At 42.8% G+C, this 238,823-nt stretch overlaps 3 protein-coding genes across 10 annotated transcripts; 1 reads left to right on the forward strand and 2 right to left on the reverse strand.

Moving 5' to 3' along the window:
- Positions 1-3,576: 3,576 nt before the first annotated feature.
- On the reverse strand, positions 3,577-35,300 carry PROSER2 (proline and serine rich 2). The gene is made up of 4 exons (XM_039347395.1): positions 34,946-35,300; positions 13,909-14,133; positions 8,170-8,416; positions 3,577-5,755 (listed from the first exon to the last, which is right to left on the reverse strand). Exons 1-4 carry the CDS (start codon positions 35,276-35,278, stop codon positions 4,749-4,751), a joined length of 1,812 nt encoding a protein of 603 aa, XP_039203329.1. The 5' UTR covers positions 35,279-35,300; the 3' UTR covers positions 3,577-4,748.
- A 17,162-nt stretch (positions 35,301-52,462) lies between these two features.
- Positions 52,463-68,891, reverse strand: ECHDC3 (enoyl-CoA hydratase domain containing 3). Its single transcript, XM_039347396.1, has 5 exons — positions 68,676-68,891; positions 64,333-64,454; positions 61,872-61,969; positions 57,527-57,727; positions 52,463-53,727 (listed from the first exon to the last, which is right to left on the reverse strand). Exons 1-5 carry the CDS (start codon positions 68,849-68,851, stop codon positions 53,413-53,415), a joined length of 912 nt encoding a protein of 303 aa, XP_039203330.1. The 5' UTR covers positions 68,852-68,891; the 3' UTR covers positions 52,463-53,412.
- Positions 68,892-68,968: 77 nt separating this feature from the next.
- Positions 68,969-208,241, forward strand: USP6NL (USP6 N-terminal like). 8 transcript variants are annotated; one of them, XM_039347402.1, is made up of 16 exons: positions 68,969-69,172; positions 70,810-70,932; positions 86,211-86,297; positions 147,962-148,035; positions 151,062-151,144; positions 162,318-162,357; positions 167,570-167,650; positions 172,365-172,472; positions 174,682-174,791; positions 179,378-179,426; positions 180,942-181,062; positions 182,229-182,323; positions 186,309-186,374; positions 186,466-186,565; positions 188,109-188,261; positions 205,447-208,241. In XM_039347402.1, the coding sequence occupies exons 3-16, from the start codon at positions 86,294-86,296 to the stop codon at positions 206,991-206,993; spliced, it is 2,631 nt and encodes an 876-aa protein (XP_039203336.1). In that variant the 5' UTR covers positions 68,969-69,172; positions 70,810-70,932; positions 86,211-86,293; the 3' UTR covers positions 206,994-208,241. The 8 variants fall into 8 exon arrangements, with proteins under 8 accessions (XP_039203336.1, XP_039203337.1, XP_039203333.1 ...); XM_039347403.1 differs by lacking the exons at positions 68,969-69,172; positions 70,810-70,932 and adding exons at positions 73,142-73,373; positions 75,434-75,500; XM_039347405.1 differs by lacking the exons at positions 68,969-69,172; positions 70,810-70,932; positions 86,211-86,297 and adding exons at positions 140,127-141,187; positions 195,418-195,460; positions 198,311-198,361 and having other exon boundaries at positions 205,447-205,578.
- The last annotated feature ends 30,582 nt before the right edge of the window (positions 208,242-238,823 follow it).

Consider the following 238,823-nt stretch of genomic DNA (forward strand, 5'->3'; position numbering starts at 1 on the left):
CGCCGTCACACAAACGTTGAAAAGCACTGTTCTGGAGGCATGCGATAGCTATATTAGGTGTGTAATGGACATGTACCTTTGTTTTTTTTCCAGATGGTTTTGAATGAGAAATGGTCTCTGCAAATGGATTAAAGTTCGCTTCAGGTTTTTTTTTCTGAATCGCTAGAAAACAGATGTAGAGTTCAAAAATGTTAACGCCACAGACCACATTCACCCTTTTGCACAAAGTTGCAGTTTCTAATCTTCTGGGAGGAAAGAAGTGGGACCCAATCTATTAACCTCTTTAAATTAGAGAGGGAAGGCCTTAATTCTGCAAACACTGGAACTGTCACCCAAGTACCCGTATCACCCAAGATCAGAAGTCTTCAAACTTGACCCTTTTGGGACTTGTGGACTTCAACTCCCAGAATTCCTCAGCCAGATATGCTGGCTGAGGAATTCTGGGAGTTGAAGTCCATAAATCATAAAAGGGCCAAGTTTGAAGACCCCTTGACTTGTGGACTTCAACTCCCAGAATTCCTCATCCAGCATGCCTGGCTGAGGAATTCTGGGAGTTGAAGTCCATAAGTCATAAAAGGCCCAAATTTGAAGACCCCTGCTCAAGATGATCCAATCTTTTATTTTTTTCAGAGCTCATCCAGCTTTCCCACCCGGGCTTCCGCTTGTTTTGATTTCAATCCCATTCTTTGTAGCATGGAACTTACTTCTGGAAGATGTAACAGAAAAACAGAATGACAGAGTTGGAAGGGACCTTGGAGGTCTTCTAGTCCAACCTCCTGCCATTTCAGACATATGGCTGTCCAATCTCCTCTTAAAAACCTCCAGTGTTGGAGCATTCACAGCTGATTGATTGCTCTAACAGCCAGGAAATTTCTCCTTAGTTCCAGGTTGCTTCTCTCCTTGATTAGTTTCCATCCATGGCTTCTTGTCCTGCCTTCTGGCGCTTTGGAGAATAGGTTGACCCCCCACATTTTTGTGGGTAGCCCCTTAGATCTTGGTAGCTAGCATCTTGGATAACTTTGTGAGAATTTATTTATTTATTTATGAGACTTATATACCGCTTTAAGTGCAAGCACTCTCTAAGCAGTGTACACCAGTAAGCAATGTATATATATATATATTTACATTGCCCCCAACAATCTGGGTCCTCATTTTACCTACCCCGGAAGGATGGAAGGCTGCGTCAACCTTGAGCTGGTGAGATTTGAACCGCTGACCTGCTGAACACAGTCAGCTAAAGTGGCCTGCAGTACTGCACTCTAACTGCTGTGCCACCTCGGCTCATCAGAATGACCTTGATCAGGCAAATGGCTAGGGAGATTCTCAATAACCCAGGTCAAAGTTGTCCCAAAGGGGTTTTTAGAAAAGGCAGCTGGGCTTTCCTGAAAACATTTCGCTTTTCATTCAAGAAACTGCTTCTTCAGCTTCTTTTTGGATGAGAAGGACAAAAAACAAGAAAATCCAGTTGCCTTTTGGAAAAGCACCTTGGGGATTTGATCAAACGGTAGCTCGGTCCCCCCAAAAGAATGGGACTTGGGAAACAGCTCACAAGGAGACCCTCTCTAGTTTTTGGGACTGTATAGGCAAGGGAAGAGATGTATTTTCAGACTTGCAACATTCTGTTAACGTCACCTTACACTAAAGTTAGTCCTTCTGGGTGTGCCCGTTGGGTGGACTATTTCCCAAGGCTGACGTAACCCTAGGAGAAATTTCATAAAGTCAACTTTCCAAGCATCCCAACAGAAGGATCACGAGACGGTTCTGGCCACAGAAGGATATTTATTCTCTTGAAATCACAGCGTTGCTATTGCTTCAGCACGAGGTCAACATGACTTAGCTTACTCTGGGTTCACAGCTGTTGTTACGCCACATTGACTAAGAGGGCCTGAGCCGAAACGAGAATTCACAGCATTATCGCTACAATACACCGTAAGCTGAAAGGATCCGACGGGTAAGTAGGGCCTCGGGCCCAGGAAAAGGCGCCGCTTCTGATCACGCAGGACAATCTCTGGGCTTCCTACCTTCCAGTGCTACTCACTGGAGTAAGAGAGTTGTGAGCGCACCCCCCCCCCAAGCTCCATAATGTCAGAACTGCCACTTCAGACCTGAAATTTGGTACCAGTCTGCCATGAATCCTGGGGAGGAGGCGGCAGTTACAGTGAGAGGGAGTGCTTGGGGAGGGAAAGTGGAAGTTGCCCACGTGACGGTCCCTGAGACAACGCTTCAAGGCCGTCTCAGGATGAGAAGGATGCTGCCGAGAGGAAGCCTACAATCAGAGTAGCCGTTCCAAAAACCACTTCTTGAAGACTGATCGGACGATGGGGAAGGGGACAGCAATGGAAAGTGCCTAAGGGGGAAAGCTTTTTCACTGGGGGAACTGGAACACGAATTTCAGTTCTGGCTTTCTTTTATACATAGTTCCCGACTTAACAACCGTTCCTTTAGTGACCGTTCAAAGTTACCACAGTCCTGGAAAACGTGACCTATGCCCGTTCTTTTCACAGCTGCGGCCTTTGCAGCATCCTTAGCATGATGTGATCGAAATGCAGATGCTGGACAACCGGTTCGTATTTATGACAGTCACAGTGTCCTGGAGTCACGTGATCCTCTTTTTGCGACCTTCGGGAAAATGTCAACGAGAAATCAAGATTTCGCTTAACAACCGGGTTACGAACTTATCAGCTGCAGCGATTCACTTAACAAGAAAGGCGTATTTTAGAGTATTATTATTATTATTATTTTTAGTATTAGTATTGTTTAACAATTTGGAGATTGTATTGTTTAATAATTAGGATATTAACTTGTTTCTGTTTTCATTATTATTATGTTTATTTTCAATTTGTTTATATTTATGTCAAAGGGGAGTTAAAGTGCATTATGGACTTGGTTATTTATATAGTTGGTTAATGTTAGTTAGATTATGATTATCGTATTTGTAACCCTGTACTCAGCTCTGGGAAGCTGGGGAGAGAGGGGGGGTTGGGGGGGTTATATTGTAATTTTTATAAAACTTTTTAATATAAAAAAAAGAAAGGCGGTAAAATGGGGCAAAAATCTCTTAACAGATGTCTCACTTAACAACAGAAATGTTGGGCTCAATTGTGGCCATAAATCTGGGACTTCCTGTTCTGCAGTTCACTTGACTTCTCGTAAAACGGTACCTTTTGCAACAAACGAAGCCAAGGATCGTCTTACTTGGAAGCGCAAATCAGAGGCAGGGCTGGCACATAATATAAATCTGAGCTACGAAGAACAAAAAAGCACCGCCCAGTTAATGTAGCCGAAATCTAATAGCATCTTCTCTGCTTTTGCAGAACTTCCCTGCAGCAGAATTGTGCAAGGCTTGGTTAAAACAATCTTCAGGGACTGGAAGTAAGACAGGATGACCTGTACACCTCCGGCTGTAAGTTGGAGTACTCTTGCGTACTCCTTGGAGTGAGTACAGGTAGTCCTCAGACTTGCAACCATTTTCTTTTGCTAAGTGAGACAGTTGTTAACTGAATTCTGCCCCATTTCGTGACCGTGCTTGCCACAGTTGTTAAAGTAAATCACTGCAGTTGTTAAGTTAGTAACACAATTGTTTAAGTGACTCTGACTTCCCCATTGACTTTGCTTGTCAGGTCACAAAAGGGGATCACATGACACAGGGACACTGCAACCGTCATAAATACGAGTCAGTTGCCAAGCATCCAAATTTTGACCCGTGAATATAGGGATGCTACGGTGGTCGTAATTGTGAAAAAACGGTCATAAGTCACTTTTTTCAGTACCGATGTAACTTCGAACGGTCACTAAATGTTGTAAGTCGAAGATTACCTGTATCAGCTATTTGTTTCATTAACTCCTTCGCTCTTCGGTAGGTGGTCGTGTACAGTTCTAGGGGCTTATGTGAGCCTACATCGGGACACCCTCCAGATGTGTGGATTTCAGCTCCCAAGGCATCTGGAAGGCAGCCTGGTTGGGATATGCTACCTTCATACAGGTAGCGTGTTCTGTATTAGAGATGGTAGAGGAAAGAGCAGGTCAACATATGCTTCAACATGATGCCTTGAAGGTCAGAACAGTGCAACCCACACTTATGACATATTGAGGGGTCCCCCCTCATTTTTATACAACTGATTTTCAACAGCAATAGGACCTTTTGTACAATCCAGAAGATCCGATACATTTCGGGTTATCAACCATCCTGAAAAAGTAACCCAGTCACTTTTGCAAAAGGAACGATCTGCAGTGCGGTATTAAATACTTATGTGACAATCAAGAGATAGCAAGTTTATTACAAGTTTGAGTTGTCCAATAGGTGTGAATATATACATTTATCCTTACAGAATTCCTTAATGCAGTCCTCTTGGGACCCAAAGACGCAACTGGACTGTCTTGTTTTTCTTTGATGACGTTTCGCTTCTCATCCAAGAAGCTTCTTTGGGCCTCTTGGGACTTTCTCGGTTTTATCCGAGCGATTCTGATGTGCTTTGCCAGTGACCCACATACACGGCTCACCCACAAACTGCCCATTGACCTTCATTTAGCCTGACACTCTCACTTTCACGAGGGCTTTTATGAACTGCCTCAAAGTCTTCGAGAAGCACTGTGAGTTCACGTCAAAGACCTCCACCCCCAACGCCAGCAGAGAACTGTGGAGTTCCATCACTTAATATTTCCTTAGCCTGCACGGTAAATAAAGAATGGATTTCATTGGGAATCTGTCTTCGGGCACATCATGTTCTTTAGATGTCACTCCCATTCCATTATTCTTTCAGAAGTCCCAGTTTTCGTAGAGCCTCCCTCCGGGCTTCTTCTGTTGATCCACGTCCAGAAAATTGTACCGTGATACCCTTTGAATGAAGTCCTGCAGGCTTGGGCAATAAGCTCAACCTTCTCTGTAAGTCAAGGATGAGATCTTGTTGGGGTTCTCCAGAAATACTTGGCTGAGCAGACTTGCCATCCACAAGGTCATCCTCCGGCTTGAAAGTCATTGTTTTGTTCAGGGTGGGTAACAGATCAGGATCCCTTTTCATAATTTCATGGATGTTTTGATAGCCATTTGAGGGGCCGTATCCTTCTCCAGGTCTCCCGTCCTTTGTGGAGGGGACGTTGATAGGGTGGATAAGGTGGGCCCGAGCAAGAGTCTTCTCAATGAGCGTTAAACTACTTAAGGGTTCGTCGCCTGCAGACTCAGAAGGTAAATCTCCTAAGGGCGAGCTTTGGCTGGGAGCCAGGAGCCCACGCTTCTGCAGTCTTTCCTCCAACTCATTTATTAGCAAGGCTGAAGCGTTGACGTTGGCCAACACTTGAGCCTTGCGCTCTTGAACGTTGACGGCCGCCTTGGAGATGATTCTGCTGAATTCCCGCTCGCTGGTGTTGGTGAAGCTGATGTTGCTCGGGAATCTCTGGGGTTTGGGAGCAGTTGGAGGTGGGGCACAAGGCTTGACCTGCTCCCTACTGCAGAGGGTGGTGGAAGCGGGGATGGTCCTCCTCTCGCTGGGGTTCCTTTTCTTTGGAGAAGGAAGCGAGGAAGAACTGCCTTCCGCCAGTTGCTCAGACAATTTCTCGGCCATCAGAAGTGGTGTGGGGATGGAGAGAAGGAGCTTTGGATGAAGTACAGCAGGTTGAACAGGACATATCTCACAGATTGGCAATGGGGGTGCTGAAGGCAGTGTTGGCTGAAGAGAAACTGGATTAACATGGACGTCTTCCTCTGATGGTTCAGCATCCTCCAGCTTTGGCTCATCCAGTTTCCAAGTTTCCTCTGATGCTAGGAAGAAAAAAAGAAGAAGAAAAGAACTTATTAGATCTGTTTTAGAGGTTATGTGGAATGGTCTACATGTCTACGGAGATTCTCAATCATCCAGGTCATGGTTGATCCAAAAGTGTTTTTCCAGAAGTCATCTAGACTTGCTTCTCATCCACGAAGCTTCCTCTTGGAGTCAAAACTGAAGAAGCTTCTTGGGTGAGAAGTGAAATGTTTTCAAGGAATCCCCCCCCCCCAAAAGTCCAGTTGACTTTTGGAAAAGCACCTTTATGGAATGGTCTAGTGCAGTGGTTCTCAACCTTTCTAATGCCGTGACCCCATAATACAGTTCCCCATGTTTTGGTGACCCCCAACCACTTATACATCACCGAGTGCCAGGGGAGTGGCCAAAGAAAAGGGGGGAAAAATGGCGGACAGCCTTGTTTGGCGACCCCTGTGAAATGGTCGTTCGACCCCAAATGGGGTCCCGACCCACAGGTTGAGAACCACTGGTCTAGTGTACTTGCAAAAGAAGAGAGATGTGCCCTGTCTTATCAACAGCAGATGAAGACCACCCTAGAATCCATCCTAAAATATTTCCTAGCTTTTTAAAAAAAAAATCCATGATTTGACTCAATCTGGTTCTACATCCTTTTCAGAAAAATGAGATCCTTAAATTAATTTTTGGAAATAGAAGAATGGGGTGTCATGTATTAAGGCTATCCGAAGTTTGTGCGCCCAGATTTATTTAACTTTATGACAGGATTATCTGTGGCAAATAAAATAGATAAAAAAATAAACAATTGGAGATCACAGAGATCAGTCCTACAAGTCCTTCCTTGAAGCTCCCATAACATCTCCAGATGTTGTTTCCAGACTGCAATGATTAATATAGCAATATAGAGGAATGAAATGAATAAGAAACGGTCAAACTTGCTCCACATACTTTTAAATTAAGTTTCAAACTCAAGCAAAGAAAATGTTGGCTTAGCCTGATCTGCTTTGGGAAATGCACCCCAGCATTAGGAGTATTCATGACAAGCACAGCAATGTCAAAAGAATGATACTTGGGTCGTGAGTTAGTGGTCTCCAAACTGGCAATTCTAAGACTTGTGGACTTCAACTCCCAGAATTCCTTGGCCAGCATGGGTTCTGGGTGAGAGTTGAATTCTGGTAGTGGCCAAGTTTGGAGATCCCTGATTTATAATATAAAAGCTTCGCTTATGAAGCTGCATGGTGGTATCCAACGCAAGGATGTAAGTTGGGCCTTTTATGCTATGACAGTGATGGCGAACCTTTTAGAGACAGAGTGCCCAAACTGCAACCCAAAATCCACTTATGTATCATCGGGTGCCGGGTGAACGTGGCCCATTGGGTGAGCATGGCTGCAGTAGTAACGGTGGGACTAAAAAGTTCAATCAATCAATTCCAACTTTGCGAGATCTTTTTTTTTTTTCCTGCAAGAAGTTGAAATTGATTGATTGAACTTTTTTTTTTTTTGGCACATGGCGGTGGAGGCCTAAAGCGAAAAGGTTTTATAAAACCCAGCTGAAGGCCTAGGACTGGGGCGACAGCGCGCGTGCCCACAGACAGGGCTCTGAGTGCCGCCTCTGGCACCCGTGCCATAGGTTTGCCACCACAGTGCTATGATCTCAAGATACAAATGTTTTCATTTGCGTTCTTACTCTCCTAGATTCCCATGCCCAGAATGCCACAAAAAGGACAAATTATCAACGCTCACCATGAAGATCACTGAACTATTGGGTAACTGGGCACAAACACAAGGCTGTATGCTGCCTGGTCAAGAACAACCCTGGCCTGTACGGAAATTACTAAGTAGACTGCATGCCGGAGTAGGAAGATCAAAGGACCATCTAAGACAGTGGTTCTCAACCTTTTTAATGTCGCGACCACCAACCGGTCGTAAGTCGAGGACTACTCAACCGGTCGTAAGTTGAGGACTACTCAACCGGTCGTAAGTCGAGGACTACTCAACTGGTGCAGCACCGTTTGCAGAATGGGACTTTTGGCAGACTCAGCAGGGCAGAGACAGCCTGGACAATTCCTATTGGCTTTTGAAAGCCAATAGAATTAGACTCTGTTCAAGAGAGTCTATTTTATTGGCTTTCAAAAGCCAATAGAATAAAAGGGAGTAGCACAGCTAAGGAAAAGGGGGAAAAAAATGGCGGACTGCGTTGTTTGGCGACCCCCGTGAAATGGTTGTTCGACCCCAAATGGGGTCCCGACCCACAGGTTGAGAACCACTCGAGTAGGGTTTGATGAACACTTAATAGCGCTTAATAGTTTGAGTAATGAGACGTCTGCAAGAAAACAACCCAGTTCAAAAAACCCCCAACTGGGCAACCTAAATCCTTGGAAGACAACCTGTTTAGTTCCCAAAACACAAATTCATACCTGTGCATAGAATTCCACTTTACCTGGTTCTGCCCTGTTCTCTCTTGGGGCTGACGGGACCAAGTCTATGAGCCCTTCCGATCCTGAATGGTCAGGGGTGTCTTCTTCCACCAGCTTTGGGGAACGGCAGAAGACGCCGCTGTCATGCAAGGCTTGTTCTTCCTCCTCCTTCTCCTCCTCCTCATCGTCCAAGGAACCAATCGTTTCCTCGAAAAAAAGCAGGACATCCTTTTCTTCGTGCGTGAGATCTCTCAACCGTTCGTCTTCATCCTAAGATTTAACCGCAAAGGCAAACAAACTCAGGGTTTCGAATACGAGAAAGCACAAGAAGTCCTCGACTTACAACAGTTCGTTTAGTGACCTATCAAGGTTACCAGGGCACCGGAAAAAGTGACTCAGGACCGCTTTTCATGCTTACGACCGTTGCAGTGTCCCCAGGGTCACGGGATCAAAAGTCGGAGGCTCGGCAACTGACTCGCATTTAGGACGGTTGCTATGTCTCGGGGTCAGGTGATCGTCGCCTTTTCCGACCTCCTGACGAGCAAAGTCAATGGGGGAAGCCAGGTTCACTTAACGACTGGGTTACTAACTTACCCAGTGCAGTGATTCACTTAACAACCGTGGCAGGACAGGTCGTAAAAAGGGGCAAAATTCACGTAACCAATGTTTCACTGAGCAACAGAACTTTTGGGGCTCATTTGTGGTCGTTAAGTCAAGGGCTGCCTCTATACAGCACTTTTCCAGTCAATATTATATATATCTGAGAAGGTACACTTTTTCCAATGATTTTCAAATCATTCTTAACAAAGCCACAATTTTGAACCAGAAATCAGAAATCACCAAAATAATACAATAAAAAAGCTGGTAAGGACAAGAACTGAACCACATGCAAATGTTAAACACCCATATGCTATATTACACCCAGAAGGAAACCATATAATAGTAATAACTGTGAGAGGGAACTTGGAGTCCTAGTGCACAATCGCTTAAATATGAGCCAGCCGTGTGCTGCAGCTGCCAAAAAAGCCAATGCAGTTCTAGGCTGCATTAACAGAGGGATAGAATCAAGATCATGTGAAGTATTACTATCACTTTACAATGCCTTAGTAAGGCCACACTCGGAATACTGCATCCGGTTTTGGTCACCACGATGTGAAAAAGATGTTGAGACTCAAAAAGAGTACAGAGAAAAGCAACAAAGATGATTAGGGGATTGGAGGCTAAAACATATGAGGAACGGTTGCTGGAATTGGGTATGTCCAGCTTAACGAGAAGGACGAGGAGTGACATGATAGCCATGTTCCAATATCTCAGGGGCTGCCCCAAAGAAGAGGGAGTCAAGTTATTCTTCAAAGTGCCTGAAGGCAAGACAAGAAACAATGGTTGGAAACTAACCAAAGAGAGAAGCAACCTAGAACTAAGGAGAAACTTCCTGACAGTGAGAACAATTAACCAGTGGAACAACCTGCCTCCAGAAGTTGTGAATGCTCCAACACTGGAAGTTTTTAAGAAGAGACTGGACAGCCATTTGTCTGAAATGGCCTGCTCCAGTGGTAGCGAACCTATGGTACGGGTGCTAGAGGCGGCACTCAGAGCCCTCTCTGTGGGCACGCGCACCATTGCCCCAGTCCTAGGCCTTCAGCTGGGTTTTATAAAACCTTTTCGCTTTAGGCCTCCGCCGCCGTGTACAAAAAAAAAAAAAGGTTCAATCAATCAGTCAATTTCAACTTCTCACGGGAAAAAAAAGATCTTGCAAAGTTGGAATTGATTGAGCTTTTTCATCTCACCCAGTCTGCTATTACTACCGCAGCCACGCACACCCAATGGGCCACACCCACCCAATGGGCCACACCCATCCAACACCCGCCGATGCATAAGTAGGTTTTGGGTTGCACTTTTGGCACTCGGTCTCTAAAAGGTTCACCATCACTGGCCTACTCTGTTAGATAATTCTGGTTTTTCCCAAACTAGCTAGTCTCTAAAACTTCAATTCCCAGAAATCCCCCACCATCATGGCCATTCTAAACATTTTGAAATCAGAAGAGCACATATTGGGAAGGTGTCCAGACTTTGAAAAAACAGTTTGATCTCTCACCTGTCTCAGTCAAATTGCTGGGACAATTTATCACCAGAAATCTCTTAATTGCTGCTGAAACAGTACACCACAGCAACTTGCTAAGTGCTGTGTACAATTATATTGTTTCCACCCTGCCTTAGAACTCACACAAATAAAGCCCTTAACTCAATTTATCCAAACACAACATTGAAAAAGAGCAACTTAATTATAGAATTACAAGACTGGGTGAACCAGCTTTTTTGTCTTGGCAGGAGACAGCTTTCGTTAGGCTGTAGGGAGTTGAGACAAAGCACCCAGAAATAAGCAACACATCCCAATAGAAACCAAGCAAAGACTTGAAAGCAATTTTAAGAATGTTGCAAGAAGAAGAGGCAGGTGAAGACAGCTTAGAACCACCTCCTGTTTGGCAGAAGAATAAGGATGACCTAGAACCACCCATTTGAGAGAGTGGCAGTCCAGAACCACTCCTGTTTTGGACGAAGGGGCAGATCTATAGAGTCTAAATGACATTTGTTTTTCAGAAGAGTTGCAGATGACACTCACAACCTAGAACCACCCATTTTATAGAGAAATGGGGACATCCTGAACCTAGAACCACCCTTATTTTGGATGAAGGGGCAAGTACAGACTGCCCAGAACCAGACCTGTTTACAAGATGGAAGGAGCAGATGCAGAAAGTCTAAATGACGCTTGTTTTAGAGAACGCAGACGATGTTCACAGCCTAGAACCACCCATTTTATAGAGGAATGGGGACATTATCCTCAGCCTAGAACCAGCCCTATTTTGAACAAAGGAGCAGGAACAGACTGCCCACAGACACACCTGTTTATGATATCCAAGGGTCAGATTCCGAAAATCTAAATGACACTTGTTTTACAGAAGAAAGCAGACGATGCTCACAGCGCAAAAACCACCCATTTTATAAAGGAAGGGGACAATACCCTTAGTCTAGAACCCCCCGTTTTCCAGATGAATGGACAAGTATCTCCACACAATTTACTCTCTCCAGGCAAAATGTGGAGGAGAAATGATCAGGGGGAAATAACCATGGGGAAACAGTGATGCCCCCCCTGGACTGCTGCCAATCAGACTGTTCAGCTTTGAAATCTGGCTTGTAGCACGGAGAACAAAATGACGTGCTCGTTCTTTTTTTTTTTATTGAAAAATTTTAAAAAGTTTTTACAAAAAACAGAAAACAACAATACAACGACAAAAAAGAACAAGATTAAACAAAACAAAACAAGCCTCCCCCAACCCTCCCCAAACCACCCACACCCTCCCCCCCCCGGAGCTTCCCAGAGCAGAATATAGGCTTAATTAAAAAAGTTAAAAAAAATTGTATAAAAAGAAAAAAAAAGAAAAAAGAAAAATTAACAATAGAATATATATATATATATATATATATATAAATAAAAATTATAAAAAAGCTAAATAATGTTTTTTATATCCAATTTAAATTGTATAAACTTTATCCATTTGTCCCAAACAGCAAAAAATTTCTCTTGCGATTGTTCTTTTAAGAAAGCCGAAATCTTTGCCATTTCCGCCAAGTAAGATACTTTAAAAAACCACTCCTGCAAGGTAGGCAAAGATTCCTTCTTCCAGTATTGTCCTACTAACAACCTTGCGGCTGTGATCAGATTCAACATCAATATAACCTCCTTTGCATCGCAATCAGTAACTATACCTAACAAAAATAATTGTGGAGTAAATTTTACCCTCTTTCTAAAGATTCTCTGAATATTCCACCATATCTTAATCCAAAGACGTGCTCGTTCTTGATCACCCAACCCGCCCCCCCCCCGCCCATCTGTCTGCAGCCCAAAGCATCCACAGCCAGCTTGGGTGTTCAGCGCTCACATGCTTATTAGACAAGCAGAAGCATCACTCAGCCCTCCTTATGTCAATTAACGCAGTCATCCGAAACAACAAAAGGCGAAGAGTAAATTAGACACCATCAAGCGAGTAAGGAAGCCGGATGATATAAGAATGGAGCAATTTGTGTAGCTCAAAGCAATATCCTCACCCTTCTGGGCACACACTTCAGGATGAAACAGGCATGAAGATGCAACTAAGCTAATAATTAAATGCACAGACAGAGAATCAGCTCCGCTTTGACGTCAAACGTTTTTTGCTCAGATGCTCCGGGGCCTACACGCCCCCAAGCCAACAATGACATATTGAGATTCTTCCGAGCTGAGGTCCTTATTGTTTCACACCTACAGACAGACTCTTGCCAAACTGAAGCAGCTTATTATATACATCAAGCGTATACAGGCCGTCCCTCAACTTAAAACGGTTTGTTAACGTCCATTTGAAATTACAACGGCACTGAAAAAAGTGACTTATGATCATTTGTCACTCTTACAACTGTTGCAGCCTCCTCACGGTCATGCGATTAAAATTCAGACGTTTGGCAACTGAGTCGTATTTATGACAGTTACAGTGTCCCGGGGTCATGCGGATGATCTTTTGTGAAGTTCTGACCAGGGAAGCCAGAGTCACACTTAACAACCGTGTTAATAACTTAACAGTTGCAAGGATTCACTTAACCACTGTGACAAGAAAGGTCGTAAAATGGGGGCAAGCTCACTTAACAACTGTCTCCCTTAGCAAGAAACTTTGGGCTCAATTGTGGTTGTTAAGTCGCGGACTACCTGTACTCTGGGAACTAATAGGGAGGAGCTGTCTTCACCCTCTCTCTCTCTCACACACACAAAGGATATCTGGGCTGAGTTGCCTCTTACTCCTCCAGGGAACCCAGCTTCTCCCCACATTGAGTCACAAGGATGGCTTCTGTGCCTCCGGAATTCCTCTCGTAGAAGGCCCTTTCCACCTTCTGGAATCTGACATTACGCCAAAGATGCTCCAGCCATGTCATCTTTGCTAGGGACAGGTTGTGCTGCTTTTTGCATTATGGCTCATGTTGCAACAGTTTGATCCTTTAGTCCAGTGGTTCTCAACCTTTTTAATGCCGCGACCCCCAACCGGTCATAAGCCGAGGACTACTCAACCGGTCGTAAGTCGAGGACTACTCAACTGGTGCAGCACCGTTTGCAGAATGGGACTTTTGGCGGGCTCAGCAGGGCAGAGACAGCCGGGATAATTCCTATTGGCTTTTGAAAGCCAATAGAATTAGACTCTATTCAAGAGACTCTATTCTATTGGCTTTCAAAAGCCAATAGAATAAAAGGGAGTAGCACAGCTAAGGAAAAGGGGGAAAAAATGGTGGGCTGCGTTGTTTGACGACCCCTATGAAACGGTCGTTCGACCCCAAATGGGGTCCCGACCCACAGGTTGAGAACCACTGCTTTAGTCCGATGACTGAATTGCAGTTCAGCGTCAACCTTTAGATGGGCTTTGAGAATGCATCCAAAGTTTTTGGGGGCAGAAAACAGGGTTTTGAGGCTGTTGCACACTCTTTCTGTAGTTCAAGGAGCGGAGTGTTCTCTCCATTTGAGCTATCTCGCTGCTCCCAAGAAGGAGCACTTTTCCCATCGTGTGGAAAACCTGACCAGGTGGCCTTCAGATTGGGAGAAGACTCATTCGTTCGTTCGGTCGTTCATTCATTCATTCAGTGTTCCAATATCTCAGGGGCTGCCCCAAAGAAGAGGGAGTCAAGCTATTCTCCAAAGCGCCTGAAAGCAGGGCAAGAAGCAACGGATGGAAACTTCAGACACTTACCAAAGATGGGCATTTTCGACCTGGGCAACTTTTCCCACTTTCAAGACGATGTGTTTTTTCAAAGTTTCCAAACTGGACCTCAGAAGGAATTTTATATCCCATCCCTGAGAAGTCTGACACCATGTTTCTTGGCATCCCACCTAGGGAATGTGTCTTTCTCATACGATGTGGAGCACTTACGAATCTCAAGTAGAGATTTTCAATATATTTCCTCTCCCAGCCGTTCTGCAAAAAAAAGAAAAAAGAAAGAAAGAAAAGAAAAAAAAAGAAAAAGGAGAGAAGGAAGAGGAGAGAAAGGTCATTAAATTGAAAAACAAAATTCTCGACATGTATTGTTCTGAAATGAAATTAGGAATGATTTTAATAGAGCATTGTGAGTCACACAGACCAACAAGCTGTATTTCCTTCCCCTCTGGATGCTTCTTCATCTGATTTAACTCACAGACATATATATCATATCCCGGAAGGTTTTTTTTTTTTTTTTGTTAACAATTGTGCTCTGCAGACATTCAGATTCAACCAACAATACTGTTTATTAGTAATGCTCTATTTACCTCAATAGATGCTTGAAGCATTCAATGAATATTATAAACTTATTAATTTAATAACTTGCTCAGAATGCAGAGGTGGAGTAAATTATGGAAAGGAAAAGATTGGTTTAAGCTTCCTGACAGCAAAGCAGCAGACAGGGGAACTAATGACCAAGTTTCAATAATTTGTAAAGTTTGGTTTATTTATTACAGGCTGGAGAACAATGGCAGGTCACAATCAAGATACAAGTTGGAAGAGAGAGGGGTTAACACCAAGGTGTCCTCCAGGGATGGGGTCAAAACAGCCAAAAATGTTGGTCACAATCACACGATCATCTTCTAGTTGGGCAGCTGTGATCATCCTCTTGACTTTAGGAACTGTTCTTTTGTGGATGGTGTTGCTTAGCCTACATTTGTAGGTTTGTAACATAAGAACTGGCTAACACCTTAGGGCAGGGGGTCTTCAAACTTGGCCCTTTTATGACTTGTGGACTTCAACTCCCAGAATTCCTCAGCCAGCGTGCCTGGAAACTGGATGGAAACTCATCAAGGAGAGAAGCAACCTAGAACTAAGGGGAAACTTCCTGACAGTTAGAACAATTAACCAATGGAACAATCTGCCTCCAGAAAGCAGTGAATGCTCCAACACTGGAAGTTTTTCAGAAGAGACTGGACAGCCATTTGTCCGAAATGGTATAGGGTTTCCTGCCTGAGCAGGGGGTTGGACTAGATGACCTCCAAGGTCCCTTCCAACTTTACTACTACTACTACTACTACTACTACTACTACTACTACTACTACTACTACTACGTCCAAGAGCAGGGATATGTCAAAGGGGAAAGAACCAGGCAATTTTCTATGGAGATTCTCAATCATCCAGATCATGGCTGTCCCACAGGTGCTTTTTTCAAAAGGCAACTGACTTTATTTTTCATTGAAGACATTTCACTTCTCATCCAAGAAGTTTCTTCAGTTCTGGAAGAACAGAATTGAAGAAGCTTCTTGGATGAGAAGTGAAGCCTCTTCAAGGGAAAACAAAGCCCAGTTGCCTTTTGAAAAAGCACCTTTGTGACAACCAAACAAACTTGCTTTGTCTGCCTTGACCAACTTGCCTATGAGCTGAATGTTGTGGTTCACATGCAAAGAACATCACTCCATCACTGAAACAGGCTGTCTGAAGTTCTCCTCTTGGCGTTTAATCAGTCAAAAAATTAAACGTCTTGACCACAGAGCTTATACAGTTGGTACCCAGAAAGCTGTTGTGGGAGGATGAGAGACCTCTGCAGGATTCCTCACCGCTCAGGTTAAACAGGAAGAGCTAATCCATGTCACTGGATCCAATTTAGAACTGGGCACAATCCAACATCTCACTTGGGGTGGGAGTGGGAGGGTGGCTCCATGTAAACAACTTTGTTCCGTAACAAAAAGAAGACATTTCTCAAATGTTTCAGCAGTCCCAAGCTTAAATTATCTAGGCTCAGTAGGTAATAATAATGATGATGATGATGTTGTTGTTGATGATGATGAGGATGTTGGAAGGGACCTTGGAGGTCATCTAGTCCAACCCCCTGCTCAGGCAGGAAACCCTATACCATTTCAGACAAATGGCTGTCCAGTCTCTTCTTAAAAACTTCCAGTGTTGGAGCATTCACCGCTTCTGGAGGCAAGTCATTCCACTGATTAATTGTTCTCACTGTCAGGAAATTCCTCCTTAATGCCAGGTTGCTTCTCTCCTTGCTTAGTTTCCATCCGTTGCTTCTTGTCCTGCCTTCAGACGCTTTGGAGAACAGCTTGACTCCCTCTTCTTTGGGGCAGCCCCTGAGATACTGGAACACGGCTATAATATCCCCCCTCGTCCTTCTCTTCATTAAACTAAACCTACCCAATTCCAGCAACTGTTTCTTATATGTTTTATCCTCCAGACCTCTAATCATCTTTATTGTTCTTCTCTGTACTCCTTCTAGAGTCTCAACATCTTTTTTACATCATGGTGACCAAAACTGGATTAGGTAAACTGGATTAGGACTTGGAGAGGAGACTATTACGTGATTCCATGATTGGAAGCTAACTTGGAAAGTTGAAAGTCATCCCAAAAGATGACCAATTCTGTATCATTGCAAAAAAACAACAACAAAAACCTCTGCATGGATGTGTCCACCAAGTTCTCTCCTTAAAGGAGAACCTGCTGTTCTTATGGCTTACAAGAGACACCAAGAAAAGAGAATATTTGTAGCTCGGGCTAAGCTGCGAATTTATTGTTGCTCTCTGAGCTTGTTTGATGAAATATAGTTAAGGAGATGAATTCCCAGGATGGAGAGGCTGCCTTCCAAAGGAATAAGAGACAATTCAGTCTGAACATTACATATGAGAGAAAGAGGGTGAAGACAGCCTCTCCCTCATAGTTCATAAAGTACAGTGTAGATCAGGGGTCCTCAACCTTGGCAACTTTAAGACTTGTGGACTTCCAACTCCCAGAATTCTGCAGCCAGCAAAGCTGGCTGCGGAATTCTGGGAGTTGAAGTCCACAAGTCTTAAAGTTGCTAAGGTTGAGGACCCCTGGTGTAGTAGAGGCAGAGTCTGGTTAGATTTGTCTGTAGGTGTGAAACACCAATAAGGAACTTAGCTGGAAAGAATTGCCATGTGTCCTTCTTGAGTTTAGCTCTGACAGCTTGGGTTATTTTCTTGTGATGTTTCATTACCTAGCTAGGTAACTAGCAGTGTTCCAATATCTCAGGGGCTGCCCCAAAGAAGAGGGAGTCAAGCTATTCTCCAAAGCACCTGAAGACAGGACAAGAAGCAATGGATGGAAACTAATTAAAGAGAGAAGCAACCTAGAACTAAGGAGAAACTTCCTGACAGTGAGAACAATTAACCAGTGGAACAACCTGCCTCCAGAAGGGGTGAATGCTCCAACACTGGAAGTTTTTAAGAAGAAACTGGACAGCCATTTGTCCGAAATGGTATAGCAGGGGGTTGGACTAGATGACCTTCCAATTATTATTATTATTATTATTATTATTATGGATCATCGCACAGTCAGCCAGATGTTCAGACTGGATTTGGCATTTTGTCTACCTATCGAGTCCTTACCCAGGACCTGGGATAGGCAGATGTGGATGTTTGATGGTATTACAGGTATCGTCGCAGGATGGAAGCAGTTCCTAGTAAGGCCGCCTTTTGCAATTGACTAATAGCAAATTTGTCAGTGCCAATGGTGTTCAAGTGTTGTTGTTGTTGTTGTTGTTGTTATTATTATTATTGATCATCGCACAGTCATCCAGATGTTCAGACTGGATTTGGCATTTTGTCTACCTATAGAGTCCTTACCCAGGACCTGGGATAGGCAGATGTGGATGTTTGATGGTATTACAGGTATCGCCGCAGGATGGAAGCAGTTCCTAGTAAGGCCGCCTTTTGCAATTGACTAATAGCGAATTTGTCAATGCCAGTGGTGTTCAAGTGGTGCTCCAGTTGTTTTGGGATTGCACCCAAGACAACTGGAGCACTACTTGAACACCATTGGCATTGACAAATTATTTTATTATTATTATTATTATTTGTAGCTCAGAGTTGAACTGTGGGGTTCTTGGTACTCTCTGAGCTTGGGTTTTCTTGCAGACATTTCATTACCCAAGTAGATAATATCTTCAGGTGTCCCAAAGGTGCTTTTTCAAAAGGCAAGTGGACTCCCTTCATTTTCCCTTGAAGAACTGAAGAGGCTTCTTGGATGAGAAGCGAAACGTCTTCAAGGGAAAATGAAGGAAGTCCAGTTGCCTTTTGAAAAAGCACCTTTGGGACAACCCTGATCTGGATGACTCAGAATCTCCACAAGCAGATTTCAGATGTTATCTAGGATGAGAGGTCAAAGAACTTTCCAGAACCAGGGAGGAGTAACTTACTATTGGCTTTCACACCTAAGGCGGGATTAGAACACATCATCTCCTAGTGATTGGTCCAAAGACATCGACGCAGCTCTGATGCCTAACACAGAACTAGAAGTCCCATTCTCCTAACCTGGTGCCTTAACCACTAGACCAGTGGTTCTCAACCTGTGGGTCGGGACCCCATTTGGGGTCAAACGATCATTTCACGGGGGTCGCCAAACAATGCAGTCCACCATTTCCCCCCCCTTTTCCTTAGCTGTGCTGCTCCCTTTTATTCTATTGGCTTTTGAAAGCCAATAGAATAGACTCTCTTGAATAGAGTCTAATTCTATTGGCTTTCAAAAGCCAATAGGAATTGTCCAGGCTGTCTCTGCCCTGCTGAGCCCGCCAAAAGTCCCATTCTGCAAACGGTGCTGCATCAGTTGAGTAGTCCTCGACCTATGACTGGCTGAGTAGTCCTCGACTTACGACCGGTTGGGGGTCGCGGCATTAAAAAGGTTGAGAACCACTACACTAGACCAAACTGCTTTCCTTTTCTTGAGCATGATGATGGCTTGCCAAAATCCTGCCTTTCAAGTTCAAACCCCAGTTTGAAACAGGTTCCATACACCTGCTGGGATGATGGGAAAGAGTACGCTTAAAGCTTCACAAATAAAAGCTATCAGATTGAAACACCATCCAAAGCCAGAACAATTTGTACTAAGCGCTTTTAAAACACAGGGTTGTTTTTCTTCTTCTTCTTCTGAATAAACTGCTGTTGGGCAAAGGCAAAAACTCTAACCAGCCATGTCCCAGCGTTGCACAATGAGGAAGCTCAAAATAAAAAAAAAAAAGTCTGCTTTATTTATAGCTAATTAATGCTGCCCAACCAGAAACATTACAATAGATGAACTATATGCCCAAGAGATAAGAAGAGTTGATAGTTAAGGGGTTAATTTCTGTATGCTTACTTTCTCAGCTGGTTGATTGCAACACTTTGATTAGGACTTTCAGATTTGAAATAGGCCCTCACAAATCTTAAGCCACCAATAACACCTGCATTTCTAGGGCAGTCTGCTAAAATTAAACATTTCTCAAGGTTTCCAGGTGCTGCTAAAACTGGGGAATAAGACAAGTAAAGGAGAAGTACCTCATTAAAAAAAAGATAAATGTGAAAACCTGAGCAAGATGTAGCGAAGGAAAAAACATTTCCTATCAAAGAATTCATTTATTCAAAAACGGATTTCTAGGGCAAGGTGCTTTTGACGTTCTGGGGATTTTAATCTCAGCTGCCAGTTAGGTATTTTATTATGGTGTGGTTGCTTATGATGATTTTAACTCTCATTCACTGCCCAGAGTCAGGATTTTGAGATGAGCAGTCGTATAAATTGAAATAAATTGAGAGAAATAAACCCTGTGGTCTTTAAAAATAGCCGACCAGCATTCTGAGCAATGGAAACACTTACTTTAAGCCAAAAACAGAAGATATTTGCTGTCTGGTAAACACAGGGCAGAGCAGGGCTGGGGTACAAGCCACAGAGAGAAAAAAGCATAAGCAAAGGGAATCTTATCTTTTTCAGCGCTCCTTCTGCGACCTGCCCTTCCCCAACCTGGTTGCTCTCTGTTCTGAAGGAAAAGGTGTAATCATGGACCCTTTTTCCCCTGACTTCAGCTGTCTGTCCCACCATCCCTGCTGTCTTGCTAAAACAGTTTACCCAGAGTAAACAAGCTACTTGCAAGAGACCTTGGTGAACCAGAGTTCAGAAATAACATGTTTAATCACCCTGACAGTTATTGCATGAAATGTAAGAGGGAGGGGGGAGGAAGGATTCTAGTCTATTCCACCTAAAAATAATAATTCGGTAACTACAGGAAGTGAAAGGAAGGAAAAGAAGGAAGGAAGGAAGGGAGGGAGGGAGGGAGGGAGGGAGGAAGGAAGAAAGAAAAAAGAAAAAGACAACAAAAATGAGAGAGAAAGAAAGAAAGAAAAAGAAAGGGAGGGAGAGGTAGGAAGGAAGGAAGGAAAAAAAAGAGAAAGAAAGAATGAAAAGAAAAACAGGGAAAGAGAAAGAAAGAAAAAAGAAAAAAAAGAAAGAGGAAGAGAGGTAGGAAGGAAAGAAGGAAGAAAAGAAAGTGAGAGAAAGAGAAAGAAAGAGAAAGAGAAAGAAAGAAAAAAAGAAAGAAAGAATTTCAGAACATCCATGTTTAACTAACATAGCAGGTGGATTCTCATGGGGCATAGAGCAAATTCCAGGCTTCAATCTGGAATAATCAGTGTAATTCTCAAGGGCATGCATAGGGCCTGGGTAACATTCCTTTCAAAATGAGTTTTTATTTATTAAATGGTAATGGTATATAGCAGTGGTGGCAAACCTATGGCATGGGTGCCAGAGGCAGCACTCAGCACCCTCTCTGTGGGCACGCGCACCGTCACCTCAGTACCAGGCCTTCAGCTGGGTTTTATACAACCTTTTCGCTTTAGGCCTCCACCACTGTGTAACAAAAAAGGTTCAATCAATCAGTCAATTTCAACTTCTCACGGGAAAAAAAGAGATCTTGCAAAGTTGGAATTGACTGATTGAACTTTTTAATCCATGGGCCACACCCACCCAATGGGCCACATCTACCCGGCACTCGACGATGCGTAAGTGGGTCTTGGGTTGCAGTTTGGGCACTCGGTCTCTAAATGGTTCACCATCATTGGTATGTAGGCTTTCCTGTTGCAGGATAGGCTTGGACTAGATCAGTGGTTCTTAACCTTTTTGAACGAATCGCCCCCTTGAGCCAATGAGAAAGTTGTCATTGCCCCCCCCCCCAACATAACCTCTCAATCACAACATAGGAAATAATTCTTCAATTTACGCAAACACTTTTTTTGTTTTCTTTAAAATTGTCATCAGGACATATCGATGCAAATAATTTATTTCCAGTCTTTTTCCCATATCTCCCATATTCTGGCTAATGGCGCGCCACTGTATGGGTAGAGGCTGCTGCGCAACGCGCATGAAGATAAGCGATGTGTATTCACATATGTAGGGTGTTCTGTACTGAAGCTAGCTGGAAGAACATTTGAAAACACAATTCAATCCACTAAGAGCGAGCGATCTGATGTTTTTGTACGACAGATATAAAGCCATTCACTGTACGAAAAACTCACAAAAGTGTCCCCAAAACGTCTTGCTCCATCGCCCCCATATCGCCCCCTTTTCATTCCTTTGCCCCTGCGTCACCCTTTTTTGTTCCATCACCCCCCTGAAAAATGAAATCGCCCCCTGGGGGGGCGATATCGCCCAGGTTAAGAACCACTGGATTAGAGGACTTCCAAGGACCCTCCCAACTTGTTATTCTGTTAAATCAGTGGTTCTCAACCTGTGGGTCGGGACCCCATTTGGGGTCAAATGACCACTTCACGGGGTCGCCAAACCACGCTGTCCGCCATTTTTTTCCTTTTTCCCTAGCTGTCCTACTCCCTCTTATTGGTGGCCACACCCACTTGGGGGTCACCACAACATGGGGAACTGTATTATGGGGTCACGGCATTAGAAAGGTTGAGAATCACTGTGTTAAATAATAATAAATAATATTATTAACATTAGTACGATCCGTGTAAAAAAAGAAACGCGGCATGTTGCGTATAGAGCAGGGCCTCTAGTCAGAGGGGAAGGGAATTCAGATAAATCCATCTGCATGAGGGCTCTCTTATGAGCCATTCTCCACCCTTGGCGGTTATTTTATAAGAGTGAGCACTACACTATATATATAGGCTGACATTTCAGAATGTCCCCCCCCCCTGCCCCACAAGCTAAAAAGAATCTGATGATCTGTGGCTTGAACCAAGGATGCCGAATTTCCAAAAAGATTATTAAGGTGACCTGTTAATTTTCAGCTCTCCCTCGCATTATAACCCATCTCACAGATTGCTATGAGGGATGAAACACTTGGCGCAGGATCTCCAGCTCTGTGGAGAAATGGAATACAGAAAGTCCTCGACTTACAACGGTTCGTTTAGTGACCGTTCAAAGCTACAACGGCACTGGAAAAAGTGGCTTAGGACCGTTCTTCACATTTACGACCGTTATGGCATCCCCACGGTCACATGATCAAAATTCAGATACTTTTGGCAACCGATTCATATTTATGACGGTTGTCCCTGGGGTCACGTGATCCCATTTTGCAACCTTCTGACAAGCAAAGTCAATGGGGGAAGCCAGATTCACTTAACAACCGTGTCAGTAACTTAACAACTTACAGCGATTCATTTAACAACCGTGGACAGAAAGGTTGTAAAACGGGGCAAAACTCACTTAACAACTGTCTCACTTAACAACACAAATTTTGGGCTCAGTTGTGGCCGTAACTCAAGGACTATCTGTAGACATCTCCACAAAAGAAAGATCTAGATGTTGTCAACCTCTCTTTCTACTTTGAATTTGGAAGTCTGCCTGGTCAAGGCCCGTCTCTTCATCCCTTCTGGCTATTTCAGGGGTAGGCAACCCTGGCTCGTTTATGACTGGTGGACTTCAACTCCCAGAATTCCTGAGACAGCATGGCTCAGCTTGGAAACCTCTCCCTTTCCCCTCAGCATGGCTGGCTCAGGAATTCTGGGAGTTGAAGTCCACGAGTCATAAAGCAGCCTAGGCCTAGGCCAGAGATAGGTAACCTTGGCTCTTTTATGACTCATGGACTTCAACTCCCAGAATTCCTGAGCCAGCCATGCTGAGGGGAAAGGGAGAGGTTTCCAAGCTGAGCCATGCTGGCTCAGGAATTCTGGGAGTTGAAGTCCACCAGTCATAAACGAGCCAGGGTTGCCTACCCCTGGCCTAGTTGATAAGAGGACGCTTCCTAATCACTAAGAATGGTAGTTACCACTTTTCTTCTACTCCTTTAACATGGCTCTCCCGACTGGGATGGCCATTAGTGTACCATTATTTAGCTTGTGTTCCAACGATCACTTTGTTTGGTTTTTTTAAAACCATGTTCTTGGCAGACACAACTGAGAAGACAACAACAAAGCAACAAAATTATGGACTTGGTGGCTCTAGAGAGGACGCCAAAATTACATTTTAAAGTCACAAGGTAGCCCCCACTTCAAGGCTTAACATCTGTCATGCCAGAGGCACGAACAGTACACGTTAATTATCAGCAAACCACAACCTTGTATAATATTTTGGGAGGCCAGTAATTTAACTTTAACTGGCCATCATACTTGGAGTTAAGACCAGGCAGCATGACAGGAAATTAGGAGCACCCTGCAATTTTAGCATTTCCTGATGGCTTTTAAATGAGCTGGAACAACATTTCCCAGAATTCCCCAGGGAGTTTTGGAATTCTGGGAGTTGTTGTCTCAAAGCATATGAAGATGTAGCTGTTTGGGAAAGGCTCAAACGCCTGATTAGTTGCACGACACCTTCCACCTACTCTCCATAGTTAACGTAGGTTTCTTTCTTCATAGAAATATATTTCAAGAATGTCTTTACAGCCAGATATGCAAATATATATATGCAAAGGAATTTCTGAAATGAATTCCTGGAAAGGAGAGGCATATATATATATATATATATATATATATATATATATATATATATATATATATATATATATATATATTTAATAATGCTAAAAATATGAACCCTGGGAGTATTCATATCAAGAAATAAAATGAACACCAGGGTAGCAAAACTATAAAAGTTTAATTAAAAAGCGGGGGGGGGAGGAGTAAGGCGGCTGAATGTAATCACAGCCAGGGGACCGCCCCCCCAGTAGACAAACAATCCATCAACCTGCCCCAGATTACCGGCATATCGCAGCCAACTCAGAACGACTTACAGGATTGCCCGGATGACAGTTGGATGGGAGGAGAAAGTACTAAAGTCAAAAGAGAAGGCTATCGCAAAAAGAACAGTCGAGCGGACGATGATTGGGAAAGGAAGGGGAAGTGTATGCTACCACTCAAACCTGATGGGGAGGATGGGTTGAGGAACAGAGATAATTTGAACGGTAGGGGAGTTATCCCACCCATCCCAGAATCGAAAGAAAGGAGGAGAGACGACAACACACACGTAACTAAGAGGAATAGGAAGAAACAAACCAATCAAGCGCAGTTGAATCAATTAGGCCCGGTGACGAGATCGAGGAGCCGGGCGCAGACTCTGACTTGCCTATAAAAAACTCTCACACTTTCTGGCGTTCTAGCCCTGATGATGCCGGCAGGGACGGCGAAAGCTTGGCGCTTTTTAATTAAACTTTTATAGTTTTACTACCCTGGTGTTCATTTTATTTCTTTATATATATATATATATTCATTCATTCTGAGGTTTTCGCGGGTGTTTGTATGTATGTCTTTGGTTATTCGGGTTTTCTCCCGCGTAAAATTGGAAATGTCTTAGTGACATTTCGACAAAGTCCCATTCGTCATCTTCAGGCTGGTGTTTTCGGCTTCATGCTTCTAGGACAGTGGTTCTCAATCTTTTTAATGCCGCGACCCCCCAACCGGTCGTAAGTCGAGGACTACTCAACCGGTCGTAAGTCGAGGACTATTCATCTGCCCTGCAGCACCGTTTGCAGAATGGGACTTTTGGTGGGCTCAGCAGGGCAGAGACAGCCTGGACAATTCCTATTGGCTTTTGAAAGCCAATAGAATTAGACTCTATTCACGAGTCTATTGGCTTTTGAAAGGGAGTAGCACAGCTAAGGAAAAGGAGAAAAAAATGGCGGACTGCGTTGTTTGGCGACCCCCGTGAAATGGTCGTTCGACCCCAAATGGGGTCCCGACCCACAGGTTGAGAACTGCTGTTCTAGGAGCACGAAGCTGAAAACACCAAGCCTGAAGATGACGACTGGGACTTCGTCGAAATGTCACCAAGACACTTCCAATTTTATGCGGGAGAAAACCCGAATAACCAAAGTGGTACATACAAACACCCGCGAAAACCTCAGAAAACCACACACACACACACACACACATAAACACCACCCTTCGAAAAAAGGTTTATCAAGGGATGGTGAAGCAAGTCTCTTCAAATGATGCTGACATTTAATTCCTGGCATTTTTCTCTGTTTGCCTTACTGGAAGGCAGATCAATATCTAAAACTGTCTTCCTACGAAAACTCCAGGGACTGAGAATTAAAGGCCGCCTTGATTGGATCACTGGTCCCAAAGCACCACTGAAGAACTGATTCCAGGAGAGGTTGGGCGTGCAAAATTCACCTCTTTGAAGCTGAATGATCGATGGTTCAAAGGACCCTGAAACACCTTGATGCACACTGCAGATGGACAATGGACAATTCTCGGCCTCAAAGAAGAGCCTATTGTATTTTCAGGGGATTATACTCTGAGCCTGTCTTGGCTAGCCAAGCTGGGCTTGGAAGTTAAGCAAGGTCGGCCTTGGCTAATAAATGGATGGGAGACCACCATGAACTGCAGGCTGGGCAAGGTAACTGAAAAACAACATCGTCAAAGAAAGACTTAGCAAATCATTAATAATTTGCTGCCAGAAAACCGCAGGGACGTGTCTACCAAATGATCAGGACTCCAATAAAGTTTACTGTTTAAGTATAGCAGGAACCTCCAAAGTTGGCAACTTTAGGACTTGTGGATTTCAACTCCCAGAATTCCTCAGCCAGCTTTCCCATGGCATGTGGCTGGCTGAAGAATTGGGAGCTGAAGTCCAGAAAGGCTTAAAATTGCCAACTTTGAATATCCCTAAACTTTACAATGCCGAACAGTCTTTTATTACTACGGTAATTGTTTATCAATCAATAAATAGGGGCTGAGGGGGAATGACAGGCTCAAGGTCACCCACCTGTGTATTAATACCACTTTACAATGCCTTGGTAAGGCCCATACTTGGAATACTGCATCCAGTTTTGGTCACCACGATGTAAAAAAGATGTTGAGACTCTAGAAAGAGTGCGGAGAAGAGCAACAAAGATGATTAGGGGACTGGAGGCTAAAGCATATAAGGAAAGGCTGCTGGTTGGGTATTTCTAGTTTAATGAAGAGAAGGACGAGGGGGGACATGATAGTAGTATGCCAGTATCTCAGGGGCTGCCACAAAGAAGAGGGAGTGAAGCTATTTTCCAAGGCTCCTGAAGGCAGGACAAGAAGTAACACGTGGAAACTAATCAAGGAGAGAAGCAACCTAGAACTAAGGAGAAACTTCCTGACAGTTAGACCAATTAACCAGTGGAACAACCTGCCTCCAGAAGCGGTGAATGCTCCAACACTGGAAGTTTTTAAGAAGAGACTGGACAGGCATTTGTTTGAAATGGTATAGGGCAGGGGTTCTCAACCTTGGCAACTTTAAGACTTGTGGACTTCAAAGCTGGCTGAGGAATTCAGGGAGTTGAAGTCCACAAGTCTTAAAGTTGCCAAGGTTGAGAACCCCTGGTATAGGGTTTCCTGCCTGAGCAGGGGGTTGGACTAGATGACCTCCAAGGTCCCTTCCAACTTCTTCTTCTTCTTCTTCTTCTTCTTCTTCTTCTTCTTCTTCTTCTTCTTCTTCTTCTTCTTCTTCTTCTTCTTCTTCTTCTTCTTCTTCTTCTTCTTCTTCTTCTTATTATTATTATTATTATTATTATTATTATTATTATTATTATTATTATTATTATTATTATTACTAAGGAGGATGAGAAACTAGGTCTCTCTCCACCTAATTTAGCACTTTACTCACTATACCAGTGTTTCCCAAACTTGACAATTTTAAGGCATGTGGACTTCAACTCCCAGAATTCCACAGCCAGCAATGCTGGCTGTGGAATTCTGGGAGTTGAAGTCCACATGCCTTAAAATTGTCAAGTTTGGGAAACACTGCACTATACCAACCTGGCTCATGGGCTGAGACAGATGCACAGGCCCAAAGTCCCCCTGGGAAATTCTAGAATTCCAGGAGTTTATTTTACTTAATTCATTTAACAACTGTCTCACTCAGGAACAGAAATTTTGGGGTCAATTGTGGTCGTAAGTCGAGGACTACCTGAAAGTCACTGCACAAATTGCATAAATTCAATATATTTTTAATAGATGCAAGACCCAAGAGAAAGCTCCCAGAACCCCATCCATAATAAACTGGTTTTCACCAGATACAAATTCAAGAAAGTGTTCCTTGTGAAACGAGGCGGAATTATATGGTTAGAAACTAAAGCACACCCTACAGAATTTTTTTTTTTCAAGAAGTTTCAAAGTTGCACAACAGGCAGCAATCTAATACACCATTATCAGTCTTGCTTTCTAGAACAGAGGTTCCCCAACCTTTTGGGCACCAGGGACCGGTTCCATGGCACACCGGAGGGAGTGTGGTTTTGTGTGCTGCCTGCATCTTGTGGATGGGGCTTTGCTTGTTTGTGCAGCCTGGTTGCTGGCATGCCGTGGCCCGGGACTGGTCCACGGACTGGGGGTTGGGGACCCCTGTTCTAGAACATAGAAAACCTATTTGGTTGCCTCCTTTAACTATTAGAGAGGAAAAGAAATGGTTAAAGGAAAGACAGTGGGGGAGAATTACAAATGGAAGGGGTTGTTATCAGGGGACAATCCTCCCCTCCCATTTTGCAAATAAAAGGTAAATCTCTGAGTAGGCTACTTGCACAATAAAAGCACCTAACCTCTGGATCAGTGGTTCTCAACCTTTCTAATGCCGCGACCCCCAACCGGTCGTAAGTCGAGGACTACTCAACCGGTCGTAAGTCGAGGACTACTCAACTGGTGCAGCACCGTTTGCAGAATGGGACTTTTGGCGGGCTCAGCAGGGCAGAGACAGCCTGGACAATTCCTATTGGCTTTTGAAAGCCAATAGAATTAGACTCTATTCAAGAGAGTCTATTCTATTGGCTTTCAAAAGCCAATAGAATAAAAGGGAGTAGCACAGCTAAGGAAAAGGGGGAAAAAATGGCGGACTGCGTTGTTTGGCGACCCCCGTGAAATGGTCGTTCGACCCCAAATGGGGTCCCGACCCACAGGTTGAGAACCACTGCTCTGGATGATGGTGTGCCTATCCAACCCACAATTCTACAGATCAAGTTCAAACTTCAAGCGCCCTTTCCCATACAGTACTTGACGGGAGGGTTGAAATGGATTGCACACAATTTAAATACTGCCTTGTAATGCATTCCACCAGCAAGAGGTTCATGAATGAAAGGCATCATACTTAGATTGATTCAGAGTGAGATAACATCTGTGGGTCCCTCCTTAACACAAATATTATTGTCTGGAATTGTGCAAAAACGCAGAAGAAGAGACAGCTTCTTTTAGGAATTGCTGATGGATGTAATGCAACTGCCCTGCCTTATTCTGAATCAGCTTCTCCCTATCAAATCCGTCTCTTCTTATCCTACATTACACAAGATTTTGCAGTCAGCAACTCAGAGGGGAAAAAAAACCAAAAAAAAAAAAAAAAAAACCCAGGCTGACACATTTTAAGTAACCTACTTTTTTAAAAATGGCTTGCTGAATAAGTCATAATGAGCTGTGTTCATACATTGGGTTAAATTATAAGCAGTGTGACCCAAAATCTTAGAACTAATTGAACAAGTTAAAGGGAGCGCTCAACTTACGACCATAATGGAGTCTGCTCCCGATGGTCATATGTCATAATAGTCATAAAGCAAGTCACCCATGTGACCGTTCCGATTTTGTGACCTTTTTTTTGAAGTGGTTGTTAAATGAGTGCTGCAGTTGAGCAAAGCCATTGTTTACTATGAGGTGTTTTTTTGCTGAAAACTAGAAATAAACTCTGATTTTCATCGAAAACATCGTAAATTGTAGGCGTAAGAATGTAGGATGCTTTTCCCATGACATGATCACGGCAGGTTTTGTGGACTTCAATTCCCAGAATTCCCCAGCCAGGAAAAAAAAAAGACAGAACCAGAATTTGAATTCGGAATCATTTTTTTAAATGACAGGAACATTGGAGTTCTCTTCACAGATGGGGGCCAGCATGTTTTGGGATTAAGATAAGCAGATGCCCACTGCAAATAGGCCTGATCCCTTAGTGAGGTCTGGAGAATCGAAATTTTCATTTTAGACCTTAATATGGAGAAGGCATTCAAAGATTTTTCGATTTCTCCCTTGTGGTCTCAGTCCACGTTTCTCCCTCTTACAGAGAAAAAACCAGAAGCAGACCAGGAAAAAAAAATACTGTAAATCTAAGGATGGGTGAGAGAAAGAAAAAATATGCCACAGGTATCTGGTCTATTGTGTTCAACAACATTTTTTAAAAAAGGGTGAGAAAGGACTGCCTTGGTTTCAACCTTATCTCAACACAGGTCTTGCCTATTTATTTATTTGTTTGTTTAATATTCCACCCATCTCACTGATAAAGCAATTCTTCCTGAAAGTGCCAGGCCCTGAAGCCCTCCATCTTACAACTCAGGAACAAAAACCAGCCAGCCAATGACAGATTTTCTTCTACACGTAGTCCTTGACTTACGACCACATTTGAAGTTGCAACTACGGCCGTTAAGTCATGGCAGTCATTAAGCCATGTGACCATGCCCAATTTTATGGTCTTTTCTGTGGCAGTCGTTAAGCCAACGTCACGATTGTTAAGAGAATCTATTTTCCCCAATGGGCGCGCTTTGCTAGAAACTGGAAGTAAACACCAGAAACCAACAAAAGAAAGCCAAAAATTGTGGTCATATGAGTGCAGGACACTGCAAACAGCCATAAATGCAAGCCAGTTGCCAAATGCCCAAAAGGCAATCCACATGACCACTGAGGAAGATTGTGGTCATCAGAACTTCAAAAATGGGTCTTAAATAACTCTGGAGAGATCTGAACTCTTGCTAAATGAGTGGTTATTAAGAGGGGACTACTAGTATATCTGGCTGGAATCGCTCAATGTTTTTTTAAAATAATAGTTCCAAATCATTTGAATGCCAAATAGGAATCCAAAAGGAATCAAAGAAAATGTCAACAGATTTGCAGAATGCAAAATAATACAGTTGGAAGAGGCCTTGAAGGTCATCTGGTCCAACCCCCTGCTCAGGCAGGAAACCCTATACCATTTCGGACAAATGGCCGTCCAGTCTCTTCTTAAAAATGTCCAGTGTTGGAGCATTCACCGCTTCTGGAGGCAGGTTAATTGTTCTATCAGGAAGTTTCTCCTTAGTTCTAGGTTGCTTCTCTCTTTGATTAGTTTCCTTCAGGTGCTTTGGAAAATAGCTTGACTCCCACTTCTTTGGGGCAGCCCCTGAGATACTGGAACACGGCTATAATGTTCCCCCTCATCTTTCTCTGCATTAAACTAGACATACCCAATTCCTGCAACTGTTCTTTGTATATTTTAGCCTCCAGTCCACTAATTATCTTTGTTGCTCTTCTCTGTACTCTTTCTAGAGTCTCAGCATCTTTTTTACATCGTGGTGACCAAAACCGGATGCAGTGTTCCAAGTGTGGCCTTAACAAGGCATTGTAAAGTGGTATTAACACTTCACGTGATCTTGATTCTATCCCTCGCTTAATGCAGTCTAGCACTGTGTTGGCTTTTTTAGCAGCTGCAGCACAGTGCTGGCTCATATATAAGGGATTGTCCACTACTGCTTCCATGTTTTTTTTATCAAGAAAAATGCATGGGTTTATTTATTCATCAGGTGTCAAACTGAGGTGGTATTTATTTTTTTAAGCCACCTCTTCATTTTGCAGAAGCAGCGACTCTTTTCAATCACCTTAAAATCTTATTGGCAAGGCTGGGACAAATAATTCCTGGGTATCTAACTTCATTTTTAGGAGGGGGCAGGAAGCAAAGCAAAGTGTCTAAATTCTTGGCATCTGAATTTTTCCTAGTCCTACCTTACAAACTCTTTCCTGAATCAGCACAGTGACTTACTGTGGCATCCTCTCTTCTGTTATAAAGCTTCCACTGTAAAAGCAAAACTGAAAATTATATATCAGATTGGGAGTTGCCAGAATTTTTTTTTTTAATGTCTGCAAACCTTCACCAACCCAGTAGTAAATGCCAGAAAGCAAACATATTTCTGAAAACACACGAAGGGTGGTACCTTGGCTTTGAATTTATGCAACTCCCTTCATACATAGTTAAAAAAAATAATAGGTGTGGCAAGCCAACATACTTTGAAAACCAAAAGGAATTCTCTATCAAATGATAATGCAGAAATAATCTGAAGAATGGCCCCTGAAACATGAAATGGCATTGCAGAGGAAAGAAATGCACAATTATTAAAGAAGGAGCAGAGAGAGTAATGCTGGCTGAGGAATTCTGGGAGTTGAAGTCCAAAAGTCATAAAAGGGCCAAGTTTGAAGACCCCTGCTCTAAAAGTTCAGTCGGTGAAAACAAGCAAAGTTGTACCCAAGCAAGGAGCACCGTGAGCTGGACTGCCTGTTTTCAAACAACACTACTATCCAAAAGGATGCATTTCTCTTAGGTGAGGAATTCTGCAATTCTCAAAAACATGGGGGTATGTCTCTGTACCAACTGTAATTTGAATATCCTGATTTATTTTTTCCCCTAGCAACATAGGGAAAACACATTCCCCAAAGTATCCTCTGTCTAGAATGGGTAAACATTAACTAAGTAGATGCAATCCCACCAATATATCACACACCGAAAGATCCTGTGGACTAAGTTGATGGATCGGACCTAGAGCCATTTTAGTGCAGTGTCTAGTTCAATGTTTCTCGACTTTGGCAACGTTAAGATGTATGGACTTCAACTCCCAGAATTCCCCAGCCAAGGTTGAGAAACTGTATTTTACTTAATCACACAGGTCAACCAGTTGCCTGCAGGGTGTCCAGAAACAGAAGAGGTAGCCCTTCCTCATTCTTGTTCCCGCACAATCTAGGATGTTGGCCTGGGGTGTCCAATCTTGGAACTTTGTGGACTTCAACTCCCAGAATTCTCCAGCCAACAGGTCCAAAGGTCCACAATCCACAGGTCTTAAAGTTGTCCAGAGATGTCTAATAAAAATCTCAGTGACAAAAAAAATAGGGAGACACCTCACAACATTGTGATACAACCCTCTCTCTTTCTATTTGCCTCCTGACATCAGATGTAAGTCTCTAAGTCTTATGGCTTGTGTTGTGAGCTTGTCATTGTCTTCCCATCCCACCCCATGATCCAATCCCATCTCTTTTAAGCCTTCTGAGTCAGTAGCTATTATGATGTCTGGTGGCAATGAGTTCCACAGGGGGACAATGAGCACTCTGAGGGACATTTCTTCAAGATGAGGTTTTTGCTAACTAACCCTGAAGGCTGAATCTACACCTTGAACTTCTAACACGCAAGTCATACATACTCATTTGCTCACTCCCCAGGAACAGAGGCATGAGGGCCTATCACTCAGGACCAATTTTTTTTCAATCCCATCTGCCTCACAGAGATATCAAGTAGAATCCAGACAAGCTAGGATTACGGATAGAATTGCAAAAGATAAAGAGTGTGAGAACCATCTCATTTTGAATCAGTCTAACTATAGGTAGTTCTTGACTTACAACCATTCGTTCAGCAAACTGTTCAAAGTTGCAAGGACACTGAAAAAAGTGACTTACAACTAACTGGTCCTCGCACTTATGATTCTGGCAGCGTCCCCATGGTCACATGATCATAATTTGGGTGCTTGTGTTTACAATGGTGGTAGCGCCACAGGGTCGTGTGATCACTGCTTGTGACCTTCCCAGCCGTCTCCCGACAAACAAAGTCAACGGGGGAAGCTTAACCACCATGGTGGTAAAATCGGCCATCACTCATTTAACAGCTGCCTTGCTTAGCAACGGAAATTTTGATCCTAACTGTAGTTGTGTCCAGGACTACTTGTAACGTACCAGAAAGACAGAATTGAACAATTATACGATTGGCAGTTTCATTTGATCCTTCTTTGGTTGCTAAAAAATACTGTGGGTTTGTGAGCACGATCTGCCCAGAGAATATAAAGCAATAATCAGGTTTGCAAAAACACCAAGAACAAAACACACAGAAGTGTCATTTTTTTTTATTTTTTTTTTAGGTAACTCTCTTTCCAGTGTGGTCAGCCTTCGACTTTGCTGTTTGAGTCACCAGTAAAATCAATAGGACACAAAGAAATGCTTGTTTTGATGAACAGAGGGCAAAATTGAACAAATCTAGTTTCTTTGTCTATGAATCCAAACTTCCCTGTGGGAAGGAAGCAATGGAGGAATGGCAAATGACATTTCTAAAAAAGGAATTATTAGTTTCTTCGAGTTATTATATAAATAGCAATGGGAGTCACAGCTGCCAGATTTTTAGCTGGTGCTGGCCTTCATATGCATTGAGTTCTTCTGAAGAACTATTGTTGTTGTTGTTGTTATTATTGATAATCTAGGACTAAATTCACATCTAACACTGGTGCGAGTTTGATAATCCAAATCCTAACCAAAGATTAAGAACGGCTCAGATAATATTTGCTAGTTCCTAGCAAGGTGTGGGTTTTTATTTTTTTTGTAAAATTAGAGTGTTCAAGTCCAATAACTTCAAAATTTCCCAATATTGAGGGAATCCTTTAGGTATTGCTCCGAGGGATCCAATCACAGTTGGATTATTATTATTCTGAATTTATTAGCTGGCCAACTCCAGTGTCAATATCAGCCCAGTTTGGAGACTTTATCTCCACCATAACCTTTACGCATCAATAGGATTCCACACATTTTAAACGGGTGTCATTAAATTATTATCGTCACTGTTGTTATATTATTCCTAAATTTAACAGCGTGCTGTTGGAGCATGCCACTGAGTTTCCAAACTAACCTACAATAGAACAGTAACAGGAGTGGGAAAAAAGAGGCAGCAGGTTAAAATAATGAATTCATTGACAGAGGCTACTTCATCAAATCTATCCTCATGTAGCAGATTATGTCTTTTAAAAAAAACCTATAGGACCTTGAGCTTGTATCTGGATGAGAGGGAAGAAAGGAGAGGAGAGAGAAAAGAGTAAAGGAGGGGAGAAGGAAGTAGGAAGGTTGGAGGAGAAGAGGAAAGGGGAGGAGAGTGAAGGAGAGGAGAGGAAGAAGAGGGAAGTAGGGAAGAGAAGAAAGGGAGAAAGAAGGTAGAGAAGAAGGAGTGTGGATACGGTGAAAGAGGAAATGGGTGAGCAACACCAAAAGTCATGTGTATGTATTTATTTCATTTTGTTAAAAGTATCTTGTATGTGAGTGTGGAGGGAATGTATGTTAACATCTGATAAGTATTACGGTATATGTAAAATAAAAAAATATTAAAAAAATAAAAAAACCTAGAGGGATGGAATAAACACCACGCAGTCGGGATCCCGAGAAGCAACAGATAGATGGGTCTTGCCCTTCCCCAGAAGCTAGAATCAACCCTTCGATATCCACGCGGGATAAGGAAGAGAAAAATGGCAAACACTCCGAAAAGAGCAACAGAACCAAGGTCCCGCCGGGCTGACCTGGATGTCAAGACAAGTGACTAGTCCTCAAGGTAGCACCGGTCCCGTCCCTTAAACCCATGGAAGTCGCCGCTGCGCCCCTAAACTCGCTCCCTCGCTAACCGTTAGAAAGCCAAACGCCTTTTCGGGGAAGATCGCGGCTCAAAGGAGTTGGGGATCGCGCGGCTCCCCGAGAAGCAGGCTCAGGATCGGGACGCGCCCGCGGGGAAGACGCCCTTAAAGCCAAGCGGTGCCTTCCCGCGCAACCACACGCGCGGCGCGGCGAGCGCTTACCTGGGAAAGGCGAGTTTGGACGCAGGTTGGACCCGCGTGGAAACCACAGCGCAGAATTCGTGTGTCGCGGGGGAAAGAGGTGCGGGGCAGCCGCCGCGCGGGACCCCGGACAGGTCGCGGCTCCCTGAGCGAGCAGGTGCGATCAGCCAGCAAGCCAAGCGACACTGGGCAAGGATAAGGCGGCGTCGCTCTGCCTGGTCTGGCCGGGACGGGGCGGGACTCCTGCAGAGACTCTCCCCGCCCTCTCCACGCGGTCATCCCGCCCACGCTGGCCGCCGCCGCTGCCTCGCAGCTCTGGTCAAAATACCGGAGCGTATAGGTAGTCCTCGACATACAGCCATCCGTTTAGTGGCCGTTCCAGGTTAGAGGGGCACTGACCAAAAAAAAGTGACCTATGACTTGTTTTTCACACTTATGACCGTTGCAGCATCTCCAAAATCGGAATCAGAATAGAGCTGGAAGGGACCTTGGAGGTCTTCTAGTCCAGCCCCCATTCTAGCAGGAGAACCTATACCAGTGGTGGCGAACCTATGGCACGCGTGCCACAGGCGGCACTCAGAGGCCTCTCTGTGGGCACGTGCGCTGTCGCCCCAGTCCTAGGCCTTCAGCTGGGTTTTATAAAACTTTTTCACTTCAGGCCTCTGTTGCTGTGTGCAAAAAAAAGAAAAAAGGTTCAATCAATTTCAACTTCTCGCGGGAAAACAAAATCTCGCAAAGTTGGAATTGATTGAACTTTTTAGTCCCACCCAGTCTGCTGTTACCACTGCAGCCACACCCATCCAATGGGCCGCACTCACCCGATTGGCCACACCCACCCGATTGGGCCACGCCCACCCGGCACCCGACGATACATAAGTGGGTTTTGGGTTGTAGTTTGGGCACTCGGTCTCTAAAAGATTCGCCATCACTGACCTATACCATTTCAGACAAGTGACTATCTAGAGCAGTGGTTCTCAACCTGTGGGTTGGGACCCCATTTGGGGTCGAACGATCATTTCACGGGGGTCGCCAAACAATGCAGTCTGCCATTTTTTCCCCCTTTTTCTTAGCTGTGCTACTCCCTTTTATTCTATTGGCTTTTGAAAGCCAATAGAATAGACTCTCTTGAATAGAGTCTAATTCTATTGGCTTTCAAAAGCCAATAGGAATTGTCCAGGCTGTCTGTGTCCTGCTGAGCCCGCCAAAAGTCCCATTCTGCAAATGGTGCTGCACCAGTTGAGTAGTCCTCGACTTACGACCGGTTGGGGGTCATGGCATTAAAAAGGTTGAGAACCACTGATCTAGAGGGTCTTCTAGTCCAGCCCCCTGCGCAACATTGGTGAGATTTCAGGATCTTGCAAGAATTATTTTTGTTTTTTTAAAGAAATAATATCACTGTAAAAAGCATTGGAGAACAACCAGCTCATCTACAAAGGCTGAGCAGTTAGGTGCTTAGCCTTTGTAACTATTAGAAGGCTATAGAAAGAACAGGTATGGCTTCATGTAGTGTAGGAACTCATGAATAACAGAATAACAGAATTGAAAGGGATCTTGGAGGTCTTCTAATCCAACTCCCTGTTCAAGCAGGAGACGCTATAGCCAGGGGCAGGCAACCTTGGCGCTTTTATGCCTCATGGACTTCATCTCCCAGAATTCCTGAGCCAGCTATGCTGGCTCAGGAATTCTGGGAGTTGAAGTCCATGAGGCATAAAAGCGCCAAGGTTGCCTACCCCTGCGCTATACCATTTCAGACAAATGGCTGTCCAATCTCTTCATAAAAACCTCCAGTGATGGAGCACCCACGATTTCTGAAGGCAAAGCTGTTCCACTAGTTGATTGTCCTCACTGTTAGGAAGTTTCTCCTTAATTCCAGGTTGCTTCTCTCCTTGATCAGTTTCCACCCATTGTTTCTTGTCTTGCCCTCTGGTGCTTTGGAGAATAGTTTGACCCCCTTCTTCTTTGTGGCAGCCTCTCAAATACTGGAACACTGCTATCATGTCTGCATGATAACGTGATGAAAGAGATGCTTGCCTATGCAGCCAGATCTTGCCATCTTCAATGCCCCACCGTTGAAACAAAACGTGCAGCAGGATGATGGGCCTCCATGAATTTTTGGTTATACTTTGTCTCCTTATGAACTCGGACGATGGGCAGGGTTGGGTTGGAAAAAACACATGGACAAATTTTGGAGACTTGGCAACTGGTATATATCTAAGATCAGTGGTGGCGAACCTATGGCACGCGTGCCAGAGGCGGCACTCAGAGCCCTCTCTGTGGGCACACACGCCATGCCACGGAGATGGCAACCGTTCCTCTTCAACCAGCCGCCTGCTAACTCGTCGAGGTCCATGTGGCTGGATGCATCCCAGCACCCATGTGCTCGCTGGCCTCTGTGTGCGGGGGCCGATGGTGTCAGGCAGCAGCCGCCCTGGCCCCTGCCTCACCTTGCCCTGCGACAAAGGCTAACCCATCCTGCCTCGCCTTGCCTCGCCTCACCCCACAGGACGAGCCTCCTGCCCACTGCCCCACCTGCCAGAGACCCCTGGATTTCCCCCAACCCTGCCCGGCCCCCACAGGTGTCCCTCCCCACGAGCAACATTGAGGTGATCACACCCACCTTGGCCCCATCCACCCAGTCTGCCATGAGCACCACAGCCACGCCCACCCAGTGGGCCACACCCACCCGGCACCCGGTGATAAATTAGTGGGTTTTGGGTTGCAATTTGGGCATTCAGTCTCTAAAAGGTTCACCATCACTGTCTAAGATGGTTGCAGTGTCCTGGGGCCTTTTGTGACCTTCCAACAGGCAAGGTCAACGGAGAAGCTAGATTCATTTAACAGTGGTGTTACTAACTTAACTGCAGCGATTCACTTAACAACTGTGGCAAGTAAAGTCGTAAAATGGGGCAATGTTCACTTAACAACGGTCTGGCTTAGAAAGGGAAGTTTGGGGCTCCATAGGTCATAAGTTGAGGACTACCTGGAGTTTCGTTCCCGCTGGTCATGGTGGAACGATTTGCACCAATGTCTCCTGGGGACTGCGCTTTTCAATTTGCTCCGGGGTGATATGTGGGACATTTGCTGGTACTTGCACAGAAACCACATCACTGTGGTTTCTGCAATGCGCTTTCCTGTGGGGAATTGGACCTGGGTTGAAGAATATACACTGCCTGCTTAGCAAAGGCAGTTACAAAGAGTCAGCGGCAGCCTGTGCCGTCCCAGCCCATTTTGCTGGTTGTGATTTGGTGCCTTGAGAACAGCCAGAAAGTGTAACTGGATGACTAGGGGTGACATGATAGCAGTGTTCCAGTATCTCAGGGGCTGCCACAAAGAAGAAGGAGTCAAGCTGTTCTCCAAAGCAGGACAAGAAGGCAGGACGAGAAGCAATGGATGGAAAGTAATCAAGGAGAGAAGCAACCTAGAACTAAGGAGAAACTTCCTGATACTTAGAACAATTAACCAGTGGAACAACCTGCCTCCAGAAGCGGTGAATGCTCCAACACTGGAAGTTTTTAAGAAGAGACTGGACAACCATTTGTCTGAAATGGTATAGGGTTTCCTGCCTGAGCAGGGGGTTGGACTAGATGACCTCCAAGGTCCCTTCCAACTATTCTATTCTATTCTATTCTATTCTATTCTATTCTATTCTATTCCATTCCATTCCATTCCATATTTTCTATTCCATTCCATTCCATTCCATATTTTCTATTGTATTGTGTTGTATTGTATTGTATTCCATTCCATTCCATTCCATATTTTCTATTGTATTCTATTCTATTCTATTCTATTCTATTCTATTCTATTCTATTCTATTCTATTCCATTCTATTCATTAGAAATGAGCTGTGTGAATGCAGCCCCTGAAGCGAAAATGTTTGTGTCAACGCAACACACTAAACTTGGAATATTTCAAGGCAATTCATTTGTTTATAAAAGGTGTGATCACCAAACCAAAAAAACCTATATTTTTAATTCATGGGGTAGTCTGATTCGCACAAAATTCTGTGAGAAGGGCTGGATTTCAGAGGCAAGCTTCAGTGGCAATCGGTGGCAGTCTTCCAGTGTTTGAGCGGCTGCCACAAACAAGAGGGGGACAACCTACTCTCCAAAGCATCTCACAGCAAAGCAAGAAGTAACAGATGGAAACTTATCAAGGAAAGATTCAACCTAGAACTAAGGAGAAATTTCCTATCAGAACAATTAAGCAGTGGAATGTCTTGTCTCCGGAAGTTGTGCGTGCTCCATCACTGGAAGTTTTTAAGAAGGGACTGGAGAGTCCACAATGATATAGGGCAGTGGTTCTCAACCTGTGGGTCGGGACCCCATTTGGGGTCGAACGACCATTTCACGGGGGTCACCAAACCACGCTGTCCGCCATTTTTTTCCCTTTTCCCTAGCTGTCCTACTCCCTATTGGTGGCCACACCCATATGGGGGTCACCACAACATGGGGAACTGTATTATGGGGTCACAGCATTAGAAAGGTTGAGAACCACTGATATAGGGTCTCCTGCTTGAGCAACAGAGTGGTCTAGAAGACCTCCAAGATCCCTTCCACCCGTTATTCTGTGCTTCCAACCACAAACGATCCCATTCCACTTTAGCCGAGCATTAAGTATGGTGTGAATCTAACCAGCAACTCTCATGCCCGAATCCCCAAGCGGGTTTAAGTGTCAAGCTCAAGAGATCGGAACCTGGATGATCCTAGTCTAATTAGATATGCAGGTTGTGTTCCCACAAAGTGATTAACTAAACCAGGTTCAGTGGATTAATCCAGCTGCTTGGTTTCACACAATCCTATTGGTTATGTCTTATTTGCCGCTTAGTGACTTGCTAGGTCAGGGGTAGGCAACCTTGGCTCTTTTATGACTCGTGGACTTCAACTCCCAGAATTCCTGAGCCAGCATGGCTCAGCATGGAAACCTCTCCCTTTCCCCTCAGCATGGCTGGCTCAGGAATTCTGGGAGTTGAAGTCCACGAGTCATAAAAGAGCCAGGGTTGCCTACCCCTGAACGTAACATGCATAGTCACAAATCATGGTTGGCAAGCTATGCTGGCTGGATTTGAAACCATACAACTTAGCTTGTTTATTGAACCAATTTTATATGGCCTTCTTGTTCCCATGGCAATCTTCCAGGAGTTGTGTGGGATACTCAGTCTGTTCTGACCACCATCGCCCCAGTTTTATTTCCAAAATAATTCATGAGTATCCAAAAGATGGGGGTCAAAAAAGTCAAAATGTCAGTTGTGACAAGGCAATTGAAGTCTAACCCTTTTCATGTGTGTAGCACATGCAGCAGCTGCCATCTTGGCTTTTTGGGCCCCTGCAAAACACGCTGCATCCAAGCTTATAATGTGGCTTGTTTATGGCTTAATGGCTTGCAATTTGTAAACTGTGACTTATGGTTAACAAGCAAAAAATATGACTTCAGTGATTATGGACCATTACGATAAAATTTATTGATTATCCTTCCTATGTTTATATAGACAAAAAGCCTCATTAAGGTTTAAGCATGTCAAGGTTAGAAATTTATGTCTCTTGCATGACAACATTATTGAACAGGTTCTTGATTTAACAACCGTAATGGACCCTGCCCATTGGGGTGCTAAGTATTAATCGTCGTAAAACAGGTCACCCATGTGACCGACCCGATTTTATGACTTTTCCGCAGCAGTTGTTAAGTGGCCCTCACTGTTGTTAAGCAAAGCCATGTTTTTTTTGCGGAAAAAGAGAAATAAATGCCATTTGGGCAAAAGAAATAGCATAAAATGCAGTCACATGACTGTGGGACACTGCAAATGGCTGTAAATGCAGACTGGTTGCCAAGGGCCCAACGTCCAGTCACATGACCACGGGATGGGGGCGGGGCAACTGTCGGACATTCGCATCCAGGTTGCAAGTCTCTTTTTTTGGGCCGGTCATAATTTTCGTTGTAAATTGAGGATTACTTGTAATCTGAATAAATGCCAGCTGAGACAATTCCAGCGTTCCCTCTTCTTTTTAATTCTGTCCCCTGGGTTTTCATCTGCATATTTACGACCACAGCTGAGCCCAAAATTTATGTTGCTAAGCAAGACAGTTTTTAAGTGGCTTTTGCCCTGTTTTACAACATTTCTTGCCACAGTTGCTAAGCGAATCACTGCACCTGTTAAGTTAGTAACACGGTTGTTAAGTGAATCTGGCTTCCCCATTGACTTTGCTTGTCTGAAAGTCGCAAAAGGGGATCACGTGACCCTAGGACGCTGCAGCCGTCATAAATAATGAGTCAGTTGCCAAGCCTCTGAATTTTGGTCACGTGACCGTGGGGATGCTGCAACGGTTGTGTGAACAACGGTTGTCACTTTTTTCACAGCCGTCACTAAGCGAGCCGCTGTAAGTTAAGGACTGCCTGTACTGTATCTGAACACTGCATTTATTTGCAGGAAATGAAACTTTATATTTTTCTCTTGTTCCCCCTTTCACCCTCCCTTCCTTTGCCTGGCCAGAGAAGATAAATCCTTTGATATTGACAGTAAAATTCCAGTTCTTATTAAAATTCCAAATTTAAACAGATTTAAACAAGAAACAACTTCTCTCCTATCTGACATTAAGGCTTAAGACCAAGAGTCACTTCTCATGAGACAGATGGCTACATATATAAATTTGATGAATTGATAGATAAAATGTCAAATGACATTTCTAGCATAGATAGCATGCCTGTGCTTGTGTGTGCGTGCAGGGACATGGAACACCGGAGAATACAAAAGAACCGTGCTTTCATGAACTGGGAATGTACCAAACACCTGATTGTGGTGTGTAGACTTCCAATCTGTATCTCCACCTCCTTTTTGCAAGAACGACTCACCCCATTATGCAATTATGGGCAATAATCTTCATCACATGCGACTCGTTCAAAATGTGCGATTGAGTCAACTCTCCAAGAAAAGTTGCAGGATAGCTGCAATCCAGAGATTATTTCTGATAACATACCAAGGAATAGTCATGTTCACAAGACAGGCTTATTACAGTTAATGATGGTTCGCTGAAACCAGTTTTGGGGCTGTGTGAGTCACATACCGAGTCATAGGTTCTCTTTAAATCAAATATACGCAACCTGTATGGGCTAAATTGGGCTTTTTTTTACTTATAGTTCAGAGGGTTGTGTGAACACAGCCAGTAGTTTATTTACTACTGAAAATAAGCTGGAATTAACTTGCATCTTCTATGAAAGCAAGCGTGTTCTGTTTTCTATTTTCCTACTCTCTGTGGTGGAGTTCATTCCTTCTGCTAAGCCATATTTGTTTCAACCATAACTTGTTGGTGGTGTTCACATAAGCACTAAGGCCATACCAAACAAATCACATTCCTATAAGATTTAGCATAACATGTGAACCAGGTTACACTAGCTAGACAGACTTCTCCGGTCACACTGATATTTTACAAAATCTTGAAATGTACCACACTGTCAGAGAGACATTGTAAAGCATTCTTGCACAACGTCTTGTAAGTCTCCTGCTCTTGTGCAACATCGGTGGGATTTCAGGATCTTGCAAGAATTTGTTTTTGTTTTTTTAAAGAAATAATATCACGGTAAAGCATTGAAGAACAACCAGCTCAGCTACAAAGGCTGAGTATTTATGTACTCAACCTTTGTAACTATTAGAAGGCTATTGTTGTTGTTGTTAATTGCGAAGTCGTGTCCTACCCATCGCGACCCCATGGACAATGTTCCTCCAGGTCTTCCTGTCCTCTACCATCTTCTGGAGTCCATTTAAGTTCACACCTACTGCTTCAGTGACTCCATCCAGCCATCTCATTCTCTGTCGTCTCCTTCTTCTATTGCCCTCAATCTTTCCCAGCATTAGGCCCTTCTCCAGTGAGTCCTTCCTTCTCATTAGGTAGCCAAAGTATTTGAGTTTCAACTTCAGGATCTAGCCTTCTAAAGAGCAGTCGGGGTTGATCTCTTCTAGGACTGACCGGTTTGAATGCCTTGCAGTCCAAGGGACTCGCAGGAGTCTTCTCCAGCACCATAGTTCAAGGGCCTCAATTCTTTGGCGCTCAGCCTTTCTTATGGTCTAACTTTCACAGTCATACATTGCAACTGGGAAAGCCATGGCCTTGACTATACGCACTATAGAAGGTGGTCTTTCTATAGAAGGCTATAGAAAGACCAAATATGGTTTAATGCAATGTAGGAACCCATAAGTAACAGAATGAGTTGGAAGGGGCCTTGGAGGTCATGTAGTCCAGCCCTCTGCTCAGGCAGGAAACCCTATACCATTTCAGACAAATGACCGCCCAGTCTCTTCTTGAAAACGTCCAGTGTTGGAGCATTCACCACTTCTGGAGGCAGGTTGTTCCACTGGTTAATTGTTCTAACTGTCAGGAAGTTTCTCCTTAGTTCTAGGTTGCTTCTCTCCTTGATCAGTTTCCATCCGTTGCTTCCTGTCCTGCCTTCAGGAGCTTTGGAGATTAGCTTGACCCTCTCTACTTAGATACTGGAAGACTGCAGTGGTGGGATTCAAATATGTGAATAACCGGTTCTCTGTGTGGATGCCTCTTCTGAAAGTCCATTCTGGGCCTGGGCAATAAAAAATTAGCTACCAGTTCTGCTGAACTGGTGCGAACCGGCTGAATCTCACCACTGGAAGACCGCTATCATGGTAATTTTGATGGTTGATCCTCAGCCAGGCTTTTTCTGACAACCAGCTACATTCAGCCAGTCGCCAAAATAGCTGATGTGCCACAATTGTTTTTTGGGGGGGATTAGCCCAGATATTTTGTACAGGGTTCCTAAAGTAATTCTTCTCCCTATGCAAAAATAACAAGAGCTGTAGTAAATGACTAAAGCTACTGACTATCTGTTGAGCTAACTAACTACCTTCCTGGTAATTGCAGCGCCACGAAGATGATTATTTCTCGTTCCCCATTTTTTTTTTCTGTACACAGTTCGCAGCTCGCTAACCCTTGATCATACTTGGCTAAAAAGGCTTACATTATGAGGGAAGCCATTCCCGAGCCAAATTTCTTTCAGACCCTCCTCAATCTTTTCTCATCCGCCCGAAGTGTTCTTTTGCAACAGAGAGAAACCATATTGGCACAGTAGCTGTTTTCTTTTTGGAACAGTTCCACACCTGCTTATATGCATACTCCAAAGCTCATAATGAGGAGTTCAGGAACAACTAGATGGTGCCTCCAGGCCTACCAGCGATCTTCGGCACAGGAAGAATGCACATTCCACGCATGGTTTTAAAAACCAGTTGGACAGGTCCTGGTGGCTGTGAGTTGGTTCTTTTCTTTTTCTCTTTTGTTTTCTCTCCTCTCCTCCCCTCTCCTTCCTCTTTCCTTTCCTTTCTCCCTTCTCTTTCTTCCTCTTTCCTTTCCTTTCACCCTTCTCCTTCTCCTCCTTTATTTAATTTCACTTTTCTTCTTCTTCCTCCTCCTCCTCCTCTTCTTCTCCCCCTTCCTCCCCTTCCCCTTCCCCTTCCCCTTCCCCTTCCTCTTCCTCTTCTTCTTCTTCTTCTTCTTCTTCTTCTTCTTCTTCTTCTTCTTCTTCTTCTTCTTCTTCTTCTTCTTCTTCTTCTTCTCCTCCTCCCCCTTCCTCTCCTTCCCCTTCTTCTTCTTCTTCTTCTTCTTCTTCTTCTTCTTCTTCTTCTTCTTCTTCTTCTTCTTCTTCTTCTTCTTCTTCTTCTTCTCATCCTCCCCCTTCCTCTCCTTCCCCTCCTCCTCCTTCTTCTCCTTCTGCTCCTCCTCCTTCCTCTTCTTCTTCTTCTTCTTCTTCTTCTTCTTCTTCTTCTTCTTCTTCTTCTTCTTCTTCTTCTTTTCTTCTTCTTCTTCTCCTCCTCCCCCTTCCTCTCCTTCTTCTTCTTCTTCTTCTTCTTCTTCTTCTTCTTCTTCTTCTTCTTCTTCTTCTTCTTCTTCTTCTTCTTCTTCTTCTTCTTCTTCTTCTCCTCCTCCTCCTCCTCCTCCTCCTCCTCCTGGCTGTCTAGTCTCTTCTTAAAAACTTCCAGTGTTGGAGCATTCAGTTTCAGGAAGCAGGTTGTTCCACTGGTTAATTGTTCTAACTGTCAGGAAATTTCTCCTTAGTTCTGGTTGCTTCTCTCCTTGTTTAGTTTCCATCCGTTGCTTCTTGTCCTGCCTTCAGGCACTTTGGAGAATAGCTTGACTCCCTCTTCTTTGGGGCAGCCCCTGAGATATTGGAAGACTGCTATCATGTCCCCCCTCATCCTTCTCTTTATTAAACTAGACATACCCAATTCCAGCAACTGTTCCTTATATGTTTTAGCCTCCAGTCCCCTGATCATCTTTGTTGATCTTCTCTGCACTCTTTCTGGAGTCTCAACATCTTTTTTACATCGTGGTGACCAAAACTAGATGCAATATTCCAAGTGTGGCCTTATCAAGGCATTGCAAAGTGGTATTAATACTTCACGTGATCTTGATTCTATCCCTCTGTTAATGCAGCTGACATCCACAAGCCTAAAGTTGCTGAGGTTGGACACGTCAACCTAAAGGAAAGGTTTGACAACACTTCACTTGCAGTTTTCATTGGGTACCTGAGCACATTGTCCACGTCTCCAATTCTGGAAAGGATGAACGATTGAACAGAGCTCACTTTTCAAACTATGCTTGGTTCCCGATGTTAAATATAAATTGCTGAACTGAGCTATGATTTTTTCTTTTCTTTTTTTTTCAGGCAAGAGAAGAAATGAGAATAACAATGACATGCTACATTTTTACTCCTAGTTGAAAAATGAAGGCTAGATATTTTCCAGAGCTAAACTTAAATATAGATCAATGAAGAGCCAAGTGACCTAATTAATAGATGTAGCCCCTCTATCAGTAGCTGTCATATTCTTCTTCAAAGGGAATTCAGTAAAGTTCAGCGAGGCTAAAGTTGTTCAAGAAATGGCCAATTTAAACTTCTGCAACATTTTTCTGTTCTGTTATACTGAGTATTGCTGAAATAGTAGGTTGGAGAGACACAATTACTGGAGAAGTCAACAGAATGTAGTCTTTTGGCAGTAAAATTATGGTTTATTTATGGTTTAGTTAGTGCCATGTTTGACCCCAGACACCATATCTTGTAGGGTTTTTATTTTACATTTCCCTTTGTGAATTGTTCATTTTGATTAAAACAGCCAGGTTGGTATAATTAAGCTGAAAATGGAAAAAGGTTACAGTGAGCGCACCAAGACAGCTCTCTATTTGAACGCAAATCTTAGCAACCAGGAATTGCTTGAAGAAATAGATTTTTTTTTAACAGTCCCTTTCTTGAATACAACAATATGGATTCTAAATTGTACTTACGTAGAGCAGTGTTTTTCAAGCTTGGCCACTGGAAGATGTGTTGACTTCAACTCCCAGAATTCCCCCGCCAGCATGGCTGGCTGGGAATTCTGGGAATTGAAGTCCACACAGCTTCCAGTGGCCAAGCTTGAGAAACACCGCTATAAAATCAAACACAATCACCCAGCTTCTATTTCAGGAAGTTTTATTCTTGGGGTTTCATGCTGTAACATGAATCTAACAGCACTGATCAGGAATCCAAGATAAATATGCTTTTAAGTTGTGACTATCACAATAGTAGTTTTAAACTCAGGAAATAGGGAAGCAGTGAGCATCCTGGTATTAAGAGATCCTCTGTTATAACTTCAGGTGTATACATGACAGAGTTTCGCAACCTTAACAACTTTAAGAGGTGTGGGCTTCAATTCCTGGCTGGGGAATTCTGGGAGTTAAAGTCCACAACTCTTAAAAGTTGACAAGGTTGGACACCCCTGATTTAAATGTGGAATACAATGGTCCAGCTGTGGTCCCACACAAATCAAGGACTTGAAGGACTGTGGAAAAGAATGCAGAAGATGATGAGGGCCTTACACCACTATTTCTCAATCATGGCCACTTGAAGATGAGGTGGACTTCAATATGGCCGCCTGAGGAATTCTGGGGCTTGAAGTCCACCTCTCTTAAAGTTGCTAAGGTTGAAAAACACTGAGGTAGAACGTTCCAATTTTATCCATGGATAAACACAATATGGAAATAAACTTGAAACGTTCTTCAAAAGCCCACCATGACTGTGGGGGGTCCATAAAGGATGGATGGTGGCTTTCTAACTGCCTGGATGACCTAATTCTCACTCAGCCAGCCTTCCTCAGGGTCACTTTAATACACTGGGAGGAGATATTTGGGTTCCACACTGCACACGGAACCCAAATATTCACATGGATGTCAACTACATCAAGGGTTACCAGGTATCTGAACATGCAAAGAGGGACGTGGACAATTTGAAAGAAGGACAGATGGGAGAAAGGAGGACACAGAGTTTAACTTCCTTAGAAATATACCAGTCATGGGACCTACAGACTCTCCAATGGTGATCAATTTGAAGGGTCTGGATTGAAGCCAATTGCTGGAATCAGGAAATAAATAATATAAATCTAGACTGCTGAGCCTGGAGGCAATTTATAAGGTCACAACACATGAAAGTTGGACAGACTACTGTTGTGAAAACAGTCCAAGAAGAAGAAGAAACAAAACACTCAAAAAGCTGGACAATATTTGATTTTAAGGCTAAACGAAGGAAGGACAAAACGAAGGGCATCTGATTTGGCGGCGTGTTTGGTCATCTTAACTACGCCAGCGTTTCTCAACCTCAGAAATCTCAAAGGTGCTTTTTCAAAAGGCAAACGGGCTGTTTTTTTCTTCAGGAAGAAGAAGAAAAAATGCCCAGTTTTCTCCTTCCTTCTCAAAGAAAGTCCAGTTGCTTTTTGAAAAGGCACCTTTGAGACAACTATGACTTGGATGACTGAGAATCTCCAGAGAAATTTGAACTCGGCAACTTTATGATGTGTGGACTTCAGGTTCCCAGGATTCCCCAGGGTTTGAGCACTCCCATTTTCTGTTTTTATAGCAAAGTGTAGAGAGAAGACTCCCAATTCTAAGCCAACGTCTTCAGCATTCTGGCTCTCACAAAAGGGATTCAGAAAAGTAAAGAGATCCGGGGTTTTCTGATATGGCTGGTGTGAAACGGTCGGGACAGAAACGCCAAGCACCATTTGTTCCTTATCAAATCTTTTCTGCCGAATGAGGAAGATCTGTATAGCCCAGTTATCCCAAAACGGGGTTTTGATCTGAAAGGAACAGCGTCTACTTTCAGCCAGAGAACAATCCATGCTTAGAACAGTCCAGCTTCGCACACATTGCCCAGCTAGTTTGCAAAGAGCTCCTTTGAGGGACACGTTAAACAATGGTGTGGTTCAGGGTTCCTCAGCCACAGCAATTTTAAGATGTGCGGGCTTCAACTCCCAGAATTCTGCAACCGGCCATTGGAATTTGCAAACCAGTGCTTGCAAGGCAATGGTGAATATTCAATAAGCCAGATGAGCGCCATGCCCTAGAGCAGTGTTCCCAAACTTGACAATTTTAAGGCATGAGGACTTCAACTCCCAGAATTCCACAGCCAGCAACGCTGGCTGTGGAATTCTGGGAGGTGAAGTCCACATGCCTTAAAATTGTCAAGTTTGGGAAACACTGCCCTAGAGTCAGACAAGAATAGTCAGGAAAACTTTTATACCAGGGGTAGTCAACCTTGGCTCTTTTATGACTCGTGGACTTCAACTCCCAGAATTCCTGGCTGGCTCAGGAATTCTGGGAATTGAAGTCCACGAGTCATAAAAGAGCCAAGGTTGACTACCCCTGCTTTATACCCTTTTAATTGAAAAAGCATCCCTTGTTAAGTTCATGCTTCAGCTAAAAGAAAATGCTTGATTTTTCTTTTTTTAAACTGCTCTAATGACCCGTTTTATTTCATTTTTACAAAATGGCAAACACCCCAGTTCCCAGACTTTTGCTAAGTACAAACAATGATTAGACACACCTTTATTTTCTAAAGATTTGATGCTTCAAGCAACATATTGGAGTTCTTGAGAACTGTGGTATACATTGATTGGGGTGATTATATAACTATTATGCCTTTTGTAAGTTCAATCACTTCAGCGAAGAGCAATATTCCTCCCATATTTGGGCCTACAGGGTGCATCAAAAAAAAAAACACTCAACACACACACACACACAAACGGGATATTTTTTCCTCCCATCTGAATAAAAGATTAGCATGTTTTTGAAAACCATGTAGTATAATCACCCTTAGATATTGTCATTCACACAATGGCAATCAGTATCCTTTGTATTTTTTGTGGGGTGTCCCGCAATAGCTGCATTTGTAACAACTAGCAAGTGAACAATTCACATAATCGCTAACTGAAATTGGGTTTACCCGTTTTCTGGATTTGTGCCACACAAGGATCGCAAGCCAGCTGGGTATGTAGGACACACCAAAGCGCAAACTGAAAAAGCAAAGTTTTAACCTCGCCCCAAGCTGGAGCAGAAACTTATTCATCCATTCCTTTCTCCTTTCTTGCATCGATGGAGAATTGCGAAAAATGTACAAAAGGACAGTTTGCAAAAAAAAAAAAGACGTTTCGGGTATCTGATTTTTTAGACTCTGAAATGTTAAGTGTTAAAAGAAAAAGCTTTGTGAATGATATTTTTATAAAGGCAAAGGTCTCCCTGTCCAGTCGTGTCCGACTCTAGGGTGTGGTGCTTACTTCTGTTTGTTACTCAAGGGAGCCAACATTGTCCGAAGACGTTGCCACGGTCATGTGACAAGACTATATATCAAAGCTGAATGGAATGCTGTTACCTTCCCACCGACGTGGTACCTATTTATCTATTCGCATTTGCATGCTTTTGGACTGCTAGATGGCCAGGAGCTGGAGCAAGGGACAGGAGCTCACCCCATTTCATGGCGCTCAGGTCTTGAACCCTAGCTGTCAGCTTTCCAGCTGACAAGCTCAGCCTCTTTAACGGCTGAGCCATCAGGCCCCTTCTATTTTTATAGCGAAGCCTGAATCCCCTTTATATTTTTATATTACGTATTTCCATTATATTCTTATTTTTACCCCTTATGTTTTTAGAGCAGTGGTTCTCAACCTGTGGGTCGGGACCCCATTTGGGGTCGAACAACCATTTCACGGGGGTCGCCAAACAATGCAGTCCGCCATTTCCCCCCCTTTTCCTTAGCTGTGCTACTCCCTTTTATTCTATTGGCTTTTGAAAGCCAATAAAACAGACTCTCTTGAATAGAGTCTAATTCTATTGGCTTTCAAAAGCGAATAGGAATTGTCCAGGCTGTCTCTGCCCTGCTGAGCCCGCCAAAAGTCCCATTCTGCAAACGGTGCTGCACCAGTTGAGTAGTCCTCGACTTACGACCGGTTGGGGTCGCAGCATTAAAAAGGTTGAGGACCACTGTTTTAGAATGAAGCCTAAATTCGATGTTGAAGACACAAAGGACTAAGGAAAGATCCCATCTTTATTTATCTGGCACAGAGAAAGTAAATTCCAACTTAATTTAAAGTAGAGCTTGGGAATTAAATTTTCCCAAAGGGTCACGAGACTGGGTCTGTTGTCGAGGGACACCTCCCCACTGCCGTCCACCAGCCCACTACTGCCACCAACTCCATCCACTCAACAATCACAATCAGGAGTGGTGGGATTGCAGCCATTGGATGAAACAGTGACATCTCTCTTAATGACCAGTTTGCTCAATGACTGAAGATTTCTCTCACAAAACCCTGCGGTCAGTGGTGAGATTCAGCTGGTTCGCACCAGTTCGGCAGAACTGGTAGCTAATTTTGTTGCTCAAGCCCAGAATGGACTTCTGGAAGCAGCATCCACACAGAGAACCAGTTGTTCACCTATTTGAATCCCACCACTGCCTGGGGTTCCAGGTAGCAGTTTTAGTATTATGGAGTTTGAGCAGCACACTGAAAATAACTGAATTCAGTTTAACAGGGACAATCTCGACCATGTTGAGCTTCCCGAAATAGCCTCCGGGTTAGCGAAGTGCCATTTTTGGGTGAATAAATGATGAATTGTGTTTACAGACGTTGAAAACCAGACAGGGAAAATGAATTCCTTAACGTTTTTTTGCCTTCTTTTGCTCCTGGTTGATTCGTGGGTCATGAAAAATTATCTGAATTCTTCCTGCTGCAGAAAACCGAGAGAGATGCTGGGGTTTAGAATGTGAACATCCCCCCCTGGTGGTCCTCCTTAGAATAACTCAACACCACCTTAACATTCAAATCTATCTAGCACAGACATGTCAAACACAAGGCCTGGTGGCCGGATGCGGCCCGCGAAGTGGTTTCATGTGGCCCGCGAAGCCATCCTGGAAACAGTGAGGGAACGGCCCCCGCTGCCTTGGCCCTGGCCAGGCTGGCCGGGAGCCAATGTACAATTTTGTGGTGGCCATCTATGCCGAAACGCATTCAGTCTTAGCTCCACAAGGCCGTCCGGAAACAGCGAGGAACCAGACCCTGCCGCGTTGGCCCCGCTCCCTGGGTGCATGCTGGGGAGGTGTCACCCTTTGTGAGGAATAAAGGAATGGACCATGCCTTGGCGCTTGCCCCGGTCCCACCCCCTTCTGCCAGAGACCCTCAGATCTGTCCCACTCCTGCCCAGGCCCCCACAGGCACCCTTGACGCGAACGATATAGAGCTGGCCACGCCCACCCAGTAGGCCACACCCACTCCCTCCACAGCCACCCAGTAGGCCTCACCCAACCTGGCCACACACCCCCGCCCCCCTCCGAGGGCAACCACAATGTTGATGCAGCCCTCAATGAAATTGAATTTGACACCCCTGATCTAGCAGGAGGGGTTGCTAAAGAAGTAGAGCAGGGGTCTTCAAACTTGGCCCTTTTATGACTTGTGGACTTCAACTCCCAGAATTCCTCAGCCAGCGTGCCTGGTTGAAGTCCACAAGTGATAAAAGGGCCAAGTTTGAAGACCCCTGAAGTAGAGGAATTGTCATTCAGGAACATCTGTAGGGCCAACATTTCTCCATACACATATAGAAATATTTTCCATACCAGATGCCTCTAATTTGGGAGACATAATTTAGGAATCATCACTGCAGAGGGTAAATTCCAGCTGAATTTGCTTGATATACTAGTGTAGTGTTTCCCCAATTTAGTGCTGCGTGTTAGTTGACCCAGATATTTGTGTATAGGCTTCAATAAATCATTTATGCTGCAACTTGTAGATGACCAGGGAGGGGTCAAACATGTCATAAGCCACGAGTCCCTGCGTGCCCACTAAGGATCTAAGTCCAGCCCACTTTGAACGCCTTTCTTATCTCCCACTCATTTCCCTTGACTGTTAGTTGGCCAGAATCTTGTAGAGAGCTTAAGCTTGCAATAAATCTTTATACGCATTTGAACTGCCTGAATCTCCTGATTTCCCATTGACATAACTCACAAGTCCTGATTTTTTGTGCTTGACATCTGAAGCCATAAACCAGGGGTCTTCAAACTTGGCCCTTTTATGACTTGTGGACTTCAACTCCCAGAATTCCTCAGCCAGGCACGCCGGCTGAGGAATTCTGGGAGTTGAAGTCCACAAGTCATAAAAGGGCCAAATGTGAAGACCCTGCCATAAACCAAGGAAATAATAACTTATAAGCCTATTTACTGGAGGAATTCAACTAAGCCAATATATATTTGGCCAGATTTTGGTTTAATATACTAGTATATTCAGATATGGGGGTTTATTAAATTGCAGTTAGGCAAACAATGGCTTAGCACCGTCAATCACAGTCTGTTATAATTGAAATAATATGTACTCATTAAATTCATAGCCATGTAATTGTAGGTGTAGACTTTGTAATTTCAGCATCTACGAATATCTGCTCTTTTTAGCCACCGTCCAATATAGTGTGTACATTTGTACAATGTACCGGCTTACTGAATTAATCCATTTTCAGGATTCACATGATAGCTTAAAGCAGTGTTTTTCAAACTTGGCAACTTTAAAATGTCAGGATTTCAACTGCTAGCGTGCTGGTTGCGATATTCTGAGAACTGAAGTTCACACATTTTGCCAAATCTACACAAAGGAAAGTCTACACAAAGTCGCCAAGTTTGAAAAAAAAAAAACACTGCCTTAAATCATATATTAACCTGATGGTCTGGATTCACGCCGTCCACCAAACGATAAGAAAATAACCAAATCATGCTAATTCAGTTTAGCATGTTGTACAAATACACCATCTGCAAGGCAGCCAGTTAAGGGTATTGTGAAAATACAGCTCGTTTCTACATCACAAATCAGAGTGCCTGAAGGAACCAATTAGGGTAGACAAGAGCACAAGATCCTTTTAAAGCCAATATTCCTATGCCAATAAGGGATCCCTTGAAACAAGTGCAACTCCCAGGACTTTCAAAGCAGGTTTGGGAAACCTCAAACTGGTTTTACTGACCAAATAAAAGGCTTTCAAAGATCTTAAACCAGTGCTTCTCAACCTTGACAACTTGAGGATGTGTGGACTTCGACTCCCAGAATTCCCCTGCCAGCCAGCCAGAATTCTGGGAGTTGAAGTCCACACATCCTCAAGTTGTCAAGATGGAGAAACAATTGTCCTCGAGATGTGCCTTGACAATAAGTTATTTCAAGAATGGAACCAGTTGGGCTTGCGTTTAGAAATGAAGGCCTCAATTCCTTCCTGTCCATCCTTCAGAGCCAGGTTCTCCACCATGACCTGTGAAGCTATCTGGTAGGCTGTGCCAATATCATGTTCCATCTGTTTGTAAAAAGTGGCCTTGCCCAGGGCTAACACGGCTCGGCTGCTCTGGCAGATCTTTTGGGCAACTCTCAAGGTCTCGCTTTCCAGCTGGTCCTCAGGGACCACTCGGCTGATGAGTCCATGGCGAAGGGCATCCTGAGCTGACATGGGCTCTCCGGTGAAGAGGATCTCTAGTGCCACCTGGAAGAAAAGATCTGAGCTGGAGACTTTGATGGTCATCATCTGACTCTCGTTTCAAGATTCTGATGCCCATCTGATGGGCAGTGTCATGCCTGAGCTGAAATCTGCTGAGGAAAATGAACTTGAACGGGACCATATGGAGGCTGAGGGAGAGGGGTCTGTGGCTTCAGAGGAATGTAGGGGAAGAGCTGGACGAGGCAGGCCAGGGCCCTTCAGGAGTGGGACAGGAAGAACGGGAGAGACAGAGTTCAGGCGATGAGCAAGGGCCACCCCAACTGATCCTAGAACACGGAGAGTGGAGAGAAGGAGGGAACAACGCAGACAGGCTCAACTACTTGGGAGGAGAGCGTCCCACCCCTCTCCACAAGGCACACCTGGAGACTGAGATTTAAGGAGACACTGTGGGGAGGGGCATTTGTCAGGAGCAAATGCTGATTCCTTGGAGTTTTGTGTGTGTTGTTGCTGATCTCTTATTCTGTGACTTCTGCTTGGAAACCTGGAAACTCGGAACTATTGGACTGACTGACCACGTTACTTGAATGTTTAAAGACCTCGGACTGTATTTCGGATTCTCTCTTTTGAAAACTGCTCAGGCAAGCTAGGGTTCAGTTTGTTTTCTTCCTTGTTATCTCTATGGCCTTGAGTACTTTCTTATGCTAATCAGACTGTATTTGAAGCTACTTTCAGCCAGAGTAGGCTGAAGGGGTGCGTGTGTTCTTATGTTAGAAGCTTGCTAGCAAACGTGGGAGCCTTTGGGGAAAATTTGGAGCAATAAAAGAACTGTTTGAATTGCCAGCTGACTACATTGCCTCTGTGCTGTGCCCTGGGTCATCACAGGAAGGTTCACGCCAGGAAACACCAGCAGACAAAACATTCTGCTTGAATTTGGGCATGCATTAAACTTGCAATAGTGGGAACCTCTTCTCCAGATATCTCTGTTTTCAGAAGAAGCGAGCTGGCCTGAATTGATAGGCCCTTTTCTTTTGATTTTGGAATTAGGTGTCTGATCTTGGATAATTTGTAATCAGATCTGATTAGAATCACTGGAGGCCCAAGTGGGAGGTTGAAAAACATCCTAGCAACCCTTTGTTTATCCTAGCCAGGGTTTAATTCATATCCCAAAGATGTTTTTACACAAGGCAACTGGACTTTCTTGTTTTTTCTTTGAAGACGTTTTGTTTCTCATCCAAGAAGCTTCTTCAACTCTGACTGGATGGGGGTGGGGATGGAAAGATTTATACTCCTTGCAGATAGCCGATCATCTGCATTCTTTTAGAGAGTCGTTGAGGCCACTTGGAGGTTTGTCTGTGTCTTCAGGGTCACCTGAGTAGTGCAAAAGTATGTGGAGCCTTTGTGGAATTGTTGTAGACTGGAGATAGATGGTGTCGTATCCCTCCCCCTCTGTTGAGAGAGGGATGTTCAATTTTGACATAGATGGCCTCTTTGACCCCTCTTCCAAACCAGCGGTCCTCTCTGTCCAAAATGTGGACTTTGCTGTCTTCGAAAAAGTAGCCTTTGTTTTTTAAATGCAGAAGGATTGCTGAATCTTGTCCTGATGGGTTTCTTTTCCTATGTTGTGTCATGTGTTTATGAAGTTGTTGTTTTGTTTCTCCAATGTACAGGTCTGCACAAGGCTCATTGCATTGTACTGCATATACCACATTGCTCAGTTTTGTGTCTGGGTGTTTTATTCTTCAGGTGGACAAGCTTCTGCCTTAATGTATTCTTGGGTTTGAAGTGTGGCTGTATGTTGTGTTGGGTTGTGTGTAGCTATATGCTCAATCAGAGCTGAAGAAGCTTCTTAGATGAGAAGCGAAACGTCTTCAAAGAAAGAATAAAGAAGTCCTGTAGCCTCGTGAAAAAGCATTTTTGGGATAACTATGAATTGGACGACTGAGAATCTCCATAGACAGATTTAAATCACAGTTATCTCCATGAATTAATCTGGAGTCTCAAAGAAGATTCTACCTCCCAGCATAGTTGACTATACAGGTAGTCCTCAACTTACGAACAAAATTGAACCCCAATTTTTTGTTGCTAGGCAAGAAAGTTAAGTGAGTTTTGCACCAGTTAATGACTTTTCATGCCAAAGTTGTGAATCACTGCAGTTGTTAAGCTTGTTGTTGTTGTTAGTCGCAAAGTCTTGTCCGACCCATCACGACCCCATGGACAATGTTCCTCCAGGCCTTCCTGTCCTCTACCATCTTCTGGAGTCCATTTAAGCTCACGCCTACTGCTTCAGTGACTCCATCCAGCCACCTCATTCTCTGTCGTCCCCTTCTTCTCTTGCCCTCCATCTTTCCCAGCATTAGGCTCTTCTCCAGTGAGTCCTTCCTTCTCATTAGGTGGCCAAAGTATTTGAGTTTCAACTTCAGGATCTGGCCTTCTAAAGAGCAGTCGGGGTTGATCTCCTCTAGGATTGACCGGTTTGAACGCCTTGCAGTCCAAGGGACTCGCAGGAGTCTTCTCCAGCATCATAGTTCAAAAGCCTCCATCCTTTGGCGCTCAGCCTTTCTTATGGTCCAACTTTCACAGCCATACATTGCAACTGGGAAAACCATGTTAAGCTAGTAATACGATTATTGAGTGAATCTAGCCTCTCCCTCTGATTTTGCTTGTGTCGCAAAAAGGGGAGCACATGACCCCAGGACACTGCAACCGTCATAAACAGGAGCCAGTTGCCCAGTGTCTGAATTTTGATCACATGACCAGGGGGGGGAGATCCTGCAACAGTATGAAAAATGGTCATAAGTCACTTTTTTCAGTTACCGTTGTAACTTTGAACGGTCACTAAATGAATGGTTGTTAAGTTGAGGACTACCTGTACAACTCTTCCAGGTTGGCCCCCAGATTTTAAAATTCCCTTTCTTACTTTACTAACATTTAGGTGAAAATGCAGATTTCAAGATTTCTGTTGCACCTGATCTCTCCTTTTGTTACTCTTTCGTTCTCTTGTTCTATTCCAGTGTTTCTCAACCTTGACAATTTTAAGGCATGTGGACTTCAACTCCCAGAATTCCACAGCCAGCAATGCTGGCTGTGGAATTCTGGGAGTTGAAGTCCACATGCCTTAGAATTGTCAAGGTTGAGAAACACTGTAAATTTATTCGATTCTTTAATGTATGTTTAATCAGAAGAACATTTCAGAGAGTGCTAAATATTCCCAATCATAATGCAAGGCTACTATTTGCTAATACAGGTAGCCCTCAACTTACAACCATTTGTTAAGTGACGGTTCAAAGTTATGACGGGACTGAAAAAAAGTGACTTATCACCATTTTTTATACTTATGACTGTTCCAGCATCCCCACGGTCACGTGATCAAAATTCGGAAGCTTGGCAATGGACTCATATTTATGACGGTCGCAGTGTCCCGGGCTCATGCGATTCCCTTTTGCGACCTTCTGACAAACAAAGTCAATGGGGAAGCCAGATTCACATAATAACCCTGTTACTTACTTAACAACTGCAGTGATTCATTTAACAACTGGGGCAAGGAAAGTCGTGGAGCAAAACTGACTTGCTCAGCAAAAAAAAATTTGGGTTCCGTTGTGGTTGTCAAGTCAGGGACTATCTGTGCAATGTCTTCACCCCCCTTTTCAAGTCAATTGTGGTGGCCACCCATGATCTTGTGGACATAAGTTCCACAGCTCAAATTTTGCCCCTGTGAAGCAGGGCTTGCTTTGTCCTTGCGGAAGTGTTTGACCCCCGTGTGACTCCAAAACGAAAAACGATGAAAGTGGGTGCAAAAGGGAAGGGCCACAAGGGACCATGGACCATAAGGTTTGGTAAGGTCTACCTTTTTAGGCAGGGATCTTCCAATGGCTACTGCTGGTGTTGAGCAGAAGAGACCCACGTTCACTCCAGGGGTGGCAAACCTGGACTTCTCGCTGGCCACGGCAATGTCACAGCTGGCCACCAGCTGGCAACCGGCGGCTGTGGCAAGGCCATTTACTTTGGCTATCACCGGCACAGGTAGCTTGGGAAGCAACGTCATGACCTGTGAGGAAGTGTTTTAAAAAGAAAGAAATCAAGAGGTGTCCCTTTTTAATGCGTGGAGATCAGAAGAAGTGATAGTTCCACTTTATACTGCATTAAGCAGATCACATCTGGAATACAGTGGTCCGGCTCTGGTCAACACACAAGTAAAGAACCCTGAAGAACTGGAAGGATTGTGGAGAAGAATGCAGAAGATGGTGAGGGCTTTAGATCACTGTCCCAAAGATGCTTTTTCCAGAGGCAACTGGACGTCCTTGAAGATGTTTCGCTTCTCTTATATAATAATAATAATAATAATAATAATAATAATAATAATAATAATAATACAACTGGAGCACCACTTGAACATCATTGGCATTGACAAATTCGCTATTAGTCAATTGCAAAAGGCGATCTTACTAGGAACTGCTTCCATCCTGCGACGATATCTGTAATACCATCAAACATCCACATCTGCCTATCCCAGGTCCTGGGTAAGGACTCGATAGGTAGACAAAATGTCAAATCCAGTCTAAATATCTGGCTGACTGGCCAATACATTAAAAAAATAGCTGGGAAAGCAGATAATAACAAGACCTGGCAATGGCTAAGAGCAGGAAAATTGAAGAAAGAGACCGAGGGACTAATTCTGGCTGCACAAGACCAAGCCTACACCGCTTAGAGAGTGCTTGCACTTAAAGCGGTATATAAGTCTCATAAATAAATAAATAAATAAATAAATAAGCCTTAAGGACAAACACATATAAAGTCAAAATTGAGAAGACAGCAACAGACAAGTGCCGCCTATGCAAAGAAGCTGAAGAAACAGTGGACCACTTGGTAAGCTGTTGCAAGAAGATTGCACAGACTGACTACAAGCAGCGGCATGACAAAGTAGCAACAATGGTGCATTGGAAGATCTGCAAAAAATATCATTTGCCTGTAAGCAAAACTGGTGGGATCATAAAATAGAGAAAGTCATAGAAAATGATAAAATTAAACTGCTCTGGGACTTCAGAATTCAACAGACAAGCACCTGCAACATAACACCCCAGACTTAACAATTGTCGATAAGAAAGGCAAAAAAGTCTGGATAGTGGACGTGGCAGTGCCTGGAGACAGCAGAATAGACGAGAAAGAACTGGAGAAGATAACAAAATACAAAGACCTACAAATAGAAATAGAAAGACTGTGGCAAAAGCAAGCAAGGGTAGTACCAATAGTCATAGGCTCCTTGGGTGCCATCCCAAAACAACTGGAGCACCACTTGAACACCATTGGCATTGACAAATTCGCTATTAGTCAATTGCAAAAGGCGGCCTTACTAGGAACTGCTTCCATCCTGCGACGATATCTGTAATACCATCAAACATCCACATCTGCCTATCCCAGGTCCTGGGTAAGGACTCGATAGGTAGACAAAATGCCAAATCCAGTCTGAACATCTGGCTGACTGTGCGATGATCCATAATAATAATAATAATAATAATAATAATAATAATAATAATAATAATAATAATAATAAAGTTGGAAGGGACCTTGGAGGTCATCGAGTCCAACCCCCTGCTCAGGCAGGAAACCCTTTACCATTTTGGACAAATGGCTATCCAGTCTCTTCTTAAAAACTTCCAGTCTTGGAGCATTCATCGCTTCTGGAGGCAGGTTGTTCCACTGGTTAATTGTTCTAACTGTCAGGAAGTTTCTCCTTAGTTCTAGGTTGCTTCATTCCTTGATCAGTTTCCATCCGTTGCGTCTTGTCCTGCCTTCAGGTGCTTTGGAGAATATCTTGACTCCCTCTTCTTTGGGGCAGCCCCTGAGAGATTGGAAGACTGCTCTCATGTCCCCCCTTGTCCTTCTCTTCCTTAAACTAGACATACCCAATTCCAGCAACTGTTCCTCATATGTTTTAGCCTCCAGTCCCCTAATCATCTTTATTGCTCTTCTCTGTACTCTTTCTGGAGTCTCAACATTTTTTTTTTTTATATTGTGGTGACCAAAACTGGATGCAGCATTCCAAGTGTGGCCTTACCAAGGCATTTTAAAGTGCTACTAATACTTCACATGATCTTGATTCTATCCCTCTCCTTAATGCATCTCATCCAAGAAGATTCTTCAGCTCTGGTGGGGAATGGAAAGATTTATATTCCTTGTAGACAGCTGGTCATTTGTCTTCCTTCAGCGAGTCTTTGAGGCCACTTGGAGGTTTATCTGTGTCTTCAGAGTCACCTGAGTGGTGCAAATGTGTGGGGAGCCTTCTTGGCTGTAGGATGTTTTCTGCCCTGCATCCCTTCACTGTTATTCCATTCCCCACCATCATGTCAGAACTGAAGAAGCTTCTGGGATGAGAAGTGAAACATCTTCAAAGAAAAACAAGAAAGTCCAGTTGCTTCTGGAAAAAGCACCTTTGGGACAACCATGACCTGGAGGACCGAGAACCTCCACAGACATTTAGCCTTATACCACTCTCAACCTTGGCTACCTGAAGATGCGTGGACTTCAATTACCAGAATTCTGAGTGGCCCAGGTTGACAAACACTAGCTTAGGCACTAAATCCTGAAGAATGGAGAAGACTAAATGAAGACTGGGTAGCAATCTTCTGATGTTTGAAAGGGCTATCACAAGGAAACGAGCTTGGATTTATTCTCCGTATACCAGGGGTAGGCAACCCAAAACACTCAAAGAGCCACTTGGTCCCATTTCTCACCTAAAACAAAATACTGGGAGCCGCAAAACCCTTTTGATATCTAAAATGAAGATAACACTGCATGTATTCTCTTCTCTTCTCTCTCTCTCTCTCTCTCTCTCTCTCTCTCTCTCTCTCTTTCCCCCACTCTCTCTGATCTTCTGCTCACCTGGCAAGCTGGCTTCAAGCTGTTCTCCAACAAGCTCAGGGGTAGGGAACCTCGGCTCTTTTATGACTCATGGACTTCAACTCCCAGAATTCCTGAGTCAGCATAGCTAGCTAGCTCTCTCCTGCCCTTCCTGCTTCCTGCAGAGATGCAGCAAAGGGAGGAGTTCCACCCAATAAGCTTTTCAGCTTGTCGGAATCCACTCTTTTACACACACACACACACAAACACAAACACACAGAGAGACAGAGATAGAGAGGGACAGAGAGAGAAGCAGGGAAGTGCAAGTGCCTCTCTCTATCTCTGTCTCTCTCTGCCAATGGCAGAGGAGGCTGGGAGCCATGGGGGAAGGCTCAAAGAGCCGCATGCGGCTCCGGAGCCGCAGGTTGCCGACCTGTGCCGTATACCATCTTGTGCTAATCATAGGACAACAACCACTTGGTGGGGATCCAAAGTCAAAATTTGAAGGAACGTCCTGAACAGGAGAGCTATGAAGCCATGGAGCAGCTTGTGAGGGTCCATCACTGGAGATCTTCAAGCAAAAGCTCTTTATGTGGGCCGCTATCAGAATTCCAGGGTTGGATTAGATGACCTCCAAGGTTCCTTCCACCTTTACAAGTGCTTGAATATAAAATCCAAAGAGTCTAAATGACCTATTTCCAATTTCCAGACATCCACCTGTATGACGCAACTTCTTAAGATACATGAAATCACTCGGTGCTCAGTTGATTTAAGAAGAAATGCTCCTATTAAAAGTTATTTATAGCGACAGCATTTCTTTCTGGGGCACCGCAGTGACTTTATGAATTTCCCCTGCAAAATCCCGGAGAGGAAAAAAAAACACAATCTATTATTCTCTTTCAATTCTGAACCATCGTACATCCCAGGTGACTGTCTGAAGCAAAATATTTCATTTGATTTATTTAGGTTTCTTCTTATTCCAGGCTGGAATTAAAACATTGGGCCTCTGACACTGGAGATGTTAGTAATTCAACAATGGAGGAATGGACAGATTTGGCTGTTTTTTTATGCTGTCAGTATTTAGAACAATATTACTTCTTGTGTAAAAAAATATGTTCAAGGGTCATGCTCTTGCATTTTGAGTGATAATTTAAATCAGGGATCTCCAAACCTGGGGTTGCGGACCTCAAATTGAAGTCCACAAATCTTTAAAAGTTACCAGATTTGGAGACCCTCCCCCAATTTAAAGTAACATTTTGGCACACAATGACAGAGAGAGAAGTCAGCCAACTGTAAAGAGAGAGAAAATTTTTCACAGGGTTGATCCAAGTCAATGTGGAATTGTGGAAACTCACCTCTGAACAGGTTTTGAAGATGTCCATATGCTGCTTTGTGTCTTCCTTCCCGGTCAACTCCTTCAAGTCATGTCCAGAGGAGAAAACAGGGCCTTCGGCTTCAGAGAAGTTTAGAAAAAGAAGGAAATATTTGCACAGGATAGCACTATGATCTAGTTCACACAACACACTGAACTAAGGCATGCTTAACCGTGTTCTATAGAAAAACAACACCAGTGCTGAGTTCACGTGACAGGTTGAATCTGAGCTGTCTGAGCTTTGTGGCTTCCTTGCAGACGTTTCATTACCAAACTAGGTAGCATCATCAGGACCACAAGAGAGTGAGGTTTCCTCTTGTTTTTTATATACTAGTGGTTTGCCCTGTCAATGTTAGTGGGTGTGTTCCTGGTAGTCCTTTGATTAGGCTGTTTAATGTTAGCTTGTTTGTCTCTGTTGGGAGTCCCTTGATTGGGGTATTGTTTACGTCTTAATTTCGTGTTAATGTTGGCATTAGTCTCTGCTCATGTGGGTGTTGATTGTTGGTGAGGAGGTGTTTTGGTCTCTGTGTTTCCTTTGGGGCTTTTTGATTGTGGTTATAGATGTTGTTTATCTCTATGTGCCTGTTGATGGCCGATTAATGGTTGGATTTTTGCTAATACACAAACCCAAACAAAACCGTATTATGGCTTAAGAGTGCTGTATGAACCCTGATTTTGAATGGCTGAATTCAACAAATAAAGGGGCTGCCCCAAAGAAGAGGGAGTCAAGCTATTTTCCAAAGCGCCTGAAGGCAGGACAAGAAAATTAATCAAGGAGAGAAGCAACCTAGAACTAAGGAGAAACTTCCTGACAGTTAGAACAACTAATCAGTGGAACAGCCTGCCTCCAGAAGTGGTGAATGCTCCAACACTGGAAGTTTTTAAGAAGAGATTGGACAGCCATTTGTCCGAAATGGTATAGGGTTTCCTGCCTGAGCAGGGGGTTGGACTAGATGACCTCCAAGGTACCTTCCAACTTTACTACTATTATTATTAAAGCTATCTTTAGTACTTGGGAAAAGACAGGATAAAAAAGTTAACAATCAACAAAATGGTGGCACCTAGAAATAATGGAAGAGTCACAATTCAATAAAGCCTGGCAAGAAGTGAAGCCAGAAATAAAACTTCACAGAATCTGAACTTGCAAGAATCGTCATTTTTTGTACAAACAAGATCCCTTCCAACTTTACTATTATTATTATTATTATTAAGGCTTGGTGAGGACTCACACCCATGAAATAACAGACTGCTGGACTAGTTTGGCTCAGGGTTATCCAGCAAGATATTGCTTACGTTGTTATAACTGCCAAGGGTAATAACAGTTAGTTCTCAACCTATGATCACAGCTGTGTCCAAAATTTGTTGAAACGTTTGTTAAGTGAGTTTTGTCCCATTTTATGACCATTCTTGCCACAGTTAAGAGAATCACTGCAGTTGTTAAAGTAGTAACATGGTTGTTAAGTGAATCTGTCTTTCTGACTTTGCTTGTCAGAAGGCCGCAAAAGAGGATCACATGACCCCGGGACACTGCGACCGTCATTAATATGAGTCAGTTGCCAAGCGTCTGAATTTTGATCCCATGGCCATGGAGATGCCGCAAAGGTCGTAAGTGTGAAAAACGGTCATATGTCACTTTTTTCATTGCCACGGTAACTAAAAACCACGTGAATTTAAGAAAGGAGATTGCAGACACTGAGTCTCACAGATCCCATTTCAGACCAATGATAGTTAGACTCAAATGATTTAGGACTCTGCCAAATGCTCTCTTCATTCATTCACTGAGAAGGAGGTTGGACTAGAAGACTCCAAGGTCCCTTCCAACTTTGTTATTCTATTCTATTCTATTCTATTCTATTCTATTCTATTCTATTCTATTCTATTCTATTCTATTTATTTCATTCCATTCCATTCCATTCTATTTCGTCTTCTATTCTATTCTATTTCTATTCTATTTATTCTATATTCTATTTATTCCATTCCATTCCATTCCATTCTATTCCGTATTCTATTCTATTCTATTCTATTCTATTCTATTCTATTCTATTCTATTCTATTCTATTCTATTCCATTCCATATTCTATTCTATTCTATTCTATTCTATATTTCCATTCCTTATTTTCTATTCTATTCTATTCTATTCTATTCTATTCTATTTTATTCTATATTCTATTCTATTTATTCCATTCCATTCCATTCCATTCTATTTCGTTTTCTATTCTATTCTATTTATTCTATATTCTATTTATTCCATTCCATTCCATTCTATTCCATTCTATTCCGTATTCTATTCTATTCCATTCCATTCTATTCCGTATTCTATTCCATTCCATTCCATTCCATTCCATTCCATTCTACTCCATTCCATTCCATTCCATTCTACTCTACTCATTATATTCTACTCTACTTCATTCCACTCCTTTTTCGAATATGGATGAAAAACATACCTGAAATGATAATGACGCGCAGATCCGTGCTGTCAATATTGTGCAAAATATCCTGACGGAGGGACTTCAGCATGGAGAGGGAAAGCACATTTCTTTTGCCAGGATTGCTCAGAACGATGTTCCTGTAAAGAAAAATTAATGTTTATAAGATGTCACGGAAAGCAGCTTAGTAGGAACGAGAATCCCTACAACAGGGGAGAGAAGGTTTTTTTTTTTCAATTTGAGGGCTGCTTCCCAAAGTGACTGTGGCTGGACCCCCAAATCAGTCTTTTGGAGGTGGGAGGTCTTTGCGGTATGAAATGGGTGGTTCTACGCAATGAAAAAATTAATTTCCTAAGATTATATAACACGGTTATTAAAAAAAAGTATGTTTTCCGCACAGGTTCTTAGGCTTGGTTACGATCCTATTGCGGTTGGACATGCAATTCAAAAGTTGCATCCTTAACTCATATCGTTTTTCCTATTATTTTTGTAAGGTGACGATAATAAGATGATTTTGGATCAATCGTGAACATCTGTTAAGGATGGATGGGTTCTTCTTGGCAACATCTGATAGTTGGAATCTGTCAAGGTAACAAAAATAGTGGCTGGTTTGAGCATGAGGATTAACCCAAAGGATGGCTGGCTCAGGAATTCTGGGAGTTGAAGTCCACGAGTCATAAAGAGCCAAGGTTGCCTTCCCCTGGCCTAGGTTCTCCTGCCCGAGCAGGGGGCTGGACTAGAAGACCTCCAAGGTCCCTTCCAGTTCTATTCTATTCTATTCTGTTCTATTCTATTCTATTCTATTCTATTCTATTCTATTCTATTCTATTCTATTCTATTCTATTTTTTTAAAGAAAATTTTATTGATTTTCTAATTTTACATTTAAATATTTAAAAAGCAACATGGCGGCTGAGTTAATCGATAATTCAATAACATACAAGTATTGTTAGTACAAGTCTACTACATTAAATATTTCCTCTCTTTTCCCCTTAGTATTTACTGTCTCATATTTAAACTAACACAATTTTTATTATATCGATTAAATAAAAATAACTTCCTTACATTTATCAATCATTTTTAGTGTATACATATCCCAGTTATTTTAACATTCAATCTTTATAGACAATCAATGTCCTAATTAGTTTTTACCAATTTTTAGTTTCCCATTAATATTCTCTTCTATCTTTCTTCTCTTCTGTGTGTGTTTATTGAGAAGAAAGTTAATTTAAAAAATGGCCAGAAATGCACCAGAAGCCTCAAAGCCATGTTTAATCATGCCAAGGAGAGAATTGGCCGTGAAGATTTCTGTTGCGGGGCAATGCCCACAACTAGGCAGTAGCGGAGATGTGGTGGAGTAGTAGTGGGGGCGGTACATCACCGGTGGATGAGGGCCCGTGGTGGGACAGCTGGGCTAGAAAAACCGGGGTGAAAGGAGCAGGATCAGGGAACCACAATGAATTGTCCCATTCCATACAGGACCTACATGGCAGCCTATCACAGGATCCAGCGGGCTCACAACAATTCATAAAACGCATTTAAAGACATATCCAGGAATTAGAACAGGGGTCTTCAAACTTGGCCCTTTTATGACTTGCGGACTTCAACTCCCAGAATTCCTCACCCAGCGTGCCTGGCTGAGGAATTCTGGGAGTTGAAGTCCGTAAGTCATAAAAGAGCCACCTTTAAAGACCCCCGAATTAGACCAAACATCCTCCCAGCCTTAACATTGCCTGGTTTTATGAATGATGATGTAACCATTTGCAGGTTGTCACCTGTTGGTTCCTTGATTGAATAACTGATAATTGCTCTTGTGTTTGGAGTTCACTGATTCGGATCCAATATAATTTGCAAGCTGAGAAGATTTTTTTTTTCTGAAGATGCCGCCTAGAGCAGTGTTTCCCAAACTTGGCAATTTTAAGGCATGAGGACTTCAACTCCCAGAATTCCACAGCCAGCAACGCTGGCTGTGGAATTCTGGGAGTTGAAGTCCACATGCCTTAAAATTGTCAAGTTTGGGAAACACTGGCCTAGAGATTGATTTGGCCCCAAACCAATTAATACATGGTTTGCAAAGGGGATTTTCTGATTTTTGAGGTAATTTCCAAAGAGAGCTTCCCAGATAATAAACTCAGGCAAAAATTGGGCTCACTTCTGAATCACTTTTTTCAAAAGTTTTCTCCACGCTAAATTTAATCCACTATTAATTCATGCCCTTTTCTGCTCCCTTCCCTGGCCCAGTTCAGTTCACTCCCTTATTCAGAAACTGATCATTATCTTAACAGTTCCAAAAAAGAGCTTCCTTGTGCATGCACTACTATTAATTATTAATTAACTGTGCTGGGGGGGGCTTTTTTTGAAAAAAACCTTGTTGCTAAATTTGCAATTGGTAAACTTGACTTTATGAGAAGAACAGGGGGTGTTTTAGGACGTTATGTGATTCCATTCCAAATATTTAGTTAATGGTTTGATAGCTGGTATTGATTCAGGTGCTGTAAAAACATAATTCAGTACAGGTAGTCCTTGACTTATTATGACCATCCATTTAGAAATAAACTTTAGGACTATTCAAAGTTACAAGTGCTGAAAAAAAAATGACTTATGACCAGTCCTCGCACTTACGACATCCTTATGGTTCAATGATCAAAACTGGGGCATTTGATAACTGGCATGTATTTATGACAGTTGCAGCGTGCTGGGGTCATGTGATCACCAATTGTGACTTTCCCAGCCAAGTCAATGGGGGAAATCTGGATTCACTTAACAACTGTGAAATTCACTTAATGACCACAGTTGTTTGCTTAAAGAACATGGCATAAAAAGTTGTAACATCGGGTGCAAATCACTTAACCACAGAAATTCCAGTCCCAATTCCTCAGTCGAGGAGTACCCATAACTGGGTTATGGAGGTTGTACAAAATGCATTTTATTAGCGTGTATTTTGTGGGCTGTCACCTGAACTCTACTTGGATCAGCCAGGGGTGAACTTGCACACTGTTGTAGTTTACTACATGGTGTAAACCCGGCCTTTATAGCATGTGAAAAGAGGCACTGATTTAAACGGGGGGGGGGGGGAGCAACTCTGACAACTTTACAACCTATGGACTTCAACTCCCAGAAGTCCATGCTGGCTCTGGAGTTCCGGAAGCTGAAGTCCACAGGTCATAAAGTTGCCATAGTTGCCTACTCCTGGTTTATGAGTGGTTGTCAGGTGGTGCGTGTGTGCTTCTGGTCCTGCCTTAGGTATGAAACCATGAGGGGGGGCTTTCTGTCAGGGGCTGTCTGTCAGTCGTTACCTCAGCCCAATCCATTTCACAGGGTCGTTGTGTGGTAATAAGAGAAAACATTATATCTACACCACCTTGAGTTGTACAAAAAAACCCAAATGATATCATTGTAATTACTCTTTCACATCTAGCTGTGGGCATTTGCCCCTTGCGAGAACCAAGTCAATTACCAGCATATTCCAGAATTATGCAAACACATCTGTTTCATTTGCAAATGGCATGTCAAGCACTCTCCAGATTCTGGGTTGCACCCAGTTGCAGGAGAGCATCTGACCCAGGAAGGCAACCTTATCATTAAGGCAGGGGTCTTCAAACTTGGCCACTTGAAGACTTGTGGACTTCAACTCCCAGAATTCCTCAGCCAGCCAGCCAGGTAGGCTGGCTGGCTGAGGAATTCTGGGAGTTGAAGTCCACAAGTCTTTAAGTGGCCAAGTTTGAAGACCCCTGCATTAAGGCAAGGACGGCATTGCAACCCGTTCTCTTTAAATAACTATTTTTCCCAGGCTGGCTGAGGAATTCTGGGAGTTGAAGTCCGCCCTCCCAAAGTTGCGAACTTTGGAAAAACACGGCTCTAAAACTTTTAGGATTAGAACTAGAATTCTTTCTTGGCCAAGTGTGCTTGGTCACACAAGGCATTTGTCTCCGGTGCCTTAAGCCCTCAGTGTGCACACAAGCCACGAGTGATAAATCATGATTTATAATCCTAAAACGCATTCCTTCTGAGGGAAGTGGAGAAAAAGCCCAGATCCCTTCTGTATCCCAGACAGATGCTCCACTCTGGTGCCCCGCAAGGGCAGCAGCAGTGCAGCACAGCCAAACATCCTGACTTAGAACGGGGCAGTTGGTGCCCGAGTTAGCGCTGTCACGCATCTGCAGATTCACACGTCTCCTCCCGCTTCACCCCCTCCCCCCCCAGCACCAGACATTCGCAGGTACTGGAGAACTACAACTCCTAGTAGTAGTACCCCAAAGGAGGGGTACCCCCCCCCAAACCTAAGCCAAGGGGGCTGCAGGGAGAAGGGGCAGCCCTGCCCACCCAGCCCGGAATCTCCCGGGCTTTGCATTCTCTGCCCAACCTGATGCCTTCGCTCTGCCACACGCGGGTGAGCTTCCCTTGCTGCTGCTCCTCCTGCTGGCGCGGCCCATCGGGCGTTGAGGCTGCGGAGCTGCCGGTCGAAGCAGTCCGGAAGCCCGGGACGAACCGCGCCAGCTTCGCCCTGCAAAGCCCTCCGCGGGCGGCTGCAGCGGCCATCGCTCGTTGCAGCGGCGCAGAGCGGAGCGGCTCAAGGGAGACCCCTGCCGGGCAGATGCGGAACGGCGGCTGGAAAAAGAGCCGCGCTGCTTCCGGGTTTCGCACAAACGTGGGAAAGCTCGCCCGGGGTTTGCTGGTTCCTAGGTTATCCCGTGGTGTATTGCCGCGGGAAATGTGCCTTGGTAGCTGTGGTTTCAAGCGAGCCTGTGTTGAAGAACCAAGCCCGATCAGGCAGGGCGGCGGCTCGGATCGTGTGAGCCCAGTCGGAGATGCGTGCTTCTGAGTCTACTTGCACGCGTGGAAGAATGAACCGCGCATAAGGTTGGATTCCCAGGACACGCCAGATATAGAGCAAGAATGCATTTAAAAAGCCACCTTTATTATTATAAATGGCTTAATAACTTATAAATTACTATAAATGACACACACATCCAGACACACACACACACACACACACACACACACACAGAAAATATTCCTCCTATTTTCCCTTCCACAACAACCTTGTGAGGTGGCTTGGGTTGAGAAACGGACTGGCCCAAGGTTACTCAGCTGGCTTTCATGGCTAAGGCGGAACTAGAACTCACAGTCTCCTGGTTTCCAGCCTGGTGCCTTAACTATCAAACCAAATTGTACTCGTATAAGTTTACTAAGTCTATCAAGATATCAAGTTCAGATGAATTCAAATGAAAATGGGGAAAAGGGAAGAGAAAAAAGTGCAGGGTAAAGAGGGGAAAAAAACCCCATTGACTTAAAACCCTTTTTAGTGCAACAGAATAAGTCAATAACTTTGCAACCTCGGCTTTTTACTTTTACATAGTAAAATGTGCTAGCCATATTTCTATAACAACAAACTTATCAAAAAGTCAAAAGTTTCATTTTTTTCCCATCTCAAAATTCAGAAGTGATTTCCAAGTAGAAACAAAAGTTGGATGTGCTCTTTGATTAAGGTGGCCAATTTAGCCACCTCTGCTAGTTTTCATCAGTTTTTCCAGCCAATTATCCATTGTGGGAATCAAAGTATCTTTCCATTTTTGTACATAAAGCATCCTTGCTGCTGTGGACATATGTACCATATCAGCAAAGTCCCAATTTTTTTTTCAAGTTCTTTATCCACTAAGCCTAAAAGACTCTTTTTAGTTTTATATTCACTTTAAGAATCTTAAATATGAATCTTACTCCAGCATTTCTACCAAACTCATAGTTCAGTGATGGCGAATCTTTTAGAGACCAAATGCCCAAACTGCAACCCAAAACCCACTTAATGTATCGCCGGGTGCCGGATGGGTGTGGCAGACTGGGTAGGCGTGGCCACTGGATGGGTGTGGCTGCAGTAGTCATGGCAGATTGGGTGGGCATGGCCGGGTTGAGCGGGGCCACCTCGATGTTGCTTATGGGGAGGGACACCTGTGGGAGCAGGGCAGGGCAGGGTTGGGGGGGATCCATGGGGTCTCTGGCAGGTGGGATGGTGGGCTCCCCAATGGCAGCTCCAGGCTGGCTGGCCTTAGGCCAGTGATGGCAAACTTTTAGAGACCACGTGTGCTGGGGTGATGGCACGTGCTCACAGAGAGGGTTCCGCGTGCCGCCTCTGACACGCGTGCCATAGGTTCGCCACCACTGTCATAGTTGCTCTCTGAGGGCAGTGAGCGGCGCCCAAATCTGATGTATAAACATAAATGAATAAAATTTATTTTATTTATCGTTTTAATCAATAAATATTAAATCTGATATATAAAAATAAATGACTAAAATTCATTTTAATTGTTTTAATAAATAAATGTTATTTTATCATCCAGTGTTGCTTTGCATAGGGAGATGGACAGCATATGAATGTAATAAATAAACAATAGGTCAATCGTGGTTTGCCATCGCCTTCTTCTGGAATGCACTCTTAGCTTCCCAAGATAGAGTGCCAAAGGTTTTGGCCAAAGGTGTATTGTTTTCTTTCGGTTATACAGGTTCAGCTGCCGCTGACTCACCGATCCATAGAGGTCAGTGGAGTTTCTGTTTCTCTCCTATTTTTGCTCCGTGTTGTGTCCTAAGGCAGATGACCGCAGCAATTTCATGGCAATGGCAAACAGGTAAGACAATGGATTCAGTGGATTCCTTCCTTATTTGGGGGGGGGGGGGGAAACGGACCCCATTTCTACTCTTGAAAATGCTCTCCCCATTCTGGGGTCTCCTACTGGATCTGAGAGTTACTCATTATAAGTCCCTCCAAATCCAGCTGCTTTGAAACCTGTCATCCTATCATAGAGGGATAGAATCAAGATCACGTGAAGTGTTAATACCACTTTACAAGGCCTTGGTAAAGCCACACTTGGAATACTGCATCCAGTTTTGGTCACCGCGATGTAAAAAAGAGGTTGAGACTCTAGAAAGGGGGCAGAGAAGAGTAACAAAGATGATTAGGGGACTGGAGGCTAAAACATATAAGGAACGGCTGCTGGAATTGGGTATGTCTAGTTTAATGAAGAGAAGGACGAGGGGGAGACATGATAGCTGTGTTCCAATATCTCGGGCTGCCACAAAGAAGAGGGAGTCAAGCTATTCTCCAGAGCACCTGAAGGCAGGACAAGAAGCAATGGATGGAAACTAATCGAGAGAAGCAACCTAGAACTAAGGAGAAACCTCCTGACAGAACAATTAACCAGTGGAACAACCTGCCTCCAGAGCGGTGAATGCTCCAACACTGGAAGTCTTTAAGAAGAGATTGGACAGCTATTTGTCTGAAATGGTATAGCTTTCCTGCCTGAGCAGGGGATTGGACTAGATGACCTTCCAACTTTATTATTATTATCGTCAGAGCTTTGGTTTGCATTCACACATGCACCACCCTATCACTGGTAGAGTGGTTGGCTCTTTGCAGTGCCCCGTCTTCCAGATTGAAAATTGCAACAGTGATATAGGAGTGATGTAATAGCACAGTGATAGCAAACCTTTTAGAGACTCAGTGCCCAAACTGCAACCCAAAACCCACTTATGCATCGTCAGGTGCTGGGTGGGTGTGGCCCATTGGGTGGGCATGGTTGCGGTGGTAATGGCAGACTGGGTGGGACTAAAATGTTCAATCAATCAATTCCAACTTTGCAAGATCTTTTTTTTCCCGCGAGAAGTTGAAATTGATTGAACCTTTTTTTCTTTTGCACACGGTGGCGGAGGCCTAAAGCGAAAAGGTTTTATAAAACCCAGCTGAAGGCCTAGGACTGGGGCGACGGCGCGTGTGCCCACAGAGAGGGCTCTGAGTGCCGCCTCTGGCACCCGTGCCATAGGTTCACCACCACTGTAGTAGCAGCTTAGCAGGCCAAATTTGCCTTTCTCTGGGGCTGCACTATAGCCAAGCTCAGTGTGTTAATTGTTCTCTGGTGAGCTGGTGTTACTGTTGCCTTTTAATGCTGCAAGAAAATCTAAAAAATAAAATCTGGATTTATCTGCTTTATGTTTCTTGGTGGTTGGGCTAATAAGTCTGGGCAATCTTTTTCCCCATTTCTGCAATATTTCCCACTTTTTTTTTTCATTTGGGCCAGCCTTCCTGGGTTGCTGTAAGGCCAGAATTTGAAGAACTGACTGGATTCACAATTTATGTTAAGACTTTGTCCACGTCCAAAGTTGTTTTTTCCTTTCTGTTCCCACTGGTGGTTGAATGTATCATGCAACATCAGAAATACTGGGTTAAATAAGCAGATTGTGATTATATTAAGCCAGTGTTTCTCAACCTTGACAATTTTAAGGCATGTGGACTTCAACTCCCAGAATTCCACAGCCAGCAATGCTGCCTGTGGAATTCTGGGAGTTGAAGTCCACATGCCTTAAAATTATCAAGGTTGAGAAACACTGTATTAAGGTTGCTCAAGGCTTTCACACCTCTAAGTTTCCCCAAAATACATTTCAGGCAAGGTGTCAAAATGAAAGGAAACCCCAGAATCACTTATCTCCCTGTTTGCTTTTTCAGTGACTGTGTAGGGTTGTTTTATTGTATATGCTTTATGCTCAAGTGCAGTGATAGGACTGATCCTTAAAGGGAGGCATTTGGTTTTCAAAAACGGCAACTTTAAGATGGGTGGACTTCAACTCCCAGATTTCCTCAGCCATTAGGGCAAGCTAGGGAATTCTGGGAAATGGAGTCTATACCGAGCAATATCCTGCACTGTTCGCGCAAGAGGCGGGGCCTCTCCTCGCTTTTGACTGAAGATGGCAGAGCTGCTAAGAAAGCCGTATCGCGAAGTTGGAATTGGTTTGGCCACGCCGGCGCGCCGTAGCCTCCTTGGAATGCAAAATGGCGCCCTGCTTGGGAACGCCCTCGACGCTGCCAGGCGGCGGCGTGCGGCCAGGAGCCGAGGCTTTCCCTGGCCCGAGCCCGGCGGGCGGGGGAGCGTTGTCATGGCAGCGAGGAGTAGGTGTCACACCGGGCCACTTCCTGGTTGGAGGCCAAGGTCCTGGCCGCTGAGCTGGGAAAAGCACCGCGGGGCGGCGGTGGAGGCGGACGGAGGCGCGGGAAGGCGGTGAAGGCCGAGGCGGCGAGGTGAGGACAAGGGAGCTGAGGAAGCCCCCAGGAGACCTCCCCCCCGCGCCCGTTATGCTTTGGATCCGGCCAGCGTGGAGGGGGGCGGAGGTGGACCGCTCCATTCTTGGAAAAGAGGGGTGCGCGCGAGGGGCTGCTTCCTCACAGCGGCCGGGAGGCGTGGCCAGCCCAAGACGGCGCGGGCTTTTCCGGGCCGAGGGAGGGGAAAGCGACCCTTTATTCGGCCTTCCCTTCGAGGGAGGCGTGGAGCCGGGCTGAGGCTGCCCCTCTCGGGCCCCCCTCGTTTTGAGGAGGGGGAGGCGCCCCTGCCCTCCATTCACGGTGGGTTTGAGAGGGAGGGGGGACGGGCAGGGGGATCCCCTAAGGTGATCGGGGCGGGGAAGACAGGAGAGCCGTAGCAGCTTAGTGGGGAGGGCTGTGCCTGCCTCGCAGGGAGGGTTGGCTGGGTAGAAGGGGAGCAAATCGGCTTCTCTGGGGAGGGGGTCTGCAAGAATGTGGAGGAGGGGGAGTTAAGGGACTGCTGGGCTGAGGGCTTTCCTTCCCCATTTCTCCTGGGGAGAGAAAAGTCTTGAGGGGTCCATGGTGTGCTCTCTGAGCTTGGCTGTTTTCTTGCAGACGTTTCATGACCCAGTTAGGTAACATCATCAGGATTAGAAGGGAATGGAGTTTGTAGAGAGGAGGAGGAGAACTGTGGGATCCTTGGTTGTCTCTGAGCTTGACTGTTTTCTTGCAGACGTTTCATGACCCTGCTAGGTAACATCATCAGGATTAGAAGGGAATGGAGTTTGTAGAGAGGAGGAGGAGGAGGAGGAGGAGGAGGAGGAGAACTGGGGGATCCTTGGTTGTCTCTGAGCTTGACTGTTTTCTTGCAGACGTTTCATGACCCTGCTAGGTAACATCATCAGGACTAGTAAGGAGTGGATACAAACTGAGAGTAAGCCCCACTCCCTTCTAGCACGGATGATGTTACCTCGCTGGGTCATGAAACGTCTGCAAGGAAACTGCCAAGCACAGGGAGCACCAAGGAGCCCTCATGTCATCCCTGAGCTACAAATATTTTGCTTTATTGGGAGAAGACTCCCTGGCAAGGCGGAAGAACGGAAAAATGTCAAAGGTTGGGCAGGCAGGTGCCCCTTTGATGAATGGGCCGCCTCTGGGTTAACAGCAGGGCAGCGGAGGAAGAGGGGAGGGCAGGGCTGGTTGGGGGAATTCTGGGAGATGAAGTCCCCCCTCCATCTTAAAAGGCTCTGAGAAGGAAAAAAAGCTGTGCTTAACACCCTCTGGATACCCTTTCTGGTTTAGGAAGGGAGCTGTCCATTAGCTTGGGGGGGGGGGAGGCTCCTTTCCAACCCCCCCCCCTCGAAAAAAAAATCCTCAGCAGAATTTGAGACTTTAGCTCTGGAGGCTACTTGGTTTCGCTTAGAAAAGATGCTGATGGTTCATGTTTTTGTCCTTCCTTCCTGGATGGATTTATTCCCTTCTTTGGGAACTGGGATTCGGCTGCTGATTATGTTGCTGCCTCAGAAGGGCTGTTTGAGAGTAAGAAGCCACGAGTGCATCACAATTATCATTCCTTGAAGTTTGGGGTGGCTTAAAAAAAAAAAAATCTAGTCTTTCCAATGTCTGTTGCAGAGAAAGGTTTCTTTTAAATGAAGTGGAGGGGAATTGGAGTGTGTTGTGTTAAATTTATTGAAGAACTCTTTCAGCTCAGTTCTGTGTGCTTGAAAGATTTTGTAGGTTTTGCTCTGCAGCGTCATCTATATTTCCTAGAGAGAATAAGTTCCAGTAGGAAAGCTGGCTTTGAGTAACATGCATGGGGTTAGTAGTGTACATTCTTGTACCACTGAGCAACACAGATAGTCTTTGATTTATGACTTTGATTTATGGAATTGAGACTGCAATTAGGGTTATAAGTCATTGTAGTTGTAAATTGAGGTATCACATGGCTAGACTTCATTGTTTTGGCATTTTTTGCAGTGGCTATTAAGGAAACACTGGTCATTAAGTGTACACTGGTTGTTAAGCAAATTAATTTTATCCTGTGGGTTTTTTTTTGCCAGAAACTGATGTAAAACATTGAAAATTGTGGTCACACATTACCATGAGATGATGCGAAGGGTCGCAAAGGTGAGCCAGTTGCTAAATGCCCCAAATCCAATCCCATGACCATAAGAGTCATTGTGTGGCCACTGTAACTTAGAAATTGGATTGTAATTAGCTTTTGGAGCTTCTGTGGTAATTATGAACTATTGATAAATGACCGGTCATAAATTGAGGACTATCTGTAAAGATAAAGCATCCTTCCGGTTGAACTGGACCTTGTGAATTCATGAAAGACCATTTACCTTTTCTGTTCTGGCTTGTGGCCCTGGGATTGCCAGGTGTGTCACATCCAAAAACAACCTAATTTCAATCAATAGAGCTGGAAGGGACCTTGGAGGTCTTCTAGTCCAACTCCCTACTCAAGCAGGAGACCCTACACCATTTCAGACGTGACAGTCCAGTCTTTTAAAAACTTCCAGCGATGAAGCACCCACAACTTCTGAAGGCAATCCGTTCCACTGATTAATTGTCCTCACTGTTAGGAAGTTTCTGCTTAGTTCCAGGTTGCTTCTCTCCTTGATTAGTTTCCATCCCACTGCTTCTTGTCCTGCCTCCAGGCCTGCCTGTCCTAAGTCATAGAATATATAAGTATTAAAAGGGATGTTGGAGGTCATTTAATGAAGTGTTTTTCAACTTCATACTGGCTGGATGATCCTGGGAGTTGACATCCTGACATCTTAAAAGGTTGAACTGGTGTAAGCCCCTGTCAATTGCAGGTTTCCACTGCTATGTCTTTTTTAAAACTCAACCCTAAGATTAGTAGGAGCTGCCACCTGCTATTTGAATAGAAATTTTAGTAATTTAACTGCCAAGACCTGATGATCTTCATTTTTTTCTCTGAAGCTCATGACTTGGCAGCTAGGAGATGCAGTTTGACTCTTTGATATGTAAATACATTGAAACTGAATGGAGAGGAGGGAGTGTCTTTGGAAATTTTTGGTACCGACTTTCTAAGCATGCAAATCGTCTCCCAAGTTGGGGGGGGGGGTCCTCTTATACGCAGGAAAATATGGTACTTGAAACAAGTACTTGTAAGATATTTAGAAATGGCTATTGAATGGTAGCAAGTGTATTGTGATAGTTGTAACTTGAAATATTTGTTGCATTTGTTATAATGGAACTGGATCAGGATAGCTTTTCTGCACAGCTTTCTATGTTCTGTTCAGGTTTTTTTTTTTTTTTCCAGAAGACTGCTCTTTTTTTATTCAATTTTTAAGTTGCTTCAATCTTCCATGCATCTCTAGCTGATGTATAACTTTTTCAGCTAAGTAAAAAAAAAAAAGTTAAAATAAAAGCAAGCACTAGGACCCATTAGTGGAAGCCAAAATACGTGTTCTGTTCTACATTGGGAGACAGTGTTGTCAGGTGCTTTGATCATCTTTTTAAAACATTCTGGGTTGCCTTACGGCTTTTATGTTATGTTATTCTATCCACCTGTTTTGTTAGCTGCCCAGAGTTATTTTGGCAAGGTGGACAGCTGTGTGAATTCAATAAATAAAGCTTGAGTTAACAATGGAGAGCTATATTCTTGTAAGGGGAGGGAGGAAATATCAGAACCAAACAAATACAATGTCAAGGAACGCTCAGGATTAGTTATTTAAAGAAAATTTATATGGCCACCCAACTTACTCTCAGTGACTCCAGGCAGCTCGCAAACATAAAAGCCCAATGCAAGAACAATGAAAGCGCAATAATGCACAGGCCCCTTGGCAACAGCAATCACACGAGCTTAATGGGCTCAGTCACACTCTGCTGTCCCCGGGGCCCACGTTTTTAAGGCCTTGTGAAAAAGTATCAAAGCGGGGACCAATTTTATCTCCGTGGGGATGAAGTTCCACGTGATGCATTATATCATGTTCTGCGTGATGTATTGTGGCAGGAAGCCTGTTTTAAAGGCTTTCCTAAATGGCAACAGTGTTAAGCTTGATTTAAGAGTTGGGCGCAACTGCGCGTAGGCCTCTCTGTATATCTACACAGATGGGTAAGTGTAGTCTGCAGATGGTTGCAGTTGGGCTGAAGTTCACACCTCTCAAATCCCAGCTGCGTCTTGTGCAAAGGTTTGCATCCTGCGGACTGATTGTTTGATCCGACTTCCTGTCCTGTTTCATTTCATCCTGACAGTTAGAACAATTAACCAGTGGAACAACCTGCCTCCAGAAACGGTGAATGCTCCAACACTGGTAGTTTTTAAGAAGAGTCTGGACAGCCATTTGTCTGAAATGGTATAAGGTTTCCTGCCTGAGCAGGGGGTTGGACTAGATGACCTCCAAGGTCCCTTCCAACTTTATTGTTGTTGTTGTTCTACAAATGTTTGTTCTGGCTGGTGGAATGCCTCCTAGCCAGACCGAACATTTGCAGATGTGTGCAACAGCTAAGCAACCGTCTCTGGAAGACAGAAACACTGATGTTCAGTGATGAAGTCTATCCAGGCCTTTAGGAGATATGCAAATTTTGGAGGAGACATTATCTCACAGAGCATGTGTGACTGCAGAAAGGCCATATCTTGGGTTTAGCTCTTAATGGGACCCACATACATACCTGGAGAAAGGTGGTCCCACTGGTAAATCGGTTGACTTTGAAATTTGGACATAGGGTCTCATTTTATAGATCTAACTTTGGATAAGTCATAAACCCGCACGTTAAAAAAAAAGGCTGGCTGTAGTGAAAATTAGAATCTAAATTAGCACAGGTGTTTCAGAAAAAAAATGTATTGTCTGCAATATTCTTATGTGTTTGTCAGGAACAGTTTTCAAAGTGCAGAGAATGTATCCTTAGCTGTAGAATCTATTTATGGCCCTCTAATGGGCAGTGAACTATGCATAGGAGTAATCCTTATTTAGAAACGAAGGAGGGTTGTTTCCTAGAGATTTGCACTGTTAATGACAATGATTTAGTAAATCCAAGGTAGTATATATTTCTGAGAATAGTACTTAAATGGACAATGCCTGGGAATGTGTATGAAAAGCAGAGAAAATAGGATTTGAGGATTTACTTCAGGTTTTGTGAAAAGGAGTTGTGCATGATAGAGATTTCGTTTATTTTCTGATGGCTTCTACGCTGGTTATAAAATCCGGTACTTTTGGGCAAAAGCTGACTTGTTTTGCCCTCTTAATGTGTTGAGACGACATTTCCCAGAATTCCAGCCACTATGGCCGTTGGTAATGTAAGTGTGCTAGATCACAACTATCTTTATTTTATTTCCCAGGCTTATATGGCACTGATTATAATTGAAGCTAAGCTCCATTCACACCTAATCCAATAATTGGATTAAAAACAAAATACTCCAAAAATCTCCCACTGTCTCTTGTCAAAACATCCCAGGCACTGCTACCAACCAATCACATATAACATTCTTTCTTACAATAGAGAGCATCTTAGATCTCAAAGGCGTGCTGGCAAAGCTGAGTTTTGATCGCTTTTTGAAAATTCAGGAGATTTAAAAGGCACAGCTTAGAACAGGGGTCTTCAAACTTGGCCCTTTTATGACTGTGGACTTCAACTCCCAGAATTCCTCACCCCGCGTGCCTGGCTGAGGAATTCTGGGAGTTGAAGTCCACAAGTCATAAAAGGGCCGAGTTTGAAGAATCCTGGCTTAGAAAGACCTATTGTAGGTTATTTTTAAAAAAACCAAAACCTTTCATTTTACTGATTTAATAAAAGGTCCAGTACTTGTGTGAAAGTTACACTTTGTTAAGAGACATCACCTTGGCTAAAAGAGCACTTGCTTTCAGATGTTGGGTGGAGTTGCAGTTAATATCTGTGGTAGCCAAGCTTTGCAGGAGAACCCATTTTTAGCATCGTATAATTTGGCGAAGTCTCTTAGGATGTTTCTCGTGTCTGCGTCAAAATTATAGCTTCAGACAGACACCTTGGAGTACAATAAACGCCAAAGTAGGCTGCAGGTATTGTGTCCAGCAGATGATTATCCAAAATCTCAGTTTGCAGGGGAAAAAAAGCAACATCTTTCTAATGAACGACCTGCCTGCTTTTGCAGCAGTTCCGTGATGAAGAGAAAATGCTGTGTGAGAATTAATGTAATCCCGGAGCAGTGTCTTTGAGTAAAAAAAGGCTTTTCTGCTTTTACCGTATGGGGACTAGAGATGGTTCATTGTTCCTTTGATATGGGTAGCATTCTTCTGCAACAAACGTATACAAGTCCTTCTCGACTTACGACAAGTCCTTCTCGACTTACGATCACAATTGAGCCCCGAATTTATGTTGCTGAGCAGTTGTTGTTTTGTTTTGTTGTTTTGTTATGTTGCTGCCGTTGTTGCTTTGCCCCATTTTACAACTTTTGTTGCCACAGTTGTTAAGTCAGGGGTCCTCAACCTTGGCAACTTTTAAGACTTGTGGACTTCAACTCCCAGAATTCCTCAGCCAGCCATGCTGAGGGAAAAGGGAGAGTTTTCCAAGCTGAGCCATGCTGGCTCAGGAATCCTGGGAGTTGAAGTCCATGAGTCATAAAAGAGCCAAGGTTGCCTACCCCTGGCCTAGGTTCTTGGAAAGAATTCAGTGCTTATGAAGGCCAACATCAGCTAAAGAACTGGCAGCTGTGATTTCACACTGCTGTATATGTGATAATAATATAAAACATAGTGTGCTGGGAGGCAGATACACGACTCAACAGTTGAGCCAGGCCTTTCCATAACACACAAAATGAACGTTGAACTATAAAATAGCCCTTTTGTACACATGTACTCACCAGACATGCATATACAGGGGGGGCTCGACTTACAAGCATTCATTTAATGACCGAAGTTACAAAAGCACTGAAAAACATTGACTTATGATTGTTTTTCACACTTGTGACCGTTGCAACCTCCCTGTGGTCATGTGATCAAAAATTTGCTGGCTGAGGAATTCTGGGAGTTGAAGTCCACAAGACTTAAAGTTGCCAAGGTTGAGGACACCTGTGTTAACTGAATCGCTGCAGTTTTTGAGCTAGTAACACGGTTAAGTGAATCTGGCTTCCCCTTTGACCTTGCTTGTCAGAAGGTCGCCAAAGGGGATCACACGACCCCGGGACACTGCGACCGTCATAAGTATGAGTCAGTTGCCCAGCATCTGTGTTTTCACATGACCATGGGGATGCTGCATTGGTCACGAGTGTGAAAAACGGTCATCAGTCACTTTTTTCAGGGCTGTTTATAACTGAACAGTCACTAAATTAATGGTTGTAAGTCAAGGATTAGCTGACTCTAGCACAGTGGTTCTCAACCTTTTTAATGCCGCGACCCCCAACCGGTTGTAAGTCGAGGACTACTCAACTGGTGCAGCACCGTTTGCAGAATGGGACTTTTGGCGGGCTCAGCAGGGCAGAGACAGCCTGGACAATTCCTATTGGCTTTTGAAAGCCAATAGAATTAGACTCTATTCAAGAGAGTCTATTCTATTGGCTTTCAAAAGAATAGAATAGAATAAAAGGGAGTAGCAAGCTAAGGAAAAGGGGGGAAAAATGGTGGACTGCGTTGTTTGGCGACCCCCGTGAAATGGTTGTTCGACCCCAAATAGGGTCCCGACCCACAGAGTGAGAACCACTGCTCTAGCACATTGTCACAATAACAATCAGGCATTGAATCTCAATTCTTTAGAAATAACTGAAAAACTCGAGTTTTTTGCTTAAAATTCCACAGCAACAGCTAATCCAGGGGTAGGCAACCTTGGCGCTTTTATGACTCGTGGACTTCAACTCCCAGAATTCCTGAGCCAGCCATGCTGAGGGGAAAGGGAGAGGTTTTCATGCTGAGCCACGCTTGCTCAGGAATTCTGGGAGTTGAAGTCCACGAGTCATAAAAGAGCCAAGGTTGCCTACTCCTGGTCTAGTCTGTTTCCTTAAAAACAAACTGAAACCACTAAGCTTCAAGAGGAAAAAAAAAATCAGCAGTCAGAATTTCTATTATAGCAGGAGCAACATACATACATGCATGCATGCATACATACATACATACATACGCTCTAAACCAGTACAAGTCAGAGTGCTATTATAGTACTGCATCAGTATGGTTGAAGAGACAGTAAATAAAAAGCCTGCACTACTATTATCTACAAATGCTAATTCAAAGAATTTGTCCAAAGTAGCAGAAAGGTGAATGGAATAAAATGCATGTATTTCTGCCAGAGTTTGCAGTGCTGTCCTTGATTATTGAAGTTTCCATTAGTACAAGATTTCTCATTTACTTCATGTGGCGACAGACTAAAGATCAAAACTCTGAATATTAATGAATAGTCTGTTGTCTTATGCAACTAGCTGTATATGGGTGAAAGCGTATTAAAGATATCCCACTAATTGCTGTTACCTAGTCAGTTAATTCACATGTGCTTGTCTAAGGTCAAGAGAATGTACTTACCAAAAACAGACAGGAAAGGTAGATCATTTTATAGATCTCTTGAAATTATGCAATGGAAAGGGAGTGAGGAACAATTTTCTACAGTAATTTCTAGCAAAATCAATATTTTTTTTGTATAAAGTTTTGTTTATTTATTTTACAGAATTCAATAGTAATCATTCAACAAAATGTGTTGTCTGAGCATCTTATTCACTAATCCAAATTAAATTCCTAATCCCTAAATCTTTTCTCCAACCATGGGTAAAATAGGTCTCAAGTTTGAAAATATTCTGCTCCTTCTTCTTTTTCTTTCAACCTTAAAAGTACAGTAAGTCTGCCCATTTCGCAAAATCAATATTTTGTTCATTTATTATAGCAGAGCTTTCATGGATCACAGTTCATTTCATCATGTTCACAGCTGTTATGGGCTGTGATCTAGAATTATTATTTTTTTTGTAACAAGAAATGTATTGGTTCTTAGGCTGACATAAATCCTTTATCGTTAGTATAAAATAAACAATTTACGAAAATTGGCTCTGCTTATATAGTATATTTGTAATTGGCACTTATACACCACCTTTCTACTACCACTCAATATTATTTTATCTTACCAAACCAATAATAGTGTTCTGGGAAACATCGGCCACAAAAAAACTTAGCTTTCTTTTCATGGAGGGATCTTAGTTGAATTTTCTTGAATAGTAATAGGAGTAGACTAGTGTTTGGTGGGCAGGACCACACTTAATAATTTTAGGAGACTTGAGAGCTGCAATTGGGCTGGGGCTACATCATACACATGGAGGTGTATAAGACGGTTTCTTTGGGTGGAGAACGGGATGTTTCTGTTCAGCGTGCCTGGCTGAGGAATTCTGGGAGTTGAAGTCCACAAGTCATAAAAGGGCCAAGTTTGAAGACCCTTGATTTGGGGCAATGAACTGAATGAAAGACCTTTCAGAGATGGGTCTAGGTCAGGGGATAGGGAACCTTGGCTCTTTTATGACTTGTGGACTTCATCTCCCAGAATTCCTGAGTCAGCATACAATTTTCAGTTGTAAATAGACACATAGACATTAACAACATCATTAGATATGACAGTGATGGTGAACCTTTTAGAGACCGAGTGCCCAAACTGCAACCCAAAACCCACTTATGCATCGTCGGGTGCCAGGTGGGTGTGGCCCATTGGGTGGGTGTGGCCCATTGGGGGTGTGTGGCCCATTGGGTGGGCGTGGCTGAGGTGGTAACAGCAGACTGGGTGGGACTAAAGAGTTTAATCAGTCAATTCCAACTTTGCAAGATCTTTTTTTCCCCCGCAAGAAGTTGAAATTGACTGATTGATTGAACCTTTTTTACGGTGGTGGAGGCCTAAAGTGAAAAGGTTTTATAAAACCCAGCTGAAGGCCTAGGATTGGGGCGACGGCGCGCGTGCCCAGAGAGAGGGCTCTGAGTGCCACCTCTGGCGCTCGTGCCATAGGTTCGCCACCACTGGACTATGAGAAAGGGACTATCACTCAGCCCAAAAAGGAACAAAAAGAGCCAAGCATCGCGCCATCAGCAATCAGCACCCAGATCAGGATAGATTAACTCCAAGGTTAACATCAGATCAACAATCAAATAAGCAATACCCCAATCAAGAAACTGCCAAAGAAGTCAACAGCCAACAGCCCAATCAAAGTATTTCTAAGACTGCCCCCACCAACACTGACAGGCAAGCCACTAGAATACAAAACTGACAGCAAACCGCACTCCTTACTAGCACTGATGGTGTTACCTAGTTTGGGTGATGAGTCATCTGCAAGAAAAAGAAGCTCAGAGAACACCAAGGACCCCTCATTTCAACCCTGAGCTACAAATATTCTCCTTTATTACGGTAATAAATATCATTACACATCAGGTGATTGTTTACATGTGAATCAGAGTAAAGCTAATTTGCTTTGCAGCCAAAAACTAAAGGCGGTTCTAAACAAGGCCAGTTAAAGTGTACTTTGATCCACAACGAGATTAAAACACAAATATCTCAACAGCTCTACAGAAGTCTAGCTTCATTGTGATTTTTTTCTCTCTCTCCTTCCTGCCACTTTTTCTTTTAAGGAAAGGTATCTAAGCCAGGCCGTTTTCTGTTTTCATTCCTGCCTACTTTTCTATATATATATATTTTTTAAGAAAGTCAGGTTGATATTTTCTGTATCTTACTTTTATTACTTCTTTGAAAGCCATTCTGGGAATTACTTTGAAGAGGGTGAAATACTTCAGGTGAAGCACTGCCGGAGCAAAGGCTCTTGAACCAATTCCCTTGCTGGATGAAGACGACATAAATAGCAAAGAAAGTTTATAGACATGAATTTGAGTATCTTTATTTTCATTTTTTTTTAATGTGCTTTGGATCTTTTCAGCTCCTTTTCAGATGCGGCTGAGCAGTTTACATTAAATCTTGGTAAATGATGATGAGTTATTTCCATTCCCTGATAGCTTCCTTCTGTGGATGATTAGCAATTTCCTTGCATATCCTGTTCATTATCCTCCAAAACAGCTGCTGGGAAATCGGGCAATTGACTGTTAACAGGAGCATAAGATTGCTCCAGTGCAGGTCATCCTCGACTTACGACCACAATTGAGCCCAAACAGCAAACACAAAACCACGCACCCTCCGGTCCACGGAAAAACCTCTCTCCATGGAACCGGTCCCTGATGCCCAAAAGGTTGGGGACCTCTGATCTAGGGATAATCCAATTAATTGCTGGGCGTTTCTCATTCATGCGAATCACACGTCCAAAAAAGTGCCTTCTACATTTTGTCCCTATCTCAGAGTCTTGGGGAATTACTTCTTCATAATTTTCTTGCAACAGAAATTACAAGTTTCCTTTGCTATGCGGTTGTTAAGTGAGTTTTGCCCCACTTTATGACCTTTCTTGTTACAATTGTTAAGTGACTCACTGCAGCTGTTAAGTTAGTAATGCAGACGTTAAGTGAATCTGGTTTCCCCATTGACTTTGCTTGTCAGAAAGTCACAAAAGATGATCACGTGACCCCGGGATGCTGCCACCATCATAAATATGAGCCAGTTGCCCAGTGTCCCAAATTTTGATCATGTGACCATGAGGGTATTGCAGCAGTCATAAGGGTGAAAAAATGTCACAAGTCACTTTTTCCAGTGCTGTTGTAACTTTGAACAGTCACTAAATGAATTGTTTTAACTCGAGGACTACCTGGACTTGGTGTCAGATCTTTCCTCCAGCTTCAAAGAGCTACTACCTTCCTCTAAGCCAGTGTTTCTCAACCTTGACAATTTTAAGGCATGTGGACTTCAACTCCCAGAATTCCACAGCCAGCAATGCTGGCTGTGGAATTCTGGGAGTTGAAGTCCACATGCCTTAAAATTGTCAAGGTTGAGAAACACTGCTCTAAGCCAGGGGTCTTCAGACTTGGCCCTTTTATGACTTGTGGACTTCAACTCCCAGAATTCCTCAGCCAGCATGCCTGGCTGAGGAATTCTTGGAATTGAAGTCCACAAGTCATAAAAGGGCCAAGTTTGAAGACCCCTGCTGTAAGCAAAGAGGAGAGGAAGAAGGCTTAGATTCCAACTCTATTTTACCTCAGCCAAGACACCTAAGTTCTCGGTCTGCGTTGATGGGCTTAAAAGTGTGGAAGGCCTAAAGTTGTTGCAGGGTTGACCCATTTTTCACCAACAAAGAATGGTACTAGATACATCTTGTGAATCTAATAAACAGGATCGTTGGGGTCCAAATTTCAAATTACTCCGCTTACATCCTCTTTTAGGATAAAAATATAGGCTGAAAAATCAAGAGAAGGTTTGAAATTGCATTATGTCTTAGCAAAAATGTGAGAATGCTAAGCCAGGGGTCTTCAAACTTGGCCCTTTTATAACTTCTGGACTTCAACTCCCGGAATTCCTCAGCCAGGCACGTTGGCTGAGGAATTCTGGGAATTGAAGCCCACAAGTTCATAAAAGGGCCAAGTTTGAAGACCCCGGTGCTAAGCCGTCATTTGTAGTATTCTTGATGCTCTCTGATTGTGATTGTTTTCCTGCAGATGTTACCTAGTTGGGTCATGAAATGGCTTGCAAGAAAGCAACCAAGCTCAGAGAGCACCAAGGACCCTATGGTTATTTATCAAGTGTTCACTTAAGGTTGTGTTTACTGCTGGATTTCCTTCAAAACAAGAACCCCTTCAAAAGTCATCTCTATGTATTAGGACTACATAATATTTGTGAAGGATTAATTAAGCACAAGAACTGGCTTTCTCAGTCCAACAATTTCTTGAGAGTCTGATTCAGCAGTTAATTTTATTTTATTTTATCCTTTTGGTAAAAGAATTACATTTAATGCAATCAGGTGGATTCAGTCTTGAAGTAACATTGCTTTCACTGTTTTTGTTTCCCTTTGGTTAGGACATGTATACCTCGGAGAGATCTTGGACAAGCTGCCTTAATTTTATATCTATCTGGAACTATATGAAAAGAGACACCCAGTCATGAGTGAGTAAAAATCTTGGAATGGGATGGCCCAGGCCCAGTATTAAAAATGAAGGAAGACAAGAGTAAGGCTGAAGAAAATAATGGCCATGACTTATTAGAGGGGATATTATATTACCAATTAGATGGTTGAATATGGAGGAAAATAGATAACTTTTAGAAAACAGAGTAACAGAATTAAATAGCTGAGATGTGTAACTAGAATATTAGACCTTGGTATGAAAATGGCAAAAGAGAGAAGTCGAGATAAGGGAAGCTTTTGGTCACCTAAACATAAAGTACTTGGAAATCATAAATAATAGTTTTATTTTGAATATTGATGGGAAATTAAAGCCTGAAAAAAAAAGCAATAACAGGACATTGATTGTATACAAGGATTAGGTGCAAACGCAATTTAAGATACGTATGTTAAAAATTATTGATAACTGTAACAAAGATGTTTTTATTTAGTTGATAACAATAAGAATTGTACTAGCCCAATATGAGATATTAATGGAAAAGGAGAGGAAATATTTGATGTTGTAACATGAGATTTATATAAAGATTTATGTACACTATTGAACTATTGATTAACCCAGTCATCACGTTGCTTTTTAAATATTCAATTGTAAAATGAGAAAATCAATAAAATATTATTTTAAAAAAATGAAATATTCTTAGCTGTTCAAAGCTAACAAATGTTATGATCGCGAAATCCGCAAAGAGCAGACTCCATACTTGCTTTGGTGAATTGGTGATTCCCATTTCATGACGTGGCACATTGGGCTACAAGCAGACGCCACAATTTTCAGTCTGCAGCTACAGTCTCCCCATCCTTTCATTTAAGGTTGATGCTTTTCAGATCTTCCTGAAATGTTTGGTGCCAGGTTTTCTTTCATCTTCCTCTTTTTTTCCGACCATCTAGTGCAGGGGTCCCCAACCCTCAGTCTGTGGACCGGAACTGGGCCATGGCATGCCAGCAGCCGGTCCGCACAAACAAGCAAAGTCCCATCTGAGGAATGCAGGCAGCACACAAAACCACGCACCCTTCGGTCCATGGAAAAACCTCTCTCCATGGAACCGGTCCCTGATGCCCAAAAGGTTGGGGACCTCTGATCTAGGGATAATCCAATTAATTGCTGGGCGTTTCTCATTCATGCAGATCACACGTCCAAAAAAGTGCCTTCTACATTTTGTCCCTATCTCAGAGTCTTGGGGAATTACTTCTTCATAATTTTCTTGCAACAGAAACTACAAGTGAATATTCCTATTTACCTCCCAGTTATTGAATGGACCCTAGTCTATTAAGTGATTGGGAATTGTGTGAAGCCATAATCAATATAAGTATCTTGGGAACTGAACTGGGAATATCCAGCATGAACGAAGGTCACCGTCAGTGGGAATTTCACAGTTTTCCTACAGCTTCCTAACATGAGATCCTCCACTCTCTTAAGACAGAGAAACAGTATAGTTTAGTGCAGGGGTAGGCAACCTTGGCTCTTTTATGACGCGTGGACTTCAACTCCCAGAATTCCTGAGCCAGCCATGCTGAGGGGAAAGGGAGAGGTTTCCAAGCTGAGCCATGCTGGCTCAGGAATTCTGGGAGTTGAAGTCCACGAGTCATAAAAGAGCCAAGGTTGCCTACCCCTGATTTAGTGATTAAGGTGTTGGGCTAGGATTGGAGGACCTAGGTTTTGGAAGTCTTCATAGTGACGTGGACCAATCATTCTCTCTCTCTCTCTCTCAGCCTTACTACATCACAGGATTATTATCGTAGAGAAAAATTGGAAAAGGGGAAAAAAACCTAGAAATTCTGGAGGAAAAGTAGAACCTACATTTAACAAATAAAAATTTGAGAGTATATTGTGGCCTGCAAGGGAGATTTTTATATAGCCCCTTTCAGATTGCTCACTGCCTATCGGAAATAATGCTTTACGTGGCATTGAAATGGAATCTTCCTGTTTACCTTAGCCAGTTTTCACGTGCTCCTATAATTTACAGGATAATTTCCTTTGTCGTTGTTTACTCTGTACTTCCAACTTGTAAACAGGGGATCTCTTGATGTTCAAGGTGGAACAAGCTAGCTAAGTGATAGGTGTTTAGCTGACATGGTTCCTTGTGCCTGTTTCTCCAGATTGGTACTCTAGCCTTAGGAGGGGGCTCCATTATTTCTTTCCATAAATGCTATTTTTGGGGGGGATAGAGGTTACTTAAAAAGAAACCAGTAATTTTTGGATCCTGTTTCAATGAGAAAAGGAGACGGGTAATTTGGGTAGATAAATTGCGGCCTGTTTGGCTTAGTATCATCAGAGAATGACAGAGGGCGTTTACCATCCAAATGAAACTATAATAGTTACGGCTTCTTGTTTGGTTGTTTTCTAGAAAGAAAAAAAAACCAATCGGGCAATAGGGCATCTCGTTTGGCAGAAAAAGAAAATGGAAGGAAAAAAAGTTACAGTGAGGGATTGTTCTCTGTGAGAGCTGGAGGCCACAAGCAGAACAAAGTCGGTCACTTTCCCCCCCCCCCCCGAAGTAGAAAAAAAAATTCACCCTTCCTTTTAAATCCTCCTCCCCTCGCCCTAAATAATCTAGGAGTTTGCAGGCATAGTTCCTTCATGGAAAAGGTCAGCCATTAAGCTACAGGTACACAAAGGCAGCCCCTGACAAATGACTTAGCGTTGTTCCTTGGGTGTTTGAATAATGTGCTGGAAATGACAAGGAAAACGTGAACTGGAAACGTTTAGACCAGAGTTGAATAATGCAACAAGAAGTACGTTTTGCCTTATCACTGTCTGCAAATTCTCCTTGTGAGAATTTTATACACCCTGGGTTTTTATACCTTTTATACACTCTAACCCCCTGGGTTAGAGTGTATAAAAGGGAGACCGATCATTTAGGGCAGGGGTGTCCAACCACGGCAACTTTTAAGATCCGTCTGTGGATTTCCACTCCCAGAATTCCCCAGCCAGCCATGCTGGCTGGGGAATTCTGGGAGTGGAAGTCCACAAACCTTAAAGTTACTAAAGTTGGACACTCTTGATTTAGGGGCTAGGGCAGAAATGGACTTTTAATAGCAGGTGACTTTTCAGAAAAGGAGACTTGCTTGTCATGAAATGACTGTCATCGTAGGCAGGGTTTGGCTAGTCTAAAGAAAAGAAGAAATAGGGGAGACCTCATAGCGGTATTCCAGTATCTGAGGGGCTGCCACAAGGCAGAGAGGGTCACGTTGTTCATCAGAGCACCAGAGGGAAGGACGAGAAACAATGGTTGGAAACTGAACAAAGAGAGAAGCAACCTGGAATTAAGGAGAAATTTTCTGACAGTGAGGACAATCAACCAGTGGAACAGCTTGCCCCCAGAAATCGTGGGAGCTCCATCACTGGAGGTTTTTAAGAAGAGACTGGACAATCATCTGTTTGAGATGGTATATGTCCTCCTGCTTGAGCAGGGGGCTGGACTAGAAGACCTCCAAGGTCCCTTCCAGCTTCTATTCTATTCTATTCTGTTCTGTTCTATCCTATCCTATCCTATCCTATCCTATCCTATCCTATCCTATCCTATCCTATCCTATCCTATCCTATCCTATCCTATATTATAGTCCATTCCCTGTTCTGTTCTGTTCTGTCCTGTCCTGTCCTGTCCTGTCCTGATTCTATTCTATTCTATTCTATTCTATTCTATTCTATTCTATTCTATTCTATTCCATTCCATTCCATTCCATTCCATTCCATTCCATTCCATTCCATTCCATTCCATTACATATTCTATTCCATATTCCATTCCATTCCATTCAACGGCTAGAAGTTGATAGTATTCTTTCTCATCCTTTGTGGGGCCCCCATAAATAGGATGCTGGTGAATGGTGCTTTGCAGCAGGCCAGCTTACTATTTGCTTTTGCAATAAAATTAAACATTTTAAAGTTTAGAATTGAAAGTTCAATGTTTGAACCAGACTTTTAAACACCAGGAGAGCTATCTGGGCTAATATTGGTGTATGTTAATACCCTATATCACCTATAACAAGAAGCATGATATGCCAGTACTAAAAATTTGAATGTAGAGCTCTACAGAATTTGGTTCTTGTTTTTTTTTTAAAAAAATTGAAAAAGCATTGTTCATATAAGGCAAAACAATTAACCTCTTAGCTGTAATCACATTGATTTTTTTTTGTTGTTTTGGTACTTGTTCAAATGTGGTTTGATTCTCGGAGACTGCCTGGACAAGTCCCTGTAGTTTTCTTGGCAAGTGGTTTGCCATTGCCTCCTTCCTGGGGCTGAGAGAAAGTGACTGGTCCAAGGTCACCTAGTTGGCTTTGGGCCCAAGGTGGGACTAGAACTCATAGGCTTCTGGTTTCTAGCCTGATGCCTTAAATGTTATTGGCTCCAACCACTGTAATTGCCTTAATTCTAATTGTATTATTCAGTTCCAAACTATCTAGTTTGTGGGAAGATATATACAAGGACATTAATGAGGCTACCTTATTACAAAGCAAGTAGTGGACTGGATAGGTTGGCTTGTTTTTTGGCGTAGGACAGGGGTAGGCAACCTTGGCTCTTTTATGACTCATGGACTTCAACTCCCAGAATTCCTGTGCCAGCCATGCTGAGGGGAAATGGAGAGGTTTCCATGCTGAGCCATGCTGGCTCAGGAATTCTGGGAGTTGAAATCCACGAGCCTTAAATTAGCCAAGGTTGAGGAGCCCTGATATAGGGCAGGGGTAGGCAACCTTGGCTCTTTTATGACTCATGGACTTCAACTCCCAGAATTCCTGTGCCAGCCATGCTGAGGGGAAATGGAGAGGTTTCCATGCTGAGCCATGCTGGCTCAGGAATTCTGGGAGTTGAAATCCACGAGCCTTAAATTAGCCAAGGTTGAGGAGCCCTGATATAGGGCAGGGGTAGGCAACCTTGGCTCTTTTATGACTCATGGACTTCAACTCCCAGAATTCCTGTGCCAGCCATGCTGAGGGGAAATGGAGAGGTTTCCAAGCTGAGCCATGCTGGCTCAGGAATTTTGGGAGTTGAAGTCCACCAGTCATAAAAGAGCCAAGGTTGCCTACCCCTGCCCTATATCAGGGCTCCTCAACCTTGGCTAATTTAAGACTCGTGGATTTCAACTCCCAGAATTCCTGAACCGGCATGGCTAAGCATGGAAACCTCTCCATTTCTCCTCAGCATGGCTGGCTCAGGAATTCTGGGAGTTGAAGTCCACGAGTCATCAAAGAGCCAAGGTTGCCTACCCCTGGTATAGGAGAACAGTTAACTAGTTAAGGGAAAGTATAGATAACAATTGCCATTTCATTTTTTTGTGGCAAATCCTTATTAGCAGGGCTGTTTTTTTAGAAATATCTCTTTCTCTGCTTACAAACAATGATAATGTTTTTATTAGTTGATACAAGCAGATGGTTTGTATTCTTCCATGTCAGTACATTCCTATTCTTTTCTCTGTATTGTAATGAGATTACAGCTTTGTGAAATAATTTGGTCTTTGATTACTGGAAAAAAAAGAGCAAATGAGTGTAACCAATAAATAGAGTCATGCCTCACAGGAGATAACTCTTGCCTATGATTTTATTCTAAGCTTGAGCTTAGAAACTAAGCAACACCAGGCCTGTTTATTATTTGAGTGGAGAATATGAATCCCAGGCTTTGGACTGGACTAGGCAGTCAGAAAAGAGATCCTGGAAAAAGAGAATGACAACCACTGTATACTGATGGTAAGAAAACCACCTGGATGTATCTGTGCAGGTGTACGTCCATAACTTCCAGTTCTGATAATCAGCTTTAGAGAGAAGGATGTTCCTTTGAATATTTAGCCACAGAAAGAGCTTAGTCTCAGCTTGAGCTGCTGTTTGTATAAGCGTGTCTGTGACTTTGATAGATAATTTTCTTCCCCCTACTCCCATATTAATAGTGTCTTCAGGCATTTCAAAAATTTGTCTCCATGCCGCAGTGTAAGGTTCAGCACTGCTCCGTGAGGTAATTTACAATGGCCCCTGTTGTATCTTACTTATGTTCTTTAGGTATCCAGTTTTAATGACCGGAACGGAAGGGAAAATAAAATTATTTCCAGTTCAGACATAAGAAGATGCTGCGATTAAGGGTTGGAGGTCCATCCTTTGGAATAAACAGATACCCCAGCTCAGAGCAGGTTGCAACTTCGTAAAGCCATCAGTGGGGAGTTCGGTGCTGTCTGAGTCTGGTTGTTTCCTTTATTATCCAACGGGTAACATCTTTTCTAGAGGAAACATCTCTCCCTACTAGCACTGATGATATTGCCTAGCTGGGTCATGAAACGTCTACAACAGTGGTTCTCAACCTTTTTAATGCCGCGACCCCCCCCCAACCGGTCGTAAGTTGAGGACTTCTCAACTGGTCATAAGTCGAGGACTACTCAACTGGTGCAGCACCGTTTACAGAATGGGACTTTTGGCGGGCTCAGCAGGGCAGAGACAGCCTGGACAATTCCTATTGGCTTTTGCAAGCCAATAGAATTAGACTCTATTCAAGAGAGTCTATTCTATTGGCTTTCAACAGCCAATAGAATAAAAGGGAGTAGCACAGCTAAGGAAAAGGGGAAATGGCGGACTGCATTGTTTGGCGACCCCCGTGAAATGGTCGTTCGACCCCAAATGGGGTCCCGACCCACAGGTTGAGAACCACTGGTCTACAAGAAAACAACCACACCCAGAGAGCATCAGGGACCCCACAGCTGAGCCTTAATCTACAAATCTTCTCCATCAAAAGCCATCAATATCCTGTGCCTGAAAGGTTGGCAGTTCCCCAAATATATTTGGCAGCAACTGATAGCTTTTTGGGAAGCCTTTCTTCCCCCCCCCCATACATAAAAGCCCATGAAATATGTATTTCTGAAGTGACTTCCTGACGGTTGGATTATCTTGCGTGCCACCTGTTGCTTCCCACTTTTGTGCAAATTGGCAAACGCGCCAGGAAGCTGCAGTGAAAAGCTCTGTAATTTCTAAACCGGGAAATTGAGACCCGGGAAATTTCCAGCAGGCCAGCATGCGAAATCACATTCTCATGTCGGTTTGGAAATCATGGCTTGTTTTGAAGCCAATTTAGACAAAAAACAGGATGCTGTACTTAAGAACCGGAGGTGCGTTCTATAGGGAGAAGCAAATAGAGAGCAGAGAGTTTAAACCAGGAGTGCCCAACGGTGGCAATTTGAAGACTTGTGGACTTTAACTCCCAGAATTCCCCAGCCAGCCATGGTTGAAGTCCACAAAGCTTTTAAGTGGCTAAGGTTGGATACCCCTGGTTCAAATGTTTCTCATTGTTTGATTAGAGCAGTGAAGCATCCTCATTGAGTGGCAGGAAGGAGAGCGATGGACAGAAGTTGCCTCTTCACCTCTTTAGGCCAGGGCTTTTCAACCTTTTCACCCATTGTACCACTTTTAGGATATGGCAACATCCGAGTACCACCAGTCGCCTGTCAAGGTGTCAAAAACTTGATGACCCAAAAAAAAGAGGGAAAAAGCGATAAAGTACAGGTAGTCCTCGACTTACAACAGTTCGCTTAGTGACTGTTCGAAGTTACAATGGCACTGAAAAAAGTGCCCCCCCCAAGCCACAGCCGAGCAAGAGACCTGCCTGCCCACCCAGTGGCACTCTTCCTCCTGTCCGAGTTTTTCATTGTTGTGAGCATTTCTGTTGAGGATTGGCAGTGGGGGTGGGGTGTGGGGGTGTTTGGTTTTTATTCCCCCCCGTCTGCTGGGTGGTTGCAGCAGTTTTGGTCACTTCACATGATCCTGGGACACTGTGACCGTCATAAATATGAATCAGTTGCCAAGCATCTGAATGTAAATCACAAGACCCTGGAGATGCTGCAATGTTCCAGCTGATCGGTGCTCAGCAGGTGTCAGGATCAGTGCTGCTTTCCAGCTGATTGGTGCTTCTTCAGGGCTCAGAAATGCCAGGATCAGCGCCGAGCTACGGCTGGAGCCTGGTGCTGATCCTGGAGCTTCCGCTCAGCCTTGACAGCCCTGAAGAAGCGCTGATCCTGGCGCTTCCTCTCAGCTCTGACAACCCTGCAGCTCCAGCCATCTCTTGCTCAGGCTTGTGCGGTGCTGCCACTGGTTCAGCTCATTCCCCTCCCCCGCTACTTTTCTAGGATGGTTGCGTACCACCTGCCAGGTGCCAATGTACCACCAGTGGTACCCGTACCACTGGTTGAAAAGCCCTGCTTTAGGCTGATTACTGTATAGCAGTGGTTCTCAACCTGTGGGTCGGGACCCCATTTGGGGTCGAACGACCATTTCACGGGGGTCGCCAAGCAAGGCTGTCCGCCATTTTTTCCCCCTTTTCTTTGGCCACGCCCCTGGCACCCGGTGATGTATAAGTGGTTGGGGGTCACCACAACATGGGGAACTGTATTATGTGGTCACGGCATTAAAAAGGTTGAGAACCACTGCTGTATAGGATGTGTGGTCCTGTGCTCTGTGTGCACAGTCCCTCCTCCTCCTCGCAGCCTGCAAGGTTTGGCTATAGGTAGTCCTCGACTTTACAACCACAATGGCACCTGCCCATTATGACTATAAGTTGTGAATGACTTGATTTTACAGGGTTTTTTTTTTTGCAGCAAACCTTTATTTGCTATGAACTGTCTTTGATGAAAGTCAAAATTCAATGGTGGGTTTTGGCAGAAGCATAAATCGGAGTCACATGACCAGGAGATGCTGCAAATGGGTGTAAATGCCTGCTGGTTGCTGAACGTCCAAAATACAGCAATATGATGGGGGATGTGTGTGTGTGGTTGTCCGAACTTCAGAACTGGGTCATGAGTACCTTTTGAGTGAGGGGTCTGTCGTAGCTTCAAATGGTTGTAAGTTGAGGATACGTTTCCCCAAGGCCTTGGTCCATGGATTTACAAGTTGCTCAGAGCGACCCTACAATTTTTAGGGCAGAGGCATAAGACGTGTAGTCCATAATACAGGCGGTCCTCAACTTACAACAGTTCATTTAGTGACCGTTCAAAGTTACAAATGGCACAGAGAAAAAAAGTGACTTATGACCGCTTTTCACACTTACGACCGTTGCAGCATCCCAGCATGGCCATGTCACTAAAAATTCAGACCCTTGGCAACTGACTCCATTTATGACGGTGGCAGTATCCCGGGTTCATGTGATCCCCTTTTGCGACCTTCTGATATGCAAAGTCAATGGAGAAGCCAGATTCACTTAACAACCGAGTTACTAACTTAAGAACTGCAACGATTCATTTAACATAAATAGGGGCAAAACTCACTTAACAAATATCTCACTGAGCAGCAGAAATTTGGGGCTCAGTTGTGGTCATAAGTTGAGGACTATCTATAGCAGGGGTCTTCAGACTTGGCCCTTTTATGACTGGTGGACTTCAACTCCCAGAATTCCTCAGCCAGCGTGCCTGGCTGAGGAATTCTGGGAGTTGAGGTCTACCAGTCATAAAAGGGCCAAGTTTGAAGCCCCCTTGACTTGTGGACTTCAACTCCCAGAATTCCTCAGCCAGGGTACCTGGCTGAGGAATTCTGGGAGTTGAAGTCCACAAGTCATAAAAGGGCCTAGTTTGAAGACCCCTGATCTATAGCAATAGCCCTTAGACTTATATACCGTTTCACAGTGCTTTTACAGCCCTCTCTAAGCGGTTTACAGAGTCACCCTGTTGCCCCCAACCATCTGGGTCCTCTATATCGCTTCTGTAGCTTTCTCAGAGTGGGAGAGGCTAAAGATTGGATCCTTGTACTGTAGCATTTTTCAGAGTATTGGATTAACTGAATTATCATTTTAAGAATGGCAGGTTCTTAAGATGGCCTCTCCTCCCTTTTAAACTCCTGCAGGGAGCCCTCCAAAAGGGCCCGACCCACTTTGGATGTGTAGTCCTTCATGTGCTCCTCAAGTCTTTGTCTTGGTGTGTGTGTGTCTGTCTGTGTGTGTGTCTGTGTTTTAAGCGTGGGGGGAAACTATTCTGTAAATGAGCAGGCTTAGTGTGGCTTTCAAGTTGACAGAAGGAGCCACTGGGAGGTTAATAATCTCTGTCATGAGCCAGAGAATGTCATTAGGTGTATCTTTGAGGAAAACACATTACCTGGACAGATGGAGTCGAATATTTCCTATTCGGGGATTGAATAATTCATGGCTGCCCGGCTATATTTCAATTTTTATTTTTTATTTTTTTAAAAAAACAACCCTGATATCTTGTTCCTATTTCAGAAGATTATGTGAAATAACTTGCGGCTATTTTTAGCCTTAGTAGCTGTTGCTACTGTTTTTCTTGAACCTCTGCTGTGGCTTTTCACAGTTTCTGTGTTTGTGTCATTTCTGAATAGAGGGAGATTCATTGTAAAGAAGAGCAGAGGGAAATTCTGAGAGAGCCAGGGCCTTGCCTTGCCTGCAACTCGATTTCACCGGTGGCCATTAAGTTTTTTTTTTTTTTTTTAAAGTCTGCCTTTGTTACGGCAATCGACACTACTGTAGCTCTACACCAGGGGTAGGCAACCTTGGCTCTTTTATGACTCGCGGACTTCAACTCCCAGAATTCCTGAGCCAGAATGGCTCAGCTTGGAAACCTCGCCGTTTCCCCTCAGCATGGCTGGCTCAGGAATTCTGGGAGTTGAAGTCCATGAATCATAAAAGAGCCAAGGTTGCCTACCCCTGCTTTACACATTCATAGCTATCTATATATTAAGCATCCATGCTTCAGTGGGACCATCGATCATCCTCTATCACAGGGGTCTCCAAATGTGGCAACTTTAAGACTTGTGCACTTCAACTCCCAGAATTCCTCAACCAGCCATGCCATCTGGGGAATTCTGGGAGTTGAAGTCCACAAGTCTTAAAGTCGCCAGGTTTGGAGACTCCTGTTCTTATCATGAATTGTGGATTTGCTGTACAGCAGAGGTCTTCAAACCTGGCCCTTTTATGACTTGTGGACTTCAACTCCCAGAATTCCTCAGCCAGGCACGCTGGCTGAAGAGTTCTGGGAGTTGAAGTCCACAAGTCATAAAAGGGCCAAGTTTGAAGACCCCTGCTGTATATTTCACGGAAGATTTGTAATGTCTTAACCACTAGACCAGTGTTTTTCAACCTTGGAAATTTTACCATGGATGGTCTTCAGGCTTGGCTGGAGAATTCTGGGAGTTGAAATCCACCCATCTTAAAGTTGCCAAGGTTGAGAAGCCAAGCCAGACCAAACTGGCTCTCTTTAAAATAATGATTGCTTCATTCTGATTTCTTTTTTTTCTGACTGTGGCTTTTGAATGTTATGCCCTGGAATATGATTGAAAAGCAGAATGGAATGATTCATATGATATGATGTAAGGGGATGACCAATGTTTGTGATGCTGGTAAATCTAACAGAATGCTTTTGTTTCTTGAATCTGTGGCTTAAGGAGCCTGTTGTATGCAGTCATGTTGGTGTGCTATGTCTCTGTCCTTTTGAAAGGCTTAATCTGTCCACAGATCACTTTTGTTTTACAGATTAATTTTCCCTGAAGGGTGTCAGGGTGTCATCTCGAGAATATTTTTTTACCTCATCCCACTCTATGATGTGTGCGAATCAGGCATTTTTTCATAATATTTGAGATAAACATGCTCAATAGCGCTCTGGTGGCGAAATGGTTAGAATGCCCACAGTCTGGAGTTTGATATGATGGGACCCAAGGTTGACTCAGGCTTCCATCCTTCCAAGGATATGCTGGAGGACCCAGATATGCTGACTCCGTAAACCTCCCAGAGAATGCTGTAAAGCACCATGGAGCAATATATTAGTCTAAGTCAGGGGTCTTCAAACTTGGCCCTTTTATGACTTGTGGACCAACTCCCAGAATTCCTCAGCTGGGCACACCTGGCTGAGGAATTCTGGGAGTTGAAGTCCACAAGTCATAAAAGGGCCAAGTTTGAAGACCCCTGGTCTAAGTGTTATGACTATTAATTTCAGCAGCCCACTGAAAATTTTACGGTCACACCTGATCCAGTAGGTTTATAACATTTGATTTATAACAGTGGTTCTCAACCTGTGGGTTGGGACCCCATTTGAGGTCGAACGACCATTTCACGGGGGTCGCCAAACAACGCAGTCCGGCATTTTTTTTCCCCTTTTCCTTAGCTGTGCTACTCCCTTTTATTCTATTGGCTTTTGAAAGCCAATAGAATAGACTCTCTTGAATAGAGTCTTAATTCTATTGGCTTTCAAAAGCCAATAGGAATTGTCCAGGCTGTCTCTGCCCTGCTGAGTCCGCCAAAAGTCCCATTCTGCAAATGGTGCTGCACCAGTTGAGTAGTCCTCGACTTACAGCCGGTTGGGGGTCGCGGCATTAAAAAGGTTGAGAACCACTGGTTTATAACATCCCGTGGGTTTATAAAAAGAGTAGGGAATCTATAGATTTTTAAACGTTGCTGAACCACAACTCTCAGTTGTTCCAGGCAGAATGGCCATTGTAAAACAGAATATATTATGCAAATAAATGATGATGAGCCAAAAGTATTTCAGGTGATGAAATAGGGCATGTTTGGCACAGAACCTGAGGCTTGATGTGTACTCGTTTTTCTGCCTGTTCTTTTCTCTCTTTATTTTTATTTATTTATTACATCTTTATGCCGCCCATCTCCCCTACAAGGTGACTCTGGGTGTCTCTTTAGGTCAGTGGTTCTCAACCTTTCTAATGCCGCGACCCCATAATACAGTTCCCCATGTTGTGGTGACCCCCAACCACTTATACATCACCGGGTGCCAGGGGCGTGGCCAAAGAAAAGGGGGAAAAATGGCGGACAGCCTTGTTTGGCGACCCCCGTGAAATGGTCGTTCGACCCCAAATGGGGTCCCGACCCACAGGTTGAGAACCACTGCTATAGGTAGTTTGCATGATATACCTTGCATACATACACACCGGCTGTCTTAGTGGGAAGAGGGACGAAAGATCAACTGTTTCAGTCTTTTCCCCCCTTTTGCGTTGCTTGAATTTATCCATTAGGTCAGGGGTCTTCAAACGTGGCCCTTTTATGACTTGTGGACTTCAACTTCCAGAATTCGTCAGCCAGCATGGCTGGCTGAGGAATTCTGGGAGTTGAAATCCATAAGTCATAAAAGGGCCAAGTTTGAAGACCCCTGCATTAGGTGTATGAAGCTGTGAAGCCTGACAGTTTGGTGTCCAATCAAGCATTGAGGATTAGGCCACCTCCTGCTTCCTAGTTTTCAGCTGTGCGAATCAGAGGCGAGCAACTAAATGACAATATGGCTGGCTCAGGAATTCTGGGAGTTGCAGTCCACAGGTCATAAAATTGTCATGGTTACCCACCCCTGGTGTAAATGTTCCCATGAGCTGTCACAGTCGGAGACAACATATAGCCAAGCATAGTTGGCCCTATAGATAGTCCTCAACTTATGAGCACAGTTGGCACCAGAATGTCTGTTGCTAAGCAAGGCAGTTGTTAAGTGAGTCATGCCTGATTTTACGACCTTTTTTGCCACTGTTGCTAAGCGACTCACCGCAAATGTTAAATGAAGGATGAATTGATAAGTTAGTAGCCCGGTTGTGAAGTGAATCTGCTCCCCCCATTGAAGGTCGCAAAAGGGGATCACATGACCCCGGGATACAGCAACGGTCATAAGTATGAGTCAGTTGCCAAGAAATATGAATTTTGATCACATGACCATGGGGATGCTGCAATGACCATAAGTGTGAAAAAATGGCCATCAGTGCCGTTGTAACTTTGCAGTGCCGTTGTAACTTTGAACGGTCACTAAATGAACTGTTGTAAGTCGAGGATTACCTGTAGTTAGGATATAAATGGAAATTTGAAAAAAACAACCATCCTGAAAGAAAGCTTTTGGCAAACAACTATTGCTAATAAATATTGCCAGCACTATAGCTCTCCCCTTTCCAGCTGTCATAGCTTTCATTTTCTCAAAAAATAAATATATGGTATGTTTTTCTTGCTGCTACGGGGCCCTTCCATTAATTTTCCATTTACTGATCAACTGCTGAGTCCCTGCAGATCTTTCTTAATAGGTCCATTCACCTTATGGAGCCATTTTTTATTCTTAGATTAGGAGGAGAGGAAAAAATATAAATCTTCATCCCTTTCCCCACACGTCTGTCTTCCTTTCTTTTATTGTTGTGTACAGATAGCTTTTGAATTACCTTCCAAAGAGAAATTCCTTTGTCTTCTAAGCTTTTAGGAGACAGTGTATTTAACAGGAAGGGTTTTTTGTGGTTTTTTTGACAATATGTCTTTTATTACCTCTGGGTTTTATTGGATAAAGTAAAAAGCACACTTTTAATAGGTGGGATTTATTAGAACTGCCTGCCTGCCTCCAGTGCCTAATGAATCTGTTTTCTTCCTGTGGTTGAAGAAGGCCTGATGTCTTCTGTGTAGTAGCTGTGTGTCCCGTTACACCTAGGATTAGGAACCACCACAGACATTTTGCATGCTGCCGAATTCTTGAGTGGACAGATGGAATTGTGTGGTTAGCTTCATCTTTCTGGATGATGTGAAAACAGGAGGGGGTGTGTGTGTTGGTCTCCCTCGCATCTTTTTCGGGAGAAACGTGTTGATTTAGAAGGGAAACAGGAAAAACTGTTTTTCCTGCTGTCTCTTTGAATTTCCTCATTTCTCGGTGATTCCCTGATTCGTTTACTTCTGACTGAACCACTTTGCTTTCCAGGGGCAGCAGATGCGTAGGTTCCTAGTGGCACTGAGTCCTTGAAATTATTGTTTTGACTTGATTGATTATTATTATTATTTATTTAGAGGAGTCCTGCTCACAATGTGTATTGTTAGGTCAGATTCAGTTCGGTTTTCAGTCTGTCGGTTCTGAAGGAAGTCACAGCAGTCCAGTCGCAATCCCAAATAAATGCATGAAATTGCAGTTGTAGCCTCTTTGATGTTGTTGTTGTTGCCTTCAAGTCATTGTTGATTGCTGGCGCAGTCTGGACCAGGGGTCTTCAAACTTGGCCCTTTTATGACTTGTGGACTTCAACTCCCAGGATTTCAGATGGGAATTCTGAGAGAGCCAGGGCCTTGCCTTACCTGCAACTAACCTGCAACCTTATCTGGCCATTAAGTTGTTTTTTAAAAAAAGTCTGCCTTTGTTGTGGCAATCAACACTACTCTAGCTCTACACATTCATAGCTATCTATATATTAAGCATCCATGCTTCAGTGGGACCATAGATCTTCCTCTATCACAGGGGTCTCCAAACGTGGCAACTTTAAGACTTGTACACTTCAACTCCCAGAATTCCTCAACCAGCCATGCTGTCTGAGGAATTCTGGGAGTTGAAGTCCACAAGTCTTAAAGTCGCCATGTTTGGAGACTCTTGTTCTTATCATGAATTGTGGATTTGCTGTACAGCAGGGGTCTTCAAACTTGACCCTTTTATGACTTGTGGACTTCAACTCCAACAATTCTGGGAGTTGAAGTCCACAAGTCATAAAAGGGCCAAGTTTGAAGACCCCTGTAGTAGAGTAATGAAACATCTGCAAGAAAACAACCAAGTTCAGAAAGTACCCAGATCCCATAGTTATCCTTCTCCTCTTTCTCCTCTCCACAAACCCCAATCCCTTCTAGCACTGATGATGCTACCTAGTCTGGCAATGAAACATCTGTAAGAAAACAACCAAGCTCGGAGAATACCAAGGGCCCCCACTTCATCCCCAAGCTACATATATTCTCTTTTATTGCTACGTACATAATCTCTACCCATTAGTATGCAGATAGCTTTATACATACAATTTATTGTAGCAATTGTACATTTTGGCTACTTAGCAGCATAGTCCATAATCTTGAACAGGTCCATGACCTTCAGTGAAGAGGCTTTTATCCTGAAGTAGATTGATTTGGGATAGCCGAGGTGGCGCAGCAGTTAGAGTGCAGTACTGCAGGCCACTTTAACTGACTGTGTTCAACAGGTCAGCGGTTCAAATCTCACCGGCTCAAGGTTGACTCAGCCTTCCATCCTTCCGAGGTAGGTAAACTGAGGACCCAGATTGTTGGGGGCAATGTAAATATATATATACATTGCTTACTGGTGTACACCGCTTAGAGAGTGCTTGCACTTAAAGCGGTATATAAGTCTCATAAGTAAATAGTAATAATAATTGTTGTTAGTTGCGAAGTCATATCCGACCCATCGCGACCCAATGGACAACGTTCCTCCAGGCCTTCCTGTCCTCTACCATCTTCTGGAGTCCATTGAAGCTCACGCCTACTGCTTCAGGGACTCCATCCAGCCACCTCATTCTCTGTCGTCCCTTTCTTCTATTGCCCTCCATCTTTCCCAGCATCAGGCTCTTCTCCCGTGAGTCCTTCCTTCTCATTAGGTGGCCAAAGTACTTGAGTTTCAACTTTAGGATCTGGCCTTCTAAGGAGCAGTCAGGGTTGATCTCCTCTGGGACTGACTGGTTTGATCGCCTTGCAGTCCAGGGGACTCGCAGGAGTCTTCTTCAGCACCATTATTTCTGGTAAGTGCTTTCTTTTCCAGAATAATCGTTGTGGACTATTTTCTCAAGCTTTGGGTGACTATCTTAATTTCTTCGTGCTGTGTGGTAGCAAGACCTTTCTAAATCGTAGAGGATGGGAAAATTTTCCCATTTATTCCCGTGGGGGAAGAAGAATGGGATCTGTTAGGAGTCAACCCCAGAAGCATTTCCAGCAGATGCCTGCTGAGCGATGGGTTTGAATAACAAGTTTTTTTGGCTCTGCTTTGTGCTGTAAATGTATTAGACGTCTGGCAAGAAAATCCCTAAAATCTGTTGGTTAAGAACAGTTAATTCTAATTTCGTTAATGGAGGCATTTTTTTTTTTAATCTTAACTGATGACAGTTGAATAATCAGGACCGAAGCTCCCTGTTTCTTATGCTTCGGTGTTATGAACCTCAAAAAGTTGAATGGTTTAGCTGGGTCTTAAATGAAGAGACTGTTCTTCTTTCAAAAACGATTTGGAAGGTTTTGGATCTTGTAGAAACATAGCATAGCACAGTGTTTCCCAAACTTGACAATTTTAAGGCATGAGGACTTCAACTCCCAGAATTCCACAGCCAGCAACGCTGGCTGTGGAATTCTGGGAGTTGAAGTCCACATGCCTTAAAATTGTCAAGTTTGGGAAACACTGGCATAACATTTCTCTGTTCATTAAAGCACCCTCTTCTTTTTAGACCCGTGTGAGCTTGAAAAAAATAAGACGCAGCCACTTGAATAGTACGTCCTCTGAAGCACGTATAGTTCTATTAAACGAGTCTTTTATTCTCAGGGTCTCTTTTTCTTTAACTTAAATATTCATTTTCAGCTCGGCGAAAGATTTTTCTTTTTCTTTTTGGTCATTGAAACCACTGAGCGCTAAGATACGAGCTTAAATTGATATTAATCTAGCACAATAATTGGACCAACGTCCCAGTGGCTGCGAGAAATTGCCCGTGGCTAGCTGTCTTGCACAAAAGAATATAAATTAAGGATTGCTGTATATAAGGTGCATAATGTAAGAAACTTGCAGATATTTTGATAGTTTCCACCAAGAAAGTCAAAGTTGGAGTCAGGGGAAGATGGCAACGGTTGCACAGTGGTAAGGACTTTGGCCAGTGGTGGCGAACCTATGGCACGGGTGCCAGAGGCGGCACTCAGAGCCCTCTCTGTGGGCATGCGCGCCATCGCCCCAGTCCTAGGCCTTCAGCTGGGTTTTATAAAACCTTTTCGCTTTAGGCCTCCGCCACCGTGTGCAAAACAAAACAAAAAAAAGGTTCAATCAGTCAATTTCAACTTCTCACGGGAAAAAAAAAAGATCTTGCAGAATTGGAATTGATTGATTGAACTTTTTAGTCCCACCCAGTCTGCCGTTACCACCGCAGCCACGCCCACCCAATGGGGCCACTCCCACCCAATGGGCCACACCCACCAATGGGCCACACCCACCCGGCCCTTGACGATGCATAAGTGGGTTTTGGGTTGCAGTTTGGGCGCTCGGTCTCTAAAAGGTTCGCCATTACTGACTTTGGCTAAAGTCAGATGATTTACTGAACTGCAGTCTGCTCTTCTATGGCCTGCTTTTAAATTATACATCTTCTACCTAGATTACGATTCTACCTTTTCAGCTTTCTTGTACAGCCTGCCTTACCCACTGTGAACTCAGCAAGTCCATAAATCAGCTAATAAACAGTTGCAAATTGAGCAAGCTGTGGTTTGTGCACATATACATGAACAGGTAAGCGGAAGGAAGGATTTATGGGATGCCAGGAGAAGGCTTTGAATCTTCTCTTGGGACTCCTTCATTTAGAATTAAACTACCGTATACCTCTTATTCCAACGGCAGTAGAAAAAGTTTGAAAATGAGGTTGGAATCCAGAATATTAAAAGAGTCCTATTCCTTATTTATTTCATTCCAGTTGAAAAGCTTGGCCTAAAACTGAGCAGGGGGGTGGACTAGAACTAGATAACCTACAAGGTACATTCCAACAACAACAACAGCACCACCACCATTATTATTACTATTACTATTATTATTATTATTATTATTATTATTATTATTAATCGCACAGTCAGCCAGATGTTCAGACTGGATTTGACATTTTTGTCAACCTATCGAGTCCTTCCCAAGGACCTGGGATAGGCAGATGTGGGTGTTTCATGGTATCACAGATATTGTCGCAGGATGGAAGCAGTTCCTAGTAAGGCCGCCTTTTGCAATTGACTAATGGCGAATTTGTCAATGCTGATGATGGTGTTCAAGTGGTGCTCCATTTGTTTTGGGATTGCGCCAAGGGCACCTATTACTATTGGTACTCTTCTTCCTCTTCCTCTTCCTCTTCCTCTTCCTCTTCCTCTTCCTCTTCCTCTTCCTCTTCTTCTTCTTCTCCTTCTTCTTCTTCTTCTTCTTCTCCTTCTCCTTCTTCTCCTTCTTCTCCTCCTCCTCCTCCTCCTTTTCCTCCTTCGTAAACCATGGGTGAAATGAGTTTGTATCATATATTGCCCAAGAACTCAAGATGTGTTTGGGCCTAGAATATGTCAGCTGTGAATACTATTTCTTTCTTCCCAGTAAAATGATACTTATCTTTCCTTTCCTTAACTTTATTTCCCCATGCTGGCTGGGGAATTCTGGAAGTTGAAGTTCACAAGCCTTAAAGTGGTTAAGGTTGGACCCCCCTGATTTAGGGGCTGGGACACAAGTGGATGTTTAATAGCAGATGTTGCTCAGAAAAGGAGACCTCCTTGTCACGAAAAGACTGTCGTCGTTAGCAGAACCAGTCACAAAACACTAGAGGTTGAACAGGTTGCCTGCTGGTTGGGGAATTCTGGGACTTGAAGTCCATGGGTCTTAACGTTGCCACCGGTTGGACATCCCTGGTGTAGACTCTTTACCTTGAATGCATCCCGTGGAACAATTTTATCTTCTCTTTCCAGTAGCTGTTTTTGCTCTTTGGGCTGTTGTTGAAACTCTTGGCATCTGCTTGTAGACAGATAATCTTTAAAGAAAAAATCAGTGGAACAACCTGCCTCCAGTTAATCAGTGGAACAACCTCCCTCCAGAAGTTGTGAGGGCTTCAACACTGGAAGTTTTTAAGAAGAGACTGGACAACCATTTATCTGAAATGGTATAGAGCAGCGGTTCTCAACCTGTGGGTCGGGACCCCATTTGGGGTCGAACGACCATTTCACGGGGGTCGCCAAACAACACAGTCCGCCATTTTCCCCGCCCTTTTCCTTAGCTGTGCTACTCCCTTTTATTCTATTGGCTTTTGAAAGCCAATAGAATAGACTCTCTTGAATAGAGTCTAATTCTATTGGCTTTCAAAAGCCAATAGGAATTGTCCAGGCTGTCTCTGCCCTGATGAGCCTGCCAAAAGTCCCATTCTGCAAACGGTGCTGCACCAGTTGAGTAGTCCTTGACTTATGACTGGTTGAGTAGTCCTCGACGTACGACCGGTTGGGAGTCGCGGCATTAAAAAGGTTGAGAACCACTGGTATAGAGTTTTCTGCCTGAGCAGGGGGTTGGACTAGAAGACCTCCAAGGTCCTTTCCAACTGTGTTATTCTGTTCTGTTCCTTAAATCGACCACAAACAATATTCGAGAGCAACTATTGATAGTGACACAATCTGTTGATAGGCTGTACTTGTCCCTCTTTCAGATCCCGATGGTTCTTCTAAATAGCAGCATCCTATAATGCAGTGGTTCTCAACCTTTTTAATGCCGCGACCCCCCAACCGGTCGTAAGTCGAGGACTACTCAACCGGTCATAAGTCGAGGACTACTCAACTGGTGCAGCACCGTTTGCAGAATGGGACTTTTGGCGGGCTCAGCAGGGCAGAGACAGCCTGGACAATTCCTATTGGCTTTTGAAAGCCAATAGAATTAGACTCTATTCAAGAGAGTCTATTCTATTGGCTTTCAAAAGCCAATAGAATAAAAGGGAGTAGCACAGCTAAGGAAAAGGGGGGAAAAAATGGCGGACTGCGTTGTTTGGCGACCCCCGTGAAATGGTCGTTCGACCCCAAATGGGGTCCCGACCCACAGGTTGAGAACCACTGCTATAATGACATCTTCCAAATGTGGATTGATAAAGCTTGGATTTGAGCTTGCCTAAATTATTCATTATTTTGTGTACTGTATGAGCTAATGGGCATTTGCTTTTATTTTGTGCTTTTTTTCATTCTTTTTTTTTTCCTGCGGTTGTTGCAACCAGGATGTTTATTTAATATTTTGGCTTCTTCCCAAAATGTCTTTAATTTTTAATGTTTTGTCCTTTTGGGGAGTGGAATGGGCTTACTGTTCAAAAAGAGGTAGGAGCATGGGATGTTTATAATATAAACAACCACGGAATCATGCCAGAAAAGAATCAGGAAACAAATACTGTCCCGCAGTAATTCACTTTTTCCCCTTTTTGTATCACCTTCATTATTTTTAAAAGATTCGGTCTTTATTAAAACGTATTAACAAGGGGCTAGGAAGCGAGACCTTAGGAATTATTGGTGGAATCCAGTACATCTGGAGAGCCTCTTTGAGAAGCTTGGAAAAAGCCATCAAATTAATGTTCTTACTCCCACTTATTAGTCCAGGGATGGGCAAGTATTGCAACTTTACGACCTGTGAATGTCAGCTCTCAAGATTCTGGCTCAGGAATTCTGGGAGTTGATGTCCACAGGTCATAAAGTTGTCATTGTTGCCTATCCCTGCATTAGTCTTTGAGTTTGCTGCAGTTGATGCTAATGCAGCTGCTTCCCATAGAACTGCTCTTCAAAACTTCTATGGCAGTGTTTCCCAAACTTGACAATTTTAAGGCATGAGGACTTCAACTCCCAGAATTCCACAGCCAGCAACGCTGGCTGTGGAATTCTGGGAGTTGAAGTCCACATGCCTTAAAATTGTCAAGTTTGGGAAACACTGTTCTATGGTAACCACAGTGAAGAAGAATTCCCAACGAAGTATTTGTCCATCGAACAACCAGATGTAACCAACTGGGCAGTCGATTCTTTGGCTGTTCCCAGTGATAGAATTAGCTGATAATGTTTGCTGGAGGCAGACAGAAATTTCTTCCTTCTTCATGAGCTCAAATCACTCATCTTCAATTTGCCCCTTTCCAGTTAACGCTATTTCTCCTAATCTCCAGCCAGCGACGGCAGTTGCAATTCAGATCATCTGGAGAACATCAACCTGCAGAGAACTCCCTTATAGATTGTTCAGCTGCAGAACCCCTGTACAATATATATAATGTATCCTTCCTCTTCTCTTCCACTCCTACGTACTCCTAGTTGCTGTGGCTGAGAATATAAATAGGCAATAGAGTGTGATTGGTGGAATACCAATCAACCTGCCTTCTCATCCAAAAATCAGATGTTTACACTGAAATTGGGGATAACAGTCTGAAAGAAGCATTCACATGGAGTATGTTGTGCGCGAGGGAGATGAGATGCAAGTCCCTACGTTAAGGGGGATTCAGCTGATGGATGGTTTCTTTGACCCACTTTTCACATTTAAGTAAAAACAAAAATTAAAACTGTAAATGAGGAAGGGCTGTTGCTCAGCAAAACGGACACATGAGAGAATCCACCAAGAAGAGTGGATGATTAAAACTCCTAAAAATGGCCTTATAGTGACCCAGATTTTTGCTTCACCTTGCTCACTGTTGTTGGCTTCAGATAGGAGTCAGTGTTGTCTCAGATAATAGTAATAATAATAGTAATAATAATAGTAATAATAGTAATAATAATAAAATTGGAAGGGATCTTGGAGGTCATCTAGTCCAACCCCCTGCTCAGGCAGGAAACCCTATACCATTTCGGATAAATGGCTGTCCAGTTTCTTCTTAAAAGCTTCCAGTGTTGGAGCATTCACCGCTTCTGGAGGCAGGTTGTTCCACTGGCTAATTGTTCTCACTGTCAGGAAATTTCTCCTTAGTTCTAAGTTGCTTCTCTCCTTGATGAGTTTCCATCCGTTGCTTCTTGTCCTGCCTTCGGGCGCCTTGGAGAATAGCTTGACTCCTTCTTTGGGGCAGCCCTGAGATATTGGAATACTGCTATCATGTCCCCCCTCGTCCTTCTCTTCATTAAACTAGACATACCCAATTCCAGCAACCGTTCCTTATATGTTTTAGTCTCCAGTCCCCTGATCATCTTTGTTGCTCTTCTCTGCACTCTTTCTAGAGCAGTGGTTCTCAACCTGTGGGTCGGGACCCCATTTGGGGTCGAACAACCATTTCACGGTGGTCGCCAAACAAGGCTGTCCGCCATTTTTCCCCCCTTTTCTTTGGCCACGCCCCTGGCATCCGGTGATGTATAAGTGGTTGGGGGTCACCACAACCTGGGGAACTGTATTATGGGGTCGCGGCATTAGAAAGGTTGAGAACCACTGTTCTAGAGTCTCAATATCTTTTTTACATCGTGGTGACCAAGTGTGGCCTTACCAAGGCATTGTAAAGTGGTATTAATACTTCACGTGATCTTGAAGGTTGTTCTGTTTTGACTGTCAGAGCCTGCTGGCTCTAGAGCAGTGTTTCTCAACCTTGACAATTTTAAGGCATGTGGACTTCAACTCCCAGAATTCCACAGCCAGCAATGAAGTCCACATGCCTTAAAATTGTCAAGGTTGAGAAACACTGCTCTAGAGCTACATGCTCCAAAGGGAACAACGTTTATCACCAACTGCATTCTCCAAGGTGCTAAGAGAAAAAGCCATTTACATGTAGGTTTACTAACATTGCTTTTACGCCTTGCCATCAAGGGCCCAGCAGGGATTGGTAATTGCGATGAGCCAAGACTTCCATCAAACCATCAAATTACAGAGAAAGGAGGGCAGATTGCCACTTCTCTCTAGCATCAGTATTAAGCTGAACGCTGGGGGTTGTTTAGGCTTTAATAGATCCCAGATGAAAGTTCAGGAGAACCAAAATGACTCCGTTTATCTAGCTCTACTCCATGCTGGCAATGACGGCTTATTTAGACATTGGACAGAATTCCCCTTATCAGATCCAACTGTAGCATTGCAGAATGGACTTTGGATATGATATTGCATCTGCAGTGCTACAGATGTAACATTAGGTCATGTACAAGATCCGCATTTTGGGGGAGAGGGTGGATTCCTGTCAAACAAGATATTCTTGGCTGTATAGGATCATGGAGCTACTGCGATTGTGGCTCTAGATAAGTTTGTACTGTCAAAAGCCCCAAAGGCATCACTTTTGCTTTGTTTGAAGTATGATTCATAATTTTATCCAAAGTACATTTTTTCCCCCTGAAATTGGCTTGACAGCTCTGTGTTTTTCAGACTCAAAAGACCGCATAGACTTTCGCTGTTTTTAAATGTGTTTTGCTTCAAAAGATTCTAACAAGGCTAGATTCTTCGAAAGAGTGGAAATCCTTTTCTTGTTTCATTTCCACAGGCTGTATACCTGAGCAGGTGCCGTGGATGGTTAGGTTAATGGCTTGGAAACTTTGGGTTGTTGATGCTCTCTGGTTCAAATTACCTGGCAGATGCAATAGGAATGGATCAGGTGAATGTGTGTATTCTGTTCCCCGGTGGGAAGATTGAATCGCGACTGAAATGTTCATAAGGTTTTCGGTTTGCAATACGATGCATACGTACAGGAACGAGAGAGGCTGGTATGGGCACAAAGGAGAAAGCGTGGAAGCCAATAGGCTTTTCCCAACACACTTAAGAGTATTTCCTTTTCAATTTACTGCATCGTTACTTCAGGCTTCAAGTTTAGGTAGCTCGAAGCTGTTCCAGTTTTTTTTAAAACCCACCACAAGAATTGATTTCCTTTGTGACTTTGATCTACATTATTATTATTATTATTATTATTATTATTATTATTATTATTATTATTATTATTATTATTATTGATCATCGCACAGTCAGCCAGATGTTCAGACTGGATTTAGCATTTTGTCTACCTATGGAGTCCTTACCCAGGACCTGGGATAGGCAGATGTGGATGTTCAGTGGTATTACAGATATCGTCGCAGGATGGAAGCAGTTCCTAGTAAGGCCGCCTTTTGCAATTGACTAATAGCGAATTTGTCAATGCCAATGGTGTTCAAGTGGTGCTCCAGTTGTTTTGGGATTGCACCCAAGGCGCCTATGATTATTGGTACTACGGTGCCTTGGGTGCAATTATGATGATGATGATGATGATGATGGATCATCGCACAGTCAGCCAGATGTTCAGACTGGATTTGGCATTTTGTCTACCTATCGAGTCCTTACCCAGGACCTGGGATAGGCAGATGTGGATGTTTGATGTTATTATACATATCGTCCCAGGACGGAAGCAGTTCCTAGTAAGGCTGCCTTTTGCAATTGACTAATGGCAAATTTGTCAATGCCGATGATGGCATTGCACCCAAGGCACCTATTACTATTGGTACTACCCTTGCTTGCTTTTGCCACAGTCTTTCCATTTCTATTTTTAGGTCTTTGTATTTTGTTATCTTCTCCAGTTCTTTCTCGTCTGTTCTGCTGTCTCCAGGCACTGCCACGTCCACTATCCAGACTTTTTTGTCTGTCTTATCAACAATTGTTGTTGTTGTTATTATTGTTATTGTGGAAAACAACAAGAGGTTCATGTCCTGAACTGGGGAGAAGAAACGTGGTAGTTTTTTTTTTTTAAAAGTCTTATTTGAAAAGGGGCCACGCTAACTTTGGAGCTCCGTTCTGAAACGCTTTGCAGCGATCTGAGAGAGAATGCCGCTCCTGCATCCATACTGTTGTCAGGCATATGCTCAGAAAGGTAACGGAGCTGCTGTGTTGCTGTGGCTCCGGCTTATCCGACCGAGGCAGACGGGAAGCGATCTGTGTAGGGATGAAACCTGTTGGCATTACAGGAAGAGCACAGCCGGTGGCTTTGATTGGGTTAACTAGCAGTGATGATTCAGATCTTGCAGACTGTGAAGGAGCTGGTATCGCCAGCCAGGCATAGATCAGACACTGCCAAGAAAGGTAGGAAAAGTCCTGAAAACCTTCCTAGTTAGGGCATTCCCCTATTTTGTTCTTGCCCGAAGAACCTTATCTTGCAGTTGGGCGATGGTACTTCCTGCCTGGGGCTTTTGGCTGTCTTTATTTCAAGTTTGCCTGTTGGATTCCGTTGCTACAGACTTGCTTTGAGCGGCGATAAATTCGGTCTGATGAACAAAGAGAATTTTAATCACTTTCAAAAAAAACCCCCAAAGATGGATGCTAAAGATGTTTAATGATATATAACAGCAAGGATCGTCTTCCTTTTGTCTTCCCTATTCCCCAGCCCAAGCTGTCAGGGCAACTGATGAGAAGAGTAAATTTCTCTGCATACTTGAATATGGGACATACTAATCCTGTAACTGCAATATTATCTTTAAATAAATAGCGGTATTTCTTGGTAAAATCCCACTGTCCACTTTAAAAAAAGCTGCAAAAATGTATGTCTTTAATCCCACGGCACTACTTTGCTATGATATAATTCTGTTTTCAGTTTTATGTTTCCATTTATTCTTATTACATGCGAGGGATTAAGTAAAAATGATGTCCTTTTTAACACATGTAATTGTTTTTATAGATGCATGGCTAAGGAAAAAAAAAAACCCGAAGCCCTAAGAAAACTTGTTTAGAATTTCTGGCACTGCTTACCCTAGTAATTAAAATTGTATTCTCTCACAAATTAAAAGTATTTGTTAAATCAGTCACCTCATTAAAATCAATATACCGCTTTCAAATAATGCTTGTAAGGTTGCACTGGGCTTTATTTCCAATCAGGTATGATTCATTGTGTGTTATTAAACAGCTGTTTCTCTAATTAAACCCATATGTAAGCAGCAGGTATTTTATAATAAAATGTTAAAGATCAGTTTCTTCCTTTTTGGATAACTTGAAATGCCATAATGATGCACACTTTCTCTCTCTCTATTCATTCATTTATATTCTCTTTGAGCCATTCTCTAACTTTGTTCTCGATATTAATATTCAGTTGCGTCCTTTACACGTGGCTTGAGAGCATTCGTTATTTCTGTACGGGGATGTTGCCTATGCTGTGATGGAACAAACATGGATTAATGTAAAAGTGAAAATGTTGACTGCAGAGAATTCTCCTGTCATGCCAAGTGGAATCAAAAGTTGTAATTTTACTCATTGTGAAGACGTTTTAAGAGCGTTCTTAGGCCCTCTCTCCAGGACCCCACAATCCACTGAGCCAGAGTTCTGTCTGTGGTATCAGTCATTAGGTTTTATATTTGGGCTAGAAAAAAAACTCTTTTGATTTTACAAATGTTTGTTGTGGATGTACTGTAATCCAGGGCTTTTCAACCTTTTCACCCATTGTACCACTTTTAGGATATGGCGATATCTGAGTACCACCAGTCGCCTCGCAAGGTGTCAAAAACATGATGACCCCCCCCCCAAAAAGAGGGAAAAAAGTGATAAAGTACAGGTAGTCCTCGATTTACAACAGTTCACTTAGTGACTGTTTGAAGTTACAATGGCACTGAAAAAAGTGTCCCCCAAGCCACAGCCGAGCAAGACATCTGCCTGCCCACCCGGCGGTGCTCTTCCTCCTGTCTGAGGTTTTCATTGTTGTGAGCATTTCTGTTGAGGATTGGCAGCGGGGGTGGTGTGGGGTGGTGTTTGGTTTTTATTCCACCCTGTCTGCTGGGTGGTTGCAGCAGGTTTTGGTCACTTCACATGACCCTGGGACACTGTGACCGTCATAAATACGAATCAGTTGTCAAGCATCTGAATGTAAATCACCCTGGAGATGCTGCAACATTCCAGCTGATCGGTGCTTCTTCTGGGCTCAGTGAAAACGCCAGGATCAGTGCTGCTTTCCAGCTGATTGGTGCTTCTTCGGGGCTCAGCAGAAGCACCAGGATCCGCGCCGAGCTCCAGCTGGAGCCTGGTGCTGATCCTGGCGCTTCCACTGAGCCCTGACAGTCATGAAGAAGCGCTGATCCTGGCACTTCCGCTGAGCCCTGACAGCCCTGCAGCTCCAGCCATCTCTCGCTCAGGCTTGTGCGGTGCTGCCACCGATTCAGCTCATTCCCCTCCCCCACTACCACTTTTCTAGGATGGTCACGTACCACCTGCCAGGTGCCAATGTACCACAGGTGGTACCCGTACCACTGGTTGAAAAGCCCTGCTGTAATCCAGCATTTTTAAGTCGGTAGGAGATGTGCGCTTTGCCACTGGAACAGATGAACTTTCTCTCTTGTAATGGATGGTTCTTAATGGAAGTCAGCTTGCTTACACTTTGAGGGACTTGTACTTCACTCAGGATGGATGGGTGAAATTATCAGCTTCTACCCTTTGGCTACATCATGTCCAAAAGCTAAGCCATCTTTCACAAGATAATGTCACTTGGTTGTTTTGTAAAGCATGATGTGATATTTCCAGAGGAATGGCATGAACCATGAATTAAGCTGTCCCCTTACTTGTACACACCACATAAGAGAGACATGGCTTTTCTCAGCCGCTCGAATTGAGCGTGACCTTAGCCATTGATATATGCCAAGACACTGCTGTGTGGTATAAGTCAACCTAATTAACATTTTTAATAATTAAAACAAACACTGTCCATGGCTTGATGCTAAGAATTCCAGGACATTAAAGCAAAAGGTTAATTTAATCAGAATAAAGAATGGCAAGTTAACTTGATGGTTTTTCAGAAAGTTTCTTGCAAGTGGCCTTTATGCATTCTTCTCCTTTTGCCTTAGTTTGCTTATAAAAAAAAGAATCTTATTATTTTGGTTAGGCTAGAGAAAATCTGGGTGCTCCTTTCATAATCACCTTTGTGCATGTACAGTATGCGTGTGCTTAACCCCCCCCCCCAACAATTTAGTCTTCTTTTTCTTAAGATAAATACATGGCCAAAAAAGAAGGGATCTTAAAAAATATTATCGTTCAGCTAAAATAAACCAGACTATTTCCATCGCTCTGTTGAATTGAACTTGAGGGAAAGTGCTGGTTTTGTGAGATGGGCTTGGGGCTTGAACCCCAAGAGACTTGAAAATTCATGGCAGTATTTGGCTCAAGATTTCTCATTTGTATGATGGGACTTTCTTAGGTATCTGAGGAAGCTTCAAGTGGCTATTGGTTATAGCAAAAGCAAGTGAAAGATTATCAAAGATAGGGCCACTTTCAGATACATACATCAAGTATTATTCTAAATGAAACTGGGAGTTACTCAAATTATAAAATTATGATGAAGGCATTGATATGATATGATGTTAGGAACGGTTGCTGGAATTGGGTATGTCTAATCTAATGAAGAGAAGGACGAGGGGGGACATGATAGCAGAGTTCCAATATCTTAGGGCTGCCCCAAAGAAGAGGGAGTCAAGCTATTCTCCAAAGCTCCTGAAGGCAGGACAAGAAGCAACGGATGGAAACTAATCAAGGAGAGAAGCAACTAGAACTAAGGAGAAACTTCCTGACAGTGAGAACAATTAACCAGTGGAACAACCTGCCTCCAGAAGCTGTGAATGCTCCACCATGGGAAGTTTTTAAGAAGAGACTGGACAGCCATTTGTCTGAAATGGTATACGGTTTCCTGCCTGAGCAGGGGGTTGGACTAGATGACCTCCAAGGTTCCTTCCAGCATCACCACCACCACCACCACCACCACCATTATTATTATTATTATTATTATTATTATTATTATTATTATTATTATTATTATTATTATTATTATTAACCAGTTATAATTTTCTCAAGGAGTTCAGGAGAACTTGTGCTTTATTTTGTGCTGGAAGAAGTTGCCTGAACTATACAAAATCTTAGGCCAAGATAGATATCACTCATCTTTAAACGTCTGGTTCCACTTTGGCGGGCTGAGCCTGTGCTTTTAACTAATTGGGGAATGTGATTTAGGACAGTTTATTGGGGGTGGAAATTGCACTTTGTTACTTTGTATTGAGGGAAGGGAATTTAGTTTTTGGGTTCAACTATGTAGTGCCGATACTTTGTTTCCGAATAAAATGTTCTTTTAAGGAAGAATTTTGCCTGGAAGTTCTTTTGATGGGTTTCATCTATCGGAACCATGGCAGTACCTTTTCCAGGGGTCTGTGACTTAAACTAGTTTTTAAACTATATCCTGTATTTAAAGCCAAGCCTTGAACCTTGTATATTCGTCTAGTGCAGGGGTAGGCAACCTTGGCTCTTTTATGACTGGTGGACTTCAACTCCCAGAATTCCTGAGCCAGCCATGCTGAGGGGAAAAGGAGAGGTTTCCGTGCTTAGCCATGCTGGCTCAGGAATTCTGGGAGTTGAAGTCCACGAGTCATAAAAGAGCCGAGGTTGCCTACCCCTGGTCTAGTGTATATACATGCATATATAATATTTTGTCTGTAGTATATTAAATATACGTGCGTGTGTACTTCTTATCCAGGGAGTTAATAGTATTCCTATATTTGGTAATGATGTAACTTAGTTACAGGATCTTTCTACCTGAAACCAGGTTAGTTAAGATTTTCAAGGGCATAGCTGGCAATATCTATGAAAAAATAGGGACTTAAATCTTTAAGGAATGTGACTGAATGCCAAATCCTTCAAGACATCGGCTGTATGTTAGGGCGTAATTATGTTCCTTTTTTCTGAATTGGTCTAATGAGGGTCAGAAACTAAAAGGAAAACAGAAGAAAAATAGTAATTCAGTGCTGTAATGAAAATGAGATAACAGCTATTGGTTTAAATCAAGCACTGAAAGTGCTATATTGTTTTGGCCCTGATCTGTGATTAAAACTACTAGTGCAATAAAAACGAAAGCTAATTAATCTAGATATATTAAAACCTTGCCTTTTCTCTTGAATTTGTTTCATTCAATCCTTGTATTTTGTCTTCATTAGGCCTAACAGTAGAGTTATTAGTTGGTTATGGAATTTTCAGCTGATTGATTACACAAATGGAGTAATCATTTCTGTTTAAGTAAATTGGCATATTCCCAGAATTTTTTTAGCAGCAGTCCTTTTTTGAGATGTGGGAGCAATTGTGCAAAAACTGGCAGTTTAGTAAAATAGAAACTGTGGCTCATTATTAAAAGGTCATCTTTATTTTTTTTTCTTTTCAGCTGCATTATAGAGCCAAAGTAGTTTAAAATTAATTTGTTTTCATCACTTTAATTTGCCATTCAGTCAGATTAAATGTTTCTGTCCTAAATCTTTTTTTACTATTTAAGGGAATTTTGTGATATTTGGAAATATAGAAACATAGTAGATAACTGGTAACCTTTTGGGTCATTGTTTCAGAGATATTTCTTTGACTAAATAGAGCAGTGGTTCTCAACCTTTTTAAAGCCGCGACCCCCCAACCGGTCATAAGTTGAGGACTACTCAACCGGTCGTAAGTCGAGGACTACTCAACTGGTGCAGCACCGTTTGCAGAATGGGACTTTTGGCGGGCTCAGCAGGGCAGAGACAGCCTGGACAATTCCTATTGGCTTTTGAAAGCCAATAGAATTAGATTCTATTCAAGAGAGTCTATTCTATTGGCTTTCAAAAGCCAATAGAATAAAAGGGAGTAGCACAGCTAAGGAAAAGCGGGGAAAAATGGCGGACTGCATTGTTTGGCGGCCCCCGTGAAATGGTCGTTCGACCCCAAATGGGGTCCCGACCCACAGGTTGAGAACCACTGAAATAGAGTAACAGAATGACCACGGATGACCAAAAAGATAAACAAGTGGGAGCAACTTGTAACATCCTGTTAGGTTCCCCATTGAATTTCCTTTTGGGAAGCTAGTAGGGAACATTGGAAATTTCCTCCTCCTCCTCCTCCTCCTCCTCCTCCTCCTCCTCAGAAGCTGTCAAGGAGTGTTGGAAATGATGATCACAAGATTGTGACTGACCGCAGCAATGTAGCAGTATTGAAGCAGTGGCGCTAAAACAGCCCCCATTTCCCCATACAGTGGTACCTCAGTTGTCACTGGTAATTCATTCCGGAAAATGTGACAAATACTAAGACTTAGGAGTATTGAGAAAAGCAGGTGACATAACCGCTATTTCAGCTGAAAGAAATAGCAAGTCATGAGGCAGCTGCCCTCAGCAAGTTGTTCTTTGCCCGTCAATTACAGGGAGAAAGATGAGTGATGAGACAGGATTTCGACTTTACAACATGTTGAATACTGAATTTGATGAGTTTTGAAGCAGTCAAGTGCCGAGGTATGATTGTATTTCAGGATGGGAATTTGGACACCTTCTCTAACACAGTGGTTCTCAACCTGTGGGTCGGGACCCCATTTGGGGTCGAACGACTATTTCACGGGGGTCACCAAACAACGCAGTCCGCCATTTTTTCCCCCTTTTCCTTAGCTGTGCTACTCCCTTTTATTCTATTGGCTTTTGAAAGCCAATAGAATAGACTCTCTTGAATAGAGTCTAATTCTATTGGCTTTCAAAAGCCAATAGGAATTGTCCAGGCTGTCTCTGCCCTGCTGAGCCCGCCAAAAGTCCCATTCTGCAAACGGTGCTGCACCAGTTGAGTAATCCTCAACTTACGACCGGTTGAGTAGTCCTCGACTTACGACCGGTTGGGGGTCGCGGCATTATAAAGGTTGAGAACCACTGCTCTAACACATTCTATATAAGCTAATCCATTTGGGGTACCTTGGTTGAAAACCCTAACCCTATTTTAATTTACTGCAGCTCAGTTCATACTTCATTCTGAGTTAAATTCAAACACATGAAGTGATAGCTTTTGAATCTGGAAGACTACAAGACTAGAAAAGCAGCAAGGTTCTTTTAAGTTGTTTCGCTCTAGTGAGATTGATGGTCACTTTTTTCAGCTATTTCAGAGCCCTGGTGGCGCAGAATGCAGCATTGCAGGATAACTCTGCCGACTGCCAACAGTTCGATTCTCAACGGCTCAAGGTTGACCCAGCCTTCCATCTTTCGGTAAAATGGGGGCCCAGATTGTTGGGGGCAACAGGCTGACACTGTAAATTGCTTAGAGATGGCTGTAAAGCACTTTGAAGCGGTAATATAAGTCAAAGCACTAGTGCTATTTCATTCTAGCTTTACACATCCATAAATGTGCATATTCATACAGTCTGCACAATCTTTCATTTTTACAGAACTCCCATCAATGGAAATACAACATATTAATTTCAACTTCGACCACCCCTAAAAAGGTATACTGTAAATTGTTGTAATTTACATGTTTGGGTCAAATATATGCCATCGGCATAATTACCCAAATGACATAAATTATATCCATTCAGATTTAATGGACAACTCTGCTTTAACGGACATTTTTCCCCACCTGGAGTAGAATTAGAGAGTAGAGTTTTCTTTGTACTTCAGCTACCATGAAAGTGCAGCCTTCAGAATTCAGTGAACAAGTATCATGACCCAGTAACTTAAAAGATAGAATAGTATTTATTAGCCTAAGGTACTTAAGCTGTCGTTGGAAAAAACTGGATGCTTTCCGGACAATACCTATTTGTAATTTGATTGTTATTAACTGAACTGTAAAATGAACTGTAGCTAATTCTAATTAGAGGCCCACGTAAATAATAATAATAATAGTAGTAAAGTTGGAAGGGACCTTGGAGGTCATCTAGTCCAACCCCCTGCTCGGGCAGGAAACCCTACACCATTTTGGACAAATGGCTGTCCAGTCTCTTCTTAAAAACTTCCAGTGTTGGAGCATTTACTGCTTCTGGAGGCAGGTTGTTCCACTGATTAATTGTTCTCACTGTCAGGAAGTTTCTCCTTAGTTCTAGGTTGCTTCTCTCCTTGATTAGTTTCCACCCGTTGCTTCTTGTCCTGCCTTCAGGTGCTTTGGAAAATAGCTTAATTCCCTCTTCTTTATGGCAGCCCCTGAGATATTGGAATACTGCTATCATGTCCCCCCTTGTCCTTCTCTTCGTTAAACTAGACATACCCAATTCTAGCAACCGTTCCTTATATGTTTTAGCCTCCAGTCCCCTAATCATCTTTGTTGCTCTTCTCTGTACTCTTTCTAGAGTCTCAACATCTTTTTTACATCGTGGTGACCAAAACTGGATGCAGTATTCCAAGTGTGGCCTTACCAAGGCATTGAAGAGTGGTATTAATACTTCACGTGATCTTGATTCTATCCCTCTGTTAATGCAGCCCAGCACTGTGTTGGCCTTTTTGGCAGCTGCCAAATGATACTGGATTTAGTGTTTGACCTAGCTTCATCCATTACTTGTTGGGATGTGTTGCCAGAAGACAACTCAGAGGTTGAGTGCAGATCTCAGTATAGTCCTGGTGTCATGGTGAAACTCTTTAAAGAACTTCGAGGCATTGTTTTACCTTAAAGGATCTTTATTTTGAGTAGCATAACATTGGCACTGCATAATCGAAGCCAAAAACTGAATTCCCCTCCCCTGAGCACATAGTATCAAAGCACAATTCCCTTCTCTAATTAACAGTCATAAATCACATTCCCCAATTAGCTTGAAGCGTAGGCTTCCTCTCCAGTTTTCCAGTCACCTTATCAGCTCTGGTTACAATAATTCTCACGCTAGGTTTGGTGTGTTATGTCTAGCTGGACTCTCATTCACATCCCCCCCTCCCAGCATCATCTAACTCTAAAAGCAAAAGGAAAAAGATGTCTACATTTCCATCTGTTGTCAATGAAAAAACATCCCGATGTTAGCAGCGTTGACATCTGGATTTACACCTCAACGGGTCCCAATTATGGTTGTATACTTTGGACCTAAATCACTTCTTGATTTCAGAACAGATGGATGCTTCACTGAAAGTCAGAGTTGAAGAAGCTTCTTGGATGAGAAGCGAAACAGCTTCAAGGAAAAAAACCAAAACCAAAATCCAGTTGCCTTTTGAAAAAAACACCTTCTGTTCTGTTTTAAAAACACACAAAAGGAGGTACAAGATTTGCTCTCTTATTGTCACAGAGGGAAGGACCCAGAATATGGATCTTAATTCGGATTCCAACTAAATGCAAAGGTTAATTTTCCCAAGGTAGGAGCAGGCTGACAGTATAACCAGTTATTGAGGGAGGTGGTAGGGAAGGAGGTGATACCAATTAAATATTAGGAAAGTATTTCTTAGCAATAAGAGCATGTCCAATTCCAACCAATTCCAATTCCAGGGTCACTGTGGAACCACCAGAGAAGTGGCAATTTTTCATTCTCTGACTGGATTTTAGCCTGGAGCAAAGAGTTTGACGCAGCAGATTAAATGGTCCCTTCCAACTCGGTGGTTTGTAATTTTAGACTGTGACTAGAAAATTTGGTTTCTTAAACAGCAAAGTAAGCTCATGATATTAGCAGACACATAAAGGAGTTAGCTTCACCAATGGATTTGTTCAGCCTTTTTTTCTTGGTTTTGATGTGAGGTTGTGATAGGAGAATGTTCCTCAGGGCTGTGAAGAATTTGAGGCTTTTGTCTCTGTGTGTTTTTCTTTTTTCCTAAGCTGCTCAGGTAGATGAGAAACGTAGAATATTGCTTCTTCGGCCTTTGGTGGGGGGAAAAAAATGACGATTCTTGCAAGTTCAGATCCTGTGAAGTTTTATTTCTGGCTTCACTTCTTGCCAGGTTTTATTGAATTGTGACTCTTCCGTTATTTCTAGGTGCCACCATTTTGTTGATTGTTAACTTTTTTATCCTGTCTTTTCCCAAGTACTAAAGATAGCTTTCATTTGACCCTTTATTTTATCAGCCTGATGACAATCCAGTAAAGTAATCTATGCTCAAAGAGAATAACCAGCTCAGATTGCATAGTGATTTTCTATGACTGAGGGTAGAATGGAAATCTCTCTAGATTTAGTCCAGCACCTTCACCTCTTTTTTGATTTGATTTGATTTATTTTTTATTCGCTTTTTTTAAAAAAAAAATCCCATCTTTTTATTATTTTTATAAATAACTCAAAGTCGCCTGGCTGACTTTCATGTCTAAGGCAGGATTTGAACTCAGGGTCTCCTGGTGATTGGCCCAAGATCACCCAGCTGGCTTTCATGCCTAAGGTGGGACTAGAACTCACAACCTCCTGGTTTCTGGGTCAGCACCTTCATCATTACATTAAACTGGCTTATATATGTAGGCTATAAATATTAAATTGCAAATCAGCATATATCTTTTTCTTTCTCTCTCTCTCCCTGCTCTAACTCAAATCCTGCATGGGGACTTGAGAGTTGATTGTAAGTAATAAACGAAGGAAACCGTCAGCACAAAACTCTGGTTTGGAGCAAAAGTCCTGATCTTTCTCAGACAATTTCTGAGAGAGCAGCTCACTTGTTGACAATTAAAACTGACACAACCTCCACAAAGGTGTTGCGTTGGCTGCAAATTCCATTCCTATGAAACCTGAAGGAACTTAGCTGGCTCATGCTTTGTATGTTCCTCAAAATAAACAAGTTCAGAGTAGAACTCAAAAAGAAGTTGACATTAAACCCCGTGGCCATTTTGACAAAAAAGACAGAACTCATGTCTGTTTGCTTCCTTTTCTCCTCCATTCTGATACAGCCAGATAGATTTAGCATTGCAGATTATAATTATTTAAAAGTCAACAGTGTATGGCTTGTCAGGAGCTTTAGGTATTTCGAAGTGAGGAAACTGCAGAGGATTCCTGAATTGTTAAGGCTAAAATAGTCAAATGCTGGAAAAGAATACATACGTATTGGACATCTGCTCTATCAATGTTTCTCAACCGTGGCAACTTGAAGATGGGTGGACTTCAAATCCCAGCATTCCCCAGCCAGCTAGGCTGGCTGAGGAATGCTGGGAGTTGAAGTCCACCCATCTTCAAGTCACCCATCTTCAAGCTGTGCTATATCATTTGTGCTTGAGGTGCCACAAAGTTAAGGAGAATGGTTGCAGCTTAGATTTTCTGGTGGAAGGTCTATTACAGTGGTAGGCAACCTTGGCTCTTTTATGATTCGTGGACTTCAACTCCCAGAATTCCTGAGCCAGCATGGCTCAGCTTGGAAACCTCTCCCTTTCCCCTCAGCATGGCTGGCTCAGGAATTCTGGGAGTTGAAGTCCACGGAATCATAAAAGAGCCAAGGTTGCCTTGTTGTTGTTGTTGTTAATTGCGAAGTCGTGTCTGACCCATCGCGACCCCATGGACAACGTTCCTCCAGGTCTTCCTGTCCTCTACCATTTTCTGGAGTTCATTTAAGTTCACACCTACTGCTTCAGTGACTCCATCCAGCCATCTCATTCTCTGTCGTCCCTTTCTTTTATTGCCCTCAATCTTTCCCAGCATTAGGCCCTTCTCCATTGAGTCCTTCCTTTTCATTAGGTGGCCAAAGTATTTGAGTTTCAACTTCAGGATCTGGCCTTCTAAAGAGCAGTCGGGACTAATCTCTTCTAGGACTGACCGGTTTGAACACCTTACAGTCCAAGGGACTCGCAGGAGTCTTCTCCAGCACCATAGTTCAAAGGCCTCAATTCTTTGGTGCTCAGCCTTTCTTATGGTCCAACTTTCACAGCCATACAAAGGTTGTCCACCCCTGGTCTATTAGATACCATTTCCAACTCCGGTCGAAACTCTGGTTGGCCTATTTAGTTTGGTGCCAGGAGACACGCACTCATGACCTACTGCCATGGTAACCAGCAGAGTCCTTGTCTCTATTGTCTTACTACATTTAGGCAAAAACCTTTTAATTAAGGAAAACTGAAACTATACAACATTATATTCCAGCATCATTTTTATTCTCAAGAATGTTCCTGAACGCCAAATGGGTCCTATCAGTCTACAAAACACCAAATGATAAATGGGCAGGTATAGCCGGAAGAGGTTTATTGTTCTTCCATTACCTCTGATTCTTCCTGTCCCAGTGTGAGGTGATTTTGTCAGGACTGCATGTCAGTAATTGCCTCTTTGAATTCTTGCAAGTGCCTGCTTATGCCACCAGGGAATTAATAGCTCTTTGTCTCATTTTTGGCTGGCCTTTTTTTCAATTGCCTTTGATTCAGGCGGAGGAGATGGCAGCGAATACCATTTTCGAGATGGATAAGTCCCTTGGGACGGCCATTTTGAAAGAGCACCTGCAACCGGTTCGATTTCCAGATGCAGAAGCCAATTCTAGGAAGCAACTGAGATTCATTTCGCTCTCTGGTGACCTTTCTGGGTCTTTTGGTTGGTCACATATCCAGGAGGGCCTTTTGAAAGTTAATTTGCTCTTATGAGCTGTTTACGAAAGTATACGAAGACTCCAAATCATATACAGCTAGCCCTTGACTTAAAACCACTCGTTTAGCGCAGGGGTCTTCAAACCTGGCCCTTGTGGACTTCAACTCCCAGAATTCTTCAGCCAGTGTGCCTGGCTAAAGAATTCTGGGAGTTGAGGTCCACAAGCAGGGGTCTTCAAACTTGGCCCTTTTATAACTTGTGGACTTCAACTCCCAGAATTCCTCAGCCAGGCATGCTGGCTGAGTAATTCTGGGAGTTGAAGTCCACAAGTCATAAAAGGGCCAAGTTTGAAGACCCCTGACTTAATATCTCTAGCAAGAAAGGTTGTAAAATGGGGCAAAACAAATATCTCACTTAGCAACATAAATTTTGGGCTCAGTTGTAAGTTGCGGATTACCTGTCCTTAAATGACAGGAGAATGGAGAGCTGGTGGGTGTATTCCATGCTTGGTTTAAGAATTCTGTGTCACTGCAGTCTTTGATTAGCGTAAGCTCCTTGTTTTTTTGTTATTCGGCATTAAAAGGAGAATTTTATGCAGGTCATATTTTTTGGTACAGTTAATTGGATTAAAATAGGTCGGCCTTCTAGATAGGTTTCCACTGCTGTTTTTTTGACTTGACCACAATGAATCTCTCTTTTGAGTAACTCTGTAGCTAGGACATGGCCTGTTATCCTAGTTCCTGGATATGATTATGAGGATTTGCTCATCAGTTTGCTAGACAGTATTTTCACTGTTTTCAGTGCTTGGTTTGTAGCGTAAATAAAAGTTGGAATTTACAGCGGAAGAAGTTTTCTTCTGCAACAGAAATTCCACGTTGTGGGCCAGGCCACTGTTCAAAAGAAACAAAGGGTCTTATTCAAGAGTGTTTCTTGCTTGCCATTCTGCTTTTTCCAGAAAACTTACAGATTAGAGCCAGACCTTACATTAACCAGAAAAAAGCATGTCTGAGGGGAAGTATATTAGATATTTGTTCGCCTCTGTGGCACATAACTAAACTCTGCATGGCAACAATAGTGCTATTAATAACAACACCCTATCTTTTAGCCAGTATGAGCGTTCAGGGCAGCTTGCAGCAATAACATGTATGTTTTACAGTATAAAATAAAATGAGTTTAAAATTGGCATTCAAAGGAAGCCAAAAGCTGTTAATGAAAAGCGAGGTGAAAGAGACACACTTTTGTCAAATGAGCACAGGTAGTCCTTGAATTATGACCACAACTGAGCCCAAAATTTCCATTGCTAAGCGAAACATTTGTTAAGCGAATGTTGCTCTATTTCACGACCTCTCTTGCCACAGTTGTTAAACGAATCACTGCAGTTGTTAAGTTAGCAACACGTTTGTTAAGTGAATCTTGGCTTCCCCCATTGACTTAGCTTGTCAGAAGGTCACTGTGACCGCCATAAATATGAGTCAGTTGCTAAACGTCTGAATTTTGACCACACGATCATGGGGATGCTGCAGTGGTCCTAAGTGTGGAAAAGTCATTTTTTTTCCAGTGCTGTTGTAACTTTGAATGGTCACTAAAAGAACTGTTGTAAGATGAGGACTTCCTGTAAATATTGGAAAAGAAGTGGCTAAACACATCACACGTTTACTATTCCGGTGTTAAACTAGGGAAAAAAGAAGGAAATTGATACTAATAGAAGAGAATATTTGCGGCTCTAGACTGAACTGTGGGGCGCTTGGTGCTCTCTGTGTTTGGTTGGTTTTTTTTTGCAGACGTTTCATTACCTAACTAGGTTAGACCATCATCAGTGACTGATGATCTGCACACTGATAATGTTACCTAGTTGGGTAATGAAACACCTGCAAGAAAACAACAGAGCTCAGAAAGCACCAAGGGCCCCACAGTATACACAGTGCTTCTAAACTCTACTTTCTAAGAGAAACTTCTTTTAGAATTGTTTTTTTAAAAAAAAAAACAACAAAACAAACACTTTTGGTAGGGACAATCAATCCTGGTTGCTCATAAATTACTCACTGGAACAGAGGGATCCAAACTTGGCAACTATAAGACTTGTGGACTTCAACTCCCAGAATTCCTCAGCCAGCCAGTTGGACACCCCTGCTCCAGAGAATTATTTAAGGAAGAGATTTGTCTTAGTTTTGGAGACCATCTTTAAAATGATTTTTTCCCCTTGCAGTCCATTTTTGAGACCTTGCTAAAAATATATATATCTCATTTGCTTCGAATAATACCAGAATTATAAGACTGCACATGGGCTGTTGCTACCTGGTGCCCTCCAGACGCCCATTACAATTGTTAAAATTCTGTTCCCACAGGCTCAATCAGCACGGAATAGGAAACTACTTGGGAATAGGTGTGAATATTCATTCAGACATCTGAATCAACTTTGTTTAGTATTAGAGCTTGACCAGGGCTTCACGGTACTGTAATTTACTGGTTTGTGTATTCAATTCGTATAGCTCTCCAGAAGATTCTGGACAGCTAATAAGGATTAAAAACATCCAATCAAAGGCAAATGACGCCATACTAGAAACTGCTAATAATACTAAAAACCTTAGAAAACACTTAGAAAAGCTACACACTGATACAATTTTCAGCTATCAATTATTGTACAAAAGGCCACCCTGCTCAGATCTGCACATTTACTATGGCAATATCACATCCTAGGTCAGGGGTAGGCAATCTTGGCTCTTTTATGACTGGTGGACTTCAACTCCCAGAATTCCTGAGCCAGCCATGCTGAGGGGAAAGGGAATGGTTTCCAAGCTGAGCCAGGCTGGCTCAGGAGTTCTGGGAGTTGAAGTCCACGAGTCATAAAAGAGCCAAGGTTGCCTACCCCTGGCCTAGGTTCTTGGAAAGAATTCAGTGCTTATGAAGGCCAACATCAGCTAAAGAACTGGCAGCTGTATATGTAATAATAATATAAAACATAGTGTGCTGGGAGGCAGATACACAACTCAACAGTTGAGCCAGGCCTATCCATAATGAACAAAATGAACATTGAATTATAAAATAGCCCTTTTCTACACATGTACTCATCAGACAGATGCATATACAGGGGGTCGTCGACTTATAAGCATTCATTTAATGACCGAAGTTACAAAGGCACTGAAAAAAAATTGACTTATGATTGTTTTTCACACTTGTGACTGTTGCAGCCTCCCTGTGGTCATATGATCAAAATTCAGATGCTTAGCAGTTGGCATGAATTTATGATGGTTGAAGCATCCTGGTTTCATGGGATCCCTTTTTGCGACCTTCTGCCAAGCCAGATTCACTTAACAACTGCAGTTATTCCCTTAACAAGTGTGGTGAGAAAGGTCACAAAATGGGGGCAGAACTCACTTAACAATTATCTTACTTAGCAATGGAAATTTTGGCCTTAACTATAGTCGTAAGTCGAGGACTACCTGTGTTTACTTACTTGAACTCCGGGTTATTTCTACCTTTTGTATTCCATTCAGCTTCTTGGGAACACAAAGGTCAAAATTAGAAGCAGATCAAAGTGACTAGTTTTTGGCACCCCTCTCAGCTTGAGGTTTGTTTGATTTCACTGTAACGTGATGAATGAACCCAACCACAGGACTTTGTAAACAATAATTTAGGACTTAGCATTATGTGCAAAGGTAACCATTGTGCCTTGTGTCACAGCCTCTTTGAATCCAAACAATGTATAGGCAGTTTTTTTTTTAGCCCAGATTTCTGATTATTGTATTTGTCTTATTTTCTGGAAAGAATTAAACCCTGCAACATGTTTACTGTAGGAACACCAGTTGAATTAAAAAAAAGTGGTTTTTAAAAGAAATGGATGAATCTAACTGTGAATGTTAAGCTTTATCAGCATTATAACAAGCCTTGGCTGACATATAGTGCAATTGTTGGAGACAGGACACATTCAGATGGGATTACTTTTTTCCGGGAACAATGAAAAATTGTAATCCATTTGCGTTAGCATCCTGCTATCTAGTTATTTGTATTTCGTTGTTTCTGTCAGATTTAATACAAGAATTATAATTAAGAAAGAACAGGTGGTTTTTTTTCCATAACAGCCATACATTCAACTGAAGATATCAAAGAGATGCTGTTCTTGAACAGATGGGTCCAAATTACACCACCAAAGGAAATAATTCAGTTCCCTATTTTTCCCGTCTCTTGTCTGTCCCAATGCAATTCTGTGTGTCTCTAGTCTCTTTCTCTCTCTTTCCCTCAAATTCTTGATTTTTTTCTTTTCTCCCTGTGAATATTATTGACCTACACGCTAATGTAGGTTTATCGCTAATGGTGGACTTATATATGTCTTGAGTGTTTTTTGATGCACCCTGTGAACCCAAATATGGCCTAGGAGTCAACACAGCTGCCTAACATGCAAGCAGGCCAGCCAGGTTCGAATCTCAGAAGGGTATGGCTGGCTGATGAGAGCTAATTAGCTCGAAATAGCTATCTCAGTCCCCTTTTAACTCTTCGTTAGCAATCCCCCCAAAATTAGCATATATATATATATATATATATATATATATATATATATATATATATATATATATATATATATATGTTTTCTGAGTTTTTCGCGGGTGTTTGTATGTAGGTCTTTGGTTATTCGGGTTTTCTCCCGCGTTCAAATTGGAAGTGTCTTGGCGACGTTTCGACAAAGTCCCTTTCGTCATCTTCTGGCTGGTGTTTTTGGCTTCGTGCTTCTAGGAGCAATCTAGAAGCACGAAGCCGAAAACACCAGCCAGAAGATGACGAATGAGACTTTGTCGAAACGTCGCCAAGACACTTCCAATTTGATGCAGGAGAAAACCCGAATAACCAAAGACCTACATATATACATATATATACATACATACATACATACATACATACATACATACAAACAAACATACAAACATAGAGAGAGAGAGATACACACACACATTTCCTTGAATTGCAGGCAGTCTGTTCTCTCTAACCTTTTTTTTAGGATCTCAGTTTTTCTTTTCTTCGCAGTATAAACCCCCTTTAAGCTGCCAGAGATACGGTACATTCTTTTTCTGAAGGGACATCCTGTCAATCTTAGGGAGAAAATGATGTTTCATGAAAGCTTCTGGACACGGTGCAATCGGTAACATGCCACCCCTCCCATTTCCTTGTTAGCAAGTAAAGACAAAAAGTTGCGCTTTCTTCTAGCTATTAATTGGGCAACTTTTTTACAAGAATTTGTAAGCCAAAATAACTTGTCAGGCTTGATAATTTGCCTTGGCTTTGCTTACTTTCCAGATGGCTTATTAGTGGCAGTTTTAGCAGAAAGAAAGAGGAAAACTGCCAGGTTTCTCCCTATCTACATATTAATTGATTGGTTGATTTAAAGCAGGGCTCTTCAAACTTGGCAACTTTAAGACTTGTGGACTTCAACTCCCAGAATTCCTCAGCCAGCCCAGGCTGGCTGAGGAATTCTGGGAGTTGAAGTCCACAAGTCTTAAAGTTGCCAAGTTTGAAGAGCCCTGCTTTAAAGATTTCCCAACTCATAAAAATGCAACTCTTGGAGGGCAAAGGGCATACAACAACAAGATCACCATTTTAGGAATTCTTTATCCCTTTCCCTTAAACTGGATTCTGGTTTCCACTCAACTTTTGCTTAGCCGTGCTGTTATTTTTTTTCTTTTTTTTTTTTTTTTACAATGTTTTGATTTTGCATTTGGATTTTAGATAACTTTTGAGGTCTCTTTCTGCCCCCGGTGTGGTTGACTATTTAACTTTTTTCTGCTATGCAATCTTGTCCAGTTCTAAGTAGCATATAATCATCAGATACATTAAATATTGTTGTTTTTGTTAGTTGCGAAGTCGTGTCCGACCCATCGCGACCCCATGGACAACGTTCCTCCAGGCCTTCCTGTCCTCTACCATCTTCTGGAGTCCATTTAAGCTCATGCCTACTACTTCAGGGACTCTATCCAGCCACCTCATCTCTGTCGTCCCCTTCTTCTATTGCCCTCAATCTTTCCCAGCATTAGGCTCTTCTCCCGTGAGTCCTTCCTTCTCATTAGGTGGCCAAAGTATTTGAGTTTCAACTTCAGGATCTGACCTTCTAAAGAGCAGTCGGGATTGATCTCCCCTAGGACTGACCTGTTTGATTGCCTTGCAGTCCAGGGGACTCGCAGGAGTCTTCTCCAGCACCATAGTTCAAGGGCCTCAATTCTTTGGCGCTCAGCCTTTCTTATGGTCCAACTTTCACAGCCATACATTGCCACTGGGAAAACCATGGCCTTGACTATACGCACTTTTGTTCGCAGGGTGATATCTCTGCTTTTTAGGATGCTGTCTAGATTTGCCATAGCTTTCCTCCCCAGGAGCAAGCGTCTTTTAATTTCTTGGCTGCAGTCCCCATCGGTAGTGATCTTGGAGCCCAGGAAAATAAAATCTGTCACTACCTCCATTTCTTCCCCATCTAACATTAAATATTAGTCAGCCATAATATTGCATTAGGAGAGAAATAATGTGTTACTACCGGTAGAGCAGCAGATACTGATCAGTAGATTAAGATGCTATTGCCAGTATGTTTTATAAAATTTCCTTTTTGGTGAAGCTGTTTGTCATAGTTCCAAAAATATTGACTAGCTCTGTTTTGGGATTACAGGTAGTCCTTGATTTGCAAGCCTTCATTTAGTGGCCATTCAAAGTTACATCGACACTGAAAAAACTGGTCTATGACCCTTTTCACACTTCTGATGATTTTTCACACTTAATGACCCTTGCAGGGACCACGTAGTCACATGAACAAAATCTGGACGCTTGGCAACTGGTTGTCAACGTTGCTAACATCGGACGTTTTTGCTTTGACAACATATGGAGTTGCAACCATTTTCCTTCTTGTGTTTTACTCTTAGAATTAGAGTTAGAATTAGATGATACAGGGGGGAGAGCAGGAGGAGGAATGTACATGGGAGTTTAGTCAGACATAACAATACTGTAACTAGTGTGTGAACCAAACTTTTTGAAATAAGAAAAGATAAGAATTGGCGGGTTAGAGAACTGGATGAAAAGCCTGCATTTCAAGCTACTTGGGGAATGTGATTTATGACTAAATTAGAGGAGGGAATTGTGCTTTGACACTATATGCTCAGGGGAGGGGAATTCAGATTTTGGCTTTGACTATGTAAGTGCCGATGCTATGCTACTCGAATAAAGATTCTTTAAGGTAAACAATGCCTCAAAGTTCTTTGAAGAGTTTTATCTGTCGGAACCATTGCACTGGCCTGTATTTATGATGGTTGAAATCTTCCAGAGTTATACCTTTGGAGTCGTGTATGAATTGATTTTATAGAAAAAATTGTAAGTAATAGTTCTGGGCATCTTAAGGCTAGTAAATTGCTCACAGCTGAATTGTTCACCATTCCCTGGAACAGTTATAAAAGCAAATATATTACTTTTTCTCCATTTTTAAGGAAGGGAAAATTATTGTGCCCTTAAGTATAACTTTGTTATCAGTGTTTTGATATACCCTGCAAACTTACTCTAACTCTTATTTGACCCCTCTTCTCTTCTCTTTATATGACCAAAACGCCTCACTTGTTCTGGTTATTCACTTTTGTATTAAACCCACATTCATTAAATCTGCATCTGTATTTATACTTGACTGATTTTATGTCACATACATCTTAAGTGAGTTAAGTACTCACTTCAGAAACTGCTACTACTAGAAGAGAATCTTGAATGGTGAATAAACATAGTAGTTCTCGGCTTACAACCACAACTGAGCCCAGAATTTATGTGGCTAAATGAGAAATTTGTTAAGTGAGTTTTGCCCCATTTTACGACTTCTTGCCACATTTGTTAAGTGAATTCCTGCAGTTGTTAAATTAGTAACACGGTTGTTAAGTGAACCTGGCTTCCCCCATCGACGTTGCTTGTCAGAAAGTCGCAAAAGGGGATCACGTGACCCCGGGACACAGCAACCGTCATAAATGTGAACCACTTGTCAAGCATCCAAATGTAAATCACATGACCGTGGAGGAATGCTGCGGTGGTCATAAGTGTGAAAAATAGTCATAAATCCCTTTTTTTCAGTGCCGTTGCAACTTCGAACTGTTGTAAGTCAAGGGCTGCCTGTATTGCTTGAAATAATTAATTGAAATTTTAGTTAGATCTGAATGCTGTTTTAAATCGATTTGCTTTTAATCAAACCTACCCTAATTAACATACTGTTTTCCCAATATGTATGCAGCCATTGACAGACTACTGGAAAAAATAACGTGGGTGGGGAAGGATGTATTTTTGTACAAAGACAAAGAATTCTTGCTTATTATTTTCCTTTTCCACAACTCTAAACCTCCTTTTTTCAGTGCTTCAGATAACTTGAAAAAAGCCACTTTACCCCGATGATGTGATGAGGTTTATAAATGTTTACGTAGTAGTAGAGTAGATTTGTTAGACATAAGACTCATATTATTTCCTTCTAAGGGCGTAATTGCTTCTTGAGAAGATGTTAGCATATTTCCATGGGAAGCATTCATATGGCTTGAGAATAATTTCATATGGCTGCTAGGTTTATCTTGCCTACCAATTCCCTTGGTTTTGTGTTTCAAGTGTTTAATTTTTCTCCACATCTGCTACTTGCTACTATCTTATTCCCCCCCCCCCCCTTTTTAACCATTTCACGCTCTACATAGCCTGTTATGGAAACTCTGAAAAGTTCAGGGACAATTGAACTCAATTAAGAAATTGGGAGTGTAATGATTTGGTGTTAAAGATATCACCGCTCAACTTTCTGAGTGTTAAAATACTAACGTGGATGACAGTTGCTGTGTTGTGTTGGCTGATGTCAAATCATGGGGTTCTTATTCTGAGCATGTGTGTTTTCAGTAGCTATACATCTATTTCAAGCTTTGCTACTATGGTTAGTATGCAGTGTCTTTACGTAAAAGTAAAATAAATAAATATTGGAAGACATTCACTTTTTCAGAAGGGTGATTTTAAAATCCGATGAGTCCTTTTTTTCTTTCTTTATTTGGAACATTTATAAGTGTATTCATTCTCCTGAATGAAGGTGAATATACGTGACTCAGAATAATGTTGCAGGATCCAATCCAGGACCAGAGATTTAGTCTTCTGAGCTTTTGGACTCGGGCTGGAGCCCATCCTCAGGGAACTTCTCTCTAGCAAAGTGTGTGTTTTGGGCTATTCTGTGTGTGGCATTTGTATGGTATTTGGTTGTGTGTGGCTTTTTAATTGTTGATTGGGATGTTGATGGTCCACTATTAAATCACTGGCTGTTGTTACCTTGTCCTCTGGCTGCTAAGTACCTGATACGCTGACAGTAAATCAGCACTCCTGTTGACTGACAAGAGGCTTCTTTCCCAGGTTTCAATCATTTCCCTGGCTGTTTTTGTTCCTGCTCGACCAACAATCTTAGTAGCTGCGAAATTGTATGTATGTTCTTATTCACTGCAATTGGAGGCTACCAATGGGTTTGGGTCTTTTCGTCTGACTAGTCACATGTGTTTTTGAGATCTGATACTTAGCTTGGTTTTCCGAGTTACAATGTATGGCTGTGAAAGTTGGACCATCAAAAAGGCTGAGCGCCAAAGAATTGAGGCCTTTGAACTATGGTGCTGGAGAAGACTCCTGCGAGTCCCCTGGACTGCAAGGCGATCAAACCGGTCAGTCCTAGAGGAGATCAACCCCGACTGCTCTTTAGAAGGCCAGATCCTGAAGTTGAAACTCAAGTACTTTGGCCACCTAATGAGAAGGAAGGACTTCCTGGAGAAGAGCCTCATGCTGAGAAAGATTGAGGGCAATAGAAGAAGGAGATGACAGAGAATGAGGTGGCTGGATGGAGTCACTGAAGCAGGAGGCATGAGCTTAAATGGATTCCAGAAGATGGTAGAGGTCAGGAAGGCCTGGAGGAACATTGTCCATGGGGTCGCGATGGGTCGGACATGACTTTGCAACTAACAACAACAACTTAGCTTACTCCCTGTCTGTCCTATATAGTCACAGGGGCAATCCAGGCAGGGAATCTGGTAGAATTACATTTGAAGTATCTCGCACCTCCAACCAATTTTTGCAATGCATTATTTGTATTGTAGCCTCTGGGTCAGGAGTCTTCCAACTTGGCCCTTTTACGACTTGTGGACTTCAACTCCCAGAATTCCTCAGCCAGGCACCCGTGCCTGGCTGAGGCATTCTGGGAGTTGAAGTCCACAAGTCGTAAAAGGGCCAAGTTGGAAGATCCCTACTCTGGGCAATGTATGATGCCCACTTGCAAATCTCGGGAGCTGTGTTCCACTGCTTCTGAAATGTTTTTGATGTGTGGCAGGGTGTGCCGTATAGTTCGCTGTGTACTTTCTTCTTTCTCTCCTCTGCGTGTTGTGCAGGCATCTTGCAATAAACGCTTGTGGGTGTCCATTCTGCCTGAATTGTTCATGTAGATTCCTGCTCTCCAGTCGTATTCATTCTCGAGGAATCCTCCACTTGGATGCCAAGCACTGAGTTCAGAAAGATCCTTAGTATGAATAGAATCTTATTTCCTTTGCAGAAGGGCTGACTCTGATTCTGCAACAACTAAAACCTATAATTCTGAGACTCTTGATCCCCCACTCAGTTTAATCTCGATTTGTCCATATATTTTGACTTTGATTTCTCTTCTGGCCAATAAATGCCTATCCTCTTTGCAATCAAATAGGTGTAAGACACATACTGTGTATGCTCTCTAGTCTCCTAAATGCAAAATATAATGCTAATATTGCACAGTCAGAGTAGGCTGATATAGGAATTAGCTGGTTGCGCACAGAGTCCAAAATAAAAGCAGGCAAATGAATGCTGCCCATTGTTTTTTAAAAGCTATTTTTAAATGACAGGCGATGGGGGGTTGACTTTCATTTGTGTAAAGCCAAATGAGGAAGTGATACCTGATTACTTCATAAAGAGCAAAGTGTTTGCTTGGCAAAATGAGCCAGTTTCTGCCACACCTGTTTTGAAGTGTGGTTCGGAGAGAAAACAGCAAAGGAGGACTTAACCTCCGCTGGTTGGGTGGAGGGAATAGATTACACAACTGATTCACCAGCCAAACTAATCTGGAAACATTAAAAGCCCTTATATCGTCGTGAGAACAAGTGTTTATTTTGTCCTTTGTCTGTATAGGGCAGGGGTAGGCAACCTTGGCTCTTTTATGACTCGTGGACTTTGACTCCCAGAATTCCTGAGCCAGTATGGGTCAACTTGGAAAGCTCTCCCTTTCCCCTCAGCATGGCTGGCTGAGGAATTCTGGGAGTTGGAGTCCACGAGTCATAAAAGAGCCAAGGTTGCCTACCCTTGAGCTAGGCTATGGAAACAGTCCACGAGTGCATCCTCACTTGCGTGAGAAGCTGGCAACCATGTGCGTGCTCCATTTGCGTGTGTGCACGCCGCTTGCGAAAATGGAGCTGTGCATGTGCGCTCTTGCTGGCCACTTGCGTGAACCATTCCCCCCCCCTTCCCCGCCGGTCCGCAAAGCCGGAAACATTGGGGAACTCTGGTCTAAGCTATTTAATATTGAAGCATAGCATCATTTATCTGGAAAAAAAAATCAGGAACTAGGCCAGTATCTGACCTTACCTTATAGACCAGCAGTTCTCAACCTGTGGGTCGGGACCCCATTTGGGGTCGAACGACCATTTCACGGGGGTCGCCAAACAACGCAGTCCTCCATTTTTCCCCCCTTTTCCTTAGTTGTGCAACTCCCTTTTATTCTATTGGCTTTTGAAAGCCAATAGAATAGACTCTCTTGAATAGAGTCTAATTCTATTGGCTTTCAAAAGCCAATAGGAATGGTCCAGGCTGTCTCTGCCCTGCTGAGCCCGCCAAAAGTCCCCTTCTGCAAACGGTGCTGCACCAGTTGAGTAGTCCTCGACTTACGACCGGTTGAGTAGTCCTCGACTTACGACCGGTTGGGGGTCGTGGCATTAAAAAGGTTGAGAACCACTGTTATAGACGGTCATGATGGGATCTACAGTTTGACATGGGACCCCGCAGTCACACTAAGGAGGAGGATGCTATGCCCCATTTATACAGAAGAGTCCCGACAGACACCCATTGTGTGAGGTAGGAAACCTACTCAGGATTATCCATTGCTGGCGTGGTAGTTCAGAAACTGGCATCTTTTGCATAGCATTATCCACATATCTTCCTATGTCTTGGCATTCAGCAACCCATGTGGCTTTTCAATGGGAATTGATGTTAAAGTTGTTAAGCGGATGTTGTTCACATGCCAGTGGCGGCTTCCTAGATTTGAAGCTGGCAGTTGTTGAGAAGGTCGGCGTACGCCGGTAGGAGAGACTTCTTCCTAATTTTTCTGTATTCTCTCACTAGTGCATCTTGCCTTCGCTGCTAGATGGCTCAGAACAGGAAGCCAGCAAATAGGAGTGGTTTTAATACATCCGCTTATAATCCTCATGGTGTCATTGAGTCTGGCGTCCAACTTACGGGTACAGCAGTTTTTAAGCCATCCAGGGACACCGTATTCTGCTGCAAAGTAGACTAGTCCTAAGGCGGATGACCCCAGGGTAGCAGCTGAAGCTCCTCATTTAGTTCAACCTAATTTCTGGAATATGTTTATCCCTAGAATGGATTTTTGCCACCGTGTTCTCTAGGTGTATTTTATAGGAAAGAGTCTGGTCTGGTCTGGTCTAATGTTGCTCCAAGGTGCTTTGGATTAAGTTTGTAGGGAAGTAAGTTGTTGTTTATGTAAACCTTGTTTATGCAAACCTCCGTAAACCTTTGGAGCTTCATTGGCTAGCTTGTTATTAAGAAGGAAGCATGAAAGAACTAAGTCAGTAGTGGCGAACCTATGGCACGCGTGCCAGAGGCGGCACTCGGAGCCCTCTCTGTGGGCACACGTGCCGTGGCCCCAGCCTTGATCCCCCATGACCCCTTCCTCACCAGCAGCCCCCCTGGAGGAGAGTCGCTCCCCCCGCCCCCCGAGTGTGGCCCACATGGAGCAGCACAGCCAAGGACATGGCAGCCAGGCAGCATAGATAAGACTCTGCCCTCACGCTCCATCGTGCACAGTTGATGCTGCGGGGCGCAGGCAGAGGGCATGGCCACCATGGCGCTGCTGGGCTACCTGGGCGATCTGTGGCAGATCCTGGAGGCGGTGAGTGGCCCTGCGGGAGGCGGGGTGGGGGCGGAGCAGGGGCAGGGAGTGGAGCGGGGCCGGGGCCAGTTTTGGGGCACTTGGTCTCTAAAAGGTTCGCCATCACTGAACTAAGTGATCATGTACATAATGACAAAATATGTACTGATATCTGTTGGTGCTTATATCGGGCTATATAGGTGATTGCAATATGATGTTCCCTTCGTCCGGTTAGATCCCACAGGCTGGGCCTCCATCAGGTCCCGTCGGCCAAGCAGTGCCATTTGGCGGGGTCTCGGGGGAGGGCTTTCTCTGTGATGGCGCCCTCGTCTTGGAATCAGCTCCCCCCCCTGGAGATTAGGACCGCTCCCACCCTGTTGGTTTTCCACAAGCTGCTTAAGACCTGGTTTTTCCGGCAAGCCTGGGGTTTATAAAATCTGACCCCTGGATGAATGTTATTGTATTGTTCGTTTGTCGAGTTATGTTGTGTTTTTATTGTAAACCGCCCGGAGTCCTGCGGGAGTGGGACGGTCTATAAATTTTAATAAAATAAAAAAATAAATAAAAAATAAAAAATGTCTGCCTTTCATTAATAATTTCTCAGCACAGCCTGGCAAGTGGGAAAACCTAGTGGAACTTGTCTGAGTTTGAAAAGCTAAGCATGGGCTTTGTTAGTATTTGATAAAAAACTATCAGGAAGCTATCCCAGGTTGTAGCATGAAGGAGAGGAGAGGAGAGGAGATAGATAGATAGATAGATAGATAGATAGATAGATAGATAGATAGATAGATAGATAGATAGATAGATAGATAGATAGATAGATAGATAGATAGAGAATCATACCAACCCTCTGCTCAGGCAGAAAACCCTATACCATTTCAAAGAAATGGTCGTCCAATCTCTACTTAAAAACCTCCAGTGCATTCACCGCTTCTGGAGGCAAGTCATTCTACTGATTAATTGTTCTCACTGTCAGGAAATTTCGCCTTAGTTCTAGGTTGCTTCTCTCCTTAACAAGCTGCCCCCTTATAGCTTCTTGTCCTGCCCTCTGTGCTTTGGAGAATAAGTTGACTCTCTCCTCTTGTGGCAGCCTCTCAAGTAGTAGGCAGATGTCATGCTGTCGATGTTTATTGTAGAACAAGGTTGTGAATCAAGCCACAAAACGTTTGGTTTCTTTGAAGTCCTTCTAATATGTGGACTACTTTGTTGAAAGAGCCAAAGGGGGAAAAAAAAGGATAAGGTATGGGCAGAGTTTTGATAGACTCTTTGAAAGATTCTCACAGAGGCTTCTTTAATCATTATATAATCACTGCCACAAAGAAGAGGGGGGGGGGGTCAGCCTATTTCCCAAAGCACCAGAAGGCAAGACAAGAAACGATGGCTGGAAACTAATCAAGGAGAGACAAGCAATCTGGAATTAAGGAGGAATTTTCTGACAGTGAGGACAATTAATCAGTGGAACAGCTTGCCTTCAGAAGCAGTGGGTGCTTCATCACTGGAGATTTTTAAGAAGAGACTGGATAGTCACCTATCTGAAATGATATATAGAGCAGTGTTTCTCAACCTTGACAATTTTAAGGCATGTGGACTTCAACTCCCAGAATTCCACAGCCAGCAATGCTGGCTGTGGAATTCTGGGAGTTGAAGTCCACATGCCTTAAAATTGTCAAGGTTGAGAAACACTGATATAGAGGCTTCTGCTTGAGTAGAAGACCTCCAAGGTCTGTTCTAGTTCTATTCTGATTGACTGATTGATTGATTGATTGATTGATTGATTGAGAAGGGAAGAGGCAACTTAATGTTAACCTAAAATCTCAAAAACTAAATACCGTTACCTTTAGGACCCATTTAATCTGAGTTTACAAAGACAGGCCTTTTTTTTTCTTTTCTTTTCATTTTCTTGGTAACAGTCTTTGATGAAGAGGAGATGTAGCTAACCATTTACCAAGTGAGGGAGGGATCTCCAGCTCTTGTGAACTTGGAGTGCTTTCAGAAACAACCTGTTCTTTCCCAGGGATTAGAGAATGCATTATTACAGGCACTTCCACGCAACATGTTTCACTGCAAAAATTCTTAATGCCGCCCATGTGCCCATCGATTCACTCCACAAGTAGCTGAAGTAGTGCAGTTTGCAAACTACGCAATTCCTGGGAGTTGGGCAGCATGCACATCTAATAATAAATACATGGGCCATTATAGTTGGATAACCCTATCCCAGGGGTAGGCAACCTTGGCTCTTTTATGACTGGTGGACTTCAACTCCCAGAATTCCTGAGCCAGCCACGCTGAGGGGAAAGGGACAGCTTTCCAAGCTGAGCCATGCTGGCTCAGGAATTCTGGGAGTTGAAGTCCACGAGTCATAAAAGAGCCAAGGTTGCCTACCCCTGCCCTATCCAGAGACAGGATACACATCCTGTTTTCTGGCATGCAAACTGCATCCAGAAGGTAGCATAGAACTAGTGACATCAAGGGATCTCCTTCTATACAGGTAATCCACAATGGTATAGGGCAGTGGTTCTCAACCTTTTTAATGCCGCGACCCCCCAACCGGTTGTAAGTCGAGGACTACTCAACCGGTCGTAAGTCGAGGAGTACTCAACTGGTGCAGCACCGTTTGCAGAATGAGACTTTTGGCGGGCTCAGCAGGGCAGAGACAGCTTGGACAATTCCTATTGGCTTTTGAAAGCCAATAGAATAAAAGGGGAGTAGCACAGCTAAGGAAAAGGGGAAAAAAATGGTGGACTGCGTTGTTTGGCGACCCCCGTGAAATGGTTGTTCGACCCCAAATGGGGTCCTGACCCACAGGTTGAGAACCACTGGTATAGGGCTTCCTGCCTGAGCAGGGGGTCGGACTAGATGACCTACAAGGTCCCTTCCATCATCATCATCATCATCATCATCATCATTTATTTCCACCAATGTCTGGATTGTTTTAGGATTGCTGTTTAAAAAAAACAATATATTCCTAAAACTAGGGTAGCTCTTTGCTTCATTTCTAAGCACAGGTAGCTTCATTTCTAAGCACAGGTATGGCCACAACTGGGTCCAAAATGTCCCTCGCTAAGCAAAACAGTCCTTAAGTGACTGTTTTTGCCCCATTTTGCGTCCCTTCTTTCCACGGCTGTTAGGTGAATCACTGCAGTTGTTAAGTTAGTAACAGGGTTGTTAATGAATCTGGCCTTCCCATTGACTTCTCTTGTCAGAAGGACACAAAAGCTGATCACGTGACCCCAGGGCCCCACAACTGTCATAAATACGAGTCAGTTGCCAAGTGTGTGTATTTTGATCATGGGTCTGTGCAACAGTCGTAAGGGTGAAACACGGTCATAAGTCACTTTTTTCAGTTCCATTGTAACTTCGAACAGTCACTAAATGAATGGCTGTAAGGCAAGGACTACTTGTAGTGAAGCTACTCTCCTGCTAGCAAGGCTTTCCGATGGGTGTGTCCTGGTGCCTTTTAGCTTAATTCTTGTAAAAACCAACCCTCAACGTTCATTAAAAGAGCGTCAAATACTGTAGTTGCCACCCACAAGAATTTTAATACTTTAATGAAGCCTTGCTGAATTGGAATGTTTGGGTATTTCCAAGAGAGCTAAGACACGGCAACGCAATCTTATATAGCTTTGTTTTTTTGTGTGTGTGAAGCCTGCGTGGAACAAGTTTTTTTTTCCCCCTTCTTTTTTTTGAACGGGAACATTCTGTCTATGTGCGTATTTAATAGCTGCAACTGAAATACTTTGTAACCAAGGACAATGTCTATCATTTGATATTCTCTTCTTGGTATTTATTGCCGTCCTTGATGTTGTTCATCTCGCTGTTGTGCAACGGGTTTACTGAAGACTCGTTTCTTCTGGAGTGGAATGCTGGATGTGTAGGCTGCGATGGGAAATACTTGCGCGTCGTTCACAACTCTCCCAATGGCACCATTGTTTTAAAGCTCTGTGGACAGTAAAGCATGCCACATTGGGTCAGTGTTTGCAGGAATTTGATATTCAAACCGCTCTGAGTTACTTGAAGGTCTCATTTTTCAAGAAAGAAGAGGAAGAGGAAGAAGAGGAAGAGGAAGAGGAAGAAGAAGAAGAAGAAGAAGAAGAAGAAGAAGAAGAAGAAGAAGAAGAAGAAGAAGAAGAAAAATGGGTGTCATCCCCTTTTCCTTGGATTTTTCTGCACGAGTGAACAGAATGGATTTTGTATGATTGATTGTTGCGCAGCGGTCTGGAAATAGAGTTTCTTGCTCAATGAGGACTAAAACTGTAAACAGGATTCGGGGCCGTTCAAGGAAAGCAAACCTCAATGGTAAAATACAACTCCAAATTGAAATTGCATGCTTTACTGACTTATTCTTAGTATCAGAAGTAAGCCGTTGAGATAAAACAGCTTCTTGTGTATCTATTTCAACTGCCTTCCTTTAAAATAGGACTTGCTCAGATAACTTTACTTAGAAATGATTATCAGTATTCTTTGTGTGTGGTTTTCCTCAAACTGTACTTTTAAAAGAGGAGTAGATTTGGTTCCATAGCTCTTAAAGTATTTTGTGTATTGACTCTTCTGTACAAAATGCTAGAAAAGAAAAAAAAACATAGGTACTACGTCAATAATCTTCTACCATAATACCTTTTTTATTGAATTTATAATCCATATTTTCTTTTGGATGGTGCTAAACAGAAGAACGATGGAATCAGCTGTTAGATAGATGATTTATTGTAAGCCAGTCTATTTCCTCCCCCCTTATTTATTAGAAGGGGGGGGACTCTATTAGCTTTGTTGCCCAAGTTACTACTTCCTTCAAGTATGAAGTGCCCACTTGACTGCCATCAACCAAATTTTCTTATGGATGTGCTAGCTAATTGTGAAACCTAATGCTAAAACCCAAGTGATACAGAAACTCAGGTAATTTGTGGATAATAATTAGCTGTAGTAAGTCATTTGCTCCACCCTCTGAGCCATGGTTTAGCATCTGGCTTAACCTGCAAAGTACTATTTTGTATTGGTAATGTTTTGGGGTGTGGGGCTGGAGAAAATTACATGAGATATCCAAAACCTGAGATCTGCCCATTTCTTTCACTGAAAAAGCACAGCTAGTATTTATCCGTGGGATGTCCCTAATCTCCCATCCAACTTCTGACCAGATTCAGATCCGTCTAATAATTTCATCCAATCCCTGTGTTATGTTCCTTTGACATTATCCTAAGGAATTTCGGTCTCCTGGTAGGAAGGCTTTGAAAACAGCGTTGTAAATAACAGAGATCTTAATGGTGTCCCCGTGGTCAGGAGCTTATAGGCAGCTAAATCGTTTAAGGGGTTGAATGAAGAAACAAGGAATTTCAGTGATATTAAAATAGATCTACAGTTTCCTAATTGCTACTCCACAACGCTAGAGATTTAAGGAATTCAGCAAAATCAGCCGGCGCTTTTTGCCAGTGTTCCAGAACAAACTGTTGCATGCTAGTAATTACTTTGCTGCTTTTTCATATGGTTAGAAGAGGTTCTTCTCATGCTTAAAAGGTAGCACATACATGAGTGGATTTGGCAGTTAACGCTGATCCGTGTCGGTAGCTTCACTCTTCTCAGCGAAGTGAAAGCACTGTGGTAATTTTATGCGTGCAGTTTGGGACCCTCATACTCGGTGGTTAGGTAAGTCACGGTGAGCTATTAGAAGACGCCGTGGGTTAATTCAGTTACATTAGTTTCTGCCTCTTGTGTTGGCTCATTGCTGAGTTGTGTACTTTTTGCTCCTATTCTGTGGCTGGTTCCACTGTTTTTTTTTTTTTTTCTCTGTCCTTTGCAGACCGGTCTTACAGCCATAAGAAACCCTCTTCCCTTGTGCCTAGGACCTGGTGTAAATAGACTTGAGTACCTAGCAACTTATTTATTTATTAATAAAATTTATATGCCGCCCAATCTCTAGGGACTCAGGGCGGCATACAAAATTAAAACAATAAATATAACCATAAAAATGAGTGCATTCATACAGCATGTCCCAATCGTGTCCCGCCCCCCCCCCCGGGGACATCAACCCCAGGCCTGCCAGAACAGGAGAGTTTTAATGGCTTTCTTGAAGGCCGGCAAGGTGGGAGTAGTTCGAATCTCAGGGGGAAGTTGATTCCACCACGTCGGAGCCACCACAGAAAAGGCCCTTCCCCGAGGGCCCGCCAGCCGACATTGTCTGGCCGACGGGACCTGAAGGAGGCCCAATCTGTTGGACCTCACCGGTCTCTGGGAACTATGCGGCAGTATGCGGTCCTGTAAGTAACCTGGTCCTAAGCCATGAAGGGCTTTAAAGGTGATAACCAACACCTTGAATTGCGTCCGGAGACCCACAGGAAGCCAGTGCAGCTCGCGGAGGATAGGTGACACGTGGGTGTACCTTGGCGCACCCACAATCGCTCTCGCGGCTGCATCATTAGTGCAAGGTTTCTCTGCGCTCTTAAGGAACCTGTATTATGTCATAGAGCCCTGTGGAAGATTCCTAGCGGTTGGGATAAAAGCTGTACTTGGGCCTTTCTCCCTTCAACATCTCTTCAGAAGCAGTCAAGATCAGTAGTGGAAGACGTTATGGGGAGAAAAGAATGGGGGCTACCCTTAATCTGTTCAGTTTTGGCAAGATGGGTAAAAGTCCTCATTTTGTTCATAAGGTTAATTCACTTATCCTTTCTTTTATATAACAAATGGTAGGCTTAAATAACAAAGCAAAGTGGAACGAAACATGGTACTACCAATTTCCTGATTAGATTGTTGGCTTCATGATCTAAGAATGTTAGTACATGAGATTATGGTAAGAATGTTGTTGTGCAAAGACAACAGAGCAGTGCCATCATAAATCTGAGCATGCAGTCATTGCTCAAGGAGTCAGGCACAAGTGAGTGTTATTGCCTCTAAAATAGCTGTAATATTCAAACCAGTTGGCTTAGAAATAGACACAGCTGCTTGTTCGCCTCTGTTCATCAGGGACCACATAATTTATAGTTTGCTATTGTTCATTGCAGACTGCAGCTAAGGGCTGCAAAAGTCAGGCCATGGAAGGATACACTGCTTGTGATCTGCTGGAGTTACCGTATTTTTTTACATGATCCAATCTGAATTGGTCAGCGGGACCAAAGGTTTATTCTTCCAAGCTTTTGGGTTCATACTAGATTCCAGTCCATCGTCAGGGAATTCCTCTCTCTTCAGAATATGTGTTGGGTTGCTCTATGTCAGGGGTCTTCAAACTTGCCCCTTTTATGACTTGGGGACTTCAACTCCCAGAATTCCTCAGCCAGCGTGCCTGGCTGAGGAATTCTGGGAGTTGAAGTCCACAAGTCCTAAAAGGAGCAAGTTTGAAGACCCCTGCTCTATGTGTTGTATTTATATGGTTCCTGGTTGTTTTTTAGTTTGCTGTCTGAGGTGTAATATAGCGACGCTAGTGAACCATTGAACCTTCATCTTTGTTCTCTTCCCCTCTCTTCGGCAAAAAGATTAAATCTATCACTGTCAACACTTAATCACTATTTATTATACGAGTATGTAGGATTTTATGTCAGATTATTAGATAGCGCACTACTTACATAGTAGCTATCAGGAATAGCACTTGTCTTTTTCTCTCAGTGACATATGGTAGATAGGTTTTGCAGATTGAAAAATTACCTGAACAACTGGTTATTAAATAAGATTTTCCTATTACATAACATATGCACAATAATTCTTAGGGATGAGCCTAAACCTAATCTAATACAATCTTAAAATACTGGAATCCAGATTCACATTTGGCAAGTTCATTTTGGGAATTTTGAAAGTGATAGTTCCAACAGATTTAGAGGTGTTGACGATGTTGCTGGCCAGTATCTTGAAGCTCATAATGTGCTTGACTTATGCAGTGAAGTTACTAACAAAAGGGCTGTCAGTCTCTTCTGTCAAGGGCTCATTAGAGCATCCTGCAGAGAGAGCGGGATAGAAATGCAAAGATACTCATCGACTTCCTAAAATTTGCTGGACCAAATTCTAATTCCAACCTAAAAGCGATCAACTATTAGCATAAGCTCTTTATTTTTATGCTGGCAAATTGAAAAGCTTCAGGGATTCAAGCGTGACCCAGAGACCTCTAATTTACCAGATTCTGCAATTTACTTTTTTGCTCAAGGAGGTAGGGGAATTGGAGAAATGTAATTCCTTTATCTTCTGATTAATATTCGCCCGAGTCTGATGTCTCTGTGTCTCCTTCCTTTCACTTCCCTGTTGACTCTGTTGGTGAGTCAGACCATTATTTTTGTCACTTGCTTTTATAATGGCTCTACTGCTTTTTTCTTTTTCTTTTTGTGTGACCTAATGTCTTCTCGTTCAGCAGCACCTTGTAATCATTAGGTGACCCCAGTGATCCAGGGAGAAAACAGCAGTACCTGGAGCTGTCTGAAAAATCTTCTGATCTTCACGGTTTTCTGAATCTGATCTGATTTGTTTTTCAGCATTAGAGGGCAGTCACTTCCCAGCATGGATAATAGTTGGGCTTTGTTAACTACCTCAAGCCTGGCCAATTTGCAACCAGGAAGAATTTAAAAATAGAGCACAGGCTGCTGAAAAGCTGTGAGACCTATCCATTCCGGCAGAAATAATAGGGCTAGGGAAAGTGAGAGAGCCTGTCAAACTTTCTGCCTTGTTGGGATCTTTGCCTCCCTAGTCTGTCAGCCAAGGAATCTTTGTACCTTAGCCATAAAACGCTTTTTTGCATCTCGGTGAGAAAGTGATCTGCATCACTAGAATAATATAGTAGGCTTATTTTGTCTGGATGTTGTTTGATGGAGAAGATATTGCGTGCTGGAGAAGACTCCTGCGAGTCCCCTGGACTGCAAGGCGATCAAACCGGTCAGTCCTAGAGGAGATCAACCCTGACTGCTCTTTAGAAGGCCAGATGCTGAAGTTGAAACTCAAATACTTTGACACTAATGAGAAGGAAGGACTCCCTGGAGAAGAGCCTAAGGCTGGGAAAGATTGAGGGCCATAGAAGAAGGGGACGACAGAGAATGAGGTGGCTGGATGGAGTCACTGAAGCAGTAGGCATGAGCTTCAATGGACTCCAGAAGATGGTAGAGGACAGGAAGGCCTGGAGGAACGTTGTCCATGGGGTCGCGATGGGTCGGACACGACTTCGCAGCTAACAACAACAATTGCTTGATGATGATATTATCCATTCAGTCATGTCTGATTGATGATTCTATGCACCAGGTCTCTCCACATCTTCCAATCTTGCACTACTGCTCAGAGTTGTTCTATGCTCAGGCTGTTGTCAGCTGTTGTTCTTTGGTGGCCTGGTTTCCTTCCTAACAGATAACAGATAGTCCTCAATTTACGACCACGGTTGAGCCCAAAATTTATGTGGCTAAGTGAAAAATTCGCTAAGTGAGTATTGCCCCGTTTTACGACCTTTCTTGCCGCAGATGTTAAGTGAATCACTGCAGGTGTTAAAATAAATAACACGGTTGTTAAGTGAATCTGGCTTCCCCATTGACTTTGCTTGTCAGAAGGTCGCAAAAGGGAATCACGTGACCCCGGGATGCTGCCAAACGTGAGTCAGTTGCATATAAATCACATGACAAAGAGGATGCTGCAGTGGTCCTAAAGTATGAAAAATGATCATAAGTTGCTTTTTTCAACCCCGTTGTAGCTTCGAATGATCACCAAATGAACTGTTGTAAGCGGAGGACTGTCTGTATTGCTTGATAAAAATCCAAATGCTTCTTAATGGTATATTGAGGAATGAGGTCAGGGGTCTTCAAACTTGGCCCATTTATGACTTGTGGACTTCAACTCCTCAACTGGCTGAGGAATTCTGGGAGTTGAAGTCCACAAGTCATAAAAGGACCAGTTTGAAGACCCCTGCACGAGGTAGTCAAATAGTTTGGATTCACAAATAAACTAATTTGTCCTCTGTGTCCGTGAATGTCATGTCCTGATTCTGTACCTCAAAAGTTTTTTTTTAAAAAAATGAAATAACCTTAAAACTAGCCATTATTGGTGTATTGTACAAATGCAACTGCATATTCCTTTTACTGAACTATTAAGAATATGGGGTAAACCCAGGCAACATGGTTAATAATAACAACATGTGGATTATTTCTCTTTAATTTGATTGTTAAAAAAAAATCTTAACGAATATTTTTCTGTGTACAACATAGTGTTTCTAATACAGAAGTTATGCTTAAAAAACTTTTGTCATAAATCCTACATTGTTAACAGTGGATCGAAATCAAGATATTGTCCTATATAAATGAAGGCTTTAGCACAGTGATGGCGAAACTTTTAAGGACCGAGTGCCCAAACTGCAACCCAAAACCCACTTATGTATCGTTGGGTGCCAGGTGGGCATGGCCCATTGGCTGGGTGTGGCCCATTGGGTGGGCGTGGCCCATTGGGTGGGCGTGGCTGCAGTGGTAACGGCAGACTGGTTGGGACTAAAAAGTTCGGTCAATCAATTCCAACTTTGTGAGACCTTTTTTTTTCCCTGTGAGAAGTTCAAATTGATTGATTGAACCTTTTTTTCTTTTTGCACATGGCGGCGGAGGCCTAAAGCGAAAAGGTTTTATAAAACCCAGCTGAAGGCCTAGGACTGGGGCGACAGCGCATGTGCCCACAGAGAGGGCTCTGAGTTTGCCACCACGACTTTAGCACAAACAATGCCCCTGTAGCTATTGATGATATATTATCTTTATATTTTATTGGAAGCGCTATTCAGATTTTCTTGTTTTACTGCCCGGATTCCTTAAATAAAGTGCATTTCGCCACAGATTTTAATTTCAGAAGGGCTAACTTGAACCAGCATTGCTAATACATTATTTAAAAAAAAATTGCTTTGTAATAGCTTGCCAAAACTACTGAAACAGGTATGCAAAAATATTGCAAAAGACAGCAGATGAAAAATTGTCAGTTTAAAATGCCCAATGCTCAGAGACCCTTTTTGAAATCATCAGTATTGTGTTTATAAGGAAGAAATATATTTTTTTAATATATATATAGATATATTTTTCTTTAAATGCCAATCGTGAAAACACAGCTAGATAAAACCTGTCCATCTCTATCTGTTTTCTCTCCCCCCCCCCCCAGGTTCTGATGTTGAACAGGATGCTGCTGTTAAACTTGCTCAAGAACGTGCTGAGATAGTTGCCAAGTATGATCAAGTAAGTTTGTGTAATTTTTAAATAATTGTGTCATGGGCTATTCTACTCTCTTGGACTGAGTAATGATCATCCCAGATGTCAGATGATGAACAAATAAAATACACATCAACACCTGCCCCATTATCTCACTCGTAGCCAATCACTGTGGTGCCCTCTGTTTTCTTAATTAGCCATTGTACCAACATGTTGTAAAAGAAACAGCAGGAGAGTGTGAAAAGATTCACTCTAGTTCCAGGTAGGAAACAGCGTCTGCCTTATTTTGTAATATTTTCGATATTGCAAAAGACAGGAGGTTTCTGGGGAGGGGGAAATAAAAACATCTCTTCTGTGATTTTATTTATTGATTAAATTTATATGGCACCCATCTCACTGAGAAGGTGATTCTGGATGGCTTACAAACAATAAAAAGATAAATATAGAAAGAATTAAAATGTAAAGAAATCGTGTAAAAATTAGAGCCGAAGGGATGGGCCGCAAAGGGGCGAGGTGTTTTTATTTTGTCAGCCACCTCCAGCAGAGAGTACCTACATCAGGGTCTCACTTCTGGTGGCAGGATGTTCCACAAGGTAGGGACCACATCAGAAAAGGCTCTTCTCCTTGCCCCTGCCAGCTGGAATTCCTTAGCGATGGGTCCCACAGTAAGCCCTTCTGCCGAAGCAAATGGGGTGAGCTATAATTCCATTAGGGTAGTAAGTGTGAGAGGGACCTCGGAGTCCTAGTAGATAATCACCTAAATATGAGCCAGCAGTGTGCTGCAGCTGCGAAAAAGGCCAACACAGTGCTAGGCTGCATTAACAGAGGGATAGAATCAAGATCACGTGAAGTGTTAATTCCACTTTACAATACCCTGGTAAGGCCACACTTGGAATACTGCATCCAGTTTTAGTCACCGCGATGTAAAAAAGATGCTGAGACTCTAGAAAGTGCACAGAGAAGAGCAACAAAGATGATCAGGGGACTGGAGGCTAAAACATATAAGGGATAGTTGCTGGAATTGGGTATGTCTAGTTTAACGAAGAGAAGGACGAGGGGGGACATGATAGCAGTGTTCCAATATCTCAGGGGCTGCCCCAAAGAAGAGGGAATCAAGCTATTTTCCAAGGCACCTGAAGGCAGGACAAGAAGCAACAGATGGAAACTAACCAAAGAGAGAAGCAACCTAGAACTAAGGAGAAACTTCCTGACAGTGAGAACAATTAACCAGTGGAACAACCTGCCTCCAGAAGCAGTGAATGCTCCAACACTGGAAGTTTTTAAGAAGAGACTGGACAGCCATTTGTCCAAAATGGTATAGGGTTTCCTGCCTGAGCAGGGGGTTGGACTAGATGACCTCCATGGTCCCTTCCAACTTTACTATTATTATTATTACCGTATATGCTGGCATACAAGGCGAGCCGGCATATAAGATGACCCCCGTCTTTGTCGCCGAGCCGCATTCCTAGAACGTCGTCTTATACATCGGAAACTACCAGTATTTCCGGCATATAAGACGACTCGGGGTATAAGACGACCCCCGTCTTTGGCGCCGAGTTTAGCACTTGCAGAAGTCGTCTTATACACCGGCATATACGGTATCTGCTGAGGTAAATTGGATCCATGCCATAAAGGGCTTGAAAGGTAATGACCAGCACCTTGAATTGGACCTGGAAGCAGGCTAGTAATCAATTTATTGAAAACATTTCTTCTTCATCTCTCAAGTGCTTACCCTCCAAGTATTGTATATGCCAAAAGTACATTTGAATGGAAAAAAATATCATGATTAAGTGAGTGAAGCCAACCATAAAGAGATTTAAGAAGGTGACAGTCATCACTGAAGCCTGCTCAGTTGGGGTCTTCCTGTTTTCCCCCATTAAATGGACCCTAATATATCATTTAATAGGATAATAAGCGTGTTCTCTTGAGGAGAGGGTAAGAGATCCCATGAAACAAATAATCTCTTTAGAACAGCATTTTTTTTTCCTAGTCTTGGTCAGGCAATTGGACTTAAAAGTCATAAGCAGAACACAGGCAGTCCTTGACTTAAGACCACAACCAAGCTCATAAATTTCCATTGCTAAGCGAGACAGTTGTTAAATGAATTTTGCCCCCTTTTACGACCCTTCCTTGCCACGGTTATTAAGCAAATCACTGCAGTTGTTAAGTTACTAATATTATTGTTAAGTGAATCTGGCTTCCCCCATTGATTTTGCTTGTCAGAAGGTCAGAAAAAGTGATCGCATGACTCCGGGACACTGCGATTGTCGTAAATATAGAGCCGGTTGCCAAACCCCTGAATTCTAATCACATGACCACAAACTGTAGTTATTTGCTAATATTTCTTTTGTAGCTGAACACGGAGATGGATAATTACTACTGGAGAAACGGGAGGAGCAGTTCGTTAGGCGAGTTCATTAGGAAAAATTATAGTGCAGATACATCCTCCATTGTTTGGCGGCAACCCCCATTGTGTATCTGTTGAGAGAAGGCCTGTGCACACCTATAGATGATTTGAATATGTGTAGTTGTAGATAGCTGTGGGAAAGACACTCGGACCCATGATTCTCCTCAGTGGCGAGATTCAAATACCTGAACAACCGGTTCTCTTACTGGATGCAGGCCTGGCCTTCAAGGCCTAGAACAGACTTCCGGAAGTGGCATCCACGCACTTCCAGTGGGCTGTTCCAGGCCTGGGAGCTCAGGTTTCTAAGGCCTGGAACAGACTTCCAGAAGTGGAATCCATGCCCTTCTGGTGGGCCGTTCTAGGCCTGGGAGGCCTCCTCAAGGCCTCCAAGGCCTAGACTGGACTTCCGGAAGCAGCGTGCGTTCAGCCGGTTCTCTGAACTCAGCAAAATTTAGCTACTGGTTCTGCCGAACCAGTGCGAACCGGCTGAATCCTACCACGGGTTCTCTTCCTCCAGCGTTTGAGGGTAAAAATAAGGAATCGCTTGTGAGGTTCCGAGGACACCAGCAGCTATTGTTACGTGCTGCGCCGTAAGTAGTAAATTTAGCGAGATGAATTAATGATGTGTCTTCTGTGTTTTCTATAGGGACGTGAAGGAGCCCAGATCGAACCTTGGGAAGATGCGGACTACCTGCTTTACAAAGTTACCGATAGATTTGGTTTCTTGCAGTAAGTTTCGCAGCTTGGCAAAGGAATGGCCTTCGTCGTCGGCTTCGTTTTATTTTCTGTCGTGGTTTTTGCATGCCTGTTTAGTCAGCGTATTGATTGCGCGCCTTACAGAAAAATTGCTTGGTGAATAGGGTTGCGTTGGGCAAATAAAATTCAAATGGTCTCGTGCTGTGCTTTTCATTTATTTATGCACAGCATTTTTCTTGGTGATTTAAAATTGATCCACGCTTGGTAATTGAAAAGTATCAGCCTTTGCCTTTTGCTGTATGTAAAATGGCTGTAGAGATGCTTTGTCCAAAACAAAAAGGGACGACACGTTGAGCTGAAGGAATAATTTAAAGATAAAAGCGGCAGTATTTTTTTTAGTTAAATTCTATATTAAATCAGCAGAGTCATCTGAATAAATAGTCCTTGACTTAGGATCAGTCGCTTAGTTGACAGTTTGAAGTTACAACTGACCCCAAGAAGGGCACTTATAACCTAATGGTTGTGCCCCCCCCATTCATGTGACCGGACTTCAGGCCTTTAGCCACATGGTCACAGTTAACAACCGTTTGTCGCTTCCTGCGATGGCGTGACCCTGTTTTTCAACAATTTTGCTATAAATCAGCACTTTTAGCATCAGAAATTTTTGGCAAAACTGCACCATAGTGAGCCAAGGGTTTGCTTGACGGCCTTCACATTTGCTTATCGACCATTGCAAAAGAAATTAATAACAAGTCATAAAACATGACCAGCCTGTTTTTATGGCAGGCTCCATTATGGTCGTAACTTGAGGATTACCTGTATGGAGCCAGATACACATATATGACTGTACAGGTAATCCTCGACTTACGACCACAGTTGACCCCCAAATTTATGTTCTTAGGCGAGACATTTGTTAAGTGAGTTTTGCCCCATTTTACAACCTTTCCTGCCACAGTTGTTAAGCGAATCACTGCAGTTGTGAAGTTAGTCACACAGTTGTTAAGTGAATCTGATTACCTGTGTAGGCCAGGAGAATATGTTTATCTGATCCAGCGGGTTAACATCTTAATTTGTGATATCAAAAGCCTTGGCTATGGCATCATCCTAAGTGTGTGTGTGTGTGCGTGTGCGTGTGCGTGCGTGTGTGTGTGTGTGTGTGTGTGTGTGTGTTTAGGAGTGTCTTGTTTTCATACAAAAGCATTAACAATACTTAGTTGCTAAGGCAGCATGTGCCAGTTCAACTTAGGACCAAACTGATCTAAGTCCAGATTTCTAGTTGCGACTGTGTTTTCTTAGGCAAGTTTCCCACTAATTCTGATTTGTTAACCTGCCTGCTTGTTAATGAATGAGGTAAATAGCTATCCCTTAATGGGATGGATTTATTAGTTGAGTATGGAGGGACATGATAAATAGTGCTTTTGAGGTACTTTGGTATTGTAGGAATAATCTCTTGGTTTAATGCCATTCTCCCCATGGGTGAAATATATCAATTAAGGGGCTGAGAAATGAGTCAACTTTTATTGGTTTTAGATGATGGTAGATGGAATTCTATTCAAAGGATGATTATAACAATTCTCGCCTTTGTGCGAATGTTACAGTAAAATTTTTGCCATCTAATATTCGGTTCCTAGCTATCGCAACTAAATGGTTTCTGGGTTATCAATTATTAAAATTCAATTTTAGAGTACAGCGTTAGGGTGTGCTAGTTGGTTCTGTGCAAGGGCAAAGGGGTTATTCCTCATTCTCTTATCTTAGAATAAAACGGTGAAATGTGGTATTGAATCTAAGATTGTTAAGTGGGTCAGATATGCCTGCACAATGAATGGGGCACCTGATAACATATTACTTTAGCAAAGTTAACACCTGTAATTCGGAAATGGTAAAATTGAATAGCAGCAAACCAGCTGCCTTCTGTCTTGGACAGTGTTCTGTTGGCTTAATTTTGGCCTGCCTTTCCAGGGAGGAATTAATTTATGTTAAAAGTAGCTTTAATTTCCATGAATAATTTATGGAACTGTTCCAAGTCAATCTAATGGTATTGACTGGTACTTAGGGCAGATGAGAGAAATTACCAGCTCACACGATTTTCTCCTTTTCATGGATGACATTCATTACTGCAAGACAGTTCAGGCATGGTATATAAGGTGTCTATAAAGCAAACATGTCAAACACAAGGCCCGGGGGCCGGATGCGGCCTACAAAGTGGTTTCATGTGGCCCGCAAAGCCATCCTGGAAACAGTGAGGGAACGGCCCCCGCTGCCTTGGCCCTGGCCCAGGCCGGCTGGGAGCCAATGTACAATTTTGTGGTGGCCATCTATGCTGAAACGCATTCAGTCTTAGCTCCATAAGCCCCCCCCCCCCGCATGGCCTGAGAGGAACAGTGAGGGTCCTCCAGTGGACCATGCCTTGGCGCTTGCCCTGGTCCCACCCCCTTCTGCCAGAGACCCTCAGATCTATCCCACTCCTGCCCAGGCCCCCACAGGCACCCTTGAAGCGAACGGTGTAGAGCTGGCCACACCCACCCAGTAGGCCACACCCACTACATCCACACCCACCCAGTAGGCCGCACCCACCCTGGCCACACCCACCCGGCCCCCTGAGGGCAACCGCAATGCTGATGCGGCCCTCAGTGAAATTGAGTTTTGACACCCCTGCTATAAAGGGTTGGACTAGAAGACCTCCAAGGCCCCTTCCAGCCCCCATGATTCTGATTCTCTTTTGAGCATCATATGAACTGATGTCTGTGTGGACCCTTTGCGATACTTTCCCCACAATTATTGATCAGCAGATAAGCCAGCAGAAGGAACAAGACTGTCCTTCTGCTTTCCTCTCTTGTTTATAGGCTTTGGGGGGGGGTTTCTCGTTGGTTGTTTGGAAAAAGCTGGCGGTAAAATGAAACCAGACTTCAAGGGGCACGGTGGCTGGATACCATCAAAACTGACATCAGCCAGAGCATAGAAAAACGTGAGGAAGCAGTGCAAGACATGGTAAAACCTGACCCATAGAATTGCCAAGAATTGGACAAAACTGCGTGGATAACATCATCATCATCATCATCACCATCATCATCATCATCATCATCCTCTAGTTGGTTGTTTTACCTAGAAAAGATGGTGCTGGATTGGATGTCCTTTTGGCCAGATTTAGCAGCTCTTCTTCCTTTGAACTTCTAGGCAGAAATCAAAGCACTCCAGCCTATAAAGATGCATGTTTTATTAGTTGTTCTATTGACTGATTTCTAAAGCTGGACGTATGTGCTCAAACAGTAACGGTGTCTGAGTGAATGGTCTATTGCACCTGCGGTGGCTTTGAAAAAGAGGTTGAGACCCTAGAAAGAGTGCAGAGAAGAGCAGCAAAGATGATCAGGGGTTTGGAGGCTAAACCACAAGACGAACGATTGAGGCTCAACAAAGAGAAGGACCAGGGGTAGTATGATAGCAGTCTTCCAATATTTGAGGGTCTGTCACAGAGAAGAGGGGGTCAACCTATTCTCCAAAGCACCTGAAGGCAGGACAAGAAGTAACGGACAAAAACTTACCAAGGAGAGAACCAGCCTAGAACTAAGGAGAAATTTCCTGACAAGGAGAACAATCAATCAGTGGAACAGCTTGCCTCTGGAAGTTGTGGGTGCTCGCTCCATCACTGGAGGTTTTCAAGAAGAGACTGGTCAGCCATTTGTCTGGAATGATATAGGGTCTCCTGCTTGAGCAGGGGGCTGGACTAGAAGACTCTCAAGCTCCTTCAAACCCTACCATTCTATCTTCTGTGAAATTATATCCTTCTAAAACAGTGGTTCTCAACCATTTTAATGCCGCGACTCCCAACCGGTCGTAAGTCGAGGACTACTCAACCGGTCGTAAGTCGAGGACTACTCAACTGGTGCAGCACCGTTTGCAGAATGGGACTTTTGGCGGGCTCAGCAGGGCAGAGACAGCCTGGACAATTCCTATTGGCTTTTGAAAGCCAATAGAATTAGACTCTATTCAAGAGAGTCTATTCTATTGGCTTTCAAAAGCCAATAGAATAAAAAGGAGTAGCACAGCTAAGGAAAAGGGGGAAAAAATGGCGGACTGTGTTGTTTGGCGACCCCCGTGAAATGGTCGTTCGCCCCCAAATGGGGTCCCGACCTACAGGTTGAGAACCACTGTTCTAAAAATCAAGATGCCGTAGTAGCCTTCTACAGTAATGCAGCTCATGGAACTGCTTGGAAGAGGACAATGTACAAGTTCACTTGAGTCCATGTTGAAGCACTTGATGAGACTGTCTTTCTTAGCGAGGATTTGTTTTCAAGGAAGGAGTCGATTTTCTCCATTTTAATCATTTTTTCCCCCCTTGGGAAGGAAAGTGATTCTCTTTCCCTGCTCCCTTGGTTTAGAAGCGTGTGCGCTTCAAAATATGAACTTGTCCTTAGAGGATAAGCTTATCAAGAAACTGGATTGATCCCCTGGAATCAATGAGAAACAATTCAGCAGAAGAGGATATGTTAACAACGCAGCCATCCTTGTCTGGGAAAAAAAAAATGAAGCCCACCATTTTGAAGAAGAAAAGGACATGCCTAAGAATTTAACCCATCTCTATGGGAAATGTGGGACTTTCTCCATGATTTTAACTAATTTGTATTTAATTGTTATTCTCTTGAATTTTTTTCAACAAGCCCATAGCATTAATTTTGGCAGGGTTTTGTTGCTTTTCTTTGTTTTCTTTGCGCATGCCTTTAAGTCAGTTTTTCAATACCGGTGACTGCCTGGACTAGACCTTGCAGTTTTTTTGGGTAAGATGTTTTCGAAGTGATTTCTTCGGTTAGGTCTACAACAGGGATGGTCAACTATGGCTCAGGGCTGGCTCAGGAATTCTGGGAGTTGAAGTCCACTGGTCACAAAGTAGCCATAGTTGACCACTCCTGGTCTACAGTATCATTCAATCCTCTGTGGCCATTTGTGGAAGCATTGTTGACCATCTTATTGACATGTACTAAGACGTATTATGCATTTCAGGCAGTAGAAATCTATTTTCCATCTTGCCAACGTGGTGGTGGTGGTGTGTGTCTGTGTGTGTCTCTGTGTGTACTACATGTGAATGTCTTCTTGTTGACTAACAGCCTGAAGCTGCGATGAGTAGCAAGCCATTAAAGGAAAGAATCTGTAAAATCTCCAGTTGCCTCTTTGCTGTTACAGCCCTTGATCTGGTCAATGCTGCTGTAATCCAGTGAGATCTGGAAGGTCACAGTTTCTCTCCTGGAATGTCTTAGCCGAGATTGGTAGCATTTTTGCAGGATCTCCAAAGAAAGCTCTGTTGTCCTCTGGGCCTTATAAACTGGAGATTGTGGGTATTGAACTGGAAACCTCTGCATCTAAAATAAGAGCCCTATCTCTGTATAAACAGCTTGCACTTCTATTGCAGAAGAAAGGACAATACAGAGAAAATAGACTTGTAAGGGACTTTGGAGATCTTCTAGTCCACGGGTGTCAAACTCGCCATGTGACGTGTCGTGACTTTTTTCTCATTGTCAGAGCTGGGGTGGGCGCGACCTCGGCATGATGCAACCAGCCCATGGGCCGGTACTTTGACACCCCTGTTCTAGTCCAACCCCCTATGCAAGCAGGAGACCCTTTATCATTCTGGACAAATGGCTGTACAATCTTTTATTGAAAACCTCCAGTGATAAGAGCATCCACAACTTCTGAGGGCAAGCCATTCCCTGATTAATTGTTTTCACTGAGAGGAAATTTCTCTTTAATTCTCAGTTGTATCTCTCTTTGATAAGCTTCCATCTCTTACTTCTTGTCCTGCCCTCAGGTGCATTGAAGTGCAGTCAACCCCCTCCTCTCTGTGACAACCCCTCAAATATTGGAAGAGTGATCATGTCACCCTAGTGCAGCGGTTCTCAACCTGTGGGTCGGGACCCCATTTGGGGTCGAACGACCATTACACGGGGGTCGCCAAACAACGCAGTCCGCCATTTTTTCCCCCCTTTTCCTTAGCTGTGCTACTCCTTTTTATTCTATTGGCTTTTGAAAGCCAATAGAATAGACTCTCTTGAATAGAGTCTAATTCTATTGGCTTTCAAAAGCCAATAGGAATTGTCCAGGCTGTCTCTGCCCTGCTGAGCCCGCCAAAAGTCCCATTCTGCAAACGGTGCTGCACCAGTTGAGTAGTCCTCGACTTACGACCGGTTGAGTAGTCCTCGACTTATGACCGGTTGGGGGTCGCGGCATTAAAAAGGTTGAGAACCACTACCCTAATGACTGTCCTTCTCTTTGTTAGACTAAACATACCCAGTCCCTGCCATTATTCATCGTATGTTTTAGCTTCCAGTCCCCTAATCATCTTTGTCGTTCTTCTCTACCCTCTTTCCAGAGTCTCAACATCTTTTTTGTATCACGGTGACCAAAACTGGATGCAGTATTCCAAGTGTGGTCTTACTAGTGCAATATAAAGCAATATTTACACTTCATATGATCTTGTAGATGTGTCTACAGAATTAGATAACAGCTTGGTGTATGTCAGGTTTTGTTCCAAGTAAAATAATTTTTATAACCTCAGTTGGCTATAATTTGTCAGAGATGCCTGCTATCTCACAGTAACTGCAAGAGGGACCTCGGAGTCCTAGTGGACAATCACCTAAACATGAGCCAGCCGTGTGCTGCAGCTGCGAAAAAGGCCAACACAGTGCTAGGCTGCATTAACAGAGGGATAGAATCAAGATCACGTGAAGTGTTACTACCACTTTACAATGCCTTGGTAAGGCCTAAGCAGGGGGTTGGACTAGATGACCTCCAAGGTCCCTTCCAACATCATCATCATCATCATTATTATTAACTATCAAAATAATGACTGCTAAACTAACTGGTTCCTCTTTTAGAAAAGAATTGAATCCAGACCTCAAATATTCTTAAAGTTAGAAACACTGATACTTAGTTCTAATTTCAGCACAGCACTTCAGGTTATGTCTAAATTTCAATGCAACCAGGTGCTTTTAATGGCAGTTAGCAGTACTGAAATGTTTAAGGACATTGATGACATAGTAAAAACAGAAGGAATTTAGCATGAATGCTGACTAATCCATTTCCACGGGTTTCCATTAGGAGTACTTAAACCACATGAATAGCCAGTCAGCAGTATAATATATTAAAATAACTAAAATCTAATTTAACATTGGAGAGAATTATTTTATTTTGGTTGCGAGACATGCATGATTAAAAGCACACTCAGTTTTCATAGTGCCCATTCCCTCTTGCTTTCTTGACACACCACAGTGAAATCCACAAGTCATCGTTTATACTAATTAGCTAATTGGCAACATGATTGAAATGCAGAGTCCTAAGAAAGGAAGTGGGAAGGAATAACACGAGGTCAAAGCTGCTAAGGCACATATTTAGATATTGAAATGAAATACAGTCTCAATGTCAGCGCCAAGTAGCTGACAAAATGGACTTTATTTAGGATGGTTCCTCCCTTTCAAGTATCTACTTTATAAGCTACGTTTTCCACTATGAGAGTAATGTTTTAATTTTTCCAAGAGGAATGGCCTACACATTTACAGAGAAGGAAGAAAACTCCTTTTTATGCTCAGCACTTGGTGTGTGAATTGGGCCAAAGATGTCAACTTAAGTCCCAAAGTTTCTGTTTCAAGAGGCAACTGGACTTTCTTTGTGTTTCCTTGAAGACACTTCGCTTCCCATCCAAGAAGTTTCTTCAGTTCTTCCAGAACTCTTCCAGAACTGAAGAAGCTTCTTCGTTGGGAAGTGAAATGTCTTCTGGAGAAAACAAAGAAAGTCCAGTTGTCTCTTGAAAAAGCATCTTTGGGACAACCAAGACCTGGATGATTGAGAATCTCCATAGACATGTCAACCTAACTTTGTCAACCCTGTGAGGTAAACCCAATCAGGAAAGAAGCCACAGGAGGACTGGAACTATACTTTGAGATTGGCTATAGTAACAGGATAATATGTCTACTGTTCCTTTTTATTCCTACTCCAGGGAGTCTGAGTATTTTTATAATATTTCCATGCTTCTCTAGGATCAATGCATGCTTCTGCCTCTGTTGTTCTCTGAATGGCTTCTGAATGGCTTCTCCGGGGTCATCTCCATGGCTCCTCACACGCAAGACCTCCTATATGGGAACCTTCTTTAATTTTATCTGCGTAACAGCAACCATGTGAGGCCTGGCAAGCTGGAGTACAACTGGGTCAAAACCACCCAGTGGATTTCCCTGACAAAGCGTAGACTTGAACCCTTTGTTTTCCTAATCCTTGCCCAATACCTTAATCACTATAGCAGTGTTCCTCAACCTTGACAATTTTAAGGCATGTGGACTTCAACTCCCAGAATTCCACAGCCAGCAATGCTGGCTGTGGAATTCTGGGAGTTGAAGTCCACATGCCTTAAAATTGTCAAGGTTGAGAAACACTGCACTATAGTATAGTGCAGGGGTCTTGATTTGTGGACTTCAACTCCCAGAATTCCTCAGCCAGTGTGCCTGGCTGAGGAATTTTGGGAGTTGAAGTCCACAGGTCATCAAAGGGCCAAGTTTGAAGACCCCTGGCATAGTGAGTCTCAATTACTCAGAACCAAATCCTATTGTGCTTAATGTAGCTCGCTTCCTAATAGGTAAACCTAGGGTTGTCGCCCAAATGGGGAAGCAAATAACAAAGCATGCAGAATTTGGATGCTGAACATCTTGCTAATATAATTAGTAGACGGATTAATTATTCATTAGTTTCACATTCTCCAATTATAGAAGTCCTCGCCTTGCTAATTTGGGCAATGATCTATGTTTAAAACTGATTGAAGGGGCAATCCAGGCATAATTATTAAACTTTCAGGTATGGTTCAGTTTGACTTAAAGCCAGGTAATTTGGAAATGTGAGCCCAGTAAATACTTGATTATTTTATGTAATGAATGTGTACTTCTGTCCTGGGAGGCCCCTGTTTTTGTAAACCCGTGAAATAATCTCCTGAAAGACCTTCTAGATTAGTTTGAAGTGCAAAAAGTAGTTTTGTGCAGATTTGCTCAGTGCTGTCGCTTCCTTGAAGAAGGCTCATTTCGTAGAAAGTGTAGTCAAAAAATTTCAGATCAGATTGGCATGTCACCCTTAGCTATTGTTTGCCTATGGGTAATTTATAGAATAAAGCCCAGGTGATTGGGATAATAATAATAATAATAATAATAATAATAATAATAATAATAATAATAATCGCCTGTGCAAAGAAGCTGAAGAAACAGTGGACCACTTGGTAAGCTGTTGCAAGAAGATTGCACAAACTGATTACAAGCAGCGGCATGACAAAGTAGCAACAATGGTGCATTGGAAGATCTGCAAAAAATATCATTTGCCTGTAAGCAAAAACTGGTGGGATCATAAAATAGAGAAAGTCATAGAAAATGATAAAATTAAACTGCTCTGGGACTTCAGAATTCAAACAGACAAGCACCTGCAACATAACACCCCAGACTTAACAATTGTCGATAAGAAAGACAAAAAAGTCTGGATAGTGGACGTGGCAGTGCCTGGAGACAGCAGAATAGAAGAGAAAGAACTGGAGAAGATAACAAAATACAAAGACCTACAAATAGAAATAGAAAGACTGTGGCAAAAGCAAGCAAGGGTAGTACCAATAGTCATAGGCTCCTTGGGTGCAATCCCAAAACCACTGGAGCACCACTTGAACACAATTGGCATTGACAAATTCGCTATTAGTCAGTTGCAAAAGTCTGCCTTATTAGGAACTGCTTCCATCCTGCGACGATATCTGTAATACCATCAAACATCCACATCTGCCTATCCCAGGTCCTGGGTAAGGACTCGATAAGTAGACAAAATGCCAAATCCAGTCTGAACATCTGGCTGACTGTGCGATGATCAATATTATAATAATAATAATAATAATAATAATAATAATAATAATAATAATAATAATAATAATAATAATAATAATAATGTTAGAAGGGACCTTGGAGGTCATCTAGTCCAACCCCCTGCTCAGGCAGGAAACCCTATACCATTTCAGACAAATGGCTGTCCAGTCTCTTCTTAAAAACTTCCAGTGTTGGAGCATTCACCACTTCTGGAGGCAGGTCGTTCCACTGGTTAATTGTTCTAACTGTCAGGAAGTTTCTCCTTAGGTCCAGGTTGCTTCTCTCCTTGATTAGTTTCCATCCATTGCTTCTTGTCCTGCCTTTAGGCTCCTTGGAAAATAGCTTGACTCCCTCTTCTTTGGGGCAGCCCCTGAGATATTGGAACACTGCTATCATGTCCCCCCTCGTCCTTCTCTTCATTGAACTAGACATACCCAATTCCAGCAGCTGTTCCTTTGGCCTCCAGTCCCCTAATCATCTTTGTTGCTCTTCTCTGTACTCTTTCTAGAGTCTCAACATCTTTTTTACATCGTGGTGACCAAAACTGGATGCAGTATTCCAAGTGTGGCCTTACCAAGGCCTTGTAAAGTGGTATTAATACTTCACGTGATCTTGATTCTATCCCTCTGTTAATGCAGCCTAGCACTGTGTTGGCCTTTTTGGCAGCTGCAGCACACGGCTGGCTCATATTTAAGTGATTGTCCACTAGGACTCCGAGGTCCCTCTCACACTTACTACTATTGAGCAAGGTACCCCCTAACTAACTAACTCAGAAATCATGGTTGCAGTGGCTTCTTTCAGAGTAAGAAACCAAGTTCTTTTGTGGCTTGGTCCAGTGGCTGCTTCCAGTCCTAATAACTATGATGTGCTATTCGGGAATTGGCTACAGGTTGTCCTCGATTTGCGACCACAATTGAGCCCTAAATTTCTGTCGCTAAGTGAAACATTTGTTAAGTGAGTTGGCCCCATTTTACGATCTTTCTTGCCATACTTGTTAAGCGAATCACTGTAGTTGTTAAATTAGTCCAAACTGTTGTGAAGTGAATCTGGCTTCCCCCATTGATCTTTGCTTGTCAGAGGGTTGCAAAAGGGGATCGCGTGACCCCGGGGCACTGCAACCGTCATAAATATGAGTCAGTTGCCAAGCGTCTGAATTTTGATGATATGACCATGGGGATGCTACAATGGTTGTGTGAAAACTGTTCGTAAGTCATAATTTTACGGTGCCGTTGTAACTTTGAACGGTCATTAAACGAACTGTTGTAAGTCGAGGACTACCTGTATTTAGTTTCTCTGCCTTGCAATCTGTTGTCCCTGTAACTGGCATTCTTACTCTTTCTTTTTAGCCAGGAGGAGTTACCGGTCCACGATGCAGCTTCCGAGAAGGTAAGCAGCTCGTCTCCGATGTGGATAACAGTACATGTTTTAGAAGCATGTAGACCTGATTGGCGTGTGAAAGCAATCAGTATAAATTTACTTGGTATTGCGTGGCTAAGAATTGGACAACAAAAAAAGGTAACTTACTGATCATGCTAATGGAATGTCCGGCTAGCCCAGACCTCCTTTTTTATCCAAGATCTGAAGACGTTTGGTACTGAATTTAGAATATTGGATTCTAATTTAGGCCAAGTCAGGATCACGAGTCTATGGAATTCATCGTTGCCAGCCTTCTGCACCCTGTGGAAATTTATTAATTTCCATCCCCTTCAAAATTCTGACCTTAGCACGTCTGAGACATTGGGTAGTCAAAATCTCAACGTTACGAAGGAATTAATTTGAGAGCCCTGGTTTATCTGAACGGTCAGCCAACATACAAAAATGGCTGGCTTGGCTGAACCTACCTGTAAAAAAATATTGTAGGGATAAGATCATTGTTTTGAAAATATTCCGGCATTTGGGGAAGAAAATGGTTTGGCAAGAGTTGGTATAATCCAATGGCTCTCTGACTCTCTGCCAAAATAATTTTGCTCTGACTGATGAAGTTGCTTGGATGAGCAGCGAAATGCCTCAGATTAAAAAAAAAAAAAAGTTTGGTCCAGTTCCCAGGATTCAACTTTAGACACCTTTAACCTGGATGATTGAGTCTTCATTGACATTCTGGCAATAGCACAAGTTTGCCTGGAAAGTAATGGGTAATGTAGTCCAGTACTTTAGAGCAGGGGTGTCAAACTTGCAATGTCAGATGACGTGTCGCGATGTATCGTGACTTCTTTTCCATTGCTGGCAATGGGCTGGGCACGGTTTCGCCATGACGCATCCGGCAGTTTGACACCCCTGCTTTAGAGCATCATGTTGAAGGAGGAGGAGCTGCAGGAAGCCACATGGATGGTTGCAGCGTCTTCCATATAGAAATATCCTACTCCTCAATTTTTTATACGTAGCATCCCTATGAATGACCAATTGTGGTTGCCAAGCACCACTTTACAACTTTCTTCCATATAGCACTGACTGTGGGGAATGTTAGTATTTCTGAATTGGTTCTAAGAGGACTTCTATCTAGTGCAGTGGTTCTCAACCTGTGGGTTGGGACCCCATTTGGGGTCGAACGACCATTTCACGGGGGTCGCCAAACAACGCAGTCCGCCATTTTTTCCCCCTTTTCCTTAGCTGTGCTACTCCCTTTTATTCTATTGGATTTTGAAAGCCAATAGAATAGACTCTCTTGAATAGAGTCTAATTCTATTGGCTTTCAAAAGCCAATAGGAATTGTCCAGGCTGTCTCTGCCCTGCTGAGCCCGCCAAAAGTCCCATTCTGCAAACGGTGCTGCACCAGTTGAGTAGTCCTCGACTTACAACCGGTTGAGTAGTCCTCGACTTACGACCGGTTGGGGGTCGCGGCATTAAAAAGGTTGAGAACCACTGGTCTAGTGATTGCCTTTAACTCTCTTAATTGAAATTTCCCCATTCATAAATCTGGTTAACCTCAGTCCCAGTTGGTCTACATTAAACAAGGCTAATCTAGAAGTAGGCCAGTGTTTTTCAAGCTTGGCAAGTTTAAGATGTGTGTATGTGTGTGTGTGGACTTCAACTCCCAGAATTCCCCAGCCAGCCTGGTGGATTGAGGAGTTCCAGGAGATGGTCCATGTACCTTAAACTTGCAAAGTTTAAGAAACACTGATCTAGCCAGATAGCTGCACTATCAAGCTTTTCTTCTTTGTAAAATGCAACGATGAATATGGATCTCTGTTAAAGAAAATTATTGCTCTCCTTAATTTAATGCATTCCTTCCTGTCAGTTTATAGTCTTCCTTGCTGGAATAAACATTGTTTTTTTGACCAGTAGTTAATATTTGAGAAAGGAGATAATTGAGAGGGGATGGTCGTCATTTGAAATGCTGTCTCTGTTTTAAAATGTTGAAATGCCAGATGTTATTGTGCTCAATTACCGGCTAATATGCTGTGATTGTAATTATGCAGTGGAGTGTTGCCAAGTTAGAGTCAGAGGGATGAATGAGGTTGTCAGCAAGTGGTATTTGCAAAGTAATTCAGCAAACTGAGCAATCAGAGCATCTTTTATATATTTGACATTCTTGAGGAAAAGTCAAAGAGGTTATATAACCCAAGCTCTGTAGACAGGATTGAGTGCTGTCTAATTCTAGTCCATTGAAGCTTTCTCTCAGAGAAAAAAAAGTTTGCTTACTATTTGGAAAAATAAGGACTTTATTATTCCATTTTCAATTGTCTAATGAATGACTACAGAAGCCAGAGCCAATTTGGTTGAGTGGTTAAATCACCAGGCTAGAAACCAGGAGACCGTGAATTCTAGTCCTGATTTAGCCATGAAAGTTGGCTGGATGACTTTGGGCCAGTCACCAGGAGACTGTGAGTTCTAGTTTCGCCTTAGGAATAAAAGCTAGCGGGACGACTTTGGGCCAATCCCTCACCCTCAGCCCAACTCACCTCTTAGGGTGGTGACTGTGGGGAAAATAGGAGAAGGAAGGAATAGTGTGTGTGTTCGCTGCTTTGACTTACTTATAAAAATAATAAAGGCAGGAAAATAAAATAAAAATACCGAATCGCTTTGCAATTGTTACCTCAAACATTACTGTAATAAAAGTATGATTCTTTTCCTGGAAAGAGGCAACGGCACACACATTGCTTAAGGTTTTAGGGAGGTTATTTTTGTAACTCTTTTAGTAAATTACAGGCTTGTTTGGAAAATACATTGCCCCACACCAGTTTCTGAAGAGAGTCTGTAATTCATGCTTGTTACTTACAGTTTGGCTAGGAGCTCTTTGTAATTTAAGCACCCGCCTAACAAGCATCCACTCTTTTTCAACTTATTTCATTTTTATCCATCATGCCCTTCGCACCATTATGCAGAGTGCAGAAAAGATGTAAGAATGAATAAACCACTGAAGTTAGGATATATGGTGAGAAAAAATATATATAGCAAAACTTAGTTTGGCCAATCTCAACCACCCATTCTGGCTCTGCTCAGGGGAGACTTTCTTTTTTAGGAAGATGTAGTAGCGGTTGGGTAGCCCACCAGTCTTAACCACTTCCATGCCACAGACACATTCTCTGAAAATAGCTAGGAGCAATTGGTTAGTTTTGTGTACTGTATTGTGACCAGTATAGTCAACACAGCCCACAAACACTACCCAAACCCAGTTGTACCACAAGGGCCACTTCATCACAACCAAGAGGTTCAAATTCTTCTAATTGCAGTCCATCACATTGCACTTACTGATCAAGAGGATATATAAACAGGGAGTTCTCCTTATCAGAATAGAAAGTTGCTAGAAAACTGTAGGGTTTCTGGGGAGACTTCTACAACTTTGCAAATGATTGAGTTGCATAGACCTTGTTATTACCAACTTCGGTGAGCAGGCTTTCCACAGTCATTTCTCAACAGGAGACTAGATCATCGTGCAGACCGTAGTTTGAGTTTATTGAAGTGTGGTGAAGTGGTCTAAAATTACGATAATGATGTCCTTCTTGCCACAGTCATTCCTCAGTATCTCTTAACCGACAGTCCTAGCTCTACCAGAATATTTAAACTAAATTATACATCTCGAAGGGGTGCGGCCGAAGAACTTCATCATTTTCATTTTTTGCTTTCTATTGGCACGGCTAGAATCTAGAAATCATTGCATGGATGTTTGTGCACAAAGCCTTAAATTATCAAGCTGTTTACTTGAAAGGATATTTCCGAAATTGGCAGGCTTCAAGGAGAAGTGTCTCCAAACACTATCATATTTATTTGAATTGTTAGGTCCTAATGTATAAACTGATGCTCTTGAGAGAGCTGGGTCTAGCAGACCCACTTCTCCAAGACACTTGCAGGAGTCTTCAGTCTTTGGCTGACGTACACGGGAAAGGTGGTGAGAAAAAGCCCATTGGTTGGGCTCCACTGCTTAAAACAAGCATTTTTCAACCATGGCAACTTTCAGATGTGCAGATTGGCTGGGGAATTCTGGGAGTTGAAGGCCATCCGTCTTAAAGTTTCTAAGGTTGTAAAATAACTGGCTTAAACATTAAGAATCTCTTACCTGGGCTGCAAGAATCCAGATACAGGTAGTCCTCAACTGACAACCACAACTGAGCCCAAACTTTCTGTTGCTAGGCGGGACAATTGTCAAATGAGTTTTAACCCATTTTACAACCATTCTTGCCATGGTAGTTAAGTGAATCACTGCATTTGTCAAGTTAATAACATGGTTGTTAAGGGAATCGGGCTGTCCCATTGATTTTGCTGGTCAGAAAGTCACAAAAGGTGATCACATGACCCTGGGACACCGCAACTGCCCTAAATACGTGCCAGTTGCAATTTTGATCAGTAACCACTTGGATGCTGCAATGCTTGTAAGTCACTTTTTTTCAGTGCTGTTGTAACTTGGAAGAGTTATTAAACAAAAGGTTGTAATTTGAGGATTCCCTGTATTTAATAGATGGCAGCACAAAACGTTTTCAATAGCTCTTTCCCGGTCCATCACCTGTCCTTGAGTTTACTGCCAATGTTCTGAAAATCAGTGGCTGAATAACTGGTTCCTAGAAGCATACAAGGGATAATACAGGTAGCAGTGTGAGTACTATCAATAGAAGAGCAATAGTGAAAAGGTCTTTCTGTGCTAAGTGGAGCCTTAATCTCTCACAAGCAACCTCAAAAAAAAGGTGTTGACAATCTAAAAATAGAACTTTGTTAGACTGCAGATCCACTTGCACCTATCCCTTAACACCCAGAGACTTTTGTTGGGGAAACCCAGCCGATTTCTTGGAATTATAAGTATAATTGCCCAGGGTACAGAATATAGTCCAGCTGTTAAAGGTATATTTAATTTTAGTTAAATTCTTTTGCACAAAATCTGGTTTAAAAAAGCCTTTCAAATGGAGTGGATAGTAATACACTCATAAATTCAGCTATAACTATTTCCTCATTTGTTGAAAATTGCAGACTCCTGTACTCTTTTAAGATAAAAACTTAGGAGGGGTCTGTTCAGTTGACTGGGCCTTCCATTTGATTTAAAATACTTGCTAGTGATTTCAGGCTGTTAAACACATCACAGTGTCTGTCCCTAGAGGCTTATAAATGTTGAAAAAGAATTCTTGAGGAGTATTTGAAGTGGAGAGACTAATGGCCTCTGATTTTATTTCAGCAAAAGCAGCTTGAGATTGAAAGAACTACAAAATGGTTGAAGATGTTAAAAAACTGGGAGAAATACAAGAACACAGATAAGGTAAAGTTGAGTGTTTCCTTCAGCAACTGTATTTACTAAATGCAAAAGTACAAATTGGGTGCTATAGCCTTGGCCTTCTGTTTTTATTTGTTATAAGAACGAAGTACAAAGAAGGTGGCTTTCAGAATTTCTGAACTATCAGTATTTCAGAAATATTGGTGTAGCAGTGGAAAAACCCATCTCCTTGTGACCTCCCGTTTGGATTACTGCAATGTCCTCTACATGGTGCTGTCCTTGAAGAGCATTCAGAAGCTTCAACTAGTACAGAATGTGGTTGTATGGATAGTAAATACAAATATAACATCACTGGTATGTGAAGTGCATTGGTTGTAAGTGTGTTCCCAGGTGCAATTCAAGGTGCTGGTTGTCACCTTGGAAGCCCTTCATGGCTTGGGACTGGGTTACCTGAGGGACCATCTCCTCCCAGTTGTTTCCACCCATCTGACTGGGTTGGACATACTACAAGTCCTGTCACCCAAGAAATGTCAATTGGTGGAGACTAGATGGTGTTCCTTCTCAGCTATAGCACCTACCCTCCAGAAGATTCTCCCTTCAGAGATTGCACTGGCCTTGGCATGTTGGTCTTTTGTAAGGTGGAAGAAATGGAGGTAGTGACGGATGTTATCTTCCTGGGTTCCAAGATCACCACAGATGGGGACTGCAGCCAAGAAATTAAAAGATACTTGCTCCTGGAGAGGAAAGCTATGCCAAATCTAGACAACATACTAAAAAGCAGAGACATCACCCTGCCAAAAAAAGTATGTATAGTCAAGGCCATGGTTTTCCCAGTTGCAATGTATGGCTGTGAAAGTTGGACCATAAGAAAGGCTGAGCGCCAAATAATTGAGGCCTTTGAACTATGGTGCTGGAGAAGACTCCTGCGAGTCCCCTGGACTGCAAGGCGATCAAACCGGTCAATCCTAGAAGAGATCAACCCTGACTGCTATTTAGAAGGCCAGATCCTGAAGTTGAAACTCAAGTGCTTTGGCCACTTAATGAGAAGGAAGGACTCACTGGAGAAGGGCCCAATGCTGGGAAAGATTGAGGGCCATAGAAGAATGGGACGACAGAGAATGAGGTGGCTGGATGGAGTCCCTGAAGCAGTAGGCGTGAGCTTAAATGGACTCCAGAAGGTGGTAGAGGACAGGAAGGCCTGGAGGAATGTTGTCCATGGGGTCGTGATGGGTCGGACACGACTTCACAACTAATAACAACAAGGTGGAGAAGAATTAGTTATGTGCCTGGATCTGGAGCCTTGAGTGTGTTATTTGGTTATAATTTTCTTGGTATATATAATTTTGATTTCTTGATTCTCTTCTCTTCTCTTCTCTTCTCTTCTCTTCTCTTCTCTTCTCTTCTCTTCTCTTCTCTTCTCTTCTCTTCTCTCCTCTCCTCTCCTCTCCTCTTCTCTCCTCCATTTCTCTTCCCCCTCCTCCCCTTCCTTTCCCCTTCTCTCCTTCCCTTCTCCCCTCCTCCCCTCCTCTCCTCTCCTTTCCCCTCCCCTCCCCTTTCCTCTCCTCTCTCTCTCTCCACCCTGAGTTATTTGAGATAGGTGGCTGTTGGAAATTGAATAAATAAACAAAGACTTTTTAAAAACTCTCTTACAAAATCCATCTGCTTCCTTTCTTTCATTAGAGAAGCTGCTCATCCCTGACCCTCATATAAAGGCTCAGGTGCTTCTTTGAAAAATGCCATCATTTGGCCAATATTTAACAGGAGAGGGCTATAATCTCACCTCCCTTTGGTAATTTATTTTATGGGGAAGGAGGGTGGGGCATTTTGAGTCAGCATCCTGCTACTCATCGGTGCTGTGTTGGTGACATTGCTTTACTTCAAGCTTGCTTTAAACTCTTTTCCTTTCCTTTCCATTTTATGACCTATAAAAATGTATTTCTGAATATTATAAAACACGACATTTGTTGCAGTGAAGCTGTTATAAACTTACTAAGGCACAGAGAGTTGCTTTTTTATCCCCTTGAAGCAATTCCTGACACAATTTCTATATATATGTGGCCATATAGTTCAATATTACTTTAAGGGGAAAAAATGTGCTAACTTGATTATGTGCCGTTCAATGTAATTTTCAGCTAGCCAGAGGGAGCATTAAGACTGGTGCCGATATGATGCTCATCACTGCTTCCAAAAAAGAAGAACATAATCTGTACACAGGAGAGATGGAGCACACAATTCTTTTCATGCGCTTACTTGCAACTAAACAAATCATCATATCTTCACTAGGACTTAAGTGCAGGCAAAGAGAGTAAGCTGGTTTCCCATCTTGATTCAGATCTGATCTCTCTTTATGGAAAGCCACTGGACCTCTTCATATGACCGTGGAGATTGATGTGTGTGTCTGATCCTAGAATTAAATTAGGAATGCTCCAGAATGAAAATCTAATTCCTGCTTGTTTCCATGATACCAGCCTGTGGTTTGATGAATGCTGAATCATGGCTTAGTGATAGATAAGCAAGTACAATTTTTGTTATAATCCCCTTTCTTCTTCTCAAGGATTGCTTCTATGGTAGTTTTCTCTTTTGAACTATCAGAATTTGAAACAGATAGCAAAGATGAAAGTGAATATTTTAAATGATAACTTCTTTAGCAAGACAGGTTCTCATTTTTTGATAGAAGAATCTCAGGCTGTTGAAGGACTGTTAAATGTTAGGAGACTCATATCTCCTGAAAAGTACTTTAAAAATATCCTTTGTTCACCTAAAACAGCTAGAGAATGTTAAGTCAGAAAAATTTAAGAAGGGATTTAACTGCTCTCCTTAAGATTATCTTTATTAACACTGGTAAATGTTATTTTTATTTTTTTTTTAAATTTTGTGAGCTTTTATTTTTAATTTGGTGTTGCCATCAATGTATTCAGAAGGTGTTTTCTGGAATTCTTTGCTTAAGCAAGTCAGAACATGCATTAAATGGACATTTTTTACTTAAAGTTGTGTTAATGCGAGCCAAGAGTTGCATAACATAGAGGCTGTGGTTTTTTTTTTTTTTTAACTAAAACGTGATGCTGGAGAAATCATTAATAATGAAATTAAAAGTGAACGATGAGGGGGGGAAGTCTTGATTTTCAGGAAGTGCAGATGTTTCTGTATAAGTGTCTTAAACTTTTTAGCTAAGAAAAATAGCAGATATAACACTAGTCAAAGGAGTGAGTTAAGGAAGCAGATAGATAGAGTGACAGAGTCAGGCTGTCACAGAGAAGAAAGGAAGTCAGCCTATTTTCCAAAAAGCACCTGAGGGCAGGACAAGAAATATTGGATGTGTCAGGAAATTGTGCAGCAGCTGTCCAGATGAAGTCAGAGACACTGACACCAACTTGTACTTTTATATAGATAAATATATTTAACATTTATATTTACAGCAGACAAGATAGTCAGGAGCATCATGAGGTAAATCCAAAAATAGCACACAGAGCACATGGCAGAAAAAGGCGGGAAAAAAGGGAAACTCCCCCTTTATACCCACAGCAACCAATCACAGCGTAGATTGCCTCATGCAGGAGCCTGCACTCTCCAATCAATCAACTCCAACTGTATATTCTAGCCCATTGTACAATTTTACTGTTCCAGCTACTAAATTTAATACCCTAAAACAGAGGTCTTCAAACTTGGCAACTTTAAGACTTGTGGACTTCAAATCCCAGAATTCCTCAGCCAGCCATAGCTGGCTGAGGAATTCTGGGAGTTGAAGTCCACAAGTCTTAAAGTTGCCAAGTTTGAAGACCCCTGCCCTAAAAGGATGGAAACTTACTAAAAAGGGATCCAGCCTAGAATTAAGGAGAAATGATCTGAAGTGAGAACAACTAATCAGTGGAATAACTTGCCCCTGAAACTGTGGGTTCTCCTTCACTGGAGGTTTTCAAGAAGAGGTTGTCAACCATTTGTCCAGAATGGTATAGAGCAGACCTGGGCATTTTATGGCCCCTGGGCCACATCTGGTCCTTTGGCCATCTCTGGCCAGCACCTGTAGATTGCTTTTATTTTGAAGGCAACTCCTATTTAAAAGAAAATACATATATGTGTTTGGCATGCCTACACACCCTCACAGCCTATTGGTTATGCCCTCCATAACAATCCCAGTTTCTCATGTGGCCCATTGGGAAAATTAATTGCTCATCCCTGGTATAAGGTCTCCTGCTTGAGCTGGTGCTTGGACTAAAAGACCTCTAAGGTCCCTTTCAACATTATTTTATGTTCTATGTTCTAAATGATTTCTAGTAGGCACCTTTACTTACAACAGTTTGTTTAGTGACCGTTGAAAATTACAACGGCACTGAAAAAAGTGACCTATGACCGTTTTTCATATTTATGACCCTTGCAGCATCCTCATAGTCACATGATCAAAATTCAGATGCTTGGCAACTGGCTCATATTTATGACGGTTGCAGTGTCCTGGGGCCGTGTGATCAGCTTTTGCGACCTTCTCACAAGCCAAGTGAACGGGGAAGCCAGATTCACTTAACACAACCATGCTACTGACTTAAGAACTGCAGGGATTCACTTAAGTGTGGCAAGAAAGGTCATGAATGGGGAAAAGCTCACTTAACAAATGTCTCACCTAACAACATAAATTTTGGGCTCAATTGTGGTCATATGTTGAGGACTACCTGGACCTCCTGATATTGCAATAGCCGTCACGTAATAATTTCACTCCGATTTACCTCTGTACCTGTTAATTACATTTGCTTTTCTTTTTTGGGCACAGTTTCATAGAAGAATCTATAAAGGGATTCCATTGCAGTTGAGGGGTGAAATCTGGTCCCTGTTGCTCGACGTCCCAAAAATGAAAGAAGAAATGAGAGGTTATTATAATGTGAGTTTCCAAGCCAGCAAGTGAAACACAGAGCTTTTATTTTATTTAATGCAGCAAATAGTAAATGCGATATAATTGATAAATGCCATTCTTTCTAAGTGTTTAATCTTTTTTTTTTCTTGGAAAGTACTCAATAATATGAACCCTAAATCAGAATTATCCACCAGGCAAGAACCTTAGTACAACTACAACTTAATTTCTTAGGTCTGAAGATTTATTTAGCTTTTCCCCCCCATTTTTCTGTTGAAAAGATTTCAGATTTCAGTACTGGTTGTAGATGTTTATGCTATGCTCAGAACCAGTACAGTTTCTCAGATCTCATTCTTTTCATAAGATTTCCCCTTACCTGCCCTGGTTTATTGTTTGTTTTGTGTGTATGCATGTGTGTGTGCTATGCCATACAGAATCACATTGTTTGAATTGGATGGCCTTCATAGATCTAGTTAATAAAACAGGTAAGTAAATGTTGTACCCTAAGAAACAGTCTTGTGTCATGTTTGATCTGTTTTTTAAATTCTCTTTTGGATGTTGTATTTAAGTTTATGCATTTTACAGATTTAAATTTTTACTTTTCAACTTTCAAATTTTACTTCTTCAACTCCCAGAGAAGTTTTGAATTGAGAGGGTGGAAAACATAAGAGTGAAATATTCATCTGCTACTGTTTTGATTAAGGAATTAATAATTACATTTAAACCTGCTAAGAGACTCAAAATACCTATTTCCTTTCACTTCCAGAGAAAATTGGCAGAAATTCTGCTGTCAAAAAATTGTAATTTGGGGCAGATACTTAGCCTGTGGACCAAAACTTACATATGATGCCTCAAATAGAAGAGAATATTAATAGTTCAGGGATATCTGTGTTGGAGAAGAGTAGATAGATAGATAGATAGATAGATAGATAGATAGATAGATAGATAGATGGATGGATGGATGGATGGATGGATGGATGGATGGATGGATGGATGGAGGGAGGGAGGGAGGGAGGGAGGGAGGGAGGGGAGAGGAGAGGAGAGGAGAGGAGAGGAGAGGAGAGGAGAAGAGAAGAGAAGAGAAGAGAAGAGAAGAGAAGAGAAGAGAAGAGAAGATAGGAGAAGAGGACCAAAACTTACAACACAGGGATATCTGTGTTGGAGGATAGATAGATAGATAGATAGATAGATAGATAGATAGATAGATAGATAGATAGATAGATAGATAGATAGATAGATAGATAGATATGATGCCTGAAATAGAAGAGAATATTAGTAGTTCAGGGATATCTGTGTTGGAGAAGAGTAGATAGATAGATAGATAGATAGATAGATAGATAGATAGATAGATAGATAGATAGATAGATAGATAGATAGATAGATAGATAGATAGATAGATAGAAGAGAAGAGAAGATTAGTAGCCCAGGGTTATTAAGGTTATTTGCTGTGAGCTCTGTGTGGCAGGATCTCTAGCCAGTAAATGCTGAGCTCCAGTCACCCCAACTCTATCCCAAATTAAAGGATTACAGTGTCATAAAAAGGGAGTTTTGTAGTAGCTCAAAGCTGAACTCTGGGGTCCTTGGTGCTGTCTGAGTGAGCTTGGCGGTTTCCTTGCAACCCCACAGTTACATATAATGCTTTTCTTAAACGGATGTCCTGTGGGACTGTAGCTCTCAGAGTTTCTTAGCGCATGACCTCTAGAATTCTGGAAGTCCTTAAACTTCTGGATGGATTCTCCAAAACGTAGAATCTTCTGCAACATGCAAACAATTCAGAAGCAGCTGCTTCTCTTAACTCGTGCCACCTTTGACTTTACACCGCATTCACTGATGAATAGAGCAAGTTTAAGATGTTCCTTTCATTCCTTTCACCAGGAGTATGCCGAATCAGACCAAAATGATCTGTAGATCAAGATTCCTTGTCATGGTTCCTCCCAGATGTAAATATGGAAGCCAGCGGAAGAACATGAAATGAATATAATACCCTTTTTTCACGTGACTTTCCCAGAGGGATATTCACTGTGTTTGGCTGCTTGTGTTTGAAATCCTGTCTCTTGTTGGGATAAGATATTTTGGAAAGGAGAAAATCTGTTATGCTTCCCTCAGCCCAAACAGAATAGATTTACCACCTTTGTAAGAAGTGGAAGGTCATCAAAAAGGATGATAAGCTATCATGAGTTATGACATCTTAGGGTATATACATTTGTTGATTGTTTCTCTCTTTGTCCCTCCCCCCCAGACTTTAAAAACTCGAGCAAGAGGAACTTCTCCAGATATCCGGCAAATTGATCTTGACGTTAATCGGACCTATCGGGATCACATCATGTTCAGAGATAGATATGGAGTAAAGTGAGTGATGCTAAATCAGCTCCTTTCATGTGGATCTTGTTGTTGTTTTTTTATTTTCTGGAACTTCAAGAGATTCTGTAATTTATACAGAAGTGCAGCAAAATTTTGAGTCCTGTCTTCCCCCAAAAAACTTCCTCCCATCCCCTTGAGCTTGGTGGTTTTCTTGCAGATGTTTGTGGACTGATGCTGTTACCTAGTTGGGTAATGAAATGTCTGCAAGAAAAGCACCAAGCTCAGAGAGTACCAAGGACCTCACAGTTCAACCCTGAACTACGAATATTCTCTTTTTTTGGTATTGTCTCTTTGCCATGGGAGATCTGGACCCCAAAACACATGCGATGCTCTGAAATTCAAAGCAGAATCAAGCTCTTTTGTATTTAACAGGCTGGAAAAGCCTGTTAGGAAAAGTATAATTAGCAAGATATCTAGAAAATAGTTTTAAGTTTTTAAAATAGTAACATTTTAACATTGAACATTGAAACAGAGGCATATTTTCCCATGTTAAATCCTGAATGCTGCATTTGGTTTTGAAACAGTACAAGCAAATTTTAAAAAGCCGTCACCCTGCATTTTAAACATGCCAGAAAGAAACACTAAACTGTCTTGGATGAAAGTGTTCCAAAATTGCCAAATTCAGTTACCTGCTTGGATTACCTTTCAAAGAATCCCTTACATTAATCCAAAGCTGATATTTGGTAATCTCCCATAGTCATATAGATCCATGTGAAGAAAAATCAGTACTTCTTTCAGTATTTGTTTTAGCTTAAATATATTTGGAAATTATGAAAGCCAGTTACACTTTTTTATGAGTTGGTTTCAGATGCAATAGGCTTACAGTGCTCCAGATTCACAACAAGAGTTTTGAGTTGTAGATCCGAAGCACCAGAAGGGCACCAGGTTGCAAATGGCTTCTTAAGTATTACAGTCAACTTGTGTTTACTACAGTATGAAGTATTGCCTAAGCTCCCTTTTTGCAAAACTGAACAAACAAAATTATTGTTTAGTTAGTTGTGAAAGTATTCTAAGAATGTTTTGGATTGTGATTATTTTAGACAGTTGTACCCCCCCTCTCTGAGAAACGAGCAGATTAAATTGCAAATTAGTTTTTTTTTTTAGAAAAACCATTTTCTAACCTCAGGAGAATTATCAGAATAGTTAGTAAAATAGCATCATGGAAAATAAAATGTCAGTAATTCCACTGAGCATTGTCCAAGCTCTTAGCTATATCTAAATTGCCTGTTCTAATTTTTGAACATGATTTTTCCTTGACTTTGAGATGATTCAGATGAAATACTGTGTCCTAAGTTAGCACTGCAACCTTCTATGACTAAAGCTATGTGTGAAGCTCATGGTTTTTATTTATTTTTTAATAAATTGCATTTTCCCTGGTGGTTTGTTTAGAAAATTTCTGTTTGAATAGCTCAATACAATAAACAAGACAAGAACAACTGTGATCAAACCAACAGATTGATAATCGGCAACAAGAGATGTAATAACTTGAGAAAATGTTCACAATAAAACCCATCAGATAGCTCTCATGACTTGGAGATAACAATAACATTTATTCCCCAAAGGCACTGGAAGAGCTTTGTGGGAGCTTCTCCTGTTGATTAACAGGAAAAGAGCCATTCTAACTTTCAAGGGACAGAATGTTCCAGAAGGAGAAGACCATCAAAAAGAGGGCTTGTTTCCATGTCCCCCAGTTATAGGTAGTCCTCGACTTGTAACTGGCAGTTACAGAGGATCGCTAAAATGGGACTTATGATCTGAATTCGAAGTTCTAACTTCTGCACACCCACCCACAGGCCCATGACCACATTTTAATCTGCTTGACCGCTTTTGCAACCGTTTGTAGCGTTTGTAGTGATTACACGATCACAACTTGCGTTTCTGCTGAAAACTGGCATTGACTTCCAGTTTCTGTCAAAACCCGTCCCATAATGAACAATGTATTCGCATTTGCTTTATGACTGCTGGAAAAAAAAATTGTAAAATCAGGCCCAGTCACATTGCGACTTGCTTTTTCAACCATCACGACTTATAACCATAATTGTGGGGTTCAGCTACATCCATAACTCGAAAACTACCTGTACTGTTTCCTCTTCGGTGGGTGCCTCTCTTAAACTGCAGAGAGTGTAGAAGATGACATGTTTTCTCTGCAAAAATGTCTATACATTTTGTCAGGATGACGATGATGATGATGATGGTGTCCAAATTTCAACCTCAGATGTTGTTAACATAGCCAGAATGACTATCTGTGCACAAAAGAGGAAGGGATTCTGTGGTAAGGGTAAGGAAACCAAGTCAGTAGATACGAAAAAAAAGTCAAAACAAATTTGGTCTAGTGCAGTGGTTCTCAACCTTTTTAATGCCGCGACCCCCAACCGGTCGTAAGTCGAGGACTACTCAACCGGTCGTAAGTCAAGGACTACTCAACTGGTGCAGCACCGTTTGCAGAATGGGACTTTTGGCGGGCTCAGCAGGGCAGAGACAGCCTGGACAATTCCTATTGGCTTTTGAAAGCCAATAGAATTAGACTCTATTCAAGAGAGTCTATTCTATTGGCTTTCAAAAGCCAATAGAATAAAAGGGAATAGCACAGCTAAGGAAAAGGGGGAAAATATGGCGGACTGCGTTGTTTGGCAACCCCCGTGAAATGGTCATTCGACCCCAAATGGGGTCCCGACCCACAGGTTGAGAACCACTGGTCTAGTGGTTAAAGCGCCAGGGTAGAAAGTAGGAGACTATGAGTTCAACTCCTGCCTTAGGCATGAGAACCAGCTGAGTGACCTTTAGCCAATCACCAGGAGATGGTGAGTTCTAGTCCCACCTGACAGCCAACTGTGTGACCTTGAGCCAGTCACCAGGAAATGGTGAGTTCTAGTCCTGCCTTAGATATCAAAGCCAGCTGTGTGACTTTGGGCCAGTCACACTCTCTCAGTCCAGTTCACCTCAAAGAATTGTGGGGGAAATAGGGAGAGGAAGGTGTGTTGGATATATTTGCTGCCTTGAGTTAATTGTAAAAAATAATAAACACAGGATAAAAAATAAATCTGTGAGGATTCAGCATGTTCTCTGGACCCAGAATGCAGACTGGGGCTACAATGAAGGTGTGAGTGAATGGAAGGGCAAGCTAGAAACAGGTACCCCCAGGCGTCCAGGTTTCATCATATTTTTACAAAATACAATATTACATTTTGTAACGTGAATGTTCCTCCGCAACAGTCCCTTTCCTTCAACGCTCAGTTTCTTTGGTTATAACAGAGCTCTTTTCCAGATAGGCAACACCCTGCGTGGTCTTTCTTTTTTTTCCCTTAAAAAGAGAGCTTTTGTAAGTATTTCACCATATAATGGAACACTGATGTACTTGCTTTTATCACTCATACACATACATAATAGATAGATAGCCGATCTTTGTAAATAGTAGGCTGCTTTCAGTGTTCAGTTAAGCAGAAAGGCAACCCAGAAGTCAATAAGGAGTATCAGCTTTTCTTGTGATAAGCAGAGAGAACTGCTTTGAAATAAAGTCTTCCTCTGTGTGTGTGTGTGTGCGCGCGCGCGCGCACGCGCACACGTGCCTTATGAAAACAATTGGTCGATGCTCTTAAACATTGGTAGAATCATGTGTGGCCTTTTCACAAGACTGAAGCATAGGCAGCAGGGCCAATGAAGTCTTGGGCAGCCCAAAGGACAGAAAGGGGAGGGGAGATATTTGAGTGAGGGTAGTTGAAAAGGGGAAGACCTGGAGGAACATTGTCCATGGGGTCGCGATAGGTCAGACACGACTTCGCAATTAACAACAACAAAAAGTTGAAAAGGAGGCTTAGGATTGGGAGGAAGAAACCTGTTAGATGCAAAGAATCAGAGCCATCCGTTAGGTTGCAGTATTTACTCAAGCTTATACACAAGAATCTGGTCAACTGAAATTCAACACTGACCAGATAAGGGTCAATGGAATTCAAGAGGGGGTGGACATGGACCACTTGTGGGAATGTAACGATTCCAGGTTGATGATTTGCTTAACTCCACCCCAGCTCTGCCTGCCCTTCTCCTACAGAATGGCTTGGATCTGGGTAGGTCCTCACATAACAGGTAGGATTTGAGTGGGGTTCTGTTAATGACCATCATCAGGACCATCACCAAACAATGCCATCACATGCCATAGTGCCTCATCAGCTAGCAATGGAAATTCAGGTCCCAATTACTGTTGTTAACCAAGGAGTTTCTGTAACTAAGTATCATCTGCCCACTGATGATACTTAACTGCACATGGCAGAGAACCCCACTCTGCAGCTTCATGTGAATGTTAAGTAGGAACAGAAAGAGTACAAAATTATGAGGAACCCCACAAAGTAGGGTCTAGATCTAAATCTCTTCCCTTTGTCTTAAAGTGCATTAAATTTCGCAGTATATTGTACCTGAGAGATGCTTATCACTGTGCAGGGTTATACAGATGTACAAAATAGGACTGATATGAAATTAAGCCAGCAACATTTTAAATCACAAGTATTTTTTTTTTTTCCTGTAACGTGGCTCCAGAACACATTTTCATTTTGTATAGTTACTTTCTGTGTTTTTTCCCCTAGGCAACAATCTTTGTTCCATGTCTTAGCTGCATATTCTGTATATAATACGGTAAGATGCTCCGTGTATGCCTCTCTGCATCTATACGCCGTCGGTTACATAGGTCATTCTTAAGCGATGTTGAATTTCATGGAAATAGAATTCTCAAGGTCAACATGAAAACAGTGACTTTGAATAGGCATAATTCTGTATTGGATTGTTTGGCTCAACAGGTGTAAAAGAAAATATTTCTGATTCTTGGCCAGATGCTATCAAAGCTTGTTTTGCAAAGGCTTGCCTGGAACCATTAAGATCAGAAACTGTAAAAACAGTGGTGAATAAACTCACCCAGCTAATAAAATGCTACATTTTAAGCTTAATCAATTTTAGCAGCGTTATTGAGCAGGGTCACGAAGAAGAAACAGTTGTGAAATTTTGGAACGGAAATTTACAAATGTTCCTGAAAAGATGACAAATGTTTTCCTTCTTACCGCTGATATGAACAATTGAAGAGAGGTAGCCATTTTAATCTATTGAGCAGAACAAGTGAATTTCCCGGTAGCATTACTAGGATAAGCCAAACTGTGTTAGTGGGCTAAAATCCATAACTTGCTCACTTTATAATTCTGTGCCTTCCTATTCACAAGTGTCAGATTGAGTTCCATGAAACTCACAACAAAACTCTTTTAAGGTAGCATAAACCCTAAATGATAATATAGTCTCAATTGGGGGAATAGGTTGGATTAAATTAATATGGACATTTCAGGTAGGTCCAAATTCTTTGTTCAAATGAATCAGTTTGAAAGGAGAGAAATTTAATCAGAGGGTTTGCATTGACTTCCTTCTGAAGTACAAATACTCTGTCTTGAAGGCTGTTTTGTATTAAGCAGTATTTCACCATGAGGGTTGCCAGTCACTTAAATGGGAGAGGAGCTAAAGGTTACATGGAATAAGCTAAAGATAGAGAATAACAACAGGTCAAAGTGCAGAAGATGGGAAGAAAGGACTCCTTTGTCCTCTTCTAATTTTATAGTCAACGTTTCCTTAGAGCAATGTTTCTTGAACTTGGCTCCTTTAAGATCCATGGACTTCAACTCCCAGAATTCCACAGCCAGCATGCTCTGAAGCAGCCAAGGTTGAGAAACACTGCCTTAGAGGCCTCTCTACATCTTCAGGATAAACAAAATTAGATAATGATAGCTTGTCCTGTAGAAGCTCTAGGCCAGGGGTAGGCAACCCTGGCTCTTTTATGACTTGTGGACTTGAACTCCCAGAATTCCTGAGCCAGCATGGCTCACCATGGAAACCTCTCCCTTTCCCCTCAGCATGGCTGGCTCAGGAATTCTGGGAGTTGAAGTCCACGAGTCATAAAAGAGCCAAGGCTGCTAGTTATACCAGTCTTATTTTCCTTTTTAGTTCTCTATGCAAAGTCAGACAGAGAGCTAATCCTCAGGAATATCCTTCCTTCAAATATCTCATAATACACACTCCATCTACCTTTACTACAAGAAAGTGAGCACAACTGCTTCATGATTGTTCGCATGTGTACACAAATTTTGTAACGGTTTTGTCTACTTTTTCCCCCAGGAGGTTGGATACTGTCAAGGGATGAGCCACATAACCGCATTGCTCCTAATGTACATGAATGAAGAAGATGCTTTTTGGGCTTTGGTGAAACTGCTCTCGGGGCCCAAGCATGCTATGCATGGTAGGTGTCTGACGTTTCATTCAGTGCCATTATAGCTAAACTGGCCTCTTCACATTACACTTTTTTTTTAAAGAATTACATTTAGAATTTTGCTTTTCAATGCTTCAATATCGTGGCTGGGTTCGCACCACAGTCCTAAACCAAGTAGACAAGTCAAAGATCTTATGGATATCACATAGAGCTGAAACAAATGGTGTTAAAGGTAGTCCTTGATTTACAACTGGTTGCTTAGTGACTGTTCAAAGTTACAATGGATCCCCCCAAAAGTACTTACAAAATTCTGACAGCTGCCCCCCGCAACGTCTCCCAACCATCCCCCCCCCTGATTGTGTAACCACATTTCAGGTGCTCAGCAACCAGCCCACATTTGTGGCTTTTTGCAGTGTCCTGCAGTCACATGAGTCCGATTTAGGATCTGTTTTTGCTGAAAACAGATCTTTTACTTCTGGTTTTCAGCAAAAATACCCCATTGTGAACAATGAGTTTGCTGAATGACTTCAACATTCACTTAACAAGAGGCACCAAAAGATGGTTAAAATTGGGCCTGGTCACGTGACAATGGCTTTACCATTGTCGTGATTTACAACCATAATGGGCAGTCTCTGTGTTATGGTTATAAGTTGAGGACTATCTGTATGGCTTCATGCAGTGACCTGGTTCGCATAACATGTTTCCAAAAGATACTGAACAGCCAACTGCATTAAACCTCGAATGATTGATCGCACACCATCAAACTGAGGTCAGCTCTTAGTGACTACATAACTAGAACTTGTTCAGCACGGTCTGTCCCATCCTAAGTCTTCAGATCTTCTAGCAAAGCACCTTTCACTGCTGTAGTTGAGACCATCCACTCTGCTACTGGTCATCCTCTTCTGTTTCCTTCCACTTTTTCTTCTTTTTCATCTTTCCCATTGTTATAACTCAGATTCAGATGTTGCATTAGCCTAGGTATAGATTAGTAATCCTATTAAAATAGTATATTTTAATTTAACATTACTTATTAAGTTACTGCAGTGTGCAGCGTCGCCTTGTGGTGAGATAGATGGTAAACAAGTTTTACAAACAGACAGACAAACAAAGAAACAAACAACAAATAAACAAACAAATAAATAGTTGCTTGTTCATGATGACCTGTCTTTTCCTTCCCTCACTTTTCCCAATTTTAGGGTTTTTTATTCCTGGTTTTCCTAAGCTGTTGAGGTTTCAAGAGCATCATGACAAAATAATGAAGAAATTTTTGTCCAAGCTTAAGCAACATTTTGTAAGTAAATGCCAACATGAATATGTTGATCAAGGGAATTGTTCACAGATGAAATTTCTTTGGCATTTAATTTTCATTTAACTTTCGCTTCCATAGAGTGTCATAGGAAACACAACAGCTGGCACCATACTAATCTTTATAGACATAGACACATCATGAGATATGAATAACTTTTCAAAAAGTCTTTCATGGCTACTTTACCAAGTGCTACCTGGTAGTCTATTTCTTGACTGCTTGTTCCTTTACTATGGATGGTGGATCCTAAAATAGCAGAAGCAACCTACCACTCTGATATCTTCATTATCTATCCCAGTGTTTCCCAAACTTGACAATTTTAAGGCATGTGGACTTCAACTCCCAGAATTGGGAGTTGGGAAACACTGTAGAAACACTGATCTATCCTAAGGCTGGTTGTTTTACCTGCAGTCATTAGTTTGATCTTTTTAATTAAAGTTCCTTTTTATCACTGTGCTTCTTGACTTTTATTACCAGAGCTTGCACATCCATTGTATTTTCAGCTATTGGAATAGTGTCATCAGCATAATGCAAGTTATTGATCGTCCTGTTCCAATTTTAAAACCATACTCATCTTCCCTTCGTGTATTTTCAACACACAGGTTGAATAAATAAGGAGAAAGTGTTCGATCTTGTCAACATTCCTTTGCAAGCCTAGAGCAGTCTTTTTTGGCCATGTTGTGCCCATTCTGTGGCTTTCTGACATGTCTTTATTCCTGACCTGTCTTTAAGCTTTGGTAAGACCACACTTGGAATATTGCACCCAGTTTTGGTCACCGCAATATAAAAAAAGATACTGAGACTCTAGAAAAAGTACAGAGAAGAGCAACAAAGGTGATTAGGAGGGCTGGAAGTTAAAAGATATGAAGAACGGTTGCAGGAATTGGGTACGTTTAGAGATTGGACAACCATTTGTCTGAAATGGTATAGGGTTTCTTGCCTTGAGCAGGGGGTTGGACTAGAAGACCTTCAAGGTCTCATCCAGCTCTGTCATTCTGTTATTCTTTAGGTTTCTTATGAGGGCAGTGAGATGTTCTGGGATGGGATGGGATGGGATGGGATGCAAATACTCTAAGCTAGTGGTCCCCAATCAGTTCCATGGAAAACAATTTTCCCATAAATGAGGGAGATGGTTTCATGTGCTACTTAGATCACACACATGTGCAGATGAAGCTTGGCTTAGGAGGTTGGGGACCCCTGCTGTAAGCAGCTTGGAGACAACCCATATGTCTAGAAGCTGAACAGTGGTTTCCCAACATATCTGTCACCAGAGTTACCATAAACTGGTAGTCCTCGACTTACAACTACAACTGAGGTCAAAATTTCGGTTGCTGAGCGAGACATTTAAGTGAGTTTTGCCCCATTTTTCGATCTTTCTTGCCATAGTTGTTAAGGGAATCACTGCAGTTGTTATGTCAGTAACAAGGTTGTTAAGTGAATCTGGCTTCCTCATTGACTTTGCTTGTCCAAAGGTAGAAAAAGGTGATCACATGACCCCGGGGCACTGTGACTGTTATAAATATGAGTCAGTTGCAACAGCCATAAGAGTGAAAAATGATCACGAGTCACTTTTTCCAGTGCTGTTGTAACTTTGAACACTCACTAAATGAACTGTTGTAAGTCGAGGACTATCTGTAGTTATTTTTTTATAAGTTTTATTAAAGTATTTAAAATTACAATCTTTAAAAGTTTAGTAAACAACATGTCTGGGTTTACATATTTAACATTAACTTCTTCAATATAAATCTATTTAGTACTGCACAATGCAGTATTCTTTCCTTGATCCTCCTTCCTTTCCCATGGTTTTTCCATTTTCCCCTCATTAGACAATTACAATTCTTGGTACTATTGATGTATACAAAATTAGGTATAGACATCATCATATTTTACTAATATACAAATAACAATAATATCAATTCATAAGTCAATATCCTGTTTTTTGGGCTCTAATTAAAGTTTAATTTCCTATCAATATTTAAAGTATCTTTGTCATTTATGATTTTCTCATTATTAATTATTTATATAGGTAAAAAAATTTATTCATACCAATCCTCTTATTTTCAAATTTCCCATATCAAAAGAAGAAAAAAAATGCTATTTTAATTCTAAATCATACTTTCCATTATAAAAATCTAGTTATATCTAAGGGTCATCCATTCTTTTAATCATATTCAGACAGGTATATTAAATAGATAATGTCTCCTCTGATAGATCAAATCCTCTGTTTTTTAAATCTAACTCTCGCTTTCTTTCTTTGCCAAGTAGCTTTCCAGGACAAGGCAATAAATTGCCCCAAAATTTTCTTTCTATTTTTGTGAAAGCTGCTTGGCATGAGGAAGATAATTTAGGTAGAGTATTTTGGGGGGGGGAACTCCACCCATCCACATTCCTTAAACATTTCCCCTGCCCGCTCTATGTTCCATTTTCTATAATCTTCTTCCTTGTCATCAGATGTATTTTGGAGAAAGGAGTAAGGGGTCCTTTGTATTTTCATTGTTATAGGTAGGTCTTGCAGTATTTTATTTGTATATGGCAGTCCATATTTCCCTTCTCCAATCTCTTCCCTTTCTAGGTCTATTTCTTCTGCTTCTAGTTTCTGATTTATTTGTTCATACTTTGTAATCGTTAATCTGAGAACTTTCCAGTTGTTGCTTCAATTTGGAGATTTGGTCATTTATATCATCTAGGTTATTTTTAGTCTCATTATGGTTTCTTTTTATGTCCTCTTTGTGTGCAACAATTGTTTGATGAATTAGCTGTAGCATGGAGAATATTTCCTTCTGAAAAGAATTTGTTTTTTCTTGAGGCATCATTCCTAGAAATCCTCTAGTGTCACCAGTCTCAGTAAGAGTGGAACAAAGTTTCTTCTGGTTTTCTAGTCTTTATATGTAGCCTTTATAATCCAATCCTAATGGCAGTATTTTATAGTAATCCTCTGTCTCAAGTATTCTGAAAATTATCAGTCAGGCAAGGTTGTAATCCACAATGTTCCAAGTGTTCAAAATGTTCAACCTCCCTGAAGCCAGACATATTCAAAAGTCAGTTTTTTCTTTATCTCCCACTAGTTCTTGAGATTAAAAGTCCAAGCTCAGTAAGTATTTATAGTCCAAGAAAGTCAGGATGATAAATATGCCAAAATATTTTCCTTTATTGCCCTTCAGCTGAAAATCACCAAGCAGCCACGGGGCTAGTTATAGTGCTGTACTCAAATCCACCACTAGATATCATTCAGAATCCATTTTCCACTCTTAAAACAAAGGGTTGATTTCTTACATTTCACCAGAATGAATTTTTTTTCAAAGAGAAAATCTTAACAGTTATCTCAGTTCTCAAATTTATCAAAACTGTAGCTTTGTATAACTTTCACTTCAGTATTGTATATTTCTGTCTCCCATAATAAATTTAAAACACCGCTTCTGTTCACATCCGGAGGTATTTAGCTTCTTGGGAGCCTTTCCCAGGAAATTCAGTTGTAAAGTAGTAAAGAAAGGATCAATATTCTCACCCAGTTCCAAACATGCTGTTTACGATGTGCTAATTGAAGCTTTTGTTCTTCGGTTGTCAGCAGGTAATGGCTGGCCACAGAGATGTGGCTGGTCTTTTCCCTGCCGGTTTAGAGGGCTTTCCTTGGATCAAACGGAAAGACCGCTGTCTTTCCGTGATCAACAAGCCACACCTCCTTCTTCATCACCTCTTCGGGGTGACCTTAGGCCCTTTTCAGGGCCCCCAGCAGGGCGAAATCGGGCGCAGACGGCAGAGCCCTGCCTTCCTGCATCTGTCTTGCCGCGATGCAAAACCGGAAGTCCCAAGGACTACCTGTAGTTATCCTGCAAGGCAGCACAAGGGTCTTGAAACAAGCCCTCGGAGGGGAAAATACACTTTGAATACAGTGTGCATTTAACTCTATATTTGCATTCTGCTGTATGCCATTTTTTTCTTCTAAGATGGGTGAAATGTGTCTTCTTGGCAGGATTCCCAGGAGATCAACACCACCTTTTACACAATGAAGTGGTTTTTCCAGTGTTTCCTTGACCGTGTGAGTAGCCTTAGCTGTTATTTTCATTATCTGGGCCAGAGATGAATTTTTGTTTATCTGCTGACACATCTGCATGGTTCTTTCATTGCAGACTCCCTTTAGGTTGACCCTCAGGATCTGGGATGTCTACGTACTCGAAGGAGAGCGGATTCTTATTGCAATGGCCTACACCGTTCTGAAACTGCACAGAAGTAAGAGATTTGCCTTGGCTTTAACTGCTCTCTGACTACCTGGCATGGTCAGTCCTTGTTTTAAGTGACTAGAATTGGGGATTCTTATTTCTACCTGGCTTAAAAGTGATAGAAGACAATGTTTGTAGCTCAGGCTTGAACTGAAGAGTTCTTGGTGTTCTCTGAGCTTGGTTGCTTTCTTGTAGACCAGCGGTTCTCAACCTATGGGTCGCGACCCCATTTGGGGTCGATCGACCATTTCATGGGGGTCGCCAAGCAAGGCTGTCTGCTATTTTTTTCCCCTTTTCCGGCAGGTGCCTTACCTCCCTTGGGCTGGGCCAGCTGGTGGCCCAGCCGGTGGTTGGCTTGCTCCGTCTCTGCCGCTTGCCAGCTACGCCTCAGCCAGCGCAGGGGGCGGCACCACGCATGCGTGGCGCTCCTGGGCAGGGAAAGTCCTTGACTTACGACCAGTTGGGTAGTCCTCGACTTACGACCGGTTTAGTCCTTGACTTACGACCAGTTGGGGGTCACGGCATTAAAAAGGTTGAGAACCACTGAATTTCTGGGAGTTGAAGTCCACAAGTCTTAAAGTTGCCAAGGTTGAGGACCCCTGTTGTAGACGTTTTATTACCAAACTAGGTAACATCATCAGTGTACATAGTTGGCAATGAGACATCTGCAAGAAAACCACCAAGCTCAGAGAGCACCAAGGACTCCATGGTGGCTGAAAACTCCCAATAAAGTATCGCTGTCTGATACAGGTAGTTCTTGACTTATGACCACAATTGAGCCCAAAATTTTTGTTGCTAAGTAAGACAATTGTTAAGTGAGTTTTTTTGCCCCATTTTATAACTTTTCTTGCCACCGTTGTTAAAAGAATCATTGCAGTCATTAAATTAGCAACATGTTTGTTATATATGTTTGGCTTCCCCACTGACGTTGCTTGGCGGAAGGTTGCAAAAGGCGATCACGTGACCTGGGGATATTGCAACAGTCATAAATCCATGCCAGTTGCCAAGCTGTCAACATTGCTAACATTGGATGTTCTTGCTTTGACAATGTTTTTCTTTCTGTTGTTTTACTCTTAGAGTTACATGATGCTGGGGAGAGGGGGAGGAATGGATGGGAGTTAGTTAGACATTCAATATCCTAACAAGAGCTGATAAAGGATGGCCGGGAGAGGAAACTGGGTGGGAAGCCAGCATTTCAAACTAATTGGAGAATGTGATTTATGACTGTTAGTTTTAGGAGGAATTGTGCTTTGATCTGTGTGCTGAAGGGAGGGGAAGTCAGATTTTGGCTTCAGCTATGTACTTTGGAAGCTGGATTAAAGAATCTTTAAGGTAAACAATGCCTCAAAGTTCTTTGAAGAGTTTCATCTTTCGGAACCATGACACAAACATCCACATTTGAATTACATGACCATGGGGATACTGCAAGGATCGTCAGTGTGAAAAACAGTCATAAGTCACTTTTTCCAGTGCCTTTGTCCCTTTGGCCACTAAAAGAATGGTTGTAAGTTGAGGACTACCTCTGCTCATTTTTTCCTCCTGCATCACCTTAGAACACCTGATGAAATTGCAGATGGAAGAACTGGTCCAGTTTCTTCAGGAGACTCTCGCCAAAGAGTTTTTCTACGAGGATGATTTCGTAATAGAACAGCTCCAAAGCTCCATGGCAGAACTGAAACGAGCAAAGATGGACCTCCCTGTCGCAGGTGAGCAATCCTTCTAGATACCAGTCACTTGTGGTGGTGTGTTTATTTGCGCGCCTTTTGAAATTTCCTCGCCTGTTGGCAAGGATTGTAGAATTACACTACTGGGAAGGGAAGTCTGCAGGAACTTCAGTGTATCTCCTTGGAAACCCCGATCATTTACCAAAATGAGCACATCCAGGTGACTGTCATTTGTGCACTGTGCAACTAAGGTAGTTCGGCAGGTTTTGCTACCTTGCTTCAAGGTATGTTCCTCTCAGGATAACATTTCTGCAAATTTTGAAGCTGTGGGAAAAACATTATGTTTTTTTGCTGCCTGCCTCCCTGCTTTAAAAGTAAGGAGAATTTGGGGGGAAATGGAAGCATATTTATTGTTTAAAATCCATTACAATTACGCCTTTATTGTTAATGAAAGGTGAGTGAACACTTAATTTCTTCATAAATATGTCTTTGGTGTATGCAATTGAATAATGGCATTTATTCACAGGATAATGACAGATGGCAGTGATTTAATTTACTTTAGATTGTTTAGTTTTTATAGCAAACAGGTCTGTCAAACTCTAAGGACTATAGCATCTTTTCATTTTGATCTGTTTTGTTAAAGCTGGCACACAGAAATTTATCTTTCAAAACAAGAGACTGCCAACTTGATAGTAAGGGGGAAAATGTATATTCTGGACATTTCTGCCCATATTTTAAATATAAAATGTATATAGGTTCAGAAAAACAGAACAGAAAATAATGTAGAACACCCATTTTGATACTTTCATCAAGTGTCTCAATCAGTCGTGTTCTGAATCCTGTCAGTGGATTTTTATTGCAGCTGATTTCTTATTTTTGTCCTTTCTTGATTTTTATGGATTTCTGGAAGCAGAATGTTCCCCGTTTATTGTGACATCACATGTTCATTTATTTCTTAATTTGGAGGGAATACTGTCAACTCTAAAGCAGATGCTTCTGCACCCTAGTAATTTACAGCTTTTTTCATTTTTCTAATTTCTCAGGAAAAATTCAGAAACTGTCAAAATGGGAGGGGAAAAAGGGGAGGAAAAGCAGCATTCCCCCCATTTTCCCCCCAACACGTCTATTCACCAACCCAAAGCATGAATAAAGATAAATAAAATGTCTGTATGCCTAATCACTTGCTTCTTAGGAGGCATCTGTTTCCTGCAAACAGCCTTACCTTTTGGCATGGACCTTGGCACATTCTGAAGGCAGTTTTACGTCCTTTTAATTAGAAAGGGAAGGTCTTGTTAATTTCTAGGCAACAGGCTCCGAAAAGGCATTTTCACCCACAATGGGGAAATAGTCGAGGTCCTCTTTGCCAATTGTGGCAGTCTTTGCAGAAAGAGCAGAGCGATTCCCTCGTTTATTTAGCAAATCCTGCCTTCCTAAGGAGGTTTCTATGGCGTTAAATGAAGAAGGTGGGAAAGGGAATTGAATGTTCTGCTACAGTTCTTTATCAAGAGTGAATCCTTCAAGAGAGGCCTGTCAGCATTTGGGGCCAAGGTAAGCAAGTAAAAACAACAACAACATGTCAGGTGCAAATATTTCTTTTGAAAGATGGGGAGGACGGTTGTGTTGTGAACGATGCACCATGCAGATTTATATTGAGGTGGGGTCCTTGGTGCTCTCTGAGGCTTGGCTGTTTTCTTGCAGACGTTTTCAGTGCTGATGGGATGTTACCTAGTTCGGGTGATGAAATGTCTATAAGAAAATAAGCTCAGGACCCCCTCATTTCAACCCCGAAGCTGCAAATATTCTCTTTTATGGATTTTTATATATCGATTTTAGGTTGTTTTCCAGCCCTGTGTAGTTCTGGCACTGCACCTTTTTTCAGTGTCGGTTTGTTGAAAGCCTGAAGACCTCTATTTTTACTATCTCAGAGGTGCTTTTTTCCCCCCCAAAAGGCAACTGGACTGTTTTTTGAGGAAGAAGATTTTTCACTTCTCATCCAAGAAGCTTCATCAGTTGTGACTGGATTGGGGGGGGGAGGGGGGAAATGGAAGGATTGTATTTCTTTGCAGTCATCTGGTCATTAGCACTCTCTCTCAGAGCTCTTGAGGTCTCATTTGGGGGTTTATCTGTGCCCTCAGGGTCATCAGAATCAGGGTGCAGATGGGCGTGGCACCTTATTTATTTATTTATTTATTTATGAGACTTATATACTGCTTTAAGTGCAAGCACTCTCTAAGCGGTGTACACCAGTAAGCAATGTATGTGTGTATATACACCAGTAAGCAGTGTGTGTGTGTGTGTGTGTGTGTGTGTGTGTGTGTATGGTGAGATTTGAACCGCTGACCTGCTGAACACAGTCAGCTAAAGTGGCCTGCAGTACTGCACTCTAGCTGCTGCGCCACCTCGGCTCTTCTTGGAACTGCTCAAACGGCTGCATTGTAGACAGGAGATAGTGGTGGTGTCTTATTCTTCCCCCTCTGTCTAATGACCAGATGACTGCAAAAAAAAAAAAAATGCAATTCTTCCAACCCCAACCCCCCATCCTCTAAGAACCTATCCTTCCATGCCCCCATCATCCGGTCTCAACCGTCAGTACCTATCCTTCCATCTCAACCATCAGTACCTATCCTTCCATCTCCCCATCATCCAGTGACAACTGATGAAGCTTCTTGTAAGAGAAGTGAAACATCTTCTTCTGCAAAAACCGGTCTAGCTTTTTTTTTTTTTTTTAAAGCACCTTTGAGACAACTTACATCCCAGATGACAAAATCTCCATAAATCTCTAGCTTTACTACCATCAGTTTACACCCCGTTGTGGTTGCTGTTGAAGGTGCAGTGCGTTTTTAAGAGTATCAGAAAGACGCCTATCCCAATTTGACGCCCCGTGGTGATGGTCTTTTCAGCCTTTTTCCAGATTTTTCAATTATCTTTTTTTTTAAAAAAATAATACTGATATCTATTTGCCAACCTGTGTAGGAACCCAGTTTTTTTACCCTGGAGTCTTTGCTGCTGCTGTCCTTTCCCTCCCTTTTAAAATTAGAATTTTAAATCTGGGGATTATAGCAAACTGCGCTGTAATGGCATGTTCTAGCATGCCTTGAGTATCATTAATAGCAAATATAAACACTGTTAGGCTTCTCGGGACCTGCAAAACATGTTTCCTGGAGAGAAGACAGGCAGTTCAGACCTTTTGCCCCTTCTCTTCATTTGCTTTCTGATTTTGCACTTGTTTCCATTTAACCTCCCTTCTCAGTTTTTCCTGTTCATCTTCCCCCCCTTAACACAACCTAGTTATTATTTTTCTCCATCCTTCCGTTGCCTTTGGAATAAAGACGTACCATCCAAGCTTCGTGCCTACAATTAGCTTGAATGGCAGGAAAGAAATGCAATTGGGCTCTTTTCTTGTCTAGTCCATTACATGCAGTTAGAGCATAAGGCCCATCACTGTTAAAAAGTCCACCAAACAGAGATGAATTAAAAGAAAGTGGAGAGACATCCATATTCCTAAGTGAATAAGCAGAAAAGAGCCTAGACTAGCTGTCTTCTGGTTTCAAGCATTATTCAGGAAAAAAAAATATGATTTTCTGATTACCCACCATTGATGAGCCCTGATGATGTTACTTAGTTTAGGTAATGAAACGTCTGCAAGAAAACAACCGAGTTCAGAGAGCACCAAGGACCTCTCATTTCAACCCTGAGCTACAAATATTCTGCTTTATTGGTGTGTGTGTGTGTGTGTGTTCTTTTTTTATTATTATAATTTTTTTACAATTTTACAATAAAAACCCCTTTCCCAATCCCTCCCAACCCTCCCCCAAACCCTCCCCCATTCTTCCCAGAGCTAGATACAGAGTTAACTAAAACTTAGTAGAAAAAGCTTATAAACTGAAATAAACCACAAACAAATATGATTATATCCAATGAGCAAATTGTTAAATACATTAACTCTATTATGTATAAAAAAAAACAGAAAGAGAAAAAGAAGAAAAGAAAGAAAATAAAAAAAATAATAAAAGGGAAAAAAAGAGAAAAACTAAACTATTCTACACTTCTAAATAATATCTTAAACTTTAAATATAAATTATTCAAAAGCTAAATGATATTTTCTAATATCATACCTATATTGTATAAAATTTATCCATCTTTTCCACACCAAGAGATACTTGTGTCTGTGTGTTCTTATACACCTCTTCCACTTTTTCCTCTGAGTTTATATCTTTGGAAAATTGATATATTGATGCACCCTATTTAGGAATGGTGTGGCCCAATCTTCTTGTCAGAATCTCTTCTTCTACTTAACAGTCACAAAACACCTTCTTCTTTTCTTGAACACAAAGGGACAATATGAACTCTTGGTCTCCAGGCTTAACAATCTAATATGAAAGGCTCCAGATGTTCTCCACTTGGCGCCTTCCACGTTTGAAGCATGGGCAACCATGAAACAAGACCAGACATTCCCTCTCTGAAACATGAATTGAAACAGCACCGAGACCCCGTGCTGGTTGCAAATTCTGAGAATTGTAGTCCATTACATCTCTCTGGCAACAGATAATGCTTGGATACTCAAAGCCCTACCTCACCAGGACACACAATACTTGGGGGAATGACTTCAGTTTGATTTCTCTCTCTTTTTTCCCCTTCGTAATTGTGATATTCCCCGTTAAGTAGCAAAACCAATTAATTCAGTGTGGGGAAAACGCTGCTTTTACAGGATTTTCTTAGACACTTTGCCAGTGAATAATCCCCTTGAAACATAGCAATATTTGCTTCTGAACAAACCCGAACTCCAAGCTAAAGAACTACAACACAAAGTTAGCCCCAAATCCTTTCTCCTCTTTTGCTTAATCTGTCATTCAGTGTTCTGGGAAGGAGATTCTTTGGAGAAGAGCTTGACAACCTCAATTTTTTTCTTGTGCTCTGGGTCCCTCCCATCAGAACATATCTGGAAGTTAATTAAGCTTGGTAGAATTCTCCATCTGCTGTGGTTGTTTAGGATGCTTTGAGCTTCCGAAGCTGCCTGGGCAGACTTTGGTCTCTTATCAAAAAAGAGAACTGGTTTATGCAGTGTTGTGGGGCTGGGGGTTGGACATAAAGCTCCATCTGGAAGGGAATTGGTTGGGTATACTTTATCCTTTTAAAGCTCTCCTTCAGAATGAAATGGAAGAGCTTCATCCTTGCTTTGCTGAGGATTTGCTCTTTGTGCGTGGGAAAAAACTGTTCAGTTTAAAGCAGAGGTTTCCTACCTTGGCAACTTTAAGACCTGGAGACTTTCAACTCCCAGCATTCCCCAGCTAGCCTTGGACACCTTCCCCTTCCTTGCTTTATAGCCTCTGGCTTGTAGGAGAAGACATACATCCCCAGTGTCCCGTTTCTAGCAGAGGAAAATGGTAGCATTCAGGAAAAAAAGGCTAATTTTTTAAAAATAAAAAGATACATTTTTTTTAAAGACAGGGTATTTGTTGTCACCGGTGTCACCATGGCCTTAAACTTCATTAATGGCCTGATTGCAGTCTGATATAGAACATAGAATAACAAGATTGGGAGGGATCTTGGAGATCTTCTAGTCCAGGGGTAGGCAACCTTGGCTCTTTTATGACTCGTGGACTTCAACTCCCAGAATTCCTGAGCCAACTGGCTGAGGACTTCTGGGAGTTGAAGTCCACGAGTTATAAAAGAGCCAAGGTTGCCTACCCTTGTTCTAGTCCAACTCCTGCTTCAGCGGGAGACCTTTATGCTAGGGGTGTCCAAGCTTGGCAACTTTGAAGACTTGTGGACTTCAGCTCTCAGAATTCTCCAGCCAGCCATTCCCCAGCCAGCTGGCTGAGGAATTCTGGGAGTTGAAGTCCACAAGTCTTAGAGTTGCCAACGTTGGATACCCCTGCCTTAATACCATTCCTGACAAATCATTTAATTAATTCAAGTATATCTTGAGATATATTTCAAGGAAGAAATAATATCTCTTTGTGAAACATATTTCAAGACATAGAACACTGCTGGAGACATTCAGATGGCCTTATGTCTCCTCCCCACCCCCCACTCCCTTGATGTTCCTTAAACCCTTTAATGGATCTCTGGTTATTTTTTCATAAATGAGTGGTTTAAAGAGGAACCTTGTAATGTGGCATCCTTGTGATATGTTTCCTATTGAAAGCTTTTGTTCTTTCCCATTCGTTTCCCTGCACCAACCAAATTTCATCTCTCAAAAAACAAAAGCAAATGAAGAGCTTCTTAAATATGCACCAAACACCTGTGATATAAATTGGCAGCCTTTGCTTCACAGGCAGAACTTGTTAGCTTTTATTATTTTTTTTTAAAAAAAGGGATTCCTGGTCTTCGAAAAGGGACATTTAAATCTCTGGGGAGTGACAGTAGGAAAGATTGCTGTTGGTGGCTGAAGGATCTCCGTCTCTTGGTGAAAGAGGAAGTTGCACCCCAGAGGCTTTAGTTTAATCCAGCAGGATTCTAGCCCTGTTCTTACATACCATTGGATTTAATTTAATATATCCAAGGCATTGGACAGCCCTAGACTTGAGCAGAATTGTTCAAGAGGCTAGTAGAGAGATGATTAGCTGTTGTAAAAAAATAGAGAAAAGCTAAGGAAATGAAGAAAACTTAATCCAACAGCTCAGCTGTATTTGAATAGCCAAACTGGGATCGCTGGGTTCCTTAAGAGTTTGCACACTGCAGCTAACTGCAGCTTTCACCATGGTTGGGTGATGCTGGCAAGAACTTTTGTGAGCAGTTCCACCCTTCTCATTTCGGCATTAAAACCTAGGTGCTGGGCAGTGTGAAAGGGGAACCAACAGCCTTTGGAGAAGCAGTCTTTTGCCCCCACTTCTTGGGTCACAAGGGAGATCAGCGCTCAACAAGGGCACTCAAGCGATTGTGATTCTTTTCTCCCAAATGTTTTTAAAAGGGGGGGGGCACATCTCTTGGGATGTTGGAACATCAAACATCGAAACTTGTTTATTGCCTGTGTTTTCTTTGTTCTTTCAGCTTTCTCGACAAATTCAGTACGTGACTCCTAACTTTATTCCCCCCATTTCAGCTCTGCTGATATTCCTGCATTTGTTAAATCAAATGTCTGATTGCCAAGCAGTCAAATTTTTAATGAGACGAATCTGTAACACCCTCAGTTCAGCCCATGCTTTTTCTTTTGTTCCAAGCCTTTCTTAGACCTCGTTTTGTTTTTCCTTTCCAGATGAATATGGGATTTTTCATTTATACGTTTGGAGAACACACACGTACCTATTTTCCTTTGCTTCGCGTTTTGCTTCAGTTAACCGACTAATCCTCAAACACGATGGTTTTCTTTCTGATTTTTGGAGTGCTCCCAAGTGGGTTGAAATTGGAGATTGATGTGGCATCTTTGCTTCTCTGGGTGTTTTGAGCTGTGTGATTTGTGCTGTTGTATTTCTTACTGTGTTTTCAGAGTAGCAAACCATAACTACCTCACTTTCCTAACTACCACTAGAATTGTTATAGATGCATGCAGCATTTAATTGCATGCCTGTGCTGAAGGGTGATCTTGTCTTCCCAGAAATGTTGATACCATTATTTATTTCCTTATTTATTTCCTTTCATTGTCTTTCTTTTAATCAGTTGAGGAGTTTCCAAAACATGGCGGTACAATCAACATTTTAAACTCAATAAACAGCATGATTGTATAGACATATTTTACAAGCCAGGGCTTCCACATTCCTTTTGCGATGAAAATAACTCAGAGAAGGAAAAGCAGTTTAGTTTTAGAGACAAACTCAAGATTTATCTGAACACACACTAACTGTGGTGAAGATAAAGTCTTCCTTCTATCTGGTAGATTCTATTTTAATGTTATGTTGTGATGTTTCTTTGTTTCCACATCGCTGACTGTTCTGATCTGCTCAGTGTTGTGGACACCCAGGAAAAGCCAAAAATTCCATTTTCAATACAGTTTAAGTCACACGAATAGCATAATTTGCTTTTCACTAACATCATGATTACATTTTAAAATTAAAAAAAAAAGATAATTTGGTTGACAAGTTGCATATATGAAGTTAATTCTACTCACATATATTCTTGCCATGGCATCATTTCTAAAGCATTCAGCGTCCTGAAATGAGGCCGAGGCTGTGAATAAAATCCAGTGCTAAAATCCCCCTTTACATCTATTCAAACCCACAGATTCTCTTGGAACAATTAACCTCAGCCGCTTTGCAGCTCAGATGAATTTCCACTGGGTGGTGACAGAGATCAAGAATAATTCATAACGTTCCTTCAAATCGAATTCCAAAAAAAACTGTCAGGGAAGAGTCTACAACAGGGGTAGGCAACCTCGGCTCTTTTATGACTCGTGGACTTCAACTCCCAGAATTCCTGAGCCAGCCATGCTGAGGGGAAAGGGAGAGGTTTCCAAGCTGAGCCATGCTGGCTGAGGAATTCTGGGAGTTGAAGTCCACAAGTCGTAAAAGAGCCAAGGTTGCCTACCCTTGGTCTATAACTACAGGCTTTCTTTTCTTTCCTTCACTTTGGCCAGCCTATTGTTCAAATCGAAGCAACTTGAGTAGCAAGAACTAGGTTTTTTTTTTTTTTTTTTTTTTAAAAAGATGCATTTCCCCCCCAAAAAAGAGTCAGCTGCAATAATGCTTGCTCTAAAATGCTGGTTTAAGACTCAAATAATTCTCTTGAACTATAGTAGTCCTCAACTTACAACCGTTCGTTTAGCGACTGCTCAAACGTATAGCCGCGTTGTAAAAAGTGACTTATGACCCAGCCTCTCCCTTAGAACTGTCTCAGCAGCCCCACCGTCACATTAGCAACATCTGGCCTCTTGGCAATCAGTATGTATTTTCGACATTTTGCAGCGTCCCGGGGACATGTTTCTGCCAAGCAAAGTCCCGGGGAGGGGGGGAGCCAGATTGGTTTAACAGTTTCCTGATTTACTTAACAACTGCGACGATTCGCTTAACAACCTGAGCAAAAAGGTTGTAAAATCGGGTACAACTCCACTTAAGAACCCCCTTGGTTAGCAGTGGAAATTCTGGTCCCAATTGTGATTTTAATCCCGGTACTACTTGTAAGACAAATTAGAGCAATTAATTAAACTTTCTTAAAATGGACTCCAGAAGTTGGTAGAGGACAGGAAGGCCTGGAGGGATGTTGTCCATGGGGTTGCGATGGGCCAGACACAACTTCGCAACTTACAACAACAACAACAACAATTAAACTTTTTGTGTGTCAACCTCGGATGTTGAGGGAAAAGAAGAAAATACGCTGGTTTGCTTTTGAGACAGTCTTGAGTTAGATGTCCATCTGTTTTGGATGCAGCAGCCCCATATTTATTATACCGAGTAGACAACTGATCTGGGCAGTCTCCAAGGGTCTCCCCATGTCTTGACTGCCTATGGAGAAGAACAGCACTTCCAGAACCAATCCCAAGGGGAAAGCACTCCATCCTTGTGTTTGTAGACCATTTCTCCACATGGCCCGATGATGTTCCTGGGCAATCTGAAGTACCAGGTAGTCCTTGACTTAAAGCCATAATTGGGACCCGAAGTTTTGTGGCTAAGTGATGTGGCCATTGAGTGAACCATGTCCAATTTTATAATCCCCCCCTCCATGATCACTAAGTGAATCTGGCTCCCACATTGACTTTGCTTGTCGAAAGGCAGCTGGGAAAGTTGCAAATGGCAATCACATGTTGCTCAAACTATCATATGCCGGTTGCCAAGTACTTGAAGTTTGAACACATGACCGTGGGGACGCCGCAGTACTCCTAAGTGCAAGGACTGTGGCAAGTCGCTTTTTTCAGCACCCTCTTAACTCCGGCCAGTTGTTAAATGGTCATAAATTGAGGACTCCCTGTGTCACAATGAGTGTAGTAGCAACTTTCATCCACAGAAGGCTTGTGTTTTGGGGCAATTTCCATCCACGTTTTATACCTTGTGTGCTTTGGCTCGCTTTGTATGCTTCACTTCGTTTGGCTTGGAAAGGTTCAACTCTAAAAGATGGTTTGTTTTTTGTTGGCCAACGATTGTAATTGAGGCTTTTGATGACACCAGAGTGAAGCTGTTTTTTTTTTCTCTTCTGAATTGCTTTCTTTTTTCCCTTGCCAGCACCCGATATCGTGGTCTTCCTGTTCGCTACTATCCTCCCAGTGTTTCCTGGTATTCCATTCTTTACCATCTATGTAGCATTTGGGGTGATTGCACTTTAAACAAGGATTGGTTTTATTTACTAACCGGCATGAGTCATGGTTTACCTTGTCTGTAGTTTCATTCCTCCTCACTAGAAAAAAAATTGGATCAATTCTGAATTCTTGATTATTTTCAAGCCACAACGGAACCCTACATAAAGACAGGTATCTTAAGAATGGCGTCATGGGGGCCATGTTGCATCATGTGAGAATTGTGGACATACACAGGAAAGTTTCAGCGCACCCCATTTTCAGTCATCGGTTCTTGAGGCAGCCTATAAGGAGCAAAGGTAGATTTTATAAGCCCAGGTGCCTGACTGTCTTGTTATGGAAGAATGGACCTCTTACACAAGAATGAGAATCTGAATACGGAAGACTGCAGGAAGACCGGGTGATGTCACTGGAGTGGGAGGGACCAGTAATTTATCCTTCCAGCATTTTTCAAGTATTTGCAACTTTTAAGACACATGGACTTCAACTCCCAGAATTCTCCAGCTAGCATTGTTGGCTGGGGAATTCTGGGAGTTGAAGTCCATGTGTCTTAAAAGTTGCCACACTTGAGAAACACTGTTTTGGGAGCCCTTCCCACAACCCCATTTGCATTTGTTCTCTGAGGAACCCTGGATATTTTATATTAAGCCATGTGGCTCACATAATTCACGCATAGGCATCATGCATGTTTGGACACCATGTCTATAACGTGACGAACTAAGGTAGCAACCTGCAGCTGCCTGCACAGGTAGTTCTTGATTTACGACTGGTTGCTTAGAAACCATTCAGAGTTACGATGTACCCACCCCCAAAAGGTACTTACAACCTGGATTGGAAGCATCCCCAGTCACGTTGCATTTTGGGTGCTCGACAATCGGACTGCGTTGATGGCTATTTGCAATGTCCCATTGTTGCATAACCATGGCTTAGGACTTTTTTTTAACCAATAAACCAGCATTTACTACCAATTTCTTAAAAAAAAATACACTCATGCTTAACAACTGTGGCATTCGCTTAAGGACTGCCATACAAAAAAGTCATAAAGCCCTATCATTGAGGTGATGACCTGCTTAATGAACCTCGTGATTTATAACCCTAATTCCAGGCTCAATTACGGTCGTTAAGTCGAGGACTACCTGTCTTATGTCTTTGAGGCTTCTTTGGGCATTGTAGAAGACGGGTAAAAAAAAAAAAATATCATCCTTCAACAATTGCAGAGTATCATGAAACCCGCTCAGTTGCCTGTAGAAATCTCAGCGTACCAGGTTTCTTTCCAGCTCAGCTGAGCAGAAACTCCTACAGCTTTCAAGGTCCTGGCTGTTTTGTTTTACCCTGAGCTGAAACTGCACTCGGAGCCTGTCGCTGGTTTTAAAAAGAAGACAATGCCTTATGGGCACGAATGTCATTTTCGTATTGTTCCTAGCCCGTCCCGCTGTAATTACAGGGTTGCAAATTGGGCCCTTGCTTTTGTGCAAAATGCAAAATGGGAACTTGGCTTTTCACCGTGGTTGTAAACATATTGTCATGGAAGGAAGCTCCCCCCCCCCCACACACGCACGCACACCCTCACCACCCCGGATTTCAAGGGAGTTGCATTTCAAACCGTCTCTGTCAAATGTTGGAGAGGAGGCAATGTGCTGCCAGTCGCAGAGCCACAGCGCAGAACACCCCAGAGAGGTTGTCGCCTTCCTTTCACTAGTTCAGTTCTAACAACAAGCCGAGATCCACAGAATTCAGCCCTTGTTGCTGCGGCAATAGACAGCCAAGTTGAGTACAACCAGCAGCAGTGACAGCTCTGCTGCTGAGAGGCAGAAAAAGAAGGGGTACTTTACTCTTTAATTAACCAGCCATTTTTTGTCCAGCCTTCTCTTTCCTTCCTCCTCCTCCTCATAACGATCCAGTTGCGTGTTTGCCCTGTTTAAGAGGCCTTGACAGAAAGCAAGTCGTAAGAGGGGGAAAGTTGCAAAAGGCAATGGTTGTGCATTTGGCCCAACAGCCTTTTGATGGTTTCGGTGTATGCAAAGTGTGGAATATCAACAACATTGGCAGACTCTCTCTTTTGACGTTTGAACCTGGTTAGGTTGAAGTATGTTGCTGGTAATCCTCAACTTATGGCTAAAACTGAGCCCCAAATTTTTTTTGCTAAGCAAGGCATTTGTTAACTTAGAACGGTTGTTAAGTGAATCTGGCTTCCCCATTGACTTTGCTTGTCAGAAGATTGCAAAAGGGGATCACAGGACCCTGGAAGACTGCAATGGTCATAAATATGAGTCAGTTGCTAAGCATCTGGATTTTGATTACACGACCATGGGGATGCTGTAACGGTCGTGTGAAAAATGGTCATTTTTTCCAGTGAGATTGTAACTTTGAATAATCACTAAACCAGGGGTAGGCAACCTTGGCTCTTTTATGACTGGTGGACTTCAACTCCCAGAATTCCCGAGCCAGCCACGCTGAGGGGAAAGGGAGAGGTTTCCAAGCTGAGCCAGGCTGGCTCAGGAATTCTGGGAGTTGAAGTCCACAAGTCGTAAAAGAGCCAAGGTTGCCTAGCCCTGCACTAAACAAATCGTTGTAAGTTCGAGGACTATCTGTATTTATTAAGCAAATTTATATAGCCACCCAAGGCACACATAAATGACGCTGGGCAGTTTACAAAAAGTTTAAAAAAATCCACTCTATAATGAACCTCATTAAAAAAAAAACCACACTCCATGGCAGCAACAAAACAATCAAACCAGCCACTTGGTCAGCTCTGTTTATATTTGGGCCCAGGCTTGCTGACAAAGCCACTTTTTAGGTCTTTCAGAAAAGCAGCAGGGTGGTGGCCGACTGTACCTTGAGAGGAATGATGTTTCATAAGGGGCCACCACCAGGAAGGCTGTTTTTCACGGTCCCACCAGATGACTCTCCCGAATCAACGGGATCTGTAACATGCAAGTTCCATGAGAATCTTAAACTGTGTTTTTGTGTGTGTGTGTGGAGCCCTTCTCTAAGTCTGCCTTTGTGGGCTGTGCAATATCTGTCCCAATTATTTTGTACATCTAACAGAAGCTCACAAGCCCCGTTGCGTGCACAGGCTTTGATCTTCCCAGGCAACAGTGGTGATTTTCACTGTTAATACATGGTTAATACTTCAATTACCACGCCAGCTTCTTAATTGGAGAACTGGCAGTATAGTTCAAGGTTATTCTAGCTTCGATCTTCCCTGCCCTTTTCAGTGTTCAAAATTCAGGTGTGAGCTTTCAATCTTAACATCTAAACAGCTTTGAATCGTGCACACCAGAGCTAATGCACTCTTCCCTTGCTCTGGCATGTGAGGGAGAGATGTTACGGAAAATAATCTTCAAAGAAAGAAAGAATTCGGTAACAATGTCTGTCGTATTTTCCCTTGGATGGCTTGAAAGCTTAATGGTAATTAAGTGTGCTAAAAAAAAGAAGAAGAAGAATAAAAGCTGCCTTATCAATCAACCTGGGAACATTTCAATGCTTTTCTTGGGAAAGTATGCACTGACTCAAAATTTTAAAAAGGAGAAGAATCGGAGTGACTGTATGACGAAGTGTTGTTGATGCTGTTGGAACCTAAAAAGTGTAGATAACCTGGATACAAATAGGGGTGATGGGTAATGGGCGGGGTTTAAGTTGCATGAGAAGCACACAAGTATTCTTGTGGGCTCCCCAATAAATATATAGATTGAGGATGGTGAACCTATGACATGCACATCACACCGGGGACACATCATGCCATTATTGGTGACACATGAAGTCTTTGGAAGTCATGCAAGAGAGCCTTCCTCTCACGCAGCTTTCGAGGCATCCAAAAATCATGTGAGTGTTCTCATGTGATTTTCTGAGGCTTCAGAGGCCCCAAATCCTAATTTACAGAGGTTTCGAAGAAGAGGAGAGGCCTCTTTGTGTGTGTGTGTGTGTGTGTGTGTGTGTGTGAGAGAGAGAGAGAGAGAGAGAGAGAGAGAGAGAGAGAGAGTTCGTGTGTATGTGTATGTGGAATGTCAGCAGAGTCAAGGTAGGCATTTTCTGAATTTTTGACATGCCAGGGCCAAATCAGAAATATAAGACAAGCAGAGGTGCGTCTTAACCCTGTTACCCACATCCTTGACTGGATGTGTTTATGCAGTCGAGGACTGCCACAAATGTTTTAAATTGGAATTCTGCAAATTGGCCAACTAGCAAAGGACCATAGCTTCAGGCTTGCAAAAGGTCTTAGGTTTCAGACCTCTGACATCTTCAGTGATCAAACACCTAGCTTGTTGGGGTCAGAGGACCGATTGCATAAAAGGAAGTTTGTCACATTACCAGATGTCTGAAGATGAACGGGCCATTGTGGGCTTAGGAGCTTCCATTTGGTGGCAAGATGCGTCTAAGCTAGAGGTTTTTATAATCTTGGAGCTGTTGACTGGCTGTAAGTTTCATCCCACCTTTGTGACAGCAGCTTCCATAAACCAATAATCTGTCCCTATGCGTCCTCCTTTAAGTCTCCTTGTTTTGTTTGTTTGAACACAGCTTACGCAGATTCTACATATAGCAATAGCACTTAAACTTATACGCCACTTCACAGTGCTTTACAGCCCTCTGTATGCAGTTTACAGAGTCAGCATATTGCCCCCCCAACAGTCTGGGTCCTCATTTTACCAGTCTGGGAAGGATAGAAGGCTGAGTCAACCTTGAGCCCGTCATGATCAAACTCCTGGCAGTGGGCAGAGTCGGCCTGCAATACTGCACTCTAACCACTGCGCCACCATATAAAATCTGCAAAGCTAATTACCTGACAATCTGTTTGTTTTATTTTATTTTTTGTTCCCCTCCCTTTATGTGTTCACTTGAGATGTTCTATCAGTTGTTTATTTGAGGTGGCTGATCTGCAGCCTGATGGAATGTGAATAAAGATCTGACTTCCTCCTGAATGGGAGGAAATGAAAATAACTTAAAAGAGTGCAGTACTGCAGGCCACTTTAGCTGACTGTGTTCAGCAGGTCAGCAGTTCAAATCTCACCGGCTCAAGGTTGACTCAGCCTTCCATCCTTCCGGAGTAGGTAAAATGAGGACCCAGATTGTTGGGGGCAATGTAAATATATATATATATACATTGCTTACTGGTGTACACCGCTTAGAGAGTGCTTGCACTTAAAGCGGTATATATGTCTCATAAATAAATAAATAAATAAAATGAAAGCTTGAGCGGAATTATTTGCAGCAGGAATGCTTTTGCAGGCAAGTTGCCAGGCTGCTGCTATTTCATGGGATAGTGTCTTACAGAGAATGCCGCTTCACGTTTTGCCAAGGTTACTGCAAGCATAGTGCAGGGGCAACTTTAAGGCTTGTGGACTTGAAGTCCCAGAATTCCCCAGCCAAGCTCCTCACATCCTAGACATAAACAATTTCAACTTCTCCCCTCAGGATGCTGCTATAGGGCCTTATACATCAAAATAACTAGACACAGAGACACTTGTTTTCCTTGTGCCATCACTGTGCTGAACACCTGATTCCCAGAGCACTGTCTTATGTCTAAGGATATTTACCCATGTAGTAGGACTGCATTACTATTATCCTTCTCATCTTTCCTACTCCCTTCTCCTATTGGTACCTTATGATTGTGTTATTTTGTTGTTTCTATGTATCCTGAGAGCTTCTGCACCAGAAACAAATTCCTTGTTGTCTAATCACACGTGGCCAATAAGGAATATTCTACTTTGTTCTATCTGGTGACAGGAGATCCCTGCTGAATAATTCCAGAGCAGAAATGTGCAACATTTTTCCAGTGAACGGCCCTACTAGGTCTTGGACAGGCATGTCCTTCCCAATGCAAGATCAGGATAAAAAAATGAACTCCGGTTTCATTCTGTTTCCATCTGTTTAAAATGAAATGCTTCTAATGTGATGACTTTAATCATGTAAACGATCCTGTCTTTAATAATTTACTCTCGCGTTAGATTGAAAGTTACAATTTGGTGGTAACTTCAGAAGGATCTCGTAAGGCAGAGCCCTTTTGGGCGCCAGGAACCAGTTCCATGGAGAAAAGTTTTTTTCCGCGGACCGGAGAGGGCGTGGCTTTGTGTACTGCCTGCATCCTGTGGGTGGGGCTTTGCTTGTTTGTGCGGCCCGGTTTCTGGCCTGCTGCAGCCCACTGCCGGTCCATGGATCAGGGGTTGGGGACCCCTGTCGTAATGTATGCAGCCAAGATTTGGGGAGGGAGGGATGCTCTTCTGCTAGAAATTAGGGAAAGGACCGTGGCTGTAGATGGTTGTTTTTAAGCAGAGGCAGGACTTGGTCACACCCAATTCTGAGGAAGCGTAACGATTAAGTCCACCGCTTCCATTTTTTAAACGAAAAAAATTAGTTTCGCTGTGCAGTCTGCTCTTGGAGAGCAAGAGATTTGAAACTGATCGTGATTTCCCCAGTAAATATAATATCATTCAGTTCATCCAGTATTCCGTTTCAGCCCTGTGGCTGTTAGAAGATGCACATCTATCAAATTCACAGCAGACTGAAGAATTCCCCCTTCCATCTCCCAAGTAATTGCTGAAATACGCCAAAGTTTCAGAAACGGGGTTCAGCAATCTTTTAAAATTAAGACCTTGATTTGCTGAGGTTTCAAAAAAGCCAGACCTGTCCACTTAATAGAAAACATCCAGTCGGTATGGTTTGGATCACACAAGGTTGGATTGCATTTCCCAAAAAAATCTTTGCTTGCTTGAATGAGTTTTTGATAATCAGACATACTGCCTGCAGTTGTTGCCGTCCAGGGAGGGTGGAGGTTGCTTGCATTTGAGCATAAAATCGACGGTAGCTTCTAACCTCCGAGGGTTGAGTTTATCACTAAACCTTCCAGCATTCTTCTTTTCATCTATTTCATACCCTATAATGCATTATTTAAAAAAAACAAAAAACAGGCCAGTCTATCTATAAGCTCATGGTAAGAATTTGTTTATTTGTTGAGTTTTTAATTACGAACTGCCTTCAGTCTCTCTTGATTGAAGGCTGCATAAAGCTAATACATGACAACGATTTAATTGGCAGACGTATTAATTACTAATTTTATTCGCCTTCTAGGTAAAGAGGATGAATTTCCAAAGAAGCTGGGGAAAATGCCACCTGACAGTCAGCCCGCCATGCTGAATCTCACCCATCTAGTCAATGGACAAAAAACCAACGGTGTAGCGAAGGAGGCCCGGGCAAGCCAGAGGACTACAGAAGGGTCTCGAGATGGTTCGCCAAGAAGATATGGAGAGGGAGGCCAAGAAAACTCACCTACAGCATGGACAAAGAGAAACCGGGAGAGCCCACCCACAACACGAGCAGAGAGAGGCCGAGAAAGCTCGCCAAACCACCAAAGGCGAAAAAATTCTCTGGAAAAGAAGCCTATTTTGAGACATCAGCAAAAGCCGGTAGCACTAAACACACAAAGCGGATTGCCAAAGCACGATGGGGAGAACCCCAGGAGAAAGCCTGAGACGCAAACAGAGGCTGATCCCAAGCAGAAGCACAACGCAGCTGCGAACCAAAACTCCAATGCAGTATTAACCACAGGGAAAGAGTTTGTGCCGCGGTGGATTAAACCTTCCAACGTTAAGATAACGGAAAAAACGACCAAAATCACCATGGAGTTTAAGATGAGATCGCCAAAGCAGGGCAGGGCCGGAACCGCGCCTGCTCCTGACGACGAAGCTCAGCTACTCAACCTCAAGCAAAAAGTTCGGGTTTGGGGTGTGGACGAAAGCAAGCGCGGATCGAATGCCTCGCAGTACGACAACGTTTCCGAAGCCGGTCTGGAGAACGAAAACTTGGTGGAGCAGGCACCAGAAAGAGTTTTTCTGCCAAGTCCAAGGAACACAGCTTTCTCCAACAGTTTCAGAAAAGAGATTGAGAATGGATCTAGTCCACCAAAAATATCCAACAGTTATGCCTTCAGCTCTCAGCCCAGAGTCCCCAGATATTCATCCCAATCTGACGGGTCAGTTGTTGGCGCTCCCATGAGACAGCCACCACCATCTTACAATAATCCACCTGTATACCAAGGTTTTTCTCCAAAGCACATTACCAAAGTAGGTAACTTCACAGCCACACACTACAATCACGGGATACGGACCAGCTCTGCCACTCAGTTGTATATTCCTGATTTTCCACCGGAGATGGAAAGTCATCAGATGCTCTCTGATAAGCCCCCTAGAAATTATTCTGCCCTCCACCAAAATCTTGTTGTGACTCCTTCTAGTCGGATAGAGGTTCTTCCAGATGAAACCTTTCCAAGCAGCCCCGGGGCACCGAGAGGCCTCCGCCCTGCAATTCCTCCAGTCGATTATCTGCCCGATCATAAAAAATGGTCAGACCCCCCTTTAATGTACAGACCGGGAGCCTATGGACAACCCTGGGGTGGAGACGGTGGCCGAAGCCACTTGGCCAACTTGAAGAGACATCCAGCATTTCAGCCTAAGCCTCTTGAAGACCACAACCTTCCCACCCTTTCCGCGGACAGATACAGGACAGCCTCAGGGGAACTCGGCCCCCCCTCCTACCAGTATCCGAGTTCCCCTGGCCCCGCCCACCATTACAGACACCAGGCTGATGGATTGTCTATGAACGAATCAGTGCTGCTTTGAAAAACAAAAACAACCCCCCCCCCACCACTTCCGCTCACCTAAAAGGCCAGGAAAAGAACAGGCTTTGGGTCGAGACTGATCCCAAACGAGTATTCTTTACACAGGACAGTTCGAACTATGTGTAGAAAAGTAGAACACTACTTCGCAATGTGTTACATTTTGACAAAAGCCGACCCTGAGACATGAGCAGAGGAAAAATGAAATCTCATAAATGTAGCAATATCTTCCCCCGTGGCTCTCGTGGCAGTTGTTTGCTTCAGTCGCTTCCTTGTGGAAACGACCCAGTTGCCTAAAATTTGCAAAGCCCCCACTGAGCCAGCTGCTTTTTTGGACTTGAGATCGCGACCCAGGAGACCCCTGGCTGGGGGGCAGATGCAGAGTCTGAAAACGGAAGCGTGGATGTCTAGGGACCCGTGCCCACAAAGTACTTTTTAATTTAACTTTCAAAAAAAAATATTTTCGCTTAATTTAATTTATAAACCATCCGTTATATAGAAAGGGATTTGGGGTGGGGTAGGGGTGGGATGTCTTTGACTTTTTTTACACACTGCCTCGGTAGCCGCAGAAGAGAAACAAAATTCTGGGTCCTCTGAAGACCATCTCTAGAGAGGGATGTGGTGGCGTATGGCTAGCTAGAAGAAGACCTCTGTGTCCAAATCAGTGGCATTCTGACACAGCCAATAAATGGTGCTTCTGTAACCAGGACTGTATGTGAATTGTAGCACACTGTCAGATATGGGGGTTTTTGACTGACTCCTTCAAGCTTGACATCTCCAAAGCCAGCTGTCATTTTGAGAGTCCCAGGTGTGTCCTAGTAGGGAGGTTTCGAAGTCCAGCGAATGCAATTTATGCATTTGTAGCGTACAGGGTTAACGTGCTTTAGAAGAGGTGAGCCACTGGCCTGGTTTAACATGGATCTGGACTGTTCTTCCCTTTTCCAAGTGGGATTTCACCTCTGCCGTGGGGTTCACCCATACTGAGCACACGTTCCATTGATTCAAACCCCATCTGTATCCCACGTTTTGATAGTTTGGTTGAGCACATAGTATCTGTACGTCTTGGACCCTGACAAATGCCCCCAATGCGTCTATGAAGCTGCAAGCCGCACAGGGGGCACATGAATCTGTTCTGCACACTAACAATAGGCTGCGCGCCTCCTGTTAAACTGCACAACCTGCTGCGTAGGAAGCATGCAGAAGAGCAACCTCTGCTTTCCCCCCCAGAAAGATGTTTTTTTTTTTTTTAAGGACAAGTAAAGCCTTCCTGTAACCGATATCTCACATCAAAAAAAACCCCAAAGAGATCTGATCCCTTTCAATGCGTTCTTGATTTCCGCAATTGAACATCCGGTGCTTTCACACGGTAGCAAGATTACTTGTATTCCTTTCTGTCCTACACGCTAACAGTATTGCCTTGGAGACTTGCTCTGAGGCTGACCTTGGCTTCCAGGGTGGTTTTGGTGACACAGTGGACAAGCTCATCCAAAACTAGATGTCTTTTACTTCGCCAAAAAGGAAACAGCACAGAAACTATTGTTCTGTAACAGGGGCTCTCCAAACTTGACAACTTTAATTCCCTGGGAATTTTGGGAGTTGAAGTCCACAAACCTTAAAAGTTGCCAAGTTATGGAGACCCCTGTTATAGAACATGTGAAACAAGATGTCCGAGGAGATGTATGCAGTATTCCGTTGTGAGTTTCCCGGGTTGTTGACTACAATTTTGCACCCACCTAATTCATGGCTATCCTTAAAAACAAACGAAACCACTAATTGGTTGAGCTCAACTTGGCAAGTGGAAGTTGCGTATAAGTTGATCGGGGTACTCCGTGACCCAAGATGTTCTCTGCAGCCTGTCCTTTTGTGCTCAGATAACAATTTGACCTTGTAGTGCAGTGGTTCTCAACCTGTGGGTCGGGACCCCATTTGGGGTCGAACGACCATTTCACGGGGGTCGCCAAACAAGGCTGTCTGCCATTTTTTCCCCCTTTGGCCACGCCCCTGACACCCGGTGATATATAAGTGGTTGGGGGTCACCACAACACGGGGAACTGTATTATGGGGTCGCGGCATTAGAAAGGTTGAGAACCACTGTTGTAGTGCCTTGATTTGATGGGCACCGAAGCTTCCTAGCCTAGCAAGGGTTTGTGGCGATCTCAAAATGAAGAGCTGTTTCTCTTCTCTTGTTTCGTAATTTCACCCATTCCTCTCCTCTCGAGCATCCTTAGCCGTTCCCGTAACAAGCTTGAACATCTTCTTCTCCTCCTCAAGAGCAATAGACTTTTATGCCCTTGATTGGGCTAGTGCTGCTGTAGTGTGAGGCCCTTAAAAGATGATTATAGGTATAAAGTCTCGTGTTGAAGTGCTCCTTCATCCTTGGTGGGAAGCCAGAACAATTTACTAGATCTTGGAATTTTCACTTTTTTGACATTTATCAACGTAGGGCAAAAAAGAGCTGGAATAAGTAGTTCAGGAAAAAGCTGTAGAGATCTTAACCCCACAGGTTTGGGGGAATGATCAGTCCCAAAGATCATTGTCCAACCCCAACCCCCTCCAGGGTTTCCAGCTATCCTTGTTAGTTCTATTTGTGCAGCAACTATTTAGTTTTATTTGGGAAGGAACGAGTGGTCTTCTTCGTAGCCCCCCCCCCCTGTCTTTGGTTCATAACCATAATATAGCTCCAGGGTCTCCAGACATGGCACAAGCATATCAAGGCTCTCCAAACTTGCTAATTTGAAGGCTTGTGGACTTCAACTCCCAGAATTCTCCTGACAGCATGGCTGGCTGAGGAATTCTGGGAGTTGAAGCCCACAAAAAGTTGCCCTAATAACTCACATGTTTTTGGTTTAGGGTTTCTCTGAACTTCACCTCTTCTGCGCTTCAGCAAGACAAGAGTTTGCAGCACAGTCCAATATGCAAACCCCACCACTGTGGTTTCTTCACCTTAGTGACAGGGTAGGCAACCTCAGCTCTTTTATGACTCATGGACTTCAACTCCCAGAATTCCTGAGTCAGCTATACTGACTCAGGAATTCTGGGAATTGAAGTCCATGAGTCATAAAAAAGCCGAGGTTGCCTACCCTTCTCTTAGTCCCGCCAACCTGACCGTCATGTTTTCCTTTCTCCTTAAAATTTGCAGCAACAGAGCAGGAGACCTCCAGAAAGATCCAACATGAATGTAGAAAATAGCTAAAAATGTCATTCTGGGTCATCCAACTCTGAACAGCACAACCGTCCCTCACCTTGTACACTGGCCCACTCAACAAAGAAAAATGCTGAACAAAAAAAATATTGAGATGCTTAGATTTTTGTCTTGGCTGCACAAATGGCAAACGTGGTCAAACTGCATTGTTCTCCCTCCACACTACATCGGGTTGGTGACATTTGTGACCCACCAAACTGAGCCTGAATTTTGCACACACACACACAGGCAACCCCACTGACAGGTTTGTCAATCCCTCCCACGCTGTAACCACCAAACATGGTCTGTGATCTATGTGAGCTTTCTGAGTTGTGAGTTGGACAGACCTGCCTTAAACAAAACTCTGTTTTGGTTCCTATGTTTGCTGCAGAATGGCATTATTGTGGTAGTGTGGTCTTTTTTTTTTTTTTAATGAAATAACATTTAGCTTACATGATGGACATCAGTTGCAATTTTTAAAATTAATTTGAGAATTCACCTTTTTATATATATATATATATTTTTAAAAAACCCTGCATGCAGCTTTGCATTCTAGCAAAGGTTCTTAAAGGAATGGGTGACTTGTGTTCCTCCAAAGGACGTTGGACTCCGGGTCCCATCCGTTCTAACCGCTGTAGCCAATGGAACGGAATGATGGGACTTGCACTCCATACTTTCAGGACGACATGTTTCCTAACCCTGTTCTAAACTGACAAATAATACTTTGTCTTTTACTTTTCAAGTTTCATTTCTTTGCAGTCTAGAAATGTATGTATAATAACCCATGTGATTATGTCATAATCTCAAAGTTTAAACTTCGGCTTTGTGATTTGTAGTAATGATAGTGAAAGTTAAGCTGTACAATTTACTGGATGCTAGCAGCGGAAATGGTGGCAGCTGCGAAGATATACATGGAGATTATTAAGTATTGTAGATTTTTATACATAAAAAATATATATGCTATTTTTCTTATGTCATCTTTGTTAGTTTTTTTAATCATGTCTTCCTGCTGGTTTTTTTTCCCCCTGACCTGTGTTCTTAACATGTTTAAAAAATCACGATTGTGTATTCTGTGCCAGTCTCCAAGTGGCTGTCAAAGGAAGCCGAAATGCAAAGTTTGACTGAATCTTTTTAGTTTTTCCCCCCCTAAGGAGATATTATAACCTGTCACACTCGTTGTGTCTTGAAACCAGATCAAAGTTATCTAGGTTACGGCTTTGAAGCAGTCGTTTAAATAAAATAATAGGCAAAGAGAATCCATGGTTAAATTCATAATAACCTGCGGGACCTGGAGGGTGCTTTTTTTTTTTTCCCCTCTTGGAAAAAATTACGGATGTGCCTCGATATCTCGGTTTTTGCCTTATTCAAGGCTGCTTAGCAGAACGAGACGGAAACGGTTGCAGTCCACGGTAGCAGGACCACAAGCCAATTCACGGTCACCATCTCTTGCCTTGGGTCTCGTGGCACCTCTGAGATAGGATGGAGTCTCTGAAGATTTTATTCCGCTATTCGTTGTTGATTACATAGGGCAATGTTTCCCAATTTGACAATTTTAAGGCATGTGGACTTCAACTCCCAGAATTCCACAGCCAGCGTTGCTGGCTGTGGAATTCTGGGAGTTGAAGTCCTCATGCCTTAAAATTGTCAAGTTTGGGAAACACTGACATAGGGGAAGGTGCTCATCTCTGTTTCAAGGCCGCTGAGCTGGTACTGTCCAGAGATATTTCTGTTGCCAGCATGACATCGTGGAGCACTGTAACTTTCCCGCCGAAGTGCTACCTATTTACCTACTTGTATTTGCATTGTTTCCAACTGCTAGGTGGGCAGGAGGTGGGGCAAGTAATGATTATATGCTGGGAACACTCTTATCTTCCCACTGAAGTGGTACCTATAGCCTAATGCTGGGAAAGATGGAGGGCAATAGAAGAAGGGGACGACAGAGAATGAGGTGGCTGGATGGAGTCCCTGAAGCAGTAGGCGTGAGCTTCAATGGACTCTAGAAGATGGCAGAGGACAGGAAGGCCTGGAGGAACGTTGTCCATGGGGTCGCGATGGATCGGACACGACTTCGTAACTAACAACAACAAATGCTTTCCAACTGCTAGGCGGGCAGGAGCTGGGGCAAGGATCGGAACTCGCCCCACCGCATGGCGCTCAGATCTTGAACCTCTTAACCGCCAAGCCACTGCATTGCCCCTTGAATCACATGCTGCCCCCTATTGGAGAGATATTTAGCATCCTGCTGACGTTGGCAGAGGGCCTAGGTTGGATCCTGTCAATCAACTCTATCAGGATCCAGAAGAAGCGTCTTATCCGCTGCAGCACCGCCCTTGAAACACACACACACACACACACACACACACACACACATTGCTCTCTGCTCTCCACCTATCCATCTTTTGGGTTATCACGCCGATATGCAGATAGTCCTCGACTTACAGCAGTTTGCTTAGTGACCGTTCCAAGTTACAACGTCACTGAGACCGATTTCCCATTTACGACTGTTGTCGTCTCCCACGATCACATGATCAAAATTCAAGAAATTTGGCAACTGGCTCAGGATTATGACAGTCGCAGTGTCGCGGGTTCACGTGATCCCTTTGGACAAGCCAAGTCAATGGAGGAAGCCAGATCCACTTAACAACCTTGTTACTAACCGCTACAATGGTTCACAACTGGGGCAAGGAAGGTTGTAAAATGTAACTCACTTAACAAATGTCTCATTTAACAACAGAAATGTTGGGCTCAATTGTCGTAAGTCGAGAACTACCTGTATTCTGGCTGTGTTCTTTTTCATTATTTATTTTATTGTTCTATTATTTACTTCTGTTTACACTCTTCCATTTCTTCCTTTTTCTTGTTGTAAGCCCCCTAGAGCAGCAAATAAATTTAACAAATGATAATAATAATCTGTCAGGGTTATTATTATTATTACAGTTATTGCTGTAAATAATACTGGTAGTCCTCGACTTAACAATAGTTCACTTAGTGACGGTTCAAAGTCACAACAGCACTGAAACAAAGTGACTTATGACTGTTTTTCACACAGTGTTGCAGCATCTTCACAGATATGTGATCAAAATTCAGACGCTTGGCAACCGACTCGTATTTATGATGGTCGTAGCGTCCCAGGGGTCACGTGACCCCTGTTGTGACCTTCTGACAAGCAAATTCAGTGGGGGAAGATAGATTCACTTAACAATTGTGTTACTAACAACACCTGCAGGGACTCACTTAACAACTGTAGCAAGAAAGGGGGTAAAATGAGGCCAGACTCACTTAACAACAATGTCTCACTTAGCAACAAAAATGTTGGACTCTATGGTGATCGTAAGTCAAAGACTTACCGTAAATGCCGGCGTACAAGGCGACCCGGCGTATAAGACGACCCCCGTCTTTATAGCCGGGCCGCATTCCTAGAACGTCGTCTTATACGCCGGAAACTACCAGTATTTCCGGCGTATAAGACGACTCGGCGTATAAGACGACCCCCGTCTTTGGCGCCGATTTCAGCGCTCGCGGAAGTCGTCTTATACGCCGGCATTTACGGTATCTGTAATTTATCCCTTTTGGTTAGTATCAATTTAGGACTGTTCTAGTTGAGATCAATCACCAGTGAGGTGGTCAGAACACCAAGTCTGCAGCCAATAAAAATAATAATAAAGTTGGAAGGGACCTTGGAGGTAATCTAGTCCAACCCCCTGCTTAGGAAGGAAACCCTATACCATTTCAGACAAATGGCTGTCCAGTCTCTTCTTAAAATCCTCCGGTGTTGGAGGACCCACAGCGTCTGGAGGTAAATCATTCCATTGATTAATTGTTCTAACTGTCAGGAAGTTTCTCTTTAGTTCTAGGTTGCTTCTCTCCTTGGTTAGTTTCCATCCGTTGCTTCTTGTCCTGCCCTCAGGTGCTTTGGAGAATAGCTTGACTCCCTCTTCTTTGGGGCAACCCCTGAGATATTTGGCATCTTCTTCCATAGGTTTGGCTTCCCCTGCCTTCTCCGATCCCTGTGGCTTATATCTTCCTTTCTCCGAATGGGGGGAAGGGAACGCATTTGATGGAAAACCAGAATACAATATTAAAAAAGCAAATAAAACAGCCGTGGTGACAATGGGATTTGCAGGCGGAAAGCAATTTCCAGAGGCTTCCTGGTATTATTAAAAGCTATTTAAAGTGCAAAAGATGTGATTGAGTTGACCTCACTCATTCCCTTTCCTTCTCCAGCCTTTGTTGATGTGAGTGAGCAAGAGCAAGCAGCTACAGCTTTGACTTCAAATCCTGAAATTCACGATTGATTGATTGATTGATTATGTGCCATCAAGTTGTTTTTGACTCCTAGTGATCCTCTAGATCAGAAGTGTCCAACTTTGGCAACTTTTAAGACCTGTGGATTTCAACTCCCAGAATTCACCAGCCAGCATGGCTGACTGGGGAATACTGAGAGATGAAGTCCACAGATGTTAAAGTTGGAAAGTTTTAGAGACCCCTGTTGTAGAGAATCAAAGCTTTAGACTCTGGGGAGTTGCTGCAAGACTGAAGAGCACGGAGAAGTTGAGACATGGCAATCTCATCATGCTTTTAAGCCTTTATGCATCAGACCCAGCTAACATGTCCAATGGGAAGAGGTGCTTGCACCTGTAGGCCGGCCCCATCTTGAGGTCCTGCAGGTTGCTTCTCTGTTGTAGAGAGACAAACGGCAAATGTCTTAATGGAGTTGGGTACCTGATTATCTTCTGGCTACATATGCTAACCACAACTGCTTTGTATGATCATACAATACCAATACTATAGAATTGTTGTTGTTAGTTGCGAAGTCGTGTCTGACCCATCGCGACCCCATGGACAACGTTCCTCCAGGCCTTCCTGTCCTCTACCATCTTCTGGAGTCCATTTAAGCTCACGCCTGCTGCTTCAGGGACTCCATCCAGCCACCTCATTCTCTGTCGTCCCCTTCTTCTATTGCCCTCCATCTTTCCCAGCATCAGGCTCTTCTCCAGTGAGTCCTTCCTTCTCATTAGGTGGCTAAAGTACTTGAGTTTCAACTTCAGGATCTGGCCTTCTAAAGAGCCGTCGGGGTTGATCTCCTCTAGGACTGACCAGTTTGATCTCCTTGCTGTCCAGAGGACTCGCAGGAGTCTTCTCCAGCACCATAGTTCAAAGGCTTCCATTCTTTGGCATTCAACTTTTCTTATGGTCAATGACTCTCTAAAAGGATGCAAATGACCAGCTGTCTGCAAGGAATATAAATTCTTCCATTCCCCACCAGCCAGTCAGAGCTGAAGAAGCTTCTTGGATGAGAAGCGAAACGTCTTCAAAGAAAAAGTGCAGTTGTCTCTTGAAAAAGCATCTTTGGGACAACCATGACCTGGATGACTGAGAATTTCCATACATCCGCCCAATCCATCTTTTAGGCTAGGCATACCTATCTCTCTCAACCATTCTCAACGATTAACCAGTGGAACAACCTGCCTCCAGAAGCTGTGAATGCTCCAACACTGGAAGTGTTTAAGAAGAGACTGGACAGCCATTTGTCTGAAATGGTATAAGGTTTCCTGCCTGAGCAGGGGGTTGGACTAGATGACCTCCAAGGTCCCTTCCAACTTTATTATTATTATTCGTCATACGATTTAGCCTCCAGACTCTTTATCATCCATGTTGCTCTTCTCACTTTTCCAGGGTCTCAACAATCCAAAGATTACCACTACAGTAGAAGAGAATATTTGTAGCTCAGGGTTGAAATGAGGCGTCCTGGGTGCTCTCTTAGTTCGTTTTGCAGATGTTTCATTACCCAACTAGGCAACGTCATCCGTGCACAGCAGGAATGATGTTACTTAATTCAAGTAATGAAATGTCTGCAATAATACAGCCAAGGTCAGAAAGCATCAAGGATACCCCCCCCACACACACACACACACACCGGTCCAGTTGTCGCACATGCTATCTTGGGTTGGAACCTAACGAAGTTTCCAAGTCATGCTTTCTAGTTTTGGTTTCCCCCCCACCCCAAGAACCTATTTTGAAAGAAAAGTGAACCAGCATATTGTTTGCCTGCCAAATCTGCAATATTAAGAGAGGCCTTGCCTGCCAAAAGCAATATCGCAAAGCAAATATCACAGGCAAAACTTTAATAATGCGTTGTTCTCTAAACCAAAATGCTTTCGAGCAGGTGCGCGTTAGATATAGTGGTTTTTATCCCATGGATGGAGATGGAGCTACATCAAGCTTAGGTCTGTTTAATATAATGCCCATCATCCTTGGCCAGTGGGTGAGTTAATAGGGTGGAAGATTCAGATGGGAGAAGATGGTTTTAGTATGGTGATTTGTCATCTGCTATCTAAACATTCCATAAGAAAGACTGGGTGACAAAGAATGGATGCCTTTGAACTATGGTGCTGGAGAAGACTCCTGCGAGTTCCCTGGACTGCAAGGCGATCAAACCGGTCAGTCCTAGAGGAGATCAACCCCAACTGCTCTTTAGAAGGCCAGATCCTGAAGTTGAAACTCAAATACTTTGGCCACCTAATGAGAAGGAAGGACTCCCTGGAGAAGGAGAAGCCTAATGCTGGGAAAGATAGAGGGCAATAGAAGAAGGGGATGACAGAGAATGAGGTGGCTGGATGGAGTCACTGAAGCAGTAGGCATGAGCTTCAATGGACTCCGGAAGATGGTAGAGGACAGGAAGGCCTGGAGGAACGTTGTCCATAGGGTCGCGATGGGTTGGACAGTACTTCGCAATTAACAACAACAACAACAATCTAAACATTGTTTTGGGGTCCTTGGTGCTCTCTACACTTGGGTGTTTCCTTGCAGATGTTTCATTACCCAACTAGATAACATCATCAAGTCTAGAAAGGAATGGGGTTTGCTCCCTGAAGTGTGGGCTTTGCTTCCTTCTAGCGCTGATGATGTTACCTTGTTGGGTAATGAGATGTCTGCGGGGCATGGTAGGCCTGACTGCGGGAGCTCTTTGGCATGGTAAGCGGTTGCGGGGTGCATGGGGCAGCTCCCTCCTCCCCCACCTGCCTCGTGGCAGCAGCCCTCCACCTCTCCCCACCTCCCCCCCCACAGAGAACCAGTTGTTAAATTATTTGAATCCCACCACTGGTGATAAGTGTGAAAAACGATTGTAAGTCACTTCTTTCAGTGCCCTTGTCACTTTGAACAGTCACTAAAAGAATGGCCGTAAGTTGGAGACTTTTATACTCTTAAATCTTTTGGATGTACTAATGGGTTCTGAAGACAACATGGATTAGATGCTTTGGTGGGATTTCCCACCCACCCCTCAAAAATGCAAAAAAACCCAACAACCATAGAGAACTTGCAAGATGTGGCAACCTCTGAAATCCACCCAGCCTTTGGATCGGTGAAATATGACATCGTTTTATCATTGTGCCTTTTCTGCTTCCCAACAGGGCGAATATTTTTTACTCTACAACTGAATGAATTCAAGTAGTGTGTTTCTACCTTTCATGGATGCCAGGTTACTTTCTGACCTATCCAACTGACTTGGTGAAAAAGAAACTTTTGGAGGGGGGGGGGGAAACCCCTACTTGCAAGCATCTCAGTGGTAACTTCTGGAGCAATATCAACAAATTGCCCTTTCAATTTCTCAGCCTTACGTTCTGTCCCCATATGGTCTTTCATTGCTCTGCATCCAAGTGTTGTTTGAACCAAGATCTTTGGTTATGTTGAATGCCCTTTGTGGATCCATAGTAATTATTGCCTTCAACAATTTCTCTGAAAGGTTGGGTTTTTCGCCCACCATCTCTTTAGAAATGAATAATTTCTGGTTCCTATTTGAGCAGGGAGAAAACTGAAGGAATTATAATTTCCCTTTGTTCCCAGTCTTAACAGGCATAGCAGGAAAGTTGTTTACTTAAGGGGGCAAAACAGCAGCTTTCTGACTTGGTTTATTATATTTGGAGTTGGAAGAGTAGAAGGAAACGATTAGCTGTGGATGAAATCGCGAGGACGTAAGCGAACACAAAGGAAGTCAAGTACATTAAACCATCTTGGAACCCCTTCACTTTAGGAAACAGAGGTTTTAGAAACCAAGATTTTACATTTGATTTGCTATTATTGAATACCTGGTTCTTTGGCTTTTTAAAAAAAATGTTATTGTTTTGGCAAGTACCGGTGGGGTTCTAATTTTTCCAACCCCTGGTTTGTGCAGTTGGGATAATGGTTACTCCATTTACAGGAAGGCATGGTGTCACAAAGTCTTAGGTTTTGTTAGGACGGGAGAAATTTCCATTGAGTACAAAAGATGCTGGGTGGAAAAAATTAAACGGAAGGTCAGTTTCCCCCACGGCAAATCTATGCAGGCTTTGTTGGCCCTGCTGGTGTTTCACCGTGTTAGCCATTGAGTGGTTTTCCTTAGCTTCTAGCTGAGTCTATTCATGGTCTGAATGTGCTCTAAATTTATTCTTTAAGCCTCCATGTGCTGGTGGTTATGTTACAATCATTTTTCCCTCCCCAGTCTAAAGTGATTCTCCAGAATGATATTTTTTTTTAAAAAAAATCATTTTAGAGGTATAAGTGGACCAGTGTGACAACTCAGAATTTACCAAAGTTTTCAGAAAGTTCAAGGAGAAAAGTGAAACTCCTATCCTATGTTCACTGTTTTCACAGCTTGCAAAGGAAAGAGTCAAACAGAAAAGGATTATGAGCAGCTTCTGGAAAAAGTAGGTGGTTATAGAGAGAAAAGCCGAAAGATTTGGGGGTAGGGTACATTGTGTGCAGTTATATGGAGGGTGACTTCTTTCTTTCTCTCTCTCTTTCTTTCTTTCTTTCTTTCTTTCTTTCTTTCTTTCTTTCTTTCTTTCTTTCTTTCTTTCTTTCTTTCTTTCTTTCTTTCTTTTTCTTTCTCTTTCTTTCTTTTTCTCTCTCTCTCTTTTTCTCTCTCTTTCCTTCCTTCCTTCCTTCCTTCCTTCCTTCCTTCCTTCCTGTCTGCCTGTCTGTCTTTCTTTCTCTCTCTCTCTCTCTCTCTCTCTCTCTCTCTCTCTCTCTCTCTCTCTCTCTCTCTCTCTCTTTCTTTCTTTCTTTGTATCCTGGCTCTATTATTTGTACAAATAAGGCAACAAACATATCCAACACACTTTCCTCCTCTTATTTTTCCCACAATAGCAGCCCTGGGAGTGAGTTGGGTGTGAGAAAAGAATGATTGACCCAAACTCACCCAGTTGGCTTTCATGCCTAAGGTGGGTCTAGAACAGGAGTGTCAAACTGCCGGCCCATGGGCCATATGCATCTCATGATGTGCCCACCTCATTGCCGGCAATGGGGAAAAAGTTCCAATACATCACACGACGTCACGTGACGTCATGAGTTTGACATGTCTGGTCTAGAACCACTGGCTTTCATGGTTAAGACAGGACTAGAAGTTAGCATCTCCTAGTGATTGGCCCAAAGTCATCCAGGTCGCTTTCATGGCTAAGGCGGGACTAGAACTTATAGTCTCTTGATGATTGGCCCAGTCACCCAGACATCCTCCTGGGTGTCTTCTTGTCCTGGACCAGGGATAGGCAACCTTGGCTCTTTTATGACTCGTGGACTTCAACTCCCAGAATTCCTGAGCCAGCCATGCTGAGGGGAAAGGGAGAGCTTTCCATGCTGAGCCATGCTGGCTCAGGAATTGTGGGAGTTGAAGTCCACCAGTCATAAAAGAGCCAAGGTTGCCTACTCCTGTCCTGGACCAATCCCTAGGAATCCAATTTGATTTAAGGGCATTTTTACAAAAGCTGTCTAATATAGCATCTTTAGCCTTATAGAAAATGAATCTTATTATTCCAACAGAGAAAACTGTTATTTTGACAGATCTAGGGAGAAGACTGCTTTGTCTAAAAAGAGGTGAAAGGAAAAGAGAGAGACAGAGACAGAGGATGAGAGAGAAAAAGAGACAGAATGTGTGTGAGTGAGAGAGAAAGAATGAGCAAGAGAGAATGAGAGAGAGGGGGAGAGAGAGAAGAAAACTATTTTCAATCAACAAGAGCCTTGTCAATTTCAGAGGGTTTTCATTGAGCTGACATCTGAAACCCTTCAGAATGAGCTAAATGGATTCCAGGTTTGAAGTGGCGATACAGAGCTGATTGCAACACAGGAGGAAAATGAATTGTATTAACTCCAACAGACTTTGAGAAACTTACAGCGATGACCAAGTCTGCAATGTTCCGCTTTAGAGACCCTTGGCTCCTCTTTGGCTTTTAGTTTTATTTTTTTAAAAAAAATCCTTGCCCAAGTTGGAAAGAAGGGCAAGAAAAGGTCTCCCTTTATTCTTTTGCTTCTTCATCATTAATAATGGCACTGAAGAGCACTTGTTATATCTGCTTACAATTTCCTGCCTGAGAACAATAGATTTATTCGATCTCTCTGTTCCCTTGTGTTGGGAGGGGGGGGAAATGTACTTTTTCATTTTTCATATTGCGATGTGGATAATAAAAAAGAATAAGCAAAGCATCGCTGGTCTATAATCAAATCACAAAGCAAAATTATTCCCAGGTTCAATGCACTCTTAGAATAACTTCATTAAAAAAGTTGGAGCTGACCATAAAGGAACAGGGTTTGTCTAATTCTCTGTCCACTGAGTAGGGGCTTCTCCTTGTTATGGATTTGAAATTAGTCTTTATCTTTGTCTTTTAATGGCAGAATGTTTTTAACATGTTTTTTTTTTAACATTCTGATTGGTCTTGCTGAAGATCTGGCCACTTAGTGGATTTTGGGATTGCTTATCTAGAGCAGGGGTCTTCAAACTTGGCAACTTTAAGACTTGTGGACTTCAACACCCAGAATTCCTCAGCCAGCGCTGAGGAATTCTGGGTGTTGAAGTCCACAAGTCTTAAAGTTGCCAGGTTTGAAGACCCCTGATCTAGAGTCTCGACTAGTCTGTGTTCTTCAGGCAAAAATCAGCTGTCCAACTCAGCCATTCTCTTCTATTGACCTGTCCTTCTTTCAGCTCCCTCTCGCACAAAGATCCTGCAGGAGAAGAGCAGAGTGGACAACCGTGGGATCTGGCAGGGTGAGAGCTGTGAACCATAAACACAAAGCTGTGTCCCTGCATTACAGTGTCCTTGCTGACCTTAATAGGGATACTAAGGTGTCAGGTCAAGCTGGCTGCGTTGACGATGAAGCAGATGTTGTGAGTGCTTCATCACTAGAGGTTTTTAAGAAGAACTGGACAGCCACTAGTCTGAAATGGTCTAGGGCAGGAGTCTTCAAACTTGGCCCTTTTATGACTCGTGGCCTTCAACTCCCAGAATTCCTCAGTCGGCCATTTTGATGAAACTGCAGGCTTGGATCCAGACCAGGGGTCTTCAAACTTGGCCCTTTTATGACTTGTGGCCTTCAAGTCAAGGCATGCTGGCTGAGGAATTCTGGGAGTTGAAGTCCACAAATCATAAAAGGGCCAAGTTTGAAGACACCTGGTATAGGGTTTCCTGCCTGAGCAGGGGGTTGGACTAGATGACCTCCAAGGTCCCTTCCAGCTCTATTCTGATTGATTGATTGAGCAGGAGATCATGGTCCGAGACGAAGAAGTTGTTTTGGATAGGGCAAGGTGTGAATCGGATATTACTACACATCAGCCTTGCGAGAAGAGCAAGGTATCTTAAAAAAAAAAGAAGCCATCTTCTGGTTGGTGATTCAACTGTAAGAGATGTCAGATTAGGAAAGGATGTGGAGATGTTGAAAGATTGAAACAATGCCGTTATCTGTTAAGGTTGCTTTTCAACTTAGTATACTGCGGATATAGCTGTGACTCCGAGCAACCAATGTGTTAATTACATAACAGCCAGGATGGTGGTAATTCTCCAACAAGACTAGCAGAGATGAGGTGTTCCCAAATGAAACATGCAAGCTGTTTCTTGTTCTTCTCAGGGCCGAGAACGCAGACTGCCAGTGAAACACAGAAGCCAGAGCTGAAAATAATAATAATAACAACAACCCAGTCCAGATTCTTCTGCAAAGAAGAATTGGCCGGATTGAAGGAGGGGGAGAGAATACTTCCCACCTCCTCCTCTAAGGTCTTGTCATTTGAATCCAGCCAGAAACAGTCCTGGTGACAATCTTGAAGCACAAGATAAAGACCCCATAAGGGAACTGCTCGTCACACAGCAATTAATGGGAAGGGAGGCCAGCCAAAGGTGTCCATGACTTGCGCAGGGTTGTTGACAACATGCAATCCATTGGAATAGAGCTAAAAGGTCTACTGGAGGTCTTCTAGTCCAACCCCCTGCTCAAACAGGAGATGCTAAACCATTTCAGGCAAGGGGTTGTCCAGTCTCTTCTGGAAAACCTCCAGTGCTCACAACTTCTAGAGCAGTGGTTCTCAACCTGTGGGTCGGGACCCCATTTGGGGTCGAACGACCATTTCACGGGGGTCGCCAAACAACGCAGTCCGCCATTTTCCCCCCCTTTTCCTTAGCTGTGCTACTCCCTTTTATTCTATTGGCTTTTGAAAGCCAACAGAATAGACTCTCTTGAATAGAGTCTAATTCTATTGGCTTTCAAAAGCCAATAGGAATTGTCCAGGCTGTCTCTGCCCTGCTGAGCCTGCCAAAAGTCCCATTCTGCCAACAGTGCTGCACCAGTTGAGTAGTCCTCGACTTATGACCGGTTGAGTAGTCCTCGACTTACGACCGGTTGCGGGTCGCGGCATTAAAAAGGTTGAGAACCACTGTTCTAGAGGCAAGTTGTTCCACTGGTTATTTGTCCTCACTGTTAGGAAGTTTCTCCTTAATTCCAGGTTGCTTCTCTCTTTGGTCAGTTTTCCATCCATTGTTTCTTGTTTTGCTGTCTGGTGCTTTGGAAAAATAAGTCGACCCCCTCTTCTTTGTGGCAGCCACTGAGATATTGGAACATTTTAATCCATGGATATTAAGGAACCTGACTATCTGTAAGTAATTTTTGAGAGCCTAGATCTGCGATGGGAACCCTACAAGTTATCGGGTGGCAGCTGGATAAAGCGGCTATTTCCCAGAGCAGCGGAAGAGAATAATGCTATATATCCTGATCTCTCTCTCTCTCTCTCTCTCTCTCTCTCTCTCTCTCTCTCTCTCTCTCTCTCTCTCTCTCTCTCTCTCTCTCTGTGTGTGTGTGTGTGTGTGTGTGTGAATTCATCTATTTGAATTCATCTTTCCTTTCTTTGCAGAGTCCGTTCCTATACCAGGCAATTACAGCTGCCTCGTTGGTGAGAACAGATAATTGTTAGATTCAGTTCTTGAAGAAGCGTAATTAAGGAAACTTGAACTGTGGCAGGAACTTGGCGGTGCCAACGAGCTGGATGCTTCAGCAAATTAATACCTGAGCTTATTCTTTCTTCACCAGCTTGTGAGATTTTTAACGCCTAGCTCCCGCCCAACCCCCAACCTCTTCTCAGTCCTGCTTCCAGGAATCCATGCCCGGATAATGAGCAAGTGAAAAAATGCATTGTCCTTGCAGTGCCAAGCCCTTGCACCGTTGCTATGCTGCCCCACATTATGCACTGCAAAAGAACAAAGGCCCTTTGTGTCCTGGATGGGGCGGTTAGGCTGAGCTCCAGGAATTGGGAGAAGTAATAGAAAGGGGCATTAGGTCTCCTGCTTTCTCAGCTTTTCCTCTGCTGGGAAATGTTTGATGTCCATATTTTAAAAAAGGAAGTCGGGATGCTGAGGCCACGGGGTGGGAGAAGTCTTGAGCCAAAGTTGCTTTTTCCAAAAGGCCACTGGACTTCCTAGGTTTTTTACCCTTTGAAAACGTTTCACTTCTCATCCAAGAAGCTTCTCCAGTTCTGAACAGAAGAAGTCTCAGCTGCCCACTACGTTATCCCACTACTGTGGGAAGAATCCAGAGACAGAAATATTTCGGGAAATATTAAAAAGGCAGAATATATTTCCCCAAAGGATTTTAAAGGCAGAAACCAACCCACCCCGCCAAGTCTCTCTGCCCCAAACAGAAACCAGGTCTGCAGAAATGCAGAGGTGATAATCTTGTCAGAAAGATTGGAGCCAGGAGGCTGGGATTAGAAAGACAAAGATTCCTAGAATCAACAATCCCTCACACCAAAAATCTAAGAGTCATCAGCCACAGCCCCAGAGAAGCAGGATGTGACCTTTGGGACATCATAGGATTAACCCACCCCCATCAGAATACCAGAAAGGCACACTCGGACTCAGGTCAAAGTTCATGCCACAGGAACAACACCAAACAAAAGCTCAAGAAGGTATAAAAACCCACCACTCCCTAGTACATGTGCTCACTCTTTTTTTTCCAGAGCCATCTTTCTGTCTGGCTCTCCTCTTCAATAAACCACAACCTTCTTTCTAAAGCAGTCTCCATTTTGATTATTCCCAGCTTGGACTGGACCCTGATGAAGATTTTTCTTTCAACACTACTATGAAGTGACAGATTGCCATGAACTGTGGGGAGGGGGAATAAAGGGTGGGGATGCCTCGGGAAATAAAAGTAGAAATGATGCCACCTGCCAGTGGTCATCCAGCTGGAAGAAGGAGGGAGTCACAGACTGACAGTTATGAAAACATCTTATATGGACTTGATTGGTTACAGTGGGATGGGCAGTGAGGGGCAGTTAGGGGAGCAAAGTAGGACCTAGTGATTTCGGTGTGCGATCCTCAGTTCCGGCTATGTGTTGTGATTCCGTGCCAGCCAGTGGACCCGGCAGCTGAGTCCAGGGAATCAGAGGAGGAGGAGGAGGGGCCTGAAGAGCCATCAGAGTTGGAGGAAGGCTCTGATGAGCTCCAGGACTTACAATCTGATGAAGAGCCTGGCCCCTCCACTTGTGCTCAGGCTGAGACCCAGCTGTGCGGGGAAACTGAGTCAGACTCTGAGGACTCTGAGCTGGAAGACATCACAGACGCTCGCAAACGCAGACAGGCAACAAGAGCAGGACAAAGGGAGGCAATGGGGTTACTCCAAGGGAGGAGGAGAAAGCATTGGGAAGCCACGCCTTGGGGCTGCATAATAAAAAGGGAAGGTGTGGGCGGTGCTGGTTGCTGAAGGCAACCGTTTGCAAAGGACTAAAGTTTCATGGAATCATATTCTGCTTGCCTTGCCTGTGAACAATTCTCCGTTTGCATCGTGTTCTGTTTGCCTTGGGACAATTCTCCATTTGCATCGTGTTTTGTTTGCCTTTGCTTTTGGGACATTTTGCAGGTTTGTACCTAATTAATAAAAGGGGTTTGTTTTTCCTGCATTTCCAACCTACTTGTTAAAAGCAGGGTTTGTCCTTGTGAGTTAACAAGGACTCACGTAGGCTGGGACAGGACACTATGCATTACTGCTGTGCACTTGAACTCTAATAAAACTATACCGGTCTCAACAAATGGAGCAAAGGATCATTTCTACTTAGAGATTTAAGTTGTGGCAGGTCTGACCAAAAGCTTCTTGGGCTGAACTGGAGACGCTTCTTGGATGAGAAGGAGGGGGAAAAAAAACAAGGAAGTAAAATTGCCTTTTGGTAAAAGCACCTAGGGCAGAGGTCTGCATGCACACACACAAATGGGGCTGCGAGCATACACGACATAAGTAGGGTAGTGCTAGTGCCCACGTGACGCTCACTGGTAGTGCCCCATTTTCACCCTGTAGCGCCCTGTTGGCATACCAGCAGTGGTGCTAGTGCGAGTGGAGATGAGCACACACACACATGTGCGTGCACTGGCCAGCCTGTTCCTTGGCCAGCAGGCCCGTGCATGTGCACACACAAATGGGGCTGTGAGCACGCACGACACAAATAGGGCGGTGCTAGCGCCCATGTGACACTTGTTAGCACTGTCCCATTTTCACCAATGCGGTGCCCCATTTTCACCACATGGCGCTCTTTTCACCATGCAGCACCCTGTTGGCATACCAGCAGTGGCGCTAGCGCAAGTGGGGATGAGCGCACACACACATGTGCGTGCTCTGCCAGCCTGTTCTGCAGCCTGCTGGCCAGCAGGCCATGCCCAAGTAGTGGGCTATGGCCCACAGGTTGGGGACCTCTGACCTAGGCGACAATCATGATCTGGATGATTGAGAATCTCCATAGATGAGATGTGTTGAAGTCATTCGGAATGATTTTTCTCTTTTAATTAAAGCATTTTGAAATGCGAGACAAAACATATATGTCAAACCAATAAGCCAAGATATGGAAACTATTTCTTGGGGGTTAATGCCTTCCCCTCTGTGGCTTTACTCACAATGCGAAAATGCAGTGATAATTGTGTTTAAAGATGCTCCAGTGCTTATGATTTATGATCGGAAATATTATCATCGGAGAAGCTAGATGACCCTTGTAACGACTTGCTCAAAAATCATTATATTTAAAAGCTGATCCGCTTTGCTTTTTTTCCTTTGTCCCAACAAATTAAAACAATTTATTTTCATTTAACTGGTTAGCTTGGTTCGTCTTCACTTAGAATTTCCTGAATGTTAATAGCTTTCACAGCGAGGGGAGTAGCTATTGTCGCTATCTTTTCTTTATTGTAATGAGATTAGTTTTTTTTAAAAAAAAAAACACGATAGAATTTATGATCGTGTACATTACCTTATGTTTTATCCAGCGAAAGGTAATTCCTCCTAAGTTTTATTTCATGTTCCTCTTTTATGTTATCGGACCTTTGAGAATGGTTCTTACGGAGAATTTCATAAAGTTATCCTGGGACTGTAAATTTATTTTTTAATTTTATTTATCAAATTTATATGCCGCCCATCTTGCGATTGATGAACTCTGGGCTCAATGATTGATGATTTATTTTTTTGGGGGGGGGGGTTATTTTTATGGTTGGGGTGGAGGTAAGGATAGAGCAGAGTGGAAGTCTGATCTCCAAGTCTTCTGAAAGTCTTCTAGAACTAAGGAGAAACTTCCTGACAGTGAGAACAATTAATCAGTGGAACAGCCTGCCTCCAGAAGCGGTGAATGCTCCAATACTGGAAGTTTTTAAGAAGAGACTGGACAGCCATTTGTCCGAAATGATGTAGGGTTTCTTGCCTGAGCAGGGGGTTGGACTAGATGACCTCCAAGGTCCCTTCCAACTTTACTACTATTACTATTACCAATGAAGAAGAATATGTGGAGCTCTGGGTTGAAATGACCGGTCCTTGGTGCTCTCTGAGCATTGTTGTTTTATAATAATGATGATGATGATGATGATGATGATGATGATGATGATGATAATAATAATAATAATAATAATAATAATAATAATAATAATGTTGGAAGGGACCTTGGAGGTCATCTATTCCAACCCCTGCTCAGGCAGGTAATGCTATACCAGGGATAGGCAACCTTGGCTCTTTTATGACTCGTGGACTTCAACTCCCAGAATTCCTGAGCCAACATGGCTCAGCTTAGAAACCTCTCCCTTTCCCCTCAGCATGGCTGGCGCAGGAATTCTGGGAGTTGAAGTCCACAAGTCATAAAAGAGCCAAGGTTGCCTACTCCTGACCTATACCATTTCAGACAAATGGCTGACCAGTCTCTTCTTAAAAACTTCCACAGTTGGAGCATTTACCACTTCTGGAGGCAGGTTGTTCCACTGGTTAATTGTTCTAACTGTCAAGGAAGTTTCTCCTTAGTTCTAGGTTGCTTCTCTCTTTGGTCAGTTTCCATCTGTTGCTTCTTGTCCTGCCTTCAGGCGCTTTGGAGAACAGCTTGACTCCCTCTTTTTTGTGGCAGCCCCTGAGATACTGGAACATTGCTATCATGTCCCCCCTCGTCCTTCTCTTCGTTAAACTAGACATACCCAATTCCAGCAACTGTTCTTCATAGGTTTTAGCCTCCAGTCCCCTGATCATCTTTGTTGCTCTGCTCTGTACTCTTTCTAGAGTCTCAGCATCTTTTTTACATCGTGGTGACCAAATACTGGATGCAGTATTCCAAGTGTGGCCTTACCAAGGCGTTGTAAAGTGGCGTTAATACTTCACGTGATCTTGATTCTATCCCTCTGTTAATGCAGCCTAGGACTGTGTTGACTTTTTTGGCAGCTGCAGCACACGGCTGGCTCATATTTAAATGATTGTCCACTAGGACTTCGAGATCCCTCTTACAGTTGCTACTGTTGAGCAAGGTACCCCCTATACTATACTTGTGCATTTGGTTTTTCTTGCCTAAATGTAGAACCTTATTTTTTTCACTGTTGAATTTTCTTGCAGATGTTTCATTGTCCTAACTAAGTAACATCATCAGACCCTCTTAAAGGTCATTAATGAAATTCTTACAGGAATCTACAAACTGGGATATTTATAAACACTTCTAGTCAAAGAAGAGCCATAATTTTAAATATTTCCCAGCTAGATTAGGAAATATCCACATCATTTTCTACCCCACCCTGCAAATGACAGCTATAATAGCTCAAACATGCAGCCTTGTGTTGACTGAGCATCAGCAGGTGGTAGCTCTCAGCCACCCTTGGCCAGCTTCACATGCTGAGTTGGGTCGCCTCTACTTAGCATTCAGAAGGTGGAAACCACCTAAAAAAATCTGGAAAGTTGCAAAAATATCCTAGACAAGGCAGTAATATAGCAAACCAGTTCCGTCTTTGCCGTAAGCCAGGGGTGCAAACTCAATTTCATTGAGGGCCACATCAGCATTGCGGTTGCCCTTGGGGGGCCGGGTGAATGTGGCCAGGGTGGGTGCGGCCTACTGGGTGGGCATGGATGGAGTGGGTGTGGCCTACTGGGTGGGCATGGATGGAGTGGGTGCGGCCTACTGGGTGGGCATGGATGGAGTGGGTGCGGCCTACTGGGTGGGCATGGATGGAGTGGGTGTGGCCTACTGGGTGGCCATGGATGGAGTGGGTGTGGCCTACTGGGTGGGCATGGCCAGCTCTACATCGTTCACATCAAGGGTGCCTGTGGGGGCCTGGGCAGGAGTGGGACAGATCTGAGGGTCTCGGCAGAAGGGGGTGGGACCGGGGCAAGCTCCAAGGCATGGTCCATTTCTTCATTCCTCACAAAGGGTGACACCTCCCCAGCATGCACCCAGGGGGTGGGGGCGATGCGGCAGGGGCTGGTTCCTCACTATTTCTAGACGGCCTTGTGGAGCTAAGACTGAATGCATTTCAGCATAGATGGCCACCACAAAATTGTACATTGGCTCCCGGCTGGCCTGGGCCAGGGCCAAGGCAGCGGGGGCCGTTCCCTCACTGTTTCCAGGATGGCTTCGCGGGCCACATGAAACCACTTTGTGGGCCACATCCGGCCCCTGGGCCTTGTGTTTGACATGTCTGCCATAAGCAATACTTGTTTCTATTACAGTAGAAAGCTGATAGTTCTAAGGCACTGCTAGCAAGGGTGTCCCCTTTTTCTACTTCAAATCCAATTAAGATTTATTCTTTGTTCTTTTGAGCTGTTCTGTTATTTAAGCCTCTTTGGGTCACTGTTTCTGAAGAGCCAGCAGCTTCCAAAGAACGTTTTGGGGCTTAGGTCATTGTGTTCCACAAATAAACCTTTGGTGGTTACCATAGGGATAAAAAGGACATAAGAGGTTTTGGGAAGAAGGAAGGAAGGATTAAAAAGAAGGCAGAGGAGGGAGGGAGGGAGGAAGGGTTAGAAGGTAAAAGGAAGGAAGGCAATGGAAGAATAAAGGAAGGGAAGGAAGGAAAAGAATAAAAAAGGAAGGAAGGAAAGAAGGAAGGAAGGAAGGAAAAGAATAAAAAAGGAAGAAGGAGGGGAAAAGGAAGGAAGGAAGGAAGGAAGGAAGGAAGGAAGGAAGGAAGGAAGGAAGGAAGGAAAGAAGGAAGGAAGGAAGGCCCCCTTCCTCAACTCTAAACTCTTGCTTTGGCATATATTAGTAATGGAGTATTCACAGTGGGTAACTGTTAAATTTCTGGAGAGAATAGATCAAGAAGCGGATGAGAGAGTTTAAGAACTTGAATATATTTGCAAGAGATATTTGAAGGGGTAATATGTTGATGTAAAACATTATTTGATTATGGTAATTGAAATTGATAAACTTTTAATAAACAGGTTTAGTAGTAATAGAAATTTAGGATAGAAATGAAATATATTAAATTTATGTTATTTGAGGGAAATAGAGAGATGATAGCGAATGTATTGTCGAGCTGTTATTCTGTGATTTTATGTTGGAATTTTTGTTTACCCAAACACTACGGTGTGTCTCAAACACTTTTTGTTAAAATTATAAAACCAATAAAATATATATATATATATATATTTTAAAAAAGAAGCAGCACTTTTCAATCTTCCTTTCCAGCAGTGGACAGTGACAACTCAACAACTGCTAGAGATGTTAGGCTAGTGATGGCGAACCTTTTAGAGACCGAGTGCCCAAACTGCAACCCAAAACCCTCTTATGCATTGTCGGGTGCCGGGTGGGTGTGGCCCATTGGGTGGGCGTGGCTGTGGTGGTAACGGCAGACTGGTTGGGACTAAAAAGTTCAATCAATCAATTCCAACTTTGCGAGATCTTTTTTTTCCCCGCGAGAAGGTGAGATTGATTGAACTTTTTTTTTGGCACACGGCGGTGGAGGCCTAAAGCGAAAAGGTTTTATAAAGCCCAGCTAAAGGCCTAGGACTGGGGCGACGGCGCGCGTGCCCACAGAGAGGGCTCTGTGTGCCACCTGTGGCACGCGTGCCATAGGTTCGCCACCACGGTGTTAGGCAATGAGGAAGAAACGCATCCCATAACTGAAGAAAAGTGATTAGCGTAAAATCTGGACAGCAGTCTCTTAATCCCTGTGGGCATTGCATTTTCTTTTAATTTTTTTTTACTCACCAGCTGCCTCTTTCAGTTAACAACTGAATTCTGTACTTGATAGGACGCATTATGAACTAAGCTATAAGTCCTGTAGGGGGCGTGATGATTCAGTGGTTAAAGACGCTGAGCTTGTCAGCTCGGTTCAAGACCCAAGCGCTACGTGACGGGGTGAGCTCCTGTTCCTTGCTCCAGCTCCTGCCCATCTAGCAGTTTGAAAGCATGCAAATGCGAGTAGATTAATAAGTACCACTTCGGTGGGAAGGTAACAGCGTTCTGTGCGCCGCTGGCAAATAGCCATGCTAGCCACATGACCACGGAAGTATCTTCAGACAATGCTGGCTCCCTCAGCTAAGAAATGGAGATGAGCAGCGCCCCCTAGAGTTGGACATGAGTAGACAGGGGAAACCTTGACCTTTAGAAGTCCTGTATAGGCAATGTCAATATGAGATCATAATTCAAGCTGATGCTTGGATGCTGATTTACATGGCTATAGCATGTGATGCTATGTTGACACGTTGATATGACACGCTTGTGTTTCTTTATGCAGGCCTTTGCAAAGGGTGTTTAATGGTCCCTTTAACGGGTATGAATATGTTTTTGCTCCTGTCTGGTTAACTGGCTTTTATTCCTTGTTCTGTTTATTTTATTGTTTAATTCCTTTTAAAGTTGTTTACTCGTGAGCCACTCAGAACCATTGGGAGTTGGGTGGTATACAGATTTAAATGATGATTATGATGACAATAATGTGCAGTTTAGGATTAAACTGCTTGCACGGAGAGTTCTTTGTCCACATGCATTGAGGTCAGTAAATGATAGAAGGATATTATCTATTTTTAACCAGTTTGCTGAACTATGCCTTGATCTCCAAAATAACTTTGTGGTGTGGAATCCTTGGTGCTCTTTGCACTTGGTTATTGCAGATGTTTCATTACCCAACTAGGTAACATCATCAGTGACAGAAAGGTGTTGGGTTTTCTCCCTTTTTACATACTTGCCCTTTCAGAGCTGGATCTTGGAAAGAACATTCTTTCTTCCACTCCTATTGAGGGTAAGCCACTTATATATCAACAGAGAGCAAAGCCCACTCCCTTCTAGCACTGATGATGTTACCTAGTTAGGGAATAAAATGTCTGCAAGATCAGGGAACACAAAGGATTCCACAGTTCAATCCCACGCTAACAAATATTCTATTCTACTGGTATAACTTTGTTCCTTAGAAGTAAATTCCGCACAAAATTTCATTGAAAGTAGGAACCATTCCTGGACTATAACTTGAGTTGAACCTTATCCAAAATGTGATTTTTGTTTAAAAAAAGCCATATAGAGTTCCTACTTCAGTTTCATGAGACATTTAAAGTAGAACAGATTCTGCTTTGGCTCAACCTGTTGTACTTTGTCATTAATGTGGCAATTTACACTGCGTCGATCATGGTTCCTGATGTTTGTTCTTGCTTAAAGCTGAATATCGATGTGTAGTCATTCAAACCAATAGGTGACATTCAATAATTCATGAAATTACTAATAATATGCTGGAAAATTTTAAGTGAGGCAAGTCATGGCAAGGAAACAAGTGATTTATGGTAAGGATTTTGTTGCAAGGTAAGTAAATGTGTCCTTGTCAAGACTAGTATTTGGAGCATGTGGAACTTTGCTTGAATGCCTACATCATCTCTTTGTACGTTCATGTGAACGTGTTCATCAAAGTTTGAGGTTTGAAAGAGACGTTTCTTCTTTCTCATTGTATGTCCTTAAAAGCTTTTGGATGTCATTCTCTCTCCCCCCCCCCCGTTCATTTGTCAGACTTCATCAACAACCTTCCAAGTTACAGGACTGGCTCCAGAGGAAGGTATGTGTGTGTGTGTGTGGGGGGGGGAAATAGAGAAAATGGGAAAAGACAGTTATTGTTACTGATTGTTTCTGGTTTTTTTGCTTTTCAGTCTGCAGGTGTGCTGATTGCTGTGTTGTTCTAAACTGCAATTTGCACAGAGTCCACACCAGAAGATAAGACTTTTCAGCCTGTAATCCTACAGTAGTAATACACAGACAACAATTCAGACACATAAATAAGTTTATTATGGTATATGGCAAACATCAGACACTTTTAACTGTTCTCTGGTGTCCAAAAATGGCTTCATATTTAGTAAGAAAAATAATCTTTCTACTTAATATAGCCTTTACATTGTAAAAGGAACAGGTTTTAATTAACAATCTTGGCTTTCAAGAAATTGTTGCTTGTGCCCTTCAGAGTGTGCCCCTATCCCTCTTTCGTAAAAGCCATGTTCTCCCCAGTTCCATGGATAGATTAAATGTACCGTACAAAAATAAATAATCAAACGAAGTAAATAAATACGCAAATAAATGCACAAATAAAGGAAATTAAACAAACGAACAAATATTTGGCATGGCAGAATTTTAAGATTTTTGCATCCCCTTTTCAGTTTTAACAAAAATAAAGCACAACCCCTAAAAACTCTTTTAACCCATCATAAACGTTGAACAGACAAACAGAATCCTTTCACTAGCTTTGTTTAAGAAACCACGTACTTAGCAGATATAACACACATCCAATATTTGAGTTCCTGATAGCAAGTGCATAGATTTTGTTAAAACATGGTTGTTCCCCACTTTTAGAGCATGTTCCATGATCAAAAGATGGGAGACTTTCCAGTGATTGTGCTAGAGCATTTGAGAAAAAGAGAGGACAGAGTAAAGGGGGGGGGGTTAATCAGAGGAAGAAAGGGCCAGAGAAATAGAGACGACGAAGAAGGAGAAGGAAGAGAAGGAAGAGGAGGAGGAAGAAAAATAAGAGGAGAGGAGGAGAAACGAACAGGACACAGCAAAGAAGTGAAATTACGACAGGAGATGGAGAACAAAACGAACCAGCAGTACAGTCGATTCCTGATAAGTGAATAACCTGATTGTTTGATCACAATACTTTATTCACTTATCAGGAATGAAACACAGTACACGTTTTTTTTGTTTGGATCGTCTAATGCCTGAAGTCAGCCAGATTGGGATGGTTTTTTTTTTTTTCTCTTAAAAAAAGTTAATAATTGCTCTAGTACAGATACACGTACTTTCGGAGAAGGGAGGGGTCTAAAAACCCTTCCTACGACGAGAAGCCATGGCTTTAGTCCTTGTGGGTGTCGCAACGGGTGCTTCCCATCGCAGCAGGGAGCGAGGCTATGAAGAAAATCTGGCCCTGACTGGGCTTCTGAAGCAATGCCTGTTTTTTTTTGTTTTTTGTTTTGATAGGAGATGTAAAAAGAAGGAATGGTGCTTGGATCACACAGTGGCAGCCACCATCTTGACCACACACAGGGGCTGTAGCCGGGAGGACATCTAACCAGATGGAAAGCACTGCTGAAAACACACGATTGTCTGCAAGGAGTCCTAGTGCCATTACTATGAATGGAATGGCTGGTGTGTGTGTGTTGTTTTTTTTTTTTTTTTTGACAAAAGGTAAGGAAGGACACTGGGGGCAACTGAATTGTCCACTTCTCAGGAGGAACTTTTAGGAAAGAACATTTTCTTATTTTCCTGGAATCCTATAATAGATTGGCAGTACTGAAAAGCTAACACCTGCATTTTGAAGGTATGGACAGATAGGCTCCTATATGTATATGTACAGCTAGCTGAAGATGACATGTTCACCTGTTCAGAGGGCAGAAAGTATCAGCTCAAGATGGCTCTCCATCGAAAGGATTCCTACGGTCTCTGGGGCTGTAGGGTCCAGTAGCAAGAAAAAAATGAGATGATCATCTCCCAAAAATGGTTACAAAGACAGACCAAGTGTGGCTTATAAATACACTGAAAGAAGGCCCTGGACCTGCCAACTTCTGCAGCAGTTTACCAGCTGCACGTTTCCTCAAATTTTAGAATCCAACAGCATTTGCCTGATGGGGCAATTGATGTGTACGAACGTTTCAGACTTTCTCCTGTTTTCTCCAAGTCACTTCACAGATTATTTTTTTCCCGGCTGACCTTCCAACTAGGGAGAAATCCACCACTAGTCATCTGCAGGATCAAACTGGTGCGGTTTCTCTTGTACTGTCACCTACATTTCGGTGCAAAGAGTTGCTAATATTATATACATCATTCTAACCTCTGCTTTGAGACTAGGTTTGCGTAATTGGAAACCCAGCCTCTAACCCAGGGGTCTTCAAACTTGGCCCTTTTATGACTTGTGGACCAACTCCCAGGATTCCTCAGCCAGGCGTGCCTGGCTGAGGAATTCTGGGAGTTGAAGTCCACAAGTCATAAAAGGGCCAAGTTTGAAGACCCCCTAACCACAGCTCAGGAAAATGTCCTATGTTGTCTGGTTCTGGAGAACAAGATTGTCAACCAACTGAAACGCCATCAACACACACACACACACACAAGAGGGTTGTCAGATGACAGCTTGTGCAGGCCTGCTGTAGACAATATAGAAGAGCTGGGATGCAGCTAAGCCATCCTGCCAACCAGGTGTTCTTTAGATCTGCTGGAACAATACCTCACAGATTTTCCAAATCCCTCACTGAGAGAGATGGGGGATGTAGTTTCAGAACTATTGGAAGAGGCCAAGTATGGAAGCTGGCTTGTTTGTCCTGCAGTTTTTTCGTTAACATTGCAATTGTTCTCATCCAGGGACGTTTGCTTTTTATCCTGTCTGCTTTTCACACCTAGGCCTTTTCAGTGCCAGTTTGTCTCACTGTCTCAGAGATAATCTATTTCATTTTTAAAAACATACTCTTTATCCTGGAATGGCAGGGATGGGGTATATACTTATGGCTTAAATATATAGCCTTAAATGCTATTTGGCAGCCAACAAAGTCTATATGTATCGGAAAGAAAGAAGAGGCTTTGCTGAGAAGTCTTACTTGCCATTTTCTGCTTCACCATTGAATGTATTAAAAAATTGGGTTTTAATTATTCTTAAAGCTAGGCTAATTCATGGTTCAAACTGGCTGACCGGAGAGGCATATTTTACAACTCTTGATGTGAGCTACTGAAATGGAAATTGCACCCAGGTTCCCCTTGGAGGGGGGGGGGGCTTCCACTTAAACCACACTGATTCCATTCTTTTTTTTTTCAATGGTCCTACAATTAATCAGTTGAAAATGTATATCCAGGTAAGCTTTGATTCCATTTTTTTTAAAGCTTGCATTTTTACATTGAAATAAGTGATTGTCACAATTAAGGCTCCTGGGAAGATGGCACCATCTTTCCAGTCAATTCCTTGTGTGATATTGTTTCAAGAGAGGGTGGTGTTTTTTTTTTTGGGGGGTGACATTACAGACACCCTGTTACCTCATCAGTTATGGGCATATCACGCAGCTAAACCGTTGAGGTAATCGGAAAACAGAAACAGAGTTTGGGATTTTAGGAAGCCAGAAACCGAGGAAGCCACATTTCAGGCAGTTGCAAATAATTTATAATTTGCTTCTGAAAGCTACAAGCCCAGAGGCTTGTAAACTGGGCTCTGAAAAGCAGAAGACAGGCAAATTAGGTTATACGCGCTTCCCTCAAACTGAGTTGGCAGAAGCATGAGGTTGAGTACAGCCCACTCCACCATGTCAAAACCAAAATACTACTAGGGGACATAAACACCACGAGGAAAATCGCGTAAGAGCACTTTTAAGTGGTCTTCAATTCCTGAGTTTTGGGGGAAAGGATAACGTTATGGCTTGAGTCCCATGCAGGGAGAGAAGTTCCTCTTTCTAGAAAGTTCCCTTTCCTACCTGATAAATTTGAGTGTCTGATGAATCAAATGAAGAGAAATTATAGAAAGCCCATTATGGTCAGTACTGCAGATGGTTTTCTATAAGAGCGTAGCACTGGGCAAAATCAAAATAGCGTCTCTAGGTCCTATATATATATATTTTCTGAGGTTTTCGCGGGTGTTTGTATGTAGGTCTTTGGTTATTCGGGTTTTCTCCCGCGTAAAATTGGAAGTGTCTTGGCGACGTTTCGACGAAGTCCCATTCGTCATCTTCAGGCTGGTGTTTTCGGCTTCGTGCTTCTAGGAGCAAAGCACGAAGCTGAAAACATCATCCTGAAGATGACGAATGGGACTTCGTCGAAACGTCGCCAAGACACTTCCAATTTTACGCGGGAGAAAACCCGAATAACCAAAGACATATATATATATATATATATATATATATATATATATATATATATATATATATATGGTACCCTGTTCTCTGGAGTTTTTTTTTTAAAAAAAGCATCACCTGCTCTTTTAAATTTAAGAATTTAAGACTGAAGTATTTGTGTCTCTCCTAGGAAATTCATGTGAAAAAGAGCTACCTTGCATGCTAAATTCAAAATAGCCCAGTTCAGCACCTTTCCTGATTACTTATTTTTAACTTCGGGTAGTTTTTAATAATTCAATGTTCTCCTTGAATGCTCAAAAGTTTTAAAGAGGTCTATGGTAGATTTTTTAACTTAGGCTCTTCTACCTGTGTTTAAAAATTTACACTGAAAACAGGCAAACTAACTAGGTGTGACGCCAGAGCTTTGCTGAATAATTCTGGAACATAAAAATGTTTTTCTTCTCCCATGAAGAAAATATTTTAATAGTAAACTTAAGGTGCTCCTACAGAGGAAGAATATATCCCTTTTTAGTCACTAGAGAAAACTTTGTGACTTTGATTCTCTCTGTGTATGTAGGTTCTCTCTCTCACACACACAAACACACACACATGCATATCTTTTTAGAGGCATCTTCAGTGCGATTTCATCCTAATAATTACAATCAAAGGCAACTTGGGGGCAGAGGAGGCAAAGAAGACGGGGTAAATACAGCAAATCTGCATTCATTCTCCAATCAGAGGTTCACTTAGTGGAATCGACTGTATCTTTTGTACACAACGAATAGAAAAAAAAAAACCAACAGGGACGTGCAACAGTGAGGTGTGCAAATGTATTACCAACACGGAATGACTACCAACATTACAACACAGAGAGAGAAAGTGAGACAAGTATTAGGAAAATGGTTTAATATTGGAGACAGAAGCAAAAAACTGCATCACACAATAACATACATTACAAAAATAAGTTTGACTGTTTCAACTACACAGTTATGTTCACAATGAAGACAGAAGAACCAGGAAAACCTTTTGATCTAAACAGCGAAAAAGCAAACCCTACTTTTTTTAAAAAAACAAAACAAAACCCTAATACATATATCCACTTAAAGTGACTGTGTACTCCTAAATTCTAATTTGTTATATTATGAAACTGCACAATACAGAATAAAAAGTGAAACTTACCGAGTGTTTTAAAACACAAAATTCTAAACACTAAATATAAGCAAATGGAAAGGATAAAACCAAGCCAAAGTTTGTTTTAATTTTTTTAAACTAAGCCAACGTTCCTTCAATCCACTGGAAATCAAACTTGAAAAACAGTTATGATCAGGGGGCTCATAAGAGTAAGCCGCCATTCCCCCCCCCCATTTTTGTTTAAATCTCCAGTATAAAAAGTTCCACTGGTACAAAATGCGTGCATACAATCAAATTTTATAAGCCTGTGGTTGGTTAGTTGGTTGGTTTGTTTTATTTTCCTAATTTCGTTTTCCATTTTGCTTTTGGCTCAAATTCCATCAAACAGCAAAACCCAAATGCATCAACAAAACAGAAACAATACTCAAAAGTGGTCTTACAGTTTCTCACTACATTGCAATAACTTTGGCTTTTCTTAGACAAAATAAAAATAGAAAGACACAAAAACCTAGGAGATTATAATCCATTTGTACCACAGGCTCAGCTCCCATACACTGAGAATTCACAGAGGGTTGAAGAAAAAAATCTGCTTTTACCTTCTGCATATGAATGTCAAGACGCGGAAGGGCCTGGTTGTCATAGAACGTCCCTCCTCTCTTAATTGTTAGGGGGTCAAAAATAATTTCCATGAGCAACAGTTGCCGAGCCCAAAGAATTCCCTGAGCACGAATGCCACTTCTGTGGTAGGAATGGATC

This window comes from Crotalus tigris, unplaced genomic scaffold (genome assembly GCF_016545835.1).
Source record: "Crotalus tigris isolate CLP2741 ecotype Arizona unplaced genomic scaffold, ASM1654583v1 scf7180000018068.1947079, whole genome shotgun sequence".
Classification (NCBI taxonomy): Eukaryota; Metazoa; Chordata; class Lepidosauria; order Squamata; family Viperidae; genus Crotalus; species Crotalus tigris.

What these genes read in the sequence shown, in the direction of transcription:
- PROSER2 (XM_039347395.1), bottom strand. Translation starts at nt 35,278, where the DNA reads ATGTCGAGGACTACCTATACGCTCCGGTATTTTGACCAGAGCTGCGAG. An exon ending in TCCAAACTCGCCTTTCCCAG is followed by an intron (nt 14,134 to 34,945) that starts GTAAGCGCTCGC and finishes TTTTTTTTGCAG; the next exon opens with AACGGCTGGGAGAGGAAATA. An exon ending in AGAGAACAGGGCAGAACCAG is followed by an intron (nt 5,756 to 8,169) that starts GTAAAGTGGAAT and finishes TTTTCTTCCTAG; the next exon opens with CATCAGAGGAAACTTGGAAA.
- ECHDC3 (XM_039347396.1), bottom strand. Translation starts at nt 68,851, where the DNA reads ATGGCCGCTGCAGCCGCCCGCGGAGGGCTTTGCAGGGCGAAGCTGGCG. An exon ending in GCGCGTCATTATCATTTCAG is followed by an intron (nt 61,970 to 64,332) that starts GTATGTTTTTCA and finishes ACTTCTCTGAAG; the next exon opens with CCGAAGGCCCTGTTTTCTCC. An exon ending in TCTTCAAAACCTGTTCAGAG is followed by an intron (nt 57,728 to 61,871) that starts GTGAGTTTCCAC and finishes ACTTCCTCACAG; the next exon opens with GTCATGACGTTGCTTCCCAA.
- USP6NL (XM_039347397.1), top strand. Translation starts at nt 141,130, where the DNA reads ATGAGGACTAAAACTGTAAACAGGATTCGGGGCCGTTCAAGGAAAGCA. An exon ending in GCCCAAGCATGCTATGCATG is followed by an intron (nt 181,063 to 182,228) that starts GTAGGTGTCTGA and finishes TCCCAATTTTAG; the next exon opens with GGTTTTTTATTCCTGGTTTT. An exon ending in CGTTCTGAAACTGCACAGAA is followed by an intron (nt 186,566 to 188,108) that starts GTAAGAGATTTG and finishes GCATCACCTTAG; the next exon opens with AACACCTGATGAAATTGCAG.